Raw genomic sequence first — 235,401 nt, 5'->3', positions numbered from 1 at the left:
CTGCTTTCTACAAGCATGGGCCTTCCCATCTGTTTCCTGTCCAGGGTCATTTAGCCTAGTTCAGAGAGAGTTGAGTTCTCCCACTCCTGGGGAAAGTATCAAGGCAAGAGAGGCCCCAGGATAGGCTTAGGAGGTGCCTGCCAAGCTTTCCTTCCAGGCTCTGAGGCCTCCCACATGAAGCCAGAGGGGAGGGAGCTGTCTTGACAAACCACAGAAATTAGTGGGCCTCTGGGTCAGGTTTAGGCTTGGGAGTGGGTGGTAAGAACTGAAATCCTGATCAGCCTCAGTGGGGAGCAGGAAAGCAGGAAGAACTGCTGGATTCAGGGAGAAGATTTGAGGTTCTTGCTTTAAGATAAAAAGAAAACTAGGAATTCAAGGCTGGGTTGCATTTAAGGAGCCTTCCCTCTGAATGGTTAGCAACACACCAGACTAGTCTGGAGGGCAAGAAATAGCCATAGCATGTACACAGATATACCTGGAGAAAGGATGTTCCATCCAGGACAAGCCTTGGAAATAAGAGGTCAGGGGAAGAGGCCCTCAAACAGGCTTCTGTCAGTGAATTCAGCAGACTTCAGGCCTGAGAGGGCCATGCCACTGCAGACAGCCACTGGACCCCTACACTGGAGACTGGGATAAGGAGGCTGGGTTTGGAGGTAAAGGGCGTGCACCACATCTAATAATATGACGTTTGACACCAAGAGACAAATGTACAAGTCTTATACTTGGCTTAAAAAAAAATCACTTTCCCAAGTAGAAGATGAGGAAGTGGCTGCTGGGGAGTGAGCTGAGCCCACTGGGAAATTCTTGTTCAGGTCCAGATTAGACTAGATCACTTCCAAGGGCCCTTCTGACACTGAGATTCTGTGATTTTTTTATGTCCTGACAGCACAGGACTGGGTCAGTTCTGACATGACCCTTCCACCCTCTCTTTGACACATCCCCCTAAGGACAAAATCCAGCCCAAGGAATAGCCATCACCTTGCACATAGTAGGTTGTTAACATAAATGCTTGCTGAATTGACTTTAGTGCATGCAGCAGTGGGAGCCATCTGGGCCTCTGCTCTAGGCCTCTCCTCTCTGGGGCAGCCCATGCTGGGAATACTCCAGCACTCGCCTTGCTAATCTCAAAAGGAGATATCGCATAGCAGAAAGAGCAGTCAGCTGGGCTTGAATCCAGGTGATACAACTTTCAGTAAAACCACAACCCCTGAGCCTCAGTTTCCCTCTCTGCAAAATGAGATTGGACAAGGCTTCCTAGTCTGTGAACTTTTTAAAATATTGCAATCACTGTATTCCATATAATACATTTCCTTTGTAATCCTAAGTATTTTATTTTATGCATTTAGAAACATAATTCTGAGAAGGGCTCAGTTGGCTTCACTAGACTGCTCAAATGATCTCGGGCACTGGACACAGGTCAAGGGCCCCTAGCACTGGATAGAGGGGGGAGGTGCTTCTGATGATGACAATCGATAAGCGTAGTCATAGCCTCCCCCACGAGAGGTGAGCAGCCAGCTTGAGCCTCTGCCCTTGAGACCCACATCCTTACTCAGCATTTCAGGAATGATCAAACAGTGCCAGGCCACCCAAGGCTGAGAGTCAGTATCTACTGCGCTCTCCTCTGCTGGGATTTTAGGGGAAACTGAGGCTGGGCCTTGGGTGCTGCTGGTGGAAGCTGAGGCTGGAGGCTGGCCGGTGGGAGGATGCGCTTCTCTCCCTACCTCCCCAGGTGCTTGCTGTAGGTGGCTGTCAGGGAAGGGCTGAACATTTCCAAGTTTCACACAGGATTCTTTCTAGTTGGGTGGTTCTGTAAACAGCTGCAACTAATGAAATCCAAAAGTACTTAAACATGGTGCTGACAAAGCTCCCGGGCTTCCGGCAAACTCACCTTAATTACCCTTCTCTAGCCAGCTTGGGCCTTCCATAGCCTTAGGTCAAGTAGAAGGGAGGTCCAGAGTATGGAGCCCAGAGGTGTCAAATGCACGGCATGCTAGCCACTTGGAGCCCACAATACTCCCCAGTGTGGCTGAACCAGATTAAAGTGGCATTGGGAAATAGTAAACAAAAGAAAATAAAATACAAATAAAGTGCGGATAATATCACATTTTACAACTAAGTCAATACTGTGTGTGGCCTGCGTGGTTCTATGTATAGTTTTGTAGCCTCTCCCTCCCTCCCCCCTACTGTTTCTATTTGGGTTTGTCAGCACTGATAAAGTGCTCTCATTTTCAAGAGGAAAAAGAAGTTAAGGGACTCACCCAAGGTCACACAACTTGCATACTCAGGCTCTCCAAATCCCATTTCAGTGTTCTTTGTCTACCATCAGCGTCCTCTCTACAAGGTAGTGAGGCTCCCTGAGGTCCAGAGCCCTAAACCCTTAGAAGGCCAATTAGGGAGACTTCTGAGCAGCACCTGTTCGTTTGAGTTTTGTCAGCTCAGGGGCCATCTGCTGGTTGCCATTGGCCCAGGGGCCACTTTGATGCTCATTTCTCAGCTTGAACTCCAGGACCTTCTGGGAATTCAATGCTCAACTCATGGAGGATGAAGCACTCACTGGCCACCACAGGTAGACACTAGTGACCACCACTCCAGCCAAAGGGTCACCAAACTGAGAGCAGGGGAGATGAGAGGATCACTAACTTCCCAGCAACACTTTCCTCCAGCTCTGTGACCCCCCACTTGTTTCTCCTTCCCCTTCCAGTCATCATCTTTCCCACTGACAAAAGGGGCCCTCCTTTGAAGAAATCAGTTTGTGAGGAGTCTTTGTCAAGACATTCACAGGTTTTTCAAAGGCTGCCTTAACAGGCTTCTTTGCCAATTATCCAGTGTTACCGGCAGGATTATTTTATTTGCAGCTGGTATATCTAATTATCTCCCCAACCAGATCCTGTTGCAGTTAGAGAAGAGTAGCCATAGAACGAACCAAAACTGTTTCTATAGTAGCAAATCCCAGATTCATTGATTTGACACTTCCTTGTTTGGGGCCTTGCACAGGGGGCCTTCTGGGACTTTTCAGTTATCAGTGAGCACAGGCTCTGTCCAGCTTGAGCATGCCCAGGTCTGCCTCAGGGGCTCATTCCCCACAAGCCTTGCAGGCTCCCGATGGCCATCCAAGGGAAGTCACATGGTGACTGGCATCCTGGCCTTCCAAAAGGGTCTTAGAGTCAAGGGGGCTGATTTCTCAACCCCTGAGCAACACTGAAAAGTGCTGCTTGGAAGTACATCTGAGGTCAAGGGATCCCTCTGGTCACTGGCCGGCCTCTTCCAGCTCTCTGCCCTGTGCAGCAGCCCATTTATTAAGCATGAGACCCAGGGTTCCTTTAAAATCTCTGAATACAACTCCAGGCAACACAGCCAGCAGAGACAGCATGGTAGAATGGAAAGTGAACTGCATTTGGACCCAAAAGGACAGGGTTCAAATCTCAGCTCTGCTACTTACCAGGCATGTGCCCATGGGAGTGTCAAGTCTCTGGGAGTCAGTTTGCTTAGCTCTGAAATCAGGATTGCACTGCATCTCTCAGTTAGGGTCCTTCCAGCTCTAACTCAGCTATTCTTTATCCAAATCACTTCTTTTGCAATTCAGCCTGACCTCAAGGTGAACCTACTCCTTTGAGAGAGTCAAGTTAAAAGGGATCTGTTTGGGTACTGGTAGCTAGGGAGTGTTTTCTCTTGGGTAAGCTGCTTACACAGAATTGGACTCTAGACTGCATTTCCTTTTTGCTAAACAATTCTTTATAATATGCTCCAAAAGGAGGACCGTCATTACACACACACACACAGTCTGTGTGCAAAAGTTACCTTTATCAGAGGCAAAGGTAACACCTGGGACCCCAAAATCAATGTACCAAGGACAAGATTGAGGAGGTGTAACTAGGCAGTAGTGTGAGAAAGACTGGGGAGTTTTAGTGGACCGGAATCTCCATGTGAGTCAATAGTGTGAGCTGGTTGAGTCTCAGGCTGTGTCAAAGGAGCCAGCGCCCAAGACTGAGGGTGTGATGATTCCTCTGTCCCCAGGCCTGCTCAGAGAACATCTGGAATATTGCATTCTCATCTGGGAACATTTTGGGAGGGGCATTAATAAGGCTGTCTTGCATTATAAAAGGATGTGAGATCTCCTGCAAGTTGCAAAAGGGCAGATGTAGGCTTGATGTCAGAACTCCCTGACAAAATTAACAAGGTGAACGGGCTGGCGTGGGAGGAGACAAGTGCACCCTCACTGGTGGTCTTCAAGCCAAGGCCACATGCAGCAAGGAGAAACCGCCTTCTTCTGGTGACTGTTATGATGAAAGAAGACAGCAACTCAGTGCCAAAGCAGGCCTTCCCCAATTCTGCTACGTGTCAGAACACCAAAGGATTCAGCTCTTGAACTGCTAAGTACAGCTCTAAACTGGAGGCTTGGGTGATTTCTAATCATGGGGGCATAGGACAGAACTGGAATAAGAAGCTTCAGTTGGACATACCCACCCAGTGCACACCCAATCTCTTCTTGAAGACTTCCACTTACAGGGAGCTCATTACCCATCAGAGGAACGTCATTCAACTTCTGGATTGCTTAGATGGTTAAGAAGCTTTTCCTGACTTGAAGTCCAGCATCCAAGGAGAAGCTGTCTTCTCCCTCTTCAGATGCTTAAAAATGCTTATGGCCCCATTGTGCCTTGTCTTCCCCAGGCTAAACATAAACTAATTTTCACATGGCACAAATTGAAGGCCCTTCACCATTCAGGTGGCCTGCCTCTGGACTCACTCCAGCTTAATTGTGTTCAATTCTCCCTACTCCTGGACGCGTTCTCTCATTAATTATACCATACTGCTGATTTCAACTCTCACCTCTCAGTATTACTACCTATATGACCTTGGGTAAATCACTTAACTTCCTTGGGCCTCAGCTTCCTGAATCTGCAAAGTACAGTGGAAAGAACACTGGATTTGGAGTCAGAGGACCTGGGTTCAAATTTTAGCTCTATTTTCTACCTGCATGATGTTGGACAAGTCACTTAACCTCTCTGTGTCCCAGTTTATTCATCTTGTAAAATGAGAGGGTAGTAGCTTTTGGGAAATGGTACAGTGGATAGAACAGTAGGCCTGTAGTCAGGAAAACCTGAGTTCAAATCCAGCCTCAGACACTGGCTCCGTGACCCTGGGCAAGTCAATTAACCACTGTCTGCCCCTGTTTCCTTATCTGTAAAATGGGGATAATAATAGCACCTACTTTTCAGGGTAGTTACAAGGATAAAGTGCGATATTTATAAAGCACTTCGCAAACCTTAAGGTGTCATATGGACGTTAACTACTACTACTACCACCTAGATGTAATAAAATAGTACGGTGCTGTAAGAAATGAATAAAAAGAATTCAGAGGGAAAAAGGACCCACATGTACAAAAATATTTATAGCAGCTCTATATGTGGTGGCAAAGATTGGAAATTGAGGGGATGCCCATCAAGTGGGGAATGGCCGAGCAAGCTGTGGTATATGAATGTAATGGAATACTACTGTGCTATAAGAAATGATGAACAGGGGGCAGCTAGGTGGCGCAGCACCGGCCCTGAAGTCAGGAGGACCTGAGTTCAAATCCGACCTCAGACCAAACACTTGACACTTACTAGCTGTGTGACCCTGGACATGTCACTTAACCCCAATTGCCTAAAAAGCAAAAAACAAAACAAAACAAAACAAAGAAATGATGAACAGGCTGACTTCAGAAAAACCTGGAAACACCTGTATGGTCTGATGCTGAGTGAAGTGAGCAGAACCAGGAGAATGCTGTACACAATAACAGTCACGTTATGCAATGACTAACTTTGATAGACTTAGCTCTTCTCAGCAATACAAGGATCTAAGACATCTCCAGAAGCCTCATGATGGAAAATGCCATCCACATCCAGAAAAAGAAATACAGAGTCTGAATGCAGATCGAAGCATACTATTTGCTCTTTTTCTCTCTCCTGTTGGTTTCTCCTATTGATTCTAATTTTTCTTTATAACATGACTAATGTGAAAACATGTTTAATAGGAATATATATACATAAAGCCTATATCAGATTGCACGCCATCTCAGGGAGGGAGGTGGGGAGGGAGGGGGTGAAACTTTAAAACTCAAAAGCTTATGGAAGTGAATGTTGAAAACTAAAAATAAATTCATATTAAAAAAAGAAAAAAAAATTCAGAAAAGCATGAGAAGACTTATACATCCAAATACAGAGTGAAGTAAACAGAACCAAGAAAATAATATACATGGAAAGCACAAAAAACCTAAACCAAACAAACAAAACCCCCAAAGCAACTCAAATTCAGTATGATTATGACCAAGCTTGGCTCTAGAGAAGACAGGAGGAAAAGCCCTCCCCTGTGGATTCAGGATTCTGCTACTTATTAGGCATGATGTCAAACTTATAATATCAAACTCGGTTCATGTGTTGGTTAATTTTACTGAATTGCCTGGTTTTTCTCCTTTTAAATTGTTTTTATTCTTTGCTACAAGGGATGCCTTACTGGAAAGAGAAGAAGAGGGTAAAGAGAAGGGATATATTTGGAAATTAAAGTTATTTCTAAAACCAAAGAGTTAGTAAAATTTTAAATGAAGGGATTAGACTAGATCAGAAGGGCAGGCTCATGAAATCTATGGTCCCCTTTCTCATGATAATGTCTCTAAATGCATAAAATACAGAGTTACAAAGAAAACCAATCATATTGAAATGATGAAGATTCAATTTCAAAAAGAATTTTTTTAATTTTTTTACCATCCAAGCTCACAGGCCCTCTGAAATCTATCCATAGATCCCATGGACATCAGATTAAGAACCCTGGACTAAATGATACCTAACGTTTCCTCCACTGATCCTGGGATTTTAGGGATTGAAAGTCAAGTACCAGTTTGGGTACTTAACTGTGACCTTGGACAATTACCTTCCCCTATTTAAGATTCAGTTTCTTCATCCATAAAATGGGAATAAGAGCTGTCCACACCAGGTTATGGTGAGAGTTAAAAATGAGAATGTATGTAAACTGCTTAATAAATCACAAACCCTCTATAAAACTGAGTTGCTATTATGCAGTTGATGACCTCTGAAAATTCACAAAAATTAACATTTAGAGTTGAAAGAGAGCTTATAGATTTTATCAAACCTCATTTGACAGAGAAAATAGACCCAGAAAAGACTTGCATAAAGTCACACAGCTAGAAAATCGTTTCATTTGTAATTTGAACTCACATCTCCTGTCATCATCTTCACTGGAGGGCACACTAGGAAAGTTGAAAAGTTGTCATACCCCTGGTCCTAGAATTAATCCTAGAATTAGCAACAGAACGCACTGAAAGTCAGGGGTCTAAGAATCAATAGAATAATCCCGTGAAATAATCCAGTGTGTAATTTTCTGGGCCCTTTGTTTATTTTTGAGGCAACAGTGCCCTCTAGTGGATTTTCAGATGAAAGGCAGCTGCTCCACGACCTAGAGGAAACTAGTGAGAAGCTTGCTCACTCCTAACTCGGCACTGCTTTAGAGCATGGCTCTCTACCCCTACCTCTGCGGGTGCTCGTAGCAAAAAAAAAAAAAAAAAAAAGGTCACACATTTTAGAACGAACTACAGAAGCACAGCAGAAAAGAAAGGAAGCTTAAGATACACCGAGGCAGAGAGAACTGGTAAATGCCAGAGTTTTAAGACACTTTTAAGATCATCTACATGGGTCAAGACTTTCATCATAAGGTGAGGAAACAGGATTAGAAAGGGGCCTATCCAAGGTCACAAAACAAATTTGGGGCAAAGATAAGACTAGAACCCAGTCCTCCAGAGTCCTGTGGTTTTCCTGGTATCTGGGCCACTCACAAGGATTCTTTTGTTTGTTTGGTTTTTGCTTTTTTGGTGAGGCAATCGGGGTTAAGTGACTTGCCCAGGGTCACACAGCTAGTAAGTGTTCAGTGTCTGAGGCCAAATTTGAACTCAGGTCCTCCTGACTCCAAGGCCAAAGCTCTATCCACTGCATGACCTAGCTGCCCCCTGATCTAGATTCTCTCAGGTTTCTAGTGCTAGCCTCAGCAAGCTCTAGTGATATTTAGGTAGGAAATAAGGGCTGAGAGCAAAGGTTTATTTACACTGGAAGAGTAACTCTGGGAGGGCTAGTCAAGTGGAAGGAGTACTCCCTCACAGCTTCCATTATTCTTTCCAGCTGGCTTTAGCCCAGGGATGGGCAGGGGGTCACAAATTTCCCAGGCCCCAAGGGACAGCATTTTCAGGAGCAGAGCTGCGCTCTTCATCAGTAGCTAAGACTGTTGACTGACTGCTAAATAAAGCTGCAAGTGACCTGGAAGCTAACTCAGTAGTCAGGGATTCGCCTGCAATAACACCAGTTGGGATACTGCAAGACCTCAATTTCACAGCTGGCATTTAAGTACTCTTATTGATTAAGGTGGTGGAGTCCCAAGATCAGACCCTTGAGGTGCTTTGATGACCACACTCTCCATCCAAGAAAAGGGCTCTAGGGTTCAGGCAATTTCCATCATGAGTGTTTTGGAGTTGTCTTAGATCCTTGCATTGCTGAGAAGAGCCAAGTCTATCAAAGTCAGTCATCCCACAATGTGGCTGTTACTGTGTCCCATGTTCTCTTGGTTTGGCTCACTTCACTCAGCATCAGTCCATATATGTCTTTCAAGGTTTTTCTGAAGTCTGTCTGCTCATCATTTCTCATAGCACAACAGTATTCCATTACATTCATATACCATTCCCCAATGGATGGGCATCCCCTCAATTTCCAATTCTTGGCCACCACAGAAAGAGCTGCTATAAATATTTTTGTACATGTGGGTCCTTTTCCCATTTTTATGATCTCTTGGGGATATAGCCCTAGAAGTGCTATTGCTGGGTCAAAGGGTATGCACAATTTTACAGCCCTTTGGGCATAGTTCCAAATTGCTGTCCAGAATGGTTGGATCAGTTTACAACTCCACCAACAGTGCATTAGTGTCCCCAATTAATTTAGATAGTATTGTCATTTTTATTATATTAGCTCAGCCTACCCATGAGCAACTGATGTTTTTCCAATTATTTAGATCTGACTTTGTGTGAAAAATTGTAATTGCATTCATAGAGTTCCTGGTTTTGTTTTGGCAGGTAGACTCCCAAATATTTAATAATGTCCACAGTTATTTTAAATGGAATTTCTCTTTCTATCTCTTGCTGCTGGGCTTTGTTAGTAATATATAGAAATGCCAATGATTTGTGTGGGTCTATTTTATATCCCGCAACTTTGCTGAAGTTGTTTAAAGTAATTTTTTCCCTGATTCTCTAGGATTCTCTAAACATGAGCATTATTCTTGCCAACTCAAGTCAGAGATCAGCAACCTATGGTGGTGGTGATTGTTCAGTCATTTTTTTCAGGTGTGTCTGACTCTCTGTGACCCCATTTGGGGTTTTCTTGGCAAAGCAACTGGAGTGGTTTGCCATTTCCTCCTCCAGCTCATTTTACAAACAAGGAAACTGAGGCAAACAGGGTCAAATGACTTGCCCAGGGTCACACAGCTAGTAAGTATCTGAGGCCAGATTTGAACTCAAGAAGGTGAGTCTTCATGACTCTAGGCCCAGCACTCTATCCATTGTAGCACCACCTACCTGTCCCAGGAACCTATGGTACACATAGGACATCCGGTATGATTTTTCAGTGACATGCAAGTCAATGTTGCCCTTCTACATTCCCTTCTGTTTCCAACAGATGGCATATGGTCTCCCAACCCCTATCCTGTCTTATTCCAAGTTAGCCTAGTTAGTATTCCCACCTCACTTCCATGCCAGAAGCATGTCACATTGGTAACCCCTATTTGAAAGATTGCCAACCCATTCTAAAAAAAAAAAAATTGGATCAACCTCCAGATGTTTCTGTGAGATTCCTACCTCTGTCTATACCCACACTGTCTGACCAAGCCAGACTCAATTCCAGCTGTGCCAATACCACTCTATGGAAATACCTGCTATCCCATTCCTCCTATGGCAACTGTAAAGTTGGAGGGGACAAGAGCCAGGCGTCTGGCCGGCTAGCCATGCTTCGCCAACTGGGCCATAGCCTCATCATATGGAAGCTTCTGGCTTTGGAGTCCTTGCCAAAAGAGCAGTAATTCCACTCATGTCTTGGGAGCTTAATTTCCCAATCTACGAAATGCCACTAAGAAGTTGCTTTGCAGACTTATAAGGCCATAGAGAAAGGCATGTATTAAGATGGGTGTATTCACAAAACCAAGACAGGCTATCAGAACCTGTTTTTTTCCAAAACCTCAGCCTTGGCGCTGTTACTGCTTTGCTCCCATGTTGACAAACATAGAAGGATTACATTTGCTTGCTTTCAGCTGTGTCATCAGAGATGTTCACTGTTAGGAAATACTGGCTTTTCTTAATGCTGATGTTTGAGTAGGTGGCCTCCAGCTTCAGCTGGTCAAAATGATACCCCGCCATACCTCAGATAAGGCTTATTTTAAACGTATTAGTATTTATAATACATATATAAAGAGAAGCCTCAATGGTGAGAGTACCAAGGAGGCGTAATTGTCCCGTGCAAGGTGTTTCTAACAATTGCCTGGTGCTGGAGTATATTGGGGCAGGGAGAAGCTGCATACTCATTGTAAAGTCCTTTCGAATAGGGAAGGTTTTGTCTGTCTTTGTATCCTCAGGACCTAGTACATGCAGACACCTGATAAATATTTGCCAATTGAACAGAAGCCAAACACAACTCGTGATGCCAATAAATAGATAAATAAAAATCAGGCACTTACTCCAGCATAAATCCAAGCACTGAAGGTTGTCACTGGATCTCCCTCTTCCGCCTACTGAAAGAAGGTAGATTTATTGACAAACTTACCTAACACTTAGCATAACCACATGATGTCAGTTAACTCCCACGTCAATGGCTTTTGCCAATTTTGCAAGGCCTGAATTACCGACTGGGGTGTGGCTAGAAAAATGGCAGCACACATTCTTAAGTGTGGTCAGAAGGTGGCTCTGGATTAGCCTGCTATGAGTCACCCTCCCTTCAAAATGACACAAAGCACTTCAATGTTCCTATGCAAAAATCTGCCCTGCATGAGTCTGGCAATGTGGACACCGACCCCAAAGAGGTGGATGTCTCTTCTCAAAGAAACATCTGTGGGTTGGTCTTCTCATTGTTTCCCTCCCTTTCAACCCGCCCTCCTGGCCCGGCAGATGCATGGCCCAAGTTGCTCTGGCATGCATGGAAGAAGTGAGACTAGAAAAGACAAGGCTTTAGAACTAAATAGTCATTACTGTTTCACAATGGGGCACAAGCTGTTTATATTCATCCTATAGGGGAAAAACTCATTTTCTAGTACCTTAACGTGCCTGACACTTTTGTGTATGTGGGAAAAAAGATGGAAACTGTAAATAAGACTGCAGATTTTTTCACTTGAAGCTATTCGGGTCCAAATACTCCCTTCTTCTCCCAGGAGCAAACTTCCTATTTGCTTTCTGCCTCAGGTGCCATAATTCTGACCTTGATTTAATTACCACTACCTCTACCTCCCCTATCAAACCACAGTAAGACTGAAGTTCTCTACTTTCCAACTAAGGACCCTATGCAGACTGTGTTTCAATATTCCCCTACTATTCATTGAGACATCATGTGACCATAATGTAAAGAGACAGATTTTTAAAAAGGAAAAAACCTTTTATATATCCAAGGGCCATCTTTTAAAACTAGTCACCTTGGTAGGCTAAATATTTATTTAAATATTCTACCCATTTTTGGAATAGAAGGAATCGTTTGAAACTCTTCTTTGGGAATTGCCCTCAAAGCACACTTAAATGTCCTCTGTGGTGGCAAATGTTTATCTTCTGAAGGCGAATTTCATTTTTGCAAACAGCTAAAAGGCCATTTGGAACCAATTGTGGCAAATGAGCAATAAATCAGGGTTTTTGGTTAAGAACAAAACTCTGAAGTTGTTGGACTAATTTTCTCATGTGGCTCAGAAATTGATTCTGCAGACAATTTCCATACCTTAAAGATCACCTCATTTTAGAGATGAGAAAACTGAGATCTAAAGAGGGTGATTTTCCAAAGTCACACATGGACCAGGGAGGACCCGAACCCAGGATTTGCGATTCCAAATCCAGAGCTCAAGACATCAGGCTGCCTCTCCTCATGTGGACGTGTGTGTGTGTGTGTGTGTGTGTGTGTGTGTGTGTGTGTGTGTGTGTGTGTGTGTGTGTGTGTGTGTGAGACAGATCATTTTATAATAGCAGTTTATATAATCCCAGAAGCACAGCAGCAGCAAAAGCCTCAGACAACAGTCAATCTACAAGCAGGGTGCTAATACTGTACCCCAGGACTAGCAATATAAAGGCATTGTGTGGAGTTGCGGCTAGTGTTGGAATTGGGACTGGGTTAAGTTGTAACCTCTATCCTATTGGCTTCGGTTTCCCCATCTGTAAAATGGGGATAAGAGAATCACCTACCTCCCAGGGTCAAGGCTCACATGAGAAGATATGTGACGTACTTTGCGAATTTTGATGTGCTATATAAATGTTGGCTGTTACTATTATTACCATGTCTATATCCTGAGCGCCTAGCACAGGGCCTTAAGAGATACCTGTTAAATTGAACTAGCTGAAATCTAGCATTCATTCAGACTCCCAGAAAAGACATACTTCAAAATACCCATCTGGGCATCCTCCCTCTGACTGAGATTATAAATAGAGACAGGGGCACAGAACAGAATGTGGTGGAGCAGAAAGAATAGAAAACTTGACTCTGTCTCTTACTAGATGTGTGACTTTTGGCAAAGCAAATAACCCAAGTCCAAGTTCCCTCAGTTATAAAATGAGGACAAATAGCCCCTGCCTGAGTTCTTGGAAGGAAGACACTTAAGAAGTGTGACCTACTACTGCTGTTCTTTTCATGGTTCTAGGATGTATTGGGTTGTACTCTGTCCACAGATCAACACTATTTCCAGCAAAGCTATTGCCTTCATTTCTCTTGGGCAATAAGAATAGCTATTCAAAGGCAACCAGGAATTCGATGCTCTCAGACTTCCCTTTCCTTTACTTCTTGCTATTTGAGTAATACTTCAGCTTTGCCACCAATTTCTCTGCCCAAGAGCCATGTGTTCTTAGGAATCACTACCTCTAGAAGTCAAGTATATAGGGATAAACACTTGAAAGGATGAGGGCCCTCCTTTTGGTAAGCTAGGATCAAAAACTTGCCCAGCCTGAAGGCTTCAAAGGGAAAAAGTTGCATTATCTCAACTGAACTGTCATTTGCTTAGCAAGTCAGTGCACAGATGCCAATAACAGACCATTGAGACTTCCTAGACTAAAATATAAGTAGGACTGGCTGCATTGAGCCACAGTTCCTATCCCAATTTACTAGGTGGGTTTTCATAGGTGGCTAGGTGGACTAATTTCAGCTAAAGAGAGAGAGAGACACACACACACACACACTCACTCTAGAGTAGGTTATTTGGTCTTTCCAGTCACACAAAGAAGAGACAATGTATAGCCCCACCCCACACACCCCAGGGCCATCAGAATTCCCTACTTGGCTAAAGGCAAATACAAAAGAAAGCCTCCACCATAGCCTCAAAATGGAAGGCAGCTGTGACATACTGGTTTGAAGACAGAGGACCCGAGTTTGAATACTGGCTCTGCCACTTACCAGCTGTGTGACCTTAGGATAGACACTTCCTGTCTTAGGGCCTCAAGTTTCCTCCTCTGTAAAATTAATCAGAGATTTGTAACCTTTTTTGTGTCATGACCCCCTTTTCAGAATATTTTTTAAATGCACAAAATACAAAGGATTACAAGGGGGAAGGAATAAGAATTTATGAAGTGCCTACTATGTTAATAGGCACTTTTCCCAAAGATTCACTCATTTGATCCTCACAACCCTGTGAAGTAGGATATTATGATGCCTATTTTACAGCTGAAGAAACTGAGGCAAACAGGTTAAATGACTTGCCCAGGGTCACACAACTGGTAAGTGTCTGAGGGTGGATTTGAACTCAGTTCTTCCCAATTCCAGGTCTAGCACTCTTAACTACTGCCCCATCAAGCTGGGAAACCAATTACATTAAAAGGTCATCAAAATATTAAAAAGAGAAGTTCACAGAATCCAAGTTAAGAACCCCTGGAACAGATGATCCCTAAGACCCCATTCAGTTCTCTCCTACTCTACTGTGATACTCTCTGAAAACCAGTAGCAGCCAAGTATGCTCAGAGAGGAGTGCTAAAAGAGGTTAATCCGGCACATTTGGCAGAGCAGGGCTGGGTGCGGAATTCAGGAGAGGAATCCTAAGGCTAAGTGACATCTGAAAGAGCGCAGGATTCAGTTCCATAGTGAGAAGACACCACCAGCAAAAGATAAGACTATGGATGTTTCATAACATCTGCAGAAATGTTTCAAGACCCCTGATAAATCAAAGGAAAATTTGACTGGTTAAGTTAAGCTATTTATTTTATACAATACACAAAGAAAGCTAGTTACATGGGCACACAAACCAGTACCTTCCTACCTTTCTGTACTACTGAACATCCAATGAGAAGAAAGAAAATTCAAGCCCACGTTATACTGCAATTCCACTTGTTTAAAATCCAGTCAACTGAACTGGGAGTTACAAAATATAACTGGTATCACATCCAATCCAATGTTTTCTTTCATTCATTCAACAAGTATTTGTTGAACCGAAATGGAACGTTCCCATTTAAAATAAAAAAAAAAGTTTAAAAGCCCAAGCACAGACGATCAGTTCATGCATTTTATTGATAGACTATAACTTAAATTTGCAGTATGACATTTACATAGGAAATAAACTCCTCCCAAAAGAGAACTATCAAGAAGAAACTGCTTTAATATGACCCTTCAGGGTTTTTGCTTTGAAATAAACAGGTTCATTTTTAACAGATTTAAAACATTGTACAAAAAAGGAAATGCAATACAATCTCATTTAAACACAGGTCTGCTGGAGGAGTGTCGAGTTCAGGTCAAAATGAAAGAAAAACGAGAAACCAGAGAAAGCAAGGCAGCCAAGTAAATGCATTCTGAGCTCCATTCTGTTTCTGGAATGGAAGGAGGGAAAGCCTCTCCTGCAGATCAGGAAGCCGTGGGATGACAAGTACTGGTTAGTCTTCACACAACAGACATTTCTACACAAAGCCAGTGTTAGTTGCTCTTCCCCCTCCCAATCCCCTCCCCAGGTTCTCATGGGCTTCAGAAAGTTCCCAGGTTTGTCACCCAGTTTTTTGACATAGACCCAAGTAAACATCTACCCATAGCAGCACGTCCCAGGAGAAGATTAAACAGGCAGATACAGAAGCCAATTAACTGCACACCTACTGGACTAGTTACTTGACAGTATGATTTGACCCTACTCCCTAAAGCAGCACCAGAACACAGGAGCTAATAGGAAATAAAATCTCAGGGCTCTGCAGGTGCCCACATCAAAGCACAGCAGGATAAGGGTGTTAGTAAAGGAGCACTAACTATTTAGAATGAAGGCTGGGGAACTGATGCAGCCATACCTTGCAAGGTACTGCAGTAAGTATACAAGACAGGGACTGCTAGAGGAGCCTTGAAAATACCAAGGCACAGTGTGGCATAATAGGATTGTTAACCACCTCTGCATCTCATTCAAATATATATGTATATATTTATATATATATATATGTATGTATATATGTGTGTATGTGTATATATATGTGTGTGTATGTGTGTGTGTGTATACACACACACACATACACACACACATACACACATTTCTCTCTCTCAACCCAGGTGGCTATAATGCAACCTATGGGTGTGCTTTCTGAAAGTTGTTTTCAGAACAAAAAAACAAATCCTCACTGCAACTGTATTTGGGAACAGATTTTAGACACGTGATTTGGTGCCTACAGAAATGACAAGAGACTGTAATCAAAAAGGTTAAAGAAACAGAATGCCTTCTGAGTTGCACCATCACCTTAACGGCGCCACCGCGCTGGTGCATCAGATGGCTGAACCCAAACTCCAGACACTTTTGGTTGCTCTCACCTAAATAAAATGGTGCAAACAACTCGCTCAGGTCAGGATAATTGCTAGAAAAAGTTTCGGTGAAACCAAAGGCCCTTGATTTCAAAACTGCAAAGTTAAAGAAAGGGCAGGCAGCAAACCACCACTAGCTTAGGATTCCAAGAGTCAAAAAGGGTTACACATCCAGCCTTTGGCTCTTATCCTTCCAATCACCATATGACTTGCGGCCTTATTGTCCCAAAGGGTCACCCCCTCCCACCCCACTCACAAGTATATGTTTAATCTACCCATAGCCAGGTAGACAACAGCACTGTTATTCACCAAAAAAAATACTGAAATGTATTCTACCTTAAAAACAGGTGTCTTGGCCTTTGTGTTCAAGGAGATGATCTAGTCACCAGTTAGCTCCATGCCAGGAGACATGCCAGGCATATTTTGGCTTCTTTGAACTTCAAAATTAGTAATGATTTTTGACAGGGAAATCATTGAAGGGAAAACCCTTTTCTTTTTTTCTTTTAAGGCAGAAAACCTATCTTCTTATTTTTGAGACTCTGAAAATCCTCCCTTGTTGAAGAGGTGTCAAAATGGCCACAAGGTGTCACTGTAAGCCAGTTCAAGAAAGAACTGACCATAGCGAAGACAGCTTTGGGTTGTTTTTTCCCCCTCCCTAGTAGACAGGTATTTGGAAAACAACCAAGCCTAAAGATAGCCCTCTTCAAGTCATCACCATTTGGTAAAGAGAAATCATATTTCAATTAAGGATAATTTCAAACAACAGTGACACTAAGCACCAGAAAAAAATTTTTTTTTTTGGGGGGGGAGTAAGGTGGGGCAGGGAAGGTACAATGAGAAGAGGAAAAATTACTTGAAGTAATGCTAATACCCAACCAGTTTCTAAAGATTCAGATGAAGGTCAACATCTGAGAAGAAATCAGCTTAAAAAGATCACTGGGTCAAATGAAATTCTAAAGCATAAATCTCTTGTTACTAAAGTAACAGGAAAAATCTATCTCCCTCCAACCAAGCAAACCTTCCAGAACCCCATTTACACCGAGGGAGGTGTTCCTTTCTGAGCAATTATTCAAAGTGCTTCATGTTACTGAGAAAGTTTGCACTTGTAGAACCTAACACTAACAAATCTCAGTTGATTTGATCAATTGCTTAGAGTCAAAACAAAAAGCTTTCAACACATTTTTCATTATTTAAAATGGAAACACTCCAGAAAATTCTTTCTGGTTTTCAGTATTCCTCTAAACTTAATAGTTAAATCTCATTTCTTGAGGGTGTTTTTTTTTTTGTGGTTGTCATTGGTTGGCCCAGACCCGATTCCACTGGTGTGGGTAGCTTCCAGCATGGAAACTCCCTCTCTATTCTCTTCCTCTGCACAACTGCAACTTCTCAGTAAGTCATAGAAAGTTGCCCTGGGCACTGAGAGGTTAGTTAAGTGAACTTGCCTGGGGTCATAGAGGGAGTGGGAGTGAGTGAGTGAGTGAGTGAGTGAGAGTGAGTGTGTGTGTGTGTGTGTGTGTGTGTGTAGGATTCGAACCCAGGGCTTCTGGCCCCAAAGCCACTATATAATGCTGCCTCTATCTTGATACTATTATTGCATACAGACTTAAAAGAGAGAACTGTTATGCAAGTAACTAAAACTACAGATGCACAATGAGGCATAGTCTCTTAAAAAGGGAACAGGCTCTCAAAACAATAGGCATTCAGCTGCTAGTTGGGAAAATAGATATCAATTTTTGCTCTCCACTGTACATCTGACCCCTGCTAATGATCAGGGCGTAAGTCAATCTCCATATTCCCAGTAAGATACATAAGTTACAAATTTTGTAAAGTTCAAAAATAAAGTATTTATAATTAAGTAGTAAACCCCATTTCACAATCCAATGGAAGAGTAATGAGTGCTTCTGAAAATGATGCCTCCAACGTGCACGTTAGAAGCATCATGTGCATTCTACCGCAAAACAAAAACTCCAACTGTTTCCAGTGCCTATGGAGAACAGCTCCCACAACCTCGTTCATTAGTGTTAACATTCTATAGGACCCGCTTCTTTAATACTTGCTAAAAGAATACGTCATAGAAGGTAAAGGTAGATGGCTAGAGGTGCCCTGTCCTCTATAAAAGCTGCTTCTATGCCTAAAATGTGCTGCATTTGTTTCAAAGCCAGCCGAGGCTGAACATTTCCCACTTCCTCCCCATGCAATGGAATGTTCCACAGAGAGGAGATCATTTCTAGCCAATAAGAAAACCACCCCTGTGGATTTGCAAAGAGTGGCTTGCACACCCTCTGAAAAGAAAGCAAGGCTGTGCTCCAGAATGGAATGGAATTCTCAATCTTCAATGTCCAATTTCACTTTTTAAAAGACAAAATTCATCATGGATATGACATAAAAGTGACCTCTGCTCACTCTTTTTAACAAATGAGGCTTTGTTTGGATTTTGGTGGGGCTTCATTGCAAGAGCAGCACAAATTCTTAGTAAACTGCCAGGCTAATGCTGGTTAAGGTACCCAGATAATGTCCAAAGCAGACTCAATTGTTTACTTTGAAGGACATTTGAATACGCCTGGCCCCCTCAGCCCATCTGGTTAGAAATGCTGCTCAAACAAGGCCAAGGACCTGAGTTCCACCCCAATTTGGGCCGGTTTGCACTGTTTAAAAAACAGCCCAAAATCCTGTTCCATAAGCTCCCCCAAGGCAGAGCTCTCAGGTGCATCTGCTGGTCATAAGTGGTACCATACAAGTGGTTGGGCATTATCACAAACCCTTCCCTGCTACCAAAGAAACAAGCTAAAGGTGTGCTTGTGTTCTACTACTACTGGATGGAGGAAGGGGAATGTCAGTACTGACATCTTCAACTACAGGAAAGAAGAGCATATCTGAACTCTGAATATCAAATATAGCCCAATATTACTAACACTTTCAACAAACTGGGGGAGGGGTAGCAAGGCTTAACTTCTTAAATGGACTTTAAAAGAAGAAATGTTAAGATGGTATATCTATATTAAAGGGATAGTAACTAAGATAAGACTGAGTATGTTTTAACCTTTAAATAGCAAAACTCTGAAATGACAAAACCTCAGTGCTCTTTCATTCAGAGCACATGTCTATAGCAGCTAGAATTCTGCTAAAATGTGTTTTAAGTCCTGCACCTCCACTATCACTTTTTGGGGCAGGTTAGTCTGTAACATTAAGAGTGAGAGAGTCGTGAAAAGTTCAGTTCTGTACTATGTGGGTTTGTTTTTTGTTTTTTATTCAAAAAACAAAACAAAACCAAAAACTCAATCAACATTGCTGAAAATTCAACACAGCACCCTCACCTACAATTAATAGAATGGCATCAAGCCTGTGTTGACCTCTTTGTGTAAAACTGGCACATTGGAGTGACTACACCAAGTGCAAGTTAAGCTCTTCAGAGCTTTCTCTCCTTCGACTGACCCCTTGCTCTACCCCAACCCTACCCATCTCCTTTCTGCTGGCATTCCTGAAGCTTCAAATATCATCACTAAAATGCTCTTTATTGGTCTTGAATGCAATTAGAGGACTAAGTTCTGAACTCTGTCCTGCTCATTTCAGGTTACTGCAGCTGTTCATATAAAGGAATAATTCTAGATAAGCTGTTCTTGACAATCACATATGTTAACAAATACAGCTTTGTATCATTGTTGTGTGTTTCTACAGATACTGGCCCTCATTTGAAAAGTCATCTTTTTACATCTAAGCATAGTGCTTTTTAAAATTTTCAATGAATACAACACTGTACTGGATAGAGTATTGAGCCTCTACAAAAAAAGCCTTACATTTTTAACCCCCCCCCCCGTGATTTTATTTAAACAAGCATAGGCATTTTTATTATTTCCACAACAAGATAAATATCCCAATTAAACTATCATAGCTCACGCTACAGTGTGTGCCAGTGATCGGCTTAGGAGACAGCTATACAATTAGAAGACCCTAACTTTAGTGTTATTTACACTGACATGCCCATCTAATCAGTAATTATAACAAATTATATTATCGATTTAAATGAATTTAAACTAATGGCTGGAGATAGTACAGCTTCGATGTTAAAAAAAAAAATTTACATGAAATCTAATTCCAACCTGGGCTTCCATTTCATACAGCTCTCTCCTGGATGGGACAGGGCTAGATCTTTCAAGATCAAAATGAAACTGAGAGGAACCATCACTAAGACATATCTTTTAAAATAATTAAGAGAAACCAAAAATACTTATGATAAAATTATGTTCAATAAAACAGATACTTATTGATACTCAAAGTCAGATTTCTGGGCCCTAAAACGTTGCTGTTTAAAGTAACTGGCTTTTATTTCACATAGGAACTGGGAAAGGGGTGAACATTTTATTGGAAGCAGAGATGCACTCCAGGATATTACACTTAACACCACTCAAAAAGTGGCCATAAAGCAAGTGACATCTGTTTGCAGGTTTTGCCCATCGCTCTAAACAGCCAGATAGCTCCAAGTCCAGAACTCAATTAGACAATACTCTCTCTGTTTCCAGAGGTTAAGACTGCTCTCCGACAAATGGGACAAGTGGAATTTTCTGATAACCAGCGGTCGATGCAGTGAACATGGTATTCATGAGAACAAGGTAGTTTCCGCAGCTTGTTACCTTCAGTGTATTCGGTAATACAAACACTACAGGTTTTCAATGCATCGCTCTCACCAAAATTTCGCATTGCCAGGTTGTCGATCTGCTCTTTGGTGAGTCCTCTTGGCTGGTCATCATCCTCCTCATTTAAGAGGAAAAACTGAGCTAGACTAAGGAAAGGCAAAGAACCACTTTCTTCAAAAGTGACCGAGCTCCTATCTCTAGTTCTACCTTCCCGTCTAACACCAGATGAACTGCCTTCGTTGCTACCATCATATAATTCAGAGTTAGAATCCATACTCTCAATGCTGGAGCTGCTGCTGCTGCTACTGGCACCTCCGCCAGCACTAGTACTAGCACTGATGCCACCTCCACTACTGCTACTACCCAAGCCTGCATTCTGAAGTTCTGGGTCCTCAAGACTTGGACTTAAGGATGGGCCACTGGGGTCTGTGTCACTATCACTGTACATGAAGTAGCTTAATTCACCAAAGCCAGTCATTATCTGCCTTAACATTGTCTGAATCGCAACCGAAGTAGTCTCACTTAATCCTGTATTTAAGATTCTACGGATGGGAATTCTGATAGTGCTCACATAAGTTCTTACTCCTGCTCTCTCTGAACGTGAAAACGTGCGCCTGAACCCTCCACGCTCACTTTCGTAAGTGACCGTGTTATTTGTCGACTGAGATCTCGACCGAGTTCTACTAGCTATGCTGTCTCTCTGTCTATATTCCCCTGGACGAACTCTTCTCACTTGAAGATCAAGGACTATAGTTGGAGGTCTCTGTCCAGGAGCTAGAGATTCACTACTCCCACTGGTTTCTGAAGAACCTGATGCCTGAGGTACATTCCTCATGTCAGAAGTTGAAAACGAAACGGCGTTTTCATTTGACAGATCAGTTCCCATCATGTGTTGTCTCAATGTCACATGCTGCCTGGTTCTAGAACTGCCCTCAGCCTCATTTCCCACAGAATGCTCCAAAGTCTGAGATGTGACATTGTGATGGCCTCTTCGGGGAAGCTCAGTTACTGAAATCAAAGGTGACCTACTTCTGTCCGTCCTCGCTCGGATCCTCCGTTGCTCTGGACTCCTGCTTCTTGCTCTTCTCTGACCTCTGGGAAGAGACACTTCTTCAGTTAATTCCTCAAGGGCGCTCCTTTCAGGTCCGTGCTGCCTGATAAATGGCGACTCGGCTCTTGGAGTTTCCATGTCACTCGGGCCATTGTTTTCTATATCTTCTGCAATGGAAGATTCTGCAGGCGGGTCATTTTCATTCTCTGAATTCGGGGTCCCATTACGGTTCACGTTGATTTCCAAACTGAATCTGAAATCACCACTGTTTGGATTAGTCCTGCTCACGGCTCGCCAAGACTGATTTCCTCTCTGTCCGCTTCTAGTTGTATTTCCAGTCTGTCGGACTGAATTAAGCCAGTCTATGATGGAATCGCTGTTAGAGACATCATCTGCTGATTCTATAAGGAAAAAAAAAAAAAGAAAAAAAAAAGAAAGAAAAACAGGAACTACAAAAATTAGGACTACCAAAAAAAATTACCACTCCTTAACTTTTCTAAGACTCCAAAACAACAAAATGAGAACTTCAAAAATTCAAAGTAGACTTCACGTTGATGGAATAATACTGCAAAGTGCTTATAAGGGACACAGTACTGATTTACATGCACAGCATTAGCACCTAACCTGAGCACAGTACACAAGGGGACGAGCTCAGGAACAAAAATGGACTGCTGGCTGCAGAGGCCAGACCTCCCCATCTGAGGCCCTACCTCCCACTGGCAGGGCAACACCATAAAAGCTGAGGATACAGAGCCCAGAACATTTTTATTTGCTCGAGAGGAAGTAACTGTTCTGTGGAAAGGAACTAGTAAGCAATGGGAAAATTCAGGGTAGTTGGGGAAATCAAGAAAAAAAGTTCTCATTTAAATGGTCCACATCTTACTCCACCCCAACAGAACACTGACCAGGCCGCTAAAAAACAGCACAGCAAATATCTCACTTGTCTGAGAATTCAGATTCATTTGCCCCCATTTATGCATAATTTATGGCCTCTAGTCAATACCTAAGTAGTCCCCCCTTTTCTTAATCTCCCCCAAATATTATATACCTCTATTCTCATCATTGTTTTGTTGTGGGGGACCTTCTTTAATCTGATGAAGTCTTCTCAATAATTCTTCTTCAGTAATCTCACCTGAAAACAGTTTGAAAACGTTGCTCAATTATAAAGGAAAGAGAAGCAATGAATGCTAACCATAAAAGGAATGAGATTGAGGTTGGTAACCTTTTAAAAAATCATTTTGGAGGAGGGAAAGGGACAGACAATAAAGGAAGCACACTACTTCATTCTTTTGGGTCTAGAAGGCATTGAGAGTCCATCATTAAAATGCAAATACCCCAAGGAAGAATGTCACTGGCACACTATGAATCCGCTAACAAATACCACAGCAGAGAGGCAACTGGAGGGGAAGGGCCTGGGCATATCAGCAAAAGACAGAAGGGGCCAAAGACAAAATTTCACCTACTTTGCAATTTTGCCTTGGAACTCACATACCTCAGCCCCTCCTCACCATTCCTTGACCTTACCTCTTATTCCACAAACTCATTTCATGTGCCACCTTCAGTATGTGCCTTAAGGTGTCAACTCCTAGTCTAGACTTTGCTCATCAACTGTTTGCCTAACCTATCACTTGCTGCTCTATAGCTAAGGCTAAAACTCGAGTAAAGCCTACATTTTTTCACCCTACCCATAGTCACAGAAGTGGGTTATGCATATTAGAAACATCATTATCAATTTGTGCATACCTATACTGTATTCACAGACCTAAGAGGGATTCTAAAGACATTTAAGTCCATCTCAAGAGGCAGTGGTTCACGTGAACCACAGTACTCTGTATCTGTAGTGTCCCAAATGCAATGTCCATGTTACTACTACCCTCCAAAAAAGAGGATGATAGTAAGATGATAATTAAGAACCATTCATTGCTAGTCAGTACATGGCAAATGGTAATAAAATAGCTGTGAATAAGATCAGATAATACAAAGCAATGGTTAGTCAACTCAAGAATCATTCTAGCATATGCACATAAACCAGGGGTGGGGAACATGTGGCCCTCTAGGTCTTCAAGTGTGGGCCCTTTGACTGAATCCAACCTTCATAGAACAAGTCAGTTCAGTCAAAGGGCAGCACTTTTGGACCTAGAGGGATACACGTGACCTCAAGGCCTGCAGGTTCCCCACCGCATATAAGCCCTTGGGCAAGTGTTTAAACTCTCTGGGCCACAGCTTCCACTTCTGTAAAATAAGAGAACTAGACAAGATGACTTGAAGTCCCTTCCAGATCTAAACTTATAATTCTATGATCAGCGGCACCAAATTATTGTAACCATTCAAATACAGCAATACAATGGTTAAAGAAACTATCTGACAAAAAAATCAAATTAAACAATTTTAAAGTCAATAATTTACACATGTAAATCCTCAAAATTACATAGAACATACCTGGAGTACCTAGCAAATTGTTATCCCTCATAAGCCTATAATCTTCTTCACTCAGATTATTTACAAAGTGGTAGAAAGCTTCTTCCCGGTCCAATCGATCCAGCTGCCGCCTACGTTGTGCTTCAGATTGATCAACATTTCCTTTCTCATTAGAATCAGAGTTTTCCATTGTGATGAACGAATGGAAAATTATCTAAGAGAAGGAGGAAAAGAGACTGCTCATCTAGAAAACAGCACACAGATCAACCTAAAAATATTCACTATCCTTTTCCTACCATTAACATTGACAGAATTTATCAGATAGGTGAATATACTCTATATGACTTAGAAGAAACTGCCTCAAGGTTTTATGGTAAGAAATAAAGTTTGCTAACAAACTTTTAAGTACACAACTAAGTTATCTGTTAACCATTGAAAAGTATAGGTATATACTTCTGAGTAAGTATTCAGAAAATACAGAAGCTCACCAGGAAAATTCAATAAGTATAAGGACTTAAAAGGAATATTTTGCCAGGTTTCTGTGCGGTCAACTAGCAATTTTCCATGCTAATGAAGGTGTACATTTTATGGAACCTAAAGACTGGGAACGATATAAAAATCAATTTTATTTGGTTTATGCTTCCCTCCACCTTTCCTCTTAATTATATTTTGATTAAGCCAACATTAAAATCAGCCTGCATTCCACAATCAATCAACAATGGCGGGGAGGGGGTAAAGGAGGGGACAGGGCAGTATTTCAAATCTGCAACAGGCATGGAATTAAAAGTTCTTTTACTACAAGGTTTCCTTTAATTTACCAAAGATGCTGGGGAAAGTTCTTTGAGGTTTTTTGACAAAATCAATCAGAAGAAAAAAAAAGATTCATCTCCTATATGCATGTGAACCTGGCAGAAGTTTCGAGATCACGTGGCAATAGTCATGACTAGAAATAAAAAACTTCCCTTTACCAAAAAGAAAAAAAAAAGCAAACCCCAAACTAGCAAGAAGTCTTTTCTTGGAAAGGGCATTTGGGTCCAGGCTTCAGTTCCTGGAGCTCTCTCCAGTTCTTCCTAGATTGTACCTGGAACTATTCTGTCGTCTTAGAAAAAATAAAATACAAATCACTTTAACAACTCTTAGAAAGACTCAGTTTCCCAAGATAGTTAACAGAAAGATTCATCCACTTTGTTAAAATTGTTACAAAAATGTTGGTCTTACACAAACTAAATACTCTGAGGTGACCTCAAAAAGAAAACTTAAATAAGTTAACTTATAAAATCCTATAGTGCAAATTTTAAAAACAATGGGAAACTCACATTTTTTTCCATTAAGCCCAAATACATCACATGCAACCAGAAACCGATTCCATACTTGGAAAGAGCTAAGGGATTATTTCTTGAATGTCAATGACTTAACACTAAAAATCAGGAACCTACAAATTCATATATGCTTTAGGGATATGACCAAGAAAAAAACCCTCTAAACTTCTGACCATACAATTATGAACAATCCTGATTAAAAAGAAAACAGCAAGGCATCTATGGAAGGCCAAAGGAAGCTGAGAGCTCCCCAATGAGCTTCTTAAAAAACAGGTGTTCAGAAGGGACACAGAGACAAGTGAGAGTCCAAGAGTTGTATGAAGAGTAACAGGAAGGCTAAAATGTCAGTATCTGCTAAAGTCTGCAAAAACAGACGTCCAAGATACCAAGGAAGGCTGCCACCTTCTTCAGCAAGGAGCGTGATCTTCAAAATGAAAAGGAGGGCGCGAAAATGATTAAGAGGGAATTGGAAACCAAGGGCTCCAAGGCCAGTGCTCTTTCGGCTGTTCCACACGGTCTCCTTACTTATAGGTCTAGGAAAAATATTACCAAAATCCATTGAGAATAGTAAAGATGCCAAGAATCTCCAGGGAAATAGTGAGAAGGAAGGGGCCTGAGTGGTACCAAATTCAGAACTATGCTGCAAAGCAGAAATCATCAAAAAACCGATTGGTGGAACAGACTAGGTATACAACACACAGAAACAAACTCAAAGACCCTGACTACTGAGGAAAGAACTCCCATTTGTAAACTGAAGACCAGAAAGGAGCCTCGTAGAAATGAGGTTTAGTGATAGTGATGACAAGTAAAAAGGAAAAGAAAGGTAAGTGTCACTGAAACATTTCAAACAAAAGGAAGTTCACACAGACAAAGACAAGCAGGACAACTTTGAAATTAACATGACAAATTTATGATACACTTGAAAATTCACGGTTGTGTTTGTCAAGTTCAGAATAATAAAAAATTAAAAGAATTTGAAGGTACTGGACATAAGGAAAGCCAAATAACCTCACACAAAACCCCACAGTGATAACATGTGGACAGGAAACAACTTGTTACTGATGTGGGAAGCAGCCTGGATCTGTTACAGCAAAAATCAAAATTAGTACAAAGCCAGGAGAATAAAAAGGAGAAAAAGATATTGTATAATTAAAAGAACTCCTACCTGACCTATTTAAGCAAATTATTGGTGATAAAATATAAGCTATAAACAGAAGGATTTAGACACTGATTACAATCATTTGATTTAGAAGTATAACCAATATGAATCAATTGCCATAAAAAGGAAACCAAAAGAGCCAAAAACATGCCCCAGCTGGCAAACACGTGCCTTACTTTGCCCAGTGGAGAGATATGGCAGCCAAAGACCCTACCAATTTAGAACATGATAAACTGGTTTGTATTACCTTACAGAGAAGAATGGCAGAAAATAAGCAGTATTGCTTTAAAAACAAAAAAGGCAATGGAGGTTAAAACAAATTTAAAGAAAGCCAGACAAAAGATTTCACCTTAATTAAAGTCATCCCAAGAGCACTGAAGGATGAAAATGGCGGGATAACAAATAGAAGAAAAACGGAAAAGAACTTGTGAAGATTATCACCAAAAAAATCTTTTCATCACCATTAAGAACAGTGGGACCAACTCACTGGTCTCTTCACATCACAGTCCTTTCCTGTAAGTGCTTATAGAGGAAGAAGTGGCACTAAAGCAGACAGACAGGAACAGCAGCTGGAGACAACACAAATGTGAGGGTGCTCAGGCATTAAAAAATCCTGGACCTTAGTTTTCTAAAGAATAACCAATAGAATATCAACAATTACCTATCCACAGGCCTACTTTCCTATTTATAATTTTTTTTGGGTAATAACCTATATATGCATTGAAAGCAACCTTAAGGAGAGTATTAGAAAGGAACAGGAAGGCTTTCTCAAGCAATATTCCACAGTAGACATCTTGATCATCACACAACTAAGGGATATATGTAATACAAGATCCCACTGGGCCTGTTCGATGACTAACAAAAGATGTCTCCTATGCATACGTCAAAACCACGCAAGATTCCTTGAAAACAATAATGACAGACAACAACTCTGTTTAATGAGGCATACATATCAGGCAAAGAATAAAACAAGGAAAGGTCTGCTCCCTAAAGCTGTTCACCACTGTCACAGAACTCCACCAGAATCCAAGCTGAAGAGGCATTCCCTCTAATAAGTCGGCTCTTCCAGATCCTCCTGTTTATTTACTGATTGCATCAGGCACCAGAAGGTTGCAGAGCCTCCTCAATGAGTTCATAATCACTCCAAAGAGGTGGGCCTAAACAGCTCTTCTCCTCTCAAAGAAAAAATAAAAGGATCAAGAATGCACATTATCTGCCACTATTAGGACTATAGCCCAAAGAGATCAAAGAAAAGGGAACAGCACCTAGATGTACAAAAATATTTCTAGCAGCTCTTTTTGTAGTGGCAAAGAACTGGAAATTGAGGGGATGGCCATCCATTGAGAAATGGCTTAGTAAGGTGTGGTCTATGACTGTGATGGAATACTATTATGCTATAAGAAATGACAAGCAGGACGGTTTCAGAAAAACCTGATAAGACTTACATGAACTGATGCAAAGTGAAGTGACTAGAACCAGGAGAACATTGTGCACAGTAATATTGTATTGATGATCAACTGTGAATGATTTAGCTACCCTGATCAAGACAATTCCAAAGGACTCATGATGAAAAATGTATCCACCTCCAGAGAGAACTGATGAACTCTTGAGTACAGACCGACGCAGATTTTCTTTCACTTTCTTTGTACTTCTTGCTTTTTATATTTTTTTACATGACTAATATGGAAATGTTTTGCATGACTTCACTTGTATAACTGATTATCATTTTGCTTGCCTTCTCAATGGGTGAGGGAAGGATGGGGAGGGAGACAGAGAATTTAGAGCTCAAAATTTTAAAAATATGAATGTTAAAAATAAAGTGTGAAAAAAAAGAGTACACATCTTCCACACTATGAGACATACAGAGCATATCCACCAGTTTGTCTACCTATCTATATCTTCAACAGGCACAGAAAAGGGACAATGGAGAGTTGGGTCCAAAATCAGCTGGATTATTGCCTTTGGGGACCCCCTTAATGATCCACAACTTTTTTTGGTGAAACAAAGTTTCATCTTTTTAATACCAATACTGGCGACTGTGTTTAGCTGTGAATCAACAGTCTCAAAATAATTAAAAATGAGGATCACTCAGGAAAATGGAAGGCATAAGTAGGCTGTAAGACATAAAGAACTATGCCGCAGCCATAACACAAAGGGTATTCAGACTCTTGATGTGACCATCCCTACTAACTGTTCTATACCCATGATTCAGAACTCAGATTTTTTTCATCTGACCATAACATCCTATCCTTCAAACTCTTAGCTCATTCTTCTGAAACCGATTCTCTATCATACCCCACAGTAATAGAAGAATACAAGAACTGTCAGGTGGCAGTAAAAGCCCAATTGAAGGGCATTAATTTGTAGTGGGTCTAAGTGGCATCATCACAGGACTTTGTCCAGTGCCATTCAGCAGTATATGAGTAGGAAATAAGAAAACAGATGGTGTGGGTAACTTAGGATAAGAATTTTTTTCAAGGCATGACTGGTGACAGGATAAAGGGGCAATAGATTCAAGGTTAGAAGACGGTGTATGGGGGGGGGGGAGATGGTGTATGGTTTAATTAGGCAGCTACAGGGTTAAGAATGAAGTGAAGGAAGTAAGACCAGAATAGAGGCAGCTAGACATAAGAGATAAGAGCATAGGACTTGAAGTCAGGAAGACCTGAGTTCAAAAGCTGCCTCTGACACCTGCTAGCTGGGTGGCCCTGGGCAAGTCACTTAACCTCTATCTGCTTCAGTTTAGGGGTCATAATAATAGTACTCAACTCCTAGGGTTGTTGTGAGGATAAAATGAGGTAATATTTGTAAACTGCTTTGCAAACCTTAAAGTACTATCAGAATGCTAGCTGTTATGATGATTACAATGGAAACACCCAACACATAAGACAACAAAGTTATGAAAGACATTCCTTTAGAGTTGTTGATTGACACTGCTCCACCTTACTCTTTCCTTGTGGTCTTTCCACTGTGCTCACTCCTCTTCAGAGAGCTTCCAAATGAGTAAACTCTTAAACACGTAACTGAGAGAACCAAAACGCTTTTTTTGCAGGGGGCTTAGCAGTCCAAAACCAAGCCAAGCCACTGTGACTTTGTTGATTTGTTAAACCAGTTGTTGCTTGGCTGGTAAGGAGAGAGGGGTCTTCAAAGTTGTCTCTTTGTACATTTTACCAGAACTATTTTATAAATAGAATCCACTAGAGAACAAGCCGCCAGATCAGGGTCTATCTCGCATTCATGAGCAATCTTCTAATAATGATTAGATCAAACTTTGTCATGTGGTCAAACAAACTGGTACAGCAGAAAGAGCAGAAGGCCCGGGGTTCAAGACCCAGCTCCAAAGTTTACTAGCTAGGAGACAATGGGCATACCATTCCTCTTGTAAAATGTGAAATGATACTTGAACCATCTATGTCTTAGGGTTGTTGTAAGGAAAACGATATACATAAAGGTGAGCTACTATCAAAATATTATGCCCCCCAATCCACTTTAAATTTAAATCAGTAAGAAAATCAAATGAAATTATGCCAATGTTATATCTAAATCTCAATGAAAATTTAGTTTATCTTAAATTCTGAAATGTTAGCTTAGTGATCCTAATTTCTTTTATTGTTGTTCAGTTGTTTCAGTTGTGTCCAACTCTTCATGACTCCATTCAGGGCCTTCTTGGCAGAGATACTAGTTTGCCATTTCCTTCTCTAGCTCATTTTACAGATGAGGAAACTGAGGCAAACAGAGTGAAGTGACTTGCCCAGGGTCACACAGTTAGTAAGTATCTGAGGCCAGATTTGAACGCAGGAAGACAAGTCTCCCCAACTTCAGGCCCAGCACTGTGTTTACTGTGCCACCTGGCTGCCCCATAATTTCACTTATAGTCCCTGTCATATACTAACACAAAATATGCCAATTAATATTATTTTTTATCACTACTAATAACATAGCATTTTAGATCTTCCCACCCCATGTACAATGGCCTTGGGGGCATATAATTGGGTTACAGGGCTTGTGAAATAGAACAGGAATATAAAAACCTAAGTCTTCATTAAATAGAATTAATTCAGAAAACATTTAGAACATAGCATATTTGTGAAGTCTGGCAGAAATTACCTTTGAAAATAAGATGTCAAGGTAACTTAAGCATCATTCAATTCCCACAACACACCACGCACTTTGCTTCTCTCTTTCTTCCAAGCTCCAAAATCTGGAATTTGTCCAAAACAGAAAAGGTCAGAATGGCCATGAAAAAATTCACAAAAGTTAACTCATCAGATACAAATTCTACTTATAGCAGAGGCTCAGAAAGGAGTTAAGGAGAATTAAGAAAGCCAAGTGGATAGCTTAAGTGGGCTACTGTATATTCCCAATGGCCAAAAAAAGTGTGAACACACTGAATGGATCCACATGACAAACTTCTGACAGGGTACGGACAAAAGAGGGTGGGCAAACATAGATGAGTTTCAATCTGTGGCACTGGAAAGAACATCTAAATGGATGAGATCAAAGATGATTTCATTATTTTACTGTATAAAACTTCATCCATAAAGCACAGAAAAATGTAGCTAGAACAGAAATGAACAGTGCCCTTTAAGAGAACCTGTTACACTTACACAAAATGCTTAAAATAATAAAAGGGCACAAAAATTGGAAACCACCTTGAATCTGAGACCTGACTCAAACCTTTTAATACAACTCATGACCAGTTGTTCCAGTCAGGTCCAACCCTTCATGACCTATTTGGGGTTTTCTTGGCAAAGACACTGGAGTGGTTTACCATTTCCTTTTCCAGTGTACCCATTTTGTCAGGCAGAAGTTAAGGGACTTGCCCAGGGTCACACAGCTAGGAAGTGTGTGAGGCTGGATTTGAACTCGGGTCTTCCTGATACCAGGCCCAGTGCTCCATCCACTAAGCCACCAGCTGCCTACGTGTTTACAGTAGCTTAATGAAATATCTTTTAACTTCCAGCACCCAAACCACCCAAACGTTAGTTATTTCCAAGGCAAAAATTCTTATCTGACAATTATGATGGTTTTTTCAATACCCAAATAGTAACACTTGAATGGTTTGGTCTTAATTGGCTTTGAGTGTGTTTAAGCACACCTACTTAGGCAGCATGGCAGTGGCTGGAGGGAGCCAGGAAGTCCTGAGGCAAAGTCCTGCATCTGACACACAACACTGACTATATGACCCTGGACAAGTCACTGAACCTCTTATCTCAAGCAATTCCATAAGACTACATGTTATGTGAGCTGCTTGTCTGTTTCCAAGGAAGGATTTTCTACACCAGGAGTTTCCCACAGCGATGAAACGACAGTTCTGGATTCTCTGCCCCCTTTCCTCCCCCCTCCAGTTGTCAAAAGACAATTACATACTTCTACATCTTTATGTTTTGGGGTTTTTTTCAGCAGAAAAGGTTTTTTAAAAAAATCAAACTAGATTGTGAGTCAAAAGTCTTGATGTGATGTAGCTGTGGGGGTTGGACAATTCACTGAATTTCTTTGGACCTCAATTTCCTTATTTGTATGACACAGACTAGATGTTATGTGTAAGGTTCCCTTCAGTTCTACTGATTACCTGACTAAGAGACAGACCAAAAATCACCAGAGCATTTATCAAAAAAATAAAGCTCCAAATACAAGATAATTAAGCAAAATGTCAGCCTAGATCCCACACGCCCCGTCTTATTGTCATTACTCTCATTCTAGGCTTTTATCTCCATCTTCCTGCTCTCTCAAATCAGCTGCCTACTGCTCCACTGCCTTTACCTCTTACTCTGTAGTACTTTCTACCAACCCCGAAATGGATTACTTCCCAAAAGCAGCCAAGGACAGTCACACTAATGATGCTCCTAAGACATTCACTGAAGCTTCTGCAGCCAGTACCACAAGTAAGTAACTTGGGCTGCTCCTCCACCTTGAACACTGACAGAGACAAAGGGAACTGTCAATAATACTCAGGGATGTACTTCAGCATCCTACCTACCAGGCAGGTGAGTCTGGCAATAATTACTGGTCTGCTGCTCTCTTACCACCGAGAAAGTTAAACTGAAAAAAACTCAAGTTGAAATAAACTGAAGTCATAAAGAACCCACCATGACAAAATGTTGCCAACTCACAGGCAGAAAAGCTGGTACATGGGTAGAAGGCCATTTCCACAAATATTCAAAGTCACACAGAAGGGTTCATCTTCAAGTGATCTGCTTCTCTCCTTTTACTGATTTGTGTCACAACTTCAACTAGAATTTGTTCTTAACCATGAACCTCACTGTGGTTTTTCTGTCTTCCCCTGAGTCAATATGGCAATCGTCACTGAGAGTCACTGACTCAAAGCACAGAACCACAATGATTCCTGGCCCTTTTAAGGTGACACAAGGAGCTAAATCCATGGCATTCAAGGAAGCATGAGATCTACCTGAACGCTAAACAAAAGAGAGAGCAAAGAGCTGAGCAGAAAAAAAAGTCATCTTAGTTCTAACAAAACCCCAAATTGACATTAGCATCCACACCAATAAATGTTCCAATTCCACTGCTGAGAGGGGAAAGGTTCCTTTATCTTACACTGCTTGTGTTGACCCTCTCCTGTTTCCTGAACCACTATCCTTACAAAGAACTGAATGTTACTGACACTAGAAAGACCTCAGATCATTTGATAAAATCATAGTTACCTATTCTCTCTCAAACTCTTCTCTCTACCTACTCACCCCCCTCGTTATCCTTTTCTTTCTAAAACCAGGTGGGATGGGGAACTTCTTTTCCTCCCAGAGAAGACAGGTTTTAAAAAAAAACCCATAAACATTCCCTCTTTCTCCAAAATAGCAGTTCTATCACCAATACAAATACCATCAGCTCTTCGAATGCTAGAATAATCAAGTAGGATGAGAAAAGAAGGCATTACAATATGGCTAGCATATACAAAAGCACCAAACTCTCTCTTCTAAGACTTGACTGCTGAAAGGCATTCTTATTTATGAAACTTTCATAAATAATCATAATTCTGGGTAAATTAATCATTATATTAATTTCTATGTACATGTGCAGCTATGTACCTATACACATTACTAGTCTCTAACACTGGTTGTTTAAGGGCATCCCAATACTTTGGGTCCCTTTCACTTACCTCACAGGGTTGTTGTATCAAATGAGGTATTTGTAAAGGCTCTTAACACAGTGCCTGACCCTTAATAAGTGCCATAGAAATGCTTACTCCCTTCCCTTCCTCTTCCCTTTCACTTCAGATGTACACCATGACCTATCAATAACTTGTCTTCCACAGCTGCCTGAGGTCCAGAGAGGTTAGGAGATTTAACCAGAGTCACACAGTGAGAGGTCTGAGCCTGGGGCTTTGGAAAAAGCTGTCCAGTACTCTATCCATGCTAGCTGTCTTTCACAAAGGTAAAATTTTATTAACAACAACAAAAAAAGCCAAGGGATAGTGCAAATTCTTGGAACTAGAAACAATGGAGATACTTCTTGAAATCAGTATGCCATGAAAACCTTGGTAACAGGAAAATGTTAATGATGTAAAACAAAAACATGGTCAAGTCCATGCCAAAAATCCCAGAACGTTTTGGCAGTCAGGCAGCTAGCGAGGGCAAGACTATTCCCAGCTCTGTTTTCGGTCCCCACAGATGATTAATCAGCAATAACCATCTTTCAGTTCCTCACCGCCTTCTCTAGCTCCAACATTAAAGAAGGTGATGTGTGAAGAGTTTCAGATAGAATTAAGAGCTGGATTTGAAGCCCAACCCCACTGGCTTATTATCTTCCCTGAATGCGAGTCAGCTAAACTTTCTGAGCTTCAGTTTCCTCATCAGCAATATCAGTAAGTTAGATGAGAGGATTTTTAAAGTCCCTTTTAGCTCTTACACCTATCAGATGAGAAAGGAGATTCAGAAATTCAATGATGTCCACAATCACACAGCCAGCCTGGCACTCTATCCATTACACCTGAAGTGTCAAACTCCTGGCCCTACCAAGCCAGATGAAAATGTCATTGGGAAATATTTAACAAAAGAAATTAAAATGCAATACAATACAACACAGATAATGTAAATTTGTGGTCTTCTAAATCAACATGCAGCCCACAAGGATCCCTTTCTATTTGAGTCTGCTACCATTACACTAGACCATTCCGACTATAACTCACAATTCTATGTATTCCATGACCTTGGCCAGAAAAAACCCCACCCATACTACTCAAACCCCTCTTCAAACTAATAAACAAGAGCTTGGGGATTAGGGAGAGGAAAAGAAAGAAAGAAAGGCATATTATCTAATGTCTCCTACAAAGTGAAATGGAATTTGCTTAGCTATCTCTTTCCTTTTCCTTAAATGTGTTCCAAATTTTTCACTATCCTCTTCAAGAACAGTTCTAGCCAGAGGAGGAAGCAAGGACAGGGTATAGGGGCAATGCTCTTAAGCAACACACCAAAAAAGCCTGACAACATATGCACCATTCTACTACAAAGGAGGAGTGAGAGGTGCTTTCTCATCTCTTCTTTCTCATCTCATTACACTTTCCTAAGATTCAGTTTCCATTGCTTTGTTCTTTCCATTTACATTGTTGTCAATGTTCTTTTTAAAACAAAATTCTGACAAAAGGGGAAAATGACAAATGCTAGAGGGGCTGTGGGAAAACAGGCACATTAATGAAGTGATTGTGGAACTGTGAATTAGTCTAGCCATTCTGGAAAAGTGATTTGGAACTATGACCAAAAAATTGCTAAACTGTTCATGCCTTTTGACCCAGGTATACCGCTACTAGGCCCAGACTCCAAAGAGATCAAATAAAGTGGAAAAGGACCCATATGGACAAACATATTTATAGTGGCTCTTTTCACAGAAACAAAAAAAACCTAGAAACTAGAGGAATATCTACTGGAGAATGGCTAAAAAAATTACATATATGGATATGGTAGAATTATTACTGTGTGTAAGAAATGATGAAATGGACAGTTTCAGAGGATTCTGGGAAGACCTATATGAACTGATGCAGAGTGAAATGAGCAGAATTAGAATAATTTATACAATGATAACAACAGTAAAGAGAAAAACAATTCTGAAAGACTTTAGAACTCTGATGACAAACCATGATGCTAGAGGACTGAAAATGAAGCATACTTTCCACCTCTTGCCAGGGAAGTGATGGACCTAAAATGAGGAATGAACATGCATTTTTAAACATGACTAACACGGAGATTTGTGAGACTAATATTTTTTGTGTTTAGTTCTTCTTTTTTCGTTATTCTTCAATGTGGGTGGGAGAGGGAGGATAGTAAGAGGGAAAGATAAATGCTTGTTAAATAAATAAAATGTAATAATAAAATTCTAACAAAAAGGCATGTGCTCCGTGGAGTTTGTTATAATGGGATCCAATATATCGCTGTTTATCTACACATGAATTCACCAAACCTCAATACCTAGCTTAGCAAATAACAGCTTCTACAGATATGCCTTAAAACAACTATAGATGAAATGTGCCAACTTAGTAGAGTCCTATAGTTAAAATAGTTGTTAGACAAAAGTAGGATCTCAATTTTCTTAACTATTTTATAAACTGCATATACTATAAAATAAATTCTAATATTTTCTAGCTGTAATCATCTATCTAATCCAGCAGCAACTATGCACACTAATCTGTATACTATAAAAATTAAATACAGTACCTTCATGTTTCTTTCATCACTCACTGGATCACTGTTAACACTTTCATCTTTTCTTTCCTTTTCAGTATTCCCAAAAGCCCTAAATTTAACCAAAAGTTTGTAAAGATAAACAATTTGTTCCCAATTTAGTTCAGTTTAAGCTTATCTACAATTAAGGAAACATAACTTTTTTTTATGAAGGAAACACGAGATTTAATATAAGTGAAATCCCATAAGTACCCACTCTATAGAACATCCTCTTTTATTGTAGTTGAGAGGTAGTGTGGAATAGTAGGAGGAAAAAATACTTGAGGAATACTAGAAGGAAAAAAGTACTTGACTTAGAGCCAAAAGCCCTAAGTTTGAGTTTCTGCTGCCACTTATTGCTCAAGTGATTTTTTCCCCTCTCTGAGCCTCAGTTTCCTCATTTATAAAACGAGGGCACAATATACAAAAGCAAATGAGCACAGTAACCTAGTGTTTGATAAATCCAAAGCTTCAAGCTATTGAGGCAAGAACCCACTATTTGAAAAAATTGCTGGGAAAACTGGAGAAGTAACCAGACAGAAACTAGACATAGACCAACATCTCACACTGTATACCAAGATCAGCTCAAAATGGGTCCATGATCTAGATATATACAGGGTAACATCATGAGCAAATCAGTGGACCATGGAAGTAGTTCCCTGTCAGATCTATGGAAAAGGGAAGAGTTCATGACCAAATAAAATATATAGAGGTTTACAGAAGGTAATAGGATAATTCTGATTACCTAAAATTAGAAAGATTTTGCATAAACAAAAAGCAATGCAGCCAAAATTAAAAGAAAAGAAGGAAAGTGGGAGGGAAATCTTTGCAAGTTTCTCTGATGGAATACTATTATGCTGCAAGAAATAATGAAGGCTGGAGGCAGCTAGGTGGCACAGTGGGGGGCAGCTGGGTGACACAGTGGATAGAGTACCAGCCCTGGAGTCAGGAGGACCCAAGTTCAAATCCACTTACTAGTTATGTGACCCTGGGCAAGTCACCTAACCCCACTGCCTAGCAATAAAAAAGAAAAGAAATAATGAAGGAAATGGTTCCAGAAAAACAATTTACATATTAAAAACAACACTGTAAAAATAATCAACTGTGAAATACTGAGGTGGATCACTACAACTTCAAAGGACTCATGGCAAAATGTTATCCACCTCCACACAGAAAACTGACTACTCAAGAGTGCATAGTGAAGCATATCTTATTTCTCTTTCTTTTTCTTGTCTCCTTCCCTACCTCCCACCCCCATCCCACCATGGCTAACTGGAAATGTTCTGCATGATTTCATATGTGTAATGGATATCACATTTCTTGCCTTCTCAATGGATGGAGGAGAGGTAGAGGGAGGGAAAAGAATCTGAAACTGAAAATAAAATAAAACTGAATTTAAAAATACAATAAAATAAAATGAAGGGACTGAACAACATGATTCAATTAAGCAAACATTAATTATATGCAAGAGCTGAAGAAAAAACACAGTTGATACCCTGCATCTCTATAATGAATGAGCTTGCAATCATAGGGAAATGTAGATTTCCTAGATAAATGACCCCTTAGTTCTTTTACGATTATGTGTTTGTGGGATATTTGAAGGAGGATTAGGGAAGAGAAAAATGACTGGCACATGATGGCAGAAAAATAAAATGGAAAGGCTCAGCTTTTTCTTTCTCCCACCTGAAATTTAAACATTGAATAATTAGGCACTTTGAGAGTGACCTACTGTAACCCAAAAGGGATCAAGGAAAGCCTTTCCTTTATAAAATTTTCCTACAGGAAACCTTCATCAAATAAAAGCACTGTTACTGTGGCACATCTTCTAGGACATGATAAAACAAAATGCTATATTTCCAGGCCATACAACAATCACAATCCTTTCCCCATTTACCTACACTACCTTCTTGGAATCATTTCCACTCAGCTTGCTGCCTACTTCCAACTTTAGACAATTTCACAGAATTTCCGAGATCTACACTGTCTACAACATTCCTGTCAAACGGTGGTCCAGCTTCCATTTGAAGACCTCCAGCGATGAGGGAGTTAGGGAGTCTTTCCTCACATTTAATTGAAATCTGCCTCTTTGAAGTTTCTACTTACTGTTTCTAATTCCGCTCCCCAGGCCTCAAGCAGAACAAGGCCATTCCTTCTTCTACTTTCAATTACTTCACAAAAATTCTCCCTTCCTCCAAATTAAGCGTCATCTTCATATCCCCAGTTCTTTCAAATGATGCTTAGATGACATGGACTTTTCATCGTCCTGGACACCCTCTAGTTTGTTAATATCTTCCCTTAAAATGTAGTACGCAGAAATGAACACAAAATTCCAGATGTGATCTAACCAGGGAAATGGTCAGCAGGACAATTACCTCCCTCATTCTGGACATTATGCTTATTAAGACATCTTAAGAAGTTTTTTTGACTGTCATCACATTATTGATATGTACTGAATTTGCAATCTAATTCTCCAATCTTTTTCACGTAAAAAGAAACTTATCTAGTCCTGCGCTTCCTCTATCCTGTACTTATAATTTTTTTCAACCCTAAATGTGTGGACTTAATATTTATCCCTAATTAAATTTCCACTCTCCCCAAACCCATTTTAGCTAGTTCAAGTTCTTCTCCAACACATCCTTCTTTGAATCCACTGACCTTCCAGTGAAGAAAAACATTTAGGCCACCACCAAAGTTTGGAAGGTCAATGAAAGGACATCCTTCTGTTACTTGATCAAAAGCATAAGAATAAAAAGAAAAGGGGATCTGTCTTGGGTGTCATTCTGTTAATATTCTTATTAACAAGTAAAAATACTTGGATAAAGGGCAAGATGGCATACTTATCAAATCTGCAGATGCCACAAAACTGGGACAGATAGTTAAGGCACTGAATGACAGTTAAGGACCAAATCTAGTAAGCTGAAGAGGGATGGATACAAAATCCAACATTTGGATTTTTAAAACCAACAATACAAACATAGAGGAGATGTAACTAGACAAAAGAACTCATGTGAAAAAGATGGAGTTTTAATGGACAACAAGCTCATGAGTCAACAGTATGATGTGGGAGCCAAAAGACTAATGTGATCTTAAAATGCAGTAACAGAAACGTAGTGTCCAGAATTAGGGACATAACAGCCCTGATGTACTCGGCCTTGTTCAGGGCAGAGCTGGAATATTTTGTTCATTTCTGGGAAAATACATTTGAAAAAAGACATTGACAAGGTACAGTATGACAAGGAGGGTGATAAGGAGACAAAACCAGGCCATTACAACTACTGGTTGAAGGAACTACAGATGTCTGACCAGGAGTAGAAAAAAGGAATTCAGGAGCCAAGTCTTCTTCACCCCAACTTCTTCCCTTATATTTGGGGACTTCAATATACATGTTAATGTGATACTAAACACCTCAACTCCCACAATCTGAACCCTCACTCCACCTCAATCACCCACTGAGATCATCATACTCTTAATCTTACCATAACTCATAAAGAATTCCACTTCTATGTCCAAGAACTCCGAAGTTCCTAAATCTGATCACAACCTCCTCAACTTTCATCTCTTTCAATGCCTCATTCCTCCTAAACCTATTCTTCATCTTCACGGGACCTCTACTTACTCCACCTCACAGTGATCTCTCAGGCCATTCATCTCCTCTGCTACAGCCTAATTTTCCTCCTTTCCCAATCTCAACATTATAACGATAACTTGAATTCTCTGATCAAGATCTCATTTCTAAGATGTATAGGGAACTGACTCAAATTTATAGGACTAAGAGCCATTTCCCAATTGATAAATACTCAAAGGACATGAATAGGCAGTTTTCAAAGAAACCCTAACTGGAGGACATGAATAGGCAGTTTTCAAAGAAACCCTAACTGGAATATTCAGTCACATAAAAATGCTCTATAATTCACTAATAGAGAAATGCAAATCAAAACAACTCTGAAGTCCTACCTCATGCCCATCAGATTAACTAAGTTGATAAAAAAGGAAAATGACAAATGCTAGAGGGGCTATGGGAAAACAAGTACACTAAAGAACTGTGGGTGAAGCTATGAATTGGTCCAACCATCCTGGAAAGCAATTTGGAATCACAACTCAAAAGCTACTAAACTGTTCATACCCTTTGATCCAGTGGTACCACTATCAGGTCTATATCCAAAAGACAGTAAAGAGGAAAAGAACTCATATGTATAAAAATATTTATAGCAGCTTTTTTATGGTGGCAAAGAACTGGAAACTGAGGGGGTGCCCATCAATTGGGGAGGGGCTGAACAAGTTATGGTATATGTATGCAACAGAATACTATTGTGCCATAAAAATTGATGAAGGGAATGGTTTTGGAGAAACATGGGCAGACTTGTATGAACTGATGCAAAGCTAATAGAACTTGGAGGACAATTCATACAATAACAGCAATATTATGAAGACAAACAACTCTGAAAGACTCAGGAATGCTGATCAATACCATGACCAACTGTGTCTTCTTTCACAACATGGAAATACGTTTTACATAACTGCACGTGTGTGTGTGTGTGTGTGTGTGTGTGTGTGTGTGTGTGTGTATAACCTATATCAAACTGCTTACAGTCTCAGGAAGGGAGGGAGGGAGAAAATTTGGAATTCAAAAATTTTTAAACATGAATTTAAAAAATCATCTTTACATGTAATTGGGGGAAAAATATTATTTTAAAAAACACAATGACCAAGTTTAGATGAAACATTTTACCCACTTCCTGATAGAGAGTAATCAGAGTACAGATTGAGGTGTTTTTTGGTTGTTTGGTTTTTTTTGGTGGGGGGGAGGGTAGCATGGCCAATGTGGGAATTATTTTGCTTGACTATATGTGTTTGTAACAATGATTTTATTTTTCTTGCTTTCTCCATGGGGGGAGAGGGGGAAAGGAAGCAGGGAGAGGACTGGGAGGTAGGAAGGAAAGAATGTAGATCAGAAAATAAAAGTTAATTTTAAAAAATATACCTTGATAGCTGTGTGACCCTGGGCAACTCACTTAACTCTGATTGTCTTACCCCCAAAAACACACACACACACACAAACACCTTGATACTATAACCTGTTCAATTATACATTGGCCTTAACCCCTTACTCCTTTATTCTATTGTCACTAATGCCTGGGTAACCATGACTGACCCCCATTATCCATCCACCTTCCCCACTCCTACCCACACACTGAACAGCAAATGAAAAAGTCACAACCATGCTGACTGGGTTCACTACAAACCTCTGCTATCTAATCTCACTGCCATGAGACAATTCTTCCATTCCCCATCTCCTCCCCCACTTCTCTTTACTGCACTCCCTACAGCTGTGTTCCAAACCTTTTCTTCTTTCTAGCTCCCTTATTTACCCCTGCCATCCACTTCAGAGGAGGGCCTCACTTCACACTTTACTGAGAAATTAAGAGGCTATTAGCCCCTTCTCCCCTCCAGTCTACTCCTCAAAACCCTTTGCCATCATTCCCCATTCTCTTTGTAGCTCCAGTATGACAAAGGCAACTCCACTTCTGCTCTTTATCTCATACGCTCCCATCTCCTCTGGGAACTTTCCCCACAATCACCCTCCCTACCTTCTTTTCAAATTTGCTCTCTCTCCTTAACTCTGGCTCTATCTCTGCTGCCTACAAATATCTCTAAGTCTCCTCCATTCTTTAAAAAAAAAAAAAACTTCCATTTGACCTTAGCAACCCCTCAAGCTAGCTAACATCCTATATTTCTCCTTTTCACAGGCAAATTCCTAGAAAAGGCTTTCTTTATTTATTGCCTCCATTTCCTCTCTTAATTCACTTTTCAACCCCTTGCCCTGGCTTCTGAACTCATCATTCAACTGAAACTGTTCTTGCTAAGGTTAGCAATGATCTCTTGATGGCTAAATCTGATGTCCTTTTCTGAGTTCTCCTGCTCCTTGACCTTTCTGCAACACCTGAGACTGCTGACCACTCCCTCCTCGTGGGCACTGCCCTCCCCCAACTTTCATGATATGATACTTGCCTGCTTTATCCTACCAGTCTGGCCATTCCTTCTAAGTTTTCATATCCTGCCCTTTCCCTTCCCCCCATATACGGGTTTTTCCCTATGCTTTGCTCTGATTTTTCTTTTCTTTCTCTACACCCACTCTATTGGTGATCTCCTTAGCTCTCATGATTTCCATTCAATCTTCTCTGAATGAGCCCATTAAGAGCCTATGGGATATCCCATAGGCATCTCAAATTCAACATATCCAAAACAGAATTCCTATTTCCTGCCCAACCCACTCCTCTTCCTGAATTCCTTATTTCTACTGAAATACCACCATTACTCCAGTCATCCAGGTTCACAACCTAGGAGACCCCCTCAACTCTTCATTCTCTTTTCCTCACCATATCCAAGGAGATGCCTAGCCTCATCTATTCCACCTCCACAACACCTCTTGCTTGGACAATTGCAACAGCCTCAGCCCTGTCTAGAGCATCCTCCACACACACAGTTGAACATTCCTAATGCACAAATCTGACCAGGTCACTCCATAGCTCAAGAAGCTCCAATGGTTGGGGGGGGGGGGTGATAAACTGGGTTAGGTGCTTAAAGCCCCTCCCAATATGGCTCCAGCCTACCACTGCAGGCTAATTATACATTACTCTGCATCACACACTATATCCAGACAAACCAGCCCATTTTTTGTTCCCTATATGTAATATTCTCATTAATAACAGAAGATGCATATAAAACAGGTATAAAAAGACAAGCAAATTTTCAAAGAAATTCTGGCAGCTATATGGAAATAAAAGAAATGAACTCCCTAATATGCAGAAAGAATGCTAACCAGAGCATTAGGAAATCTGTATCTGAAACTTAGCTTTAACACTTATTAGCTCTGGGATATTGAACAAATCACTCAAATTCTCCAAACCTCAGTTTCTTCATCTGTAAAGTGGGGGAAATTATGCTTATTATACTACCCCAATGGGTTGCTATGGAGAAAGTGTTTTTGTAAACTATAAAGTACTACAAAAATGTGAGTAGCTACATGAAATCACATCCGTCTTCTCTGGCAAAGAATTTTTAAGTTTCAATAGAAAATGAACTTTTAAAACATTTCTATATTGGGACTAATTTTGATATTTTTGTCAGGGTAAGATATCAATTGAATACTATGAAAGTAAAAGGTCACAATGGCCATTACATCAATTGCATGCTTCCAATAAGCAAGTGGTATATTGAAACTGCTTTAAAAGAGGATTCTACTTTGGGAACACAGACTAATAGGGAAAGCTAAAGGATCACTTATAATTTTAATCACAGTAACTTTGAAGTTGAAATTTTTTTTCTGGAGGCTAAATGCCAAAATGGTTCACCATCCAGCTCCTGTAAGAGAGAGTCAATAGATTAAAGAACTGATAACAAGACAGTTTAAATAGGTCAGGGGCAAATTTCCCCTCTTCCACCCATATAACCATTCTTCTAAGTGAAGCAAAATTGTGTTGACTGTAAAATGACCAATTCTACCATTTTTCACCCAAATCCAAATGGAGATTATAGGCTCATATACTGGGCTGGGTTCCATAAAAGGGCCCTTGGGGACATGCAATACTCAGTTTTTCAGATGAACACAGAAGCCCAAAGGGTTAAGGGACTAGCCCAAAGTCACACAAGTATTAAATGGCAGAGTTGAGATGACAGTGAAAAAGAAATCACTATGATCACCACAATTCCACAGTCTATTCTATGTACTGAATAATTATATATACACACATATATAAATTATATATATAATATAAACAGATAAAAATTTATACACACACACACACACACACATATATATATACATATACACACTATATAATTCTCAGAATGCTCAGACTGAAAGCAAGAGAATCCAAGGACAGAACTTTCCCAAAAACACTAGAACCTTCCAATCTGCTAAGCCTTCCTTCCCTTTATGACATCACTGACAGGTGATCATCCACTACTACAAGGAAGAACCTTATAACAATTACACCTGTGGCAAAGTGTGGAAACAGCATCTGAGTGATCCACCTGTCAGTGATGTCATAAAGGGTACTCTTCAATCGTGTAGGGAGTTGGCCAAAGATGCTCATTCAAGTCTCTTCCAATTATAGGAATCTGTGACTCTATGTATGTTTTTGCTCTGAAGCTAGGGGAATAGGAACTATATGGGTACTGTGTAATACTACTATAAAATTAGAAGTCAGAGTAAATCAGCAACCTGGGATATTTGAACCAATAAATTGATGACTGGAAGTTAGAAGCAATTATGATTTCAGTTAATAAGAATTTCTAAATCAAACAACCTATAGAATTTTACTGTGACTACCCTGGAAAGCTCTGTGATTTTTCATGTGGGAACTTCCATTATGGAAACTCCCAACAGATTCAGATCTAAACTGTTTAAGACTTAGTACATAAGTCCTAGGGAGTTGACTAAGCCAAACAGTTAAGTGACTTGTCTAGAATCACACAGCTAATATGTCAGAAGTAGGATTTAATCCCAGGTCTTCCTGGTTTCAAGCCTAACAGTCTATTTCACTAAACCAAATTGCCTCTATATTTTAAAACATATGCTTATTTAATCTATAATAATTATATTGTAACCAAGATAAAATGAGACCTAAATTTCCATAAGGAATTCTGAATCAAATTCTGCCAATCAATGGAATGAAAAAAAAAATCAACATTCCAATAGCACTTGGCTGCTTTGCTTCCCAAAGAACTTCAGTGAAGATGTCACCAGTATTAACAAATTATGTATATTATTTTTATAATTAGCAAAGCTCATATTCACATTTTCTAAGGCAACTAATTCTGTAAATCTTTGGAGAAGGTACCAACCTGCATTAGCAGAGGGAGTATCCTCTCCTAGGAGTTCCCTATGCCAATGAAATCATTGGTTCAGTCCCTATCTCTATATTTGGACATGAGTCCTTGAATTCAGTGACAAATGAACAATTTTGTAGTTCTTTTATCATGAATGCCCCACAATCTGCAAGTCATTATGTGTATTTCATCTTTCTTAGTAGAAGAAAGTTTCTCTTGTTTTGAATGATTAAAACATTCTGATATAAGACCCCTTCCAGCTCCCAAATTCTAAGGTGTTTTTTTTTTAATAAACCCAGGAAGATCTTACCTAGAGTGGAAATTCCACTTAAGATACACATAAGACTTTTAAAAAGAAATTCTATTAAGGTTTTAAAACCTTATCCTACACCAAAAAGCCTTAATAGCAAATTATCTACATCTTGAGATACATAATTTAAATACAATAATTATGAGACTACTTTCCTTGAGTTAGAGGAAAAAAATAATCATTCTTCATTCATATATATATATACATATATATGTATATATATGTATACACACAGAACTCAAACATTTGAACCACACATCAGCTAAAGGTAAAGTAGTTAAGAACAAAAGCCCACTAATTAGTATTCAAAAAGATCACTAGCGTTTGAGGAGATACTATAATACTGAATTAAAATGCCCAATCCTACAAGTCAATGTTTTCAGAAGGGCTTAACTTGAAATGTATCAAAAAAAGGTTTGCCACAAAACATTAGCTTAGAGAAGGATCTAAAGGTATTGTCCCATAGTGGGAATAGAAGGATTAAGTCGTCAAGCAGCATAACTGAAACCGAAGGACGACACACATTTCCCAAACACAGTCGTCTTTTTTAAAAGTTCAAGTGCCTGCCGTAAATTTTCACTCCCAAACCTAGGCAATTTTGGGAGTATACTGCTACAATTTTACAAAGCTAATCTTACTCGTGCTCAATATGGCTGAAATTCTGTTAAAACTGTGCTTTCCTATCTTCAAGTCTGAAACTGCTCATGAGTCAGCCTGAACAGGGAGTGTTCCCTTGGCTCGTTCTGAGCAGATACCTTGTCCTTGATCACTGTGGCCCTTCGAAGGGATAAGCCAGTTACTAGCAGTTGAACAAATAATTTCTTTCCCCTTAGTACAAATCCCGTAACTCAAACGCATTTCATCAGCTCAGATTCTACAAGCATAGATTTTTGGTCACTAGCACAGAACTAGTGCAGGGTATGAATACCATTACAGTTAACAGGTGCCTCTAATAAGAAAGGGGTTGCCAGGCCTCGGGTCCAAGGGCTAACCTGTAGAGTAATTACGGAGAAATGATCTAGAGCAGACATGTAGCTGCCGTCTCCTCCATCTTGAAATTAATCAGCAGAAGGGAAAACGCGAGTCTTGTAACCAACCGGCAGGCCCACCAATAAACGGTGATTGTGACGTGTTGGTGAACGCATCTGGCTAGCAACAAGGCCTGCGTAAACCCTCGGTATTTAAACCCTCAAATACTTATTTTTTTTATTTTTTAAGAAACGAAAAGCTAAAAGTGACTCAATCCAACTCGTACCCCCTATCCTAAAGCCCCACTCCTTCCGGTCTGAAGCGGGGGTAAAATAGCAGACTCTATCTGCCCCAGGGAAGGAATCCTCTTCGGCGGGCGGGCGGGCGGGCGGCCGAGGGGGGAGGGGGGAGCGAGGAGCGGGGAGGGGGGAGCGAGGAGCGAGGAGGGGGGAGCGCGCCGCAAAACGGGCCCTAGAGAATGGCACAAAACTAAAGCCATTGCCATCTCAAGGCCTTCGGATACCTGACCGTCTAGTTTCGATTCCCACTTCCTCAACCGCAAGGGGATGCAGCCCACCCCCCTAATTGGGGGAAACACCCCCCCCCCGGATAAAAGTCCCCTTGGCCCGGCGATGAGAGGCGAGCATTTCATCCCGAGGGCTCCTAAGCTTGGGGATTGGGCTGGGCGAGGGGGGTGGGGCGGGGAGGGGAGTCTCCAGGGGCTGGGGAGTCAGGCGAAGCGCGGCCAAGGCCAAGGTCCCCGGGCTTCAACCGCCATCGCCAACCTAAAATGGCATCGGCCGAGGGACTTGGCCGAGAAGCCCGCCCCCTGCCCTCCCCTCCCCTGCCCTGCCATCCTCTCTTCTCCTCGGCTCTCCTCTCCTCTCCCCGCGCTGATCCGCGGCCGGGCCTCGGGCTCTGGGCCGACTACCGGGTACCTGGGCCATTTTGAGAGGAGACGGAGGCGGAGAAGGCGGAGGGAGGCAGAGACGGTCGGGGCGGCTCCTCCGCGGGCTCCCCGACTCCCGCCCGGCTGTCCCCGGGCTCCCGCCCGCCCACCACCACTTACTGAGGATCGCTGCTGGGACGCAACTCCTCCTCAGGGCCCGCGGCGATCGTTCTCGCCTCCTGCCACCGTCGTCTGAGCCCAGTTGGGGAGACTCAGTGGTAGAGGGTAGCCGCTACCCTGCACGTCGCTCAGGCGGCCATTTCCTTCTCCATTGTTACCAAGGAACCGCCGGAAACGACTCCCACCAAACACAAAGTGACGGCACAACGCCCTGCTTACGCACGGCCCCACCCCACGGCCGTTGGGCCAATCCGCCTCAGTCTCGCGAGGTTTGCCGCTTGAGGAGGGCGCGCGGACCAACGGAGGCTTCACGCCCTTCATGTGACGGCGTCACGCGCCATCTTGAATTGAGAATCGACCTTCGAGCCCACGGAGTCGCGAGACTCCTCCCCATGCCACCAGAAAAGGCTAGTTAGAAAAGGGCACATCCTGACGGGCCACACCACCCCTTCCCCCGCTCCCCCACTGCAGGAAAGAGCTGGCCCGCAAATTCCATGGCCTTGACGCAAGCCTCAGGCACCTCAGAGCTAAAGCACCAGGGCCTTCCTTCTGCTTTCTATCTTTCTGCCTGTGGCGGCTTGTCGGGAATATCTCTTAGCCTCCCACCCACAAATACCAGCAATTGTGAGAACGGTCCCTTGGCTATGTTTAGGCCTTCCATTTACCCAAACCAGAGCACTCAGCTCATTTTGACAATTCATGTATTAGTGAATCATGACATACATTGACTTCTCAAGCCCTCGCTGGGAAAATGCAAAAAAAAAAAAGTTCTTCAACCTATTGTAATGACATTCAAAACCAATATTAAAAGCATGAGGCTACCCGACAATATGTTTAAATTGACCCCAAAAACCCAAACCATTTTTACCAATATCCTTCCCCCTGATAAGTCCCTCATTGTGACATGGAAATGGCCTTGACTTCTCATAGACTAAGTCAGCTGAGCCTGGCTGTGGCCCATCAAAACAACCAGGAAAGTGTTCAATGACAGACTAACAAAGAACTCTTGTGCGGCCCATCTTAGGGCCGGCCTAGTTTCATCAGAGAGAGGCTCCAGGTCAGCAGGTCAGCCATGGGGTGATGAATTCTTTTGTCATGAAACCTATATACTAAATTAGCAATGTGCTGCAATCTGTGTTAGTACCACACCAATGGATCCTTGAAGTATTAAAAAATAATTTACCTAGACATGGTGCTTTAAAATTTAAAAGTTCTTTCCTCAGAACGATAATGCGGAGTAAAAGTATTATGAAGCTCATTATATAGCTAAGAAAATAGGCTCCAAAAGTGACTTGCCAAGGTGGTCAACACATATAGTATACTGAAACCTATTTTGAACTTAACTCTCAGGTATCTTGGTGATTTAATGTTATAAGTTGGGATTAGTAGGACCATGGCTAAAGTGGGATGTTCTTTAGCCCCAGCAGAAAGTGAATTGGCTAAAAGCAGGCCCTCAGCAGCCCCATTCCCTATCATATAGCTTCACATGGGGGATCTGCCATATCAGCATCAGTTTTATGGTTGTCAATAACACTCCAGGCCACTGAGTTTGAAGATGACAATGGCTGTGCCATGAATATAACAAACTGTCATTCCATTGTAGCAAAAAATCTACAGAGCTGAGGTAACCAAACCAGCAGTAGTTAATATCCAGAGAAAAACTACATTAGACGTTGTATGATGAGCCAGCTGGCTTTCTACCCCAAAAATAAATGCAGTAACTATTTTACATAAAGAAATTTCTAACTAAGTAAAATCACTTGAAAGGAAAAGATTATATTGCCACCACTAAAGTGTTTTAGGTTAGAAAATATATCTTTTCATGATGGCAACACTTAATCAGACTTAGAGTTTGAAGGGACCTCAAAGGTCATTTTATTTTTACAGAGGCCCATAGAGATTAATTGACTTGCCCCACATCACAGAGACATAATTAGAACCCTCTACCACACTGCCTCCTCAGGCTCTATGATATAATAAAGACTGTGCTGGAGCTGTTGCCAGGAAACCCTCAGTTCAAATCCTGCCTCTAGTATATATTAGCTGTATTGAGCAATCTTTAACGTAACTTCTTTAAGCTTCAATTTCCTAATCTAGTATTCTATTGTAGCAAAAAAAGAAAGTCAGCAAAGAATTAGAGCAAATGAGATCTTATATGTATAAAAAAATGCACTTTGCAAACTTAAAAGCACTATATAAACCTCATTTATCGCCATAAATTCAATGCTCTTTAATACTGAACTGTTAAGTAACTCTACTTAAAATTCCCAGTGGTTTCACAGTGTCTTATATATCCTTCATGAAAAGAGATATTTTGTTGGAAACATCTCTGAGTGTATGTGTGTGTGAGCATATATGCAACACCATGTGTCTGCACACATTGGTGATCAAGGGATTTCCTTTAAAGAATTCAACATGATGGGCTTAGAGGGTATATTTGGGACTTGAGAGTTTCTTTAGACAGTTATGAATGTTGTTGAGAGGACTAAAGACATCTTCTAATTAAGTATCAGTGATAGAAACTGTCCCCAAGATGAATTGGTTGGCTCAGACTCTTGGGAGGATGGAGAAAAGACCATTCTTTGTCTTGGCCCATTCAATGGAACTGATAGATCACTTTCCCATTGTTGCCTCTTCCCTTCTGCATTTCTTTGGGAGATATCCTTATCAAGCAATAGTTGTAGGTTATAGGGAGGTCTCATATCTCAAGGGCTCTGTTAATGGCTGCCCTGTGGATGAGGCACATGACACAGGCAGACATGCTTACTCATGTGGCCTGAGAAGAAAGTTCCTAGAAAATGTCATTCTAAATACCAGTATAATGGGGGGTCTGGTACATGAACAGATCCTATCAGCTTGCTAAGATGGCATCTCTGTGTGGAGGACACTAGGGAGAATTTCGATAACTAGAGCATGTGATGGGATAGTTTCTGACTGGTTCTAGTTGGCTCATCACATAGTTGGGAAGAGCCTATTTCCACTGGTTGCCTTCCCCCTATTGATTATCTCCAATTTATTCTACATATATCTTCTTTGTACAGAACTGTTTGTATGTAAGAGCATGTCTTGCCTTTCTTTGTATCCCCTGCACTTAGCACAGTGCCTGACACATAGTAGACACTTAATAAAGCTAGTTGACTGACAGACTAGCTGTGCAGCCATAGCTATTACTATATTCAGAAGGGCCTAAGTCAACTCTGGCTGTCTCTTATTGCCTCAGTATTCTTGGAGGAGCTTGGAGGAGTTTTCCTGGTCCCTACTTTGTCACAGGCCTCCCCTACGTCCTGGGGACATGGAACTTGCCATCTAGCCAACAATTCTATTCCTTCACATCTTGCCCCAGGATTCCCATAATCCCTTGGATTAGGCCCTTGGTACCACTTACTCAGAAATCTCTGGGAAGCTGTGAATACAAAGGGATACTTTTGAACCTTGTTGATGTCTTTGTCTTAAAAATCAAAGATTTCTTAAGTAAACAGAGAATATGCTGCCAATAAAAGGGAAAGGGAAAGGAAAGGGAAGTTTCAAAGGCCAAGGGTCTGAGCCACAGGAAACTAAGAGGCCAGGAATCTAGGCTGGGTATAATAGCCAACCCAGCATCAAGGCCTCAAAGAGCACAGGAGCCAGCAGCAATGTCACTTTTGGATAGGAACTTGGTGAGAGCAATGTTATGAAAGAACTGAGCTAGATTGAGAACTTAATCCTTCCCCAGATACTGAAGTGCTATAGGGAATATTATGCCCCAAGGTGTTGGGTGCAAAATGTTTATATGCTTGTTTTTCCTACAGTTGTCAAGTGAGTAGCCATCTGTAAAATCAAACTGATGTTAAAAGGAATTACTGATAACCGGGCCCCTAAAATGGGGTGAATACAGCCAGTGAGTGGAGGCTTAAGCTGATAGCAGAGAAAAGAGATTCCCCACAAACCCATCAGAATACCTGAGAACCCTGAGGGAATGACCTAAGAAGAATGGGATAAGAACCTTAGGGAATGGGGTAAGGACATATGTATTACACCAGCTTTCTAGCTGGGAGGAGAATTCCTGAATAATGCTACTCTCAAAGGTTGCCTGGTAGGGAACCCCAAGTTCAAGAATTTGGAGACCTTGTCTTCTTGTTATCTAGTCATTCAACAGACATTTATTAAGTCAGACATGGTGCTATGTGTAAATAAGCTATATGCAGGATAAATTGGAAATAATCAAGTGAGGGAAGGTGCTAGATGAATTGGGAAAAGCTTCCTGTAGAAGGTAGGACTTTAGCTAGGACTTGAAGGAAACAGGAGGAAGAAATGAGGAAGGACAGAATTCCAGGCACAGGGGACAGCCAGTGAAAATGCCTGGAATCAGGAGATAGAGTATCTTGTCTAAGGAATAGCAGGGAGGCCAATGTTAGTAGATTGAAGAGTACATGAAAGGGCATAAGGTATAAGATTGGAAAGGTAGTAGGAGCCATGTTATGAAGGGCATTGAATGACAAACAGAGGATTTTATATTTGATCCTAAAGATGATAGAGAGCCACTGGAGGGGATGACATGGTCAGACTTGCGTTTTAGAAAGATCACTTTGGTAGCTGAATAGAGGATAGATTGGAGTAGGGAGAGACTTGAGGCAGGCTATTCTAATAGTTCAGGCATGAGATGATGAGGGTTTGTACCACAGTGGTGGCAAGGCCAGAAGAGAAAAAGGGGCATATGTGAAAGACATTATGAAAGAAAAAATTGACAGCCCTTGGCAACAGATTGGATGGAGGTAGTGTGAAAGTTAAGGAGTTGAGGATTGCCATCTGTATTTCAAGTCTGGCTGACTGGGAGGGTGGAGATACCCTCAACAGTAATTGAGAATGAGTTCAGTTTTGGACATGTTGAATTTATTTTTTGTTTGTTTCAACAATTGGACAGCAACTTACATTTTACTAGTCAATCAAGATGAGTAAGTGAAATCCAAAAAAAAATATTTTGAAAGCTTCTTTTCAGTCATTTAGCTCATAACAGTTAGCCTTTTTGCCACAGTGGCCTGCACATATTCATGTCAAATGCTCTTGGTAATTGACAGTGGCAGGGTAGATAGTACGAGAAAGGTAAAGAACTTTTTTTCTTCCATAAGCTGGATAATTAGTCCCTAAGTAATTGAGGCTTGACAGTAACTTCCTTCGTCTATGAGTCCCTTGTTCAGATAAAAGCCATGGGCTCTGCTGTTGTACGTATCTTGGTGAACTTGCTCTTGACATTAACTCTGTGAGTTAATTATTCATTGATTTACCCAAAAACACACAGAACTGGTGGTTTACCTCTATCCCTGAAGCTCTCATGGAACTTTTTTTCATAGTCTAGTGCTGAAGGCTGATGGTTATTTTGGGGGCTTTTAGAAGAATACATTTTACTTTTACATACATACTTTTAGAAGAATAATTTCTTGAATGATTTTCAAATTTTCCTACGAACATGGACATGTTGAATTTAATTAAGATGTCCTATATCCAGCTCAAGATGTCAAATAGGTAGTTGGAGATGTAAGACTGGAAGTCAATAGAGGTGAGGGCTGGATAAGTAAATAAGTAAGATAATTCAATTATCAAGTGAAATAATATAGAAGGAGAAGAGAAGAAGGCCCAGAACAGAGCCCTATGGGACATTCAGGGTTAGAAGGCAGGACCTAGATGAAGATCCAGCAGAAGAGACTGAGAAGGAACAGTCCAATAGGTAGGAGAGGACAGTTTCATGGGAACCTAGAGAGAAGAGAGTTATCAAGGAAGAGAGAGTGATCAATAGTGTCAAAAGCTGCAGAGAGGTCAAAGAGAATGAGGATTGAGAAAAAGCCATTAGATTTGACAATTAAGAGATCACTAGTAACTTTGGAGAAAACAACAATTTCAATTGAATAATGAGGTCAGAAGCCAGACAGTAGAGAGTTAAGAAGGTGAGAGGAAAGGAGGTGGATTATTATAGATGTCCTTCTTGAAGAGTTCAGCCAAAAAGGGGAGGAGAAATGTGGGATGATAGCTAATTTGGCTAGATGAATCAAACGGGGCTTTTTTGAGGATGAGGGAGATTTGTGAATGTTTGTAGGCGGTAGAGAAGCAGCCCTACTATGGAAGTTATGGGAATTTTGGAAAAGCCACTGTGGTGAGTGGGTTAACAAGTCAATTAAGGAGGTGTAAAAGTATTGCCTTGCTCAAGTAAAGGCCTAGTTGAGATTATACAATATAAATTTGTAGTGGATTCAGTCAGCGCAGTTTCATTATTTTCTTCAGTTTAGTTTAGCAGTAGATTAGTAGAAGTGAAGGCAGTGGGTAATGGGAATAATCCAGGGCTGAGACTTGGTAGGGCAAGATAAGTGATAGGATAAGGAGATAAGGAGGTAAGGTATTCAAGAGAAGAGGACAGTGTAGAGTTGAACTACTTCACCAAAGGAAGGGAGGAGAGTATAGCCAATGCAGGGTGATGATATGGGAAAGAATGAAGGGGTCAAGGGATTGGGGGTCACACTGAGGACAAAGAAAAGAGCTCAAGAGAGAGTTGGAATGACAGATTTGTGATTAGATGAGGAAATTTCAGAGTCCATTAACATGGAAGTGGATCACTTGTGGGTGGTGTCAAGATCAAGCATGACCATCTCTGTGCAGAGCTGAAGTAGGGTTGAGGAGCAGGCCATAGCAAATATGCAAGTTGGGGAAATGGGAGATAAAGGTGTTTGAGAGAGTATCAGGATGTATGTTAAAGTCACCTGGTATGAAGCCAAGAAATGGAAAGAAGGCAAAGATTTGTGAGCCAGACACTGACATCATTAAGGAAAGAAGGGAAGAACCAGAGTTTTGATCGGGTGGTAGTTGTGCATTGGGTGAACCTCAAAAGAGGAAAAGTTAAGGGGCAGCTAGATGGCACAGCAGGTAAAGCTCTGGCCTTGGAGTCAGGAGGACCTGAGTTCAAATCCAATCTCAGACCAAACACTTGACACTAGCTGTGTGACCCTGGGTAAGTCACTTAATCCCAATTGCCTTAAAAAAAAAAAGGAAAAGTTACTGAGTGGTAGAGGGAGAGGGAGAGGGAGAGCTTGGAAGAGCAATGGAGAGCAAAGAGGATTCTGTCTCCCCCGAGTCAACTAGTGATTTAGGGGAATGAGTGAAAATGCAGCCAGTGCTGGAAAGGGTGGCCAGAGAGGCTATGTCATCAGGAAGGAGCCAGGTCTCAATGAGAGCAAAAAGTGGGAAAGCACAAGACGTAAAGAAAGCAAGTTTCCTTGCTCCTCCAGAGCACACATTGCAGAGAGCACAGTGGAAGGGGTGGGTAGCTTTAGAGTGTGATATGGAGAGGGAGGTGTAGATTGAGAGAGATGGGACTAAGGGAACAGCCAGTGGAGGATGGAGAATGTAATGGCAAGCAGGGTTTCAGGATCATTGGGCCAAGGAGAGTATGACTGGACTGGGGTTGGTTAATCATTGCTGAAAGAGATCAGGAGATCTTTTAACATCCATTACAACTCATTCTGGGTTCAGTCTCAGGGTGATATCTTCTGAGGTTGTTAGGTAGCTCAAGTGAGGCGACCAGTTTGGGAAGCCAATGAAACAGTGTTTCTTTCCTAATCCTATAGGCAGGCCAGGCCAGGCCAGGAGATAGGCAAAGGGAACAGGAAGGAATGGCATCTCTCTGTCCCCTTAAGGCAGAAAAGTTCCCTGCAAACAAGAAGAAATCAGCTCAAGGAACCAGGACCCAACAGAATTGCATGAGAGTATGGAAACTTCTTGAGTAGAGCAACTCTCATGATAGAAGAGGGACATGCATATGGCTGGGTGCAAAGGACTCAAAATAAAGATGATCAAGCAACCTGGACTTTGCATTCCGCTGCTACAGGTAATTTATTCCACAGACTGAGGAATTTTTTAATCTTAAAGGCAAAGTTACTGTTTGCTTTTTGAACAGAGGAATGATATGATCTGCCATGTGAACATTAGGATGTTTTGGAGATGGAAGAGGCTGGGAACAGGAAGGCCAGTAAAGAGGAAATTACAATAATCCAGACAAGAGATGATGAGGGCCTGAAATAGTTGTGACTGGACATAGCAAATGTTTGCATGCATGAGGGTGGCAGGGAGTGAAGGGGGAAGAAGAGTCAAAGATGATGCTTGGGTTTTTGAACTAGATAATTGAGAATGTAGTGATGCCATCAAGAGAAATAGAGGAGTTTGGAAAAGGGGTAGATGTATTTTTAAAATTTTTTTGTTGTTTTAAAATATTTTTTCCAATTACATGTAAAAACATTTTTAACATTCATTTTTTTTGAAATTTGAGCTCCAAATTCTCTTCCTCCCCTTCCCTCCCCTCTCATGGAGAAAGCAAGCAATTTAATATAGGTTTTATATGTGCAGTCATGCAAAACATATTTCCATATTAGTCATGTTATGAAAGAAAACACAGACCAAAAAAATAACACCAAAAATAAAGTAAAAAATTATATGCTTCCATCTGCATTCAGACTCCATCAGTTCTTTCTCTGGAGGTGGATGGTATTTTTCATCATGAGTCTTTTGGAATTGTCTTGGATCTTTGTTTTGATGAGAATAGCTAAGCCATTTACAATTGATCATTGTACAATGTTGCTATTACTATATATAATGTTCTCCTGGTTCTGCTCACTTCCCTTTGTATCAGTTTATGTAAGCCTTTCCAGGTTTTTCTGAAAACATTCTGCTTATCACTTCTTATAGCACAATAGTATTCCATCACAATCAAAATCTACAACTTGCTCAGCCATTCCCCAATTGATGGGGCATCTTCTCAATTTCCAGTTCTTTGCCACCACAAAAAGAGCAGCTGTCAATATTTTTGTACATAGAGGTCCTTTTCCTTTTCATCTCTTTGGAATAGAGCCCTAGTAGTGGTATTGCTGGGTCAAAGGGTATGCCCAGTTTGATAGCCCTTTGGGCACAGTTCCACATTGCTCTCCAGAATGGTTGGATCAGTTCAGAACTCCACCAATAGTGAATGAGTGTCCCCATTTTCCCACATCCGAAAGGGTGGATTTTGAGGGAAAGGTAATCCATTCAGTTCTGCACATATCGAGTTTGAGGTACCAGTAGGACATCCAGGTAAAGAAGCTTAGCAAGGAATTAAAAGATATAGGGCTGGGGCAGCTAGGTGGTACAATGCATAGAGCACCAGCCCTGGAGTCAGGAGGACCTGAGTTCAAATCCAGACTTAGACATATTACACTCGCTAGCTGTGTGACTCTGGGCAAGTCACTTAACCCCAACTGCCTCACAAAAGAGGAAAAAAAAAGATACAGGGCTGATGTTCAAAGGTAAGATTAGGGTTTTATGTATAGATGTTCCCAAGGTGACATAGATAGTAAATAGTCCTCTGGTTCCAAATCCTCTGCTCTTTCTATTTTACCACATGAAGATTTTAAGAAGAGTGCAGTTCCAGATATATGAACCACATAAACTAAGGTAGTATGTCAAAGGATAGAGATAATTTGTTGTCGAGCCATGCCTGACTCTTCATTTGGGTTTTTCTTGGCAAAGATGCTAGAGTAGTTTGCTATTTCAATTCATTTTACAGTTGAGGAACTGAGGCAAACAGGGTTAAGTGACTTGCCCAGGGTCACACAGCTAGTAAGTGTCTGAGGCCGGATTCAAACCCATGAAGAGACGTCTTCCCCATTCCATGCCCAGTACTCTATCCACTGAGCAGCCTAGTGGCCCTGTAGAGATAACAGCTGCTAACTTATTAGGATGCACAAGTGAACAACAGGATAGGAATAAAAACAATTTGGGAAAAGTTTTTCATTCTCATTTCCTTACTTTCTAGGTCTCCCTTTTTCTTCCTCTCTTTTGCTCTCTTTGTCTCTTCCACCTTCCTGTTTCCCTCTTATGCCCTCTCTTCTTTCTCTCTTAACTAGCCCCAAGGAAAAAACTTTGACATTTCTCAGTATTTTATATTTATTAAGGACTGATTGATTGAATAAAGGTTTATGTCTGCTGTCATTAATTTTAAAAGCATGTGGGTGGAATGTTTTATATTACTCTAATAAAAAAGCAAATTAATTTGCTTTTTACTTGTATGCCACCTCTGATTCATTTTTGTCTCCAGCGGGGGTCAGTGTCCTCAGTAGGAAAAATTTTTTTTAAAGCTTCTATTCCCTTAAATGCTTTCTCATTTCCTTAGATGAACTCAGTGTTTTAAAGATTCACGGCCCCATTTTCTGCAAGAGGCTGTGCTGTACTTTCTTTATAAATCAACACCCACTGAGCATCTGCTTAGTTTATTTAGCTTAAACACCACCCTCAATACCTAAAAGAAGTTTTCATTTTAGGAATAAGTGTAACAGGGTTGACTCTGGTCTCACTCCTCACTGCCAGGCCTGTTAAAGTTCCAGGGTGCCCTGAGAGGTTTGGGGTATCTCTCTTCTCTGCCATTGGCTTAGCCTCTACCAGCTGTGTCTCTCCCATTTTAGGAACCCATTTCCATTTAACTACTTAACATTTTTAAGATGTAAAAGATTGTCTTTCACAAAGAGCTATTTTACTTCACAGAAGAACAAACATACAAATATTTCTCCCAGCACTTTGGAAGCACAATTTCCCCTATAGCACCTTGGTGGGGGAGGTGAGGAGGATGGATTAGGCTCATCATTTAGTTGAGTTCCTACATAAAACATCAGTCCCCACCAAATTCATATCCAAAGCCACTGAACCAGGGCTCCTCAAGGCATTGATGATAAACTGGCTGTAACACCCGGCTTGGATTCCTAGACTCCTCAATTCCCATAGCTTGATTTCTTGACCCAGAAGGGAGACTTCTCCAAGCCACTTAACATCTTTAAGCCTCAGTTTCTTCCTCTCTAAAATGAAGGAATTGTACTTGCTGGCCTCTAACGTCTCTTCCAGCTCTAAAGCTATGATCTTATGATTGTCTTCTTTTCCTCCCACAGAGGCCATTGTAATTATTTGTGTACTTCTGTCCATCCCTCCTAAATTATAAGATCCTTCCTTTGCAGCATGGTTGAGTATATCTTTGTAGAGGCAGTATAATATAATCTTTTCTCCTCTCTGGGCCTCAGCTTCCTCAAAGGTGAAATGGAGGGTTGGACTAGATGATCTTTCAAACTCTAAATCCTGTGAATGTATGTATAGGGCCTCACACATAGTCATAAATGTTTGTTTTATGAATGAACGAATAAGTTGTCATTCTCCACTAAAATACATTCTAGAAACAGAAAGCGTACTATAACAAATGTTCTAGAACAGATAGTCAGACAGTAGAAATGAAATTTGTATTGTCTGGTTAATTACATTAGTAGCAGGGGGAGCTCAGGATTTACTGCTCTCTGTGTGCTTCAGATATTAAAGCAACAGTGATGGATCATTAAAGATCCTTCCTTCTTTTACATCTGTTCTTTTTGGGAATATAAAAATAACCTGCCTAATGAAGCAATTCTGAGTATTGAAGTTAATCCTGACTTACATGTCCAAACACAGATTTCAGATGTTTTGGCTTAGAGTGCTCAGGACAATTTTTCAATTCACGCAATAATAGCTACAATAATCGCAGCTAGGTGGAGCTGCTGGGCCTAGAGTCAGGAAGACTCATCTTCCTGAGTTCAAATCTGGCACTTACTAACCTTGTGACCTAGCTTGTGAGTAGCAAGTGACTTAACCCTGTTTGCCTCAGTTTCCTCATTTGTAAAATGAGCTGGAGAAGGAAATGGCAAGCCACTCTAGTATCTCTGCCAAGAAAACACCAAATGGGGTCATAAGAGTCAGACATGATTGAAAAACGACTGAACCACAACAAAACCTACCTGTAACAAATTGGAGGGAGAGGTAGATCTAACAGTTAATAAAGCACAGTTGGGCCCAAGGGGCTGGGGCATTGTACTCTTTCTCTCTCTCCAAAAGGGAGCCCTTTTCAGCTCTGGACATGGTCCAGACCAGCTTCAATAACTGGTCACTTAGAGAAGAGGTCAAACTTCTTTTCTCACATTCTTTGGCTCATCATATCCCTTTCTCCATCCCCTGCCCTGAGCAGATTAACTTAAAATTTAGTTTTATTCAAGTTTAGGGTATCCCCAAAGGGAAGCATTGAAAGGTATTCAATGTACAATATTAATCAGGAAGGGGACAGCTATTTGTTTCCTACATATTAAAGAAATGTTTAACACACATAAGACCTAGAAGCACATATTTATGAAAAGACTTAAAAGAGGATATAGTAACATAATTGTTGTTATATTCTCCTAGGACAGGGGTGGGGAACCTGTGGCCCTGTGGCCCTCTAGGTCCTTGGATGTGGCCTTTTGACTGAGTCCAAGTTTTACAGAACAAATCCTTTTATTAAGGGGATTTGTTCTGTGAAGTTTGGATTCAGCCAAAAGGCTGCACTTGAGGACCTAGAGGGCCCCAGGGCCACAGGTTCCCCACTGCTGTCCTAGGACGTTGAGACTTAGATATCATAACATAAAGCAGTTTGTGAGACTTCTGAACAAGAATTTTACATTTCACCTTGTGTCACTACTATCTCTATAAATTGAAATCCATGGATTTAGTACAGTGAGGCCAGGGTTTGGGTTCACCTGTTGGCCAGTTATCATCTTCTTCAAGAGCTCTTGAATAGTTGCCAGGAACTTCCCCAAAGGGCAGCCAGCACCAACTGATGATCCAGGATCTCCAACCCTTTGATTTCTCAGGGTTGCCTTCAAGATTGAACAATGTTCAGGAAAGGAAACACAAAGCAAAAACAGTAGCCGAGGCTCCAGTCATCTAGCTGTGTGGCTACTCTAGCTGCCATGTGGGAGCAATAGTCATTTCTCTGCCTTTCCCCCCAACCCTTTCAGAGATAGACTCCAATATACCTCACATGACCTGTAGCTGGGAAGAGAAGACAATTGAGAGCTCTTCTTACCCAGGGGCTAGCAAAGGGATTGCTCCAGCAGCTCCAAGAGTCATACATGGCTGCCGAAAGCAGCTAGGGTTTTTATCATCCCCCAAATGTCTAAGCACTGAGCTAGGACAGGAAGCAGACAGGACAGTTCTGTGCATACCCTGTCACATAGAGATAGAGGACTTGCATTTTGAGGGTACACACTCATATTAACCATAATGAAATAGAGGTTGATAATGTACATGAATGACTGTGCAACCTCTACTTAAACATTACCAGCTATGCAGGGGATGCATAGTCATTCATGTACATTATTAACCTCTGCTTCAAAAGAAACTCTGTTTTTCACGGCTCCAGCTGGTTGGTTGATTGTTGCCTTCATTTTCGAAGAGGACCAAAATGACATCTCTATGCTAGAGTCAGGTTTCAGTGTGTCCCACTGTGGCTGATCAGACCAACACGAGCTTGGAATGCTCTACCACAGGTCAGGCACAAATAGTCTGTGTGAACCTTTGGGGTAGATTCTCTAAGTTTGCATATCTTGCGTTTCTCTTGAGCTACCTCAATTCTGCTTTGCTCCTAGAGCACAGCACCTTTTCTGATGTGGGCACACCATGCTGAGTGGTCCTGTGCCAATGTCTCCCATGTCACACAATCAATTCCAAAGTTCCTAAGAGAGTCCTTGAGAGTGTCTTTGTATTGCCTCTTCTGACCACCATGTGAGCGCTTGCCCTGTGTGAGTTCTCCATATAAAACAGTCTTTTTGGCAAGCTTATGTTTTGCATTCAAACAACATAGCCAGCCCATCAGAGTTGTGCTCCCTGCTGTAGAGTTTGAATGCTTGGTAGTTTAGCTTGAGAAAGGACCTCAGTGTCTGGTATCTTATCCTGCCAGGTGATCTTCAGAATATTCCTAAGACAATTCAAATGGAAACAATTCAGTTTCCTGGCATGGTACTGGTATCACACGCATGCTTGCCTGGGTTCTGGATAATGGACAATGTTCTCGTGCTTTCCCAGTCACCAATGGAGTGAAACAAGGCTGTGTCCTTGCTCCCATGCTTTTTATTTTTATTTTTATTTTCTTACTTTTTAGGCAATTGGGGTTAAGTGACTTGCCCAGGGTCACACAGCTAGTAAGTGTCAAGTGTTTGGTCTGAGTCTGGATTTGAACTCAGGTCCTCCTGACTTCAGGGCCTATATCCTCCTGTCTTCAGGGCTCTATCTACTGCACCACCTGGCTGCCTCCCTTTTTTTTCTTTTCTTTTCTTTTTTTTTTTTTTGGCTAGGCAATGGGGTTAAGTGATTTGCCCAGGGTCACACAGCTAGTAAGTGTCAAGTGTCTGAGGCTGGATTTGAATTCCTGTCCTCCTGAGTCCAAGGCCAGAGCTCTATCCACTGTGTCACCTAGCTGCCCCAACTCCCATGCTTTTTAGCATGATGTTTTCAGCCACATTGTCAGATGCTTTCAATGAAGATGAATATATCATCAAGGTCAGCTACCACACTGATGGTAAAGTCTTCAACTTAAAAAGGCTACAAGCCAAAAACAAAATGGAGGGAGTGTTGGTGCACGATTTTCTATTTGCAGCTGACTGTGTACTCAACTCAGCCTCTGAAGCTGAGATGCAACAAAGTATGGATTGATTCTCTGCTGCTTGTGCTAATTTTGACCTAACAATTAACACTAAGAAAACACAAGTGCTGCATCAGCCACCACCATACCATCCATACATGGAACCACCAGTTACAGCAAATGGAGAAATTTTTAATGCTGTGGATAAGTCCATTTACGTTGGTAGTGTACTTTCAGGGATGTATACGTTAACAGTGAGGTTGATGCATGCATTGCCAGAGCTAGATCAGAATTTGGAAAGCTCTAAAGGAAAGTATGGGAGAAAAGAGGTATTAGACTGACTACCAAACTGAAGGTCTACAGAGCTGTTGTGCTGACCTCATTGTTGTATAGTTCAAAAAGTTAAATAATAAGGAACCTATTCATTAAGATACAATTCATTCATCCCTCTAATTCCTCAGGGCTACTCCTACAGCCCTGAGGGGAAAATGTAGCAACTCAGTGTACTAATCCTTCTGGGACATGGGGAGGTTTTTGTTCTACTCCTCCTTATATTTTGCTTATCTGTGTATAAGTTGATTACCACTCCCCTCCAACACAAATACTCAATTTTTACCCCAGTAGAATATAAGTTCTTGGAGGTAAGGGACTGTATTATTTTTGATATTCTTGTGTAAGGAACCCCAACATAGCTAGTAGCTCTTGAGGCCATTACTGCATTATAACTTAGTTCAGTAGTTGAATATAATAACAATGACTTTGATCATCAGCAAAAGGTTAAATTGTATTTAGTATCCTATATTTATGCAGTTCTTTTGTAGTTTTGTTGAATGGAGACCCTGAAATTTTTGAGGGGATATAGGCTAGCGATGAGAGGGGCAGAATTTGACAAATGCTAACTTCAAGTCAAATAGTTGGCACAGGCCAAGAACTTCAAGCAATAGAGTCAGTCAGAAGATGAAAATTAATCTTGACCAGAGGGCTTTTGCTCGCTGCTTGGTGGAGTGTGGATGCCCAAGTTTCCATGCTATGCCCTGGGGCTATGTTATTAAAAGAGCAGTAAGCAGCAGGTGAACTCAAGCATATGAATAATGAAGACCAGCAGATGTTAACAGAGAGCAGCTACTCAAATATGGCCATTGTAGATCAGTCGACATGACCAGTGGAGATGCCTAGCAGAGACATGACACTTCATCAGAGAATGGAGACATGATACCCAGCAAGAAGTAGAGACTAGAGTACAACATCACTAGAGAATATCAATAGTTCTGCAGCAACAGTGATATAAATTACCCTGGTCACACATGGACTCCTGTATGTGAGCTCCTTGTATGTACCCAGGTCACATGTATCACCTGCAAATATCTCTTCATACATGTTTCACATGTGTTTGCCCCATCATTCATATCTCCCGGTCACAAGTGTTCTCTACGCTTGTGCATTCCCCCTTCCTATACTGGTGGGTATATTCACCTGTGGAAAAGTGTTCCCTTGTGTATATGGGAATCCTATTGTGCTCATTTAATTTTACTATACTGTTTGATTAAATGTCTTTTGCTTTGAGCCATGTCTTTTTTTTTTTGTATTGACTTAGTAAAAATAAACATCAGTGGGGGCTTATAAGTTATGAGTGGGTACTGACCTATAACATGCCTCAAGCTTGGGGTAGCTTTCTGAGGGTTGACATGTGAGGGACACCTCAGGTGCTGTGCTTGTATCCCTAGTGCACAGTTGGAATCCTGGCTCCGATACTTTACTTATTTGCTGTGTAGCCATAGACAAATTACTCTCTAATCCTATAAAATGGGGATAATAATGTTTGCACTACCTACTTCGCTGTTATTGTGAGGGAAATGCTTTGGAAACTAGAAAGTATTATAGAAATCTGAGCTATTATTATTCCAGCACTGACCCTCATTTTCATTAGAACTTGCTAGTTTGCACAACAGTGAATAGCACAAAAATGATATGTGAAACAGAAGAGCAGAGGACACATTTACATCTACACTATTCTTAAGCATGGATGCAACCAAATGGTGCATTTTTTGTCAAACTGATGCCTCGGTTTTTCTACCTATAAAATGAAAGCAGGGAACATAATAGTGCATTTTAGTTGCACTGAAAAACATTCCATTGAAGCTCATGCATTTTATATATAGTAGAACTCCACTCAGAACCTGTTTCCTGTAGTTTTATATTCAATTTTAACCAGTTAAAATTTACTGACTTGTAAGGGCATTGAGGGGAGGAACCTTGCTATCTTCTTCATCCTTGTATCCCTTACAGTGTTTTATAGACTTTCTTACACAATGAATGTTTGTTGAATAAATGAAGAAAGCTAGGTTATCTGGTTTTCAAGCTCATAGCATATTAAAAGTAACAAACTGGGAAAGGGAGACTGCTACAGCATTCTGGTTCTACAGTACTTCATCCTGCTGATATCAGTAAGAAGTGACAGCTGATAAACTGACAGTGAAAGAAGAGATGAAAGAAAAACATTACAAATCTGACACAAACATGAATTTTAAAAGCCCAGCCTTTCAGGGTCATTTAATATAGGGGCAAAGGACCTGGTATACCTAAGTAGGCCCTGATATCATTGTATTATAGATTAGTTCAGTTGTAGAATATCTCAACAGTGACCCTGAACATCAGGAAAAAGTTAAATTGTGTTCAGTATCCTATGTTTTAGAAGTCAGGGACATGGTTTTAGAAAAAGTTTCATCATTGGGTAGAGCCAAAGTGGAAGAGTAAAGGCAGAGACTCCCCTGAGCTCTCCCAAATGCCCCTTCAAGCAAATTTAAATAATGCCTCAAAATGAATTCTGGAGTGGCAGAACCAACAAAAATGGGGTGAAACAATTTTCTAAACAAAGACAACTTAGTTCCAAATTTTATGGAAAGCAATCTGATAGATGTAGAATTATGTAAAACATTTCCATATTAGTCATTTTTGTACAAGAAGACTCAAAAAAGAAAGAAAGGAAGGAAGAAAAGAAAAGAAATAAAGCAAAAAATAGTATAATATAATAGTATAATATCAGTTCTTTCTCTGAAGGTATATAGCATGTTTCATCATGAGTCCTTTGGGATTATCTTGGATCATTGAATTGCTAAGTCATTCACTGTTCATTGTACAGTATTGCTGTTACTGTGTACAATGTTCTCCTGGTTCTGCTCACTTCATTTTGCACTAATTCATGTTGTTTTTTCCAAGTTTTATGGAAACCATCCTGCTTGTCATTTCTTATAGCATAATAGTATTCCATCACAATCATATACCACAACTTGTTCAGCCATTCCCCAATGGAATCTCTCAATTTCCAATTATTTGCTACCACTAAAAGAACTGCTATAAATATTTTTGTACACAGAGGTCCTTTCCCCCTTTTTTGGATGTCTTTGGGATATAGACCTAGCAGTGCTATTGCTGGATCAAAAGATATGCACAGTCTTATAGTCCTTTGGGCATAATTCCAAATTGTTCTCCAGAATGGTTGGATCAGTTCACAACTCCACCAACAGTGCATTAGTGTCCTAATTTTTCTACATCCTCTCCAATATTTATCATTTTCCTTTTTTTTGTCATATTAGCCAATCTGATAGGTGTGAGGAGGTACCTCAGTTTTTTTATGTGCATTTCTCTAATCAATAATGATTTAGATCATTTTTTCATATGATTATAGATAACTTTGATTTTTTCAACTGAAAGCTTTTTGTTCATATTTTGACCATTTATCAACTTGAGAATGACTTATAAATTTGACTCAATTCTCTATGTATTTGAGAAACAAGTCATTTATCAGAGACACATGCTGTAAATTTTTTCCCCCATTTTCTGCTCTCCTAATTTTGTTTTATTTATTTATTTATTTAGGCAATTAGAGTTAAGTGACTTGCCCAGGGTCACACAGCTAGCAAGTGTCAAGTATTTGGTCTGAGGCTGGATTTGAACTTCGGTCCTCCTGACTTCAGGACTGATGCTCTATCCACTGTGCCACCTAGCTGCCCCTGCTGTCCTAATTTTGGTTGCATTGGTTTTGCTTGTGCAAAATCTTTTTAATTTTATATAATCAAACTTATCTATTTTACATTTTGTAATGCTCTCTATATCTTATTTGGCCCTAATTTTTCCCCTTATCCATAGATCTGACAGGTAAGCTATTCCATGCTCTCCTAATTTGCTTATGGTATCACCCTTTATATGTAAATTATGTACCCATTTTGATCTTATCTTGGTATATGGTGTGAGATGTTGGCCTGTACCTAGCTTCTGCCATACTGCTTTGCAGTTTTCCCAGCAATTTTTGTCAAATAATGAGTTTTTGTTCCAAAGAGAAAGGATATATTAAAGGAAAATAGGAGAAAAGATGGGCCAACTTATTAGCACACACAATTGGTTGAATAAATAGAACTATACAGAAACATGGAAAGAGTGTGTTTTTGAAACTTGAACTTCGTTTTCATCTTACTTGGTCAAAAGAGGGCAGAACATGTATAGTTTGATGTAAAAATAAATGTGACTCAGCAGGGATACAGAGGGGAAAAGAGAGTATAAAAGGAAGGGTGGATTCATAGAGGGATTAGTCATAAGCAAACAAACCTCAAAGTTGGAGAGGAGATAGTGAAGAGAAGGTTAAAAGAAAAAATAAAATTCAATAACTTGAAATAAACAGGGAGAGAAGACTATAGAGAAGATAAAACGTAAGGGAATAAAATGGAGGGAAATAAACAATTAACTATCATAACTATGACAGGGAATGGGATGCACTCACCCATGAAATGGAAAAGGATAGCAGAATGGATTAGAAAGCAAAACCCAACAAAATGTTATTTACAAGAAAACACTTTCAACATAAAACACTATATAAATGCCAGTTAGTAAAGACACACACAGAGGGATGTGAACAAAGTCTAGTGCGCCTCAGCTGAACATTAAAAAGCAGAGAGTAGTAATTATTATTTTAGACAAGGCAATAGCAAAAATAGAATTAATCAAAAGAGATAAAGAGGGAAGCTATATTTTGCCAAAAGGTAACAGACAATGAATTGATTAAAAAACCTAACATATATGCATCTAATGACATAGCTTCTAAATACTTAAAGGAAAAGCTAAATTAAGTACAGGGGAAAATAGACAATATAACTATAATAATGGGGGACCTCAAGTTACCCCTATTAGCCCTAGATAAATCTAACCTACAAATAAACAAAAAGAAGTTAAAGGCCTAAATAAAATTTTAGAAAAATTAGATGATAGGTGATTATTGAATGGAAATAGAAAGAAACACATTTTTATTTGTGCATGACACCTTTAAAAATTGAGCATGTCTTAGGACAAAAAGATCTCAAATAAATTCAGAGAAGCAAAAATACTGTATATGTCCTTTACTGATAACAATGCAATAAAATTATATTCAATAAAAGACCACTATCTTAAAGTACTAATAATTCACTGGAGACTAAATAATTTAATCCTAAAGAATTTTTGGATCAAAAAACAAATCATAGAATCAATAGATAATTTCTTGAAAGATAATAACAATAAGAAGACAATATTCCAAAATTTTGAGGATGCAGCCAAACCAGTCCTTAGGGGAAACTTCATATTCTCAACATCTTTGTTAACAAAAAAGAGAAAGAACAGGTCAAAGAATGGAAATGCAACCAAAATACCAAAATCCAACAAATTTAAAAAAAAAATTAAAGCCAAAATAAGAATCCTGAAAATTAAATAACGAATTAACAAAATTGTAAGCAACAACAAAAAAAACTGAATTAATTTTTAAAATAGGAGCTGTTTTTTTAATGATAAAAATAGATAAATCATTAGCTAATTTGGTTAAAAAGAAGAAAAACAAAAACCAGATTACCAGTATCAAGAATGAAAAAGAATTCACAGCAAATGAAAAAGGAGTAAATAATATTATTAGAAAGTATTTTGCCCAATTATATGGCAATAAAACCAATAACTTAAACAAAATAAATAAATACTTATAAAAATATAAAAACCCAAATTAATAAAACAAGAAAATAGAAATTTTAAACAACCTAATTTCAGAGGAATGAATTGAATAAACCATAAATGAACTTTCAAAGAAAAAAAGTTCTAGGACCAAATGGATCTACAAGTGAATTATATCAAAAATCCAAAGGATAATTCCAATATTATATATTTTTAAAAAGAGCAAATGAAAGGATTCTACTAAATTCTTTCCATGACATAGATATGGTCTGATACATAAACCAGGGAGAGTCAAAACAGAAAAAGAAAATCATTGACTGATATCCTTAATGAACATAGATGCAAAAATTTTAAAATAAAAGATTAGCAAAGAAGCTAAAACAAAAATATCACAAAGATTTATACACTATGACCAGGTTGGGTTTATACAAAGAATGTAGGGTTAGTTTAATATTAGGAAAACTATAAACTTAAGTAACCAGATTAATAACAAAATCATATGATTATATCAGTAGATACAGAAAAAGCTTTCAAAAAAACATCTATTTAGGGAATAATATACACACTCAACTGGGTATGGAAATCTATCTTACCCTACAGGAAAATAGAGGGGAAGAGGATAAGAAGAGGGGGATGATCAAAAGGAAGGCAGATTAGGGGAGGAGGTAATCAGAAGCAAACACTTTTGAGGAGGGACAGGATCAGAGGAGAGAATAGAATAAATGGGGGGTTGGATAGGATGAAGGGAAATATAGTTAGTTTTTCACAACATGACTATTATGGAAGTGTTTTGCATGACTCTACATGTATGACCTGTATAGAGCTGCTTGCCTTCTCAGTGAGGGTGGGGGTGGGCAGGGAGGAAGGGAGAGAATTTGGAACCCAGAGTTTTAAAAACAAATGTTAAAAATTGTTTTTACATGCAACTGAGAAATAAGATAAACAGGCAATGGGGGTATAGAAATCTATCCTGCCCTCCAGGAAAATAGAAGGAGAAAGGGATAAGAGAAGGGGGGAGGGTGAGAGAAGGGAGGGCGGATCAGGGTAAGAGGTACTCAGAATGTATGCCATCTTTGGGGTGGGGGAGGGGAGAGATGGGGAGAAAATTTGGAACACAAAATCTTGTGGAAGTGAATGTTGAAAGCTAAAAATAAATAAATTAAAACTTAAAAACACCTATTTTTCTTTAATATACTAGAAAACATGAATAAATGATCTTTTTAAAAATAATATACATCTAAAACCAAGAACTCCCATTATTTGTACTAGAGATAAACTAGAATCCTCTCAAATTCAGAGGTGAAACAAGGAGCATTACCACTGTATTTGACATAATACTAGAAATGCTGGCTATAGCAATAAGACAAGAAAAAGAAACTAAGGGAATAGCCATAGGTAAAAGAGAAACACAATTTTCACTTTTTGTAGCTCTATGGTGATGTACTTAAAGAATCCTAAACAGTCAACTATAAATTTACTTGAAACAATTCACAACTTCAACAAACTTGAAGTATATAAAGTAAATCCACCCAAATCATCAACATTTCTATATAATACCAATAAAATCCAGCAGGAAGAGATAGAAAGAGAAATTCCATTTAAAATTACTACAGAACATATAAAATACTTGGGAGTCTACCTTCCAGGATACAAAAAAGAGCTATGTAAACACAACTAAAAACTGTTTACAGAAAGAAAGTCAGAACTAAGTAATTGGAAAATATTAATTACTCATGAGAAAGATGAGTTAATATAACAAAAATAACAACACTATTTAAATTGATTTACTTATTTAATGCCATGGCAATCAAACCATCAAAGTGTTACTTTATAAAACTAGGAAAATAATAACAAAATTCATATGGAGGAAAAAAGGTTAAGAATCTCAGAGAAATATGAAAAGAAATAGAAACAAAGGAGGCCAAGTAGTGCCTGATCTCAAACTGTGCTACAAAGCAGTAATTATTAAAAACAATTTGGTACTGATTAAAAAATAGAGAGATTTACCAGTGGAACAGATTATTAGGTACACAACACACAGAAGCAGAATCATCTAGTACTGTACTATCAGATAAAGCCAAAGACTCCCACTACTGGGATAAGGACTTGCTATTTGACAAAAACTTTTGGGAAAATGGACAGCAATATGAAAGAAACTAGATTTAACTCAATACGTCACATCTTAAACAAAGATAAGCTCCCAGTGGATATGTGACTTAGATATCAAAGATCACGTAATAAACAAATTAGAAAAATGTGGAAAAAATTACTTATGAGATCTACACATAGAAGAAAAATTCATGACCAGAAAAGGAATATAGGGGATCACAGAAGTTACAATGGAGACTTTTAATTACATAAAATGTAAATGTTTTTGTACAAACAAATCTAATAAAGCTAAGATTAAAGTGAAGCAATTTATTAGAAAAAAATTTTTGAAGCAAGTTTCCCTTATAAAAGTCTTATTTTCAAGATATGTAAGGAAATGATTCAAATTTATAAAAATAAGATACATTCCCCAGTTGATAATGGTCTAAGGACATAAACAGACAGTTCTCAAGAGAAGAAATCCAGGCTATCCACAGCCATGTGAAAAAAAAAAAAGAACAAAACAAAATGTTCCAAATGTGTACTAATGAGAGAAATGCAAATTAAAGCAATTCCGATATTCCACCTAACATCCATCAGAGAGGTAAAGATGACAAAAAAAGGAAAATTATACATTTTGGAGGGGCTGTGAGAAAACATGCACGTTGATACGCTGTTGGCGAACCTGTCAATGGTACAAATAGTATTCTAGAAAAGCATTTGGAATGATACACAAAATATTACTAAACAGTACATGCCCTTTAACCCATCTATGCCACTGTTAGGCCAATACCCAAAAGAGATCAAAGAAAGAGGAAAAGTATAAAAATATTTATAGAAGCTCTTTTTGTGATGCAAAAAAACTGAAAACTAAGCGAATTCCCATCAATTAAAGAATGGCTGAGTAAGTTGTGGTATATCAATGTGATTGAATATTATTGGGCTGTAAGAAATGAGGAAATAAGGGGCAGCTAGGTGGTGCAGTGTATAGAGCACCATCCCAGGAGTCAGGAGGACCTGAGTTCAAATCTGGTCCCAGATCAAACATTTGACACTTACTAGCTGTGTGACCCTGGGCAAGTCACTTAACCCCAATTCCTTAAAAAAAGAAAGAAAGAAAGAAATGAGGAAATAGATGGGTTCAAAACGATGGAAAAACTCATCTGAACTGATACAGAGTGAAACCAGAAGAAAAATTTATGCTATAACATCGATATTATAAAAATGAACAATTTTGATGACTTTTAGAAACTGGTGAAGAATGAAATGAGTAGAACCAGGAGAACAGTTTATACAATAACAACAACACTACAAAGACATCTTTGAAAGCTTGTGTGATCTATGATCAATGACCATTCATAATTCCAGAGTACTGAAAATGAAATATGCTATGCATTACAGAGAGGGTGCAAAAAAAATACACACACATGTCTATGTATATATATGTATATCTGCAATTAACTTTAGGCAATTGACTTATTACCTTTAAAAATTATCTATAAAAGTGGGTTTTTTATTTTATTTTTGTTTTTTATTTAAAAATTTTTATTTTTATTTAAAAAATTTAAAAACACATATGCATAAGCCAGCAAAATAAATTCCTGCTTTGGCTATGTCTAAAAATTTATGTTACTTTCTGCATTTTTACTTCATAACTTCTGACAGAGTGAGTGGCATATTTCATCTTCAGTTTATTGTATTCATGGTTTAGACATATACACATATATGTATATATACACATTTTATATACATATATTTGTATACAGTCATTGAGGGAATTTGTTTTGCTCAACTATGCATATTTGTTATAATAAATCAGTTTTTTCCACAATGGGGTGGGGTGAGAGGAAGAAAAAATAGATTTCTGTTCATTTTTTTAAAAGAGAGATGGGTAGGGAGGAATTACAGATATAAAATGTTGACTGTACTTTCAGATAAAATCATTGTATTATTAATTTTACTTAATCGTTTTACTTTGTTATAAGAGACTTCTCATGAAGTGGGAGTAATTTGTAAATATTTGCAATGGAAAAACCAAACATCTAAATAAGACTTTTGAAAACTGTTTTCAAAAGAGGAAAATGACTTTTAAATATTTAAGAACTATGATCAATGCAGTGATAAACCTTAACTCCGATAAACTGGAGATGAAACATGAAAAAAACAAAGTGACATATATGGTAAGTGGCAGAGCCAGATTAAATGGAATGAGAACTCGGGTCTTGTAGCTCCAAAATTCATTGTTTTTACCATTGTACCATATTGCCTTCAACATAATGACATGATTGGACCATTTTACTCCTCCACCAGAAGTTTATTAGTGTACTTATTTTTTTCTCATCCCCTCCAGCATTTGTCATTTCTGATAGGTGTGAAGTGGTACCTTAGAGTTATTTTAATTTGCCTTTCTCTAATCAATAGTGATTCAGAGCATTTTTCATATGACTGTAGATGGCTTTGATTTCTTCTTCTGAAACTTGCCTGTTTATATCCTTTGACCATTTATCATTTGGGGAATGGTTCTTACTTTTTACAAATCTGACTCAGTTGTATACTCGGTATATATTTAAGAAATGAGGCCCTTATTAGAGAAACTTGCTGTAAAAACTTTTGATATTACTTCATTGTCTATGGTACCTTTTAGCAAAATATAGATTCCCTGATTATCCTTTTTAATTAGGTCTATTTTCGCTTTGTCTGATATCATGATTGTTACCTTTGCCTTTTTTCTTTTAAGTTTAGCTGAAGCATATAAGATTCTGCTCCAGCCCTTTATTTTGACTCTGTGTATATCTTTCTGTTTCAAGTATGTCTCTTGTAAATAACATATTGTTGGATTCTGGTTTCTATTGCATTTGGCTATCTGGTTCCATTTTGTGGATGAATTGATCCCATTCATATTCAGTTATGACTACTGTGTTTTCCCCTCCATACCATTTTCTTTCATTTCTTCTTCTTCCTCTCTTTTTTAATCCTATCCCTCCTCAAAAGTCTAGTTTGCCTCTAACCAATGCCTCCCTTAATCTGTTCTCCCTTTTATCATCCTACCCTTTTCTCTTCTTATTTTCCTATTGGGTGAGTTACATTTCTATATACTCCTGAGTATGTATATATATTATTCCTTCTTTGAACCAGTTTTGATGAGAGTGAAGTTCACACATTGCCTGTCATCCTCTCATTTTCCCCTCCCCTGTAAAAAGCTCTTTGTGTGCCTCTTTTATGTGAGAAACTTTTCCCCATTCTACCTCTTCCTTTCCCCTTCTCCCAGTGCATTCCTCTTTCTACCCCTTCATTATTTTCGGAGATCATTCCAACATAATCAATTCACACCCATACTCTCTGTCTATGTAACCTCCTTTTAACTGTCTTAATAATGATCAAGTTCTTAGGAGTTACATGTATCATCTTCCTATATATGAATGTAAACAATTTAACTTTATTTTTTAATTTAATTTTGTGGCATTTCAAGTTCTGAACTGTTTCCTTCCCTTCACACTCTGCACTAGAGAAGGCCACCATTTTACATAGATATAGAGACAGATACAGATATAGCTATAGCTATAGAGATAGAGATAGATATATGTAAAATCATACTATGCATACTTCTATTTATCAGTTCTTTCTCTGGATGTGGATAGCACCTTTCTTCGTAAGTCCTTTGTAGTTGATCTGAATATTTATGATACTCAGAAGAGCTTAGTTATTCACAGTTATTCTTCAAACAATATTGCTGTTACTGTATGCAACATTTTCTTGTATCTACTCATTTCACTCTTTATTATTTCATGCAAGTCTTTCCCTGTTTTTCTAAAATCAACTTGCTCACCATTTCTTATGGAACAATAGTATTCCATTACATTCATGTACCACAACTTATTCAGCTATTCCCCAACTGATGGGCATCCCTTCAATTTCCAGTTCTTTGCCATCACAAAGAAAAGTGCTATATATATTTTATTTTATTTTTTATTTTATTAATTTGTTTTGATTTATCAATAATCAGTTCCATATGCTTTTGAGTTTAAAATTTTTCTCCCCCTTCCTCCCTACCACTCTCCCCAAGACAGGGCACAATCTGATATAGGCTATACATTTACATTTCTATTAAACATATTTTCACATTAGTGATGTTGTAAGTAAAAATTAAAACCAATAGGAGGAACCATCAGAAAGAGGAAACAAAACTCAACAGAAGAGAAAGAAAAAGAGCAATTAAACTTCCATAGTTCTTTCTTTGGATGTGGATAGCATTTTCCATCATGAGGCCTCTGGAGATGTCTGAGATCCTTGTATTGCTGGGAAGGGTTAAGTTTATCAATATTAGTCATCACACAACATGGCTGTTATTGTGTATAATATTCTCTTGGTTCTCCTCACCTCACTCAGCATCAGACCATACGAGTCTTTCCAGGTTTTTCTGAAGTCAGCCTGTTCATCATTTCTTATAGCACAATAGTAGTCCCTCATATTCATATACCACAACTTGTTCAGCCATTCCCCAATGGATGGGCATTCTCTCCATTTCCAATTCCTTGCCACCACAAAAAGAGCTGCTATGAATATTTTTGTACATGGGTCCTTTTCCCATTTGTATGATCTCTTTGGGATATAGCCCTAGAAGTGCTATTGCTGGGTCAAAGGGTATGCACATTTTTATAGCCCTTTGGGCATAGTTACAAATTGTTATCCAAAATGGTGGGATCATTTCACAACTCCACCAACAATGCATTAGTGTTCCAATTTTCCCACATCTTCTCCAACATTTATCATTTTCCTGTTTTGTCATGTTGGCCAATCTGATAGGTGTGATGTGGTACCTCAGAGTTGTTTTGATTTGCATTTCTCTAATCAATAATGATTTAGAGCATTTTTTCATGTGACTATAGATGGCTTTAATTTCTTCATTTGAGAACTGTCTGTTCATATCCTTTGACCATTTATCAATTGGGGAATGGCTTGTGTTCTTATAAATTTCTTAATTCTCTATATATTTTAGAAATGAGGCCTTTATCAGAGAGACTGGTTGTAAAAATTCTTTCCCAATTTTCTACCTTCCTTCTAATCTTAGTTGCATTGGCTTTGTTTGTGCAAAAACTTTTCAATTTAATGTAATCAAAATTATCCATTTTGCTTTTCATAATGTTCTCTATCTCCTGTTTGGTCATGAATTCTTCTGTTCTCCATAGATCTGATAGGTAAACTATTCCTTGTTCTCCCAGTTTACTTAGTATCAGCCTTTATATCTAAGTCATGAACCCATTTTGACTTTATTTTGGTATATGGTGTGAGATTTGGTCTATGCCTTTTTGCCATACTCTTTTCCAGTTTTCCCAGCAGTTTTTTTCAAAGAGTGGGTTCTTATCCCAGAAGCTGGGGTCTTTGGGTTTATCAAATAATAGATTACTATAGTCATTGAGTATGGTGTTTTGCATATTTAACCTATTCCACTGATCCACTCTATTTCTTAGCCAGTACCAAGCAGTTCTTGATACTGCTGCTTTATAATACAATTTAAGATCTGGAATTGCTAGGCCACCTTCCCCTGCATTTCTTTTCATTAGTTCCTTTGATATTCTGGACCTTTTGTTTCCAAATGAATCTTGTTATTTTTTTTCTAACTCTATAAAATAATTTTTTTGGTAGTTTGATTGGTATGGCACTGAATAAGTAAATTAGCTTAGGTAGAATTGTCATTTTTATTATATTAGCTCAGCCTACCCATGAGCAACTGAAGTTTTTCCAATTATTTAGATCTGATTTTATTTCTGTGAAAAGTGTTTTGTAATTGTGTTCATAGAGTTCCTGGGTTTGTTTGGAGGTAGACTCCTAAATATTTTATAATGTCTACAGTAAGTTTAAATGGGATTTCTCTTTCTATCTCTTGCTGTTGGGCTTTGTTGGTAATATATAGAAATGCTGATGATTTATGTGGGTTTATTTTATAGCCTGCAACTTTGCTAAAGTTGTTTATTATTTCAAGTAGTTTTTTACTTGATTCTCTAGGATTCTCTAAGTATATCATCATGTCATCTGCAAAGAGTGATAGCTTTGTTTCTTCTTTGCCTATTCTAACACATTTTCTGCATCTTCTCTTATTGCTAAAGCTAACATTTCCAGTACGATATTGAATGACAGTGGTGATAATGGACATCCTTGTTTCACCCCGATCTTATTGGAAATGCTTCTAGCCTGTCCCCATTACATATAATGCTTGCTGAAGGTTTTAGATAATGCTATTTATTATTTTAAGGAAGACTCCATTTATACCTATGCTTTCTAGTGTTTTTAATAGGAATGGGTGTTGTATTTTATCAAAAGCTTTTTCTGCATCTATTGAGATGATCATGTGGTTTCTGTTGGTTTTGGTGTTGATATGCTCAATGATGCTGATAGTTTTCCTAATATTGAACCAACCCTGCATTCCTGGTATAAATCCTACCTGGTCATAGTGTATTATTCTTGTGATAAGTTGCTGTAATCTATTTGCTAATATTTTGTTTAAAATTTTTGCATCTATATTCATTAGAGAAATTGGTCTATAATTTTCTTTCTCTGTTTTGACTCTTCCTGGTTTAGGTATCAACACCATATTTGTATCATAAAAAGAATTTGGTAAGACTCCTTCTTCACCTATTTTCCCAAATAGTCTATATAGTATTGGAATTAATTGTTCTTTAAATGTTTGATAGAATTGCATGTAAATCCATCTGGCCCTGGAGATTTTTTCCTAGGGAGTTCATCAATGGCTTGTTCAATTTCTTTTTCTGAGATGGGGTTATTTAAGTATTTTACTTCCTCTTCTGTTAATCTGGGCAATTTATATTTTTGTAAATATGTATCCATTTCACTAAGATTGTCAAATTTGTTGGCATATAGTTGGGCAAAATAATTCCTAATTATTGTTTTAATTTCCTCTTCCTTGGTGGTAGCTTCACCCTTTTCATTCTTGATACTAGTAATTTGGTTTTCTTCTTTCTTTTTTTAATTAAATTAACCAAAGGTTTATCTATTTTATTGGTTTTTTCATAAAACCAGCTCTTAGTTTTATTTATTAGTTCAATAGTTTTCTTAATTTCAATTTTCTTAATTTTTCCTTTGGTTTTCAATATTTCTAATTTGGTGTTTAATTGAGGATTTTTAATTTTCTTTTTCTAGTTTTTTTTAGTTGTATGCCCAATTCATTGATCTCCTCTTTTTCTATTTTATTTATGTAAGCATTTAGAGATATAAAACTTCCCCTAAGAACTGCTTTCACTGCATCCCATAAGTTTTGGTATATTGGCTCATTGTTGTCATTCTCTTGAAAGAAATTATTGATAGTTTCTATGATTTGTTGTTTGACCCTATCACTTTTTAGGATTAGATTATTTAGATTCCAATTATTTCCCCTGTTTGTGCTTTTCTTTCTCCTTTCTCCTTCCCCCCCCACTATTGTTTTGCTTTTGACCACCACCTCCTTCAGTCCGTCCTCCCTTCCATTAGCCCTTTCCCTTTTCTTCCCCTTTACCCTTACTGCTTCTTTCCTCCCTTCTATCCCCCCTCCCTTTTCTTTCCCATTTTCCCTCCTACTGCCTATAGGGCATGTTAGTTTTCTATACCTAACTGATTATGTTATTCCCTTCTTCAGCCAAATCTGGTGAGAGTAAGATTCAAACAATGTTCATCCCCCTCCCTTCTTTCCCTCTGCTGTAATAGGTTTTTGCGTCTTTTCCTCTAATGTAATTTACCCTTGTCTGCCTCCTCCTTTCTCAGCACATTTTCTTAGATCAGACTAATCCACTTACTTGGATCCATTTAGCCCACTTGATTATATATACTTTTTATCATTACATCAAAGTCAACTTATATCCATCCCCTTTATGTATACTCCTTTAACATGGTGTAATAACAATACAGTTCTCAAGAGTTGCAAGTGTCATCTTCCCTTGTAGGGATATAAACAGTTTGCCCTTATTAACAACATATTGTACCTTTCTGTTCCATTTACCTTTTTATGTCTCTCTTGAATCTTGTACTTGAAGATCAAATTTTTTGTTCAGCTCTGGTCTTTTTATCAGGAAGGTTTGGAAGTCTCCTATTTTGTCGAATATCCATCTCCTCCCCTGAAAGATTATGCTCATTTTCAGTGGGTAGTTGACCCTTGGCTGCAATCCAAGCTCCTTTGCCTTATGGAATATCATGTTCCATGCACTACGGTCTTTTAATGTAGAAGTTGCAAGGTAATCCTGACTGTGGTTCCATGATATTTAAATTGTTTCTTTCGGGCTGCTTGCAGTATTTTCTCTTTTTATCTGGTAATTTTGGAATTTGGCAATTATATTCCTTGGCGTTTTCAATTTGGGAAACTCTTTCAGGCAGTGAGCGGTAGATTCTTTCTATGGTTATTTTACCTTCTGGTTCTAGGACTTCAGGGAAGTTTTCCTTTATGATTTCCTGAAAGATACTGTCCAGGCTCTTTTTTTTCATCATGATTTTCAGGTAGTCCAATAATTTTTAAATGGTCTCTCCTGCATCGATTTTCCAGGTCAGTTGTTTTACCCATGAGGTATTTTACTTTTTCATCTATTTGTTTCACTTTTTTTGTTGTTGCTGTTTGACTGATTCTTGCTCTCTCATAGAGTCATTAGTTTCCATTTGTCCAATTCTAATTTTTAACAGATTGTTTTCTTCTATTAGTTTTTGTACTTCCTTCTCCAATTGGCCAATTGTATTTTTAAGGGATTTGTTTTCTTCAGTGTATTTTTCCAGTTGGACAATTGTGGTTTTTAGGGACTTGTTTTCTTCAGTGTACTTTTTTTTCTAATTGGTCAATTGTGTTTTTTAAGGACTCTTCTACCTCTCTCATTTGACTTTTAAAATCCTTTTTGAGCTCTTCTAAGAAGGCTTTTTGGGCTTCAGACCAGTTCATATTCCCTTTTGATGTTGCAGATGTAGGTTTGTTGACAATGTTGCCCCTCCTTAGAATTTCTGTCTTGATCTTCACTCTCCTTATAATATGAATCTATGGTATGTTTCTTTTTACTCATGGTTTCTTTATTCCCTGGCCTTTAAAGAGATTGAGCTCTCCTGCTGGGGAACAGAGGGCACTGACCCAAGCTTCTTGTGTTGGGAGCCTAGGTCTTGGTCACTGGCTTTGTGTACCGGGGCCTCTTATGTTGGCAATTGGAGGGTGTAGGGTTCTGGCAGCTTACTTGGTGTTGGGCTGGAATTAGCAAGGCTGGAACTTTCAGGCAATTCTAGGTTGCCTGCTTTTTCTTTCCTTTAGCTTTCTTCAGCTCCTTTTAGATGGATGCTACAGGGTGTTTATCTGCCTGGGGCCCCTTGCAGTGCTGCCTCCCTTAGTTCTGCTGAGGCACTGGGAGACTCCTTTGCTGTAGAATGCCGAGGCACCTGGTGGTTTTCTGAGCTGGTTTCCACCAGTTCCCCAGCCTTCACTGAGGCACTTGGAGGTCCAGGTGTTGCTGTTTGCCTGCTCTACCACCTGGGCTTCAGGATCTCCTCCTGGTTAGAGTTGGAGGCTGTAGGGTTCTGACAGCTTACCTGGTGTTGGGCTGGAATCAGCAAGGCTGGAACTTTAGGGCAACTCTAGGTTGCTTTCTTCAGCTCCTTTCAGATGAATGCTTCAGCGTATTTATCCGCCTGGGGCCCTTTGTAGTGCTGCTTCCCTTATTTTTGCCGAGGCATTGGGAGACCCATTTGCTGTAGAATGCCAAGGCACCAGGATCTCCTCCTGGTGTGCTAAAGTGGGGCTTTCCACTAGCTGGCTGGGATGCCTCCCGTTCCATACTGCTCCCTTTCCCCCAGGGTAAGAGGGGCCTTTCCCGTTACTCCCTCAAGCTACCTGGGCTACTGCACTGCTACTCCCTCTTTTTCTTCTGATTCAGCTGTTCCAGGGTTTTTTCTGGGGTGATATTTTCTGGGTTTTCAGAGGTTGATAGGGGAGGGTAAGAGCAACTACCTTTTTACTCTGCCATCTTGGCTCCCAGAAGCGGAAGTCCTGCTATATGTATTTTAGAACATATAGGGTTTTTTTTCCTTTTTCCCTGATCACCTTGGGAAACAAACCTAATAGTGGTATTGCTGGGTCAAAGGCTATCCAGGGGTGGGGAACCTGCGGCCCCAAGGCCACATGTGGCCCTCTAAGTCCTGAAGTGCAGCCCTTTGACTAAATCCAAACTTTACAGAACAAATCCCCTTAATAAAAGGATTTGTTCTGTAAAACTTGGACTCAGTCAAAAGGCCATACCCAAGGATCTAGAAGGCCACAGTTTCCCCACCCCTGGATGCAGTTTTATAACTCTTTGGGCATAATTCCAGTTTGCTCTTCAAATGGTTGGATCAATTCACAGTTCTACCAACAGTGCATTAGTGTCCCAATTTTCCTAGATCCCCTCCAACATTTGTCATTTTCCCCTTCTATCATTTTAGTCAATCTGATAGGTATGACATGCTGTTGTTTTAATTTGCATTTCTCTAATTAATCATGGTATAGAGCATTTTTATATGACTATATATAGCTTTGATTTCTGCATCCAAAAACTGATCATATCCTTTGACCATTTATCAGTTGGGGAATTATACATATTCTTACAAATTTTACAAAGTTTTCTATACATATTTGAGATATGAGACATTTATCCAAGAAACTATATAAAAATTTCCCCCAATTTTCTGCTTTCCTTCTAATCTTATCTACATCAGTTTTAGTTGTACAGAACCTTATAATTTAATGTAATCAAAATTATCTATTTTACACATCACAATGCTTTCTGTCTCTGGTTTATTCACAAATTCTCCTATCCATAAGTCTGATAGGTAATATGTTCCATGTTCTTCTAATTTATGTATGATATCTCCCTTTATGTCTAGGTCATGTATCAATTTTGACCTTATCTTGGTAAATGGCATAAGATATTGGTCTATAACCTAGTTTCTTTCTGCCTGACTGCTTTCTAGTTTTCCCAACAATTTTTACCAAGTAGTGAATTCTTATCCCAAAAGCTTAACATCTAACACAAGGTCACTATAATAATTTACAACTCTGTATTGTATGTCTACTCTGTTCCACTGATCCATCTTTCTATTTCTTAGCCATTACCAGATAGTTTTGAAAATTATTGCCTTGTAATATAGTTTACAATCTAGTACTACTACACCTCCTTCCTTTACATTTTTTCATTAATACCTTTGATATTCTTGACCTTTTGTTCTTCCAAATGAATTTTGTTATTATTTTTTTCTAGCTGAATAAAATAATTTCTTGGTAATTTAATTAGGATGGCATTGAATAAGTAGATTAGGTAGAATTGTCATTTTTATTATATTGGCTCTGTCCACCCTTGAACAATGAATATTTATCCAATTATTTAAATCTGACTTTATTTGTATAAAAAGTGTTTTATAACTATGTTCCTGTACTTCCTGGGTTTGTCTTGGCAGGTATACTCCAAGATATATTATGTTGTCTACAATTATTTTAAATGGAGTATCTCTTATTATCTCCTCTTGGCAGAGTTTTGTTGGTGACATAGAAATGCTGATGACTTATGTGGGTTTATTTTATATGCTGCTATTTTACTAAAATTATTAATTGTTTTCACTAACTTTTTAGTTGGATCTCTAGGATTTTCCAAGTATGTTATCATATTGTCTGCAAAAAGAAATAATTTTATTACCTCATTGCCCATTCTTATTCCTTCAATTTCTTTTTCTTCTTATTTCTATTTCTAGCATTTCCAATATAATATTGAAGAATATTGGTGATAATGGGCATCCTTGTTTCATTTCTGATTTTATGGGAAGGCTTCTAGCTTATCTCTATTACAAATAATGCTTGCTGATGTTTTGGGGAAGATGTTTGTCATTTTAAGGAAAAATCTATTTAAACCTATGCATTAAAGTGTTTTTAATAGAAACGAGTGTAGTATTCTGTCAAAAGCTTTTTCTTTATCTATTGATATGATTTTTGTTACTTTTATTATTGATATAATCAATTATATTAATGGTCTTCCTTATGTTAAACCATCCCTGCATTCCTGGAATAAATTCTACTTGGTCACAATGTATAATCTTTGTGATATATTGTTATCCTAGCTAGTATTTTATTTAGGATTTTGCATCAGTATTCAGTAGTGAAATTGGCCTATAATTTTCTTGCTCTGTTTTTGCTCTTCCTATTTTAGGTATTAGCACTGTATTTGTTTCATGAAAGGTGTTTGGTAGGACTCCTTCTTTACCTATTATTGTAAATAACTTATTTGATATTGGATTTAGGTGATCTTTAAATGTTTGGTAGAATTCACTCATAAATCCATCTGATCCTGATTTTTTTTTCCTTAGGAAGTTTATTTGCGTCCTGTTCAATTTCTTTTTCTACAATAGGTTTATTTAAATATTCTACTTCCTCCTCTTTTAATCTAGGTGCTTTATATTTTTGTAAATATTCTTCCATTTCACTTAAATTCTTAAATTTATTGGTATATAATTAGACAAAATAACTCCTGATAATTACTTTGATTTCATCTTGATTAGCGGTATATTCACCCTTTTCATTTTTAATACTAGTGATTTGGTTTTCTTCTCTCTCTTTTTTAATCATACAACCATTGCTTGATATATTTTATTGTTTTTTTTTTCATAAAACTAACTCCTAGGTTTATTTATTAATTCTATGATTTTCTAACATTCAATTTTATTAATCTTACTTTTATTTTTAGAATTTCCAATTTGTTGTTTAATTGGGGATTTAAAATTTGTTCTTTTTCTATTTTTTAAATTGCATACCCAATTTGTTAATTTGCTCTTTCTCTATTTTGTTGATGCAAGCACTTAAAGATATAAATTTTCCTCTGATTACTGCTTTTGCTGCATCTCATAGGTTTTGGTACATTCTCTCATTATTATCATTCTCTTAAATAAAATTATTTGTTTCTATGACTTGTTCTTTAACCAACTCATTCTTTAAGATTAAGTCATTTAGTTTCCAATTAATTTTTAATTTGTGTTTCCATGGTTCCTTATTAAATATAACTTTATTGTATTATAATATGAAAAGGATGCATTTGATATTTCTGCTTTTCTGCATTTAACTCTGAAGTTTTTGTGCACTAATATGTCAATTTTTGTAAAGGTACCATATATCACTGAGAAAAAGGTATATTCCTTTCTATTCCCATTCAATTCTCTCCACCTATCTATCATATCTAGCTTATCTAAGATTCTATTCATCTCCTTGACTTCTTTCTTATTTCTTTTTTGTTTAAATTTATCTAATTCTGAGAGGGGAAGATTGAAGTACCCCACTAGTATAGTTTTGCTATCTATTTCCACCTGTAATTCATTTAGCTTTTCCTTTAAAATTTTAGATGCTATAGTATTTGGTGTATATAGCTTTACTATTGATATTACTTTATTATCCATGGTACCTTTTAACATAACATAATTGCCTGCTTATCACTTTTAATTAAATATACTTTAACTTTAAATTTGTCTGAGATCATGATTGCCACCTCTGCTTTTTTTTTTTGCATCAACTGAAGAATAATAAATTCTACTTCAGCCCTTTATTTTTACTCTACGCTTATCTCTTATTTTAAAATGTGTTTCTTGTAAACAACATATTGTTGGATCCTGGTTTCTAATCCATTCTGCTATCCATTTCCATTTTGTGGATGAGTTCATCCCATTCATATTCAAAGTTTTAATTATTAGTTATATACTTCCCTCTATTCTATTTTTCCTCACTGTCTATCCTTCTGTTCTTCTCTTTTTACCCTATCCCTCCTCAGATGTCTAACTTACTTCTGACTATTGCCTCCCTAATCTTCACCCTTCTAAGAATCCCTCCCTTATCTTATCCCCTTGCCCTCTTATTTCTCTTTGAATTAAGAAAAGCTTTATACCTTTCTAAATGCATATTATTCCCTCTTTAACTCAGTTCTGATAAGAATAAGGTTCTAGCACCCTCCACCTTCTTCTGCCCTCCATTGAACAGTTCTTCCATTCATGCTTCACTTGTATGAGATAATTGACCCATTTTACCTCTCCCTACCCAATTTTATTTTTTAAGATCATCCCATCATACTCACCTCAACCTCAAGCCTTCTGTTGATGTATGCTCCTTCAAACTACCCTAGTAATGATAACATTCTTAAGAGCTACAGATAACATTTTCCCATATAAAAAGTAAACAATTTGACCTTATTAAATCCCTTATAATTGGCCTTTCATATTTATCTTGCTATGTTCCTCCTGATTCTCAAAGTTCAAATTTTCTGTTCAGTTCTAGTCTTTTCCTCAAGAATACCTGAAAATCCTTTAATCCATTAAATATACTTTTTTTCCTTTCAGGGTTACACTCAACTTTGCTAGGTAAGTTATTCTTGGTGGAAAACCCAGTTCCTTTGCTCTTCAGAACATCATGTTCCATACCCTTTGGTCTTTTAATGTAGAAGCTACTAAATCTTGTGTTATCCTGATTGTAACTCCATAATATTTAGATTGCTTTTTTTCTAGTTGCTTATAATATTTTCTCCTTTACCTGAGAGCTTTGAAACTTAGCTTTAATGTTATTGCGAGTTTCAGGTGGTGATTGGTGGAGTTTTCAATTTCTATTTTACCCTCTAGTTCTAAAACTTCAGGGCAATTTTCCTTAATAATTTTTTGCAGTATAGTGTCTAGATTCTTTTTTTGATCATAACTCTCAGGTAGTCCAACAAGTCTTATGTTATCTCTCTTTAATCTGTTTTCCAGGTCAATTGTTTTTGTAATGAAATATTTCATGTTCTCCTATTTTTTCATTCTTTTGATTTTGTTTTATTATTTCTTGGCTACATCACCTCAAAGGCCCACAACTGGTATCTCTACTGCTCCGAGTTCCCAGCCAGTCCCTACATTAGTGTCTGCAGACACTCTTTCTGTCTTCCTAAGCTGTCCTGGGCTGAAAAAATGACTCATTGTGACTTTATTTTTGTTGTTGGTTATGCCTCTTAAAATTCAATTTGACACATTTTAAAAAGTTATTTAGATAATTCTTCTTTACAACATGACTAATGTGAAAATATGTTTAATAGGAATGTATATAGAGAGCCTGTATCAGATTGCATGCCATCTCAGGGAGGGAGGGGGAGAAAATTTAAAACTTAAAAGCTTATGGAAGTGAATGTTGAAAACTAAAAATTAATTAATTAATTTTAAAAAGGTATTTAGAGGGGAATGTTGGGCTAGTTCAACAAAAATACTCACTTTACCATCTTGGCTCTGCTTCCACTTAATATAATTTAAATGAGTAATAGTTTAACATCTGGAAGTGTTATTCCCCCTTCATTTCTGCTTTTTACATTATTTCCCTTGAGGTTCTAGACTTTTTCTCTAGACTTTTGTTATTATTTTACCTAGATCTCTAAGTAACTCCTTGATAAATTGACTGATATATCATTAAACCTATAGGCAAATTTAGGTACTATTGTCATTTTTATTATGTTACCAGTGAATATCCATCCAATTATTTGTCTACTTTTATTTCTATGTTTTATGATAGTATTTATATAATTTTAAATGTTTTGATAGCTTAACTCCCAGATATTTGTATATTTTGTTATTTTGACATTTTTCCTGTTGTTTATCTGTTAAATTAGCTTAATTGAAAAAAGGAAAATCAATGTTTCCTACTATTATTGTGTTACTATTTGCAATTCAATTATTTTTCCTTTATGAATTTAGATTATATGCTATTTAGAACACATAAATTTAATGTTGATGTTGGTCTGTTCCTTTAAGATAGAGCTCATTAACCTGGGATCAATGGGTTACCAATGGCTGTCAGGAGGTCCATAAACTTGGATGGGAAAAACTACTTCTAGCCTGTAACTAAAATTTAGCGTTTCAATTATGAATGTAGCAACAAACATATTCTGAGAAGGGCAATTGATAAGCTTCACCAGACTGCCATACGTAAGGTAGTTTCCTTATTTATCTCTGTATATATTGTTAATTATTTTTGCTTTGTCTGATAGCAGAATTTTAACTCCTGCTTTAAAAAAAATTCACCTGATTTATAATAAAATTTGTTCCAGACTCTCTTTTTTGTTTTTTTTATTCTACGTATGTCTTTGCTTTTAAATTTTTTTTTTTCTGGTAAGCAATAGATTGTGGGGTTTTTTCTTAACTAATCTATCACACTTTCGTTGTATTAGATAGTTTGATCCATTCACATATAAACTTAAGAGATAGATTGGTGGTTTCCTCCCTTAGTGTCTTTAGTGTTGCTTTTGCTGTTATTTTAAATGAGATGTCTTTTTCTCTCATCTCCTCTTGGTTTTTGTTATTGCTATTTAGAAATGCTGAATATTTTTGTGGATTTATTTTGTATGCTGTTGTTTCATTGAAGCTATTTTCTCAATTCATTTCTTTGCTGGTTCTATAGGGTTTTCTAAGTAAACTAATCAATCAATAAACATTTATTGAGTACCTACTCTGAGCCAAGTACTGTGCTAAGGGCCCGGCAAGGGCCATACAAAAAGATAGTCTCTGACTTCAATCAGCTTACATTATAATGGGGGAGACAACTTGCAAACAAATATATACAAAGCAAGGTATATACAGGATAAATAGGCTATAGCAGAGGGAAGGTACCAGAATTAAGAGAAGTTGAGGAAGGCTTCCTGTTAAAGGTAGGATTTTAGCTGGCACTTAAAGGGAGCCATGGAAGTCAGTGGTCAGAGAGGATGAGGGAGAGCATTCCAGGTATGGGGAACAGCTAGAGAGAATGCTCAGAACTGAGAGATGGAATGTCTTGTTTGTGGAACAGCCAGGAGGCCAGTGGCTCTGGATCAAAGAATATGTGTAGGGAAGTAAGATGTAAGAAGACTGGAAAGGTAGGAAGGAGGTAGGTTATCAAGGGCTTTGAATGTCAAATAGAGCATTTTATATTTGCTTCTGTTGTTTGCCAGTGGGGATATTTTCTGTCTCCTCTTTGTTAATGTTTATGCTTTAATGATAATAGCTAATATTTCTAAAGCACTTTAAGGTTTGCAAAGCACTTTACATGTTACTTATCTGATCCTCACAATAACCCTATGAGGTAGGTACTATTATTATCCTCAGAAGAAACTGAGACCAGAGAGATTAAGTAATTTGCCCAGGACTACACAGCTAGTAAGCATCTGAAGCAGGATTCAAACTCAGGTCTCCTGACTCCAAGTCCTGTGCTCTATCCACTGTGCCACCTTGCTACTTAATTGCTTTCTCTTGTCTTATTGCTATCTCTAGCATTTCTAATTCTGTTAAATAATAGTAGAAAAAGGAGACATCTTAGCTTCCTCCCCCATATTTATTGGAAAAGTTTCCAGTGTTTCTCCCTTGCAAATAATGCTAGCTTTTGGATTTAGATACATACTTTTTATCATATTAAAAATAGTCCTTCTAGGCTTCTTAGGGTTTTTAGTATAAATTAGTATTGTATTTTTTCAGACTTTTTAAGTATCTCTTGATACAAATAGTTTTTTTTGTTTTTATTATGATTATGTTAATGGTTTCCCCAAAGATTATGTTTTTTAAAAGTTTTATTAGAAATAAGATTGGCCATTGTATTTGTTCTGAATTTTTATATCCTTTGGTATTATTTTCCTTTATTTTTTTGTGGTCATTGTGAGTATTATCTTCTTTGTTCTATTCTGTTCTCTCTGCATCATTTCATACAAGTTTTCCCATGTTTCTCTCTGAATTCTAGAACCAGAGGCCCTAATGTAAGGAGGCAAATTAGACCTCATAGCTAGGTATCACTGCAACTTGGGAGAATGAAACCCAAGAGTAAAAGGAGGGTGAAATTGGGTAGCATTGTATATGTAACTCCCAGGGTCTGATCTTAAGGTAGACCCAGAAGGGTTATTTTCTTTTGGGTTTATTATGTCTACACCGTAATCTACTCTAGGAATCTCCAAATATTCTTGTGTCTATGTTTACACAAATATGAGTTAAGGTTTCCCGATTTCTGTATTCAAGGTAACAAATGCATACTTGTTAGAGAAAAACTTTCATTTCACCCCATAGAAAAGGTGGAAGATGTAAAGAATTTACAGGAGCCCATAAATAGCTACTGATAACACATTGAACTTGTTTGCCAATGGGGCAACCCTCTTTCATTCTGCTAAATCCCCAGATCTCACATAGGGCCCTATTCAGTCTCTCCCAGATTTATAGTGTCCCCTGGTTTGGACCTTCCTGGAAGGCAAATCACACCTAGGTGTTAGTAGTACATGCCTACAGTCCCAGCTGTGGGGTGTCTGAGGCTTTTGGATTAAGTTCTGAGCTGCAGTAGGGCTAAAGCCAATCTTATGTCTGCACTAAGTCTGGCACTAATGTGGTAAGCCCAAGAAATGACGGGACACCAGACTGCCTCAGGAGGGACAAAACTGGCCAGGGCAGAAAAATGGGGCATGTCAAAGCTCCCCTGCTGATCAGGAGTGGAATCACTCCCAGCCTGGGCAAGATAGGAAGACCCGGGCTCAAAAAAAAAAAAAAAGAGGAGTGGGGCAAGGGAGAGAGAGACAGAGAGACAGAGAGAGACAGAGACAGAGAGAGTTATCTATTAGAGAATGGCTTATTGTCCCATATATTTGCATCATTTCTTCATTTATCTTGGATATATGATTTTTGTCAGATATGTTTGCGGTAAAGATGTTTTCCTACTCAAGTTTCTTATTCTAGCTGCATTGATCGTGTTCAGGCCACAACTTTACAGTCACATAATTGACTGAAAGATGCAGAGGGCACAATAACCTGTTACTTACTTTTTGTTGACTATGATAAAACATTTTATTTGGCATAGTGAAATTCCACCTCGAAAACTCTCCTTCAACAAAGCATCTCCCATGCAAGATTACTTGAAGGATATAACAGAGATAACTGTTTTTGATGATCTCCTGATTATTAGTGAAATTGCAGCGCCTCCTATCTATGGAGGTAGGAGGTAGGAGAAAAACAAAAGTCTCTCTGCCTTCAAGGACCTTTCGTTCTATTGAGGGGTGAACATGTATACACACATAAGTATGAATAATACACACATATTTATATGAATATATTTATATATGTATATACACACATATTTATATGACTCATATTCATTTGTGATATGTATGGAAAGTTAATTAAAGATAGCTGTTAGAGGCAATCACAGCTAGGGAGATGTGGAAAATCGTCGTGTAGGGATAGTGTGAAATAAGTTTTAAAGGAAGCTAGGGATTCTAAGAAATGGAGAAGAGGAAGTACATTCCATATGTGAGGGACAACCTATGTGAAGGAATTAACAGAGAAGATGGAATGTTATGTATGGGATAGCAAGAAGGCCAAATTCATAGAAACACAGAGTATGGAAAAAGGAGTAAATTATAAACTTAGAAAGGTCTGTTGAAGCCAGGTTTTACAGGATTTATGTCAAACAGGGAAATTTGTATTTGATCATAGAAGGAAGGAGGAGCCCAAAACGTTTCTTGGGCAGGGGAGTGATCACTTTGGCAGCTGAGTGAGAATGGCTTAGAGAGAGAGAAAAGCTCAAGTTAAGCAAATTAGAAGGTCATTTCAGTAGAACAGGAAGGAGTTAAAATGGATCTGAACCAGGGAAGTGGCCATGGGAGTGAAGAGGAGATGGTCTGAGAAATCCTGTGATGGTAGGATTGATTCATTTTAGCAAGTGGATATGGAAAGTGAAGAAGAAAGATTTGAGGTTGACTCGGCGCTTGTGAACCTGCATAACTGGCAGGAGGCTAATGGTGTCTTCAAAGATTTTGCAAGAGAGATTCAACTTACTCTGCTTGGCTCGATTTGCTCTGTTTGGGTATAGGTTAGATTAAGTGAACTCTGAGGTCCTTTCCAACTGAATTTATTCAACTGAGTTTATATGTATATTTCTAAAAACCAAGGCAATAAAACCTCGTATGCAGCTTGAAGAGAGGTGTAAAGCGGGACACAGAATTAATTATTATTTTGTTAAAGTTTCTATTATTTTTGAAATGTAAATAATTCAGATTTTCTGACCTTACCTGGGGTTCAATTCTGTATGGTTTGTCTTTATTGAGAGCTTTAAGTTTTATAAGAAAAGTATCTTTTTCCTTTCTTTTTGTTTAAGCTAGGCAGTACGGTTAAGTGACTTGCCCAGGGTCACACAGCTAGTGAATGTTAGGTGTCTGAGGCCAGATTTGAACTCAGGTCCTCCTGATTCCAGGGCCAGTGCTCTATCCACTGTGCCACCTAGCTGCCTCAAGAAAAGTATTTTTTAAATCATGTCTTAGGGTTTGATTCCCAGGAAGGATCTTGTTCTTCTCCATCTCTCTTGCTGGCAGACAGATCTCCTTTCATACATGGGTGGCATACTTTTGGAGTTCTCTGAGTGGGAGAACAGGAGTAGCTCCTATCTTATTCCAAATAGGATGGGTCACTGTGTGGTGGTTGAAATAAGGCACACGAAGGCAGAACTCACCTAGTTGTGTCTGTGTCTGACGAGACTAGCCTGGACTAGAAAAACAACAGGAGTTCTAACATTGAGACAATGAAGTCAGCTGGGGAAGATGAAATAGTCTAATTAGCTGGCTGCTTGATAGCTCTTCATTTTATACAAAGTGCTTTCCTCACAAAACCCATGAGAGTTAAGTAGCACAAATAATATTATCCACATTTTATGGATGAGAAAACAACAGGTCAGAGAAGTCAGGTGAGTTGGTCAAGGTCCCTTAGATGGCAGAGCTGGGATAAAAGCAGGGACTGGGGGTGGCTGTGAGGTGAAAGGGAGAAGAGACTAGGGGAATTGTGTGCAATTTAATGTCCCTTCTGTAACCTTAAAATGCCAAAGAAATTAGAAATAAAATACTCTGTAGAAATCAGAAGACCGCAGTTTTAAAACTCTTATAAATCAACATCATAAGGAAATCAATCAACCAATCAACAAGTATTTATTAAGCACCTACTGCGTGCCAGGCACTGGGGATACAAATACAATGAACAAAACATTCCTTACTCACAAGAAGCAACAGCTTAGGTGCTTTTGAGGACTAGAGCTGTGCAGGTGAAGGAACTGGAACCAATGTGGACCATCATACAAGAGTTCCACTTGTTCATCTACCAGTCCAAATCCACCAGAATGTGGCCAACTCATCCCCTCTTCCCTACATAGTACTCTGAACAATGAAGTTCTTTACATTCAGGAGATAGAATTTAATGAATTAAAAATGGTTTGATCTCTTCATACATGATCTTAAAACAAGATTTTAAACTGTTTTTATTTATTCCATAAACAATATAACAAAACTCAGCAAGTTAACAATATGACATTTTCACCATACGGTCACAAATATTTAAAACCTTCGCAACAAGAACAAGAGAACCAAGAATATTACAAGAATAATTTACAAGGAGGTTCTAGAAAACAGCAAGTTCACCACTGTTCACTACACTCGTTCACAACATGTCTCTTATTACAAAATTCCCAGCAAAAGTTTCATTGTTTTTCTTTATAGTTTGGTTTTTAAAACCAGGAACTTTTAAGTATATGTCCTTTTATTCGCACCCAGGGGTGCGGAAAAAGGAAACCTCGCACATACAGACACTTCACAGCACTTTCCTAAGAAAAATATACACTTACAAAATATTTTACAAATTGGCACACTTAAAAATATACAAGATTTTGTAGGCGTCTTAGAATGATCCTTAAGAATTACACTTCAATTGACTCTACAGAATATTTATAAAGCTTCTTCTAAAAGAAAAAAGGCAAATAATTTTCAGACATGGTAAAACTGCAGTGTCATATGTCAAACAGAAATGTTTATGTTACATTCATAAAAAGGGCCATTAAAGGGTTGTTGTGTTCTTTTTTTAAATCTCCTTGAACGCTTAGGGGGTCAGAGCAGGGCTGAAAATCATCATTTCCTTTCCTTTAGCACCATAAAACATTAACAACTTACTCCAGAGGTGCATTAAGTTCTATGGAAGGAAGTTAACAGCAGGAATGGTACACTCACAACTGCACAACCAGTGTGCCATAGGCAATTCAAAGAGAGCATCTATCTCCTTCCACCTCCACCCTGCTTCCTACCCTTTTTCTTCCCTTCCCACTATGTGACAAAGACCAAAGTAGTTTCCCAGTCCTCTCTGGGTTGATCTTTCTCTTCGGCCTTTCCATTGTGCTTTAGAACTTGACATTTTTCTAGCTATCCAGGGGGAGGGTCATTCAAACAAGACACATTTCTCTTCTCTTTTAAACAAAGCATCATTTAAAGCCTAAAAAACATGTCTGGCAGCCCCCCACCCCATCATCTTGGGCCTCAGTAGCCATCCTCACCTTCTAGATAGACTTTCTTCCATGGCTGTTTCTCCATTGCCATTAATGTCACTTGTTTACCTGAGATACCAATTTTGAAAGCCTTGCCAATACCACAAACTCGGTACTATTTTTGTCCTCCCATGGGCTTTTTTGCATCCTCCTACCTCCCCAGTCTTGCTCTGTGGACCCCACACATCTCAAGGGTTGAGCATGTGGTCCCAATGTCAACCCAGGCTCAAGCCAGCCAGTTCCCTTTAGTGATATCAGGAGCTGCCCAGCTCAGCCAGGAAAGTGCTGTAAAGGGTTTGTGCTTTGGTACTAGGCAGACAGACTGAGCATCATCCCCCAAATGACACCATCCCCAGCTAGGGATGAGGCGCCTCCCAAATTGAAGTCAGCTGAAGCCAATGCAAGTTCTTTCTTTTGCCCTTATTTCAGGTCCCTGTTTGAGAAACTCTTCTAAAAGGCCTGGTCTGCTTGTTCGAGGTCCCCATTAATGAAATTCATATCTGGGAACCTCTAGGGGTAAGCCACTCTTAATGATGGGCTTCATCAAGAAAAACAAAAGAAACAAAACACAGTTCAAACACCTTTTCTTTCTTAAAAAAGGAAATAATACTTGCAGTGGAGTATAGCCTTCCCTGCCTCAATGAACCAATGAAACCAAACGGAAACCAACCCCAACCCTTAAATTGGAGAATTTATCAAGAATGCAGAAGAGCACAAATGTTTTCTGCTAGAGCTAGGTGGTATTCCATTCTCCTCATGGTGGGCTGGAAAGAGTGCTGATTCTGAAGTCAGAGGACCTGGGTTCAGATCACTGCTCTGTTACTAGATGATCTCAAAAGCAATTTCCAGCTTGAAATAAATGACCCTATGATCTAAGTAATACAATCGATACCTTTATTTGTGTCTCTCTGCTGAACTGACATTGAAGTCACCAAACACATTTTCCACCCTTGGGTTCACCTGCAGTTTATGCTGTGAGCAACTTCTTAGCAGGAATCGCGAGGTGTGTCTGTCTTCAAGGACCTAGATGGGAGAAGCCAGGATCTTCCTAAGACTATTCGAGATTGCCGGTGGCTCACTGCTGCACATATCATACATGCACATACATGCTCCGCACACAGAATCACAGGCTTGAGAGCGAGGAGCTCTGAGACCATAGGATCATTGATTTGGAGCTGGAGGAGCTTAGCCAACCCTCTCACATTTTATAATATATGAGGAAACTGCAGTCCAGAGAGGGAAGAAATTTGGTCAAGGTGATGCAACTGATCACTAGCAGGGCTAGGATTCTAATCCACATCCTTCGACTCCAACCCACTACAATAGGCTGCATTGCATGGAAAGAGCACTAGATTTCAGTTCCAGTCCTGATGGCCACCTACCAGCTGTAGGACTTCTCTGGGCTTCAGCTACCCTCTCTGCAACAATGATGACGACAGCTGGAATTCATCTAGCAGAGTGCTTTACATATATTATTACCTCATTTGAGCCTCACAACAACCCTGTGAGGTAGGTGCTATTATTATCCCCATTTTACAGATCAGTTAGCTGAGGCTGAGAGAGGGTAAGTGACTTGCCCAGGGTCACACAGCTAGGAAGTGTCTGAAGCAGGATTTGAACTCAAGTCTGCCCTGACTTCAAGTCCAGCACTCTATCCACTATGCCACCTAGCTAGCTGTGCAATAAAGGGGTTGTATTATTACATTATCTCTAAGGTCCCTTCCAGCTCTACAATCTCATGTTCCAAATCCTACTGCAGTTCACTCCCATGTACAGGTCCTCATTTTGTGTTAGATGCAGTGTCTTTCCTTAGGAGTCTGAGTCACAGTCATACCTTTGGACACACAATGGTTTTCAGGCCAATAAAAAGGCGCTTTGAAATGTCAGTGGTTTGAGGAGAGAAAGAGGTGTTATTCCCTAGACCAAGTCCTTCATTGGTTCCCAAGAGATACCATCAAAATACCCCTTTCCAAAGGAGTTGGTAACAGCAAGTTGAGACATGGAAATATTCTTATCATTTATTGATTTCTTGCTACCCCCAACCCCTACCTTCATCCTCCCCACTTCAAGGTAGAACTGACAATAACTCTCTGTGAATCCCTCCCCCCCCCAGCCATCCACTTTTCTTTTTATCTCATCTTTTCTACTTATGGAGCAATTTCCAACACTGTCTGTTTGGATCAGACTCAGAATCATGTCAAACTCCCTCCTCCCACCACCCTCCACTCCCAGACTCCCATCACATCTGGACCTCTCTGACCTCTATGACTCTGTTCATGCTTTTTTGCTTGGAATGTCCTCCCTACCTCTCTCTACCTGATTACTTCCTACCTATCCTTTGAAGCTCAGTTCAAATGCAATCTCTTCCAAGAAGCCTCCTTGCCAACCTCCACAGGTCATGATTCCTCTATCAAAGCTCATACAGCCCCTTGATTTTCTTAATGTCCATAGTATTGTGCACTATAGTTATCTGGGTTCGTGTCATATCTTCCTCCCAGATTGTGAGCTCCATGACGGAAGAGGCTGCATCTTAGTGAAACTTTGTGCTCTCTTCTCTGGGGGAGATACAATGTTTGGAACACAACAGGTAATTAAGAAAAGTTTGCTAAACCAACTTGAATTGGTCAGCTCTAGAAACCAGCCTCCATGCATTCAGCACAGTCAACACACACTGTGCCTAACAGTGGTGGAATGAGCATATTCCAGTTTGGTTTTTTTCCCTTTTGGACAGCAGTTGTGGAGCAAGGGACCTGCTTCGCTCGGTGTCAAGATTCCATTGTTACCAAGTTACACAGCAGAGTCAATGTTTGTTGACCGTCAAAGCCTAAGTTCTGTCATTGGCCTTTCAAATAGCTCCTTGCCCACTCGTCCAGGGAAAATCAAGGTTGATGTTGAGGGCACGGCTGGCTTTGTTCATTTTGCTACCTGTGTGTTTCCTGGCTGTAGAGCTGTCAACAGAGCAGACTGTTGAAATGAATCATGAACCCAGATCAGGAGTCAGGAAGTTTGGGGTTGAGTCTTGGCCCTGCCAGTGACTCATGGTATAACCTCAGGTCATTTCTCCCTCGACCTCAGTTTCCTCACCTGTAAAATGAGGGAGTTGGATTCAGCGATCTCTAAGGTCCTTCCCAGTTCTGACATTCAGTGCTTCTGAATGACTCTCCTTCCATACCTTATCTAGCGCCTTTCCAAAGCTCCATGTGAACGTGTCAGAAAGGCAACAACTAACTAGTCCCTATCTACAGGTACCCGTGCTCACATTCTCCCTTTCACAATCTGCACTGTCCTTTTCTTGCCTCCTAAGCTTTCTCTCCCACCCACTTTACCTCTTTCTCACCACCCCAGCCCTCTTGCTCCTAGGTCAGTAGCATAAATAATAATTATGATGATAAGAATAATAACAATCCCTGTACAGTGCTCAGTAGTTTTCATAGTATTTTTACCCCCATGATCTCACTTTGGATCAGAATGCATCAGACATGGAAGCTCTCCACTGCAAGTAAAAGATGATCAATTTTAAATTAGGGGCATGGGTTAGTTGGAGGGGCAAAAGGGGCTGATATCAGTGGATGTGTGAACTGTGGCACTAAGCAAAGAGACTTTGTTTCTTTTGGGACTGGGTTGAGTGGACAGCACTTGATGCTTGTCCCCCAATTAAGGTTGTTCAGCCCTAATTGGCTCATCCCCTCAAGACTGTTCTGTGTTCTTTGACATAAACTCAAAGGGAAATAAATGATCAAACTAAAATACTCAATAAAATCCAAAACACAAGTCACATGACATTAGCATTATGAAATTAAATACTCCAAGAACATAGAAGCCAGAGAAGACACAAACCAGAATGAAATGTTTTAAACAACAATCAACGCACTTGGTTCATCAGCACAGACTTGATGCCGACGTTTAGAATTTTCCCCAGGTTCTTAGAAAAGATATAAAACGGAGATACAAAGGATCAGCAATATAACTTTGCACTTTAGATAATCTTCAGCTACAGAGTTTGCTTTTAGAAAACAGAAACTTTCAAAGCAGCTGTCTCATTTCCTTCAAAAATGTTCTTTAAATGTGTACACTCAAGTTCTTATACTGGACTTACCTGGTGTGTTTTCTATATTCTTCTAATATAACTCAACTCTTCGGCAAGGAGAGAGTGAACAAAAAGATCTCATCGCCTTGTCGATTTGGTCCTGTTTCTAAACAGGACTTTAGTGTTTGTTTAGCAGTTTAGTGTGTGTGTGTGTGTGTGTGTGTGTGTGTGTGTGTGTGTGTGTGTGTGTATTTGTGTGTGTGTGTGTGTGTGTGTGTGTGTGTATGTAAGAGAGAATCCTTTTGAGCTGTAAACTGTGGGGGTGCATCTGTGAAAATGAGGTCAGTCAATTTGGCACATTGTTAAACCTTGTCCATAAGTTTTGGTAAATTGGTGTAAATGAACAACCCAGTTTTCCCCTAGAACTACAGCTGTTACCCAAGGAAGTAGGGGTTGGTTAATAGCAGACCACTGGAATGTTTCTTGTTAAATCAAAGGGGCTAAATTCCCCAAACACTCATAACCCAATGCTGAGAAAAAAGGAAAAATGTTTCCAGTCCAGTCACTTGTTCATCAGTTTGGCACAATAACTTGGTGTTTTTGTTGTTGTTTTCCTTTTGGGCCATAGTGCATCAACTACTGTACAACTGTCTGACTCATTAAAAGTTTTTCATAGAGAATCCCAGGTTAGGGCTTGCATTTAAAGAAGTATTCCCACAAGGTCAAACTCAATTTCAGCACTTACATGTCAACATACCACAAGGCAGATTTCGAAAGAAACAGAAAACAAACATCAAATGTTTTTTTTTTTAGAGAATAATAAGTCTTGTCTTCCAGCACAGGGAAATCCTCAAAATGCTGTTTCTGCTTTAAGAAGATCATAGTCTGAATTCCCTGCAGAAAAACAAACTTTTTATGCCATCCTTGTTAGCTTTCATGGATGTCCCACCACAGGATCATCTATTAATGTTAACTTGGCTGTGGCGGATGCTGAAGGATGCAGGCAAAGCTATAAACAGCAGAGGGGGCCACATGCAGCTCAGTGAGGGATGAGCTTTCAAATGTCCAACTAAAGATCCTTTGCATTGAAGCCATTTTAGCTTTTGTGTGTTTCATAAACTTGGATTTTTTTTACAAAAGGTGGTTCCCCCTGAAGTCTTTCCCTTTTCTAAATCATTAAGAAGAGCACAGCTGATTATTGTGGGGTTTTCTCCCCTCAGAAAATAAAGAATAAAAACTGAAGCCAAAACTGGAGGGGAGGAAAAAAAAGGAGCCTTGTTGGTGTTTAATACCAGCTGAGTCAAGAAAAAAGAATCTTGTTTGTTTGTTTGTTTTGGGGGGTTTTTTTGAGTTTTTTGTTTTTTTGTTTTTGTTTTCGTTTTTTTTTCCCATTCTTTCTAGGTAGCTTGCAAGTATGAGTACATCTGGTGCCCTTTTTCCCTTTCTTTTCCTTTTTAATTTTGCAAAAGGTGAGAGGGGGAAAGGGGATGGTCTCTTTCATGCAAATTTGTTTTTGAGGAAGGAAAAAATGTGGGACTGCAGGCTTAGCAGGTAGTAGGAAAGGTAAGGGTGTATTTGAGCCATTTTGGTGCAGTATTACCTCAGTTTTTCAAAAGTAGATGTCCCAGCTGAGTCCTTGAGGGCTGCTTCCCGCTCCTGACGTTTTCCCTTACAATTCTCATCCCTCAGGGTTTTTGAGCTGGATTTGTGACGGTATAACTTTTTGTGTGTTGGTCCGTTATTTCCTAAAGTGCTCAGGTTACTATAGTTTTTATCCAAGAAAGGAGGGTGAATGTCTGTGTTGTACCCTGCTGTGTTTGCCCGGCCAGGATCACCTCCAACTGCTTTCCCACTGCTTCTGCTTGAACCCTTGGGCGACCTGTGGTTCTTACTGGCTCCCGGTGAGCCACTGTTGGCCTTTTTCTTGGACTCTTGTGGTGTACTAGCCAAGATTTTTAGGGTTTTTAACTTCAAGCTGTTGGACTCAGGGGAGCGGTATATGTTTGGAACCCCATGATGGCCTACTGGACCCCAAAGGGGCTCCATGGAGGCCATCATGAATCTCTGCACATCAGCCATGCCAGAAGCAATGTTGGACAAAATGTTAGAAGGTTCTTCGAATTCTCTCTGGTCATCATCCAGGAGGCTGTTGGCATTGCCCATGCCCACATCAGTCCAGCCTGCGCCACTTTCCTTCCCCACTGCCCACTCCCCAGAGAACTCCTTGTGGCCTGTCATCTTCACAGGGGATGTGGGGCTACCATGGTGTACGCATCCTGCCAACAACTTTCCCGTGGCAGCACTGTTGAGCTGACCACATCCTCGGATGATACCAACTTGAGTTTTCTCACCATTAGCCATAGCTGCTGCATATTTTCCTTTCCTTGTTGACTTGGGGGTCTGGCGGGAGGCTTTGCTGGGTGACTTTTCAATTCCTTTATTGTTGGCTTTAGAAGTCTTTTTCCTGGTGCCTTTTGGGGAAGAGCTTTGGTTTGTTGCCCCACCCTTGCTGGGTGAACTTTTCTTTTTCGATTTTGACACTTTGCTACTGGTGCTAATTTGACCAGATGGCTCATTAAATGTTGACAGGCAAGGGTTTTTTTGGAGTAGGCCCACAGAGTCCTCATCATTGAACATATGGAACTGAAACTGATGGTTACATAAAGTAAATCCATCACCTGTCTCATCTTGGTGTGGAAGGCTGCCACAGTCCCACTTGACCTTCTCTCCATTGCCCAAAGGGCCTGGGGTGCCCTCTGGGAACACCTTAAGCACCCCTAGTGTCTTGCCATTCTCTGAGCCTGTGATTTGTGGGGAAAGGCTAGGGGTGTCCGGTGGGGACATCTCTGAGAGAGACGAGTGGCGGAACTTGTCTGGTGTAAAGTTAGAGATGTCCAGGAGGTCAGTGGACTCCTTCAGGGGGGTGATCTCATCAATGCTCTGCTGGATAACCAGCTTGGGGCTGCAGTGAGCTAAGAAGTCATCATTGATATCCTCGTCACCCTCCTTTTCACAAGACTTCAAGCTCAAGGAGCTGTAATTGCTTGAGCTGACTGACAGCGAGCCCACAGAATCAAAGCTAATGAGCCGGCCATTGTCTGTGTTAAGCGTGCCCCGATGGAAAGGAAAGCAGCCCTCTGCATTATTGAAATGGCATGGCTGATAGGCATCATCGGATGGCAGCTGGTTGTCCTGCATATATTTAGTGGGGTATGGGTGCTTGCTGCTCCCCATTGAGCTGTACATAGTGGCTGAGAGGTTATCCCCTGCTGGAATTGCTTCAGAGCCACCAAACTTGCCTGAGAGGGCCCCAGTTGCCTCTCCTGGGGCATCAGCCACAAAATCCTGAGGGCTAGTCATAGCTTTGTTGGGCCACACACTTCCAAAGGAACTTGCATCCATTTTGAGGGGATGGGGTGAGTGCTGCAGCTCAGACTCAGAAGGTGGGGAGAGCACACAGGTCTGGCCAGTTTGGAGACATGTGAATGTTTTTTCTGGTGGGGCAAGGGCAGCAGAATGCTGTCCTGGGGGATGGTGGGTGAAGAAGGAGATGGCAGTAGCATTTGATAAATCTGATGCATCTAACAACGTCTGCAGATACCCTCCAGGGATAACCGGTACACTGGTGGCAATATTAGCAGATGGCAGAGGCGTGTCAGGCGAGCAGGTGGCTGGTAAGAAGAGAGAATTTTTAGCAGTGTTATCTTCCTGACAATCAGATCGATGGGAGCTATCTGGGGCTCTACGAATGTTCTCATTCTTGAGACTGGAGCCAGCTTCTTGGCCTTCTAGGGCTGGATGAGTAGCTGCCTTACTGCTTTCTTGCACAGCTTTGTTCTTCTTGCATTTTAACCTCGCCTCGCTTTTAAATTTGATTCTGTGCAGCACTTTCCTCTCTGGCCCTTTCCGGAACTCTCGGTCTTGTGATCGGCTCTTCACTGAGTCAGGACCAGCCATGTCATTTAAATGCACTTCGCTGGCACAGCTGGAGGTAGCTCCAGCCCCTGTATGAGGTGCGCCTTTCGGGCCTGCATCTTCTTTGCTGCCACTGGCTGAGAAGGAGCCCTGTTTGTTCGTCGATTGCTCAATGGCTTGGATTCTCTGGATTCTGTGCCGGTTAGCCAGTTTACACTTTCTTTTCCGAGGAGGAGGTGGGAATGGGGCCTCGAGGCCATTCAGGTGGACACTTTGCTTGTGGCAGAGGGTGGATCTAAGGGAATCGAGGCGATTCTGCTGCTTCTCTTGCCAGAAGCCCTTCAGTGGGGCCAGCCTGGCATACTTTCGGAGCAGTTCCTCACTCAATGTTACTGTCATCTCACTGGCATCCACCTTACCCAGCTTTACCAGCATGTGCTTCTCACCCTTGAACCGATTGATAATAATATATTTGATAATGACTGGAGGCTCCTTGCGGGGTACTTTCCGCCTCTTCTTGGGGCACCACTCATCATCATCCTCCTCCTTCTGCCCATCTGGCTGCCATTCCTTCTTCTCACACATCCTCTCACTTTCTATGGAATCAACATCATACAGGTAGTCTTCACTGTACCGGACTTTCCTTTTAGCCCTCAGTCCATAGTTCTGCTGGATGGTGGTGGAGGACGAAGAGGAGCCAGAATGAGAATCACGGGTAAGATAGCGGCTACAATCCTTAATCTCCTTCAAGGCGTCGTATGAGGATTCAGTGCAGGAGCTGTCATCACTGAACTCCCCAGAGTCCTCTGCAGAGTTGGCAGAGTCAAGAAAGGGATTCCGCTTGGAATTCACATACTTGACCACATCGGTCCCTTTGCATGGTTTACTTAAGGTGGATACCCCTCCCAACTCCTTTTCTTCTTCCTCTACTCCTTGGTTCTCCTGGACTCCAACTTCCTGGTCTCTCCTTTTCTTTTCCTCTTCTTCCTCCTCCTCCTCCCCCCAGATGATGCTCTCTGCAGGGACTTTGAACTGGGAGGAGTCTCCACTGCGCTTCAGGCCCCCACCCTTAGCATCCCGCTTGGAGCAGCTGGTGAAAACACTGGGGAAAAAGTTGAATTGGGCGTCATCCTGCAGGACATTGGTCTTGTCCCTCACGTTGTCCTGGAAGGATTCGTATCGGATCTTCAGGGAGCACACGTCACTGCCCAGAGTCGAATCGTCGTCGTCAAACATATAGTTGTCTACATCCTCCTCTGAAAATAGGTTGACTGACAGCTCGTTTTTTGAGCAGAGGTCAAGGAGCTCAATCTTGCTCTCACTAATGAAAGATTCAAAGTAGCCCCATTCCTGATTAGGATTTGAAAGCAGAGTTTCCTCACCATTGCATTTATCCAATAGCAACCCCTCATAATAATTTTTCTGAGTGGGGTCCTCTGAGTCACTGTCAGATTTCTCTGTATCTCTTTTGTCTCCTGCCCTAGATTTATGCAGAGGGAAGCTTAGGAGCTGGTCAGAAAGCAGCTCATCCCCATATCTCATGGTTTCTCCTGTGTTCATACAATGAATCCCTATATCAGAGACAGAACAGGTGTCATAATCCCTATTTATATCACCTGGTTTCAAGCTGATACCTGGTTCTGCATCAATTCCATCCTTGGACTCAATGAAGCAGCCGAGGCAAGTCCGACTTGGCTGCATAAGGCAGTCACCAGTAAGGGCCGACATGCCTCCAGGTTCCATGATGGTGAGTGGAGCTTTCTCACAGTCCCCTGGCAGTGACCATGTGTTCAGGCCCTTGGTTACACCAGATGTTAGGGCAATGGCATGCACAGAAGAGTCATTAGAAGAATGTTCAGGTGCATCGGTCAGTCTCAGGGGAGATGGAGGACTTGGAAGGCAGGGCTTCTTAGAAGTTAGAGGCAGAAGGCCCCGGGTAGATGCCAGAGTCTCTTTGGGTGTCAGAGTCAGAGTCTGCAATGTCGTCGCTGCCAGCTTCACCATCAGATCCTGGTCATTTGAGCCTGGGGGAGGGGGATAAGAGAATGGAAACAGAAGAAGACAGAGACACAGTTAATGATTTTAGCTCCTTTTGTTTCCTTTTCTTCCCTCTAGTAGGTTATCTACTTTTCTATTCCTTGACCTACAGAAATCCAGTCATCCTCAGCTTTTTTATCCCTCAAAGCAGAAACCAGAGTCCTAAAGAACAGCCATTCAAATTAGCTTTGAAAACTCCTAATAGTAAAATATGGCCCTTATTGAAGCTCAGCTTCATTTTCTTCTAGGGGAAGCTAGATCTTCTTGAACAATTACATGGCCAGAATTTCAGGATGGGGACAGTCAGATGGGCTTCCTTGTTCTTTTGAAATGTGAGCCTTTTTCCCATAACTTCACTCCCATGGTATAAGGCTAGTGCATTTCCAAATGCTTGGTAGACATCACTACCTGCATGTCACACCAGCACCTCAATTTTAACACGTCCAGTAATGGAAATCATCATCTTTTGCCCTTAACCATTCTCTCCCACCTCCCTTAAAACTTCTCTACTTCAGTTGAGTATACCACCACCCTCACAACTTCCTAGGCTCCTGACCACAGAGCCATCTTTGATATTCACATTCTCTCTCCGTCTCCCCCACCCTGTCCCGATAGTAGCCAAGTCATGTTAAATTTATCTCTGTAACATCTCTAACCTGTGTCCTCTTCTTTCTATTCCTACTGCAACCATCCTAGCTCAGTCCCTTGCTATCTTTCCCATGGACTATTATAATGGCCTCTTGACTGGTCTCCCTTACTCCAGTCTCTCCCCTCTCTAATCTATCCTCTACACACTTGCCAAAAGAATCTTCTTAATGTATAGGCTGGATCATGTCACTTCCTAGCTCAAAAACCTGAAGTGGTTCCCCATTACCTACTTAATAAAATATAAACTCCCAATGTGTTGAAATCCCTCCCTTCCTTCATGACCCGGTTCAGGTGCTACCACCTCATGGCACAGCATGCCACCAAATTTGTTCTAGATTGTCAAGTATTAAATAGGTGACTGAAAAGCAGTCATTCAGTTCGATATGACAAGTTCAATAGATATTAAGTGTCTTGTACCTGGTGCTAGGGATACAAAGCCAATGATAAAACAGCTCCTTCACTCTAACAGGGTTGGGGAACCTGCAGCCTCGGGGCCACATGTGGCCTTCTAGGTCCTCAAGTGGGGCCTTTTGACTGAGTCTAAGTTGTACAGAACAAATCCTTTTATTAAGGGGATTTGTTCTGTGAAGTTTGGATCCAGTCAAAGGGCCACACTTGAGGACCTAGAGGGCCACATGTAGCCTTGAGGCTGCAGGTTCCCCACCCCTACAGGAATTCACATTCCATCTGAATAAGAATAGGGGACACAGAGTAGTCCAATCTGGACTACTGCCATCATTGGAGTTTGGAAGAACAATATCCCTTCTATCAAGGATGGTCTGAGGAGGCAGGGGACAAGACTGAATGACCACTGAATGACTTTTCCAGCCTAACCCTTTCTTTTTAGGCAATTGGGGTTAAGTGACTTGCCTAGGGTCACACAGATAGCGTCAAGTGTTTGGTCAGAGGCCTGATTTGAACTCAGGTCCTCCTGACTTCAGGGGCAGTGCTCTATCTACTGCGCCACCTAGCTGCCCCCTTCAATGCTTTTTGTCCCTCTAAGAAGAAAGACAGAATCGCAGTTGGAGAAAAATCCAAAAACTGCATTTGGCCCCTTTTATTAGAGTCAGAGTAATGGCTAGAGAGCTAAGCATGAAGCCCTGGGGTTCAAGTCTTGCTTCAGACACATAGAGTCCCTGTGGCTCAGGACAAGTCACTTCACTTTGCTCTTTAAGATTAGAAGTTGCAGAGCAAGTGCTGCCCCTCATTGGTAGGGCAGAAGGGTTTGCCTCATCCAGGAGTTCCTCATACCAATGAAATCACAGGTCCAATCCCTGCACCTATCTTTGTGAATAAACATGTATTGGTCCTTGGCTTAATATTTTGCCATCTGTTGATGGCAGTTATGAGTAAAAGAAAAGTACAAAAAATGATAGCTGTGAATGGTGGGAAAATGAACAGATTTACAGTCAGAAGACCAGGTTTGAGTATTTGCTCTGCCACCTAGCTATTAACCCAGGGTAAGTCACTGCTTCTCCTATGTCCCTAAGGCACTTCTCAAAAACATTCAGTGGCTCCCTGTTGTAAACTCTGATTTTTAGCATTCAATGACCTCCATAATTTGGCTCTAATTTACATGTCTAGACTTATCTTAGACTGCTCTACTTAGTGCATTATATATTCTAGCCAGTCTCTATTCTCCCCATGCCCTCTCCTGTTTCTTTGCCTTTGCTTGTCTTGTCTCTCCTAGATCATTTCTCTGACTCTTGAAGTCTTTCCCTCTCTTCAAGGCCCAATTCAGAAATTAGCTTCTTCACATAGCCTTCCCTGCCCCCCCTAGATCTCTCAAATAGCACTTTGCCTGTATTTTTCCTTTGCACTTATCAGACTCACCCTTGTATCAGAGTTACTTGTGTACTTGCCCTCCCAATTAGACTATAAGTTCCTTGAGAGCAGGATCTATTTCATATCTATCTTTGAATTGCCAACATCCAGCATTGAGCCTTGCACATACATGTTCATTGAAATGAACTGGAGTAGGACTTGAAATAGTCCCTGAAGGTTATGGAAGATTTGAATAAATGGAGAGGAGTTCAGAGAGTATCCCAGGTAATGAGAGCCACTTACTGGCTATGATCTTGACCTCTTCTAGGCCTTAGATCTCTCAATCGTAAAACAAGGAAGTGGGACTATATGGTTTCTAAAGTCCATATAGGTGAATGTATCTTTGAATTATAATCATACCTAGACAATTCAAAAGGTAGAGTAAGTAGACTAGTGAATTGGGAGTCAAGAAACTTGACTTGTGTGACCTCGGGCAAATCGCTAAACCTATTTGGGCCTCTCCTGTGCAAAAGAGAAAACAAAACCAGCCTCCTTGAGCCTAGGGAGATTAAAGACAGAGGGAAATGTTCCTTATACATGAAAAGATCTATAGCAGTGCTTTTTGTAATAGCAAAAAAAAAAACTGGAAACAAAATGGGTGCCCATTGATTGAGGAACTGCTGAACAAATTGTGGTATATGACTATAACAGAAGATTATTGTACTGTAAGAAACAACAACTATGAAGAACTCAGAGAAACTTGAGAAGACTTGCATGAACTGATGCAGAGTAAAATAAGAACTAAGAGGTTGACATACATAACATCACAATATTGTCTCAAGAACAAAGGAAAATGACACTAAAAAATATCAAAACACATATCAAAGCAACAATTAATTTTGACTCCAGAATGCTGATGAAACAAACTTCCCTCCTTTTAGCAGTGAGGTGGTGGATTAACGGTGTATAATGTGGTATGTACTATGAGAAATGGCGAACACATCGGTTTGTTTTGCAAACAAAACCAACGCTGCAAACTTGCTTTGCTGGCCGAAATATATTTCCCAGCAACTGCACCAAATTCTCAAGGAAAAAATTATCCCCATTGACAAGGTGGCTATCAATTCTGTTTGACTAGAGTATAGAGTAAATTAGCAAAGGGCAGGACCATCAGGAGATCTTCTGTTACATTACAAATTCTCCTCCTACCTTCCCCTCCAATTACTGAATCAGACTGTCTGCATGGATCACATGCCAGAATAGGCCAGAATTGATGGGCTGATCCAAATATGTGTTTCTGCCCCTTATGGTACACCTTTCTCTATATCTTCTGAGATGCAACTGCTAAGGACTACAGGACAGTGAATAAAAGAAAATTGAGCTGAACCCCACCAATAGGGTGGGCAAATTATGTCAAGAGGAAACTTAATGAGGAGGCTCAGCAGCTGGTCACATATCCTCTGCTTCTCCAAGAAACTGGGCATGCACAAATAGGTTGGGAAGCAGCACATAAGAGATCAGACAACCACATAAGTAGCTTGGTTTTTTTTTAAGTCAGAAGGCATTTTAGAGCACATCTAGTCCATTTAGGCAAGTAATTTGCCTAAGATCACACAGATAGTAAGTAGAAGAGTGATTTGGATCAATGTGTGTGAGAAGGTACTATCTCATTTGGGACCAATAAATACCCTTTAGAGGAACCATAATAAACCTTTATTTGAAAGTTGCCTAAGAATAAGAGTACAGGCCATGGGATTATCTGCAAACTAAATGTAAAGTTGCCCATGTTTCTCTCTTCTTGGGAAATTTTTAATCAAGAGTACTACCAAGATGGACCTAGAAGCTCCATGAATTTGGAGAAAAAGAAGTTACAGGGCAGGGTTGACACCATCAGCCTAACAACTACTCACATTTACATAGGTTTTTAAAGCTTACGAAGTAAATTAGTGCAAGTATTATTATCTCTATTTTTCAGCTGTGGAAACTTAAGCTCAGAGAGAAGACCTGCCCATGGTCACACAACTAGTAAATACCAAAGCTGGGATTCAAATCCAGCTCCAATGGCTAAAGCCAGTCCTCACCATCCTTCCACAAATCCATGCTGCCTCTAGTCAGTGACATCTTGGCCTTCTAGTCCAATTAGCAGTATTGGCCTATCCCCTCTCTCAGCTCTGCAGCATTGCATGATGACAAAAAACCCCGTGAGAATTAAAAGGTGAGAAGTGAAAAAAAAGTTGGTCTGGGGAGTGATGGGGATGGGTGGTTCATAAGGTTCCCTTACCATTTTCTTTCATCCCATTAATCAGCCTGGTTCCTCCGTCCTCTGAGGCAGATTCCTTATCTTGTTGGTCATCCATCAATTTAACCTTTTATTGTTTCAATCCATACCCTGCTGCTTCTGTCCAACCTGTATGTTTCCAAACAAGTAATTAGAGTCATTCAAATTGGCCGCAAGAAGCTCACAAAGCTGAAAAGAAAACAAAAGGTTCTACATAAAACCTGGAATTCAGCTGTCCTCCAGATTGGGCCTCATTACCACTGTGCTTTCAGATTCCTCTACCATAGTGGGTACGTCAAATCAAACTGGAGATTCAATGCCTTTCCCTTACACACTCTGGGGCCTGATGCAACCTGCTCAAGCTTGGGCTAGGGCTCAAGCTCCTCTATCATGTTACAGTTGACAAAATGCTTTCCTTCTACCTCCCTCACAGCCTTTGTAAGAGAGGTAGAGAAGGTGTTATTCTCTCTATGAAATGGAGGTTCAGAGAGGGGAAGGGACTTATCCAAGGTCACACACTGAGTCAGTGGCAGAGCCTAGACCCAAAAGGTCCAGTCCATTGGCCCTTCCACAATATCATACGATCCTTCAACCTGTCTCTATGAATCTAATTCTGCAAGCTCAATCCTCAATGACAACCCCAAGCTCTGATGGGTCTCTAGAGAGAGGGAGTTTCTAGTCATGGTTTCTAATGGTCAGGTCTTTACCCTAACCTTGGGGGAACAGAAACTTCCTGGTTCATCAGGCTCCTAATCAGGAAGGGAGGGGAAAGAAGGATCCAAGATAGCCTTTTAACTGCACTAGTGGGAGATCTTTCCTGAGGGAGAATTAATCAGCTCAAAGGACTGTGGGGATAAAACAGAGTGGCATTACATGTGCTCTTCAATCCCTATCCAATTCAGATGGTCAGAGGCTCAATTAAATGAACTCAACCTCAACAAAGACTTGTTAAGTACCTACTGTGTTTAGAGAACTATTAACGTGGGGGAGATACCAAATTTAGTTAAGGCATGGTCCCAGCCCCCATGGATCTAATAGTGTGTGGGGGAGTGTATAACATACAAACACAGATAACTAGAATATACAATGCATGATAAAGGCAGCAGAGAGGTGCAAAGCAAGGTCCTATGTCAGGTAGAATGATGGGGTTGGGGTAGGGGGTGGGAGAAAGAAAAGGAGGCTTCCTGGAAAGGATGGCATTTGAGTTAAGTTTGAGAGGATGGGCAGGAATTTAGGGAGTGAAGAAAGGAAGATAGGGTATCCTAGGCATAGGGAATACTATGAGAAATGGGAAAGAGTTGTGAGAGTTCAGAGAATGTTGGTGTTGGGACGGGCAGAGAATAGTCCAGATTCTTACTCAAGAGTAGAGTGTGTGGAGGGGAATAATATTAACAAAGGTTAGAAAGGCAGGATGCTACCAGACTATGGAGAGTCTGTAATAAGTTAAGGAGGGCACACTTCACTTGAGAGGAAACAGGGAGCCACTGAAGGTTTTTGACCCTATCCTTAAGAAAGCTTTATTTGGCAGATTGGAAGTGGGAGAGAGTGAAGATGGAAAGACTTGTGAGGAGATACTAGAACAGTCAAGGCAGATGGGAATAAGGATAAAGAGAAAGGAATGGCTATATGATAGAATGGACAGGACTTAGTAACTTGCATGATTTTCAGAATCTGTGGACCAATGATGCTTTACTGTACCTGTCTTTCCACAGCCCAGCCAACACTGTCTATATCAGTCTTGCCATCTTTGCCAATTTGCTGGATGTGAGGCGAAACTTCAGAGTTGTTTCAATTTGATTTTATTTTATAAGTGATTTTGAACAATCTTTAATGTGGTTATTTATAGTTTACAATTCTTTTGAAAACTTCTTATCTTCTGACTACTTTACCTACTAGGGAATGACCTCTGGCTAATTTATGTGCATATCTTGAATATCAGACTTTTCGCAGCAATATTTGATGCAAAGATTTTTCCTCAACTGACAGTTTTCCTTCTTATGCTGCCTGCAATTATTTTGTACATACAAAAAGCTTTTTAACTTTTTGTGGTTGAAATTGCCCCTTTCCTCTGTTAGGATCACTACTATCTCTTATTTGATTAAGAATTTTCCTCCTAGCCATACCTGGGAAAGGCACCTGCTTCTTTTCCCTGATAATTGGTTTTTTTAAATTTATCCATTTGGAACTCATTATGATATAGAGTACAAGATGGATTTCTGCTAAGCTGCTTTCCAGTTTCCCCAGCAGTGACTGTCAAATAAGGAGTCCTGCCCTATGTCATTTATGTTCATAGGTTGATTGAACATTGGGTTATAGTATTTTTTAGGAATTGTTATCAATGCAATGGGAAGCTGAATATATTCCCTTTTCCCCTTCCACTTTGGTAATTGGAGGAAACAAAGTATGTTACAACATTGATATGGTTGTGGGTGTAGCTGGCAATGTGACAGAGCTGAGAGAGAGAGAGAGAGAGAGAAAGAGGGAGAGAGAGAGAGACAGAGAGAGAGAGAGACAGAGAGAGAGAGAGAGAGAGAGAGAGAGAGAGAGAGAGAGAGAGAGAGAGAAACACTCCCTTAAACCAACACAGAGCAGGGAGATGAGATAGCACTCTTGGTGGGGTCTTTGGTAAAGGAGCCCTAATATTTTGGGGCTTGGTTTTTAAGGAACAACAGGCATTCTGGGGGCTGAATCTCTTTTGTTTTCCTCTTTTCAGTAAAACTTTCTTTTGTAATACTGTGAACTGTGTGTTTACAAATGGGTCTTAGAATACAGGAGGCCTCATGCCTAGATTGTTCCAGTTTCTTAGGGGGCGGGGGCAGGCCTACCAGCCAATAGAATTAAAAAGGACTCTGCCACATACATAGGTCCTTTGTATCATGAAACAATCTCTGATATAAGGATTATATGATAATTTTTCAAAGAAAGTAACAATGAAGTCAGGAGGAGGAGCAGGATGGGAATAAGGGACAGAGAAGAAAAACCCAAGGCAATCTGAGGAGATGCATAGACACCTGCAGAACCAGAATGCTAAGAACGAAAATGGAGGGCAGAAACTCCTTTGCTTCTTAGCTTCTCCATTGGGAATTCTATCTGTGTCCTTGCAACCCCACATTGAGATGGTCAAATCAGCCTTTGGACTTGCCAGATAGCTCCAGCCTTAGTGAGATCTCAAGGCAACAAGAGCTTACTTATACTCCACAGGCCACAGGCAACTGCACCTGTGGAAGGATCTGGACTCTGCTGCCTGACACCTCTGACTGTGACACTCAACCAGAGGGGGCCAATGGATACTGGTGGAAGGATGTGGGAGGGAGTAAAGCAGATGACAAGATGACTCAGAGCTGGCCTGCAGTGTGAGAAGGACCATAAGACATAGGGAGAAACAGGAAATGAATGACTAAGCAAGGCAAGAAGGTGGCAATAGTAATGATTCCCACTGACTTAGTGTCTTAAAGCTTACAAAGCATTTTCTTCTCAACAATCCAACAATTTTGTGGAAGTAGATGATCTAAGTATTATCCCCATTTTATAGATTAATTTGCTCCCAAAACATTATTTTGCAGGTGCAGAATTGAGTTCAAGAGAGGCTAAGGGGTAAGCCCAAAGATAGATACTTTGTGACCATGGTGGGATTTGAACCTTGGGACCTCTGAATCAAATGCAGTACTCTTTCCAATGTACCATGAAACAGGGATTGCAGGAGGAGGAGGGGGAAGGATAAGGAGACCTGCCAGAGTCACAACTTGGCATCTGTGCCAAGTCCCTTACTAGTGCCTCCTCTTCCTGGAAAACAGGTGGGAGTCAGGCCTAAGGTCCTATCCTGCTTTACCCAGCCAGCCAGTGACATCCTCTCTATAAGCCTTCCCTCAAAGCAGCACAGATCTCATCACAGTCAGGCAGCTGGGGTTTAGAGAATCTAATCAGTTAGGTATTTACTGTGTGCAGCGTCCTTAGATAACACATGCTTCCTGCCCTAAGAGTCTAGTGCAGGACAAGGAACAAACATATACAACTCTAATATTCCACAGGTAGGGCTATTAGAGAGGTTCAAACCAAGTACCATGCAAAGTCTGAGGGAAAATCAAAGTGACTTCTGCAGAACTATGGGGCGAAGAAGCTATAGTCCCTAAGGCTGAGAAGTCCTTCAGTGACAGGAAACTACTCATCAGGTCATATTTAGGAATTACTAATTTACTCTGTCAACCTCTAACCTCTTTTTGGGCCTCTTTCCTCCTTTACAGAAAGTGGAGATTATATTAGGTGATCTTTGTACCCTATGTATCATCTATCCTTTGCTCCTACTTTCCCTACTCCTTTTTTAACCTGGAGAGGCCATAGATAATAGGATCTAGAGACAGAAGACACCTCAAAGACCATCTTCTCTGACCTCAACAGATTAAAAAACTGAGGTGCAAAGAAGTTAAATATTAAATGGTCACACAGATATTAAGCAATAGAGCCTGAATTTGAACCTAGTATTTCTGACTCAAAATTCAGTATTCTTTTTATAATACTATGAGGCCTCTGGTCATTGTTTAAATGAAGAACATGAAAATACAGATTGAAATGAGGATTTCAGATCATGTGTGGAAATCTGTGATTTTGGTTCTACGATTGGAAATTGGCTGTACTTCATTTCATCAAAGGGAGAAAGTAAGGCATGGAAAGATTATGAATAATAACAATAAATCAAATTTATCTATGATCCTAATGGAATTGGGACTTCTGGATCAGGCTTTAGGATTGAGGAATGATGGGCTCTGAACCAAAGATCTGGTGATCTTTGATAGAGTATTGAGAACAAGGGAGGTGCTACAGGACAAATGTCTGCATTTTTCCAAAAATAGAAAAGAGTAGAATCAGCAACTATACACTTGACTTTAATTCGGGGGGGGTGGGTAGTTAAAGGTGTCAGAGGGATAGTGAACATTTAGAAAGGAGAATAGCATTCATTCAAACCTAGCCTGACTTCATAATACATCATATAAGAGCACCAGGGATCTAGCTTTGTTCTCATCCTCCTCAACATTTTTATCAGTGGAGTTGGGGAATAGTACAGATGGAATTCTCATCAACTAAATAGTAAGCTCCCTGATGGCAGCAACTAAACAGATTAGACTTTACCTTGGATCACACGCCCAGCCCCCAGTGTTTTGTGCACATGAGGGGCTGAACAAATATCTGACTGATGATTAGAAAGAACAGTATATAGAGAGTAAATTTCTCCTTCTTCCTCTTCAAGGAGGCAATATGCACTCAGGAGTTATAAAGGAAGAAAGCTGCTACTTTCCATCTATGTAATCAGTCATTCCACAGGTGGGAGAGGGCTGGTGATCTCTAGAAAAGATAGTCTAGAGGCTTGGACTCCTTCTTGCCTTCTTCCTCTGCTAGGAAAAGGCAAACAGGGAAGAAGGCCTCACTTCAGAAAACAAAGGGTGTCCTATTGGTGAAAGTGCAGAATCGTGCAGTCTGAGCTAGTCAGTCAGTTTGGGGCTGCCAGTAGTGGGGAGATGGCCTGGAGGACAGCATCAGCAGGGGCAGCTTCACCTCCAGTGATGGTGACTATATACAGTTAAGTGTTCTCGGAAATAAGCCACAGAAAAAGACTAAGTAAAATGTGAAGCCTCCAAGCCATACTGAACCATCAGTGCAATAATGCCCTTTCTGAGTCATGTATCTTATCTCGGCCGCAATATATTCACCTTGTTGGAATTATGCTTGGCCTTCTCCCCAGCTCAAAAATTGGCTTCTGAATAGAGACTCACAAAATCACAGAATTTCAGAGCTGGAAGGGACATCTGAGGCATTTAGTCCAAATCTTGCCTGAAATGGGAATCTCCATTTAGATCCTGTGTGACCTTGTACAAAGCATTTAACTTCTCTGGGCCTCAGTTTCCCCATCTCTAAAATGAGAGGGGTTGTACATCTAAGACATCTAAGGGTCATCTATGAGTCTAGTCCTATATCTCTAAGTCTATGATCCTATGACCCTCCAAGAAGCAGAAATCCAACTTCTATTTAACACTTCCAATGCCAAGGAAGTCACTCTTCTCAGTGCCCATAAAGCCCTATACTCCTATGCATTTATCACACATTACCTTTAACTTGAGTAATTTATGGTCACGTGGCCACTCTGCCCCCCCAGCTGAGGCTTTTATCATCATTCACCTGGACTATTGCAATCTCTTCCTAATAGATCTCCTGCATCTAGTCTCCTCTTTTTCCAGGACATCATACAGAGAGATAGCACCCCCCTGCTCAAAAAGTGTCAGTGGCTCTCACTGCCTCTAAAATAAATTACGAACTCCTTAGCTGGCATTTAGAGCCCTTATCTCACTCCAGCTCATTTTTCCAGCCTGATTTAACATTACTACCCTTCATTCTGGCCAAACTGGCCTGTTTAGCTGTTTTCTACATACACCATCCTGTCTCATCTCCATGACTTTGCACAGGCTTGTTCTCCTCTGCCTAGGCTCAGAATCCTTAGCTCAAGTGCCTCCTTCTAAAAGAGGCTTTTTAGGATACCTCTAGCTGTTAGAGCTCTCTCAGAAAGTATTGGTGGCAGCTTGGTACAGAGGACAGAGCACTGACTTGGAGTCAGGAAGACCTGAACTGGAATCATGCCTCAGTCACCAACGAGATATGTGACTCTAAGTAAATCATTGAACCTGTCTGCCACAGTTTCCCCATCTGTAAAATGGGGATAATGAAAGCACCTAGCTTGGAGTTGTCGTGAGGATCAAATGAAAATAATATACATAAAGCACTTAGCAAACTACCATATAATGTTAGCTATTATTGTTTACTTGCATATATTTTTCATTTAGTCATTTTTATACATGTTGTTCTTCCCTCTAAGTCAAATGTAAGTTCTTTGAGGGCAGAGCCTATTTTCACTTTTGTTTCCATATCCCTATAGACACTATAACAACAACAACAACAGTAGCAGTAGTAATAATAGCTAGCATTTATATAGTGCTTGCTATGTGCCAAACACTCTGCTAATTGCTTTACAATTATTATCTCATCTGATCCTCACAACAAGCTTGGGAGAGGTAGGTGCTATTATTATCTCTATTTTACAGGTGAAGAAATGGAGGTAGACAGAAGTTCAGTGACTTGCCCAGAGTCACACAGCTAGTAAGGATCTGGGGCTGCATTTGAACTTCGACCTTCTTGACTCCAAGTCCAATGCTTTATCCACTTTGCCATCTAGCTGCCGCATAGTAGGCACTTAATAAATGCTTACTGAATTGAATGTGGGCTATATGCCTTCTACAGCTGGGTAAATCACTCAGTGCTTAGAATACTAGTTGGTATGTAGTTCCCTCTGTCTAACCTTCCTTGAACAGAGACACTTAAAAATATTATTATCTCCATTTTACAGATGAGAAAAATGAGGTGAAGAGACTCTCCTAGCGTTACACACAGCCAGGAAGTTTTGGCTTGAACCCAGGTATTCTGGTTCTAAATCCAGGGCCCTTTGGACTATACCACATGGTGGCAGAATTAGCTATAGCTGAGCGGTGGCTACCAGCCTGGGAGTTCTAACGTGGGCTATTCCATGGCTGATATTACAGTCACTCAGGCTGCCTACTCCTGAGGCCTGGAGAAGTCCATCACCTCCTCATAGGCAGGTAATGAAACCAGAGCTACATCACTCCAAGAGAGTAAGACTGCCTTTTCCTCATAGTCCACTGGGGCCCAGAGAAAACAGGCATGGCTGATTCTACCTCACATAAAATACTCCTTTGAGTCAGGAGACAGGACTTCTCAGCGACTCAGTTTCTACATCTATGAAATGGGGATAACTGTATCCATTCCTACCTGCCTTCCAAGGACATTGGGAGGACAAGTGAGATAAATTTCAAGCTGTCTCAAATGTTAGCTTCTTAAGGGCATGGATTGTTTTCATGTTTTGTGCCCAACACAAATACCAGCTGGAGTAGATCAGAATCTCTACTGTTGGGCTCCACCCTACATCTCCAGTCTTATTTCACACTGCTCTTCTTCATACTCTCTCCCTTCCAGCCACTTTTATCTACCAGCTAGCTGCTCCCTGAACTTCTCTTGCCCTCTCCTGCCTCTGTATACTTACTGAAACAGGCTGGCCTCCACTCCAGGAACAGACTCTCTCCTCATCTCTCCCTGCCTGCTGGAATCCTCCAGGAAGCTTTTTTTGATAACCCGAGAAAATTCTGGCTGGATCTCTTTGTTTCATCAATATTCTATTTTGTATCATACTTATGTGCGTACATGTTGTCCATCCATCCTCCCCCACTCTTCATCACTGCCTTGAGGGTGAGGACTTTTTTTATTCTTAATATCTCAGTGCCCAGCAGAGGCACTGGGATGTTTCTTTGAAAATTGTTTGAAAATGTTTGTTGAATTGAGCTTAAATTAATGTGAAAACCCTATACAAAAAAAAAAATCCATCCTACATAAAGCCAATGGGTTAATCCATACCTCCTGAATTCCATTGACAAAGAGTGCTGAGCTATGTACCTCCAAGCTAACATCACTGATTTCATGAGCACAATTAATCATCACATTGTTAATGCCCAAACCAGTAATGTCATCGTCAGGTCATAACTGATAGAATACACTTGCAAAATGGATTTCCTGTCCCACATTAATAAAATGTTAGATAATGAATCCCATGTAGGCACAAGAGACTTGTTCAGTGAAGGCAAAAGATCGGGCTGCCTATTCCATATTTTCCCTCTTGTCAGCTACTGGCCCCCAGGTCCATCTCCTGCCATTAGTGAGAGATGGGATTGTTTTCCTCCTAGGGGGCAGGCCATACTGTCTGGAAGAGAAGGCAAGGCTCTAGAGCCAAAAGGTATATATAAATAGACAATGGGATTGTACCCCAAATAAATTAATAAAACCAAGCTATTTACAAAATGTTATATATACTTTAACAAAATAGGAACAATAACTAATGATCTACTGGGCCCCATTCTGATCTCTACGACTTCATGAACTGGCAGTTTTTATAAGGCCATAATCAATACTTAGGCTGGCTTTTGAAGCATCATTTTGGATAAATCTTTCTGGGGTTCTTCATAGCCTCTATATTTCTCACTTTTAAGGGCACAATTTAATCGTCAGTTTCCTGGCTGTCTTCTTGTCTTTCCTACCCATCTCTCTTATTCACTGAATTTTCAGACCTAAGAGTTCTAAGAGGTTGGGCATAGTCCAATATCCTCCCCTTTATGGCATCCCTGACAGCTGGCCATTAGCTTCCCTCTCCCTTCATACCTCCAGGGATGGGAGCTTACTACCTCACAAGGAAGGACGTTGTCTTTATAATTCAGGTATTTACAAAGTTCTTCATACTGAGCTGAAATCTGCCTCCTTGTAACTGCCATCCATTGGTTATAACTCTGCCTTTTGGAACTAGACAGAAAAATCCTAATACCAGTCTAAACAGTCCATTCTGTGGTTTAGCATGGCAAGGTCTCCCAACATTCCAGTCTTACCTCCCCACTATTCTTTTTCAACCAGACAGTACTATCTGCTGTTTCCTAAACACACCTCATGGTTCCTTACCTTTGGGTCTTTTCTCATACCATACCCTTTTTCTGAAATGCCCTCCCTGTAGTTCATAACTGCCTCTCAAAAATCCTACCCACTCTTTAAAGCCCAATGCAAATGCTACTGCCCTCATGCAGGCTTCCCAGGTTACTCCAAACAGAAGTAATTTCTCCCCATCTGTATCACCCATGTGGCATCATCTCCCCTGCTAGACTAGAAGTTCCTAAAGGACAAAGCCTATAGCTTATTCATTTAAGTGCCGCCCCACCCAAGTATACAAGCATGGGTTCAGGTGGGTCCAATGAATGTTTAGCTTTTATACACGGTTTGAGGAAATTACTCATTTATTCTCCTGAATCAGGCAATTAGGCCTCATCCTGTTCATTTCTGTTCTGCCTAACTTATGGGTGATACAAGACTTAAGGCTGGAAGAGACCTCAGAGATCTCCAAATCTAGCTCCCTCCTTTTAGAGAGAAGGAAGCTGAGTCTCAGAGAGGGGTAGGGACCTGCCCATGGTCATACACTGATAGACTTGGAAAGGATTGGTGGCTGTGCCCCAAGGGCTCACAGCTGGCCACAATTGTACATTTTCTCTGTGACTACAAAGCGTCAGTGTGGGTCTCATGATGTTACGAAGTAATCTGTGGAGGGAAAAGGCCTGGTTAGGAACTGGCCCTTGGGTGTTAGTGACAGGGTGTGTTAAGAGAGGTTTGAAGCGTATGGAGGCTGGGACTTGGAATTATTTGTGATGGGAACTAGGGAGAAAGAGATTAGGTAGTCAGCTCATCACATCTGTGCAAACTGTGAGTCTGTGCAAGTGTAAGGAGGGATGGGGGTGGTTGGTGTGAAAGCTGGCGGGGGAAGAGTCCTTAGAGGAAGACTCTTGTGTCCTAGGATCTTGGAAAGAGTTAGGACTGAGATTGCTGCCCTCATTCCACTTTGAACCTTCTAGGAAAGCTGTGTGCTGCGCTGGGGATTATGACAACAAGGCTAGACAGGGCAACTAGGTAGGCATGCTGCGTCAGGTGCCTCAAGCCTCCCAGGGTCACATGACCAATACATATGTGGGGCAAGATTCAAAGCATTCCATCCAATTCACTATGCTGCTTTATGGGGTGCCTACTATATACAAAGCACCATGCTAGGTCAGGTAGGAAATGGGAGGAAGCTCAGAAGCTGCCTGTAGATACCATCCCAGTGTAGCAGCTGAGGGCCTGCTTTAGATTTCTCCTGAGCCATGAGCATTTTGGAAAGTAGTGACAGAGTCTTTATCTATTTTGAGCTGAAAGTGATTAGCACTTTTGGAAGAGGGTGCTTTAAATTGCTTTGCTAATCATGGTAAATCAAGCCAGGAATGGCATTAAAATAACATTATCTCAGACATAGGTATGGAGTTACCCATTCAATCAACAAACACTAATTAAGCACCTACTGTGTGCCCAGCTTGGGGTGAGGTGCCCCCTGACTCCTAGAGCTCCCAGTCTAGTTAGTGGATCAGCTACAAACATCGGACAGCTCTAGTGTATACTAGACTAGAGACTGAGTGTAACAGAGAGCGCCAAATGGAGTATTAAGAGAGCTTAGATGGGGAAGATGGTGTGCTAAGCAATGAAATGCTCAGTTGGGCTAGCAATCCCTGCCCCCTATCCAAGGTGAACCTGGGGCCCAGAGAGCCAGCAGGTAGCCAGCTTTGGTGTTCTAACAGCCTGGAAGTCAATGGTGGGCTGAAAGGCAGAAGGGTACAATGGAAAGAGCCCTGAAGACAGAAGAACTGGGATCTAAGTCCTGGCTTTACTATTGCTTAGCTGACTTGTCTTAAATGAGTCACATCAGTTTTCTAAGCCTCAGTTTCCTTATGTGTAAAATGGCCAAAATACTACTCATTGATGGTGGCATGGACAGAGTACTGGGCTGAAGTCGAGAGATCCAGTTCATATCCTGGCTCTTAACCCCAGGTGTGTGACCCTGGCCAAGTCCCTTCCTCTATATGAGCTTCAGTCTTCCCCACTAGAAACTGGGGATGATGATATTTGTAATATTGTCATAGCATCACAATATTAGTCTTATATTTAATCTTAATATCATGTAAACTTGTAAAGTGCTTTACAGACATTATCTCATTTGATTCTTCTAACAATACTGGGAGGAAAGTGCCACAAATTTTAGCACCCTTTTAGGGGAATAAGCTAGGAACCTGATTTTGCAGATGAGGAAACTGGGGCTGAGCACCGTGTAATGAATGGCTTCGGATCTCACAGCGAGGGTGTGAGGGGGAATTTGAAGCCCCATCCTCCTGCCTAGACGGCCAGCACCCTGCCCACTGCACCGCTGCCCCTGCCCCTCACGGGGCATTTGGGAGAAAATGCTTTGTAAACCTTAAGTACTAGAGAAAGGTGAGCTCCAATTATTAGGAAGAAAAAATACCTGGGCCAGGCCGAGCGGCAGAAACCTGTGGTCGTGGCCGGTTCCACGCTGCTTCCTCAGCCCCAGAGAGCCTGAAACTTACTTCTGGTCAATCTAGTTGAAAGAAGATAAGAAAAGAAAAGAAAGGAAAAACCCCGACCTGCCTGTGGGGGCAGCAGAGGCAGAGATCTGTCCTCTCAGCCCTGAGTGGGCGGGGCTCTCAGCCCAGGCCCTGGCAGCGGCTGAGGGGCCCTGGGCACGTGCCGGGGAGGTCCCTGGGCAACAGCAGTAGGGAATGTTGCCAAGGGTGAGGTAAGAGAGGGAAAGAGGAAGGTGGGGGAGGAAAATGAGGGGGAAGGGGAGGAGGAGAAAGATGAGGAGGAGGGGGAGGAAGATGAGGGGAAGCGGGAGGAAGATGAGGAAGGGGAGGAGGGGGGGCAGGAGGGAGACCCCAAGTCAGGCCCAGCACCTCAGGGTGAGCAGGAGAAAAGGAGAGCCAACAGACAGTCCCCAGTAGAAGCGCATTTCAGGATCCCGGTGAACCTTGCTTTGCGCCTACAATATGATCACAGCATTTTAGAGCTCTAAGAGGCCACAGACTTGGCTCTCTTAGTGTGTTCCCCTTATTTTATGGGGGGAGGGAGGACGGAGGCCCCTAGAAGGGGACCTGACTTGTCCAAGATCACTCAGGTGGTACCAAGTCATATACAAATGGTGTGTTGTAGAAAGAATACTGGGTTAGAAGTCAGAAATCAAGGCTTAAGGTCCAGCTCTGCACCAGAGGGGCTGTGTGACTTTGAGCAAGTCCCGTCCAGCCTGCCTCCCGGTTTTGGGTTCTCTTTGTAGATCACAGAGAATCTCAGAATCTCAGAGGTTGAAGGGCCCTTAGCCTGAATAGCAATCCCACCTTGAACACCCCCAACAAGTGGTCATCCAGCTTGTAAAATGAGAGGGCAGTTTGATCTCCAGGAGCCCTTCCACTGCTATCATCCAATATTCTAGTTCTAACAGTAGAGGCCCTTCCAGCTCTGACATTTGGTGACTCTGTGATTTTTTTATGAATCAAATTCCATTTTAAGTGCACTGAGTTATGTGTGTACATGTCTTTGTGTTTGTGTGTGTATGTGACTACTTAAAGGAAAGTTTTTCTCTTCGATAACGCATAATTCAACAACCATAAATTGTCGTTGAAAGGATTTGTATTTTCAGTCTTTACCCCCTCTAGCTACCAGATGCTCCTCAGGTTCACTCTCTGCTGTGCAGAGTGAGCTTTCCACCTTGTTTTCTGAAAACCACCTTTTCTAAGCTGCCAGAGGGACCTTGAGTTCTATTACACGGAGATTAGGGCCCCAGAGCCTTGCAAAGCTCTAAGGTTGTAAGCTTTTGAAGAGGCAAGGAAGTATAATAGCAAGAGGACTGGATGTGGAGTTAAAGATCCTGGGGTCCAGTCCTGGTTCTGCCATTTACCTGTGTGACCTTAAGCAGGTCACTGATCCTCAGTCTCTTCATTTGTAAAAATGAGAGGGATTTTGCCTGGATGACCTTTCAGGTCCCTTCCTGCTCGGAATCCATAATCCTAATTGTTTTATGGTTCATCCTCTTGTAGCAGGCTGCTAGCCTTGATGCCTTGATAATAATATCACTCATTTCGGCAAAAGCATGTTCTTTCCCAACTGTTCTGGTTGGGAAGTATTATAAGTATTATTGTCCACATTTTACAGATGAGGAAACTGAGGCTCAGAGATACGATGTGACTTGCCCAGGGTCACAAAGCTAGTATTAAAGACAGCATTCAAATCCTGGTTTCCTAATTCTAAGACTCACTGATTCATAGAATGTCAGAGTTGAAAGGGACTTTAGAGATCATCTAGCCCAAGGGATCTGCACCTGGGGGTGGTGAAGTTGTAGGTTTTATTTTTTAAATATTCTGCTAACTGCATTTCAATAGAATTGGCTTCCTGTGTAATCTGAGCATTTTATTTTGTGCATTTAAAAACAGAATTCTGAGGAGGCCCAGATAGTTCCAAGGGGTCCATGACAAAAAGTATTTTCTAGATGAGGAAAGAGACCCAGATAGGGGACAGATGGGTTTGAATTCACAGATTAAATAGCAGAGCTGAGATTTTAACCCAGGTCCCCTAACTGCAAATCTAATTCAATATGATGCCATTCTTTTTTGAAGGGCATACTGTTTAGGGGGATTCTCCCTTTGCTTTAGAGATGGAGGAAGGCTATGGAGAGGACTAGTTTGTCTCAGCTAAGGCCACCAAGCTGGATCTGGGAAGAATTGGGACTAGAATCCAGGTCTTTCAACCCTAATTCCAACTTCTAGGAACTTACCCAAAGAATGCCCTAGGGGAAAGGTGTTCAGGATGAACAGTTCCCTTACTGCAACCAATTCTCATTTCAGTAAATATCCCGGAGGATTTACTGAGTCAGCACAATGTAAAGTCAACTGTTGTGGTACAACAGAGAGAGCCCTAGATTTGGAGCCAGAAGACCTACCTAGGCTCCCAGTTCCTCAGTTTCCTCGACTCATTCCACTCAGTCACACACAAGGAAGGTCCCACTGTTGATATATCACCATCACACACAAGTGTTCCATTTCCACAATTAAAAATTCTGAAATTCCTGTGCCTGACTGGTACATCCTATCATTTTCTCTCTCCCTACACATCAATTCCTCCTAAACCTCTTCTTCGTCCTCAGCATGACTTCCAGTCCCTTCTTTATCCCTCAGTCCACCACTCTTGCTCTAGTTTCACTTTACAGTAGACACCATAGATAATCAATTCAATATTATAGTGTTCCCAACTTTTTAATTCCTTGACCCCTTTTTCTATTATTGCTCATGGCTTGTCAACCCTCTGCTTCTGCTCATGTACTGCTCAATGGTGCTGGAGGAAGGCACCCAAACCTTGCTGATTGGTTCTACTAAAAATTTATGTTATCTAATTTCAAGTGGCCCCTCACTGTAGCAAAGCCTTTCTTTTACTCCTCCCTAATGAATTCTTTGTCACAGTCTCCAAGGAGGCTGTTCCAAATCTCTTCTCCTCTCAAGCTTCTATATCACCCTTCCCCAAACTCTCTCAGCATTCATAATTTACTGAGAAAACAGTGGCCATTCTCCATGTCCCTCTTTTCATCTCTATTTCTCAAAACTTCTTGACATCATCCTCAATTTGTTCCTTCTTAACTTTGGTCTTAGATGAAAAAATGGCCCTTCTTGCCAAGGCCAATCCCTCTACTTGTCCCCTTGATCCCACCTTCTACAGAAGACTGCCCCTATTATCAGCTCCTCATCACCACCATCTTCAATCTTTCCCTATCTACTAGCTCATTCCCTGCTGCCTACAGACATTCCTAGGTCTCCCTCCATCCTTAAAAAATCCTCACTTGATCCTACCATCCCCTCAAGCTACCTTCCTATATTTCTCTCCCTTTCACAGCCAAACTCCTAAGAAAAACTGTCTATACTCATGGCTTCTATTTCCTCTACTCTCACTCATTCTTAACTCCTTGCAACCTAGCTTTCGACTTCATCACTCAAATAAAACTGCTCTTTCCAAAGTTCCCAATGATCTCTTCATTGCCAAATCATGGCCTTTTCCCAGTCCTCATCCTTCTCAACCTATCTACCACATTTGACACTGTTGCCCTCCCTCTCCTCCTGGATACTTTCTCCTCTCTGGGTTTTCTTGTGCTACTGCTCCCTCTTGCTTTTCCTCCTACCTATTCAACTGCTCTTTCTCAGTCTCCTTCGATGTTCCTGTCCTCAAATGTGAACACAGCCTAAATCTCTGTCCTAAGCCCTATTCTCTTTTTACTCTGCAACCCCTTGGTGACCTTACCAGCTCCCATGGATTTAATGATCACATCTATATCAGTGACTACCAGATCTACATATCCTGTCTCTTTCCTGCTCTCTAGTCTAACATCACCAACCAGTTATTGGAATTTACAACTGGGTGTCTTCTAAACATCTAAAACTGAACATGTCCAAAATGGAACTTTGTAGTTTTTCCCCAAAACCCAGCCCTCTTCTAGAGTCTCTATGCTGTTGAGGGCACTACCATCCTTCTAATCACCCAAGTTTACCACCTCAGAGTCATCCTCAACTCTTCCTCACCTCATATATCACATCACTTACTAAGTCTTGCCAATTCCAACTCCACAATAGCTCTTGTAGCCATTCCCTTCTCCCTGATCACATAGCTACCATGCTCAGATCCTTATCATTTCTCACCAGATTACTGAAGTAGCGTCTTCCTTAGTCTTCCTGCCTCAAGTCTCTCCCCTCTCCAATGCATCCTGCACACAGCTGCCAAGGGGATACTGCACAACAACAGGCCTTGACCTTCTTACCCCCGTGTTCAGTAAACTGCAGTGGCTCCCTATTTGCTTTAATATCAAATCCAAACTCCTTCACAGCCTGGTTCTATTTCCCATCTCTGTGACTTTGCTCAGGCTGTCTTGCCTTATGTCTCTTGTCACCTCTGCCTTTTTGAAGTGGGCTAAGAACTGGACCTGAGATTTCACTGGTATGGGAAATTCCTAGATGAGGAAACTCCCTCTACTAATGCAGACTGGCACCCTCTCTGCAAGCATAGAGTCACAGAAAGTTGCCCAGGGCACTGAGAGGTTCAGTGACTTGTCCAAGGTCACACAGCCAGGATGTGTCAGAGGCAGGACTTGAACCCAGGGCTTCCTGGCTCTGAGGCCAGCTCTCTAGCCATTCCTGCCTCTCTTCGAGACTACTTTCAAATCTCAGTTCAAATGTTACTTCATACATGGGGCCTCCTGACCTAGCCCTGGACTCCCTACTCCTACCCCAAACTTCCTGCTTCTTCTTAGCCCCTTTGTGCTTGGCACTCTGGAGAAATCCAGGCTCCTGACCCAGTGAGGCCTCTGGTTTAAGCTAGTAAAGCATCCTGGTTCAGACCCTTTCCCCAAGGATGCTGCCATGTGCCAGCTGGCTCCTTGCAAAGTATAGACATGGGTGACTTCTTTCCTCAGAGGGAAGAGAAGGTAATGGAGATGCACCTACCAGGGAGTTGGCTCCCCCCCTGCCCAGATAAGAGGTTTACCAACAAGTCTACTCAGACTTGTCAGTCTGATCTAAGTTCTGAATTACAAGGGGTTCTAGGCCTTTACCCTACTTCTTACAACTTCCCCAAACCACCCTGAAAATGAATCTCCCTTGAAGGCCAGGGCTATGTGTGCTCCTTCAGCACTATGCTCTGCACTCAGCAAGCACTTAAAAGATAAACAAAGGTTTCCTGGATGAAATGTTTCCTTTAAGACCATCAAAGAAAGGCTTTTCCCAGCTTCCCTTGGAAACATAATATGCTACACATTGCAACTCTACAAAACAAGAAACTTTTCCCAATGCCTAACCTGAAGTCCTTCATGTCTGAAAACTGCTCTCTGCTGCCCAATGAGGAAGGACAATTTGCAATCCCCTTTGTCGCACTTCCTCATCCACCTTCAGAACTGTAGCTACATGTCATGGTGAGAGCACAGCGCCAAATCCAGAAGCACAGGATTCTAGAGCTAGAATTGACTCTGGAGACCATCTAGAGCAGCTCCCTCATTTTACAGATGAGGAGGAACGAAGACAGGTATAAAAGCTAGGGGGCTGATAAAGGATGAATCATGTCTAAGAGGAAAAAAGAGGCATCATGTCTAAAACAAGGGAAGCAATGGTCTCTACTGTCCTCCGCTCTAGGCAGACAACACTGGCAAGTCCATGTTCGGTTCTAAGAGCTACATGTTAGGAAAGACACTGATGACCTGAAGAGCATCCAGAAGAGAGCAACCAGGATGGAGAAGGCCCTCGATTTCATGTCCTCCTAGAGGATCAGATGAAGGAATTGGGAATGCTTAGCCTCTAAATGAAAGGGATGGGGGCAGGGTGCCAATGAGGGACAGAAAGAGGAGGAGACAATTGTCCTTCCACTTTACAACACTGCTAAGGTGGCGGGCATTGTAAGGAATTCACACAATCATGAAATCAAAGGCCTTGGAGGTACTAAAGGATTTCGGAGAAATTCCCAGGTATCTTCTGGCCTACTAGATATTTTGCTGGGATAGGAAGTGATCCAGATGGAGAAGCCTCATGCTAGCCACTCCCCAAGCATGTGCATGGCCTCAGCCTCCACCTACTGCATCCCCCCCAATAAGATCTGGTTTATTCAGTCTGGTTAATAGAGTAAGAGAAAGCAGGCAGCAGAATTTAAGGAGACAAATTTGCTTCACCCTCACAACAAGGTTATGAAGATCATAGGATAAAGGGTTCTTAGAGATCACCCTTTTATTTTAGAGATGATGAAACTGGGACCCAGAAAGGATGACCCAAGTAGAGGCAAAGCCAGGAACTCTAATCCAGGTACTCTGGCTCTGAATCCAATACGATTTCTCCTACAACAATGCTGGACAAAGAGCCATCTGTAGTGTTGTAGCTTCCTTATCGCTTAATGCCCTATAAATATAAGGTCTGCTTCCCAGGCCTGGCTTTTCTGTTCCCTCTCCATCCCAGGGGATCATTTGATATGTGAATCTTCAGTGGGATAGACTAGATAAGGAGGCAGATGAGGCTGTGGCCTGCTGTTTCCCAGAAAGCTTTACCCTTATTTCCCCCTGTCTTCACATGTATGTTCAGTTAGTATCTGACTCTGGCCTTGGCCTCATTAAACCCACAGCTGTTCTGCCAGGGCCCTAATGAGCAGGGGAGTAGGGCTGGCTATCTCACACCTTGTCATTATCTTTCTACAAGAATCAGTTCATCTCCAGGAGTCTCCAAGTCCCTGCCCCAGCAGGGAATGGTGATCTGAGGTGACAGGTTGCCTAGTGCCCTAGGCCACATCACAACCAGAGGCCTCACTTGGCAGGGTGCAATTCAATTAAACAAACACTTGCTCGGCACCTACTGTGTGCAGGGCATTGTGGTAGGCACTGGGAGATATATAAAGCCAAATAAGACATGGACTCTGCCCTCATGGAGCTCACAAGGGATCCTGGGATGAAGAGCTAGAAGGGACTTTAGAGATCACCCAGTCTACTCCCCTCATTTTACAGAGGAGAAAACTGAGGCCCAGAGGGGGAGAAATGACTTGCCCAAAATTATATATGTGAACAACTTCGGCTGCTTGATAGCAGCAGAAACAAGCTTCAAACTCCAAACCTGGTGCTTGTGTCTCTTTTAGACGACAGCCTAGCAGAGGGATCTGGCATTAAAAAAAGCCTTCTGGATCTGGAGTCAAAAGAGCTGGGTTCAAATCCCATCTCTGCTACTAACTACCTATGGGACCCTTCCCAGGTCACTTCTAAGTCTATAAGAGAAATGCAAACAAAGATTTACTCAGCCACTACACAGAAGACTTCTGCCAGGCTACCTCCCAATGATTTCCTCATTAGACACTTATGCTACTGAGAAAAAAATACAACTCCCAACCTGCCTGGCTTTCCTTTCCTTCTTTATTTTATATATATATATTTTATTTTATTTTATTTTATTTTTTGCTTTTTGGTGAGGCAGTCAGGGTTAAGTGACTTGCCCAGGGTCACACAGCTAGTAAGTGTCAAATGTCTAAGGCCAGATTTGAACTCAGGTCCTCCTGACTCCAAGGCCGGAGCTCTATCCACTTTGCCACCTAGCTGCCCCCATTTATTATGAATTCCAAGGTAGAATGGTCACTTGCCTTCAAGGTTCCCCATCATTTTTACTTTGACAACTAATTCTTCCCTATTGATGAGAATCAGGTCTAGCACTGCCTCTATCTTTTAACGAATCAAATTTTCATTAAGAAAAAAATGAAGAATTTATCAGCCCCTCTGTTTTGGACAGATGAATAACTTGAGCAGATTCCTGGAGAGCTGAAGTCCACCATGAATGCTCCATCATATCCCTATTTCTCAAACTCCTTGGATAATCCCTCTTTCTGTCCAAGTCCCTGTAAATTCACGTCATTATTCCTTTCATTATGAGAAGCTACTGCCTCCTAAGAGGGTCTGGTTCCTCCTTCTGTGGGAAGAGCCCCACACCTATTACTTAGCTGCAAATATTTATTCTTCTTTCCTTTACCGTATCACTGTCATCAACCCTCCAGTGGCCTCACAGGTCAGGATTCTCCTATCCCTCTTTAAATCCTTTTTCTTTTTCCTTCCTGTAGTGCTTCTTTCAGTCTTTTAAGGAGGACTTCCTTCTCTCTGATAATCCAAAAAGTAGAGAGGTGTTCTGCCAACTCTTTCATCTGCTCTAGGATAGAGACTGACATATCTAACTTGGTATTCACTTGGTATGTATACATAGATGGAACTTGGACCAGTGACCTAGGAAACCAAGCCCTTGTGTATCTGAGTAGGGGAAAATTGCCAGGTACTCAGCCTAAATATAACCCACTCCTCTGTCTTCCTATTAGTTCTAGGGATTGTTGGCTGGTGCTACGACAATCCAGATTTTATGTGGGACTTGGGGAAAGGTCACCTTTCATTCCCAGCACTGTCAGAGGCATTGATTAGAACAGCTGTATGTATGGATCCAAAAGTTGGGAGGAACCTCAGAGACCATCTAGTCCAATTCGACCTGATAAATAATCCCTTGACAATTAGGGCCCTGGGGAAAAATAGGACTTGCTGGACTGAGAGGAGAATTTTATGAATCCTTTATGTGTTTTCTGCACATCCTGGGGGTGAAAGAAAGGATATCTTGAAGTCAGTATGCATTATCTCAAGAGCTTGTATCTATGTCTGTAGAGCCCAAGAGATAAATGATGTTTGAATTATATCCTAAAATTTCTCAGAGGCAATTTGGGGTCAGGGTAATATGAACCATAGAGATAGGATTTGGTGGGGGGAGGCTTCCCTCCAAGATTGGCCTGGGGTGCTAGCTAGGTCATGAGTTAAAAAAAAAGTAACCCAGAGAGACCCTCTGGCGAGAGGGAAGGAAGAACATGAGGGTATGGGGCACAGGGCTGGAGGAGAGAAGTTTTGGAAGAGCTACTATGGGAAGTCCGATACAGAGACAACAAGGAAGAATATGGCCATCAAGAAGCAGCTGTGATTACAGAACATGAACTTGGAGATAACCCAATGGGCAGAGCTGCATGCCATTCTCCAGAGGCAGGAGTAAGGAAGTTAGATGGTGGAGGGAGCTTTGGGTTGGGGTTTGGCAAAGCATGAGGAGCAAGAAGACAAGGGATGCAGTAAGAGATTCAAGGACAGAAGTTAGTGTATAGTTGAACTGGTCAACCTTTGGGTCAAGAATGTGAATAGAAGAAAGTTAGTGTTAATGGAGGTGGGGGGAAGAGGAGAAAGAGGGGGGAGGGGGAGGAGGAGGAGGAGGAGGAGGAGGAAGAGGCAGCTATGGTACAGGGACCAGGAGCCACAGTGAAGTCAAATAACAACACCAATAGTATAGTGAGCACTTATATAATGCTTGAAGGTTTGCAAAATACTTTACAAGTGCTAACTCATTTGAGCTTCACAGCAAATGTGTGAGGTAAATGCTATTATTAACACCATTTCACAGATAAAAAAACTGAGAATGAGAGAAATCCAGGGTCACACAACTAGTAAGTACTAAAGGAAGATTCAAACTCAAATCCATTATGCCACTTAGCTGCTCAGAAGAACAGGGTTAGGAGCAACAAAACAGAAAGAGATATGGAAAGGCAGGAGGCTCTCACCCTACCCTCTCTGCTGCCTTTGCATAACATGTCCCCCATGCCTGGAACATGTTCCCTCCTCATTTCCACCTGTTGAAATATTTCTCTTCCTCCAAGTCCCAGTTCAGGTCCCTGTATTCATGAAGCCTTCTCCACTCTCCCCAGGTATATTTTCTCTTTCCTCCAATTTTTCTAAAGCTCTTTGTCCGGATTTGTCCTTCACCTTCATCACACTCTACTTTATAATCACACTTATTTGTGGATATGTCATCCCCCTCAGATTAGATTGTGAAGTAATCTCTAAGGTCTCTGGCTGCTCTAAATCCAATAAGAGTCAGAAATTTCATCAACGCTCTCCAGAAGGCTGATTGTTCGTTTGAACAAAGGTCTTCTGAATTCACCTACATATGGAGGGCAGGAGTGGCTAAAACACTAACTTGGGATCAGGAGACCGGGCTCTGTCATCAACTTTCTATGGTACCTCTGGAGACACTTCCTGTCTGTGGAATGAGGAGGTAGGACAAAGATGCTCTCTAAATCTCTATCAGTTCTCATAAGCTATCCATCCCAGATCTAACATTCTGTCTTAAGGTCCCTTCTGGCCCTGACGTTCTATGTTCTTAGACTCCTCCCAGTTCTGACTTTCCATGTTCTAAGTTTTCTTCTAGCTCTAACATTCTTTGTTCAAAGGTCTCCCTCCCACCCCCAGCTTTGACAAACATATTTTATTCTAAGAGATGCAAATTTCCCTTGAAGAACTTGCTGTCTTGGACAACATAGCCCTTGATTTTTACTATTATTAATTAGGGGCTTGCCATCTGATAAAAAAAAGGTGTGACAGCTCAGGCCAACTGAGGAGTAAGCTCAGGAGCAGAGGTCAGGACACTCTCCAAGAATCCCAACCATCCCCACTCTCACCACAGGCTTTAGCCTGGACCCCTAGGCCTCTCTGTCCTGCTGCTCTGGGTCCCACACCGCGGATGGGTCTTCAGCACGGCTCCGGCTCCAGCTGTTGTTCCAGCTGCTAAGTGACGGCCACAGATGAGCTGACCCCCAACCGGGCTCTGGACGCTTACCCATAATCTACAATAACAGCCTGCAGAAGGGTAGATCAAGTCAAAGTACCACAACTGCCCCTTCACTAATACAGGGTACAGCCATCTCTCAATTAGCTGTGGTCCCAGAATAATCCAAAACCTTACACCCAATCCCAACTTTGACCAGAGCAGCTAATCAGGGGCTAAGTGGCTTAATACAAGTTCTCTTTTCTTTCCATGTCCCTGATCCTCTGCTGAGGACAGGTGGCACTGAGCTGTTTAGGGGGCTCTAAGAGGCAGCAGGAGGGAGAGGAAAAGCAAAGGGGGAAGTGGGCTAGATGATTTCTAATGTCTTGTCCAGCTGGTACATCCTGTATTCTAAAGTCCCTCCCACCTCTAACATTCTCTGTTCTAAGGTCTCTTACAACTCTGACATTCTCTGTCTTAAGGCCCTTTCCAGTTGGGCCATTTTCTGTCCGAGGGTCTCTTCCAGTTCTGACAATCTCCTTCCCAAGATCCCTTCCAACTCAGACAATCTCTGTTCTAAGATCCCTTCCAGCTCAGACATTATCTGTTCTGAGACTCCCTCTACCTCTGACATTCTCTGTTCTAAGATCTCTTCCAGCTCTGATACTCGCTGTTCCAAGACCTCTCCCAGCTCTGACATTCTCTGTTCTAAGATCCCTTCCATCAATGACATTTCTTGTTCTGGGACCTCTTCCATCTCTGAAATTCTCTGTTCTAAGGTCCCTCCCAGTGCCAACATTCTCTGTTCTAATATCTCTCCCAGTATTGACATTTTCTGTTCAAAGGTCCCTCCCAGCTCTGAAAATGTATTTTCTAAGGTCTCTTCCAGTCCTGACAATTTATTCTCTAAGATATGCTCCAACTCTGTCATTTTCTGCTCTAAGTTCCCTCCCAGCTCTGTCATTCTCTGTTCTAAGATCCCTCCCAGCCCTGACATTCCATCTTCTAAGGCCCCTCTCAGCCCTGACATTCTCTGTTCTAACACCCTTTTCAGATCTGACATTCTTTGCTCTAAGACTCCTTCCAGCTCTGACAGCTTCTGTTCTAAGGTCTTTCCCAGATCTGACAATCTGGGTCCTAAAATTCCTTCAAGGTATAACATTCTCTGTCTTAAAAATCCTTCCAGCTCTGACATTCTTCGTTCTAAAAGTTCTCCCAGCTTGCGAAGTGTATGTTCTAAGGTTCCTTCCAGCTCTGACATCCCCTGTTCTACAGTTCCTCCTAGTTTTGGTATTCTCTGTTTTAAGGTCTCTTTCAGCTCTGACATTCTCTGTTCTAAAGTCCCTTTCAGCCCTAACAGTTTCCATTCTAAGGTTTTTCCAAGCACAGACATTCCCTGTTCTAAGGCCATTTGTAAATCTGAAAATCTGTGTTCTAAGTTGCTTCTCAGCTCTGACATTCTCTGTATGAAAGCCCCCTCCAAATATGACATTCTCTGCTCTAAGGCCCCTTTAGCTCTAGAATTCTGTGGTCTAATGCTAACAATATATGAGTCTATATCTGGAAAATATGGCAATTGACCTTACAAAATTAGGTCCAACCACCCATATTTCCTTTGACTCCCAATCCTTAGAATTATCCTGTCTCCTGCTGTCAAGTACTCTTGCAAGAGAAGGGCAGATGCCAGACCTGGAACGGGAGTAGGTGTTACTCACTCTTCCCCAATGATCCCACCTTCCCGGAGCTGGGGTGGTTCTGTGTGCTCTGTCTGCTCTGTTGTCTCTTCCTCTCTTCTTGATTTGGTCTTTAGGTAGGTCAAGGAGAGTGCCGAAAGGCCACAGACAAGTAGAGCAGGTTGAGGAAGGCAACTGTGAAGAGAAGGAGGCTGGTCAACATCCCATACTGGATACAGCTCTACTGGAGCAGCTGGAGATAGTAGAAGAGCCCTGGGTATGGAGTCAAAGGACCTACATCCACATCCCAGCTCCATTAACTTACTAACCACGTAACATGGATAGACCAGAAATGCCTACAGAAACACTAGTTAAATCCTTGAAGGTCGCCAAAGTACAGGTACCAATGGAAACTGGTTATATGCCCCTTTCCAAGTCTTTCTAAAATACTGGTAGACCCTGGCATCAGGAAGACAAATTCAAATCCAGCCTTAGACATTTACTAGTTGTGTGATCCTGGGCAAGTCACTTTACCTCTGTCTCAGCTTCCTTATCTGTAAAATGGGGATAATAATAGCACTTACCACTCCCAGGGTTGTTGTGAGGATCAAATGAATTAATATTTATAAAGTGCTTTGCAAATTTTAAAGCGCTATATATAAATACTAGCTATTAATAATTTTATTATTACATTTGGTTTTTCTTTCTTGCCTCCTTCTTTTGGGATTAATCAGGGGAGTTCTATGATCATCTTAATGAGCTAACAAGGTTGGAAATGAGACCCATTCAGGTCTTATAGAGAATGAGTACTGGAGGGTCACATGACCAACAAGATAAAAGACTAGACATTTTCTCCAATCCTCACAACCTCTCCAAAATAGTAATTATACACAAAAGATAAAGCAGTTTCAGCTGTTTTTATGGTCTAGGACACCATGAACCCCAACAAGGTGAAAATTTACTGAACTAACAACAGAGAATGTTAATCTGTAAGCCCTAACTCAGTCATTCAGCACCCTCTTTCCCATGACCCACAAGGCAATATCATAGAACCTGTTTAGAAGAGGGAACTCAAAATAGGTACCTTAGAAACTTTAATGCCGTGAAGAATGCACAGACTACAGCAGGCCTAAATAAGTATAATGGCCATGAATCAAAGAATAAAAGTATAGAATAGAGAGGGAAGAGAAATACTGAAGAGAATGAAAGAAAGAATGGTTTTTTAAAAAAGCACAGAAAATGAAACTTTAAAAATGAAAACATGTTAAAGGAGAGAGTAGGGAGGACTTTACTTGACTACTTAACTGACAGGGAAAAACAAGAGGGGAGGAATTAATAACCAGATAAAAGGAAGAAGGAAGAAGGAACTAATAAGTTAAGTCCCAGAATTAGGGAAAAGGGAAACAAACAGGTGGGGGTGGGAAATGGCTCACTTATGAGAGAACCAGTGGGAATAGGATTGCTTTAAAGGGGCAGCTAGATGGCTCAGTGGATAGAGTGCTGGGCCTGGAATCAGGAAGACCCAAGTTCAAATGTGACCTCAGACACTCACTAGCTGTGTGAGCCTGGGCAAGTCACTTAACCTCTGTTTGCCTTAATATACTGGAGAAGGAAATGGCAAACCACTCCAGTAACTTTACCAAGAAAACCCCATGGCCAGTATTGGCCCACAGGGTCATGAAGAGTCGGACATGACTGAACATCAAAAGGATAAAATAAATGAAGAGACAGAGTACCTTCTTTATAGAGGAAAAGGGGAAAAAATTCTAATTTGGTGGGAGGAACAATGACGAAGCACGATTGGAGACAAATGGAGGAAAGTCTAACCCTAACTCTCATACCTTTAAATGTGAATGGATTACACAATCCAATAAAACAAAAACGAGTGACCGGTTGGGTTAAGAAAGCAATACCCCACAATCTGTAGCTTGCAAGAAACACACCTCAAATTTAAAGACATACACAGAATAAAAATTAGGGGCTAAAACAAAACTTACTATGAATCAAGTGAATCCCAAAAAAGCAAGAACTGCAATCATGCTATCAAAGAGAGAATAAGTGTGAATGAGTCTCAGTAACTGGAAATGATTTGGTTTGCTCATACTGCTTGTGGGTCAGAGTCATCCCTTAGGGGGCAGCTAGGTGGCACAGTGAATAGAGCACCAGCCCTAGATTCAGGAGGACCTGCGTTCAAATACGGCCTCAGGCACATAACACTTACTAGCTGTGTAACCCCATTGCCTAGACAAAAAACAAAAAATAAAAACAAAAAAAACAAAAAGAAGTTTGTGCACAAAGCTCCCTGCAGCTGAAGGCACAGTAAGTGAATAAAGCTATGGTGATGGGGGTGGAGAAAGAGGCAGAAAAAAAAAATTGAACTTTGCCTTGCCCTACTACTATTAATTATTTGGATGGTGCAGGTCTTATGGGAAAGGAGTTGCCTCTTTCAAAACCCCAAATTTGTTTTCCTTACAGGGGGAATTCCAAGCACTCAAGGTAGTATGATAAAGCTATGTATCTAAATGGGTTCCTAGGGGTAAGAGTAGGCCTTAACAAAAATGATGGACAACTATGAGTCTGGGGAACTATATAGAGACTTAGGGAAAAGTGGAATTCACTAGAGAGAGAGGAGAATTTTGTTGCTTGCTTATGGGCTACTATGATTCTTTTATGTTGTTTTTCTATTTTTTTATGGAGAGGAATAAGGTCTGTCCTATACCCAGCATGCACTGGTACCTTGAATGCTTTTAAAGGAGCTGAGAAACCTTTTATCCACATTGGTGAAAACCTAGACACAAGCTACATGTTAATTATATTCCAAGATTTCTCAAAAGGAACTCTGAGTGGAAACAAGATGAGCTAAGGTGTATAATTTCAAAGGAGAGGAAAGGTTAACCCAACCCCCAATACTGAACTCCGTTCATGTTAAGTCCACAGCTTAGGCTCCTGACCCATAGGCTGAATTTCTCTTCTCTCTTTCATTCTGGTTCTGTTGATCTTGCTTTGTATCACCTCATATATGTCTTTCTATATTTCATTAGATGCTTCATATTTATATTTTTACAGCAACATCATACATATTCCATTACATTGCTACATCTTAACTTATTCAGTCATTTTCCAATAATTAGACACACAGTCTATTTCCAGTTTTTGGCTATTACAAAAAAAGCAGCTATGGATATTTCTACACATATAGTTCCTCTTAATGACTCAAAAAGTAAAATCAGTTCTGTGACTTTCTATTAAATAATGTCATATTGCTCTCCAGAATGCTTGCACCAATCTACAGCTCCCACAACGCTATATAAGAACAAATGCTTCCCTGCAGCCCTACCAATTTTTGTCATTCTAGTGCCAACCCCTTCATTTTATAGAGTCAAGACTCAACGAGGGGAAATGCCTTTCCTAAGATTATACAGCTGGTAGTAGCCAAGTCAGGTCCTCTGACTCCAAATCCAGGGCTCTTGACATCACACCACACAATCAATATGGAGACATCCACTCAGCTTTGGTTTCACTTTCTTAATACACAATCCCACCTGATCGAGTACAGCCTGACCCCTGTAGGACTTGGTGCTCCTTGACCTGGCCCTGGCTGAGCCCTCATTCTCCCAATTCTTGGCCAACTAACTATGCAAAGCCCAAGCACTTTGTCCAGATTCTTTAATTGGTTCCAGCCCACTCTGCCCAACTAGGCACTATACTTTTCGCTTGGCTTTGGTTTCCAGGACTTATACAACCCTTAATGCTTCAAGTGGAGGCGAAATAATGACTGCTCTATTGGGGATATTGTAGAGGGCAAAGAAGTGTGGTTGAGTGCTGGCCCTAGTGTCAGAAAGCCCAGAGTGGAGTACTGGCTTCATCATTTACTTTGTAATCCTGGGTCAGTCCTTTAATCTCCCTAGCCTCCAGTTTCTTCTTCAATATCACCAAAAGGTTATATCAGATGATTTCTAAAGTTTCTCTAAAATTTAGCATTTTGTGTTTCTAGAGTCCTACATTCATTGAATGAGAGATGGCTCTAGACGTCCCTTCCAATGAGAAGATCCTAGGGTTTCAAGGATAAACTTTGGCTCACCTTGAGCCCTAACAACGGCCTAGCTCTTCTAAGTCCTACCTTCACCTGACCAGCTTAGCTGCCTGACTACTGCTTGTGAACGATCACAATATTGTCTTCTTAGCCTAGGCTATTGGCACTGAACTGCGGGGACAGGCCTGTGGAGGGCGCCTCCTGTCACTGGCAGTGTGTCATGTTTGGAGCCCAAGGTTCTGCCATCTCTGTCAGCTTGACACTCCAGGGAAATAACCCTTTAATCCAGTTCTGTGTGTTTCATTTACTGTAGCGTTAGCCAGTTCAGAGATGTTATGAAAGACATCCCCAGGGAGACTTCAGACTTCAAAAACATCCCGAGTTTGAACTTCATTTGACTACTCCAAAAGGCTATGGTAACAACGGATGATCTTTTAGACATTTCACATGCCAACAACTGTTAGGCCTGATAATGTCATGCCAAATTAGAATGCTTGCCTCTTGAGAGCTTGGGGAGGGGGTGGTAGTATATGTGTGTGTGTGTGTGTGTGTGTGTGTGTGTTTCTTTTAATTAAAAGCATCTGTCAATGCTAATGATCCAATATAAAAATCAATAACTTACAAAGGTACAAAAATAATGGTGACTGCTGGAGGGCCCATGAGGTCATAGAGGAGAGGGAGGGGCAGGGAGATATGGCTACAGAATTTAAGGCAGCATTGGGCAGAACATCCAACCTAGGGCTACAGGGTTAGATCTGGAAGAAACCTTAGAGATACTTTAGTCCAGCATGGTCCAGGGACCCTTGAGGGTCCCTAAACCCTTTCAGGAGGTTTACAAGGTCAAAATTATTTTCATAATAATGCTAACATGTTTTAATTTCTAATAAAAGAAATATCGATAGACATGACCCACATAAACAAAAGCTCTTTGAGGGGTGCTCAATAACTTTTAACAGTATAAAATGAGACCACAAAGTTTGAGAAGCACTCCTCTAATCTAGTCTCTTCATTCTATAGATGAGAAACTTGAGGCCTGCAGAGGTCAAGTGACCTGCCCAAAGTCATAAAGGTGAAGCTGGGATTTGAAATAGAGCACTCTGAGGGCAGCTAGGTGGCACAGCGGATAGAGCACTGGCCCTGAAGTCAGGCGGACCTGAGTTCAAATCCAGCCTCAGACCAAACATTTGACACTTATTAGCTGTGTGACCCTAGAAAAGTCACTTAACCCCAATTGCCTTAAAACAAAAATCAAAAAAAAAAAAAGAAATAGGGCACTCTGATTCTACAGCCAATGTTCTTTCTACTGCAGTGTCCACTTTCTCATCTGTAAAATGAGGAGAACCAACCTAATGATTCTAGCAGGAAGATAGCATATAAAAGGAAGCTGAAAAGGGGGTCAGGTGGTAGATACCCAGATGGGAGCATAGTGGAAAAGTCCAGAGGCTTAGGAGCAGAGCTTCAGAAAAGCCTATTTTCACTAGATACTGAACACAAAAAGGTAACCCTTCGGTGTTACTTCCCTAACTTAGCACTCACAAGGGGTACTTCTATATCTACCTGAAATATGCTTCTCTAAAATTCACAAGCCCCCACCAATGAACTTCCTTTTATAGTCAGCAAGTAGGAAAAACTAGCTAAAGGCAGTTCTGAGCCATAGAGTGGTAGCAGAAAGAGCAGTGGAATTGGAATCAGGGGGCCCCAGTGGGAGTCCTGTTGTTAACACTTACTAGTTGGGTGATCCTAGGGAATTAATTTCCCTTCTCCAACCTTTAGTGTAAAGTGGGAATAAAGGTATTTGCATGCCTTACCTAATATGGTTGTTGTAAGGAAAGCACTGGATTCTATCCAATTCAACAAACCTGTATTATGTCCCTTCTATGGGCAATGCACAGAGTATAGGCCTTAAAGTGCTATAAGAATGTGAGTTAATATTATTCACAGTTTTGTCTTCAGCAAAACAATTTCATCAATTCATCAGAATTTAGTCAATGCCACTTATAAAAGAAGAGCAGGGTGGTGGCATAGATAGAGCCTGCTTTGGAGTCAAGGACACTTGGCTTCAAGGTCTACTTACTTCTGCGTGACCCTGAGCATGTCACATCACTTCTCAGTGCTCTAGACACGTCTATAAGACTGTAAGTTATCAAGAAGGCACTGATCTGCACTGGGGGGCACCTCAATTAATACTCCTTATCTATGAGTTCCCTGTGCTAATGAAATCACAAATCCAGTTCCTATCCCTGTCAGTTCTAATGCCTCACACCCATAGAGCTTGAGCCTTTCACTGTCCATTATCTCAAGTGAGCCTCCCAGCAACTCTATGACAGATGGAGAAAGAAAGCTTTTATTAAATGTTTATTATATGCTAGGCACTAAAGATACAAATACAAGCAAGCAAGACAGTCCTTACCCTCAAAGCACTTCCATTCTAATGGTAGATGACAACACATCAGGAAGAACTGGAATGGGGGAAGCCTCAGTGGTGGACTGGTGTGGAGATGAATGGGAAAAGATTTGGAGGCCTGATTCCCCATAGCTGGCAAGATAAGTGGAAAGCTCACCTATCAGAGCAGGGCAATTCACTATAGGAGCCCAAGGGAGATGAGGATGATGGGTGGAGTATAGGCAGCATTCTAAGGAAATGGCTTGGAAATGGAGTTGACACCTGGTTCCAGACAAGATAAGGGGAAAGACCACCCATAGGAGCCAAGGGAGCCAGGGGCAGAGTCCCTGGGTTAGACAGGTTAACACAGGTTATTAACCTTATTCACAGATGAGAAAACTGAGTTGTAACAGGATTAATTGACTTGTTCAAGGCTAGTTAATGGCAAAGAATGTCCCAGAAACTAGGTCTCTGGATTGCCAGTCCAACACTCTTTCCATTAATCACACTGCCTCAATTCAGAAGAGAAATCTGTGAACAGTGAAATCTGTGAAATCTAAACAGTGGCAAGATTAGAGGCAGGCAGGGTAGGCAGATGCCTAGAGTGCAACAGGTACCTGGTTGTGTGTATATTGGGGGGGAAGGGGGGGGACGAGTAGAGTGCAACAAGAGATCCCTTTCAATATTTGTTTTAATAAGTGCATACATTTTTAATGTCAGAAACCCCTTCCTCTCTGTGGCCTGTAGGGATTTATTTGGGAACAAATCAAGTTGGAAGTGTTACAGAGAAGGCTGGAAGCCTCAGGTGGACAGTAACCCACAGGGGGCGGTGATTTTCAAGCCTTCCCTAGGGCTTACAAATACCTGGGTCCCCGCTTTGCATTTGAAAGCAGCTGAAACAGTGAGAAGATCTCATCTGATGCCTGGAACAGAAGGCATGATTCTGACTTCAAAGATTTTCTGCTTGGCGAACTCCATGCCAAAGGACTGAATTAAATCCACACAAGGCTAGGGTGAGCAATGATTTAACCATTAAACCACCACAGAAACTCCAGATGGCTGCAAACCCCTTATGGGGCATAGTCAGGCAGGCTGACAGAAGAAATAACGTTAGCGAGTCCCATTCCTATGTTGCTTTCTTCACAAAGAAACCCATAAAATAGGAGGAAGCTGGAAGTCCAGTTCAACTTCTTACCTTCATTACCCTGGACAAGTCCCTTCCTCTCTACATAGAAGGCCTGTTTCCTCTTCTGTAAAATGAAGGCATGTGATTAGAGGCTGTCTAGGGGCCTATCAAGCAATAAAGCCCATGATCATGTCCATGTTAAAGAGAGGGAGACTGAGGCTCAAAGGGGTTAAAGAATTGGCTCCCAGACATACAGCTAGGATGAAGCAAAGCCAAGACTCAAACCCAGGACTTTGACCTTGAAGTCTGGTTTGTCGGCAACACATCTTCTTTTGTACTGTTTGTTTTGATGAAACACTTTGTTAAAAGATCTCTCCTGGCTTTGGTACACTATGTTCTCAAGGCCCTCACTGCTCTTCCATTAAGCCTGTCATTCTCCATTCTATTATTCTATGACCTTCTATCCACCTTGGTGAGGTTCTTGCCCCACCCTTCCATTTCCTTTGCATTCAAGGTCTAATAACCCAGGTTTACAGAAAGCAGGCACCAGGCAGCAAACCCGCCACTGTGCCAATTAAGCTAAAACATACTCTGGAAATTAAAATTAAATGCTAACATTCTGAAAAGGAACTAACAGCTTCCTCAGAAACCAAATGGAAAGAAAGCTCCATGCTCTTAGCAGCCTTGGAAATGCATTCCCAGACCTGGAATATAAGAGGACCGTCTTTGTGCACATCTGCAGACTGTGCATCTTCATCAAACTGTATATGTTTTAGCACATTCCTAATCAAGATGTCTTGAAGTTGATTTCATAAATTTCATTAAGTGGGACCCTGCTGCAATTGGTTTCCAAGGTAACAAATGCACTCTGCCCAGTGAATCAAGATTGTTCAGAATCTCAGGTCTCATCCCTTTTGTTTCTGGGACAGAGGCTGTTTTTGGCAAGGGACAGTCCCAGCATGTGGGTAGGGCAGGGGGAGAGTTACCATCGCACATCTAGGTTGGAGACTTTTACGCACAAATCTGGACTTATGGAACCCAACCACAAGACTGGTCACTCAGGCTGCCAAGAAAATGGCTCCTTGTAGGGACCAGGCATTTATTCGTTTGATCGACATTTATTAAATATCTATTATGTGCAACATCTCATGCTAAGGGAGATAACAAAAAATACATATATAGCCAAGTTCTCAATGAGCGTATTGTCCCCAAAAGTTATACATTTAGAGCTGGAAGAGATCTCAGAGATCACCTAGTCCAACCCCATCATTTTACAGAGGAAGAAAAGAGAGGTCAAGTGAATTGTCTAAGGTTACAATACACCAGGCATGTGGCAGAGCTATGACTTTAACCCAAGCCTTCTGGATCTTTGGACTCCAAGGCTCCGGGACTCATAGAACCTCAGAGCTGAAAGAGATCATGGACCATCTAATTCCACCTGTAACTTAATAAGAATCCTCTTTGTAACCAGCTCCAGCAAGTGGTTATCTGGCCTCTGCTTGAAGGCCCCAGTGAGTGGGAGGGAAGCTGCCACCAACTAGTTCTCTCCTTGGGGCCAAGCAAAACAAAACTAATCTCTCTTCTAATATGATGGCTCTTCATATAGCTTTAGGTAACAATCACATCTTCCTAAGTCTTCCCTTCTCGCGATTCTTTGAACTGATCTTTACAGGGCATGGTTTCCTTTCCCTCACCATCCTGGTCACCCTCTAGTTTGTCGATGGCTTGCCTCAAACTAAACACAAAAATCCCAATGCAGCCTAAGATAGCATTAATTTTGGGGGTTGCCTATGTGACACGGCTGACTCATGTTGAGCACATAAGTCCACTAAAATCCCTAGATCCTTTTCCTATGAACTGTTGTCTAGCCACACCTTCCCAAATACTCTGCCTACTTCTTCAAGCTAGTATGGAAGATAGGACACAACAACGTACAAATGGGGGAAGGCCAAAGGCACTGACTTGGAAGTCAGAAGCTCTGAGTTCTGCTATATCCTGCTGCCACTTTACCCCAAAGATAACACAATAAGCCCCAGAGGCCCCAGGGAAAGGGATATTTGCTCAGTTACCAAAATAAAGAATAGCCTTTGGACAGCAGGAGAACAGTAAAGGACAGATAAGGTTTCATAGAGAACTTGACTGCCTAATATAATGACAAGCGACATTTACGTGGCACTTTCAGTTGTAAAATCCTTTTCCTCTACAAAGCCTCTCGGAGAGCATCCAAGTCCGACCCCTACCTAAGTATCTTCTCCTCTAAAGCATGTCCAGAAAATGGCCATCTAATGCCTTCTTGAATCTCCCCAAGCCTGGGAACTCACTGCCTACCATAGTGGCCCATTCCATTTTGGAACTGTTTTTATCCTTAAAAAGGCAAGAAGAAGTAAGGGCCTAATCTAGGGCTGTGTACAAAGAGAATGATGGATGCTAACAGGTGAGCTGACAATTACCAGCGTGTGCTGGGTGAGGGAGAGGCAACGGCCAAAGATGACTCTGAGGTCACAAGCCGCAGCAACTGGAAGAAAACAGGTCCACAGGGGGATCATGACTAACCCAAGTTTACACAACTAGCAAATGTCAAAGACAGAACTGGAGCCCAGATGCCTTGAATTCAAGTCCAGATTTCTTTCTACTATACTACTCTGTCACTCTGAGAAAGGGGTAAGCATTGGAGCTATGATTTCACTGACATAGGAAACTCCTACAAATACAGATCAGGACCAGCTTGGCAACTTCAATTCTTTAGGAAGTCATGTGGGCCATCAAGAGGGTAAGTGACTGCCCAGAGTCACACAACCAGAATGTGTCAGAGGTGGGGCTTGAACCTAGGGCTTCCTGATCCCCAAACTAGCTCTCTATTCATTATACCATGCTGCTTGCATTGAGGGGTATGTGTAAATCTAAATGCCAAGCTGGGTCAGCATCAGGGTATCTATATGGTACCGAAATTCAAGGGGCAGAGACAAGCAAGAAAACTACAGACTGAAGGAGAGATTCTACCGAGGAAGGCCATCAAAGAGCAGGGAGAAAATTGCCAGGAGTGCCAGGGAATTGACTGTTTATCTGACTCAAACTATCTCCCCCAAGCTTCGGACCTTTTATCACAGCTGCTGCATTTTCTGCCAAGACAGAGAAAGAGAAGGGGGGCCAAGGGAGGTGGGGGGAAATCAGTGGATTTCCTTACAATGGTTTGGTGGCCCTGTCAGCTCTTGCAAAGCTTATCTTTCTTAGTTCATATAGCTGGGGGTGGGGTGGGGAGAGGATAGAGGAACATGTGGCACAGTGAAGTTTCAAAGCCTCCAAAGAACCTCCCCAGCACAGCTGGGGGCCTGTCACTGCAGGGAAAAGAAGGCTTTGCATTTATATAACCTTTTTGGACTACATGTAGGAGCAAAGAATTTAAAGCTGGAAGGGACTGCAAAGATCATCTCATCTCCTTTTAAAGATGGGAAGGGGCCTTGCCAATGTTGTATATGCAGTAAATAGAAGATGCAAGGCACAAACCCGGATCTTCTGACTGGCTGACAAAACCCAGCCGGTGTGTTTTGTCCTACCCCATGATCCTCACAGCACTGGGTACTAATGGCTCCACTTTCTAGATGAGGAAATTCAAGCTCAGCCAGGTTGAATGACTTTGCCAAGATCACACCACTACTAAGTGGCAGACTCAGGATTTGAAATTAGTCTTGACTCCAAGTGGGCCTCTGTCAATACCTTTCCCTTTCTCTATACCTGCACTCCACATAGCCGTGAGCCAAATTAACCTGTCTGACCCTAGGCAAGTCATTGAACTCTGACTGCCTCACCAAAAATAATATTAAATAAATAAATGAATAAACAAACAAACAAATGAATGGGTGGATGGATGGATAGATAGATAGATAGATAGATAGATAGATAGATAGATAGATAGATAGATGATAGATAGATAGATGATAGATAGATAGATGATAGATAGATAGATAGATAGATAGATGAATAAAATAAAAATAATTAACCTGTCTGGCAAACCAGTGCTAGGCAAACTGGGAGAAGTTGGTGCCAGGAGAGTTAAGGAGCTGGAGAGAGAAGCCTGTAGTTCTGCTCGAGGCCATCACTGCCAAGAGCTTCCACCACCTCTGCCCTCCTGCCTCTCCTTGACTGAGGGATTCTAGCTCATTACATCAATGGTCACAGACTCACGGGCTGTTAGAGCTGGAAGGGACCTCAGAACAAAGAATGTTAGAGGTGAAAGGGACCCCAAAACATAGAAAATAGAATGTCACAACCAGAGCCTCAGAACATAGAACACAGAACAGCAAGAGTTGAAAAGGACCTCAGAACAGAGGACACAGACTGTCAGAGCTGAAAGGTAATTTAGCAATTATCTAATCCAATGCCCTAATTTCAGAGAGGAGGAAGTGGGGGCTCACAGGAAATGACTCACCTAAGGTCATACAGCCAGTTAGAGGAAGAGGTCAGGGACTAAGATACATGTCTACTGACTCCAATTCTAGGTTTCTTTCTACTATTCCCAGCTTCTTCAGTCTATGTCATCTTCTTTACCTCCAGTGACAGCTTCCTACTCTTAATTCAACCTGAGGTATCCTGCTGAATCCTTCTGAGTGAGGGAGAATTTTAGATTGCTCTCCATCAAGGCAAAAACCAAACCAACCTTAATGAGCCAAGCAGAGGTCCTGCAGTAACTGCTTCAGGGAGGGGAGGAGGAAGCTGAGAAAAGTAGCAGACCCCTTCTCTGAACATCTTCCACACCCCATATAGATCCCACCACCACCACCACACCTAAACTCTCAGCTATCCCTTAGGTCTTGATTACATCCAGAGTTCTCATAGGATTAAGAGCTAGGAGAGATTACAGATAAGTGCATTCAACACTTTTATTTTTACAGATGAGAAAACAGAGCTTCAGAGAAGGGGAGTGATATTTCCAAAGTGACCCAACTAGTAAGGAGCAGAGCTAGGCTCCACACCCAGCTCTGACTACAATGCCAGTAGTTTAGCCTCATGGCCTTACTCTCCATGTGGACTGTCTATTCCAGAATGAATCCTGAGTTTCTTTTAGAAAAAAAACAAAACAAAGAAAGGGAATGGAATTAATATCCTAGGAGGATAAGCAAAGAACTGATAGGACAAAAAAAAAAAGCCCAAAACGAAAAACAAACAAACAAAAAACCTAACTACAATAACACTTTGTAGCCACGGAAAGTAAATCAGATGGTGCTGAAATCCCAGGAGAAAACATAGATTAATTAAAGTCTGCACTTTCTAAATCTGTTATTCAACTAAACACAGCTGTTAAAAAATGATGTCTTCACTGTGTGCATATATATATACATATAAAATAATGCTGTCACTTATATACAGAGGATGACGTTATCAGACCCTCCCTCTCCCACCCCACTTCCCAATCAGTAGATCCTGAACTCTGACTTGTGATTACAGAAGTAGGGCTGGGCTGTCATCCACACTTTCTCAGTAAGACCATCTTATTACCAATGGTAGCAGTAGTAGTATAGTAGTAATAGTAGTAGTAGTGGTAGTAGTGGTGGTGATGATGGTAGTAGTAGTAAAAGCAACAACTCTCATTTCTGTAGCACATAAAACATTTTTCTCCTAACAGCCCTATGAAGCAGTGAGTACAACAAATAAATAAGTTCATTTTACTAATGAGAAAACTGAGGCTCAGAGAGGTAATATACATACCCAGGGTAATATAATTAGTAATTGTTAGAGCTGAGACTGGAATTCTGGAATTGTGAGGCAAGCATTACAACAATTATCATTCCCATTGTACATATGGGGAAACCAAGTCCCAGAAAGATAAAGTCACTTGACTAGAGTCCCACAGTTTGTAAATATCAGAAGTGGGGCTTGAACTTGGGTCTTCTGACACCATGAGAGAAATCAAGCCACAGTAATTTTTGTAGGTAGCTGGCTAGGGTCAGCAGTACAGTCTGTGGCCTGCAAACAAAGAAGAAAGAACTGGACCATTCAGTGATGGAATCCAGGACCTTGGCCTCATTAACACAATGCTCTAGCTAGCTGAAATAAGTGTCAAAACCTTCCATATTTAGAGAACCCACCAAATCAGGAGCAGTAAGAAGACAAGCTGGTGAGAGTTGTATTAATTGCCCAAAGCAGAGAAAAACTCTGAGATCAGAAGGGTTCAATCGTCTGAGTTTGGTTTTGGGGGGAGCCAAAGTTGCAAGAGCAGATTTATGCACTGCCCAGAAGGTTGTATTTATTCGTTTCTGCAGCTCTAGCTCTTCTAATTAGTGTCAAGAAATTAATAAGAGACTATAATAAGCCTGGACTATGAATTGGGAATAAAGATTTAAGAAGCGAGTGAGCTAATAATGTGCACAGCACTTCAAAGTCTACAAAGTGCATCCACATTCATGATCTAATTTTACCAAATGTCAGAGCCAGAAGAGACCCTAGGACATGCAGACTGTCAAAGATGAAAGAAACATAAGAAAATATAAAATAGGACGTTAATGCTGGAAGGAATCTCAGAGATTTTCTAAACCAACCTCTGGCCTCCTTGTATAACTAGGGAACCTGAGGCTCAGAGCTAACTAATTTGCTCAAGGTCAAAATGCCAAAAAAAAAAAAAAAAAGACAGCGCAAGATTAGAACCCAAGGCTTATAAATCAGCCTCATATTATTTTTATTACATCATGTTGCCTTTGCAAATCACAGTTCCTTAGTAAAAGGCCCTTATTTTGCTTCATTGCCCAAATTGTGCTTCATTTGGCACAATAGCTGATTACACTTGACATTAGCTGCACATGTGGCTAATGTCCAATATATATTCAGGTAGAGATACTTGTAAAGTTCCCCCTTTCACATCTGTTCCCTCTTTCATCTAGCTTTTGTGCTCCTTCTAGTTTTATCCCTAAATGCCCTCAGGGTGGCTGCTTAGTTGTGTCTCTTGCCAAGTTCTTTTTAAACTGGTTTTTTCTCTCTTGCTACTTTATAAGATGATACTGTTCATAAACTTCCAGTATCAATTTTATAAACAAGTTTATATTCTAAACTAGTGCTGCCCTTGGCCCTTATATCTCTCCATTTGGCAAGTAGGTCAAATATTTACTCACTAGGGTTGTTGTTACACTCTTTTCTTTTGGTCTCCTTGTTATAGCAATTGATTTATGTCAGTTAAACCTCTGTATAAAATTATTATAATTGGTGTCAATGTCCTTTCCCTCATCCATTTTCCATTCTTCAGTGTCAACAACTCATTTCAATAGGTCAGGTTAGAGTTGTTTTAATTGCATGCCATATTTTGTCTTATTTTTATTCTTCTAGTTTAGTATTCATTTCAATCTTTAAAAAATCAGTGATCTGACTATATATAGACAACTGATCTCAGTAATAATTCCCACCTTGGTAACAAGTAATTTCCAGCTTGTTAAAATAAAATTGATTTCATTTTTTTGTGATGTTATTTGGTTTTTGCTATGGCCAGTGCCTTCTAGATCTTTTTTTGAAGAACACATTGATGCTGTACAGTAATGAAACTTCTGTGTAGTCTATCCGTCTTTAGTCTCTTTCCTTCCTTACTCCTGAACCATATTCAAATATATTTTTCATTGCCTTCCCTTATACTCACCTTTGCATTGAAGTCACTGAAAATCAAAGCATGTGTTGATTTAATTTTCAGGGTATTATCAAATTCTTTGTAGAACGTCTCTACCTCCTCAATCCACCAAAGTTCCTAAATGCCTCATCTTGGTGTGGGCTCTCAAAGGCTCAGACAGTAAGACACAATTCCTCGGAGGTCCTGAGAAACTAGAAGGTTTTGAGTGGGGACAGCTTATATGCTTTTGGAGAAGCTCATCACTAGGCTGGCTGCAGGCAGATACATTTTTCAGTCACAATCACTCTGGCAAGTGAAGGAACAGTAAAGTCATTGCAATCTTTGGCATGCAGCTTTACAGTCATAGAGTCGTAGGGCTGAGGGAGGGTAGCTTTAGAGGTAGTACAATATCCCTCATTTTTATACTTGAGTGAACTGAGGCCCAAAGAAGTTAAGTGGGATCACATTATTCAAAATTTGGGCTCTCTAATGGTGGTCCAGTAAGCAGGCTATCAATCAGTCAATAGCCTGACTCTAGTGCCCATTGTGTATGGAACTCTGTACTGAATGCTGGGGAATATCTATATAGTAAAGAATAGACATAAAATGGTTCCTCCTCATCAAGTGTGTCATCCCTACTGGGAAACTGGACACCCACAGGTAAAAACCCTCTTAGAATATTTCCTGAAACAATTATGAAGAGGCACAAATAAATCTAATGAAAACTGATGGGAGAGGGAATAAATGAAAGCGACCAAGATCAGGTAAGAGTTAATCAGGGAAGGCTTCCTGAAAAATGCCTTCTAAACGGTGGGTCCTTGATATATTTGGGGAAGGAAGGATGGAAGGGAAGAAAGAAGAAAAAGAAAAAGAGGGAAGGGGGGGGATATTTCTGAGCTCATCAGTAATAAAAATTGAAGCATCCAGATTATGTCTCCTAAAGAAAGCCTCCTCCTCTTCTATCCAAGACCTAATCCGATATCTTGTTGTGATGAAACTGCCCATAATAACAGGAGAAAAGTCCATTGTTCTCAAGACAAATGGGAAAGAGACACACAATCACAAACCCACTGAGGCCAGGATCAATAGACAAGCAAACAATAGCTGAAAGGAGATATGGGTTCTGGTAACTATTCCCTTTCCCCTCTCTGGATAATGGCACTGAGAATGCTGAAAGCAAACTGTGTGTAGCAGCAGCCAGAGGTACTGTATTTTCTGTGACTTACTTCTCTGCCTTCCTAGACTTCTTTGGGGCCTTAATGAATTTAATTCAACAATAAACATTTATAAAGCACTTACTATGTATGTGTAAGACACTGTCCTTGGCGCTAGGGACTCAAAGACAACAATTAAAGAGTCCCTGACCCTAAGGAGCTTTCATTCCATTGGGAGGGCTACAAAGTAGACACCACAATAAGGTGATTGAGGAAGACAGAAGGCACTAAACAACTGGGCAGAAAGTGGCACATCAGCTTTGCCCCTAAGGACATTCAAGGCATAGGGAACAACTTGTGTGAATGCATCCCAGAAAGCAGCAAGAAGAATGAGGGGCCTTGAATCTCCACAAGGGGGTCTATTAAAGTGACTAAGGGTACTGGTCTTGGAGAAGAGAAAACTTATCAGGGACAAGGTTGTTGTTTTCAATGGTATGAAAGACTGTGACATGGATGTGGCATTAGACTTGCTCAGCCTGACCTGTATGGGCAGAACTCAGAACAGCCTTGGGTGGTAGGTTCAAAGAGATTTAGGCCTGAGAGAAGGGACAAGTGTAATGTTGACTGAAAGCAGACTAGACTATCCCCCTCCTCACCCCAACTGGGTATATGGTAGAGAGGAATCTGGTTCAATTATGGGGCTGGACTAGGTGGACTCCAAGGCCCCTTCTAAGCCTACAATTCTGTGTTTCTAAAGGTTTTCATATCCTTCATCTCATTGAAACCTCACACCCTGGAGGTTAAGTGATTTGTGCATGGTCACAAATTGGCCAGAATCAAAGGCAGGATGTGAGCAAAGTTCTGCCTTCTGATGCCGGTGTCAATATTATTTTCCTCCCATCTCCCAGCTCTTCAATTACATAACTCCTTAAGGTTTAGAATACCCTAGAAGGGCCCCTATAGAACATGTAGCCACCCCCTCCTTCTTATTTTACAGAGATGGAAACTGAGGCCCAGAGAGAAGAGACATGCCCAAGGTATACAGGTAGCAAAAATCACAATGATTAGTGGTGACAGTCATAACTAGAAGCCAGGTCTCCTCAGCTCTTCCTGCTGCCCCACAGCTGCCTCACAAGTAACAAGAACATAAAGATAGCCTCTAGGATTTATCCAAGCCAGGGTTCCTCTTTTCCCCTTCCCTCTTCTTGCCACCATGGTGCTTCTGCACCATGGCAGAACTCTGCCTTATAAAAGGGGGTGGTATCTGAAAGCCAAATGGAATTCACTGGAATCCAAGCTGTCCCATGGGACAGTTATTTATTCGCCTGATGAGGCCATCCCATAAAAGTCACCTTGCAATTTGTAAGGAAGCATAGAGAGAGGGCGGCCAGGAACCTGTCATTTGGCCAGTGTCTGGTCATGGCAGCAAACCGTTCCCTCATTGAGGGAATGTGCAAGACTGTGATTAAGGAGTACTAATGGACAAGGGAAAAGGCTCATTTCCCAGCATCAGCACTGAGAGTGCTGATACTTTTTCAACCATTTGTTGTGCCAAGCAGGGCTGTTGCTTCTGTTGTTGCCCCAAATCAGGGAGCAAACAGGAATCCCGGGGCCTTGGGGGTCCGGCAGCAGCTGTTGTCACTTACAAATCAACCGGGAGCCCAAGCTCTGCAGAGCTGAGTGACAATGTTGTGATGGGATTCCTTTAAGATGGCATGTCCACAGCCTGCATTAGGTGTTAAGTGGATGCTGAGGACAACAGAACAGTAATCTCAAAGCACTTAACTTGGAGAAAACTGGCATGACTCTTTCTGCTACTTCAAGGTAGCAGACAGGCATCTGGGACATGAGGAAAAGAGCCCTGGGTTCCAGGCCCAGCTAGAATACTATATGACCCTGGCAATTCCCTAGGAATTCATCTACTAAATCACAGGCCACTGGTAGACAAAATTTTCTCCCTTTCCTCACCACCATAAGCTCTCCACACTCACAAAACCCTAGACCCTCATTTTCATGTATTGTATTGACAATTACCCTATTTTAAATGAAGTAATACTAAGAGTAAGATGATATCACACTTTGGTATGTCAAAGGATATATGATCTCATCACTGTGAGGATTTCTTCCAATGGTGCTATGACCCATCCTATGTGACTCTTGTCTATGTCTTCCCATAAGTCTCCCATAGCTGGCGAACTTAACATACCGGTGGTCTTCCTCTAGATCTCTTAACCCAAAAGGATCATTTGGGAATATTGAATGGTACTAAACCCTCATTCTTGCCTTATGGCATCATCAGAATAATACTGGCATTATAATGATGAGCCTTCTCAGGGTGAAGGTTGGGGTCATTAAAAACATGACACAATTTCCCAAATACAATGCAATCCACTCTTTTTCCCTCTCAGTGATGGATCCAGTGAGGTAGGCCAGTTGCTCTTGCATGTGGAAGTCATTATGATGATTATATCAAACTCCAGAACAATGGAGATTCTCTTAAAAGAGACCTAGAATCTCTTTATTTTTTTCTGCTTTTTTGTTTTGGTGAGGCACTCGGGGTCAAGTGACTTGCCTAGGGTCACACAGCTAGTAAGTGTCAAGTGTCTGAGGCCGGATTTGAACTCAGGTCCTCTTGACTCCAGGGCCGGTGCTCTATCCACTGCACCACCTTGCTGCCCCTAGAATCTCTTTTTTTTAAAAAAGAGTTTGGTCTAGTATATGAACAGTCAGTGTACAAAAGAAGAAATCAAAGCTATCTATAGTCATATGAAAAAATGTTCTAAATCACTATTTATTAGAAAAATGCACATTAAAGACTCTGAGGTACCACCTCATACCTATTAGATTGACTAATACGACAGAAAAAAAAAAGACAAACGTTGAAGGGAATGTGGAAAAACTGGAATACTAATGCACTCTTGGTGGAATGGTGAACTGAATTAACTGTTCTGGAGAGCAGTTTAGAACGCTGCCCAAAGAGCTATAAAGCTGTGTATACACTTTGATCCAAGCAATAAAAATTATTAGGGCTGAATTCCAAAGAGATCATTAAAAAAGGTAGAAGGACCCACATGTACAAAAACATTTATAGCAGCTCTTTCTGTGGTGGCCAAGAATTGGAAATTGAGGAGATGCCCATAAAGTGGGGAATGGCTGAACAAGTTGTGGTATATGAATGTAATGGCATACTATTGTGCTATCAGAAATGATGAGCATCCAGACTTCAGAAAAACCTGGAAAGACCTGTATGGACTGATGCTGAGTGAAGTGAGCAGAACCAGGAGAATGTTGTACACAGTAACAGCCACATTGTGCGATGACTAATGTTGATAGACTTAGCCCTTCTCAGCAACACAATGATCTAAGACATCTCCAAAAATTTCATGATAGAAAATGCTATCCACATTCAGAGAAAAAACTATGGAGTTTGAATGCAGATCTAAGCATACTATTTGCTTTTTTTTCTTCTGTTTTGTTTTGTTTCTTCTTTCTTGTGGTTCCTCCTATTGGTTCTAATTCTTCTTTACAACATGACTAATGTGAAAATATATTTAATAGGAATGTATATGTAAAGCCTATATCAGATTGCATGCCATCTTGGGGAGGGAGGTGGGAAGGGAGGGGGAGAAAATTTAAAACTCAAAGGCTTATAGAAGTGCTTGTTGAAAACTAAAAATAAATTAATTAATTTAAAAAAGGACATGTGCCTTGGACCAGCACTGCAGGTGGATTATAAAGCGTAAGAATACATACAACCAAAGATGGTGGAGTAAAAGCAGGCACTTGCCTGAGCTTTTCCAAATTCCCATCCAAACAATGTTAAAATAACACCTCAAAAATAATTCTGGAGTGGCAGAACCAACAAAAGGATGGGGTAAAACAATTTTCCAGCCCAAGACAACTTAGAAGGTCAGCAGAAAAGGTCTGTCTCACTGGGAGTTTGAGTAGAGCACAGTCCAGCACAGGCCATATGAGTGTAGGCTGAGCCTTGGCAAGCCAACAGTAGGCCTAGTGAGCAACTGAATCAGTGTCAGTTCCAGGAGCTCTCAGCTCATAGACAATAAGGGGGTCAGACAACTGATCAGAAAGAGTTTAAAGGGAAACCTTTGTTGGCACTGAGAACAGGACTTGGTTGTATTGCCCATATGTGGTTCTGGGTTGCAGCGAACACTAGCAGAAGCAGGGACCCTGGTCACAGTTACAAGACAAAAGAGAGAACTTGTGGTTGCTCACAGACCAGAGGACTGACCTGGAGAGCAGTAGCCCCACCTTAAATCATGCTGCCCAGAAAGAACTGAAAACTTACACACCCCCAGAACTACCTCTGACAGCAGTAACAAGAAAGGCTTGAAGTTTGGGACAGTGCCCTTTCCACCTCAGGAACAGACCCCAGCTTTAACAGAAAGTTAAAAGCTAAGAAATAGGCTGGAAAAGTGAGCAAACAACAAAAAAGTTACTATGGTGACAGGGAAAAGCAAAACACAAATGCAGAAGAACACAATAAAATCAAAGCCGCTAGATGCAAAACTTCAAAGAAAACATAAATAGGTCTCATAACCAAAAATAACTCCTGAAAGAACTCAAAAGGATTAAAAAAAAAAACCAAATACGACTACCTAGAGGGAAAATTTGGGGAAAGAAATGGAAGTGATACAAGAAAATCATGAAAAAACAGTTAAAAGCTTAGTAATGGAGGTACACAAAAATTACTGAAAAAAAAACACCTTAAAAAATAGAATAGGCCAAATGGTAAAAGATGTACAAATATCCACTGAATAAGATGTACAACAGATGTACAAACATCTTCTGCATTAGAAATGCTAGGGAGAGGATCTGGGAAGATGGCAGAGTAGGTCAGAAAATTCCAAGCTCTCAAGATTTTCCCCCACAAAAGACATAAAATATCACCTTAGGGCAAACAAAGTGCTGGTAAAAATAAATAAGAATGGGGCACAACAGGGGTCCTCCTGGACAATCTGAGATCAGAAGAAAAATCTCAGGATGAGATTTGGTCCTTGTTAAGAGTAAACACCTTCAGGCTAGGATCTGCTATTAACAAGCAGCAAGACCAGGGTTAGCTGTTTTGGGAGACTGCCTTGCCCTGGAACTTTTACTCCTGTGAGGGGAGTTGGGTGTCTGAGCCAGGGAAGATCGAGGGAACCTCTGCTAACAAGGAACACCAGACCCAGCTGTGCTGCGGGCAGCGGTGGGGCAAGGAGGAACCAGCACATGGCTGGTGAGTGCAGAAACAGTGGCTCAGAATGCCCCCAACCGTGGGCATTCACAGAAGGCTGGAGGTTTGGCTTTGGTTCCAGGCTAGAGGGGAGAACTGAAGATCTATGGCAAGAGGCACCATCCCCCATACCGAGGACTAGAAGTGACTACAAAAATTATGCTATTACTACAAAAAATACACAGGCAAAGGAGAAAGGATCCAACCATAGAAAGTTGTTATGGGAATAGAGAAGACCGGAGTTTATCTTCAGAGGAGGATATTGAAGTGAAGAAACTCTCTTCTGCCCAAAAAGAATTTATAGAACTTAAAAAAGACTTTAAAAATCAAGCGAGAGAGATTGAGGAAAAGCTATATAAAAAAAAAAAGAAGAATCCAAGAAAAACAAGAAGACTATGAAAAGAAAGTCAACCAATTAGAAAAGGAGATCCAGAATCTTAAGGAAGAAAATGACACCTTGAAAATTAGAATTGGACAAGGCAAAGACAGTGAAGTTATAAGAGATCAAGAAACAATTTTAAAAATGTAAAGAATGAAAAAATAGAAGAGAAAGTGAGACATCTTATAAGAAAAACAACTGATCTGGAGAACAGATCAAGAAGAGAAAACATAAGAATAACTGGACTACCTGAAAGCTATGATCAGAAAAATAATCTTAATAAAATAATACAAGAAATCATTAAAGAAAATTATCCTGAAGTGTTAGCACAAGAGGGGAAAGTAGAAATAGAAAAAAATCCACTGACCACTACCTGAAAGAGATCCTACAAGGACAACTCATAGGAATACTATAGTCAAATCCCAAAGCCCCCAGCTCAAGGGTAAAATATTAAGACCAACAAGAAAAACAATTTAAATATGATGATGCCACAATTAGATTCACAAAAGACCTAGCAGCAGAGACACTAAAGGACCACAGGTCTTGGAACACTATATATTGATGAGCAAAAGAACTGGGGTTCCAGCCAAAAATATCATACCCAGCAAAGTTAAGCATAATCCTGAATGAAAAAAAAAATGGACATGTGATAAACTGTCAGACTTTCAGAAATTTGTTAAAAAAAACAAAACCTGAACTTAATTGAAGATTTGACATACAAGAGCCAAGAGAAACATAAGGTACATACCAATGACTGATAACAAGGAATTCAGTAAAGACAGACCATTTACCTTTTATATATGTAAAATGTAAAATGTATGTCTAAGATTGTCATTAGTAATTGGGTAGTTTGCAAGAAAGATTGGGGTCAACCTGAGTATATGACTTTAAAAACTAAAACCATTTAGGAACAGCTAAAAAGAGTAATTATTTTATACAAATGAGGTGCAACAGGAAGAATCAACACAAAGGAAGTAGATGGCGGAAAGAGGGCTGGTAATTCTGGTAACCTACTTTCATCAGGAATGGGTTTAAGAAGAAACAATACATATATATCTAGAAGAGTATAAAAGTCTTCCAAATTCAGAAGAAATAAAATGTTAAGGGGATAGAGAGGAGGGAGAGGATAAGGGAGAAGTGTCTACAGGGGAGGGTGAGGGAATAGGTTATAGGGGGTTATAGAAGGGTGTTTAGATTTATGGGGATAAGAGGATAGGGGAGGGATCCTTGGTGGGGTAGGCTAAGTAATAGGAGAGCAAGATAGCTGGTAGAAGTAAAGTAGCAGAGTCAGGAGGGATAGGAAATAAGAGATACACACAAACTTAAAAACAGAGATCAGGAGTAGAATTTATCAGGGAAAGTATATGTCTATATATGTACCATGTATGTATGTATATATGTATATGTGTGTGTGTGTGTATATCTATACCTATACATAAATATATCCATACTTAATTGTAGCCTTATTGGGGGGGGGGAGGAAGGGGGGAAAAAGGACAAAGTAAAAAGTGCACAGCAGAGAACAAAAGAAAACTTACAAGGAAGCAAAGAAAAGATGGACAGCTTTCAACACAAAGTATAGTATTTATTATACAGGCTTTCTTAAAATGAACATTTATTGCTAAACATTTTGGATCCTCTCTTACGTTCTGCTATGCACATGACATGCTTTTTTCCCCCTTTTCTCTAGTCTGTATTTGTGTTCTGGTATTTTAGTCTAAAATTTAAAAAAAGAGATGAGCTTTAACACTTACCAGCTACTTGAATAAGAGCAAGTAACTTTATATCTCTGAAACTTACATTACTCATATGTGAAATGGGAATAATTATACCTCACAGGGTTGTTGTGAAGAAAACATCCTATAGATATAATTTTTTATCACTTTTGACTATGTCTACATAATAAACATTAATGTATATACGTCTAAAAATGGAAATTCTAGCAATAGCAATAAGGGAAGAAAAAGAAACTGAAGGAATCGGAATGGGCAATGAGGTAATAAAATTGTATCTCTTTTTGTAGACAATATGATGATATATTTGGAAAATCCTAGAGATTCAACTAAAAAGCTAGTTGAAACAATTAATAATTTTAGTAAAGTAGCAGGATAAGAAATAAACCCACATAAATTATCAGCATTTCTATATATCACCAACAAAACCCTATAAGAGGAGATAATAAGAGATATCTCATTTAAAATAACTGTAGACTACATAATATACCTTGGAGTATACCTGCCAAGACAAACCCAGGAACTACATGAACATAACTGTAAAACACTTTTTATACAAATAAAGTTAGATTTAAATAATTGGAAAAATATTAATTGTTCATGGGTAGGCAGAGCCAATATAACACCTAAACTAATTTACTTATTCAATGCCATCCCAATTAAATTACCAAAAAAATTATTTTATTGAGCTAGAAAAACAATAACAAAATTCATTTGGAAGAACAAAAGACCAAGAATGTCAAAGAAATTAACAAAAAAATGTACAGGAAGGTTTAGTAGTACCAGATGTTAAACTATATTATAAGGCAATAATTATTAAAACTATCTAATACTGACTAAGAAATAGAAAGGTGGATCAGTGGAACAGAGTAGACATATACACAGCAGTAAATGATTGTAGTAACCCTGTGTTTGACAAATGTAAAGATTTAAGCTTTTGGTATAAGAATACACTATTTGGAGGGGAAAAAATTGGGAAAATTGGAAAGCAGTCTGGAAGAAATTAGATATAGATCAATATCTTAAACCATTTGCCTTGGTAAGTTCAAAATAGATACATGACCTAGACATAAATGGAGATATCACAAGTAAATTAGAAGAACATGGAACACATTACCTATCAGACTTATAGATAGGAAAAAAATTTATGAATTAAATAAGAGATAGACAGCATTATGAGATGTAAAATGGTTAATTTTGACTAACTTAAATTAAAGATTTTATACAGATAAAACCAATGTAGCCAAGATTAGCTAAGGAAAGCAGAAAATTGGGGGGGAAATTATAGACAGTTTCTCACATAAACATCTCATATTTCAAAAATATAGAGAATTTTGTCAAACTTATATATGAGTCATTCTCCAATTGATACATGGTCAAAGGATATGAACAGGCAGTTTTTGGATTAAGAAATCAAAGCTGTATATAGTCATATGAAAAAAAGATTCTAAATCACGATTGATTGGAGAAATGCAAATAAAACAACTTTGAGATATCATCTCACACCTAAGATTGGCGAAAATGACAAATGTTGGAGGGGATGTAGAAAAATGGGACATTAATACACTGTTGGTGGAACTGTGAACTGATCATTTTTGGAGAGCAATCTGGAATTATGCCCAAAGAGCTATAAAACTGTGTGTAAAATTTGACTCAACAATAACACTATTAGGTCTGTTTCCCAAGATGATTGGGAAAAAAGGAAAAGAACCTATGTGTTCTAAAATATTTATAGCAGCTCTCTTTGTGGTGGCAAAGAACTGGAAATTGGGGGGATGCCCATCAACTGGGAAATGGCTAAACAAGTTGTGGTATATGATTTTGATGGAATACTACTAGGCTGTAAATAAATACTCAAATTAACTATAAAGGACTTATGAAGGAAGATGTTATCCACCTCCAGAGAAAGAACTGATAAACAGAGGTACACATAGTTTGGTTTTACATATATTTATAAATCTGTGCCAAATGATGGCCTTCTCCAGTGTGGGGTAAGGAGGGAGGGAGATAGCTCAGAACTTAAAATGCAACAAAAAGTTGAATTTAAAATTTAATTTAATTTAAAAGAGCGAGAGTAGAATTGGCCAAATTGGTACAAAAGCTCACTGAAGAAAATAATTCCTTAAAAATCAGAATTGGGCAAATGGAAGTTAATGACTCCATGAAACATCAAGAAACAATGAAACAAAATCAAAAGAATGAAAAAATAGAAGAAAATGTAAACTATCTCACTGGAAAAACAACTGACCTAGAGAACAGATTGAAGAGAGATAATTTAAGAATTATTAGACTACCCAAAAGCCATTATCAAAACAAAAGCCTAGACATCATTTTCAAGAAATTATCAAGGAAAACCACCCTGACATCCTAGAACCAAAGGGTAAAATGGAAATGGAAAGAATCTACCAATCACCTCCTGAAAGAGATCCCAAAATGAAAACTCCTAGGAATATTACAGCCAAATTCCAGAGCTCCCAGGTAAAGGAGAAAATATTGCAAGCAGCCAGAAAGAAACAAGTCTTATATCACAGAACAACAGTCAGGATAACCCAAGATTGAGCAGCTTCTACATTAAACAATCAGAGAGTTTGGAATATGGAGGGCAAAGGAGGTAGGATTACAACCAAGAATCATCTAACCAGAAAAAAAAAATGGATACTTAATGAAACTGAGGACTTTCAAGCATTCCTGATGAAAAGACCAGAGCTGAATAGAAAATTTGACTTTCAAATACAAGACTCAAGAGAAGCATAAAAAGATAAACAGGAAAGAAAAATTATAAGGGATTCAATAAGGTCAAACTGCTTACACTCCTACATGGGAAAATGATACTTGTAACTCCTAAGAATTTTAACATTATTAGGGCAGTTAGAAGGAGTGTACATAGACAGAAGGCATGAGTATAAACGGACTATGATGGGATGACATCTAAAAACTAAAATTAAAGAGTAAGAAAGAGGGATGTTCTGGGAGAAGGAGGAAGGGAGAGGTAGAATAGAGCAAATTATCTCACATAAAAGAGGCACAACATAGCTTTTACAGTGGAGGGGGAAATGGGGTTGGGAGTTGATGGGCAACACTTGATTCTTAATCTCATAGGAATTGCCTCAAAGAGGGAATATGATGCACACTCAGTTGGGTATAGAAATCTATCTTAACCTACAGGGAAGTAGGAGGAGAATAAGAGGAGGAATGAAGGAAGGGAGGGTGTATTGGGGGAGGCAGCAGTCTGAAGCAAAAACACTTTTGAGGAAGGACAGGTCGAAGGAAAGAGAGAGAAGGATAAACTGGGAGGTGGGGGGATGGGGGGGAGGGGAGAGGGGGAACATGATGGAGAGAAATATACAGCTAGTAATCCTAACTGTAAATGTGAATGGGATGGACTCACCCATAACAAGGAAGTGGTGATAGCAGAGTGGATTAAAAAGGAGAATCCTACATTAGGTTGTTTATAAGAAACACACTTGAAGCAGAGAGATGCACAAACACAGTAAAGTTAAGGGGTTGGAGCAAAATCTATTATGCTTCAACTGAAGTAAAAAAAGCAAGGGTAGCAATCATGATCTCAGACAAAGCAAAAGCAAAAATAGATCTAATTAAGAGAAATAAGCAGGGAAACTACATTTTGCTAAAAGATACCATAGACAACGAAGTAATATCAGTACTAAACATATATGTACCAAAAGGTATAACACATTAATTCTTAAAGGAAGTTAAATGAGTTACAGGAAGAAATAAACAGTAAAATTATTCTACTGGGGTGCTCTTAACTTGACTTCTCAGAATTAGACAAATCTAACCAAAAAAAATAAACGTTACATTTGATAGACTGCTGGAGAAAATTGAGTAACAACAGAAAGGAATATACTTTTTTCTCAACAGTACATGGCATCTACACAAAAATTGACCATGGCATAAAAACCTCATAACCAAATGTAGAAAAGGAGAAATATTAAATGCATCCTTTTTAGATTATGATGCAATAAAATTACATTTCATAAAGGGCCATGGAAAGACAGATTAAAATTAATTGGAAACTAAATAATCTAATCCTAAAGAATGAGTAGATAAAAGAACAAATCATAGAAACAATAAATAATTTCATTAAAGAGGATGAAAACAATGAGACAGCATACCAAAATTTATGGGATTTGCCAAAGCAGTACCTAGGGAAATTTTTGTATCTTTGAATGCTTATATCAACAAAATAGAAAAAAGAGCATATCAATGAATTAGGCATGCAACTAAAAAAACTAGAAAAAGAACAAATTAAAAATCTCCAAATAAACTTCAAATTGGAAATCCTGAAAATCAAAGGAGAGATTAATAAAATTGAAAGAAAACTATTGAATTAATAAGTAAAACTAGGAGCTGATTTTATGAAAGAAAATTATAAGATGAATAAACCATTCATCAATTTGATTTTTAAAAAATTACCAGTATCAAAAATGATATGGGTAAATTCACTACCAATGAAGATGAAAATTAAAGCAATTATTAGGAGCTATTTTGCCCAATGATATGCTAATAAATCTAACAATCTAAGTGAAATGGATGAATATTAACAAAAATATAAATTGCCCAGATTAAGAAAAGAGGAAATTGAATACTTAAATAACCCTATCTCATATAAAGAAATTGAACAAGTCATAAATGAACTCCCTAAGAAAAATCTCCAGGACTACATGGATTCATAAGTGAATTCTACCAAACATTTAAAAAACAATTGATTCTAATACCATATAAACTATTTGAAAAAATAGGCAAAGGAGTCCTACCAAATTATGACACAAATATAGTGCTGATACCTAAATCAGGAAGAGCAAAAACAGAAAGAAAACTATAGTGCAATTTTCCTAATGAATATTAATGCAAAAATTTTAAATAAAATACTAGCAACGAGATTACAGCAATCATAAAGATATGTGTGACACTATGACCAGGTGGGATTTATACTGGGAATGCACAGCTGGTTCAGTATTAGGAAAACTATCAGCATAATTGACCATGTCAATAACAAAAAACAACAAAAATCATATGATTATCTTAATGGCTGTAGAAAAAGATTTTGACAAAATACATCACTCATTCCTATTAAAAACACTAGAAAGCACAGGAATAAATGGAGCTTTCCTTAAAACAATAAGCAGTATGATTGCATATATATAAAACCTATTTAAAATTCTTACCTTTTTAGGGAGGAGGGCAGGAAGGGACAGAGAAAATTTAGAAGTCAAAAAAATTTTTAAATGAATGTTAAAAATTGTCTTCACATGTAATTGGAAAAAATTATAAATAGTATCTATCTAAAACCATCAGCAAGCATTATCTGTAATGGGGATAAGCTAAAAGCCTTCCCAATAAGATCAGGAGTGAAGCAAGGATGCTCATCATCACAAATATTATTCAATTTTGTACTAGAAATGTTAGCTATAATATGAGAATAAAAAGAATTATAATAGAAGGAATTAGAATAGATAATGAGGAAACAAAACTATCATTCTTTTCAGATGATATGATGCTAGAGAATCCTAAAGAATCAATTAAAAAACTAGTTGAAATAATTAACAAATTCAGCAAAATTGCAGGATATAAAATAAACCTTCATAAATCATCAGCATTGCTATATATTACCAACAAAGTCCAGCAGCAAGAGATAGAAAGAAAAATTCCATTTAAAATAAGTGTAGACAACATAAAACATTTGAAAGTCTACCTGCCAAGACAAACTCAGGAACCGTATGAACACAATTAAAAACACTTTTCACACAAATAAAGACAGATCTAAACAATTGGGAAAATATTAATTGCTCATGGGTAGGCCAAGCCAATATAATGAAATGACAATTCTACCTAAAATAATTTAATTATCCATTGCCATACCAATCAAACTACTAAAAAATTATTTTATAGAGCTAGAAATAAATAATAAATTTCATCTGGAAGAACAAAAGGTCAAAAATATCAAGGGGGCGGGAAGGAACTTACAGCAAGTTTCTCTGATAAAGGCCTCATCTCTCAAATATATAGAGAGAAGTGAGTCAAATTTATAAGAATACAAGTCATTCCCAAATTGATAAATGGTCAAAGGACATGAACAGGAAGTTTTCAGATGAAGAAATCAAAGCTATCTATAGTCATAAAAATGCTCTAAATTATTATTGATTAGAGAAATGCACATTAAAACAACTCTGAGGTACCACCTCATACCTATCATATTGGCTAATATGACAAAAGGAAAATGACAAATGTTGGAGGGGATGTGGAAAAATTAGGACAATAATGCACTATTGGTAGAGTTGTGAACTTATCCAACTATTTTGGAGAACAATTTGGAACTATGCCCAAAGGGCTATAAAACTGTGCATACCCTTTGACCCAGCAATATCATTACTAGGTATCTATCCCAAAGAGATTAAAAAAAAGGAAAAGGACTTATATTTACAAAAATATTTATACCAGATCTTTTTGTGGTGGCAAAAAATTGGAAGTGGAGGAGATGCCCATCAATTGGGGAATGGCTGAACAAGTTGTGGTTTATGATTGTGATGGAACATTATTGTGCTATAAGAAGTGATAAGCAGGATGTTTTCAGAAAAATCTGGAAAGATATGAACTGAGGCAAAGTGAAGTGAGCAGAACCAGGAAAACATTGTGCACAGTAACAGCAAAATTATACAATGATCAATTGTGAATGACTTAGGTATTCTCAGAAATAAAATAATGTAAGACAACTGTGAAGGACTTGTGATGAAAAATGCTATCCACCTCGAGAGAAAGAACTGATGGAGTCTGAATACAGATCAAAGTACACTTTTTTTAAACTTTATTTTTCTTGGTGTTTCTATGAGGGGGGTGTCTGTGTTTTTTTTGACAACATGATTAACATGAAAATTATGTTTTGCATGACTGCACATGTATAACATATCAAATTGCTTGTTTTCTCAATGAGGGGGAAGGAGACAGAGGATGAGAAATAATTTGGAACTCAAAATTTTTAAAAGTGAATGTTAAAAATTGTTTTTACATGTAATTAGAAAAAATGGAAGATTGAAAAAAGAATACATACATTCAACAGAGACATAGAGCACAGAATGTCAAAGCAGGAAGGGACTTCAGAATGAATGAATGATCATTTATTAAGTGCTTCCTATGTGCAAAGCAGTACACAAACAGAAAAGTGAGACAGTTGTCACCCTCACAGAGCTGGCCTTAAGAGGAATGGGATTTTCTCCTTTCCCAGACTATTTGCTTCACCTTATTCCCTATCTCACAGGAGTTCTTAACTTGGGCTCTGTGACCTTGCTTTTTTTAAAAATATTTTTATTAAGGGGCAGCTAGGTGGCACAGTGGATAGAGCACCAGCCTTGGATTCAGGCAGACCTGAGTTCAAATCCGGCCTCAGACACATAACACTTACTAGCTGTGTGACCCTGGGCAAGTCACTTAACCCCATTGCCTAGACAAAAAAAAGACAAAAAAAAATTTTTATAAGGGGCACCTAGGTTGCTCAATGGATAGAGCACTGGCCCTGAAGTCAGGAGGACTTGAGTTCAAATCCAGCCTCAGACCAATCACTTGACACTTACTAGCTGTGTGACCCTGGGCAAGTCACTTAACCCCAATTGCCTAAAAAGGAAGAAAAAAAAAGAAAAATTTTTTATAATTGTATGTCAACATAATTGGTTCCCTTTGTACTCCTATGTATTTTATTGTGTGCATTTAAAAACATTATGGGGCAGCTCGATGGAGCAGTGGATAGAGTACCATCCTGGAGTCAGGAGGACCTGAGTTCAAATCTGGCCTCAGACACTTATTAATTGTGTGACCCCTGGCAAATTGCTTCATCCTGTGTGCCTCAGTTTCCTCATCTGTAAAATGAGTTAAAACAGGAAACGGCAAGCCACTCCAGCATCTTTGCCAAGAAAACCCCAAATGGGGTCACAAAGAGTTGGACATGACTAAAATGACTGAATAACAGTAACAAAATACATTATTCTGAGAAAAGGCCAACAAGCTTTACCAGTCTGCTTAAAGGGTCCTGGATACAACAAAGGTAAAGAATCCTCTGTTCTAGTATATAAGTGTTATTTCCACTGGCCCTTTCAAACTCAAAATGAGCTAAAGATGCCAGTTTCCAGAGGGCTCCAGCAGGTAATCAATCATCTGATACATGCTGGCAGATCTGGGCTCTGATAAGGCACTGGCCCTCTAAGAATTTAAAGGGTGTATAGCTACCCCTTTTGCCCAGCCTCAGCAGCCTAAAATTTCCCTCTAACCCAAGCTACTGGGCTAATCGTCCCTAGCTACCCAATGTGGCTGTCTCTGACCCTGTGCTTACTTTGTAGCCTGTGGCAAGGTCTGTCCCTGAGAAGTTCAGGGGCTTCCATATACTCTGTTTCCCCTCTTGTAAAATGAGGGAGTTGGCTTAGATGACCCCTTTTAGCACATCCCCAAATCCTGGCTTCTGCCTTTCTGTTCACTCTCACCCTGAGTTTCTGTTGCCTAGTGTCTCCCTCACTAACTAAATGCCCCCTGTTAAAGGACTGGTATTGAGATGCTGTGGTCTTGCCCACCCCTGCTGGCTAGCTGGCATCCCTCAACTGCTAGTCATGAATGAGAGGGGTCAGCCAGCCAGGTTACTGCAGCCCTTTGTTAATCCCAGGTCACTGACTAATTCCCAGTGGCCCAGCACAGCCCTGTTTGTTGGCTCAGTGTCTAAGGACCATAGCTCAGCCCAATACCTATGCAGAGATAGTGTTGGCCACAAAGGAACCTGAGATAGAGTAAGAATGAATGAGGGTAGGTCATCCCTGCTACTGGAGACATGTAGATATCCTAGTGATGGGTAATAGCATGTTAGGATCCTAGGATTTAGTGACATAAAGTCCCTTGGAGATCATCTAGACCAGTTCCCTCATTCTATCAAAGGGAAAACCCAAGGTCCCATGGATCACCTTCACCTTTATTTGGAGAAGACACACTCACTATAATGACAAACTATCTGAGGCCCGATTTCTATGTCAAGGAAGAACTGAAGGTCTCAGGCATGGCTGAGAAATGAGGCCAGGAACACATGAGGCATTCTCTTTAGAAAGAAAACTAGAAATAACAGATGAGGAAAGTGAGGCTCAGAGAACTGCAAAAGTTAGAATCCTAACCGCTGTCCTCTTACTCCAAATACAGTATGTTACCGTGTGGCCAAAGATTTGGGGGTCCTTCACTCTATATTTTCCAAGCCCCTTGAAAATGGTTGTGTCTGTGCTCTGGACTCTCGGAAGCCTGGCCCAGCTGCGCACGGCTATCATCTGAACGGGGACTGCTGATTTGCCTCTCTAGGTGTGTGGAGCTCACTCTGAGAAATAGTCAATGCAATTAAATTCCAATACAAAGAAAATAATTTGGACTTGCTCTTTGGTGCTCCTTGTGTCTGAAGAAGCCAAGTTGTAACATGTCCTATTGTAACAGTCCTATTGTAACACGATTTGTTGCTATGAAGATCTGGTCAAGCAGAATGATTCAAATCCTGGCTAAGCTACTGATTGGCCACACTAACTTGGCTAAGTTACTTCCTTAATCTTGACTTCCCTCCATTTTCTATTTTTCTCTGTAAAGCAGGAGGGTTGCACAAAGGGCCCTTCTTCCTGAAAATCCTATTTGAGAATCCAGAAACTGGAAGGGGCCTTGGCAGCTGCCTGGGATACTCTACCTTGGGCAAGTCACTTCTCCACTCTAGATATCAGTTTCCTCATCTGTAAAATGAGGGGGCTGGGCCTGCAAGATTCCTTCCAACCCCAGGCCTATGATCCAACCCAAATCTTAGCAAACATCACCTCTACAATTATTTGCCATAGCCTGTAAGTGGCATCTTCCTTCCAACAGTCGTGCTGAAGATCCTGCCTACAGCCCTCTTGTTGTCATTCTCTATACCCCCAACATATATCCCCATACTTGCTCTTCCTCATCCTCACCTCCACCTGTAAAAGGGAGAGCTAAGATTCTATGATCTCAAGCTCCCATAAGGCTCAGCTTGTGGGCTATCTCCAGTGGGATGAGGCCTTTCCTGATTCCCCCTCACACCTCAACTGATTGTTAGTGTTCTTGTCCTCCTCAGATTAATCTGCAGGCAGTTTTCTGTTTACCTATTGTCATGGAAGCTCCTTGAGATCAGGAATGGGTTTTTGGATTGTTTTTGTATCCCCAATGCCTAGCACAGGGTTGTGCCCAGAGTGGGTAACAACAGACCAAATTGGACGGAAGGATTGCCAGTAGAATTACCTCCATTTTGCAGATGAAAAGCCTGAGACCCAGAGAGTTACGATGACTTGCCCCCAATCACACAGCTACTAATTTTCAGGCCCATGTGAACCCACACTCCCAATTTCAGTGAGAAAATGGCTGAATTCTTCAAAGCCAAAGCTGAATCTTTTCCACCCTCTAGGTTCAAGGCCATATTTAGAAAGTTACATCTGGGGGGAGGGAGGAACAGAGAGAGAGGGATTTTTTTCCCAACAATATAGAGCTTCCGCTGTCTCCAAGCAGCCCAAAGTGGACAGCTACTTCAATATTCTTCTCTGGCCTGTCTCCTTACAATTTCCTTTTCATTTGACCCCTGACACTTCCTTAATTGCTTTTCAGAGACACCTGAAGCCTCCATGTTAACCTGATGGCACTTCCACAAATGCTCGGGCCCTCCAGCCCAGATGAAGCCTGCATGAGAAAGCCAGCCAACCAATCTCTGCTGGAGATGACTCATGTAGCTACCTCAGTTTCCTGTTTCTCAGTTAAGGCTCCAGACTGGATTTTGTGGCACTAGAAATAGAGTGCTGAAGGTTAACAATGTCTTTTCAGAAGCTGAGGTTGGTTTCTATGCAGGGCAGACCAACAGCTGGGCCATCTGGAAAATGAGAAGGTAGGACTAGATGTGAGAGAAGAGAGAATGTCTGCACTGGAAGGGCCCCTACAGAACACCTAGTGCAACCCTTTCATTTCAGAAAAGGAAACTGAGGCTCAGACACACAGAGGGACTTCCCTAGGGTCATACAATCTGGCAGTGGCAGAGCCTGGACTGGAACCCAGGTTTCAATGAAACAATCACTATTTAATATTCACTAGACACCAGGCTTGTCCTGACTCCAATGTTCCTCCCAAAGGACCTGAAGTGTGCAGCTGGCCCCCTCTCCACTGATCTAAGTCCTACCAGTCTTTCAGGTATAACTAGAGTCCATAGTGATCAGGCCTCAGAGACCTTTACCATTTTCAGACCATTCTGATACTCACTGTCTTGTGCTAACATTGCAGGGTTTGTCTCTCCCACTGACTGGGAACTCCTCCGGGGCAGAGACCCAGTAACTCCCATAAGCGCCTGAGATAGCACAACACTGGCCTGGTGAACTGAACTGAGCTGATGCTGAATGCAGCCCAGTCCCAGGTTTGGGGCTGTGGCAACATGAAAGCAGGAGGGCTCAGACAAGATGTAGCAGGGGCCTTCCTTCCTTTCTCTAGCTTCTATAAAGAACAATGGCTAGAAATGAATAAATGAAAAGGCCCATTTTCTTGTAAGTCACCAAAGGACCAGGAAAGCCCTGGAGAGGTCATGTGGTTCATCATTCTGCCTCTAGGCAAAACACATCTAAACCAGCAAATCAGGAACAATGGACAGCTGATTGGCTTATCTAGGCAAATGAGAGCCAACAACAGCAAAAAAACAGAACAGCTGGGGAAGGGAAAATGAGCCCCAAGATTTAGGAAATGCTTCAACACCTAGCATGACACACATACCAAGTGTGTTATCATTGTTTGTTGAATTGAACTGATGGGACCTAGGGACCATCTAGTCCAAGTCCCCTATTCTACAGATAGGAAATTGAGGCCCAACAAGGGAAAGTGACTTTCCCAATCATTTACACTGAATTAGCCAGATGGGTTGTCTACTTTGATCAAATTCACCAAAAACCTGCTCAAGTCTGTTACAGATGGCTGGAGCAGAGCCACAGCTATATTGCCACAGGGTGATGGACAGCCAAGCCAGGGGAGCATCTTTTGAGGAATGTATCATACTGAGAAACCTGTCTGGAGGAGAGATGTTGGGGAGGGGAGAGGGGGAGGCTGTTATGTAGAGTCAGAGTCTGATAATCAAGACCCAGAGAGCACAAATAAAGGACAAGAACTAAGGAAAATCCAGACAAGGAGTAACTTGGCCCAGTGAAGCTCAAGGGGCCAGGCTGGGGATATGATATAGGCAGGACTTAGAATTGAAAGGGACCTTAGAGACCATCATTTACAGAAACCCCGGGAAAGGAAATGACCTCCCTAAGGTCACTCAGATCTTAAGTAGCAGGGCCAAGATTGGAACTCAGGTCTTTCATCCCAGATGGAGAGCTCTTTCCACTGTACCACACCTGTACTATCTGGGTCCATCCCGAGTTGCAGCAAGTTAGGAGCGCAGGTGCTGTCTCCTGCTGTGCAGGGGAACCAGCCTCCAAATGCTCCTCAGGCTGGCACAACCAGCTGATCAACTCACTTCTACTTCAGACTGCGGGATTCAAGGGAGGTGCATTCTGGGAAGGCTGGAGGCCTGTTTCATAAATCTGATCAGCCTATACTTGTTGGGGGTGGGGAGGAGAGGGGCAGGGCGCGGGGCATTTGGTGAGGCAATGGAGACCAGTTAAAATTGGGAGTTGGGTTGCAGCTGGGGTGCCTGAGGCACTTGGTTCTGGGCCGCCTCCTCCTCCTCCTCCTCCTCCCTGGACAACATCCTGGTAGGACCTGGGAGCGTTCACTGGGGGTCCTTGTTAGCTGCAGGTCGTGGTTCAGATTGCTTCAGACCCAGCCCTCAGGTGCCTATCTGAATGATGCCAGCTGAGGCTACCCTTGAAATCTCATCCCTAAATAAGAGGGCCGAGAGAGAATTGGAACGGGAGGCCAGAATTTATGACATCAGAGAATCGCTTACAGAGACCAATCCAGAAAAGGGAACCCGGTAATGCTGGCGATCTAAACGTGGCAGGGGGAAAGAACATGGGTTTTGGATGAAATCCTGGCTCCAACACTTAGCAGCTGCGTGGCCCTGGGCAAGTCACTTAAATGTACTGAGCTTGTTCCCTTACCTGTAAAACAGGGATAGCCACCATGTGGCCAGTACACAGGAGAGTCACTGAAGCCTGAGTGTCTTCCCCACTGACACATTCCACATTCTGCCTATTCATCATGAGAGCTGCCATTTCCATTTACCAGAGAGGGTCAGGATTGGCCACTGGTTGCCCAGCAAGTTGGGGGGATGAGAATTTCAGACTTCCACCTACCAACCCAGCAGGGTCTCCAAGCTGGAGTGCCCATCTCTTTGGCCAGCATCTTTGCTGAGGTTTTCCCTGCCCATGGTGGTAGCAGCAGCAGCCTCAGCCTCAGGAGCTAGCAGTGCAGAAGCCTGCCAGTCCCTTCCTGCCTCTCTGCTGTCAGCACAACAAAGTAGTGGGAGCTGCTTCCAGCGCCCAGCGCTCCCCTCGCCAACCCGTGTTCCCTTGTGCACCTCTTCTCTCTCTCCTCAAACCTCGCCAGCTGTTTCACTTTGTTCCCTCAAAAAACCAATCTGCCCATTCCACTTTGCTTTCCTGTGTGCACGTATTTGCGTGAGACAGAGTTGGGGGGGGGGGAGAAAGAAAGAAGACAGCCAGGGCTTTGGAGCTCCCATCAGCCCCACCTTTGTGTCACAGTGCAGATGGCAAGGGAATGAGGGACAGAAGCAGACAGACAGACAAACCAATGCGGAGCCAGAGAAAGGGAGAGGCCTGCTCTTTACCAAGATCACCAACGCTTGCCAGGGTTTTGCAGGGCTGAGGGAGCCATGGCCGTCTGTACTCTATTCTTTTCCTCCTCTGCAATGTCTCTCACGTTGGGTCTGTTTCCACGCCCCTCTGGCCTATCTTGCACACTCTGGCCAGATGAATCTTCCTCCAACTCCATGATGTCATCCTCCTGCTCCTACCGACTCTAGCATCTCTCCTTGGCCCATCAAAATCAAACCTGTCCTCTAATGCCCAACTCAAATCCTATCTCCTCCAGGAAGCTTTCCCTGACTACTCCCACCCTGATGTAGCATCTTTCCTTTCCCTGAAATTCTCTTGCCTTTGTGGTTGGTACTAAACAAGCGGGGCAAGGATATAATAATGTCTTCCATTCTCTGCTCTGCTTTACGGCAGGCTTGGCCAAATCCTGCCCGCCAGCTTGTTTATGTACTGCCCCCAGTACAGTAAAACTTTATTCACAGATGTAAAAACTATTCGTAGCTGGTAGCTGCATAAAAACAGGCCGTAGGCCATAGTTTGACCTGATTTATAGGCTCACTAAGTTTGAAGTGATCCTAGAGATTGAGTGCAACCCTCCCCGAGACACACACACACATACACACATACATGCACACACACACACACACACACACACACACACACACACACACAATTTAGAGAGGAAAACTGAGACCCAGAGGGGGAAAGTGACTTGTGCCAGGGTCACACAGTCTAGGGGGCAGACCTGGCATTCAGAGAATCTCAAGAGTAGAAGAGATCTCAGACACCATCTACTCTATACTGTACCTAAACAAGAAAAGCCATGGCAACGTACTTCACAAGGGATCATCCAGTTTCCACTTGACTACCTCCAGTGATGGGGAACTCACTATGTAATGAGTTAGTCCATTCCACTTTGGGACAGCTCAAATTGTTGGTAAGTTGTTCTTTACATTGAACCTAAATCAACCTCTCTGCAGTTTCCATCTACTACTCCTCATTCTGACTTTTGGGGTCAAGCAGAATAAATAATCCCTCTTTCACACAACGGCTCTGAAAATACTTGAATATAGCAGTCATGTCCACTGCTTACTCCCTTCTTTTCCAAGCTAAACCTAGGTCTTTAGACCTGGGTTCTTTCTACTACATTAGATTATGAGCATTCCAAGGGCAGGGACTGGAATGCCTAATCTTTTGCACCTCCAGCAGAGTGCCTAGGCACAGTGTTCCTTATCCTTGGAGGTGTTCAATCAGGGTTGGGTGACTTTTCATCAGGGACACTAGACAGGCTTCCAGCTTCAGGGAGATTAGACGACCTTGAAAGTCTGTCTCCTCCAATTTGGAGATGCCAGATTTCTAATACTTGTTGATCTCCTTGCAAAACAACTCCCCTGTGTCCTCTGCCATGGGTTGGAGGCCAGGCTCCAGGTTCTGGGACTGATTTCCTTTGGGGAATGTGGAACACAGATTACCCAGTTTATACTTGGAAATGCTGGGGGATGTAGACTTGATTTCCATCTACATTTGTTACATTTTTGCTAATTGCCTCAAACACTCTTCCGCCACCCAGCCAGCCTGCCTTAATTACTCCTGGGCATTCTTGCGGGAGCTTCACTGAGGAAAATGGATTCTAACTACATTCAAGTGATGTAATTGCAATTGGCCTTTGCAGCCAACGCAGGAGAAGGTTGGTTTTGTCTTTCCCACTGTTATCTTTAATCACAGTTTCCAAATCAAGGAGCCCAGGGAAAGTAAGGTGGCATTGTATAAATACCCAGACGCATCAAAGCTGGCGCTCCTCACTGACAGGCCCAGGCCCCCACTGGGAGCCCCGCCACACCCTCCAGATGGTGACTGGGGCAGGGTGGGGGCTGGGCTGTCATTGCTGCCAGGCTTGGCCCCCCTTCCCTGGGCATGTTCCCTGGGATCTGAAGAGCATCTCTGAAGACCAGAATTAAGCTGAGCCATGCTTGCCACACCGTGGGCCCTTCGGTGTCAAGCACATTGCTGGGTGCTGGATCCCAGAATATCTCTCAGGGCTGAGCACTGTGGAACAGTGGAAAGAGCACTGCCTCTTAAGTCAGAGGCACTGGGTTCAAATCTTGCCTCTGATGCTTCCCGTCCACGCCACCCAACCTCCCTGGACCTCAGGTTCCTCATTGGAATGGCCTTCTGAGGTTCATCATTTCCATCTCTAGATCTATGACGTCATGTGCGACCTCAGACAAGTCATTTCACCACAATGGGGATCAGTTTCCTCCTCTGGAAAATGAAGTTGTACTAGATGGCTTTCAGAGGTTCCTTCCAGATCTAGACCTGTGAACTTTGAACTATGTAGGCAAAGGAAGCAGCTGCCCATACAGAGATACTGAAAGGATCACGGGCCCATCAGATTCAGGGGCTTTAGACATCATCTTGGTCCAACTCCCTCATTTTAAAGAGCAGGAAATGAAGCTGAGAGAGGGAAAGTAAATCTGTCCAAGGCTACATAAAAAGTAGCAAAATCAGGATTCAAATCCATTTCTGATGGAAAATCCAGGACTCTTTGTGCTATATCATAATGCCTTTCATGCAGGGGAAGGGAATCTTTGGGAAAGCCATAGGTCTATAGGTTAAAAATATCAATAGCAACCAAAGTAAAAAATAACTGAGGATTTTTTTTAAGAGGGAGAGAGAAAGGTAAAACAAACAAAATTAAGAATTAAGAACATGTAACGCAATAAATACTCCCTGGTAGCCAAAGCATGCCCTCAATGTTTGCCTAAGGATAACAGATGAAAATAGCAATTAAGCACCGTCTGTGTACAGAACCCTGTTTGGGCTTCTGGAGGAGCCCCAAAGCTTAGATGAGGCCTGGCCCCTGCCCTCATGTCTGGGAGGAAGGGGCTTAAGACACCAACACCTGTTAACTTTGTTTTTGTTGTTATTGATTAGTCATTTTCCATCATGTCCCACTCTTCATGATGCCTTTTTTGGGGGGCAGAGATACTGGAGTGGTTTGCCATTTCCTTCTCCAGCCCATTTTATGGATGAGGAACAGAGGCGAACAGAGTGAAGTGACTTGCCCAGAGTCACATAGCTACTAAGTGTCTGAGGCCAGATTGGAACTCAGGAAGAGTTTTCCTGATTCCAGGCCTGGTGCTGTATCCACTGCAGTACCCCTTAGCTGCCACATTAACTATCATATCCCAAATGACTCTGATAAATGCTTTGGACAGGAGCAAACAAAGTCTGGCCTGAGAGAGAAGGAAGGTCATCAAAGATAAGGGGGAGGGGGAGCTCCCTGTAGGGAGTGGGAATTCTGGAAGTCTCAGGAGAAACCTCAGAGATGTTGAGAAGGTAGAATTGTCAGGACATGATCACTCCCTGGGTCTTGAAGGGAAGGGAAAAAGAAGATACTGGAGGGCATGAGAGACCAGGTGACTGCCTGATGAAAGGAAAATATCTGCCTCATTTCCTCATCTTGGCCTTTTTTTTATTTCCTCTAACAACCAGGGATCCTTAACCTTAACCTGGGGTCCATGGGTAGATTTCCAAGATTTGAGAACTTGAATGGGGAAAAAATGACATCCTTTGTCATCTTGTGTATGCTATTTTCTGCATTTACAAACATGATTCTGAGAAGGCTTCACCAGATGGGAGTCCATGACAAAATAAAGGTGAAGAACCTCTGGCCTAGTCTAAAAAACAGATGAGTAAACATTGCTCACATTTATTATGAGAAGTTGTGTTGATTCTACCTAACATTTGCAAGCAGGATGCTTCAAAATTCATTTTCAAAGAAGAAAAATCCATCTTCCTGCTCAGCAAAGTTGAAAGGGTTGCATCATATCCCATAGAGGAGATAAGCCCGTCTGCTCTCACAAAGTGTCATCCCTACGTGGGGAGCTCCTATGGTACTGCCACTGAAGACTTTAAAAGTTGGGTTGTTTTCACAATAGGTACTTGCCCTTTGGGTCTGAAGAGATTAAGCCAAGGAGCCAATACATGGGCCACAGATTCCCCATCCCTGGGTTAAGACTCCGAATTACCTTATTAAAATGCAAATTGTATGTGGGAGGGGACTTAGTCCAAGACTTTTCCAACCCCGTGAGCTTGAATTAGTCTATCTCTTAGACTAGGAGGGGCCTGAGGGAATGAGAGACAGGGCTGATACATTTTGACTGGGAAAGGGGAAGATCTAAAGTATGGGGTGCTGCCGAGGCAGCCCAAGCACTATGGGAAGCTTAGAACAGCCATCGAGGAAAGGGTCATTACTGGAAAAGGATCATCAGCAAGGAGAGCTGAAACTGAAGCCATTCCTCCCCCAACTTCACAGCCAACACTGCCCTCCCGCCCACCCTTCCTGCGCAGGAGCCTCAGGAGGCATTCTGCAGAGCGCCAATCGAGGGGACAGAGGGAAGCAGGAGTCCTTGTCCAGCTTTTCATGTTGCTAGCATGTGACAATAGATCATCAGGGCTGTGTGTATGAGTGATACTGCAAGAAAGGAGGGGGGAGGGAGATAGGCAAGAGAGGGAGCAAAAGATGGAAAGAGGCAGGCTGTGTATATCTGAGCTTCTCTTGTGTTACTACCTCTAGCCAAGAAGAGCTTTGACGGGATCCTTGGCAGAGAGGGAAGCAGAGACAGTGGAATATTAAACCTCTGTGAACCCTCTTCCTTATCCTATTTGCTGAAAGGACAGACCAGATACAGGCTGCATTTGGAGAGAGCCCAGGGCAGTGGCAAGAACCCAGATCTAGCATCAGAGGAACTGGGCTCCAATTCTGGCTCGTCTCTGATCGTGGCAGGTCACTTGCCTCCTCTGTACCTCGAGGAGTTTCCATCTCTATAAAATGAGGGGATTCAACTCTAAGTTCCCTCCCACCTCTCGATTCTGTGATTCTCCATTGCACCGACTAATGTTCCTTTGCAACGGCTTCACTGGATCATAAGAGCCAAACCTCAGCCTAAAAGCCCAATGTCCTGCCATAGCATCATCTGGCCAATGGCCTTAGATGCAAATCTGAGCCAGGACTTGAACCGTAGCAGCATTAACTCCCCAGAGCATGCTCACTGTTGCCGTGTTGCTTAGCTCATCAGTATAAACACTGTTGCTATGGAACTAACTGCCCCCCTCTAACATTGTTTCACCTAACACTGTTTTCTCAGAATCCAATTAGTGAAGGTAGGCGGGATATGCCTGTACAGAAAGGTCTTCATCTCAAGTAATAGCCAAAGAGAACCTACAGTGGGCTGAGGGCAGCTGAACCAAACACTGAGAGAAACAGCCGTGGATTTTTCTTTGTGTGAATGTTTATTTTCTTTGTTCCCTGGGGGAAGGTGTTGAGACAAGAAATCTTAGTGTACAAGAGGGAAAAAAAAGGAAACCAGAAGATAACAGCCCACTGGAAGTATAATGTCCAGAATGAGGAAAGTATTCACTATGTAATCTTGAACCAATCACTTAACCTATGCCTCAGTTTCCTCATCAATAAAATGAGAGGGTTGATACAAAGAGAAACAATACCAATGAAGAAGAAATTGGAGAGCTGTCTAAAGAGCCCGATGTGGATGCACAGGGAATTCATCAAACAATTTTGATTTTTAAAAGACATATTCAGAGGATGGAAGCAAGGCCAAGTAGTAGAGAATGAATATGAGTGTGGCACAATCATGTCAGAACAGTGTTCGGAGCACTAAAACTTCAAATGAGCTGAGGCTGGCAACAAAAGCTAAGAATGAGAAAAGGCTCATTTTTTACAACTACGTTGAGGGGAGAGGGGAATTTTTCATAGGAATAGGACTGCTGCTCAGATTGAATGGGACAATGATAACAGATGCTACTAAGAAGGTAAAACTACTCAAGTCTTCCACTGCTTACATTTTCCCTGCCAGGAAGAATGATTTGGAGACTGGAAAAGTTGGAACAAAAGCAGCTGGTAAGGAAGCGCTACCTAAGATAACTAAGGAGATTACAGGAGAGCGCAATCCAGCTGCACTGGACAAGTTCAAGGAGTCAAGCCTAGACAAAGTACGGTCCAGGGTCCTGATCACGATAGTGGAGAATCCTGATTTGCAAAGAAAGGAGAGAACCTGCCAATGAGACCAACTTTGAGTTCTGGCAAAATTCTAGAAAGCATTATTAAAAGGATGCTTAGTGGACTTGGAGAAAAGGAAACAGAGATCACCAGGAGGCTGCGTGGCTTCAAGAACAGGTTCTCTCAGACTAATCTCATCTCCTTCTGTGGCATTAGCCTGGTAGCTCAGGAGAATGCTGTGGATCACGTCTACTTAGGTTTCAGCAAAGCACCTGGCAAAGTCTCCCACTGTTCCTTCAGAAAGGATAGAGCGATGTAGGCTAGATGACAGTGCAATCAAGGTAGATTTGGAGCTGGTTAAATAGTTGAACCCAATATCTAGCCAGAAATGGTTCAGTGTCAGCCCAGAAGGATCTGGGCTTGGCCCTGTGTCATCAAACACTTTTATCAATAACTTAGTGGAAGACAAACATGGCATGCTCGACAAATCTGTAGATAAGAAAAAGGTAAGGGGGATAGTCAACACACTGAATGACAGTTGGGGTCCAAAGACATCTCAATATGATAGAACATTGGTCCAAATCTAATAAGATGAAATCTCATAGGAATAAATGCGACATTCTCAATTCAAGCTCAAAAAATCAATCTCAAGAGGCCTAACTACCTAGCAATAGGCCTGAAAAAAAATCTGGGCATTCAGGTAGACCACAAGTCAACAGTATGACACACAGTCAAAGCAGCTAATCTTATCTTGGTTGCTTCGTGAGAGGAATACTGTCCAGGACGAGGTGGCAATAAAGGGTCCTGCACTATTCCCCGCCCTGAGGAGACCTCACCTAGAGTACTAGGCTCAGTTCTGGGCACCGAGTTTTAGGATAAACAAGTCTGGAGCAGGTCCAGAGGAAAGTGACCGGGATGGATAGAAGGCTTGAAACTATTTATGAAGATTAGTTGAAGAAAGTGGTGAAATTTAAACTGGAGGGCAAACGAAGCAGAGGAGAGGTCCAGGAGAACTGTTTCCATGGATCTGAAGGGCTTTTGAAAGACAGACTTGTTTTGCTTGGCTCCAGAAGGAGCGGAAGCTGCAGAGAGACAGATTTGGGCTGGGTTTAATAAGGATCTTTCTAACAGAAGTCTAACAATGGGAGAGGCTGCACCTCGTGGCTGAGCGAGCTCCCTTGTCACTGGAGTTCAAGTAAAGGCTTGGATGTGAGGGCATTCTAGAGGGAAGTTGAGCCTGGGATATAGCTAGCCTAGCTAGCTGCCTTTGAGGGTTTATCCAACTCTGAGATGCCTTGAGCTGCCAAGATAACAGGGCAGTAAGCCTCAAGATGAAGGATGAGGCATTTTTTTTTTGTTTTTGTTTTTATTTTTTTTAGGATGAGACATTTTAGGGCTCAAAATGTACAGCTGGCATTAGGAGGTTAAGGAGAAAGGGGCTGGGATAGGGGGGTATGTGGGGGTGGGAAAGGTGTAACTGAGTGTGGGTTTGCCCATAAAGGGGAGGGGAAGGTTCCCCCAAAGACTCCAGTGTTGAGGTGATTACTCCCTCCCAGGCTTTGTGTCTGCCTTCTCCACCCTAACCCACCTAGTCTTTTCTCAGAATCCCAGGACCATGCAGGAAACCTAAGATGTGCTAGGTGCTAGAGGAAATACCAATTTGAGATAAGACATAATCCCTGCCCTCATGGAATGTGTAATCTAGTAGGGGGATAAAACACCGATAACTACAATATCTGTAAAATGTGGATAATAACATTGACTTCTCAGGGTTGTCATAAGAATCAAATTTAAGCAAAACACTTTGCAAACCTTAACGTGCTATCCAAATATGAGCTATCATTATCATCATCATATACAATAGCCCAAAAGTGCATTAGAGAGACAGAAATCAAACTGCTGTGTGAAGTCTGAAGCGGAAGGGAATCACTGAATGGCAGGAAGTGGGAAGAGGAGGCATTTCAGGAGGCCCCCAGATAAGGAGGGAAAGGGAGGCCATGCCAAGTATAGAGAACATCTTGAACTGAGGTAGAAGAGCTCATAGGGTATTGGGGGCAGAAAGGAGTATCATGTGACTAGAGTGCAACCTGAAATAAGGCGGGAGAAGGGGCCAGATTGTGGAAGAGAGCTGCTGTCCTTTACTTGAGAGCAATAGGGAGCCACTGACAGTCAGTCTTTGAGCAGTGGACTGAAAAGACTGATAGGTGGGGAACACTGATGATTTTGAAAGCTGTACAGTGAAGAAAGCAACGGCAAGAAGATCCAGGGGGACGCTAATGAGGGGCTGTACTGGAATGGTGGCAGCGGGAAAACGGGAAGGTAAGCATGTGAGAGATATTTTGGAGCTCCAAGTGTGTGTTCCTTCCCCACTCCCATTCGGAGAGTTATGGGGAATTCAAGTCCCCAAACTCCTCTGGTCAGGCCCAATTGCCAGTTCCCTCCTGTGCATTTCTCTGATCTCTGCCTTGCTCTGCCTTCCACGCCAGCCCTCCTGTGTTGCTGGGATCAAGCCCTTTCGTAGCTCTCTACCACTGCCTCCAGTTTGTGCCGACCAAGGTTCCATGTCCTCCTACTGCCACCCCCACAACTCCTCCCTAAGGATCCATGAGAGCCTTCAGATAGGCCATGCTAGCACTTGAAAGAAAGAAGGCAATATATCAGATTGCACACTGTCTTGGGGAGGAGGGGAGGGAGAGGGAGAAAAATTTAAAACTCAAAAGCGTATGTAAGTGATTGTTGAAAACTAAAAATAAATTAATAATAAAAAAGAAAGAAAGAAGGCAAAATACAACTTCCCAGAGCATGAAGCTGTTGTGTCCCAGATTCCAGGGGCCTTCTTGGAGAGTCTTAATGTGGGATAAAGAACAACTTCAAAGTCTTGAAAGTGCTTTCTTTATCCCAGTTACACTGCAGGGTAGGGAATGAAACTGAACAATACATCTTATAGATGAGAAAACTGAGTCTTAAGAGAGGGTGAAATGACCTGGCTAGGGACATGAAAATAAGTGTTTAGAGCTAGGACTTAGGACTCAACCCTTCTGACCTCGGGACCAGAAATATTTCTGTTGTGTCTTGACTAAGAATCTAAGAATCCAACCAAACTGGCCTGGTCTGGATCCCAAGATGTGCCTTGGGCTCAGGCTGTTCTTGGCATGCCCCATTCACCTGGTAGAATTTCTCCTCATCCTTGAAAGCCTACCAGAAAGTCTTTCCTGATCTAGTCAGTAGATCAGGAGAACTTTTCCCCTTCGTCCTTACTTATGACCTGGCTGTGAACCTCCCTGATGTACTTATCAGGTAATGTATGTGACAGTTATCGATATTTTGGTTCTAGCTTCCTCTTGGCCTGTAAGCTCCATGAGTGCTGGGACCATGACTTACCAAAACCTTGTAGCTCCCCCAGTGTCCATCATGGGGCTCTGCACACAACAGGTAAGCAATAAAGGGCGGCATTGAAGAATTCTTCATCTCAATTCCATTGACAAAGACACTAAGGATTCACTATTGTCAGGCTAAGTATTAGCCTCTTTCCCCATCATTAGCTCTATTCTTTCCCAGTGATCACAGGCTCATTGATCTACAGCAGGAAAGGGCATTAGAGGCCACTAAGGCCAATCCCCCTCATTTTACAGATGAGGAAATTGAGGAACAGGCTCACAGAGCTAGTAAATGTCTGAATCAGGAAACACCAGGTCCCATGCTGCCTCTTTACAGTGACCCGTGTGTTATAGAGATAAAGGGAAGTGACTTGTTCAAGGTTATATAACAAGCTAGTGGCTGAGCTGGGATTAGAACCCAGGCCCATTTCTTTTAGCAGTGTTCTTCTCTCCCAAAGCACACCACTGCCTTAGGCCCTGAAATATGGGAGCCATAGCAAACTGACTTTCTCTAGTTTCATTTGGGGGTACCTCCCTCACTTTATTATGATGTGTGCTCACACCTTACTGGTAACCTCAAAAAAAGATTATCAAGGTAAATCCTGCAAGTGTAGACACATGGTTTGCAAAGAGCTTTCCTCACAACCATCCAGGAATTATTCTTATTTGACAAATGAGGAAACTGAGTATTGATGAGGATGACTATTTGCCCATAGTCACACAGCTATGTGAGCTGGGGGATTAGGCAAGCCACTGCTTCCCTTCATGTACACAGAGAGAAAGGAGCTCTGTATGGGGGTGAATATGTGTGTCATACACATGCATGCAAGTGAACACACACACACACACACACACACACACACACACACACACACACGATTCCTGAGAAATAATCTTCAGAAAGGATTGGACTGACCCAAATCCTATCTGGCCACAAAACTTTCATTGCTTCAGCCTACAAAACCTAGAACTTCATCACGACTCTCTCCACACATCCAAGCATGGTGAAAAGAATCTGCAGCTCTAATGTTCTAAGGCCTCCCAGCTCAGAAATTCTGTTCTAAGCTGTACCACCCCTACGCCCAGCACAGACATAAAATGTACTAAACCCCTCAGCTCTCTCAGCTCTGAAATTCTCTAATCAAAGGTTCCTGCCAGCTCTGTCACTTTTTGTTTCAACATTCTATGTTCTAAGATCCATCCTAGCTCTAACATTCAATGTTCTAAGCAGCTCCCCAGCTTTGACATTCCATGTTCTGAGGCCCCTTACGATCCTAACATTTTAGTTCAACATTGTAGCTCAACATTCTATGTACTAAGGTCCCCTCTTGCTCTGATGATGAATGCTGTAAACACCTCCCCAGCTCTTACATTCCACATTCTAAAGTGCCCCTCTCCAGTTGTGATATTGTGTGGTCTAAGGTCCCTCCAAGCTCTGACACTCTTTGTTCTAAGATCCTTTCCAGTCCTAACATTCTCTGTTCTAAGGTCCTCCCAGATCTGACACTCTATGATTCAACATTCTATGTTCTGAAGTTTCCTCTAGATTTAATATTCAGCGTTCAAAGCACCTTCCAAGCTTTTATATTTATTCCATGTTCTAAAGGACCTCCAAATTTTGACATTCAATGTTCTAAGCACCTCTCAATATCTGATGTTCCTTATTCTAAGGTGCCCCTCAGTTCTGACATTCCATGATCTAAGGTCCAGGCCACCCCAGCTCTGACATTTTTTGTTCTAAGATCTTTCTCGGTCCTGAAATTATCTGTTCTAAGCTCATTCTTAGCTCTGACGCTATATGTTTCAACATTCTATATTCTAGGGTCCCCTCTAACCCTTCAATCAATGTTCTCCTCCCCAATAAAGTGTCCTCAACCTCTGACATTATGTGTTCTACAGTGCCCCCAACATCTGAAATTCTTTGTTTGAAGGTCCCTTCCAGGCCTGATATTCTCTGTTCCAAGGAACTTCTAAGCTCCAACGTTCTTTGTTTAAAATTTCTATATACCAAGGTCCCCTCTAGTTCTGATATTTGATGAGGAGAAGGATGATAATGCTGATGACGATGATGATGTTCAGTCGTTCGGTCATATCTGACTCTCTGTGACCCCATGGATCACGGCGTGGCGGACCCCTTCTATCCTCCACTATCTCTCAAAGTCTGTCCAAAATAATAATAACAGCTAATAATAATGGTAATAGAGGCAGCTAGGTGGCACAGTGGATAGAACAATGGGCCTAGAATCAGGAAGATCTGAGTTCAAATCTGGCCTCAGATACTTGCTAGCTGTGTGACCCTGGGCAAGTCACTTCACCCTGTTTATCTCAGTTTCTTCACCTATAAAAAGAGCTGGAGAAGGAAATGGCAAATCATTCCAGTATCTTTGCCAAGAAAACCCCAAAAAGGGGTCATGAAGAGTCAGACATGACTGAAAATTACTAAACAACAACAAAATAACAATAATAGCTAAAATTTATATAGCACATACCAAGTATCAGGCAATGACCTAAGGACTTTACGATTATCTAATTTAATCTTCAAAATAACCTTGTTCTCATTTTGCAGATGATGACACTGAGGCAAACAGAGTTTGTTAAAGCCTGTGAGGTGGCATTGGAATTCAGGTCTTCCTGACTCTAGGCCTGTAAACTCTATTGACCAGGGCACAGAGCTTCCTCAATGTCATAAGCACCTCCCCAGCTCTGACATTCCATGTTCTGGGGTATGCCTCATCTCTGATACTCTCTGCATTCTAAACTCTCTTCTAGCACCAACATTAAGTGTCCTAAAGCACTTTCCAAGTTCTGACATTCTTTGTTCTATGGGCTGCCCAGCTCTGACACCTTATGTTTCCACATTCTATATTCTAAGGACCCCTCTAGCTCTGTCAATCAATGTTCTAAGGAGCTCCCAAGCTCTGACACTCTATGCTCTAAGATGCTCCCCATTTCTTCCATTCTGTTTTCTAAAGTCACTCCCAACTATGCCACCCTTTGTTCTAAAGGTCCTTCCAGTTCTCATATTCTCTGTTCTAAGCCGTATGCCAGAATGGATACTCTATGCTTCAACTTTGTGTATTCCAAGGCACCCTCTCGCCCTGACTTCAATGATCATGACGACAATACTAATACCAACAGCTCATGTTGACAGGCCATTTAATTTACTAAGTGCCAGGCACTGAGATAAGGGCACTACAATCATCTCACTTAATCCTCACAATAACCCTGTGAGACAGGTGCTATTGTTATTACCCTTCTACAAATGATGAAACTGAGGCAAACTGAGGTGAAGAACTTCAGGGTCATGCAGGTGATAAGGGTCTGAGGCTGCATTGGAAATCAGGTCTTCCTGACTCCAGCCCTGATAATTCTGCTCAGAAGGCCACAGAGCTTCCTTGAGGCTCTAAGCACCTCTCCAGCTCTGACATTCCATGTTCTACAGTTCCTTCAGCTCTGACATTCTATTTGTTCAACCTTCTATGTTCTAAGGGCCCCTTGAGTTCTGACCATCAATGTTCCACTGAGCCTCTAAGTTTGGACATTCACATTCTGAGGTACTCCCCGCATCTAATATTCTGTGTTCTGAAGTCCCCACCTCCCAGCTATGACACCCTTTGTTCTAAAGTCCCTTCCAGTTCTGACATTCTCTGTTCTAAGCTGTATGCCAGAATGGACGCTCTATGCTTCAACATTCTACATTCTAAGCTTTTTTCTAGCTCTGCTGTTCAATTGCTGCTGCTGCTGATGATGATGATGATGATGATGATAGCTAATATTTATATGGTGCTTACCATATACCACACAAAAAGATTATAAATGTTTTATAATTAATACCTCATTTTAACCAGAAAATAACCCTGTCAGACAGTTGCTATTATTCCCCTCATTTTGCAGATGAAGAAACTGAGGCAAACTGAGGTTAAAGGACTTCCCCAGGGTCACACAGCTACTAACGGTCTGAGGCTGCAATGGAATTCAAGTGTTCCTGCCTCCAGGACTGCAAACTCTACTGACCAGGCAGGCCAGAGCTCCCTCGATGCTCTAGGCACCTCCCCAGCTCAGATATCCCATGTTCTGAGGTGTCCCCCAGCTCTCACACTCTATGTTTAGGTCCCTCCTAGATCTGACACTCTGGTTTACAACATTCTCTATTCTAATATCCACTCTAGCTCTGACATTCCACATTCCATGTTTAAGGATTATTTCTAGTTAATGATTCCATTCCTGTGTAAGTGAAATAAGCAGGCTCAATCACAAGAGAAGCCATTCTGAACACTTGTAAGAAGCTTTGGCAAGGTCTTGTGAAACGGGGGAAAGAAAGATGTGACAAAGCCAACTCCTTGGGAATATCAGGCCTTTCCCTTGAGGGACCACCTTGGGTTAGGGCTCCAAAAAGGCCCATTTGCCAATGATGCTTTTGTCTTTTCTGGTAAAACATGTACGTGAATTCCAATATGATAATATACACAGACTTAAAATGAGGAAGACCTGAGTTCAAATCTGGCCTCAGTCATTCACTATCTGCATGACAATAAGCAAGTGGCTCAGCTCTCCTCAGCCTCAGTTTCCTTATTTGTAAAATAGGGATAATAATAGCCCCTACCTCCCAGGGTTTTGATCAGGCTCAAATGAGATAATAGTACATAAGCTAACTGGTGCAGTGGATAAAGGGGTGGACTGGAGTCAGGACCTGAGTTCAAGTTCTGCTTCAGATACTCACTAGCTGTGTGACCCTGGGCAAGTCACTTAACTTCTGCCTGCCTCAGTTTCCTCATCTGTAACATGAGAATAATAATAATAGAACAAGAATAGCTGCCGAAGTTGTTGTGAGGGTAAAATGAGGTAACATTTGCAAACCTTAAAGCATTATATAAATGCTGGTGATTACTGTTGTTGTTTTGCAAGTTTTTAAAAATAAGATGCAAAACCAGGCTGGGGTCTCTAGCCAAGTTCACAATTATTTCCAGTGATAGGGAATTGGAAATTCACAAGCAATCTGGTAGGGCATTGGGTAAGAGCGCCATCCCCCCAGGGGGATTCTGAGTCTCAAATGAAATAACATAATTGAAGCACTTTGCAAACCTTAGCATGCTCTAGAAATTCAAGCAGTTTTCAAAAACAATCCAAACACCCCATTTTATCTGACCCAAGCTGCTTAACTTACAGGCTGTGAGAGCTTAGGCAAGTCAGCGCCAGGCCTCAGCTCCCTCCTACACAATGGCTTGACTCTTGTGGCCTGGTACAAATCGGGCTAGACGTTCGCTGCTGTGGTCTCTGCCAACTCCAGGGATGCTAGGATTCTGTAAAACAAAGAGTTTGGAGCAAATGACCTCTAAGGTACCTTCCAACACAATCATCCTACATCCTAAGAGCACATATGGGACAGGGAAATGTTCTAAGTTGCCTTCCAGCTCTGCTGTTCTCTGCTCCGAGATCTCTCCCAGCTCTGACGTTCTATGTTCTCTAATCTCTCCCAGTTCTAATGTTCTGTGCTCTAAGGTTCCCCCCCACACTCTGCTGTTCTCTGCTCTAAGACCCCACCCAGCTTGGCCATTCTAAGCTCATGTGCAATATGGTTGCAAAGGTGGCTGGGGCCTTAGACATCTGGCTAAGGGGTTTGTCTTTGAATCCCAGAGTCAACAGGGAGCCACTGGAGTTTATGGAATAAGGGAGTGCCATGGTCACAGAGGTGCTGCAGTTGTGAAGGGGAAACATCAAGTCCCATAGAAATGGAACTATGAAGACTAAGAGAAGGGGAGTGGATTCAGGCTCTTGGGATATCATTGGGATCATCATTTTAAGGCATCCTTCAGTTGGAAACCATTCGCTGTCCCCAGAGGGAGGCCAAATCCAAAGTTTGCTAGTAGGGCTGGGGATAGGGAAGGTGGTGGGAAGAAGGGGGAAGGGCAGGTTTATCTAGGAGAGTCACAGACCTTAAAGGGTGAGAGGGGCATCTAGTACAATCTGCTCATTTATAAAGGAAGAAACTGAGGCCCAGAAAGGCAGGTGAAGTGACTTATGAGTAGGAGAGTAGGAAGCTAGCACCAAAGGCTCCCAGCTCCAATCTCCTTACCTTTCTACTATCTCACAGAGCTGCAGAGGCCCTTAGCAATCAGCTAATTCAGTCACTTACTTTCACAGCTGGGGAAGTGAGATTCAGAGAGGGGAAGAGACTAACCGAAGGTCACACAACTAATGAGCAGGGCAAAGGCAGGACTCAAATCCAGGTCTTTGGGGGGTTTTAATTTTTCGTTTTTTAAAAAATCCTGAGGAGCAGCTAGGTGGTGCAGTGGAGTTAGAAGGACCTGAGTTCAAATCCACCTCAGACACGTGACACTAGCTGTGTGATCCTGGGTAAGTCACTTAACCCCATTGCCTAGCCCCCCCCAAAAAAAAGCCTGACCCTAACAAACATCAAATACGGAATCCAGGGCTTCTGCTGCATAGTCTAGCCTTCTTGCCACCACTCCTGCCCTCCCCTCCTCCCTGCCTCCACCACACACCCAACCTCTTCCCCCCTCCCTGTTTCCCTCTGGGCAGCCTCGGTCTGGGGCCCAGAGAGATCCTGTGGTGGCAGCAGCGGCGGCTGCTGCTGATGCTTGCAGCCACACACTGGAAATCCCAAGCCTCTGGGCCAAAGCACATGTAATGCTCAGAGCTACAGAAAGACAAAGGGGCCGGCGGCAGCAGAGATATGTCTAATCACCAGGAGAGACAAAGTCCCCTGGAGGCCATCTCTGCCAGCCCAGCATGCACCCCTTTGCCGCTCTGCTGCAGAGTGTGCCCGAAAATCCCGGAGCGTGCTGCAGCCCAGACACATCCCAGAGGTACCCGGAAGGGCCAGATGCACAGGGCAGACTGGTGGGAATCGTTGTCAGAACTCCATTTGATACAGCTCTTCACAGTTTACAAAACACTGTCCTCACAACATATGAAGGAAAACGATGCTGCCTAGCAGACAACATGGGCCCTGCCATGACGGCGCTAGTGAGCTCCCAGTCCAGTAGAGGAGAAAGAGGACTAGCCTTGGCATCCACAGACCTCTGTCTGCCAGTAATCCCTCCTGGCATGCTCTTGGCCAAGCTGGACTAACGATAATAGCTTTCCTTTCTCTAGCTCTTTAGGGAGTACAAAGCACTTTCCTCACAATGAGCCTGCGAGGAAGGCAGTGCAAGTACTATTGTCCACATTTTACAGTGAGGGAAACTGAGGCTCAGAGAAGTAAACTGCCACAGCCATATGGCTATGGCTATTTAAGTGCTGGAACTGGGAATTCTCACCCAGGTCTCCTGGCTCCCAAATTTCCCAATGCTCTTGCTACCACCCTAAACAAGGTTTCTTCCAGAGCTTACATTCTATGAGCCCTTAAGTCACTAAGATTAGGACTCCCTATGAGAACCAGTTCTACTGAAATCCAGTCACTTGGTAATGACTCAACTTCAGGGCTTGATAGAAGTCCTGCTAATCATAACTCTCTGCAGGTTCCTACCCATATAGCCAGTGATTTCCTGCCTTCACTCCAGAAGCAGTAGCAAGAATGCCTGAGAACACATCACCCTTCCTTCTAGCCCATGCTAGCAGAGAAGGAAGTTTCCCAGAAGCCCCTGCTCCAGCTGAGACTCAGATATGGCGCTTAATAAACATTCGATGACAGCTCAAGATAACCCATTGGTTGAAAATTCCAACACTGTCAAATGCACCCGGGGTTCAACGCTAATAAATCAGGCAACCTCTGTGTGAGTCTGTCACCTGTCATGGGGAAAGGATTAATTGAGGCACAAGGGAATGTCTGTGCTATGTATCACTTACCCTAGGGCCTACAAAGCTAAGGTCAATTCAACGGGGACATGATTACCGACCTGGGCATCAATAAATGTTGCTTTGGCAAACCCTCCAACGGGAGGTGCTGAGACTGTCGTGTAGACAACCTAGTGAGAAAACCACCCCAGCCCACTGCAGTGTTTGACAATGCTGGCACCTCAGCCTCCTCATCAATTAGCTTTCCTACCCCATCCCAAGGGGCCCAGTCCAAGTGCCATCTCCTCCAGGAGGGCTTCAGTGACTACTCCAGTCCACAAGGATCTTGACCACTTTGGTCACCACTCATCTGTCACTTGTATCGGTTGCTGTTGTGTGTGTGTGTGTATGAAGGCCCAGAGGTCAGATCGGGTAGGGATCTTAGGGCATAGAATGTCAGAGTGAGGAGGGATCTTAGAAAAGAAAACAGCAGAGCTGAGAGAAGCCTTAGAATGTAGAACATAGAATTTGGGGCCAAAGGGAACTTTAAAGGATAAAGCACAGAATGTAGTCCAAACTCATTTTGAAGGAGAAAACTGAGGCTCATAGAAAGTCCTCCTTCACAAGCCACCGTCCCACAGCTGCTGAGTCGCAGAGCAAGGATTCCCAGCGTGGACTCTCAACCCTGTGCTCTCCCCAGTACCTACAGGCCTTCCCCAAATTCAGGATCCTCCATGTAGAAAAAGCAACCGGGGAGGACACGAGAGCACCATCAGTCTCATTACTTCTCCAGGTATTTTACAGAGGAGCCGGGAAATGACACACAACCACCACCTTCTCTATCCATTAATAATGCGGGCTTCTGCCAGACAAAAGAGGTAGACCATGTGCTCTAATTAGAAAAGCTTGGAACAGCCCAAGGCCGGCATTCCCCTCCTTCCCAAACACACACACACGCACACGCGCACACACACACACACACACACACACGCACACACACGCACACGCACATACACTCACAGCATTCCCCAAGAGGAGGGCCCCTCATCAGCACCAACCTCGATTTACAAACCCATTACCAAAGCCCTTATTTCCTAAATGCCTCTGACAGGAGGAGGGGTCTGAATGCACAACTCCGAGGAACACAGCAGCCAGCTGAACATGGAGCACAAGCCTGTTTTTTCCCCTCTACAGCAGAGCAGCTGTTTCCACTTAAGCTGAGCACATTTCACTGGATGAGGAGAAGAGTAAGCCATGTGATGGTTACATTCCCCCCCCCCAGCCCCACCCCACCCCCAAGCTCTAGTTTCTGACTGCCTGAGCAATCTAATCTCTCCTGCAGGTTCCCTGCATCAAATGCTATTCTCTGACCTGACGTATGTGACCTACCTGGCTGATCGTGGGATATCATTTTGGGGATTAGGCCTCAGTTTCCTCATCTGTCATATGAGGGCACTGGACTAGATGGTCCCTAAGGTCTCTTCTGACTGTAAAAAGTCTGCGTTCTAAGCCTATTCCAGTTCCAGCATTCCACGATTCTAGGATGTCAATAGGTATAGCTCCCTGACTGTGCTGGACAGCTCCCAGTGCTAGGGAGCTAACTCAGTACAACATAGCCTTCTGCCATCGCTCTTCTCTCCCCCTAGGCAAGAGTTAAAATTTTACCTACTCAGAAACAGAGCAGAGAAACGCAAGGTCTGATTTTTCTCTACAACATAAGAAAAGCTAGCAGGAGAATCAGGGCTGGATTTGCCCACCGCCTGGAATAGAGGGACAATATTCCCTTTCCCTCATAGCTGAACCTCCCTTGAAGCCTCTTAACAAATTGGTCGACCCTCAGTGCTTCCCCCCCACAACCTTCCCTGTGCACCAAAGGATGGGGAACATCTGGGCCCAGGAAACCATAGCAGATCCAAGCTCTCAACAGGGAGGAGGGAACTAGGACCCTGGGCCTAGAAATAGTAACTCACATGTCTACGGTATTCAGGGCTTGCCAAACACTTTTCCTTACAACAACCCTGTGAAGCAGAGAGTACAAGTTATCTTAGTCCCTGTTTTTCAGATGAAGAAACTAAATTGTATAAAAGGGAAGGGAATTGCCCACAGTTCTACAGTTATTTACTGTCAGAGCCCAGGTTCCATAATTTCAAACCTAGTCTTCTCCACTATACCAACTACAGGAAGAAGTCTGAGAAGGAGCTGTCCAGAACAGGCCTTTTGACAGGCTGATGGAGCCTAGGGGGACCCCTCTCAGAATAATGGTTTTAAGTGTAGAAAATAAAAGAAAAAGAAAACTAATTATATTAAAATAAAAATGTGATTTTTTTTTTTTTGCCATCACAGCCTCCCTGAAGTCTAACCCAGGTCAAGACCTCCTGCTCTAGGAACTTAGAGAAATCAGAGAAATGAGCCCAAGGAAGCAGTGTGGGTAATGGCAAGAACACTGGATTTGGAGCCAAAGATTTGAATCCTTACTCTGCTACTTGTTAGCTGCATGATGATGGATCAGGAAAGTCATTTCCCCTCTCTGGGCCTCAGTTTTCTCCTCTGTAAAATGGGTTTGGACTAGATGACCTCTCTGAGACCCCTTTTGAAAGCTCTGACATTGTGGTTCGAACCACCACTTCCTCGAGCAGCCCATTCCAGCTCTAGACAGCTCCAATGCTTAGCAAATACCTGCTCATATTGAGGCCAGATCTGCCTTTCTTTACCTCCCCCACCTTGGGCCCTCTGGGGCCAAGCAAAACAAGGCAAATCTCTCTTCCCCATGACAGCATTTCAAATGCTTGATGACAGTAACAAAATAAACCCCATTCATTTACTGAGCCCCAAACCGAAACCAACTCAAATTTTAATTTTTTAATGAAACATAAAGCTATCAAAGCAAAAGAATATAGACAGTAACATTGAAATAGTCTCCAAATGGATCCAGTACTTCCTTCCACCGAAGTCCCTGTGACGACTTATCCCCCAAAAGTGCACGGCTTTCTCTTCCATCTTAGGAGTCTATTACATTGTTTCAGGGAAAGCAGGAATTTCCGGCAAGAACTGACATTTTTTTCCCAAGGAGCAAAATTATTGTTGTAATTACCATTCAATTCTGAATTATTAATAACCACTAACAATGAAGACGATGTAGCTAGAACGCATCTGCCTCACTTCCTGACTTCTTCCTTCAGCTCCAGGGGGCAAGGCAAACCTCTGCTGGACTCCAGAGGACTGGCTGAACAACTTCAAGCTAGTGTCATACTGACATACATTGATCAGCAGGTCACCATAGCTGTTGTGTCTTTTAAGTAGGAAGTCAGGGTCCCTGAGGAGGTCCAAAGCAAGTGCTCAAAGTGGCCATTACATGAGATTTGTAGTCAAGCTATTAGCAGGGATATACTGTGTACCTCCTACATGCTCAGCACAGCTCTAGACCCAGGGAAGGGCAAAGGATATGACAAAGGATGCAGAAGTTGAGAAGAGGCTTAGAACAGGAAATAGATGGGCTGAGAGGAACCTTAGAACAAGGAATGTCAGAGCTGGGAGGGGCCTTAGAACACAGACTGTCAGGGTTGGGAGGGGCCTTAGAACCCAGAATGTCAAAGTTGCAAAAGGATCTTGAGTAAAACAAAATGTCAGGGCTAGAAGATGTAGAGAGCCCAAGAGGGTAGCAATGGATTTGCTCCCCATTCTGAGCAAGCTCCCTCAGAACCCAGCCAGAGAAGGCAGCACTGGCAGTAGCTTCCTTAGAAACTCTGGCCCACTCCCATTACAGGATCATCTTGCTGCTGGGCCTGGGGAGAGCAAGACAATATCCTAGGCAAAGAACAAACACCACCCTCCTGACCATGAGCTCAGCAGAAGTCACCACTGGAGTAACACACAACATAGATAAGGCTCACAGAGGCCTTGTGGGATGGGGCAAAGAGCATTCCACTTGAAGTCAGAGGACACGAGTCCCAGTTTGCCACTGTCCGAGTGTGGGCCTATGGAAAAGTCACCTCACCTCTCAGACCTTCCATTTTCTCACCTCCACAACAACCCCTGTATTTGGTCTCTTTTCTCAATTCACATGGCCCGTGCCCTAACTCAGGACCTCATCATCTCCCTTCTGGACTATTGCATTAGCTGCCTAACTAGGGTCCCCGCCTCTAGTCTTTCCCCTCTGTAATCCACCCTACACACAGCTACCAAATTCATCTTCCTAAGAATCTGATCTGATCACTGGGACGCCCTTGCTCAAACACCTTCTCAAATAAAACACAAGCTCCTCAGCCTGGCATTTCAGATCCTCCCTAGCCAGGCTCCTTTCCAATAGAATTTCATATTCTTCTGCTTCATTCATTCTCCATTCCAGCCCCAGAGGGCTCAAGGTGAGGGAGGTAAAGAAAGGCAGATCTGGCCTCAATATGAGCAGATATTTGCTAAGCATTGGAGCTGTCCAGCGTTGGAATGGGCTGCTCGAGGAAGTGGTGGTTCGAACCACAATGTCAGAGCTTTCAAAAGGGGTCTCAGAGAGGTCATCTAGTCCAAACCCATTTTACAGAGGAGAAAACTGAGGCCCAGAGAGGGGAAATGACTTTCCTGATCCATCATCATGCAGCTAACAAGTAGCAGAGAAAGGATTCAAATCTTTGGCTCCAAATGCAGTGTTCTTACCACTCCCACACTGCTTCCTTGGGCTCATTTCTCTGATTTCTCTAAATCCACTGAATCTGACATCCTATGTCCCACCTCCATGACTTTGCAAAGGCTCTTTCCAATTTCTGGAATGTATTCCCTCCTCAACTCGACCTCTTAGAATCATTCTTTTCCTTCAAGGCTCGGCTCAGCGGCCACATCCTATCTTTTTTATCCCACTCGTTTTTAATGCTCTTCCTCGAATAAATAACATTGTATTTACCCATCTGCATAGCTGGTATACTCCCCCAGTAACATCCTGAGGCTAGGGACTGTTTCATTTTTGTCTTTGTATACCCATCACCTGGCACACTGCCACCCTACCTACAGTAGGTTTAGGTAGCTGGTAAAGAAAGTGAGCCAGGAAAGACCTTATCAAAGTGAGTTCCTGGACAAGTCATTTCACCTATGACCTCATTTTCTTCATTTTAATGAGGGGGTTGGCCTCAGTGGCCTCTAAGGTCTCTTCTAGCTCCAAATCTATAATCTAGTGTGGATTTATTATCATCTAGAGGCTCCTCACCAATAAGCCAGCCACTCAGTGCTGAATTCTTTGATCATAGCAACCCAGGAGACAAAGACAAATACAAAATGGCCTTCAGTCCTGTGTGACCCCCTCTGTTTCTGTAGTGCTGCTGTTAGAAGGGAAGGGGGAAGAGGGTGGTAGGAATCAGTCTTTTGGCTGTCTCTAAACATCAACCTAGCTCTTGGTACTCTAAATGCAAGATCCGTGTCTAATGACCTCAGTGGATGTACTACTGGAAGAAATGAGTCTTATCAATCTTGGCATTCCTGCTACAAATGAAACCAGAAAATAAAAGGAATTTGCAGCTAAATAGAAGGTTGCTAACAGGTTCTCCTTGGAAATGCAAATCAAGGCACTGGTTTTATCATGTGTCCAAAGGCAACGAGAAATATCTCCTGAGACATGTGGTCATCTCCTAATGCAGGGCTTATGATGGGCTTTTGCAAGAAGACCACCAAGAAGACAATTACAGCTTATGTGCAACATCTGTTGCAGAGGAGGGGGTGCTAGAGAAATGCTATGAAGACCTTGAGAAGACGTTCCAAATGAAATCAACATATGCTTTGCTACTTGGTGACCTCCATGCAAAGGTGAGCATAAGAGAAGATGGCAAAAAAAAAAAAACCAAACCAAAACCTATGCTGGAAAGCATGGTTCAAGAGTCAAAAACAGCAAAAATGAAAGGCTTTACACCATACAACCCCCCCCATATATATATATATCATGAATACTTTCTTTAAGCAGAGAGTCAGGAGACATTGGACATGATGAACACTGAAATAAAAATCTGAAACTGATTCTATTTTAACAGGAAGTGAAATGTGAGCCATCTCTTAACCAGTTACTCATAAATAGCCACACTGCCAACCTTCTCTGAACAGAGAGCAAAAGCAAAAACAAACAAGAAGCAAGAATACAGATGAGGAAGAACATGAGAAGCCATGCTGTGCAACTGAGGCAACTCCAAGTCAACTTATTTAAACAAGCAGTTGACACTGAAAATGGTAAATGGATAAAGAAACAGACATTGACATAGATTATAATCATTTTTGTAAGTAGTTTAATTGATGTAAAACAATCACCATAATGACACCAAAACATCTCAGCCAAGAAACACTTGATCTCCTTTGCCAATAAACTTGTTTGTAAAATCCTAAGGAAAAGGATGGATGAGGATTATGAGCAGTCTCATCTCCTAAAAGTAGGGCAAAACAGGTATATGAAAAACTTGATAAAAGATTAATTAAACCAGATCATCCTGAAAGTGTTTAAAGATGAAACTGTAAAGAAGTTAATAAGCAGATGAAAAATGGAAAATATTTGTCAATGTTGCTATAAGAAAGTTTTTTTTTTCATCAATGACAGGACAGCCACCACATTTGGACTCTAACATCATAGTTCCCAATGTGCTACATCAAGAGGAGGGGGACAAGCATTTATTAAGCACCTACTATGTGCCAGGCATCGTGCTAAGGGCTTCACAAATCTCATCTCATGTGATCCTCACAACAACCCCATTTTATAGTTAAGGAAACTGAGGCAGACAGCAGTTAAGTGCTTTGCCCAGGGTCACATAACTAGTAAGTATCTGATACAAGATTTGAACTCAGGTCTTCATGACTCTGAGCCCACTGTGCTGACAGCTTGTGTGAAAAAGATCTAGCTGTTTTAGAAGACCTCAAGTTAAATTACCAAATGGTGTGATGTGGCAGCTGAGAAAGTCAACGTGACCTTTGGCTGCATTAAGAGAGGCACAGTTGTACTCTGCCTTGGTCACATCACATCGGCATCAGCGTGACGAGGTTGGGGACAGATTTTTAGGAAGGGCATCGACAACTGAAGTACATTCACAAACTGAAGTACCACTAGGAGGGCAACCAGAATGATAAAGGGCCTGGAGACCACACCCTGCACGGACCTTAAATAAGAAATTGGGGATGGTTGGTTTGGAGAAAAGAAGACTTGGGGGAAGGGAGAACATGATAGCATTGGAGGAATAGGGGTTAAGCTTTCTCTGCTTGGCCTCAGAGGGCAGAATTGGAACCAACTGAGGGTGGGGATTTTGGCTAGATGCCCTCTGAGATGCCTTCCAAATGTGAGATTAAAACAGAGTGAGTTCCCTGTCACTAGATGTATTTGAGCATTGAATGGATAACTTTTGGTCAGGAATGTTGTAGAAGGGACTCCTGCTGATGTTTTAGTTGGACTCTCTGCTATCTGAGGACCATCCCAATTCTAAGATTTTGCCATTCTGAAACCTGTCCAAAGTAAGTAGCTCAGTGATGGAACCAGAACTAGAATTCAGATCTCTGGCCACTGAGACTGGCACTGCTTCCATTATGCAGAGAGGTTGCTATGCCAATTCCTCACAGGAGGTTAGAGATACCCTACTCATCCCAAAGCTGACTAGTACAAAAAGCTACCTGTTGGGCATTCTGCCAAAATTAAACTCAGATTTTACTCCCTAGATGAAAATTCTGGATTCCATTTCCCAAATGGGGTCTAGGGTGGCTAAGGGGTGCTGCAGTGGGTAGAGTGCCGGGCCTGGAGTCAGGAAGACTCCTCTTCCTGAGTTCAAATCTGGCCTCAGACATTTACTAGCTGTGTGACCCTGGGCAAGTCACTTCATCCTGTTTGCCTCAGTTTCCTCACCTGTCAAATGAACTGGAGAAAGAAATGGCAAACCACTTCAGCATCTTTGCCAAGAAAATCTCAAATGGGGTCACAAAGAGTTGGACACAACTAACTGACTAAATACCACCATCACCCCCACATGGGGTCTGCCCACTTCTCCCACCAAAAAATAAATAAATGAATAAGTGGGAAGGGATTCTGGGAGTATCCCAAGGTTGACAGGTCAAAAATTGAGGAGGGGTTGGGCTGTGTACAAGGTCATCCCGCCCCCTTGTGGCTGCACTTGGGAACTGTGACTTGTCCCCAGTCCTGGACAAAGGGTCCAGTCCCGGAACCTTACAGGCCGGACCATGCACATAGCAGGTCAATTCTTGCAGGCTGGCAGTTAGCAAGCCTAAGAAGGATCCTTTCCCACCACAATACTCATGAAACCATCACACCTAGAGCTGTAAGGGACCTTAGAGATCATCTACCCCACCCCCTCCATTTAACAGAGGAGGAAACTAAGGTTCAGAAGGCAATGCATTAAGTTCCCTTCTGGCTGAAGTTGAGGGATTTAAGGCTGTGTGGTGCAGTGGCTAGAGCCTTGACTTGGAGCCTGGAACATGTGCTTTCCATTCCTGTCTCTGACACTCAACAGTTATATGACTAAGGATAACTCGCTTAGCCTCTCCGAGCCTCAGTTTCTTCCTCTGTAAAATGGGGATAATACCAGTAGTACCTAATTTCACAGGACTGCTATGAGGCTCAAATGAGGTAATCTTTACAAAGCACAGTGCAAACATTAAAGCACAGTGTAAATGTCACTTCTTTTTCATGATTTGTATCCATTCAGAAGGAATCGGGACTTGAGAAGAGTCAACACTTTTTTTTCATCTCCTCCCCCAGAAGACCCTGTTTCTTCCTGATTCTGGGCTCTGGCAGCACAGTAGAGTACTACTGGAGACTCTGAGTGAAACCAAAGTGACCCCGTCATAAATAGGTGGTTTCCAGGTTGCCTCAAAAGGTAAGACAAATGATATTGTCCTGCTTGCATCCTGACCCCAAACACTGCACAGTCCCCTAAATGTGACACTTCCTTGTCCTGGTGGGGAGGGGTCAAGCAGAGGCTGGGTGACCTGGATTCCTGCTCCGGTATGGGGTAGAACAGATGATGCTCACAGTCCCTTCCAACTGGGCCATTCTATGATGATTCAGGAGTTGAAGGGCCCCAGATAAATGGCACTGTATACCTCCTGGGGCAGCTAGGTGGCCCTGCAGTGGATAGAGTGCAGGGCCTGAAGTCAGGACAACTCATTCATCTTCCTGAGTTCAAATCCAGCCTCAGATACTTACTAACTAGGTGACTCTGGGCAAGTCACTTCACCCTATTTGACTCAGTTTCCTCGTTTGACAAAGAGCTGGTAAAGGACATGGCTCAACACTCTTTGCAAAGAAAACCTGAAATGGGGTCATTGAGAGTCAGACACAATTGAAAAATGACAACAATAACAACAAAAACCACCTGTCTCCAACTCTGGGATTCGGACGATTAATAAGCATTTATTAAGTGCTTACTTACAGTCAGGATACAGAGAAAGGGAAATATACAGTCTCTGATATTTTAATGAGGGAGACAATATGCAAATAACTAAGTTCATACAAGATATATATCCAGTAATCTCAGAGGGAAGACATTAGCATGAAGGAAATATAATGAATCTTGAGGGCTGCCCTGAAGGAAGAAAGAACACATGGCAACCTGCAGGGGGAGGAAGGAGAAGGAGGGAACAGTTTTGCCTTTTTACCTTGGTGTGGGGTGGGGGGAAGAACAGCATTACAGACCAATTGTAGGTCCAGTTTATGTAATGGCTATGGAGCTACCTTCTTCCCCACTTCTGTTCCTCTATAAAGCAGGGTTTCTTAACCTCTGACCCAGACCTCCCTGAGGGAATAAGAAAGGCACAAAAAGTGCAGTAAAGGAGGAAGCTCTGGCTGATCCTGTGACCCTGAGTTCACCAAGTAACCTTTTGGTGTTCAACTGTGCCAAAAACCTCAGGCACACGAAGCATAGAGATGGGGCAGGAAAAAAGAGCCCGGGAGCCTTCTCCAGAATGGTGCTGTTCTGCCACACAGGTTTTTCGTAGGCCCACGAGGGTGGGGAACCTGCGGCCACATGTGGCCTTCTAGGTCCTTGGGTGCGGCCTTTTGACTAGGTCCAAGTTTGACAGAACAAATCCTTTCATGAAGGGGATCTGTTCTGTGAAGTCTGGATTCAGTCTAAGGGCCGCACTTGAGGACCCAGGGGGCCACCTGTGGCCTCGAGGCTGCAGGTTCCCCACCCCTGAATGGTTGGGGGGGCCCTTGGATTTGGATCCTCAAGACCTGACTTCAAATCCCTGCCCTGTTCCTGTTTTTGTGACCTTGGACAGATCACTCAACATCTTTAAAGCTGCTTCCTTATCTGTAATGTGAAGGGGATTGCTCTACCTGCCCACCTATCTATCCTGTTTGTCTATCTTGTCTGTCTATATCTGTCTATCCTGCCTATCTATCTATTCATCTATCTTGTCTGTCTGTCTATATCTATCTATCCTGTTTATTTATTCTGTCTATCTACCTATCTTGTCTGTCTATATCTGTCTATCCTGTCTTTTCTATCTTTCCTAGCTGTCTGTCTTGTCCATCTGTCTATATCTATCTATTCTATCTATTTATTTATCCTGTCCATTTATCCATCTTGTCTGTAGATCTATATCTATCTTATCTATCTATCCATCCATCTATTAGTGTGATATACATAGGCTAATATACACACACACATATAACACACACACACACACACACACACACACAGATTGTTTTCTTTTCTCTTTTCTCTGAGGTCCCTTTCAGCCCTAATTGTTATGTTCAGCTACACAGTCACCGTGTATTCACAGTCAGCTACACTGTCCAAGAGGTGCCTCAGAGACTGTCGACAGTGAGGCCCCTCATCAATCCCTGTTCCCTTGGCTTTGATACGCCACCACTCAGCAGCAGCAGAGTAGGACCCAGAGAGAGGCTACAGCGAGTTTGAGCTTTCATAAGAACTACCGGCAGCAGCCACTGCCTTCCTGTGCTCCTGTTCTGTCTGAGTCACTGCCCAGCTGTCTGCAGCTGCGACAGAGGACCCCCCCACACCCAAAGCTAGGGGCCTGCCAAATGCTCCAAATCGCTATCCCCTCAGGGAAGCTCAGCAGCCTCCAGCCCCTTTCTCCAGAACCCTGGGCACTGCAGACTGAAGGGCTCATGTAGGATTGAGGTGGGGGGAGGGGGAAGGGGAGTCTAGATCAACAGAAGCCAATCCTCCAAAATCTACAGGTAAAGAAAAATAAGGCCCAGAATGGTGAAGGTTCAAAGAGGGGAACCTGCCCAGGGTCCCACGGCCATAGGTGCCAAATCAAGGACTGTTTTCACATTAGCACACTGACCCCCAAGGCCCCTTCTAGTGAGAGCCAGCAATAAGGATAAACAAGCTGGTCATCTGGGGGGGGGTGCAGAAAAGCTGCAGAAAGAAGGGTGGGGCTGGGGGGACAAAAGCCTCATCCTCGTATTCTTTCCAACTCCGACATTCTATGAATCCCTGAATCTGCACACATAAAGTCTTCTCTCTCTCTGTCTCTGTGTGTGTGTGTGTGTGTGTCTTTCTCTCTCTCTCTCTCTCTCTCTCTCTCTCTCTCTCTCTCTCTCTCTCACACACACACACACACACACACACACACACACACACACGAACTGGCTCTTCCCTGAGCTTTGCTCATTCTGGTTCCAAAACAGGGTCTGCCCTGGGGGAAACAATCCTAACGTCCATCCGTCCGCATGCCCAGGAAAGTGAACTCCTCATCCTTCCCCTGCACCCCCCTCTGCCAGCAGAACCGCATTACCCAGCTCAGACCCGCGCGGGAGGGGCCTGACGCATGGAGACAGTGAGACACAAGAGAGAAAGGCCAGAGGACCTCAGATCCAATCCTGACTCTAGGGGGAGCAGCCGAGTCAGAAAGACTCGAGTCCAAACCCAGCCTCAGAGCGTGGCTAGCTGTTTCTGCACAAATTCACCTGACCTCTCTCTCTCTCTCCCTCTTCCCCCCCCCCACGCCTCAGCTTCTTCGTCTGTAAAACAGGAGTGATAATAGCACCTACCTCACAAAATCGTTAGGAGAACAAATGAGACAGCACATGTAAAGTGCTTTGCGAACCTTAAAGCGTCATCTATAACCATAGGTATTATTATTCCCACTACTACCATTAGCGTTGCTACTGTTCCCCATCACTTTCTCCTTTCCGCGAGCCATCCGCGACCTTGTTCTGCATTACATGGTATGGCATCCACCAGCGCTAGATTTGGAGATAGGCTCTATTACTTGCAGCTGTATAACCTTGGGCCAGTCACTTCCTCTCTGAGCCTCTCGATTCCCCATCCAGATTGAATATGAAAGGGGCTTGCTTGGCTTACTGATTTTATAATGGAGAGAAAGCTGGCCCTAGAGTCCAAAAGCCTCAAATTCTGCTTCCAATATTATTGGTAAAGTGCTCTTGGCACACAGTAGGCGCTTAAAAATGCTCCCCCTCCCCCCAGCCGAGTGAATCATATAAGCTCCCTCAGCCTCAGTTCCAAGGAATAATAATAGCACCTGCCTCCCAGGGTGGTAGTAAGAATCAAATGACATAACATGTAATGCTCTTTGTAAACCTTCAAGAGCTATAGAAATGCTAGCTATTGTTATTATTTCCCAACTTGGAATATGAAGACCTCTTTCTAACATTAAAATATTTCCCCAGCTCCCACTGGTCAAGAGTCATTAATAGGGAGAAAAGGCTTGGCAGCCACATGGATTCCAGGATCCCTTTGCAATAATTACATGTGTGTTTAGCCCATCACCCCCCCCCCACCGCCCACCACGCCACTCTGACCCAGAGAACTGGAACCCAGCACAAGACCAGCTAGGACAGCAACAGGATTGGCAAGAAGGAAAAAAAATCCGCCCTCTAAGTGAGACGAGCCTGTAGGAATGGGTGCCTGCAGACCCTGAGGAACCGACTTTTCAGCTTCCCTGAGGCAGACGGCAATTTGCCACTGATTTGCACTTCGTGATCCAGTGGACCCAGCTGCCTATCACTGGTGGCTAGCCTCTTCCCAAAGGGGGAGCACAGGAAATCCAGAAAGATCTTGAGCGGAACGATCCATCTATGAGCTTACTGTCAACGAATTTGAGAATAGAGAAGAAAAGGACCTCCGAGATCATTTAGCCCAAGTCGTCCCCCCTCATTTTACAGATGGGGAAACTGAGGCTCGAGGAGGGAAGTGATATATTAAAGGTTACAGAGCTACTGAGTGATAGCATCACTTCCTCAGGTCTCCTGCCGCCAATCTCAGCAATGGTTCGACCAAAGAGCACCATTCAGGCAAGATTTTACCGGATTTCACTTGTCAGTCCGACCAAGGCTATCTTCCTAAAGCAGGGGTTCTTAACCGTTTTTGTGCCATGGATCCCCTTTAGCAGTCTGGCGAACTCTCTGGACTCCTTAAAAATCTTGTTGTTAAATGCATAAAGTATATAGAATTACAAATAAAACCAATTATATTATCCTTTTTTCTTTTTAAAGCCAAGTTCGCAGACCCCAGGTTAAGAATCCCTGTTCTAATGAGAGCTGGAGAGACTGGAAGAGTGGGAGAAGGAAAAGCAAAATGATCCTTGGGACCCTTGGGTCAGCCACTGCAGCACCTGGGTTGTCTTCCCCCCTCCTCTCCACCTAGCCAGAGCCAGCTCAGACTTCAGGGGCCCACGTCTCCCCAGGAAGTCTCTAGGGAACTCTCCCCTTCCTCAGACATACAACACTGATTTTTCAGTCCCATACGGCTAAGTCACAGAATCGCCCTCTGTCCGAGGTAGGGGGGAGCTCTGGGGCCATCTGGGCCAACCAGTACCCAAAACCCCCCAATAGAGCAGCCGGCCAGCATAGGCGTGGGCACCTCCAGTGCCAAGAGCAGCCCATTCTACTCTGGGACGACAGCTCGGATTATTGGCAAGTTCCTCCTTCCATCAAGGCTTGATTTGCCTTTCTGCAATGTCCAGCCCTCCCCTCAGAGGCCAGGCAGAACAAGTCTTCACCCTCTTCCACAGAAGAATCCTTCAAATCCTTGAAATCAGCTCTCATTCTGCCGCCGACGCCACTACCCCCCCCCACTCCCCAGTCGCCAGTCGCCAGTCGCCAGTATTTGCCTGTCCAGTCTATCTCTCTAATTCAATTCAATTCCGCCAACGATTGCCTACAGTGTACAGAGAGCCCTGTACCAGGTGCTGGGAGAGACAGCGAAGAAGGCAGCCCCCCTCGGCTGGCTCACGGAGCTGGTGTTCGAACAGCGGGGAACGGCACAGACAGAGATAATTGGAATACTCACAGTTCGTGGATGAGAGAGAGGCAGAAGCAAGTGCTGGGGCAGGTCCGAGGGCCGAGGCTGCCACTGCCAAATGCATCAGCGCCATCCGCTTCTGGGGCTGGAGCCCAAGCTGGGCACCGGTGGGGACTCAGGAAATGCCTGGTGACTGATTCATAGCCTGATCACCCGAAACTGAGAAAGTCTGTGCCAGAGGGTCCCTGATGTGCAGAGCGAAGCCCCGCCTCCTTCCAGCCTCCGCCCCCACAAGGTAAGCTTGTTTATGGCTCGCTACCACACAAAGCCACCGCCGCTGCCGCAGCCAGCCGGCTCGAAGGGCTCCAAGAGCCCCTGGGAGGGAAGTGGGGCCTCCTGGGCGCTGCTGGGGGCCAGACACAGTATCATTTCATCAGGGGCTCCACCAGGGTCACTGACACACTCAGGGCTGGCTTTTTCCTGGCTGGCATCACACAATTTCCCCCATATGAATGACAAAGTGCGTTTCAGCACCACTTCTAAACACAAGCTTGTCGCTGACCCCTTGGCCAAAGGGTTTCCAAGTGGAAAACATTTAGGCCCTCCCAGCAAGCTCCAGGAGAGGGCCCACCGCAAGCACAGCTGGCCTCTGTTTGCCTCCTCCTCTCAGGACTTAAGGCTGCCTGCTGACACACTTACTTGCTGTCCCAGTCTTTTGACCTGTAACCAAAAGATTCCCCTATCAACAGCAAGGGTCACTTGGGAGAGTTCAGGAACACAGACTGTTGACAGGAAGAGGAGAGGCCTGGGATTCGAGGCCCCCCCCATTTGGCCCCAGCCTCCCATGCCAGTCTCAGTCCCCAACATTCCCCCATTCACATCTGATGGTACAGTCCAATGGGACTTCTTGACAGTGACAAACATGGTCCCGCTTTGGTGTTTGAAATCTTACAGAGGAACAGAATGTTAGAGTTGGAAGGGCCCATTGGGCTCAGCTGGTCTAACCTCTCTCATTTCACAAAGGCAGACACCAAGGCCCAGATGAGGGCACGGACATGGTATCAGACTCGGGTCACATGATCATAGATTTAAAGCTGAAAGAGGCCTTAGAAAGCATCTAGACCAACTACCATCATTTAACAAATCAGGCACCTGAGGCCCACCTCAGTGCTGGGGAGCATGCAATTTCAGAGCCGGAGGAGACCGCCAAGGTCAACCAGGTCCAACTGCTGTCTGAACCACAAATCCCCTCCATGATGTGTTGGATAAGCAACCATCTAATCATCTCCAAGCCATCCTTTCTACATCTACCAAAACAATGGTCCTAAAGCACGAGTCCGACCCTCAGGCCTTTCTGCTGAACAACCTTCTGCAGCACCTAGGTGAAGTCCAAATGTCTCTGACAAGTATCTAAAGGTCTGCACATTCCGGCTCTGGACTGCATTTCCAGACCTAGGACATCCCACCCTGCTGTATAAATGATCTGTTCCAGACATCCCCTGGACTCAGCATGCCAAGTCCCATCTCTGGGCCTTTGTAGAGACTGTTGTACATGCCTGGAATGTCCTCATTCCCAATTCTGCCTCCTTTTTTGCTTCATTCAAGGTCAGCAAAAGAGGCTCACCTACTCTTGGCCATATGGTAGCCATGAAGAGGATTTCTTGGGAATCAGCATTCTGGAATCAATTCAAAAAAGAGAGTTGGGTTTTTTTTTTTAAATTCTTGGGGGAGTATAGGAGGGTGGGTCATGACAGAAAGAAAGAAAGAAGGGAGCCTCAATGAAGCATATAAAAATGCCCAGAAAAGAACATAAGGAAAATTTAGAAGAAAATAAAAACTGAAATAGCTTTTAGAACTACCGTGCTGAATTGAGTATACACTTTTACAAAAAGCTGTATGTAGTAAGATGTGCAGTTTCATATACAATCACCTTTTTCTGTTCTTTGTATATGGAAATGGTCAGCTTTGTTGGTGTTTGTCGATTTCAGAGTCACAAAAAAATAAAAATAAATTTTTAAAAAAGCTGCATTGATCTCCCCATTGAACACTCCTTCCTCAGAACTGTAGGGGGAGCCATAGGCCAAGGTGGGAGTGGTCATGGGACTTCTAAAAGGCAAGGCTCAGCTTGGAGCCCTGGGATGCAGTGGAATGTCCACTGGTTCAAACCCTACCTCTGCCCCTTACTACAGGCAAGGCCTTTCCAGGCCCTGGGCCTCGGCTTCCTTCTCTTTCAAATGAGGGGGCTGGACTTGATGACTGAGCTCGAAGATCCCTTCCAGCTCTGGCCCTGGCTCTACAATCCTATGATCTGAGACTGCATCTTGATGCCCATAGACTGACTGCTTCCCATCCCCCACCCCAACTCCTAAGGATTCTGGTCAAGTGGGCCTGCCAGCCTAGGGCACAGGCCAGAGGATATTCAGCTTTTCGTGGGCAGCCCGGACCCCTCTGGCATTCTGAAGAAGCCAACAGTCACCTTCTCAGAATCATGTTTGAAATACAAACAACAAAATGCACGAGATTACAAAGCAACCGATTATACTGAAATACAGTTATCAAAACAGGTTAAAATACAACAGCAGCACGTATACAGACCCCATGTTAGGGACCCCTGGTGTAGGGGAGAGAAACAAATGGAGGCCCACAGCTGGCCAAGCCTTCCCAGCCGCCAGGCAGCCCCTCGCCTCTGGGAAAAGTCGGCTCTCCATCCTCTATCAGCCTCTCCCCAAACTCCTCCCACACCAGCAGCCACCGTTACCCTCACTTACTTCACAAGACTTCAAGGATCTGTAGTTTCCCCAGTGTTGGCCCTCCCTCCCCTGTGGAAGATCAAAAGCCCTCTCTGCTATAACTGAAAAATCCCTCAGTCTAGTGCTCAGCCTGTCCACATTTTCTGGGCTAGGCCGGGCCTTGGGCAGCAGGCCCACACATAGCCGTGTGTCAGCAGCCACCCGGACTCAAGGGCTTTCCGGCCTGCTCCAGCCTGACCCAGCTCAGGCTCAGAGGCCTTCACCTTCCCACAGCTCCACTGCCCCAGGTGACAAGCAGAGATGCCAGGCTCCAGCTTGGCAGGTCAAGGCCTCTTTGGACCCAAAGGGACAGCTGGGCCTGGCTGCAGCCACTTTCCACGGGGCATCTTCACATTTAGAGAATTCTCCTTAAAAGCAAGGCAGTCATTTGGGCCTGATTACCATGAACTCCCTGCTTGCTCTTCCATCAGGGTATTTTCTATCAGCAGCTTCAACCAGGTGTGTGCTTCGTAAACCAAGAAATGAACCAGGATTTATGGTTTTTTGCAAAGTGGCTGAGTGGTCCTTGAAGGTTTAGTCACATTTCCAAGGGTGTGACAAAGGGTGAGAGGCTAGGGATGAGAAGAAGGAAAGAAAGCAGGGAGGACAGGGAGGGGAGGGAAACAGGGAGAGAGGGGAGAGGGGAAAGAGGGAAAACGAGAAGGGGAAAAAAGAAAAAGATGGAGAAGCAGTGAGGGGGGAAGGGAAAGCAGAGATACTGAGAAGGTCAAGAGGGAGAGGGAGAGAAAGGAGGGAGAAGAGAGGGGGAGGAGAGAGAAGAAAAAGGGAGATGACAGAACAGAGAGGAGAGAAGGGGAAGAGAAGGGGGAAAGAAAGGGAGAAAAATAAGAGGAGAAAAGGGGAAGACAGAGAGAAAGGGAAGAGGGGAGAGACAGGAGAAGGAAAAAGAAGAAAGGGGGAGAATGGGGGGGGATAAGGCAAAAGGGACCATGGCAAGGAGAAAAAGGGAAAGGAGAGGAAGAGGGGAGGAAGGGAGAGAGGAATATAATGCTGGGGGGAGGGAGAACTGAGAAGGGGAAAGAGAGAAAGAGGGAGAGGAGAGAGAGGAGAAGGGGAGAAGAGAGGAGAGGAGGGGAGAAGAGAGGAGAGGAGGAGATAGAGAAGGTAAAGAGAGAAAAAAAGCAGTAAAGGGAAGGGCAGAGATAAGGGAAGGGGAAAAGAAAGAGAAGAGAGGTGGAGAGAAGGGAGACAGAAAAGAAGGGAGGGGGAAAGGAAGAGAGAGAGATGGGAAAAGGGCAGGAGGAAAGGAAGAGAGAGATGGAAAAAGGGCAGGAGATGGCCAAAGAGACAGGGGAGGGGGGGAGGCAGTAGTGAGGGGGGACAGATTAAGGGCAGAGAGAGGAAGAAAGCCAGAGAAGGGAAAGATTACAAGACTAAGACAAGGGAGAAAAGAAAGAGGAGAAGGGAAGAGAGAGGAGGAAGAAGATGGAGCAGCAGGTCTGAGGTCAATGAAGAGAACCCAGTAACTACATTTGGATTCCCTCGATGAGTGCTGTGTTTGCCTAAGATTTACTGGCCTGAGGGGAATGTGCTGGATTCCAACAGCGATCTGTGCAGAGAGGGGGTCTGGGCTGGCACAAAGGCCTGAGGGCAGGCTGGCTCCCTCTCTCAATGGGGCCACAGCCCAGCTTTGCCTCCTCATCACTGGCAGAACTGCCAATAAAGCGTCTCTGACCTCCCACTGGGTCCCAGGCTATTCACCACATGGGCCACCCCTCCCGAGGGCACACACACACTAGGCGCCAGGGTCAGCCCTACAGCTAGCCTCCCAAAGGGGAGAAGAAGTGCAGACCATGAAATGATTTAGAGTTGTTTGGTGGAAGGAGGCAAAGAGGAGGAGACACATGCCAGAGGTGGTGAGACTCCCAACTGCTTGGACCTGCATTGTGCTGCAATGAACGAAGAGGGCACTAAACAGGAACATTCAAAGACCTCAGGTCTATTCCTGGCTCTGCCACTGGGTGATCTTGGATGCCCACTTCCCATCTCTGGGCCTCGGTGTCCTTGTCTATAAAATAAGGGGACGGGCAGACTGGACAAGGGCCTCTGTTGTGTCATGAGCCCTTGGAGCAGTCTGGTGAAGCCTTCTCAGAATCAAGTTTTTAAATGCATAAAATAAAATACATGAAATTGCAAAGGAAACTAATTGTATTGAAATTCAGCTATCAGAATATAACATGTATATGAGAAGGTCCTAGGCCCTAGGTCAAGATCCACTGGACCAGATGACACTGTGCGAGGCAGGATAGTACAGTGAGAAAAACAAGGAGAGAGGCTGAGGCTGCAATCTGTCATCTGCCACCTTCTAGCCATGTGATTATGATTCAAGTCCCTTAACCTCTCTGAGCCTCGGTTTCCTCATCTAGGAAGAGAGGGAGAAGAGAGGAGAGGAGAAGAGAGGAGAGGAGAGGAGAGGAGAGGAGAGGAGAGGAGAGGAGAGGAGAGGAGAGGAGAGGAGAGGAGAGGAGAGGAGAGGAGAGGAGAGGAGAGGAGAGGAGAGGAGAGAGAGAGAGGAGGGGGGGAAGAAGGGGAGAGAGAGAAGAAGAAGAAGAAGAAGAAGAAGAAGAAGAGAGGAAAGAGAGAGAGAAGCAAAAAGAAAAGAAGAGGAGAGAAGGGGAAGAGGGGAGACAGACAGAGGAGGAGGAGGAGGAGGAAGAAGAAGAAGAAGAAGAAGAAGAAGAAGAAGAAGAGAAGAAGAAAAGAGGAGAGAGAGAGAAGCGAAAAGAAAAGAAGAGGAGAGAAGGGGAAGAGGGGAGACAGACAGAGGAGGAGGAGGAGAAGAAGAAGAAGAAGAAGAAGAAGAAGAAGAAGAAGAAGAAGAAGAAAAGAGGAGAGAGAGAGAGAGAAGCGAAAAGAAAAGAAGAGGAGAGAAGGGGAAGAGGGGAGACAGACAGAGGAGGAGGAGGAGGAAGAAGAAGAAGAAGAAGAAGAAGAAGAAGAGAAGAAGAAGAAGAAGAAGAAGAAGAAGAAGAAGAAGAAGAGAAGAGGAGTGAAGAGAGAGGAAAGAAAGAGAGAGAGTAGGGAAGGAGAGAGAGAGAAGAGGACCACCTCTAGGACCTACCTCCAAGCACTGTCGTAATGATTCAATGAGAATGTAAGTGCCACTGCTGTTGCTGTTCCTAGGATTCCACCTGCAGGTTCCACACTAAACCTGTCTTCCTCTTCCATTAAATGAGGACAGTTGTGCTTATCCAGCCCATCTTATAGAACCGGGAGGTCAGGGCTCTGCCAAGCTTTGCATGGCTACCACTCAAATAGGAGTAGTCATCCTCACCATGTCAAGGGTCCCTTTAGCTAGGGCAGCTGAGGGTTCTAATTCTAGGACTCTGAAGAGCAGTCAGATAAAGGTAACCAGAGTTGCCCATGTTCAAATGAGGGTGTGTGAGTGCAATCCGAGAGAGAATGACACCTTGCCAAAACCTTGGGATGAAATCCAAACTGTGAGAAGTTGGAGAAATTTGTCTCATTCATTCATTTATCCATTCATTCATTCTTGGGGATCATTGAGTTTAGAGCTGGAAGGGAATCTTAGGTCATTTAATCCAACCTCCTTCTCACCAGGCCAAAGGAGGTAAAATGAGTTGGCCAAAGTCACACAGCCTGGGAGTGGAAGAGTCAGGATTTGTTTTTTTGTTTTTTCACAATAGCAAAGTATTTAATAAAGACATAAAAGCAGCTTTTAAAAATAAGGAATCAGGTAGCAAGTAGTAGCATTCTCTGTTCTCCATACACAAATAAGTGTAAGCAACATCTTAAAGACTCCAGGGACACAGCTGGAGAAAAGCTCTCTCCTGAGCTCTAGCTCCACCTCACCAACAGCCTCTAGACATCTCTAACTGGATGATCTGCTCGCAGCTCAGAGTCACCATGTTCAAAAAGGAAATGTTCTTTTTCCATAAACCTGTTCCTCCAAATTTCCCTATTTCTGTTAAGAGGCAGGATTTGAACTCGGGTCCTGTGATCACAGTGCCAGCATTCCTTCCCTTGTTACCCCAGTACAGAAGTACGTAAGGGGAGCCAACAGTAGAGAAGGGATTCAGCTTGGTCTACCTGGCCCCAGAGGGCAGACCTAGGAGCAACGTGGGTGAGGGGAAGAAAGCGTCTAAGAAAGGCAGATTTCCACTCCATGTGAGGTAAAGTCCTCTTCACCATTCAAGGGATCTCCATGCAGACTAGCCTGCCTCAGGAGATCATGTCCCAGAGGCCAGACTAGCCTAGGAGGCCCCTTCCACCCCTCATGGAAAAGGGGACCCTGGAAGGCCAGGCATGTTGTGGACAGGCAAAAATGTTAGGTGGGAGGGAGGGGGAGCGCATTCCAGGTTCAGAGGAAAGTGTGGGCAAAGACAGGACGCCAAGAAAGCAGGGAACATCTCTTCAGTTCTAGAACTGTTGGGGTACCACTCCGACAACTCTAAATAGCATCACAGTTCAGGGGGTCCTTGATTTAGGAAAAGGCCTTTAGATGGGGCCTGAGGAATCATATAGTCCATTTGGATGACTTGCTTTCTCAATGAGTGGGGAGCGGTGAAGAGAGACAGAATTTGGAACTGAAAATATGTAATTTTTAAAAAAAAGGAAAGAAATCATGTAGTTCAGCTCCTCATTCTGCCAAAAGAGAAACTGAGGCTCAGAGGGGCGCAGGGGCTTGAACCCAGGTTCTAACTCCAAAGCCACAGGTCCCAACACCACTACACTTTCTTGCCTCTTCCAAACCAGCCCTTTCCAGGATTTCCAGCCTGGCAAGAGAGCTTCAGGGAGCGAGAGAAAAGGGAAATACTGTGCCTGGGGGTCTGAGGCCTGACAACAAGGTCCTCTCCGCCCACTTTACTTGCTGTGTGACCTTGGTCCAGTCCAACATCAGTGAAGAAACTTGCCAAGCACTGTGCTAAGTGCTGGAGGGCCCCTCCCTCCCCAACCCTCTTCAGGACTGTCTCCTCATCAATAACATGAGGGACCTAGTTCAGATCACTCTGGGATTCCTTACTCTCTACACCCCACCCCAGACTAGCTAGCTCTCCTTGTCCCCTATTTCAAGTCTGTCCATCCATCCCCCTTAAACTTAGACAATGCCAGACCAGAAAGGGTCCACAGAGCTCATATCATCCAAGCCCCTCAATTTACAGAAAAGGAAACTGAGGCCTAGAGAAGGTAAGACCTAATTCACTAGCCCTGTGCCAGGATTTCACACAGCTAGGAAGCAGTTGAGGTAGGGCTTGAGCTACCCAGAGGCCAGAGGACCTTACAGATCTCTCATAAGCCATCCTTTTCCAGGGAGGAAGGCCCCGGAAGGGCTGTGACTTATCCAAGGTCACAAGGAAGGGGCAGAGGCGGTCTTGCTAACAGAGTACCCAGCCCTTTCTCCCACTGCCTTCTCAAAGCAGAACACGAGGCTAGGGGCAAAGCGGGTGGCTTCCATGGGAGGGCCAGGCCGGCCTTTGGGGTGAAGGCAGGGTGCTGCTGTGGGCCTCCTGGCGAAGGAGACCACTCGGGCACATTTCAAATGAAATCATCCCTGCTACACTCCTGAAAGCTGCAATCCCACTATGATGAGGACTTGGGAGAAAATGACAATTACAGAAATCAGGCCTTTTTGTTTAGTTAGTTTAATTTTTAATAAGGCCATCCTGGAAGAATAGAAAAGGGAGAGGGAGAGGGAGCACGAGAGGGAGAAAGAGTGGGAGCCGGCCTCCTAGCAGGGCTAGATCAGAAACCACATTAAGATGCAAACGACTGCTCTGCCTTTCCTTCCAGACACTCACGTGGGCCCTAGGCCACTGGAACGGTGCTCCCCCGGGAGCCAGCTCACATAGACAAAAGAAACCAATCCCAAGGCAAGTTGACTTTGGGCAAGTCACTATCACTCTCTGGGCCTCAGTTCTCTCCTCTGTAAAAGGAGGGGGTTGGACTAGCCCAGGCTCCGTCACTTTCTAGTGAGGTAATCCTGGGTAAGGCACTTTAACCTCTCTGAGCCTCAAGCTTCCTCAAATGTCAAATGGGACTTTTTTATGTCCCATTTTAAAATGGGACATCTTAAAAAGCTATTGGGAGGAAAGCACCTTCACGGGCACTATGTAAATGGAGCTGCCCAGAGCCTGGCCTCCCCCCTTGGCTCTGAGCCCAGCCACGGAGCTGAAACAGGGGGGGATCTTTCCATCTGGGTCACATACTGAGGTGCTACCGAGAACACAGGGGGCTATGAAAAGCATCTGAGCCCAGGAGCCTTGGGCTGGGTAGGACCCAAAGAGCTCATCCAGTCTATCCCCTGCCTCTGGGCAGTTCTGCTCCTAAGGCACCAAAACCACCAGCCTGGGAGGCCAGGGACTGAGATGGGAGGTGGAAGGAACTGGAGTGGCTGTGGACAGATTTCAAACGTTCCCACCCTCCTCCCTCCATCTCTCCCACTGGCCTGGGAGCTCTCTCATTTCTCCCTGCATATGCCTGCCACTGCTCTGACATTAGTCTGGGGAGAAGGCAGGATTTGGAGTCAGGAAAGCTGAGTTTGAACCTGACTCTAACATTTACTGGCTGTTTGACCTTGGGCAAGTAACTGCTCCTCTCTGGGCTTCAGTATCCTCACCTGTAAAAAGGAGGAAGTTCAAAGAGACTACAGAAAGAGAAAAAGAAGCCAACTGCACCAAAAACATGCATGACAGTGGTGGCAAAAACCCCAAAACATGGAAATTGTGGTAGCTGGAGGGGGGCAGAAGAGTGCCAATCAAATGGGGAATGTCTGAACAAATGATGCCCAAATTATGAATACAATGATACCCTACTGGGCCACAAAGAGCCAATTTCAGAGAAACCCGGAAGACTGGTATGAGCTGATGCAAAGTGAAGTGACCAGAACCAGGAGAACAGTGTATACGGTAACAGGAACAGAGTCAAGACCAACAACTCTGACTTGAGAACTCTGATCAACACAATGACCCACCATGTCTCTAGAGGCCCAATGACGAATCTTGCTGCCCACCTCCTGACAGAGGTGGGGGGCTCAGGGTACAGAGGACAGGCATACATTTTTGGGCACAGCCAATGTAGAAATTCGTTTTGCTTGACTATGTATATTTGTTACAAAAGCTTTGTTTTTCCTTTTATTTCTTGGGGATGGGGTAGGGGAAGAGAGACAGATAGAAAAATAAATGCTAGTTAATTAAAAATAAAATTATTACCATCCCAAAACTGAATTGGGGGGGGGGTGGACAGGATGACCTCTAAGGTCCTGTCTGACTCTCAGGTCTCTGATACCCTCATCCCCAAGCCCAGCCCAGCCCAACCCAGCTTGGGGGGGGGGATGTTTTACTTACATCCAGTCTCTCCTCATTCTCCCACAGATGTCCTATGCTTAGAGGCAGCCTTGAACCCACTTCAGTAAATTGGGCAATGACAGTTCCCACTACCTCCCGTCCTTTAAGCTGAGGGTTTATAAACAACCCTTACCCTTTTCTCTTTCAGCCCCAGGCTCTCCACGGGTTCCAAGAGACAAGTGTGGGACAAGTCTAGGAACAAGTGGAGTATGTATGTCCTCAGTGGACAATGCAGCCAATTACAGATGAGGAGCCTCATGGCCTCACTGGGGAGGAGGACGGGGGCTGATTCACATGGCCTTCTCATTCCTTTCCAAGTAACGGGACTTATTTATTGTACTTTCTGCAGAAGGTCAGAACATCTAGATGTGCCCCTTGCACAACCTCCCCAGCTCCAGCAGAAAGAATAAGAGATGTCACAGAGACAGAAAGATTCCTCACCTCTATAAAGTGCTCTGCCCACTGCCACTCAGGAGCAGCCCCATTGCACAGATGAGAAAAACAAAGCTTGGGAAGGTGAACTGAATGGAAAGCCCAAGACCATACAGCTAAGTAAAGGACCTGGGGGCCAAGGAGATCTCCTTCCTCACCCCAAGTCCAACATTCTGTCTGCTGTACTACAGTGTCTCCTCCCCACCCCCCGGCCCCAATTCCAAACCAGTCCTGTCCATCAGATGACTTCCGAGCCATGTGCTCAGAATGTGGCATGGCGTCCACCCTCCAGCTCCACCAGGCAGCTCCACTCTAACTGCCCATTGCCCCTCAGAAGGCAGCCTACCCTTTGTTCCAGCCAGTCGGGCCTCCTCCCTGCTTTCTCCAGGAGCCATGCACCTCTGTGCCTGCTCACAAAGCTCTCTCCCAGTCAGAAACACTCACCTTCTGCCCCTCCCAATGCTCCCCATCCTATTTCTCATGACAGCCTCCCATTTCTCATCCCCAGGCCTCAGCAGCCACTGGACCTGATGCCCCCTTTCCTCACCTCTGCCTTTTGGAATCCCTGGTTTCCTCTGAGGCCCAGCTCAGGTGCCACCTTCTCTATTAGCTATTTCTAGTCTGCAGGTCCTTCACTGTAGCTGCTAGTGCCCCCTCCCATCACCCTGTTTCTGTTTTGTATGCAGTACATTAGACTGGAAGCTCCTGGAGGATGGGGACTGCTTTGGTTTTGCCTGTGCAGTCCCCTTGCCTAGCACAAAGTAGGCACTTGCCCTTCAGTACTTGAGTTCAAGTCATACCCCTGACTTCATGAAGCCTTGCTTAATCACAGAATCACAGAGTTGGAAGGGCCCACAGGAGCTTTCTAGGCCAACTGCCCAGCTGAACAGGAATCCCCTCTGCATTAACACAGACAAGTAATTAGCCGGTCTCCACGTGAATACCTCCAGTGATGAAAGGCTCATTACCTTCCCCTAGCAGCCCACCCCACTTTGATGCAGTCTCTTTGTAACAATCAGATCTTGTTTTCTCTACATCAAGCTGAAATGAACTTGAACTTCTCAGCGGCATCTACCCAGAGTTCCTTGTTCTGCCCTCTGAGGCCAAGGAGAATGAGTCTAATCCTTCTTCCATGACAGCCCTTCAAACAGTTCAAGACCATTCTCACATCTTCCCCTTCCCCCAAGTTTTCTCTCCAGCAAGGTACAAGGCTGCCCAAGCACATGAGTCATCTGTGAGGCCACTGCCCTTCGGGGGGGGGGAGGATGGTGAGGCACAGCTGAACCCAGGGCTGGCCAAGTCTCCCCCTCCTCCACCCTTCCAGACCAGCAGCTGTCCCCCAGCCGGCATTCCCCATTGCCCTGGCTCCCTGCTGCACATCTCTGAAATGGGATTTCTTCATTGCCAGCTGGTCCCAGGGTGTGCCATTCCTGGCCTGGCCCTGAGAACGAGGAGCCTTCCTGTGTTCTGTGCCTTGCCTTTGCAGATGAGAATACAAGCATGTCAGGAAGAAACAAGAGGGAAGAGTATGAATCTTGATTCTGCTATGTATTAGCTATGGGAATTCTTCTGGGCCTCAGTTTCCCCTTCTGCAAAAAGGGGGGGGGGTGGACTCTCTGTCCTCCAAGGCTGGCAGTGGAGGTGATCACTTCCCATCTGAACAGGGGAGAAGGAAATATTCAGCTGGAACAAAAGCCATGTATGTGGCCCAACTAATCCTTCCCTCCCCGACAAGTACCTAAATCATGATTTGTTGAAAAATATGCTATTATTTCTTGAAGATTAGATAGAAAGCAGAATTGGACCCTGGGAGTAATTAGGAGGTAGACTTTCATGCTGTCATTATTTCTAGTGCTCAGCCTCAGTAAATAGTAACTAACACATCGCAGAAGCGATTTTATTCATTATTAATCACCAGCAATAACTTGTCTGGTGTTTGCAATTTGTGACTCTGACCCAAGGATTTCCGAAACTTAATTTTAAAAAACATATTTCTTTCTGCTCCCCCCCACCTCCCCCAAAGCTTCTCTAGCTGCTGGTTTTGGAGAAGCCGCCTCCTCCCCTCAAATAGTCCATTTCCACGTAAGAATTAAACATTATGAAAATTGATTTTTAACCAATTTGGCCTCGTTAATCTTCCTCACGTTTAGTATTTCACATTCCTTTGACAAATAATCAATCACAGGCCCAGGCGTCTTAGCTTCTGAAAAGCTGTCAGAGTTCTAGATGAAATGAGAAACTTATCTGTTGGTAACTTAAAACATTATAATATGTCAGCAGGAAGAAATGGAGACAGGAGTAAGGATGGCCAGAGATGCAGAGGGGAGAAAGAGAGAGAGAGAGAGAGAGAGAGAGAGAGAGAGAGAGAGAGAGAGAGAGAGAGAGAGAGAGAGAAAGGAAGGAAGCAAGAAGGAGAGGATTATGGGAATGACAGAGGAGATGAGAGGGAACATGCTTGGAGAGAGGGAGGGAAAGAGATTAGAAATCATGAGGCCCAAGATTTGGGCCTGGGAAGGATCTTACGGAGACCGAATCATCCACAGATCGGCCACTGGACCTGGCAGTGTCTAGAGAAGGCCAAAAGCTGGAGGGAAACAAGATCGTGTTCTTCAAAGTCTTTGAAGGGTCACGTGTGTGAGAGTCCTTACTCCTGTTCTCCTTAGGAGCAAAGAGGAGAAAAAACAAGAGGCAGTGAGGTAGAAGGAGCAGAGAGGATGATCTGTCTGATGGAAGGAAAAGCTTTCTAATGTTCAGAGCTGGCCCCAAGTGGAACAGGCTGCCTTGACAGGTATCGCATTCCCCTTGGTGCGAGTGATCAAGCAAAGACTAACCCGGTGCCTGCCGCTGTAGAAGCACCAACTGGACTGAATGGCTTTGAGATCCCTTCTAGCTCAGAGGCTGTGGGATAAAGGACACCTAGAGCTCTTGCCTTTGGCCAGACCTATCCCAAGGCCTGGAGTAAAGCCTGGAGGCAGGGAGCTCTCCTGGAAGACTGGAAAACAATGGCTCTGTGCCGATTTTGAGATACCAGAAAAGAACTACAGAATGAGTTTGAACTGGGCAGACTGCTGCAAGAATTGACCTTTGATGAAAAATCAGCCCTGGCTTAATCTAAGGAGCCTTGCATTCGGGATTGGGAAGCTTTGTCCTTCTCACAGAAGGGCCATCCCAGAATTAAGTGCCTGCTATGTACAAGACACCATGTTACAGATAGGGGAGATACAATGATTAAAAAAAGAAACAAAACTGTTCCTGCCTGTAAGAAGCTGCTTCTTCTTGGATTAGTCAAGCATGTTTATAGAGAAATAAAATACAAGTTAATAAAATAAAACACAAGGTGGAATTTTTAAAAATCTCAGATTGTATCAGTATAAGAAGCTTGCAGTGAGAATATTCCTTCACCGAGGCAGATGCTTAAGAAAGTTGCCTGGCCACTGAGAAGGTAGGTGACTGGCCCAGGATCACAGGCAGGACCTGGGTCTTAAACCTGGGTCTTCCCGAGGCGAGATTGGCTCTTTATTCCACATGCCATGTTGTGCCTCCATAGAAATTAGAATAGAAATTCATGACAACATGAAGGGCTTTGAGATCAGAAAATGGAAAGAATCATCTCTAGTTGGAGGAATCAGGGAAAGCTTCACTCAAGAGGAGGCAGTGGTGATAAGCCTTGAGAGTCATAAAATGGCAGCAGGCAGAGGCTGGAGTGAGGGCTAAAACCATCCTGGAATAGGTAAGTGTGTAGACTAGGCATTGTGGTGGGGAGGATGGGGAGGAATGACATGAGTTCATAGAATCCCAGGTCCTGCAGGCTTTAGTATCCAGGCTACATGGTGCATAATGCTAAGAGTACTGACTGGAGTTGAATTCTGAAGACCTGAGTTCAAATCTAGTCTTTATTATTTAGAATCTGTATTTCCTTCTCTGGGCCTCAGTTTCCCCATCTGTAAAATGAGGGTCCTGGACTAAATTAGGGGCTCATAACCTTTTGTGTGTCATGGACCCCTTTAGCAGTCTGGGGAAGCCTTTGGGCATTTTCTCAGGATCATGTTTTCAAATCATTGAAGGCAATGTTAAATTTCAGTTAAAAGTGAGTGAAAATAAATAATTGTTTTCCCATCCAAGTTTGCAGACTTCCTGAATTCTATCTGTGGACTCCTAAGGTATCCATGGACCCCAAGTAAAGAACTCCTAAACAAAAATGATCTTTCAGGTCCCTTCTGATCCTGGCTCCTACCACATAAGGGGGACTTCTGAGAGAGAAAATTGCAAAGACAGACTAGAGTCATAAAGGCTACTTTTCCCCAGAAGGCCTCCACCATTGGCTACCAGGGGAGAGGAACCCAAGGCCTGGAGGCCACATGTGGCCCTCTAGGTCCTCAAGTGCGGCCCTTTGACTGAATCCAAACTTCACAGAACAAATCCTCTTAATAAAAGGATTCGTTCTGTAAAACTGGAACTCAGTCAAAAGGTGGCACTGGGGACCTAGAAGTTGTTAGCCGAGTTGTTTTGGTCAGATCCAACTCTCTGTGACCCCATTTAAGGTGTTCTTGGGAGTAAATAACAAATACTGGAGCGGTTTGCCATTTCCTTCTTCAGCTCATTTTACAGATGAAAAACTGAGGCAAACAGAGATAAGTGACTTGCCCAGGGTCACAGAGCTAGTAAGTGCCTGAGGCTAGATTTGAACTCAGGTCCTCCTAACTCCAGGGCTGGTATTCTAACCCCTAAGCCACCTAGCTGCCCCTAGGCATTAGTACACATCATATATTGGATGGGGCAGGACTTTTAGTAATAATGAGACTGACTGATCACTTTTTTTGGAACTAGACTTATGATTTTATTAGTGTATAGGATTCTTGCTTGGAAATACTCTCTACCAATGCAAGTCAGAACTTACAGGCTTAGAGAGTTGCTGGGCTGGGGGGGGGAGCGGTTGGGCAGAGAAGGAAGAGAAACAAGAAGTTAAATGACTTGCTCAGGGTCATATAGCCAGCCTTTGTCAGAAGGAAGACTTGAACTCAGGTCTTCCTGACTCTCTTAGAGGCTGGCTCTCTAACCACTAACCCATACTGCCTCTGAGACGGATAATAGAGAAAAAAATAACCCAATACAGGGTTAGGGAGATGGCCCGGTAACAACCTGGGAGTCCTCAATCAATTGAGTCTTTAGCAAAGCTCTGCTTGTGTGCCCAGCCCTATCTGTGGGAGACCCCACAGGGGAGGCAGGAGAAGACATGTACCCCAGTGTCAGAGGGCCTCCAGTTGAGTTGGGAGAGAAGCCAGGAAACACATGCAACATCAGGGATGACCCAGGACAGCGCATAACTGGCTTCCTGTTTTCTAGCTCCACGCTGCTTCCCCTGAACGATGCTTCGGACATTTCGTGGTTTGAAGAGGGCCAAAAGCAGCTCTCCATTGGCTCTCATTTGTAAGCCAATGGGAAGAGCTGAGGTTCGGGCTTGGCATTGCTCCACTCCTCAGTGCCCCAGTGGATGCCCATCTCCCCCAGACGGAGCCCCTGTGGGGCAGCTCTGGCACTTGGCTCTAGCAGTAATGGAATAAATCACATGGATTTACATCACTACTCAGGGAGAATTGATTTAATCAATTTCCTTTCGAAGGGCTCCTTCTTGTTGGTGGACAAAACCTTAATACGTATTCTTCCCCACTCAGAGCCAGATGCAGAGACTTCATTTCCAGACATAAAACACACACGCGCATTATCTTCGAGCAATCATTTACTTCTACATCTCTTTCCCATTAATTTTGCATCTCCATCAGGAAACTTAATGATAGCTTGGCTATTTTATTTATCAAAGCTAATTGAGGCAAATAGATGTAAGGGGTCATTGAGAGGTGTCTAAATCATAGAATCATAAATCTCAGAACCACTGCCAAAAGGAATTTAGGCCTGGGGGATGACAGGGGGAGGAGAACAGAATATCATAGAATTTACAGCTGGAAGGGGCCTTAGAACATAGACTGGCACAGCTAAAAGGGACTCTAGAATTCAGAACAAAGGATGTTCAAGCTAAAAGGGACCTTAGAAATACCTAGTCCAACCCCCTTACTTTACATTTGAAGAAACTGAGGCCCACTCACCCTCCATCAGTTTACCTACTGCCTTCCTATTTTTTCAGTACCCACATTAGCTTTCGTCTCCCCATGAATCTTTTCTCAATTGAGAAAAAGGATGTTTCCCTGTTATTTGACAATCTGAAAGTTCTCCCCATCTTACCACTGGATACTGGGTGGGAACAGCCACTTAATCTCCTTAGGAGAGAAGCTTAATAAAGGGTGGGCCTGAGGTCTAGTTAATGGAACCGTGCAAAATCGAAACTTTTTTCCCCACAAATCCCAAGGTGGTGACTAAACTCTTAGGCTGGACTAGAATTTCCCAGTTTCCAAAATGGCAACCGAATTTACAAGACCTGCTAAGTGACTGGATGTAGGGGACAGAGGGAGAAGGAAAAGCAGAGGATGACTCCTCAAAGATGACTAGAAGGATGGTGGATTCCTCAGCTGAAATAGGGTAATGAGGATGATGGCAGAGTTCTGAGGGAAGACGCAGAGTTCTGCCTTGGACATGTTTGAGATGCCTACAGAACATCCAACTGGAGATGTCCAATAGGCAACTTGTGATGTACGATCGGAGCAAAGGAGAGACAATGGGATTGGATATTTAGATCCAAGAGTCATCTACATAGGGGTGGTAGCGGAGCCCAAGAAAGCCGATGCAAGATCATCATTGGGGAAAAGTATACAAAGAGAAGATGACCCAGGACAACATCCTATGTTATATCTATACAGAGGAGACTGAGCCGGGGGGTTAGGGTTTACCCTACAAAGGAGGCTAAAAAGGAGCAGCCAGACAGGAAGTAGGAGAACGAAGGGGGTAGGGTAGGAGAAAGGGGGTGGTCATCAGTGTCAAAGGCTGCAGAGAGGGATTAAATAAACAATCAAATCAATAAGCTTATCTGTTTTGCACTGGGGGTTCCCCCCAGCAACAACACATAGGTAATATATGCCTATGTTTGACCAAGCAAACAGGGATTTTTGAAGTTTTATTTTAATTATAAATCTAAAAGTGACTTTTGTTTTAAGAAATCACAACAGCCTACTTTAGTCACGGCAATGTCAGAAACTAAAACATTGGGTTAGCAGCTGACTCAGTCTCCTCCTTCCTCTTCCTTATTATTCACAGACTGGTAAAGAAAAGGGCACTTTTCTCTCTTTCTCAAATCGCAAATGATTTACCAATTGAGAACAAAATGATTTCAAAATTAACATCCTTTTGATATATATGTTAGAAACAGCTACAAGTTCAAAGTCTGACCAACAAGTCATTTGCATCCACTGAAACAAGGTGTTTGTTTAACTTGCTCTTCAGTCAAGCAGTCGTGAAGTATTAAGGCCTGCTAAGTGCCAAGCACACTGTTAGGCACTGGAGATACAAGTACAAATACAAGGAATAAAAATTCTTACTCTAAGGAGCTTACATTGGGAGAGTAGGGCCCGGGAGGAGGAAGGAGACTCTGGGCCTCAGCTTCCTCACCCAAGGATGATCTCTAAGCTGTCCCCCAGCTCTATAGGATACCAGCAATATAGCCTCCTGTACGACCTATATGCTGCTAGGTGGCACAGTGCACAGAATTCAAATCCCATGTCACATCATTACTGAGCTAGGGAAGTCATTTAACTGCTGTGAGCATCAGTTTCCTCACTTGTAAAATGGGGATAATAATAGCCACTACTTCACAGGGTTGTTCTAAGGCTTCCCAACATTCCATTGCTACATAATTGCTAGCTATATGTATCCAATCTTCCTTTCTAGCACAAGATCTGACCCCCGGTAACCTCCTCTCCACTCAAACATGTTGGGATAAAATCACACTACCACTGCCACTCCAGAAGAACAGGGGACCTAGTAACTTGCCACAAAGCTCTGAAAAGGGTGCCAAGCCCCAGCTTAGAAAGCAGATCCCAGAGGCTCTGGCCTCCCCACCCCACCTCAGAGCTCAGCCATAATGCCCACAATTTGGCCAAGCCTGCCCCCTACTGCACTCTTTACAAGCTGGATGGCCCTGGGCAAGTGCCCTGCCCTCTCGGGTCTCAGTTTCCTCATCAGGAAACCAAAAGGGTCGGTCCAGTCAAGCCCTAAGATCCCCAGCAGCTGTAACTCCTGTAAGCTTAGGCTCCCAGGAATGGTCCCCAGAGCATCCAAGGCAGCAATGCCTTGCGAGCACCCCTGTATGTGAGGAGGACCTCCTGCAGCACCTCCAGCAGCCCAGACTCCAACAGGCTCAGCCCACCGGAAAGTTAGAGAGCAATCAGAAAACAGTTCACTGGGATCTAGAACTCACATGGTTGGCAAAAGGCTTTGCATTATCTCCTTTGAGCGACACAAAGATCTGGACAGGTTAAGTACCACAGGTGTTATCATCCCATTTTATGGGTGGGAAAACTGAGGCTCAGAGATTAAGTGAGTAGCCCAAGGGTCACATAGCTAGTAAGCGTGAAAGGCAGGATTTGAATCCAAGTCTTCAGAGTCCAGCACTACATTCAGTGCAGCAAACTGTCTGGCCTGTCGTCTAGTGTAACAGGAAAGGCCCTCCCCAAGGAATTAGCTGCCCTGGATTGGGCCCTGCCCCTTACTGACCAAATGACCTTGGGCAAGTCAGCGTAACCTCTCTAGGCTCAGATTTTCACCTTTTTAAAGTGAAAAGCAGCATGATATAGAGTAGAAACAGAACATTAGGATTGGGGTCAGGAGGATTTGGATTCAAAGCCCTTCCTGCCACAATTCCCTGAAAGCACTCAAGAAGCCAAAGTCCTGCAGTGGGAGAGGGAGATCCCTCAACCCAGGAAAGGACAATCAGGCCTGGGCTGTGGCCCCAAGGGGTGGAGGCAGAATTCAACTGGGCAGATGCTTGTGAATGGCTACATCAGCGCCAGCTACTACTCCATTCCGGCTGCTGAGAAGCCCCAGTGGCCCCAAAGCACAGCCCGTGGGGCCCCAAAGCCTCCTGGGAGCAGCCTGCAAATGGAGCTATTCATTAAGAAATGACAGCCCGAAATCTGAGAAGCCCGCAGATGGGAAAAGAGCAGCAGGGCCCCAGAGCAAAGCCACGGTCAGTGTCACGATTTGCTTCAAGTTTATAAAGGGATATGCCTGTTTCAGCACAGCGCAGTTTGCAGTTGCTGGTTTTAGGCATGACTTTATCCCTGATTGTACTGGATCAGTTTTTCCTTCGAGATGGTTATTCGGCTGGGAGCATCACATTTTTCAAATGTCCCATTTCCACTGGGCCACCTCCCCTTACACAGAGAGAGAGCAAGCAAGCGCACAGTGTCTAGGACCTTTTTGCCCTCCTTGATCTCACTTCTTGGAATATCTGCATGGGTCCTAGTCCCTCCCCCCCCCCATTTTGCAGTTTATTATATACAGTCTAATGGGGAAGCATAGAATAGTAGTGGCATTGCTGAATTTAAGAATGATGAGCCCAGCCCAGGAGGGGGAGATTTTGTTTCAGATGTTTCCTAGCTGTGACATTGGTCAATCACTTGACCTCTCTTGCCTCAGTTTCCTCATCTGTAAAATGAGGATAATAATCCTTCTACCACCTACTTCCAGGAGCTGTTGTGAGGAAAGCACTGTAGAAAAGGGAGCTAACATATCATTTTGTTTTTGTTTTTGTAAAGAGTATTTTATTTTTCCAATTACATGTAAAGATAGTTTTCAACGTTCATTTTTCATAAGATTTTGAGCTTCAAATTTTTTTCCCTCCCTCCCATCCTCCCTCCCAAGATGGCAAGCAAGCTGATACAGATCATAGTTGTAACAAATCGCTTTAAAAAATGTGTCCCTTTGCTTTACTGCAGAGCTGAGAGACAACGGAAGGGAATAGTGCACATATACTGTCCAACAAGGTCAACGTACTGGTTGGTGCTGCTGAACTGTCTTTTTTTTTTAACTTTTTAAATCTTTGTGAAAAGGGAATGCTCCCTGGGTGAGTGAGGAAGGGAGGGATATATTCAGAAAGGAGAATTACGTACAGACAAAGGACATCGATTAAAAAAAAAACTAAGGGAAAAAAATGGTTTCCTTTGCGTTAGCCTTCCCTCAGGATTGGGGGGGGGGGAATCTTTGCATGTCCCTTTCCCCAATCACTCATGGAATCACCCACTGAGATTCCAAGGGTAAACTATCTGAACTAAACCTTGGGCTGGAGAGGACAAGCAGAGCCCAGGATTAGTTTCAGATCCTAATGTGGGAATGGAGCCTCTAAGGCACCAAGTAGAGCAGAAGGTCTGGGGCTCAAAAACCAAGAGAACATTGTACACAGTAACAGCTAGCTACATTGTGTGATAACTGACTTTGATAGACTTGGCTCTTCTCAGCAATGCAAGGATCTAAGACAACTCCAAAAGTCTCAGGACGGAAAATGCTATCCAGATCCAGAGAAAGAACTATGGAGTCTGAATGTAGATCGAAGCACACTATTTGCTTTTTTTCTTCTTCTTTCTCATGGCTTTTCCCTTTTGTTCTGATTCTTCTTTCACAACATGACTAATGTGGAAATATGTTTAATATGATTTTACATGTATAGCCCATATCAGATTGCATGCCCTCTTGGGAGAGGGGAGGGAGGGAGAAAAAAATTGGAACTCAAAATCTTATAAAAGTGAATGTTATGTTGAAAACTATCTCTACATGTAATTGGGAAAAAAATACTATTAAGTGGGGAAAAAAAGATTTGGGGCTCAGAAGTGGAAAAAGCAGGCTCCTTGTTGCCCTCTGCTAATGAAATTCAGGGAGGAGAGCTCAGGCTCCTTGGGCAGTGAAAATCCAGGGGGATGCACCAATACTACTGGTGCATAAGACAGTGGCCCCTGCCCAGAGCAGAACTGGTGCCTCTCCCTCTAACGTGGCCCCCTTGGGCAAAAGTCAACCACCGTGCTTTGGAGCACACCCGGCTCCTCAATCCCGGGAATCATCTCTTGGATTCTTCCCTCATCCTCATACCCCCCACCCCCACCCCACGATATCTCCCAAACCTGAGCCCTTCTCTCCCAAGCCCAGCTGCCATTACTTGTCACCTAGGCTACTGCACTAACCTCCCAATTGATCTTCCTGCCTCGACTCTCCCATCAAAGGCCAAAACCATCTTCCCAAAGCACAGGTCTGGCCATGTCCTTCCCCTGCTCCCAAGCCTTCGGTGGCTCCCTCTGATCCCCAGAATAAACAATCCCACCCCACCCCCGGCCTGCCCTGAAAACCCCTTGGGCCATCTGGCCCCCTTCTTTGCCTTATTTCGTATTACCCCGCTTCTCGCACTCTGACTCTGCTCCAGCTCACTCGGCCTCCTTGACTTACCCAAACTCACCATTCCAACCCTCAGCCAAATCATTCTGCCCCTGCCGGCCCCCACTTCTTGAACTCTCCCAACCCCTCCTCACCTTGGTCTCTTCGAACCCCTCGGTTTCTAGGGTAGGAGCAGCATCCTCAACGTTTGCTGTGCCATGTGGGCTAGGCTAGTTTTTCCCTAAAAGGGGAAGAAATAGATCCTCGACACGTGATTGGCCTAGGGGCTAATCCCGGCCTGTGACGTAGCTTCCTAGGCTCCCCAGAGAGGCCAGTCCACGAGGAGTCAGTGCCCTTGAACTTGGCGGATGACTCTCTGAGCTGAGGCAGCTCTTGGGGACTTCCAAATTGGGGGCGGGCAGATTCACTGGGAGCTGGGCGGGAACTGGCCCAAGGTCTTTGCTGCCGTCGGGGAGGCCCCAAGGATTTCCTAATCCCACTTCTATTTCTCACTCTTAAATGAAGGTCATTAAAGGTATTTGCTCCGGGGGATAAAGCAGTCCCCAGAAAACCTTTCCCAAAAGGGCTGCTTGTGTTTGTGTGACCCTGAGCCTTTTTTTGCACATCCAAAGGCAATCTGCCACCGGGAAGATGAGGACTTAGAAAAGGGTTGGTTGAACCCTTCCCCAACCCCCCCAACTCCTGAGGCCGGAGATTATTAGGCAGTCGAGGGGGGAGGGGGAAGTAGCTACAGACTCAATTTTTCTAAAGCTGGAGGAGAAATGGGTGTGAACCTAGCCTTTCAGCACTTCCACATAAACGGAGTCAGAAGATCTGAGAGCCAGAAGAGAGAGAGCCCAGAACTCTGGAAAATAATCGACAAGCACCAACACCATGGTTGATATGGGGGATACATCTCCAAAAAGCAAGGGAGCCCCTGCCCTCAAGGAGCTTCCATTCTACTGGCTACTTACAGATTGGGAAGAACGGGATAGATACAAAATAAATATACAGTGATTTCTTCGGGGAGGAAGGGGGGGGAGCGAATGCCAAATGACGCACCTGGGGGACATGAGAAGAGGCCTCTTGAAGGAGTTGACCTTAGAATGTCAGAGCTAAAAGGGACCTCAGAATATAATATGGCTGGGCTGGAAGTGCCCTCAAAACAGAGGACAGACTGTCAGAGCTACAGTGACCTTAGAGCATAAAATATAAAATGTTCCAGCTGGAAGTGCCCTTAAGAACAGAGAGCACAGATTGTTAAAGTTAGGAAGACCTTTAGAACAAAAAAAAGCAAAACTGAATTCAGAGAGACCTCTGAAATTAAATAGTGCAACCCTCTCATTTTGTGGCTAAGGAAACTGAGGCTGAAAGAGAGAAATGACTTGGGTAAGATGGGGCTAGGATTCAAAAGGCAGACCTTGGGGGCAAAGGGGGGGTGGCTTTCCATTTCTCCCAGACTGTCTGTAGTCAGTAGGCAAACATAGGTATTCTCACTCCCATGTCCTAAATGGGCAAACCCAGACACTGGTAGACAAAATGATTTGGCACGATTATGGAAGTGAACCAGTGGGGGAGATGGGAGAGGAAGAAGCAGAGTTACAGCCTCCAGCCAGCTGGCCCTTCCACCACCTCAACGGACTAGATTTTATTAGTATTAGCCAGTGGGTACTTATGCCTCTCTCTGTGGTCCCATTTCTCAGAAGCATGTGATTAGAGTAGGCACTACATTAGCTAAGCAAGCAAGTAATAGGAGACAGGGAGGTAGCCGGCTGGCTCTCAGTCCCCACCCAAGAATCCAAGGGCTCATCTCTCCATGGGCCTAGGAACTTGCTTACAAGACTACAAATGACCCACTATGGCACAGAGAAGTCAGAGACCTAAAAACACTGGAGCTCCACATATCCACCACTGACTGGAGAGATGATTGGGGCTCACTCTAAAGAATTTTCTCATCTCCCCTTCCCTAGACAACATTTTACTTCTGTCCATCTATCCTCTAATGCTCCCCAAGACAGCCAAGCCTCTTCCCACCTTGACCTTGGAAAGCCTACATTCTACTTATCTTAGAGGTCAGCTCTTGACGTGGGACGTGGACACAAGAAAGGACCTGAGACACCTAGAACCAAAGAGACCTTTTCGAATTCAGAACAGGGAGATGTCAAAGTTGGGCCAGGTCCTTAGAACACTAGATGGCAAGGCTATAAGGCAAGACCCTAGGCCACCCCCAAATGAAAGCAGCCCTCTCCCCAGCACTGCCAGTACAACCCACGTGTGAGTCCAACGCCTTCTGGATGTTTTAGTGGCTTGTAAGGTGGCCTGAGAAAATGCCCCTGCCCTCCATACGGGGGTCTACTCTCTGGCTACATTTTCCCGACAGGGCCAGGAGCTCAGGCATTAACAGGCTGGGCTTAAGAATGTGACAGGGTGATGGAGAAGAAGTAGAAAGGGGAGAAAGTGGGGAAGTTGGTGGGAAAAACAAATGTAGTATAGTGGAAAGAGCCCTAGATTTCAAATCAGAAGTCGTGGTTTGAATCCTAGCTCTAACCACTTATCACCTGTGCCACCTTGGACTCGGCCCCCAGCCTCAATTTTCTTATCTATAAAATAGGGAGAGGGCAGAGGAAGTAGGACTATATCTGGGTTCCATTAACTTTTTTTTTTAATATTTTGATAACCATATTTCAATATAATTGGTTTACATTGTAATTTATGCATTTGACATCATTATTCAGAGAAAGGGGAGTCCATAGGCTTCCCCAGGCTGCTGAAGGGGTCCAAGACACAAAAAGGGTTAAGAACCCTGGGATAAGATGGTCTCCAAGGTCCACTCTATCTCTAAATTCCCTCAAGGATAAACTCTAGGTTTTTCTGAAAGCTGTTCATTTTTACTTTGGCCCAGGGCCTGGGTTTGGGGCCTTCTCTTCCCCTCCTGACTTCTCTTCCTCCTCCCCCTCGACCAAGTAATTAGACTCCTAGTGGAGAGCAGAGCAGGGAGGAGAGTGGGCCCCTTCTGCTGCCCGCCCACACAGCCAGCTGCAGAGCTGGGTAACAAGGCTGCCATTTAGGACCCAAGGAGACAGTCAGGGCAGAGGAAAGGGGTGCACTGATGGGACACCGCCGTGGGGATTAACGTACAATACAAGGTGTCTCAGATGCCAGCACAGAAGGCTTGGGCACCAAGTAGCCCAAGGCAGCCTCAAGCCCAAGGCCCAGCGAGGTAAGCCTCTGCACACCCACCCCACACATACCCATCTCCAGTGCTGGCACAGAGGCAGAAGGTGGGAATTATAAAGTTAAAAAGAAACCCAAAGACAGAACAGATAACTCTGGGCCCTGGAAGAAGGCACGGTGCCCCTAGGAACTTCAACCCGCCTCACTGGCCCACTGTGCTGGGAATCTGGGAGTCTCAGCTCAGCCCTCCTTTGGCTGAGGGACCCTGGGAAGATCCATCCTGCTCTCTGGGCCACATTGTCCCCATCTGTAAAATGAGGGGAGGGCTATCTGGATGATGTCCAAGGTCCCTTCCAGCTCTCACGTCCTCCCCGGCTTCAGTATCCTCTTTCCCCTTGGCCCCAGTGCAGCAGAGATTAACAGCACCTGCCCGGCGTGTCAAAGGGGCCAGACAGGGCGGAAATGCCATTTCTCGGGAACGCCTGGTAGCTCCTAGGCTCCTCTATCTACAATGTTAACTGCCAGAGCTGGATTTCTGGAGCTCCCTCACTCATGCCGGCCCGCTTCACACTTGGCCTACCTGGTGGGGAGCTAAATATTAATTACCTCCCCACAGGCGCAGATGGGATAATTACATTTTACTGTTTCTTAATTCTGCTGCCTTCCACCAACCACTCAGGAGCTCCAAAGGGAAAGCGGGGACGCAAGCAGCAAAGTCTCCCCCCATTTCCACTGAGGCCAAGGCCAGCTTCCCAACTCAATTCAATTCAACCCACATTCATTAAGCACCGATTAGCATCCAGGCTCAAAAAACTCCTCTTTTCCCTTTCCTGGGGGCCACCAAGGCCCGACAATTCTCCATACAGGACAAGGTGCATTCATCCCCAACTGTCTACTCCTTGAAGCCACCACCCGAAAGCGAATCCTCATCACCTCTGGACAATAGCCTCCTAACTGGTCTCAGGCCTCAGATCTCTCCCCAAGCCACTTGTCATCCACCAGCTGCCAAAGTCAAGCGTCTGACATGCTGGCCTAACCAGGTCACTCCCCCGCTCCAGAAACTCCTCTTACTCCCCATTGCCTCTAGGAACAAATACAAACTGTTCTCTTGGGCATGAAAAGCCCTTCATAGTCGGACTTCAACCTATCTTTCTGGTCTAATTGCACATTAGACCTCGTGGCCTCTATGTTCCGGTCCAACTGGCGTGCTTGCTTTTTCCTGGATACATCATTCCATCTCGAGCACAGTCTGTACCCCATGCCTGGACCTTCAAGATTCAACTGGAGTATAGGAGACCTCCCCCGATGTTCCCAATTATTAGTATTCTCCACCTCACCAAAATTACTTTAGAGATTTGTGGATTTACCTTTCTGCATATAAGTTAGTTGGCCCTAATAGACTGTAAGCTCCCTAAGGGCAGGACTGGTTTTGTTGTTGTTTGGGTTTTTGGTTTGGTTTTTTTTTTTTTGGCTAGGCAATGGGGTTAAGTGACTTGCCCAGGATCACACAGCTAGTAAGTGTTATGTGTCTGAGGCTGGATTTGAACTCAGGTCCTCCTGAATCCAGGGCCGGTGCTCTATCCACTGCACCACCTAGCTGCCCCTGCTTTTTTGGTTTGTTTTTTGTCTCTGTATTTCCAATTCCCACCAATGTCTGGCTGAATTGAGTAGAAAGGCAGTAATTAAAGCCAGGTACCTCCAAATTCAGCGCTGTTCCCCCAATACCCCTCTGCTTGCTGGGCAGCTGGAGCAAAACCATGGAGGGCTTTGCATACCTCCGGGCTGGCCTTCATCCAGAAAGCCATGGGGAGTATCACCTCCTCAGAGCTGTGCCGAAGGAAGATTCTGGCTCAGTTTCAAGCACCCTTAGGTTTGGAAGGGATCTCAGCGAGTCATCTGGGTCAGTCCCTCCCCCTAGGTTGTAGATGAGGCCATTGGAGACTTGGACGGCTATCTCTGACTGATTTGTCTTCCACAGCCATGCCCAAGTCTTCTGCTCTGAAAATAGGCCCTGTGGCCTTTTTCCCAGTCCCCAACACTCCCTCTGGGGGGCCCCTTGCAATGGACTGCAAGGCTCCCTGGAGATGGCTCAGGAAGGTACCCTGTGTGCCACATTTCTTTCTCAATACTTTCCTGGCCCCAGCCCCCATCATTCCTCAGAGTCACATCTCCAAAGGCGGTACCTCAGATCTCAGCCCAGGGAAGATGAGATCCCTGTGAGGAGAGGAAGGCTGGGGTACCAAGGCAGAGTCCAGAGATTAAAGGCACAGGTTATGAGAGAGCAGCCATCCGTGGGGCATAATTAGACTGAAATAACAGCTCATGTTCCAGGGCAAGCAGCCCTGGAAAGGCCATAGGAAAGAGATGAGAAACTGGAGGATAGCAATGATGAGACGAGCTCTCCCAGAGAGACAGTGCTTTCTCATCACCAAAACCGTTTGCATGCAACTCCTTGGTTCTGGCAACCACCTCATGCTGTAGAAGAGCAAGGGTTATTACCCCCATTTTACAGAAGGGAAAACCAAAACACAGAGAGGTTATTTACCTTGTCTCAAGGCGCTTAATAAATGTTGGGGCTGAGATTCAAACTCAGGAATCCTGATTCCAAGTAAAGCTCTTACTCTTCCCATGAAAGCCTCCCCACCTCAAAACACATGTTTGCTGAATAGGAGTAATTCAGTAGAGGAGGGGAGCTGGGGCTGGCTGTTCCCTGACCTGGATCTGCAGCAGCAGGAAGTTGACAGGGTGGGGGCAGGTCTGGAGGCACTGGAGAAGCAAGTCAAGGGGCCTCGGCAGCTGGGGCACTGTGTTGGGAGGCCCTGGCTCCCTTGGGGGCCTTGGCCCCGTCCAGTCTCTCCATCCCTTTCTAGGACCTCAGGAAACATTAGGCTCTGGTCACAAATCATTCCCCTTTGGCTGAGGCCTTGGCCTACTTCAGATGCACAGAATGTCAGGACTTCCATGGAAAGCGCTCACTCTAGAGCACAGCTAAAAAGAGCATTTGAACATACGGGGCATGACTGAGCTGGGAGGGACCTTCACAAGGGAGAATGGCAAAGCTGGCATCCTCCATATTTGCCATGGGTCTATTCCCTTACCTGACAGACCTCATTAACCCACTGGCTAATGTCATACCAAAGATAACCTTTTCCCTCATTCAGAGCCAAAAGCAAGGGGCTTTTTCATTCTCTTGTTAAATGAGGGGATAGTTGGTTAGCCTAGGAGTCAAGGCAGACGGGCAAATCTCACCTCCAACACGCTTTGTGTGTGACCCTGGGCAACTAGGAGAATAAATGACAGAGGAATGACTGATCTGCATTGGGATGAGGGAGAGAACAAGCATTTCCATAGTTCCTACTATGTGCCAGGCTCTTGTGCTATGCATTTTTTACAAATGTTATCCCATTTGATCTTCACAACCACCCTGCAAGATAGGTGCTATTCTTATCTCCATTTTACAGTTGAAGAAAGTGAGGCAAATGGAGGTTAAGTGACATTCCCAGGGTCACACAGCTAATAAGTATCTAAGATCACATTTGAATTCAGGTCTTCCTGACTCCAGATAAGCCTAATTTCCACACTGAGAGGTCATCACAACAATGAAATGATAGGTCTGGCCCACCCTACCCCACCCCTACCCTCCAAAATCAGGAATTCAGCCTGACTTCATTTAATGGCCCATTTGTCTCGATTTTTGATTCTTGGCCTATAGGATTGGGAGCTAGAAGAAGCTGTGGAGGCAACTTGGACCCCGATAGTTGATGTCACTTCTCCAAGATCACATGGGTCCTCTGCCTTCAAATCTATCTGATCCTTTTCAAGAAGCATCCTTATTTCTGGTACGCTTAATTTTTTTGTCACCTAAGCAGGGCTTACGCTCACCCAGGTTAAATCATGACGATGCTTGGCCTTCCTTTGCCATTGTTCACGTAACAGCCCAGAAATATCTCCAAGGGAGAAAAATTGTGGAGTCAGGACTTTGGGGGCCCTCCTGCCAAGGAAGGCTCTGTCAGCCCCACCATTTTTTTCAGCCAAACCTGTTCCACTACTTCCCTCTTCTCCCCCCAATCCCCCCTACCACCCCCTTTCTGACCCCAGGCTTGTTGCTATCTGATTGGCTAATGGCTAGACTTGACTGACAGATGGAGGGGAGCCAAGGCCGTGCAACCCCCAACAAAGCAGCCCTTTGTGATGAGGGAAGTTGTACAAACTACTAAGGGAAGAAAAAAAGGCCTGGCCTGGGAGCCAAAAGGGGCCTAGGTTCAAATCACAGCTATGACCTTGGGCAAGTCACTTCTACTCTGCTGCTATAAAATGAGTGGGTTGGGCTAGATGTCTTTAACGTCCCTTCCAACCCTATGTCCAATGATCTATGAAATTTCCAAGGGTCCTCAGAGGCCCTCCGGGAAGGTTCATGTGCCCCCAAAAACCTTTTTGGTGGTGCCTGCCAAGGGTATTGACCAAGCATTTGGATTGGAGTTTAACTTGTTCTTGGACAGGCTGAAGGCAGAAAAGATCTAGGAGGGAGACTTGAGAACTGTCTTCAAGGCTCTGAAGGCCTGATAAATAGTAAAGGAGGTAGATTTATCCTGGCAAGCTCCTCCTCCTCCTCATCAGACTTGCCCCATCATGGAACTGGCTGCCTGGGGAGGGAGAAAGGTCCCCATCCCTGGAGGCCTCCAAGCAGAGACTGGTCAGGAGGACTGGACTAGCTGTCCTATGCCATCCCTGCCAGCATCGAAACCCCACACTCTGAAAATCGAGGGGGCTCATGTTTGGAAGATGGGACATCTACAGCATTCGTATAGCACTGAGGTTTTCTCCTCCAAGAAGCCCCCCAGAACACTGACAACTTTCTGAGGAAGAACGTGACAATAAATTGCCAAATGGACAGCCCTGGCCTTCTGTTCCAAAGGCCCCTCCACAGGCACGTGAACCTCGACCAAGTCACTTCCTTTCTCCATTCCCTCCTCGGCAGGGTGAGACTACAAGGTTACATGGGCTCCAGGAGCCCTGCATTCTGTCTTGTAGGGTTCTGCCAACTCTGACTGTCCAAATATCTGAGGCCTCTGCCAGCCCTCCTATCAACCAACCCCTAGTGCACTAGCCTGAGATTTCTATCGAACCGAGTGGATCTCACTGCTCAACCCAACAATCTGGAGTAGGCAGATTAAGTAATTAGCACATCAATGAGTTCTCTTTGGATAGATCTTCATAGATTGATGTACTTCTAGCTAATCTATTAAAAAGTACAGGTGGGGGGGAGTGGGGGATGGGAATCCACATGATTTACTTACTTGCCTTTAGAAAAAGAGCAGATGGAATAGTGAAGACCCAAGTCATGGTACCCAAGAATGCTTCAGACACAGCAATTCATTCATTTGTTCACAAGCACTTAGCACAGCTGTGTGCAGCCCTCAGAGATGACAAACAAAAGTAGAGGAAATAGTCCCTGCCTTCAAGGAGGTTCTAATCAAAATTGAGAAAAGCAAGAAGTGGATGGTGTACAGACAACTTACTCTACAGTAAACATTTGAGAATGAGAGAGTGTTAAGGAGACCATAGGGTTCAGAATGGGAATAGATCTTAAGAGGTCATTCAGGCTCACCCTTTCCTTTTACATCTAAAGAAACTGAGGCTCAAAGAAGAGGTCACACAGACAGGAAGGGGGAGGGTTGGCCCCCAGTTTCCTGGCTCTCATCCAACACTACTGTCCCTGTCCCCAGCACTATCTAAGCCAGGGTGGGAGGGGACTGCTTTCTTCTCCACAAGCTATTCTCTGACAGGGATGTTGGTAGTGGAGGAGGAAAAAAATGCCACAAAAGCAGACTCACAGAATATTAGAAGGGACCTTAGAAATTGCCTGGTCCAGGCCTCCTTATTCTATATAAGTAAGGAAATTGAGGCCCAGAAATGCAAAGTGCCCTGTCCAAAATCACATGGCAAATTCATGGTAGACCTAGGTCCCCTAACAAGACCTGGGTCCACTGCCCTTCCCAAAATGTAAAAGCACTTTCACATTTTTATACTGCCTGGCCCTCTAATACTGCTCCTGTCCCAATATCCCTCAGTCCCCATGTTTGCTTTCTAAGGGGCTGGCAAGGGGCCCTTTAAGGGTAGATCTGAAGACAGAGACCCTGGGTTGGAGCCTCGAATTCCAACTCTGACATTTACTCTCTGTGTGATCTTGCCTTAATATTCTCTGCATTTATCTAGACTGTTCTTGAACTGGTTTATCCAGATTGTAGAGAGAATTCAAAGTCTGGTTTCAGCTTGGCTCTGACATGAATTACCTGTGTAGCCTTGGATAAGTCACTGTCCTTCTTCAAGTCAGTTTTTCCATCTCAAAAAAGTAAGGGGGTTGACCTAGATGCCCTGGAAGATTCCTTCTACCTGTGACATCCCATGTTCCATGTTCTAAAGTCCCATCCACATCTAACATTCTATATTCTAAGGTTTCTCCCAGATCTCCTATTTACTGTTTTCAAATCCTTTCCAACTCTCACACTTTCTGTTCTAAGATCCTTTCCAGCTCCAATGTTCCATATTCTAAGGCTCCTTCCAGCTCTTTAAAAAAAAAAAAAAGCCTGACTCCATGAAAATGTTGCTTTCTAGTCTTTGGCAAAGCACCAGATAACAAGTCAGACTCTCAGAGTCAGAAGGGCCCTTCCAGGTTCTAATGCAAGAAATTGCCTTCACCACCTTCCTAAGAGATGGCCAACCAGTCTCCTTCCATTTGCCCTCAAACAATGGGAAAGACCTGAGCTCAGAGGGTCATGGTCCAGCCAGCATTCCCAGGGGCTGCAGTGACTTTGAGGAAGAGTCTGGCAGCTTCCTTCCCTAGCATCAGGCTGAGAGCTTGAAGAGAGCGTCCACAACATTCCCAACTTCTCTATAACTGCCTACCCTGGCAGTCTCATCCATGAATTTCTTTGAACTTTTCTTGAATTTGTTTCTGTTTCTGGTGTCAGCACCTCGAGGGTAATTTGAGTTTCTCCACCAGGGACGAAGCAGAGCACTTGATTTGGGCTTCTCTAACACTTCTCATGCAACATTTTGTGTTAGAGGTGTTTGTACTTGGGTCATCTCCTGCTGGACTGTGAGCTCCAGGAGGGAGGGACTCTGCTTTTTTCCAAATTGGGTCTCCCCCAGGGCCCAGTGTACACAGCATGGCTTCCAGAAACATCCATTGGTCATGGCCTCCTCCCTTGTCCCCAAATGCAGAACCTGTGGGGTTTCTCAGGCCACAAGGCAAACATCTGACTCCCCAAAGGGTTCCCAACCTAATCCTCAGGCAAAATTAATCCATTGACAAAACACAGCATCGAATCCTTTAGACATCGAAGGCATAGCTAGAATGACAGGCTGTGGAGCTGGAAGGGGCCTTAAAAATCATCCAGTCTCTAGGACCATGGGGCAGGTAGGTGGTACAGTAGATAGAGTGATAGACCTGGAGTCAGAATGACTTGAGTTCAAATCCGGCCTCAGGCACATCAGCTGTGTGACCCTGGGTCAAGTCACTTCATCCTGTTTGCCTCAGTTTCCTCATCTGTAAAAATGAGTTGGAGAAGGAAATGGCAAACCATTCCAGTATCTTTGCCAAGAAAACACCAAATGGGGTCCCAGAAAATCAAACATGCCTGAAATGACTGAACAACTAGGACCATGGCTAGGATGTCCAATCAGCTGCCAGGTCTTTTAGACTATACCTCCATGACATCTCTAGTACCTATCCTCTTTTCTCCATTCACACAGACACCACCCTCATATAGGCCATCATCACCTCTTACCTGAACTATTGCAATAACCTCCTAATCAGTCTCCTGCAGGCTCCCTCCTCCCCAGTCAATCGTCCAGACAGCTTCCCAACTGATATTCCTGAAGCACAGGTCTGACCATGTGGCTTCCCTACTGCCTGAACCCCACTGGCTGAATTACACAGTACTGCTAGTTCAGTCAAACCAGCCCATTTGCTGCTACCTCCTGAAATTCTTAGCTCCCTTCAAAGGTCAGCTGATTTCACCAAGAGTCAGCATCACCCCACCCCCCAAAAAGCCTTAGTGTCTATTTTGTATTTCCTTTTCTGCATATGTACATTATATTATACACACACACACATAGTGTTTTCTCCCAGTAGAATATAAGCTCCATGAGGGTAGAGACCATTTCACTTTGTCTTTGTATCTACAGTAATTGATGAATTAAATCGAATCTAATCCACAGGATTTGGGGTTTAGGGTTTAGAACTAGAAGGGCTATTATAGGTCACTTACTTCCCCTCTACTTTGCAGATAAGGAAAATAGGGGCCAGAGAAGAGAAGGGACTTGTCCAAGGTCACAGAATGGGTAAGTAGTGGAGCCTCGTCATTGTTGTTGTTCAGTCATGTCTGACACTTCATGACCCCATTGGGGGTTTTCTTGGCAGAGACACTGGAGTGGTTTGCCATTTCCTTCTCTAGCTCATTTTACAGATGAAGAAACTAAGGCAAACAGGGTGAAGTGACTTGCCCAGGGTCACACAGCTAATGTGTCTGAGGTCAAATTTGAACTCAGGTTTTCCTGACCAGGGATATGGAACCTGCTGCCTTAAGGCCACGTGTGGCCCTCTAGGTCCTCAAGTGTGGTCCTCTGACCAAATCCAAACTTCACAGAACAAATCTCCTTAATAAAAGGATTTATTCTGTAAAACTTCAACTCAGTCAAAAGGCTGCACCCAACGATACAACTTTGTTCACAAATGAGTAAATAATGTAAATATATAAAATAAATACAAATTGATGGGGGTGAGGGAAGGGAAGCTGGAGGAATTTGCCTAGGCCTCTAGAAGGAGGTGGAATTTAAACTGAGCCTTGAAGGGAACTAGGGATTTCCAGAAGCAGTGTTGAGAGGGCCTAGATTGTAGGAGCAAGAGCAATGTCTTGGGTCTGGAGAGATAGCTTGAAGCGGGGCTGGGAAGGGCTTTCAAAGCCAAATGGAGAAATCTGCATTTTACCCTAGAGGCAATAGGGAGCTATGGCTGGAAGTATCGGGAGTCTGGGAGAGGCGTGGCACTTTTGCTTAACTAGTTTTCTCCTACAGGGAAGTAAATATATTGGGAAATAGCAGCGATGGATGAATAAAGCAAAAACACCTTTTTGTTAAGAATGAGCTCAGAATGATCCAAGGCTGATAAGGATCAAAGAAGGTTGAGGATGTGCTATTTAGAGCAGGTGAGACAATGGGCCAGAGGTGATGGAGGGAAGACAGAACCATTCTTGCAATGGTTATTTTACAGCTCTTTTCTCGGCCAAAGACAATAATCTTTGGAATGGAAATGACATAATCAAAATAGCTAATGGGGAGCTGATATCTAAGGTGAGTAAGGAACTTGGAAGACAGCACCTAATTGGTGAGGAAGAGTTGGAGTCACCTGGGCAACATGAGTGACATCCTCAGGAGCTAAAAGAACTGACAAAACAATCTATTTAGGAAGGAGGGAAGAAAGGGAGGGAGGAAGGAAGGAAAGAAGGAAGGGAGAGAGGGAGGGAGGAAGGAAGGAAGGAAGGAAGGAAGGAAGGAAGGAAGGAAGGAAGGAAGGAAGGAAGGAAGGAAGGGAGAGAGGGAGGGAGGAAGGAAGGAAGGAAAGAAGGAACTGAAAATCACTAGCTGATATAATTTCTGTGCCATTCTCCCATGATCTTTTCAAATAGGAAAAGTCTGACCCAAAGGACAAAAGTCTGATTTTTAAAAGGGGCTTGGGGGTGGGGATGAAAGAGTAGAATCTTAAAGCTTAAGGCTTATCAAGAAACTTGATACTGACTCTGTCAAAATTCTAGAATGTATTATCCAACAAAAACACAATAAAATCTTTATAAGGAAAACACCTTAATAAGGGAGGGGCATGTAGGTCCATGGAAAAGAACAAAAGTTATGTTATACCAGACTGATTTCATCTTCTGATTTCTGTAGATTAGTGATTTGGTCAAGGAAATGCTCTGGGTATCCTTAACCAAGATTTCAGCAAAGTAATTGGCAAAGCATCTCACCCTGGCTGTGTGGGGCAGGGCTAGATTCTGAAGATGGCTTTATGGCCAGCCCAAAAAGGAGGCCAGCATAGCTTGATGCTAATCTCGAAGGTGCTTTCCAAGAGAGGGCCTCAGGGTTCTCTTGGTCCTGCGCTAGTTAACACTTCTGACAATTTGGTCAAAGGCATGGATGGTGGGCTTCTCAAATTTACACATGACACAAAGTTAGGAAAGGCAGCTAGAGTATGAGATGACAAAGTCAGGATCCCAAAAGGCTAGGACACTGGACCAAATTTAGTAAGATGAAATTTAACAGGAATATGTATGTGTGAGTATATATATATATATATATATATATATATATACATATATATACACACACATATACACAGATATATATGTACATGCACTTGGATTCC

The 235,401-nt window shown here is 42.5% G+C and overlaps 2 protein-coding genes across 5 annotated transcripts; both read right to left on the bottom strand.

Moving 5' to 3' along the window:
• Window positions 1–14,734: 14,734 nt before the first annotated feature.
• RLIM (ring finger protein, LIM domain interacting) lies at window positions 14,735–47,625 on the bottom strand. 3 transcript variants are annotated; one of them, XM_020964539.2, is made up of 6 exons: window positions 47,437–47,625; window positions 36,251–36,329; window positions 30,696–30,789; window positions 24,132–24,324; window positions 22,741–22,824; window positions 14,735–22,093 (listed from the first exon to the last, which is right to left on the bottom strand). In XM_020964539.2, the coding sequence occupies exons 4-6, from the start codon at window positions 24,298–24,300 to the stop codon at window positions 20,502–20,504; spliced, it is 1,845 nt and encodes a 614-aa protein (XP_020820198.1). In that variant the 5' UTR covers window positions 24,301–24,324; window positions 30,696–30,789; window positions 36,251–36,329; window positions 47,437–47,625; the 3' UTR covers window positions 14,735–20,501. The 3 variants fall into 3 exon arrangements, with proteins under 3 accessions (XP_020820198.1, XP_020820197.1, XP_078004121.1); XM_020964538.2 differs by lacking the exon at window positions 36,251–36,329; XM_078147995.1 differs by lacking the exons at window positions 30,696–30,789; window positions 36,251–36,329.
• Window positions 47,626–90,859: 43,234 nt separating this feature from the next.
• Window positions 90,860–210,274, bottom strand: NEXMIF (neurite extension and migration factor). 2 transcript variants are annotated; one of them, XM_078147736.1, is made up of 5 exons: window positions 210,202–210,274; window positions 183,184–183,319; window positions 131,259–131,411; window positions 106,934–107,059; window positions 90,860–102,227 (listed from the first exon to the last, which is right to left on the bottom strand). In XM_078147736.1, the coding sequence occupies exons 4-5, from the start codon at window positions 107,007–107,009 to the stop codon at window positions 97,885–97,887; spliced, it is 4,419 nt and encodes a 1,472-aa protein (XP_078003862.1). In that variant the 5' UTR covers window positions 107,010–107,059; window positions 131,259–131,411; window positions 183,184–183,319; window positions 210,202–210,274; the 3' UTR covers window positions 90,860–97,884. The 2 variants fall into 2 exon arrangements, with proteins under 2 accessions (XP_078003862.1, XP_020820236.1); XM_020964577.2 differs by lacking the exons at window positions 131,259–131,411; window positions 183,184–183,319; window positions 210,202–210,274 and adding an exon at window positions 118,896–131,223.
• Between the last annotated feature and the right edge of the window lie 25,127 nt (window positions 210,275–235,401).

This window comes from Phascolarctos cinereus, unplaced genomic scaffold, assembly GCF_003287225.1.
Source record: "Phascolarctos cinereus isolate Bilbo 61053 unplaced genomic scaffold, phaCin_HiC Scaffold_8;HRSCAF=390, whole genome shotgun sequence".
Classification (NCBI taxonomy): domain Eukaryota; kingdom Metazoa; phylum Chordata; class Mammalia; order Diprotodontia; family Phascolarctidae; genus Phascolarctos; species Phascolarctos cinereus.
This window is presented reverse-complemented; position numbering and strand designations above follow the sequence as displayed.

Excerpts from the sequence above, each read along its gene's own strand:
- NEXMIF (XM_078147736.1), bottom strand. The coding sequence starts at position 107,009 with ATGGATGACCAACAAGATAAGGAATCTGCCTCAGAGGACGGAGGAACC. Across the intron at positions 102,228-106,933 it reads TAATGGGATGAAAGAAAATG|GCTCAAATGACCAGGATCTG; the intron begins GTAAGGGAACCT and ends CCCCTCCCCCAG.
- RLIM (XM_020964539.2), bottom strand. The coding sequence starts at position 24,300 with ATGGAAAACTCTGATTCTAATGAGAAAGGAAATGTTGATCAATCTGAA. Across the intron at positions 22,825-24,131 it reads CAATTTGCTAGGTACTCCAG|GTGAGATTACTGAAGAAGAA; the intron begins GTATGTTCTATG and ends AACTGTTTTCAG. Across the intron at positions 22,094-22,740 it reads AAACAATGATGAGAATAGAG|AATCAGCAGATGATGTCTCT; the intron begins GTATATAATATT and ends TTTTCCTTATAG.